The sequence below is a fragment of the Opisthocomus hoazin genome, chromosome 3 (genome assembly GCF_030867145.1).
Source record: "Opisthocomus hoazin isolate bOpiHoa1 chromosome 3, bOpiHoa1.hap1, whole genome shotgun sequence".
NCBI lineage: Eukaryota > Metazoa > Chordata > Aves > Opisthocomiformes > Opisthocomidae > Opisthocomus > Opisthocomus hoazin.
In genome coordinates this window covers 241,474-523,072 of record NC_134416.1, presented here as the reverse complement: position 1 = coordinate 523,072, position 281,599 = coordinate 241,474, and the positions used below count along the sequence as shown (strand labels likewise).

At 50.5% G+C, this 281,599-nt stretch overlaps 4 protein-coding genes and 2 long non-coding RNA genes across 43 annotated transcripts; all 6 read left to right on the top strand.

The window, feature by feature from the left end:
* Positions 1 to 29,164: 29,164 nt before the first annotated feature.
* NRBP2 (nuclear receptor binding protein 2) lies at positions 29,165 to 60,813 on the top strand. Of its 2 annotated transcripts, none has more exons than XM_075415393.1 (18): positions 29,165 to 29,371; positions 43,937 to 44,059; positions 44,390 to 44,485; positions 44,740 to 44,829; positions 46,623 to 46,663; positions 46,756 to 46,850; positions 47,090 to 47,113; positions 47,420 to 47,503; positions 48,133 to 48,188; positions 48,906 to 49,001; positions 51,163 to 51,295; positions 51,475 to 51,577; positions 51,735 to 51,785; positions 52,426 to 52,561; positions 55,912 to 55,965; positions 56,587 to 56,650; positions 57,578 to 57,633; positions 59,490 to 60,813. In XM_075415393.1, exons 1-18 carry the CDS (start codon positions 29,255 to 29,257, stop codon positions 59,556 to 59,558), a joined length of 1,488 nt encoding a protein of 495 aa, XP_075271508.1. In that variant the 5' UTR covers positions 29,165 to 29,254; the 3' UTR covers positions 59,559 to 60,813. The 2 variants fall into 2 exon arrangements, with proteins under 2 accessions (XP_075271508.1, XP_075271507.1); XM_075415392.1 differs by having other exon boundaries at positions 44,390 to 44,491.
* Positions 60,814 to 62,725: 1,912 nt separating this feature from the next.
* On the top strand, positions 62,726 to 98,571 carry PUF60 (poly(U) binding splicing factor 60). 4 transcript variants are annotated; one of them, XM_075415388.1, is made up of 13 exons: positions 62,779 to 62,821; positions 71,979 to 72,086; positions 79,075 to 79,170; positions 80,086 to 80,170; positions 80,901 to 80,990; positions 82,018 to 82,068; positions 86,140 to 86,301; positions 86,768 to 86,860; positions 87,805 to 88,018; positions 88,420 to 88,610; positions 92,487 to 92,622; positions 93,104 to 93,339; positions 98,141 to 98,571. In XM_075415388.1, exons 3-13 carry the CDS (start codon positions 79,100 to 79,102, stop codon positions 98,438 to 98,440), a joined length of 1,629 nt encoding a protein of 542 aa, XP_075271503.1. In that variant the 5' UTR covers positions 62,779 to 62,821; positions 71,979 to 72,086; positions 79,075 to 79,099; the 3' UTR covers positions 98,441 to 98,571. The 4 variants fall into 4 exon arrangements, with proteins under 4 accessions (XP_075271504.1, XP_075271506.1, XP_075271503.1 ...); XM_075415390.1 differs by lacking the exon at positions 80,086 to 80,170 and having other exon boundaries at positions 62,787 to 62,821; XM_075415389.1 differs by lacking the exons at positions 71,979 to 72,086; positions 80,086 to 80,170 and having other exon boundaries at positions 62,726 to 62,821.
* A 14,624-nt stretch (positions 98,572 to 113,195) lies between these two features.
* On the top strand, positions 113,196 to 228,881 carry SCRIB (scribble planar cell polarity protein). Of its 34 annotated transcripts, XM_075415369.1 has the most exons (47): positions 113,196 to 113,385; positions 134,486 to 134,603; positions 134,834 to 134,912; positions 136,367 to 136,456; positions 137,156 to 137,212; positions 141,006 to 141,069; positions 142,315 to 142,389; positions 142,479 to 142,623; positions 142,984 to 143,102; positions 143,755 to 143,954; positions 145,698 to 145,864; positions 146,466 to 146,590; positions 148,254 to 148,379; positions 148,942 to 149,175; positions 149,648 to 149,965; positions 152,118 to 152,180; positions 163,143 to 163,232; positions 163,827 to 163,904; positions 166,943 to 167,257; positions 167,730 to 167,810; positions 173,587 to 173,844; positions 174,089 to 174,199; positions 177,606 to 177,782; positions 178,198 to 178,314; positions 181,633 to 181,821; positions 182,485 to 182,604; positions 182,855 to 182,911; positions 187,084 to 187,140; positions 187,875 to 187,958; positions 192,249 to 192,656; positions 194,979 to 195,047; positions 198,095 to 198,145; positions 198,753 to 198,794; positions 199,684 to 199,812; positions 201,859 to 201,966; positions 205,399 to 205,446; positions 205,663 to 205,828; positions 208,744 to 208,912; positions 211,238 to 211,327; positions 211,636 to 211,824; positions 216,038 to 216,202; positions 216,869 to 217,008; positions 217,396 to 217,433; positions 218,286 to 218,360; positions 221,078 to 221,129; positions 221,241 to 221,275; positions 226,379 to 226,466. In XM_075415369.1, exons 1-46 carry the CDS (start codon positions 113,224 to 113,226, stop codon positions 221,243 to 221,245), a joined length of 5,820 nt encoding a protein of 1,939 aa, XP_075271484.1. In that variant the 5' UTR covers positions 113,196 to 113,223; the 3' UTR covers positions 221,246 to 221,275; positions 226,379 to 226,466. The 34 variants fall into 34 exon arrangements, with proteins under 34 accessions (XP_075271484.1, XP_075271468.1, XP_075271467.1 ...); XM_075415353.1 differs by lacking the exon at positions 221,241 to 221,275 and having other exon boundaries at positions 199,687 to 199,812; positions 226,379 to 228,881; XM_075415352.1 differs by lacking the exon at positions 221,241 to 221,275 and having other exon boundaries at positions 226,379 to 228,881.
* Positions 114,253 to 115,542, top strand: LOC142360715 (uncharacterized). The gene is made up of 2 exons (XR_012763309.1): positions 114,253 to 114,836; positions 115,135 to 115,542. It is a non-coding gene; the product is annotated as an uncharacterized LOC142360715 (long non-coding RNA).
* A 14,001-nt stretch (positions 228,882 to 242,882) lies between the features above and the next one.
* LOC142360714 (uncharacterized) lies at positions 242,883 to 243,429 on the top strand. The gene is made up of 2 exons (XR_012763308.1): positions 242,883 to 243,227; positions 243,321 to 243,429. It is a non-coding gene; the product is annotated as an uncharacterized LOC142360714 (long non-coding RNA).
* A 27,492-nt stretch (positions 243,430 to 270,921) lies between these two features.
* Positions 270,922 to 280,242, top strand: FAM83H (family with sequence similarity 83 member H). Its single transcript, XM_009939380.2, has 4 exons — positions 270,922 to 271,382; positions 273,506 to 273,670; positions 274,025 to 274,149; positions 277,497 to 280,242. The coding sequence occupies exons 1-4, from the start codon at positions 270,936 to 270,938 to the stop codon at positions 280,141 to 280,143; spliced, it is 3,384 nt and encodes a 1,127-aa protein (XP_009937682.1). The 5' UTR covers positions 270,922 to 270,935; the 3' UTR covers positions 280,144 to 280,242.
* Positions 280,243 to 281,599: the final 1,357 nt, after the last annotated feature.

Sequence of the window (281,599 nt, the reverse complement as noted above, 5' to 3'; positions counted from 1 at the left end):
CAGGCTCACGCGGGCGTCTGCACGACCTCACCCCTGCACATGCGCACCCACCAGCACACGCTCGCGTGGAGTCACCCACAGGCAGGGGCACACGCAGTCAGACACGCGGGGAGGTCGGTGGGAGCTCACACGCAGTCACAAGACGTCGTCAACGCTGGTGGGAGCTCACACACAGACACAAGACGTTGTCAACGCTGGTGGGAGCTCACACACAGACACAAGACATCGTCAGCGCTGGTGGGAGCACACACGCAGTCACAAGACGTCATCAGCGCTGGTGGGAGCACACACGCAGTCACAAGACGTCGTCAGCGCTGGTGGGAGAACACACGCAGTCACAAGACGTCGTCAGCGCTGGTGGGAGCTCACACGCAGTCACAAGACGTCGTCAACGCTGGTGGGAGCTCACACGCAGTCACAAGACGTCGTCAGCGCTGGTGGGAGCTCACATGCAGTCACAAGACGTCGTCAACGCTGGTGGGAGCTCACACGCAGTCACAAGACATCGGCAGCGCTGGTGGGAGCACACACGCAGTCACAAGACGTCGTCAGCGCTGGTGGGAGCTCACACGCAGTCACAAGACGGTGTCAACGCTGGTGGGAGCTCACACGCAGTCACAAGACGTCGTCAGCGCTGGTGGGAGCTCACACGCAGTCACAAGACGTCGTCAGCGCTGGTGGGAGCACACACGCAGTCACAAGACGTTGTCAACGCTGGTGGGAGCACACACGCAGTCACAAGACGTCGTCAGCGCTGGTGGGAGCACACACGCAGTCACAAGACGTTGTCAACGCTGGTGGGAGCACACACGCAGTCACAAGACGTTGTCAACGCTGGTGGGAGCTCACACGCAGTCACAAGACGTCGTCAGCGCTGGTGGGAGCACACACGCAGTCACAAGACGTCATCAACGCTGGTGGGAGCTCACACGCAGTCACAAGACGTCGTCAGCGCTGGTGGGAGCTCACACGCAGTCACAAGACGTCGTCAGCGCTGGTGGGAGCTCACACGCAGTCACAAGACGTCGTCAGCGCTGGTGGGAGCTCACACGCAGTCACAAGACGTCGTCAGTGCTGGTGGGAGCTCACACGCAGTCACAAGACGTCGTCAACACTGGTGGGAGCACACACGCAGTCACAAGACGTCGTCAGCGCTGGTGGGAGCACACACGCAGTCACAAGACGTCGTCAACACTGGTGGGAGCACACACGCAGTCACAAGACATCGTCAGCGCTGGTGGGAGCACACACGCAGTCACAAGACGTCGTCAGTGCTGGTGGGAACTCACACGCAGTCACAAGACATCGTCAGCGCTGGTGGGAGCACACACGCAGTCACAAGACATCGTCAGCGCTGGTGGGAGCACACACGCAGTCACAAGACGTCGTCAGTGCTGGTGGGAGCACACACGCAGTCACAAGACGTCGTCAGCGCTGGTGGGAGCACACACGCAGTCACAAGACGTCGTCAACACTGGTGGGAGCACACACGCAGTCACAAGACATCATCAGCGCTGGTGGGAGCACACACGCAGTCACAAGACGTCGTCAGTGCTGGTGGGAGCTCACACGCAGTCACAAGACGTCGTCAGTGCTGGTGGGAGCACACACGCAGTCACAAGACGTCGTCAACACTGGTGGGAGCACACACGCAGTCACAAGACATCGTCAGCGCTGGTGGGAGCACACACGCAGTCACAAGACGTCGTCAGTGCTGGTGGGAGCACACACGCAGTCACAAGACGTCGTCAGCGCTGGTGGGAGCTCACACGCAGTCACAAGACGTCGTCAGTGCTGGTGGGAGCACACACGCAGTCACAAGACGTCGTCAGCGCTGGTGGGAGCACACACGCAGTCACAAGACGTCGTCAGCGCTGGTGGGAGCACACACGCAGTCACAAGACATCGTCAGCGCTGGTGGGAGCACACACGCAGTCACAAGACATCGTCAGCGCTGGTGGGAGCTCACACGCAGTCACAAGACGTCGTCAGTGCTGGTGGGAGCTCACACGCAGTCACAAGACGTCGTCAGCGCTGGTGGGAGCTCACACGCAGTCACAAGACGTCGTCAGCGCTGGTGGGAGCTCACACGCAGTCACAAGACATCGTCAACGCTGGTGGGAGCTCACACGCAGTCACAACACGTCGTCAGTGCTGGTGGGAGCACACACGCAGTCACAAGACGTCATCAGCGCTGGTGGGAGCTCACACGCAGTCACAAGACATCGTCAGCGCTGGTGGGAGCACACACGCAGTCACAAGACGTCGTCAGCGCTGGTGGGAGCTCACACGCAGTCACAAGACGTCATCAGCGCTGGTGGGAGCTCACACGCAGTCACAAGACGTCATCAGCGCTGGTGGGAGCTCACACGCAGTCACAAGACATCGTCAACGCTGGTGGGAGCTCACACGCAGTCACAAGACGTCGTCAACGCTGGTGGGAGCACACACGCAGTCACAAGACGTCGTCAGCGCTGGTGGGAGCTCACACGCAGTCACAAGACGTCGTCAGCGCTGGTGGGAGCTCACACGCAGTCACAAGACATCGTCAACGCTGGTGGGAGCTCACACGCAGTCACAAGACGTCGTCAGTGCTGGTGGGAGCACACACGCAGTCACAAGACGTCGTCAGCGCTGGTGGGAGCTCACACGCAGTCACAAGACGTCGTCAGCGCTGGTGGGAGCTCACACGCAGTCACAAGACGTCGTCAGTGCTGGTGGGAGCACACACGCAGTCACAAGACGTCGTCAGCGCTGGTGGGAGCTCACACGCAGTCACAAGACGTCGTCAGCGCTGGTGGGAGCTCACACGCAGTCACAAGACGTCGTCAGTGCTGGTGGGAGCTCACACGCAGTCACAAGACGTCGTCAACGCTGGTGGGAGAACACACGCAGTCACAAGACGTCGTCAACGCTGGTGGGAGCTCACACGCAGTCACAAGACGTCGTCAACGCTGGTGTGCGTGTGCAGCTACACAACCGATTGCGCACCGGGACAGTCCAGCCGAAACCACCCCAGTCCCGGCGGTGGGAAGCAGCTGAGCCTGCTGACCGGAGCTGTGGCTGCGGTCTGACGGGATGTGGCCCATCCTGTGCTGGCACGGAAACGGACCCAGACATGGGACTGAGCTTCAGCCCCACTCAGCCCAAATCTGGCCAGGGCCACCACAGAATCACAGAATCACAGAATAGTAGGGGTTGGAAGGGACCTCTGTTGGTCATCTAGTCCAACCCCCCTGCCAAAGCAGGGTCACCTACAGCAGGCTGCACAGGACCTTGTCCAGGCAGGTCTTGAATATCTCCAGAGAAGGAGACTCCACAACCTCCCTGGGCAGCCTGTTCCAGTGCTCCGTCACCCTCAGAGGGAAGAAGTTCTTCCTCACCAGCCTGCCTCTGCTGTAGGGCCTCGGCAAGGAGGAGCTGACCAGGTGCCCCGAGCCCCCGGGCAGATGCTGGCCACGGCACGGGGTTGGCCCTCCCTGCTCACCGGGAGCGCGAGCGGTTTCCATCCTGGGGCCGCTTCGTCCGGAGGCACTGACCACCCACTGCACGCACTGCGAACGACGCCAGCGGCCACCGCGGCTCCAGTGCCTGCACGGTCCCGGGCACAGCCACAGTGAGGGACAGGCTCGGTCTCTCTCCTATCTCAGGAGCAAGGAGAGCTGCGGGAGGGATGCTGTGGTCCTCCAGCCCGGGCAAGGGACTCAGACAGAGCAAAGGCAGATTGAACAAGCCCAGCTCCGTGGAGACCTCCATGGCAGCTGGGGCCACGGGCAAGGCAGTCCGTGAGCAGCCGCGCTGGGCACCTGGCAGAAGAAGGTGGTGGCAGAGAGTTCAGCAGCCTCGCCGTGTCTCCGCACCCTCCACAGCCGTCACTTGCCCAGGCTCCAGCGAGAGATGTGCCCCACGTCCCACACCGCGGCCGGCCGCTGTGCCACCCGAGCCGGGCTCCGTGAAGGCACCGCACGCTGCGGCGGTCACACGTCTGTGTTTCGGCTGTGCTCCTGTCTTTCAGCACAGGGCAGGGCCACCGTGGTGTCCCCGGGGGCGGGGAAGGGAAGGGTTTAAATTGGGCGCTTGCCTCGGCTGCTCATCCTGGCTGAGAGGCGGCGGGAGGAGGAGGAGGAGGACCAGAGCCTGCCGGGGAGCCAGCCTCTCCGGATACGTGTCCGCAGGTAGGACAGAGCCCATCTGGAGCAGGCACCGGAGCCACTGCGCAGCCCGGCACCGCTTTGGCTTGGCACCCTCTGTGCAGGGGACTGCAAGGGACGCGGGGACCTTGCCTCCACCCCAAAACGCAGCGCCGGGAGGGCAGCTGCTGAGGCCCAGGGGACCGGTGGGCAGGATGTCTCCAGGCAGGACTCGGTGCTTCCCAAGAAGGGCCCAGGTGACAGAGTGGCACCAGGGCTGGATGGAGCTCCTGCTCCATGGGAGGCACTTCATGTCCTCAGCGCTGCAGCTGAGCAGACTGGGACACTGGGAGGACACCGGGACACGCCAGGGAAGCACCCAGAGCTGTGGGATCTGCCCGAGGCTGCCGGCACCCGAGGGAGGTTGCCGGGAGGCTGCCGGAGGCTGCGGGCTGGCACGGTGGGTATCGGCTGGGCGCCGGGCGCAGGAGGCTGCGAGGCGAGCCCCGGGCTGGGGGTCCGGCGCGATTTCCCTCCCTGCGGTGCAGGCGCGGGACCACAGCACCGCTGGGCCAGCCCTGCTCACGCCGCTGGTTGGGCACAAACTGAGGCACAGGAAGTTCCGTCTGAACATGAGGAAGAACTTCTTCCCTCTGAGGGTGACGGAGCACTGGCCCAGGCTGCCCGGGGAGGCTGTGGAGTCTCCTTCTCTGGAGATATTCAAGACCCGCCTGGACAAGGTCCTGTGCAGCCTGCTCTGGGTGACCCTGCTTCGGCAGGAGGGTTGGACTAGATGACCCACAGAGGTCCCTTCCAACTCCTACTATTCTGTGATTCTGTGATTCTGTGAAAACCACTTCCACTGGGACCTCTGGGGCTGGGCTGCTGCGACAGCTTGAAAGGACAGCCGGCTCCTGCCCCAGGAGCTGCGTGTGCAGCCAAGCCCCAGCATCAGGAGGCCTGATTAGAGACCAGCTAATGACAGCTTGCAGCTGGGCAAGGTCTTTCCGGTATAGGGTGTTCACACGACAGCCGTGTCCTACATAGGTGTCGCCTGCTCCGGGGTGTGACGGCACCCAGTGTTGTCCCGGACCCAGTGCCACCCGAACAGGCAGCGCAACCAGCCCATCACCTGCCGGGAGGTTTCGGCTGCATCAGGCAGGGGAGGGCAGAGCAGCTCCTCTCCAGGGCTGGAGTCACAAGGTGGACCAGAGCTGCTGACGGTAAACGAGCCTGAAGCCATGGGCAGGGACCCCAGAGAGGCGGGGGCTGGGCTGTAACTGCTGGGTTATACCTCTCCCATAGCGTGATCCATCTGTACCAGCATCAATCCAATATTTAAATGGATCGAAAGCAATGACTCAGAGACTTTGAGACCAGTTAGGTAAACAGCCAGAGAATTAAACTGTGACTCTGATAATGAGCTAAACATATCATTAACGTCAGTCGCTGTAGTTTATGGGAGATGGGTGTTCCCAAAGAAATGTTTTGGGTTTTGTTTTTGCTGTTTTTACAAGACTGTGGCCTCATCGCCGTGCGATTTTGTGGGTGCTGGAAGTCTACAGGTCTTCCAGAAGAGACCGGGTGACCGCACAGGAGATATCCCTTGAGGATTACTACACAGACCCAAAACGCATCCAGCTCATGAAATCCACTGTCCGAGGCTGACACAGAAATCGGGGAAATATTGCGCACGCTGCCCCATCCTTCATCCTTCCCCTGTTGTCCACTTATGGCTCAGGCTGGAAACAAGACTCTGGGCTGCAGAGACCCTTGGCCCGACTCCGCACGGCTGGTTCTGCTGTCTGCTCGAGAGCTCGGCTGCCTTCCCCTGGGACACCTCAGACAGGGCGGCTGGCGTCTCGGCTCAGGGTGCTGCATTTTTACGGGTGAGGGGGCGAGGGCACCCGCTGGACCGACTCTGACCGGTCGCACTCATGGCAAAGCACACGCCTGAAGGGGGGAGATCGCTGCAAGAGGCCGCTTACAGCAGGCTCCCTGCTCTTAGTCCCTCACCAATGCCTCATTTTTATATATATATATAATTGTATCCACCAATTTTCCTATGTAATAATTAGCCAATAACAAAGACTGACGATTCATGACCTCCCGTGGCACAGGAGCTGGAAGCTCCCGGTGAGAACACTTTCCCTGCGAAGCGTGATTAAATCACAGGCCTCATGGCCACGGGATGCTGTGGAGGCTGACGCCAGAGCTGGGCTCGCAGGCAGGACCGCAGGTGTCCGTGGAGCTCTGTAGCCTGTGGTGCCTGCAGACAGCAGCCCAGGGCAAGCCCAGCCCCGAGGGCTCGCCCAGAGGGAGCATCTCTCTCTACCAGCCTGTTCCTAGAGCAGCTTCCCTAAATATCTGGGGAGAGCACCTTGGCCCTGCTGCAGAGAGAGCACCCAGACAGACAAACCCTCCCATTGACTCTGCCCTTGCTCCCAGTTGCTGGAACTGGTTAGAATGGTCCCCGGGATGGTGCCCGGCCCCAGCCAACTAGCCCTTCTGTGGACAATGCCCACGGGCAGTTCAGAAGTCAGCGTGGGCCAGGAGCAGTGCCAGCGTGCCTGTGGCAGCAGACCCCAGCTTTGGAGGACAGGAGACCATAACAGCATGGAGGGTGGGAGGTCTTCCAACCCAGTGGCCTTAGAACACGCAGACACCCAGGCACGTCTCAACTTCAGCAGAGGCACAGCCTTAGGGAAGGTCTCTGCCAGCTGCATGCGGATCATACCAGCCACTCATCCATCGTGAAGACCATTCCCACGTCCGGTGTCATGGCAGGGTGGTGTGGGATCACACAGCCAGAATAAAGATCTCCAGGGACAGCCATGAGCCGGGCTGTGCCTGCCGTCCTGCTCGGTGCTGGCAGTGTCCCACCACGCTCACAGCCTACCTGCGACCAGCACGGAGCCGGGCAACGTGATGGTCTAAGATGACCTGCAGCGCTAGCCAGAGCCTCTCTGCAGCTGGACAGTCACTGGTGGCAGTCGTACTAGGAAGTCATTGGTGTTTGTTGGTGTGACCTGTGCTTGTCAGACAACCACCAGCTAAATCTGCCAGGCGCAGGGCAGCACAGCAGCCGGTACCGCGGGAGCAGGGGGGTGAGCAGCGGCCATGCTTCCGGCCGGTGCCCTGCGGCATCACCCCGAACGTGAGCAGTGGTGACGCTGCTCAGGAAGACGAGGAAGGTCACAGAGGCCACAGGCTTGAGGCAGCGTCAGGCTCTGGGACAGCAGGCAGGTCCTTGGGGGCCCAGAATGGGTTGTCCATGCTGCTGATATGATGCCTCTCTGCTGAGTGCGTGCCTCTCACCAAACCCACCACGCTGTGACGGCCCTCAGACCTCTGCTTGCGCTTGCCCCTGAGGTGCTGCTCAGCTCCGTTTCCTTGCCCGCTCCCCTTCACGGCGTGATCTGTTTTCCTGCCCTGGGTGCAGGAGCTCTTTGCGAGAGGCACCAAGCCTTCTGGTCACGACACCGGTGCCTCTCTGCGCCGAGACCACCGGCTGCACAGAGACGCGTAGAGCCGGGAGCCGGGAGGGCACAGCGTGCTGCACAGGCAGCCGCGCCGGCCGGGCTGCCACTGCCCCTTCCACAAAGCTCTCATCCGCTGTTCAAGAAGGAGCTGGACAAGGGGCATTCTTGGCCCTGAGTTTGCTGCTGAGGGAGGGAAACAGCAGCAAATCCCCAGACCCCACTTCCCGCTTCTCTCTGGGCTCCTGTTGCCACATCCAGGGCGATGGCTTTCTTCACGCACACCACGAAAACTGCACGACAGCCTGTGCCTTACCAAGTCTTTTCTTTCTCTCTCCTCAGAAAAACACGGTACCCCACGGCGGCAGGACTGTTCCCCAGAGACAATGCAGAAGATGAGTGGACCACCTCAGAACAGCAAGTCAAGCAACATGGGAAGCAACCTGATTGCAGGTGGACACAACGAGTGGGGCGGGGGTGGGAGTAACTTCATAGCTGGAGTCTTCATCCAGGCCGTGAATAAGAAGATGAGTATCTATGATGCCATGATGAGGGGGCTCCTGACACCAGGTACAGCCCTGGTGCTGCTGGAGGCCCAGGCTGCTTCAGGGTTCCTCACTGACCCTGTGAGGAACGAGAAACTATCGGTGAAAGAAGCCCTGACCGCAGGACTCATAGGCAGAGATTTTTATGAGAAGCTGCTGTCGGCTGAGGGAGCCGTGACAGGGTACACAGAGCCATACACAGGACACAAGATCTCCCTCTTCCAGGCCATGAAGAAAGAATTCATCGTGAAGGAGCATGCTGTCCGCCTGCTCCAGGCCCAGATCGCCACCGGTGGCATCATTGACCCCGTGCACAGCCACCGCCTCCCCGTGGAGGTGGCCTACCAGCGTGGCTACTTTGACCAGGAGACGTGCCAGTTTCTTTCTAACCCCAAGAATCAAACAAGAAGTTGTTTCGACCCCAACACCCACGAGAACCTCACTTACACACAGCTCCTCCGCCGTTGTGTCCCTGACCCAGACACGGGGCTGCTGATGCTCCAGCTGATGGACAAGGGCTCCGTGCTCTACCAGTTGACCAAGGATGCCCGGAAAGCCCTGCAGGCCGCCCGCACCACCGTCAGCGTGGGGCTCTTCCAGGGCCAGAGCGTCACCGTCTGGGAGCTCCTCTTCTCCCGCTACGTCCCAGATCACCAGAGAGAGGAGCTGCTAAGGAAATACAAGGCAGGGACGGTCACCATCCCAGAGATTATCACCATCCTCACCACCATCGTTACCAGGCCAGAAATGGAAAATGGGGATCCGAGCTCAGCCACAGTTATACCCAACAACGAGGAGGAAGCATCACAGCCAGTTCAGGACACGCACTCCCACGACCAACAGTTGAGAAAGTCCTTAAAGTCTGCGACCATCTATGTCACTGCTGGTGAATTCCAGGGGCAAAACATTTCCTTGCTGGATCTGCTCTTTTCCAAACACATCCCTCAAGGGAAGCGGCAGGAGCTGCTGGAGCTGTACAGAGCGGGGATACTGACCACAGAACTGGTGGCTACTGTGGTCACCACCATCATAAACAGAACAGCAGCTGCAAATGCTGCGCTCGTGGCAAATGCCAGGAGTCCACACAAGGCGTTGGCAAGCGCAAACAGAGATGATTTTTCAGTACAAGACGCACAACTAGAGAACATCTTGAAGTCTACCACCATTGGTGTGCCAGCTGGCGAACTGCAGGGGAGGCAGGTGTCTGTGTGGGACCTGCTCTTCTCTGACTACATCTCTGAGGAGAAAGGGCATTTGCTCCTGGAGCTGTACCGTGAAAGGGTGCTAACCCTGGAGCAGATGATAACTGTTGTCAGCAATGTGATTAAGAAAAAAGAATCTACAGGCAGGAAACTCCTAACTGCAGTCAAGACTTCTGACAAGGACACTGTGTCAGCAGCAAGAGAGAAGGATGACAGCTCTGCCAAAGAAGAACCATGGGAAACAGCCTTGAAAACCACAGCTGTCGAGGTGGAGGTTGGAGAGTTTCAGGGCCACAAGGTCTCTGTGTGGGACCTGCTCCACTCCAAGTATATCCCCAAGGAGAACAGAAAAGAGCTCCTGGAGCTGTACCAGGCAGGAGAATTAACCCTTGATCAGGTGAAAACCGTTGTCAGCACTATTGTAACCAAGGCAGAAGAAGCAAGGGCAGAGGAACTGGCCGAGGCAAGCAGTCCAAGAGCGGAGTCGCCAGTCGCAGAAGCTGAGAGCACTGACCTGCAGGAGGACAGGACCTGGGAAGACACCCTGAAGTCCACCACAGTTGAGATGTCAGTGGATGAGTTCCAGGGGAAGCAGGTGTCTGTGTGGGACCTGCTCTTCTCTGACTACATCTCTGAGGAGAAAAGGCAGGAGCTGCTGGACCTGTATCGTGGAGGGACATTGGCCTTGGAGCGGTTAATAGTTGTTGTCACCACTCTCGTTAAGAAAAAAAAATCTACAGGCAGGAAACTCCTAACTGCAGTCAAGACTTCCGACAAGGACACTGTGTCAGCAGCAAGAGAGCAGGATGACAGCTCTCCCAAAGAAGAACCATGGGAAACAGCCTTGAAAACCACAGCCGTCGAGGTGGAGGTTGGAGAGTTTCAGGGCCACAAGGTCTCTGTGTGGGACCTGCTCCACTCCAAGTATATCCCCAAGGAGAACAGAAAAGAGCTCCTGGAGCTGTACCAGGCAGGAGAACTAACGCTTGATCAGGTGAAAACCGTTGTCAGCACTATTGTAACCAAGGCAGAAGCAGCAAGGGCAGAGGAATTGGCCGAGGCAAGCAGTCCAAGAGCGGAGTCGCCAGTCGCAGAAGCTGAGTGCACTGACCTGCAGGAGGACGGGACCTGGGAAGACACCCTGAAGTCCACCATAGTTGAGATGTCAGTGGATGAGTTCCAGGGGAAGCAGGTGTCTGTGTGGGACCTGCTCTTCTCTGACTACATCTCTGAGGAGAAAAGGCAGGAGCTCCTGGAGCTGTACCGTGCAGGGACACTCACCATCCAGGAACTGGTCAGCACCATCAGCAGCATTGTGACAGATGGCAAAGATGGGCATCTTGCAGCCCTTCCACAGCAGATAGTGGATCTCCTCCAGTCCGAGGGCTCCTACATTACTTTTGGCCAGTTCCAGGAGCAGAAGGTGTCAGTATGGGAGCTCCTCTCCACCAAGCAAGTCTCTGAGTACAAGCGGGAGGCACATCTTGACACTTACGGCACAGGAGGAGGGCTGACCGTGAACAAGATCACCATCACCACCACCGTCATCACAGGCCCACAGCGTGAGAAGCGACACCAGGACCACTAGCTCCACCCGTCCCAGGAGAGGAGCGAGCTGTCTCCCGGGCAGGCATGGCCTGGGCGCTCGTGAGAGCTCGCTCTCCACGTACCTCAACTACGGGCAGGAAAGCGCGGTGACAAACCTGTGTGCGGAACGGGGCGGGCTCCTGGTTAAACCCCTTGCTGTCTCAACTACGACTTTGCTGAGCTTTCTTTTGCCCAACAGAGCTTTCCTGGGGGGTTCTGGGGACGGTCACAGAATCACAGAATCACAGAATGGTGGGGTTTGGAAGGGACCTCTGTGGATCATCTAGTCCAACCCTTCTGCTGAAGCACGGTCACCTACAGTAGGCTGTAGAGGACCGCTTCCAGGCGGGTCTTGAATATCTCCAGAGAAGGAGACTCCACAACCTCCCTGGGCAGCCTGGGCCAGGGCTCCGTCACCCTCAGAGGGAAGAAGTTCTTCCTCATATTCAGCTGGAGCTTCCTCTGCTTCAGTTTGTGCCCGTTGCCCCTTGTCCTGTCGCTGGGCATCACTGAAAAGAGCTTGGCCCCATCCTCCTGACCCCCACCCTGCAGATATTTAGAGGCATTTCTAAGGTCCCCTCGCAGCCTTCTCTTCTCCAGGCTGAACAAGCCCAGCTCCCTCAGCCTCTCCTCGTAGGGGAGATGCTCCAGTCCCCTCACCATCCTTGTAGCCCTCCGCTGGACTCTCTCCAGTAGCTCCGCATCTTTCTTGAACTGGGGAGCCCAGCACTGGACACAGCACTGCAGATGGGGCCTCACCAGGGCAGTGTAGAGGGGAAGGAGAACCTCCCTCGTCCTGCTGGCCACACTTTTCTTGATGCACCCCAGGATCCCATTGGCTTTCTTGGCAGCCAGGGCACACTGCTGCCTCATGGTTAACCTGTCGTCCACCAGGACACCCAGGTCCCTCTCCGCAGAGCTGCTCTCCAGCAGGTCCACCCCAAGCCTGTACTGGTGCATGAGGTTGTTCCTCCCCAGGTGCAGGACCCTGCACTTGCCCTTGTTGAACCTCATCAGGTTCCTCTCTGCCCAGCTTTCCAGCCTATCCAGGTCACGCTGAATGGCAGCACAGCCTGCTGGTGTATCTAGCACACCTCCCAGTCTGGTGTCATCAGCAAACTTGCTGAGGATACATTCTAACTCTTCATCCAGGTCGTTGATGAAGAAGTTAAACAAGACTGGGCCCAGTACTGACCCCTGGGGGACACCACTTGTCACCAGCCTCCAACTAGACTCAGCACCGCTGATGACAACCCTCTGAGTTCTGCCATTCAGCCAGTTCTCTATCCACTTCACCAACCACATTAGTGGAAGCTTACTAACAAAAGACTAACACGGGGCTAATATGGGCGCGCAGCAGCACAGGGACTTCCCAGACTTACCCACTCCACACCACAGAGGGAATGGAGTCGCTGGAAATGACTGGGAAGGGGGCAGAGAACAGAATGTCATCTCCTGAGGTGTTCATTGTCCCATCTCATTGTGCCATCTTGTGAGGACTCGGAGAAGCATAAGAAAGGTGAAACATCAGAGAGAGAAAGGGCTGAGTAGACCCCACAGATGGAGAGGAGACCAAGGTGGATGGCATAGTAGTTGGCAGTGGGGAGACATGTTCACTGGCTTTTCCACCTCAAGGACTGAGGGTTATTGCAGAATCCGGCATGAGGCCAGTTGAGGTCAAAGGAACTGATTCTTCATATGCTTGGTAGCTGAGGTGAGGAACTCCCTGCTGCAGGATGTCCTGGATGCTAAAAGTTTCCATGGATTCAGAAAGTGTTTGGAGTAAGCCATGGAGGAAAACCCATCAAGAGGTACTGAATAACAAGAGAGATGGCTGTTTCAGGAGCTGCCAGGGCCACAAACCCCTGCGGCCCACGAGGACGTACCAGAGAAGTGCTGGTCTGCGCTTGCCTTGTTCTCACGCTGCTTCCTACGCCGGTGCCGCTGGCGGACGCCGGCGCGCAGAGCTGGACCGGCCGTGCAGAGGCAGCCCCCCTCCACGTCCTCGCTGCTTGCAGGGCGTTGGCACCAGCTTCTGCAGCGGGCTCTGGGGTGGTGGGCAGGAGGACTTGAGCAGCCGGGGTGGTGAGGCTTCTGACAGGAGCCGGCGCCAGCTCCAGCGTGCCCGGGGATGGAGGCTGGGAGGGTTCCAGACGGCTCCCTGGGACTCGGGTTGCACTCCCACAGGAAGCGTCGAATTTCCAGAAAAGAAGCTGAAAGAAAACAGGACATTGTGTAAGGGAAAAGCCGCATACATTTGCATAGTTATAAGCTGGTTGCATAACTGAACGCGTCTGAATAGCGTCTGAACACTCTTTGGAGGCGTGGGGGCAAGAGGGGAAAGGAAAGGGTCAGGCAGGCTGAGTGCCTGCGCCCGGTCCCTGCGGGAACATCACACCACAGCGGATGCGCTGGGTAACGTCTCGGTTTCGCGGGAGAAGGCTGGGGTACGGAGCAGAAGCCCTGGGACCTGACCTCCTGGAAAAGGAAGGGGAAACCTGCAGACCCAGCACGGTGCCCCTGGCCCGGGCAGAGCCACAGCCACAGCGGGGATGCAGGCAGAGCGCCCGCAGGCAGCGGCTCTCCCTGCCGAGCGACCGTGTTCCCCACCCGTGGGGGCCACAGACCCCCACGACGCTGCCCTCAGGTGTGGGACACGGAGCCGGCCGGGCCCATCACCCAGCCAGAGCACCCCAACCCACCCGAACAAAGCCAGCGCGGTGGGCAGGGGGCTCCCGGGCCAGCCCACCCGCTCCGCTCCGGGCAGCGTCTTCCGCAGAAACCCTGCTGCAGGACGGGCAGGGTCCGCAGACCTCTGCCCCGGGCTTGGCGCCAGCCTTCCTCCCCCAGCAGCTACAGCCGTCCCAGTTTACAGCCAGTTGAGACCAATTTCCTCTTACGCAAAAACCCACCCATCAGCTTCAGCAGGTCTCCTCCTGCTCCAGTGTTTTTCACTGATAAAGCTGCCCCGGCGCAATCTTATCTCCCCTCAGTGTCTGTTTTGAAAAGCTATCAAGCTGCGCTGCTCGCTGCATTCCCCCAGTCCTCTCAGTTGCTCTTCTCTGCACCTTTTCTACAAGAAATTCACGGTTTTTGGCACGGCTGGGGCACGGCCTGTAGATAATGCTCCGTACAGCGACGCCGGCGCTGGCTGCGTCTTCTGGAGATCCATCCCAAGGGGGTTCAGCGTGCACCTCGCCTTCGTGCCAGCCTGCACTCCTCCTGAGCTTGCTGACCCCGTGCAGGCCTTTCCCTTTTTAATCACTTCCAAATCGGGGGACTAATTTATGGCGTAAATGTTTGTTCAGTGACTCCAGGGCATGACTTTGCATTTCGTACCATTCAATTGCCTCCCATGACTGTTGGCTCAGCCTCCAATGTCACCCGTTGCCCCGAACGCTGTTCCAGCCCTCTGCTCCACCTTTTCACCAGCTCACCTGCTAGCTGAGCTTACTGACCTGCACCCGAGGCTTTATGACAGTCACTGATAAAAACATTGAACTAATCTGGCTCTCAGAGCCCGTTCTCTCACTTATAATCCTCCTTTCAGCACGAGCCGGTCTCCTAGTGGCAGACAGGACACGAGACGCATCTACATCCACGCAGCAGGAGACAGAAGTCACTCTTTTTGGCTTCCTTGCTGTTGTGATCTGCTGCTGTGTGCAACTGTCTTGGTCTTGTCTCAACAGCCCAAAGAGGGGGTTTCAGCGACAGAGCTCCGGGGCGTCTCCACCGACTTTGTCTCCCAAACCGCAAAGGTGACAGCTAACATCCTCTTCACGCTCAGCTGAAAGCCTGTTAGATTCTCCTAACAAAAGTTTTTGCCTCGAAGATAAAAGGGAACAAAAGTTATCGTTATGATGAGAGCTTTGCTTACTTTTCCACTGAACTGGTTTCACCTCTTTTTCTAATAAAAGGTCAAAAGGCGTTTAAAGGCAGTGGGAACAGAGAGCTCCCTGGCTATAGAGTGACAGCCCAGGCTGCGCTTCACTCCCTGCTCTGTGAGAGCCAAGGTGGGGCTGCTGGCCCCGAAGCCCCCCGGGCGGGCGGCAGCAGGCAGCCTTCCTCCTTCCCTCCTCACCCCATGCAGGCTGCGGGGCTGGGGACCGATCCAGACCCCGGGCGCGGGAGCACTTCGTTGCGCTGTGCCCCTCCACACCTCGCTGCGCCCGTCCCCGCTCGCCCGCGTCCACCCGCGTCCCGGGGCCAGCGCCCGAGAGCAGGGGCAGGACAGGTCCCGCAGGCAGCTCTGCCAGGGACACGGGCTCCTTCGGGAGGTTCTGCTGCCCTTCAAACACTTTTTCACGAGTTAGTAACTATCCTTGATTTATAACCTTATTCTTCGCTGTGAGTTCACCTTATTAAGATGTGTCTCAATGTACGTCACCAGGTGACGCATCCCGGGGAGCAGTCGGGCTGCAGCGGGAGGAGAAGTGAAACGGGACCGGAAGGAACCGGGGAGATCTACGAAAGGAAACCACGGCCTGAGGAGCAGGAAACGCCCTGGCAGCCAAAGAGAGGAGGCCGGGATGTGGAAACCCCGGGACCAGGGGCCAACATGGCTGCAGACGGCACAGGGCGTGCTGAACGCACCGTCCTCTGCGGAGCCACTGCCCGCAGCCAGGGACTGCGTGCAGCCAGGGACCGCCTGCAGCCAGGGACAGCCTGCAGCCAGGGACTGCGTGCAGCCAGGGACTGCGTGCAGCCAGGGACAGCCTGCAGCCAGGGACAGCCTGCAGCCAGGGACTGCGTGCAGCCAGGGACAGCCTGCAGCCAGGGACAGCCTGCAGCCAAGGACTGCGTGCAGCCAGGGACTGCGTGCAACCAGGGACTGCCTGCAGCCAGGGACTGCCTGCGGCCAGGGACTGCCCGCAGCCAGGGACAGCCTGCAGCCAGGGACTGCCTGCAGCCAGGGACAGCCTGCAGCCAGGGACTGCCTGCGGCCAGGGACTGCCCGCAGCCAGGGACAGCCTGCAGCCAGGGACAGCCTGCAACCAGGGACTGCCTGCAGCCAGGGACTGCGTGCAGCCAGGGACTGCGTGCAGCCAGGGACTGCGTGCAGCCAAGGACTGCGTGCAGCCAGGGACTGCGTGCAGCCAAGGACTGCGTGCAGCCAGGGACTGCCCGCAGCCAGGGACTGCGTGCAGCCAGGGACTGCGTGCAGCCAGGGACTGCGTGCAACCAGGGACTGCGTGCAGCCAAGGACTGCGTGCAGCCAGGGACTGCCTGCAGCCAGGGACTGCGTGCAACCAGGGACTGCCTGCAGCCAGGGACTGCCCGCAGCCAGGGACAGCCTGCAGCCAGGGACAGCCTGCGGCCAGGGACTGCGTGCAACCAGGGACTGCCTGCAGCCAGGGACAGCCTGCAGCCAGGGACTGCCTGCAGCCAGGGACAGCCTGCAGCCAGGGACTGCCTGCAGCCAGGGACTGCCTGCAGCCAGGGACTGCGTGCAACCAGGGACTGCCCGCAGCCAGGGACAGCCTGCAGCCAGGGACAGCCTGCAGCCAGGGACTGCCTGCAGCCAGGGACAGCCTGCAGCCAGGGACAGCCTGCAGCCAGGGACTGCCCGCAGCCAGGGACTGCCCGCAGCCAGGGACAGCCTGCAGCCAGGGACTGCCTGCAGCCAGGGACAGCCTGCAGCCAGGGACTGCCTGCAGCCAGGGACTGCCTGCAGCCAGGGACTGCGTGCAGCCAGGGACTGCCTGCAGCCAGGGACTGCCCGCAGCCAGGGACAGCCTGCAGCCAGGGACTGCCTGCAGCCAGGGACAGCCTGCAGCCAGGGACTGCGTGCAGCCAGGGACTGCCCGCAGCCAGGGACAGCCTGCAGCCAGGGACTGCCTGCAGCCAGGGACAACCTGCAGCCAGGGACAGCCTGCAGCCAGGGACTGCCTGCAGCCAGGGACTGCGTGCAACCAGGGACTGCCCGCAGCCAGGGACTGCCCGCAGCCAGGGACAGCCTGCAGCCAGGGACAGCCTGCAGCCAGGGACTGCCAGCCAGGGACAGCGTGCAGCCAGGGACTGCCTGCAGCCAGGGACAGCGTGCAACCAGGGACTGCCTGCAGCCAGGGACAGCCTGCAGCCAGGGACAGCGTGCAGCCAGGGACTGCCTGCAGCCAGGGACAGCCTGCAGCCAGGGACAGCGTGCAGCCAGGGACTGCCTGCAGCCAGGGACAGCCTGCAGCCAGGGACAGCGTGCAGCCAGGGACTGCCCGCAGCCAGGGACTGCCCGCAGCCAGGGACTGCCCGCAGCCAGGGACAGCCTGCAGCCAGGGACTGCCTGCAGCCAGGGACTGCGTGCAACCAGGGACAGCCTGCAGCCAGGGACTGCCCGCAGCCAGGGACTGCCCGCAGCCAGGGACTGCCCGCAGCCGGGGACTGCGTGCGGCCAGGGACAGCATGCGGCCAGGGACTGCGTGCAGCCAGGGACTGCCTGCAGCCAGGGACTGCGTGCAGCCAGGGACTGCGTGCAGCCAGGGACAGCCTGCAGCCAGGGACAGCCTGCAGCCAGGGACTGCCTGCAGCCAGGGACTGCGTGCAACCAGGGACAGCCTGCAGCCAGGGACAGCCTGCAGCCAAGGACTGCGTGCAGCCAGGGACTGCCCGCAGCCAGGGACTGCCTGCAGCCAGGGACTGCCTGCAGCCAGGGACTGCGTGCAGCCAGGGACAGCCTGCAGCCAGGGACAGCCTGCAGCCAAGGACTGCGTGCAGCCAGGGACTGCGTGCAGCCAGGGACTGCGTGCAGCCAGGGACTGCGTGCAGCCAAGGACTGCGTGCAGCCAGGGACTGCGTGCAGCCAAGGACTGCGTGCAGCCAGGGACTGCCCGCAGCCAGGGACTGCCTGCAGCCAGGGACTGCGTGCAGCCAGGGACTGCCTGCAGCCAGGGACTGCCTGCAGCCAGGGACAGCCTGCAGCCAGGGACTGCCTGCAGCCAGGGACTGCGTGCAGCCAGGGACTGCCTGCAGCCAGGGACTGCGTGCAGCCAGGGACTGCCCGCAGCCAAGGACTGCGTGTAGCCAGGGACTGCCTGCAGCCAGGGACTGCCCGCAGCCAGGGACAGCCTGCAGCCAGGGACTGCCTGCAGCCAAGGACTGCGTGCAGCCAGGGACTGCCCGCAGCCAGGGACTGCCCGCAGCCAGGGACTGCCTGCAGCCAGGGACAGCCTGCAGCCAGGGACAGCCTGCAGCCAAGGACAGCCTGCAGCCAAGGACTGCGTGCAGCCAGGCACTGCGTGCAGCCAGGGACTGCGTGCAGCCAGGGACTGCGTGCAGCCAAGGACTGCGTGCAGCCAGGGACTGCGTGCAGCCAAGGACTGCGTGCAGCCAGGGACTGCCCGCAGCCAGGGACTGCCTGCAGCCAGGGACTGCCTGCAGCCAGGGACTGCGTGCAGCCAGGGACTGCCTGCAGCCAGGGACTGCCTGCAGCCAGGGACAGCCTGCAGCCAGGGACTGCCCGCAGCCAGGGACTGCCCGCAGCCAAGGACTGCGTGCAGCCAGGGACTGCCTGCAGCCAGGGACTGCCTGCGGCCAGGGACTGCGTGCAACCAGGGACTGCCTGCAGCCAGGGACAGCCTGCAGCCAGGGACTGCCTGCAGCCAGGGACAGCCTGCAGCCAGGGACAGCCTGCAGCCAGGGACTGCCTGCAGCCAGGGACAGCCTGCAACCAGGGACTGCCCGCAGCCAGGGACTGCCCGCAGCCAGGGACAGCCTGCAGCCAGGGACAGCCTGCAGCCAGGGACTGCCTGCAGCCAGGGACAGCGTGCAGCCAGGGACTGCCCGCAGCCAGGGACTGCCCGCAGCCAGGGACAGCCTGCAGCCAGGGACTGCCTGCAGCCAGGGACTGCGTGCAACCAGGGACAGCCTGCAGCCAGGGACTGCCCGCAGCCAGGGACTGCGTGCAACCAGGGACAGCCTGCAGCCAGGGACAGCCTGCAGCCAGGGACTGCGTGCAGCCAGGGACTGCCTGCAGCCAGGGACTGCCTGCAGCCAGGGACTGCCTGCAGCCAGGGACTGCCTGCAGCCAGGGACTGCGTGCAGCCAGGGACTGCGTGCAGCCAGGGACTGCCCGCAGCCAGGGACAGCCTGCAGCCAGGGACAGCCTGCAGCCAGGGACAGCCTGCAGCCAGGGACTGCCCGCAGCCAGGGACAGCCTGCAGCCAGGGACAGCCTGCAGCCAGGGACTGCGTGCAGCCAGGGACTGCCTGCAGCCAGGGACTGCCTGCAGCCAGGGACTGCCTGCAGCCAGGGACTGCGTGCAGCCAGGGACTGCCTGCAGCCAGGGACAGCCTGCAGCCAGGGACAGCCTGTGGCCAGGGACAGCGTGCAACCAGGGACTGCCAGCCAGGGACAGCGTGCAGCCAGGGACTGCCTGCAGCCAGGGACAGCGTGCAGCCAGGGACTGCCTGCAGCCAGGGACAGCCTGCAGCCAGGGACAGCGTGCAGCCAGGGACTGCCTGCAGCCAGGGACAGCCTGCAGCCAGGGACTGCCTGCAGCCAGGGACAGCCTGCAGCCAGGGACTGCCCGCAGCCAGGGACTGCCTGCAGCCAGGGACAGCGTGCAGCCAGGGACTGCCTGCAGCCAGGGACAGCCTGCAGCCAGGGACAGCGTGCAGCCAGGGACTGCCTGCAGCCAGGGACAGCCTGCAGCCAGGGACTGCCTGCAGCCAGGGACAGCCTGCAGCCAGGGACTGCCTGCAGCCAGGGACAGCGTGCAGCCAGGGACAGCCTGCAGCCAGGGACAGCCTGCAGCCAGGGACTGCCTGCAGCCAGGGACAGCGTGCAGCCAGGGACTGCCTGCAGCCAGGGACAGCGTGCAACCAGGGACTGCCTGCAGCCAGGGACAGCCTGCAGCCAGGGACTGCCTGCAGCCAGGGACAGCGTGCAGCCAGGGACAGCCTGCAGCCAGGGACAGCCTGCAGCCAGGGACTGCCCGCAGCCAGGGACAGCCTGCAGCCAGGGACTGCCTGCAGCCAGGGACTGCATGCAGCCAGGGACTGCCCGCAGCCAGGGACTGCCTGCAGCCAGGGACAGCCTGCAGCCAGGGACAGCGTGCAGCCAGGGACTGCCTGCAGCCAGGGACAGCCTGCAGCCAGGGACTGCCCGCAGCCAGGGACAGCCTGCAGCCAGGGACAGCGTGCAGCCAGGGACTGCGTGCAGCCAGGGACAGCCTGCAGCCAGGGACAGCGTGCAGCCAGGGACTGCCTGCAGCCAGGGACTGCGTGCAGCCAGGGACTGCCTGCAGCCAGGGACTGCGTGCAGCCAGGGACTGCCCGCAGCCAGGGACTGCCTGCAGCCAGGGACTGCCTGCAGCCAGGGACTTCTCTGCTGGGAGTACGGCTCAGAGCAGCAGCCTCACCTGCTCTGACCGCCGGCTCTCGCAGGGCGGCTGCTGATCGCTCCCAGGGCTCTGATCCCCACCGCCCTCTGCCACCCCTGCCCTTGACCCCGCTCCCCTTCACCCCCCACTGCCCCTGCGTGCCACAGCTCTGGGCTCCCTCCCTCCACCCCTCAGATCAGACAGGGATCCCTTCCTCCCTCCCAGCAGTGCCGGTCTCCCTCTGCCCTCTGCCCCATCTTTCTTCAGAAAGATGAAGAGCTACTGGAGAGAGTCCAGCGCAGGGCTGCGAGGATGAGGAGGGGACAGGAACATCTCTCCTATGAGGAGAGGCTGAGGGAACTGGGCTTGTTCAGCCTGGAGAAGAGAAGGCTGAGAGGGGACCTTAGAAATGCCTACAAATATCTGCAGGGTGGGTGTCAGGAGGATGGGGCCAAGCTCTTTTCAGTGGTGCCCAGTGACAGGACAAGGGGCAATGGGCACAAACTGAGGCACAGGAAGTTCCGTCTGAACATGAGGAAGAACTTCTTCCCTCTGAGGGTGACAGAGCCCTGGCCCAGGCTGCCCAGGGAGGCTGTGGAGTCTCCTTCTCTGGAGATATTCCAGCCCTGCCTGGACAAGGTCCTGTGCAGCCTGCTCTGGGTGACCCTGCTTCGGCAGGAGGGTTGGACTAGATGACCCACAGAGGTCCCTTCCAACCCCTACTATTCTGTGATTCTGGCCGCTGTGCCCAGGTCCATCGCCCCAGTCCTGTCCTCAGCCCACCGCTGTGCTCTCCCATCGGTGGGTGGTCACACAGCCACTGCCCCTCCATCACCCCAATCCTGTCCTCAGCCCACCGCTGCTCTTTCCTATGGGCGGGTGGTCGCAGAGCCGCTGCCCCCAGCCCCTGCCAGCAACCTCTCCCTCTGCCTTGCCCCCCACACCAGGCTGCCTGCTGGCCCCGGCACCCCCTGCTCCCTCGCAGACGGATGAGCTTTCTTCCCAAGCGCTCGCACCATCCCATTTTCAGCACGGAGCTGTGAGCAGCTGCAGCACACGACCTCATCCCATCGGACGCCCGCACGCTGCGCCCCGTTCCAAACTGGGAGGTGTGGTAGATACACCAGAAGGCTGTGCTGCCATTCAGCGTGACCTGGATAGGCTGGAAAGCTGGGCAGAGAGGAACCTGATGAGGTTCAACAAGGGCAAGTGCAGGGTCCTGCACCTGGGGAGGAACAACCTCATGCACCAGTACAGGCTTGGGGTGGACCTGCTGGAGAGCAGCTCTGCGGAGAGGGACCTGGGTGTCCTGGTGGACGACAGGTTAACCATGAGCCAGCAGTGTGCCCTGGCTGCCAAGAAAGCCAATGGGATCCTGGGGTGCATCAAGAAGAGTGTGGCCAGCAGGACGAGGGAGGTTCTCCTTCCCCTCTACACTGCCCTGGTGAGGCCCCATCTGGAGTACTGTGTCCAGTGCTGGGCTCCCCAGTTCAAGAAAGATGAAGAGCTACTGGAGAGAGTCCAGCGGAGGGCTACGAGGATGGTGAGGGGACTGGAGCATCTCCCCTACGAGGAGAGGCTGAGGGAGCTGGGCTTGTTCAGCCTGGAGAAGAGAAGGCTGTGAGGGGACCTTCGAAATGCCTCTAAATATCTGCAGGGGGGGGGTCAGGAGGATGGGGCCAAGCTCTTTTCAGTGGTGCCCAGTGACAGGACAGGGGGCAACGGGCACAAACTGAGGCACAGGAAGTTCCGTCTGAACATGAGGAGGAACTTCTTCCCTCTGAGGGTGACGGAGCCCTGGCCCAGGCTGCCCAGGGAGGTTGTGGAGTCTCCTTCTCTGGAGATATTCCAGCCCCGCCTGGACAAGGTCCTGTGCAGCCTGCTGTGGGTGACCCTGCTTGGGCAGGGGGGTTGGACTGGGTGACCCACAGAGGTCCCTTCCAACCCCTACTATTCTGTGATTCTGTGATTCTGTGATTCTGTCCCCGCGGCGCAGCTACACGCGCTGGCTGCTCTCCCCGTGTGGAAGCGCCGACGGAAGAGCCGGACACGCGCTCTCCGCACTGCCTGGGCGCTGCCAGCTGGGACACAGGCAGAGCTCAGACAACTGGGGCTTAGACGTGACAAAAGTCTGCAGCCCCTCACCATGCTCCCTGGCCTGACCTCTGCCCGGAGATGTCTGCAGAGGTACGTGCCCTCCCAGGGGTGACGGCGGAGGTGCTTTCAGCAGTGATAGCTGTAAGAAGGAGCTTCAGGGAAATGCTCTGCCTTATTCCCAGGAGAGCGCTGATCCTGCACCATTAAATGCGTGCTGGCCTGCGCCCCGGTGAATCCACACATCGGGATTAGGTGCTGACACCAGCAGGGTACTGGTGTAGGTCATGCATTTGTGAAGGACGCGTGTGGGGAGCTGCACCACGGGGGAGGTTAGAGCCTGGTGTATTGACTCAGTCAACACAAACAGATTCCTGCGAAGCTGTGTGCTGGCCGCATGTTTGCCCGGCAGAAGCCACGAGCAGACGTGCTGAAAGAAGACTGGAGTACTGTGTCCAGTTCTGGGCTCCCCAGTTCAAGAAGGATGAAGAGCTACTGGAGAGAGTCCAGCGGAGGGCTACAAGGATGGTGAGGGGACTGGAGCATCTCCACTACGAGGAGAGGTTGAGGGAACTGGGCTTGTTCAGCCTGAAGAAGAGAAGGCTGCGAGGGGACCTTATAAATGCCTACAAATATCTGCAGGGTGGGTGTCAGGAGGATGGGGCCAAGCTCTTTTCAGTGGTGCCCAGTGACAGGACAAGGGGCAATGGGCACAAGCTGAGGCACAGGAAGTTCCGTCTGAACATGAGGAGGAACTTCTTCTCTCTGAGGGTGACGGAGCACTGGAACAGGCTGCCCAGGGAGGTTGTGGAGTCTCCTTCTCTGGAGATATTCCAGCCCCGCCTGGACAAGGTCCTGTGCAGCCTGCTGTAGGTGACCCTGCTTCGGCAGCGGGGTTGGACTAGATGACCCACAGAGGTCCCTTCCAACCCCTACTATTCTGTGATTCTGTGATTCTGTGAAGACAAAGCAGCGGGGAAGGCTTTTGTCGGCTCCACAGAGTCAGTCTGGCACCGAGGCTGAACCCAAAGCCGTACCAAAGTGCACGCTGTGCAAAAACATGCGACGTCATCACGTCCCAGCTCTGTCCATCACGGGCAGACAAAAACAGACAGCAAGCCAAGAGGGGCCTCCGAGCAGGGAGGGAGGGAGGGAGACGGGGAGGTCAGCCCAGAGCTCAGCCCGGGCACCGGCAGGCTGCAGCAGCCCGCACTCCCCGGCGCCGGAGCAGCACGGTGCGGGTGCCCTGCTCCCGCACGCAGGGACGGTCCCAGCTGCGCAGCGTCACCTGGGCTTTCCTGGAAAACCCACATCCTGCAGAGCCTTCTGCAAAGGAGGAAAAGCAAACTAACCCTGAAAGGGGTTCAAAAATCCCCGCAGACTCCAGCGATTTGAAGTCGGACCACGCTCAGAATGGTGCACACCTGGGACCCGAGTTAAGTAAAACCAGGAGCTCCTGGCCAGCTGCAGGTCACCGCGAGAGACGGCGGCGCAGTCCAAGCCGCGGTCCGTGAGGCAGCAGTGCCCGGGTCACCTAGCGAAACGGCACGAGGCCAGAAAGCAGCCCCAGTTCCACACCTCCGAGAGCCCGCTTGCCCAGGGGCTGCTGAGCAGAACTGGTCCGTTCGCCCTTCCAGACAGTGGAAGAGGAGAACTCACCCTGAGCAGCAAATCCTCCCTGCCTCAGCTCCCGCATGCAGGAATCCAGAATGGGAACCAAAGCCTGTACCGTTAGACCCATCATCTCAGCGCCTGAGATCCCGAACCTCCTTAGCCAAGAGCTCCAGCCCAAAGGGAGCCACTCCAGAGGTGCCCCTTTGCTCAGGACATCCAAGGGGGGGTTCAAGGAGAGAGGGGTTAAGGCAGCAGCAAGCCGCACCGGCTGTCCTGCCAGCAGCACGCTCTCCAGGGCACTGTGCTGCAGGACACACGCTGACCTTCCCCAGGGTCCGTGGCTGCAAACCGGTGGTGGGACGAGGTGAGAGAAAGCAGAGGAACAACCCAAGAGAGGCCCGGCAGATGGGCAGGACAAAGACTGGGACAGAAGGTCTCGGCAGCATGCCACACACCAGGGCATCCCCAATGGAGACTGCCTTGAGGCCACAACTGCAGTGCTGTGTCCAGTGCTGGGCTCCCCAGGTCAAGAAAGATGAGGAGCTACTGGAGAGAGTCCAGCGGAGGGCTGCGAGGATGAAGAGGGGACTGGAACATCTCTCCTGCAAGGAGAGGCTGAGGGAGCTGGGCTTGTTCAGCCTGGAGAAGAGAAGGCTGCGAGGGGACCTTCAAAATGCCTCTAAATATCTGCAGGGTGGGGGTCAGGAGGACGGGGCCAGACTCTTTCCAGTGGTGCCCAGCGACAGGACAAGGGGCAATGGCCACAAACTGAAGCAGAGGAAGCTCCAGCTGAAGATGAGGAAGAACTTCTTCCCTCTGAGGGTGACGGAGCCCTGGCCCAAGCTGCCCAGGGAGGCTGTGGAGTCTCCTTCTCTGGAGATATTCCAGCGCCCCTGGCCGCGGTGCTGTGCCCCCTGCTCTGGGTGACCCTGCTTGGGCAGGGGGCTGGGCTGGGTGACCCCAGAGGTCCCTTCCAACCCCACCACGCTGCGATTCTGTGAAGGCAAGGGCAGCCAGCTCTCGGGCAGGAGATGGCAGGGTTATGCTGCAGAGCTCCTGGCTCCGGGCAGGCAGAGCCCTGGGCCCCAGGCGCACGCGCGGAGAAGAGCCCTGCCTGGTCTGGTGGAGACGAGGACCCGTGCATCACGCTTCTACAGCATCCGGCGGGCAGCGTTCGGCAGCAGAAACCGAGGTCTGCACCCCTGCCTTGCCACGGCCTGCCTGCCTGAGCGGGACGGCAGAGCTCTGCTCACCACGGAGCAGCGGAACTGCGAGCCCCAGCCTGCCGTTCCCAGGAGGTCCAGCAGCTCGTCTTGTTGTCTCCCCAGGACAGCTGCCTCGGGGAAGGGGTCCCTGCACGCGGGTCGGTGTCGGACCTCGCAGCTAAGCGGCTAACGGCTTGGACCTGGGAGCGTGGCCGAGGGCACGCAGCTGCTTCAGGAGGTCACGTGCAGCACAGCAGCGTGGAGGCCACCAGGACGGACCAGGTTTCTCCTGCTTGTTGGTTATGTGACAGCCAGGACAACCAGCAAGTGACAGACCATAGGACTTGTGCCTGAAAACGAACAGGCAAGAGAAACACGCTCTACTGTGCACTATCCAGTAAGAAAATGGAAGTCATAGAAGGAAGAGAAAGAATTTTACTCTGATGGGATGCGAGGAAACAGCCTCAAGTAGCGCCAGGGGAGGTTTAGACTGGATATTAGGAAAAATTACTTCACCAAAAGGGAACAGGCTACCCGGGGAAGCGGTTGAGTCACCATCCCTGGAGGTATTTAAAAGCCGTGTAGCTGTGGTGTTCAGGGACACGGTTTAGAGGTGGACTTGGCAGTGTCAGGTTTGCGGTTGGACTCGATGATCTTAATGGTCTTTTCCAACCTAAATGATTCTGTGTAGGTGAGGCACCGAGGACGAGGGGGTGAGGAAAGAGGCAGGGGATACAGGGCCCTTGTCCGGATGGGGTTGGGGGGCCAGTGATGGTGCAGAGGGAGATCGCTGCTGTGGGAACATCCACGGACCCTGCTCCACCTCTGCCTCCTGTCATTCCCATGGCGCGTCCGAAGAAGCCAGGGGTACCACACGCCGAGAACGCCGCACCCGAGTGACCGAGGCTGAACAGAGGGATCTAGGACCCAGCCAGTTCGTGCTGCTGGGTGCAATTTATATAGCTCAAAGGGCCTGAAATACTTCTGCATGAGCTGCCCTCGCGCAGAATGTGGCCAGTCCGGGGACACGGCAACACCCAGCTAAGGACACGTCCAGCACGTGTGAAATGAGAACAGCAGAGGTCCACAAAGAACATGTGGAGAGCAGAAGTGTTTCCTCCCCAGCAAGCTCGGAGCAGCAGAGAGCAGCCCCTCGGGGTCCGATCTCAGCCCCGCACCGCGCTGCAGCCTGTTTCGCAGGTTGCGAACAGCGGATCCCAAGAGGAAGAGCACAGGAACCGGAGCAGGGACCGAGCAATATTTCATCTGTTGCAGACCCACAGCTTCTGACAATCCGCAGCTCAGAGCCCTCCTGAGCCAGAGGCTGCATCTGCGTCTCTGTGTTAAAAAGCCCTCAATCAATTTTTCTCCCACCAATTTGCCTAATGGCTTTTAAAATCCTTTTCTGCCTTGGCCGCTGCGAACGCCCTGTGGCAGTGAATGCCGCAGTGTGTCACCCTCCAACATTCCACACCAGGAAACGCTCAGTGAGAAACTGCTCCCATCCATGTGTTTTACAGCGCCTGCGCAGCCTTTTCGCCGGGCGCGCCAGCTATCGCTTCGCGTGGAATGGTGAATAACCCTTCCGACCGGCTCTCTCCACGCCGTCCACGCTGCCCTTGCTCTGGATATCCGTGGCTCGGCTGCTGCTCTCCAGGCTGACCGTCCCAAAGCTTGTCCACACTTGTGATGCCCCTTCCTGTGTCACGAGGGTCCCTGCAGCTCGTCGCAGCCAGCTCGCGAGCTGACTGTCCTGAACAGTTTGGTGTCCTCAGCAAACTCTGCCAAACTCCTTGTTCGCCCCTTTCCTGCGCTGTTTATGAGCGTGTGGAGGAGCAGTGCCTGGTGCTGAGCCTGCCGTAGGCACCACAGCGCGTTCTCCGGCCATCGAACACCTGCATTCCTCCAGGCCACCCGGGCAAAGACCTCAGCCCGGCAGTTTGTCACCACTGGCTTTACTGATTCGTTACACAATCCGTTCTTTCGTCACCTCATTTTGAGGCGGTTGCTCCGACTGCCCCGTGAAGAAGGGCTTCCCACAGAGCAGGTGCTACAGCAGAGAATGACCTTTGCTGCTTGACTAGCCCCGTCTCTCCCGTGACCCTCCCCACCCCTGGGCTCCGGGTGCCTTCTGCTCGCCGCCCGTGTCCTCGAGCGCTGCGTCTCACCCTTTGCCCAGCAATCTGTCAGACCCTCTTTCGGCGTGCGTCTGGCCTGCCCGCCTTGTTTGGGCAGCGCTTTTACCTGCAGAGGATGTCTGTTAGCACCGGCACGCAGCACGCCCGGTACAGGCTGTCCCCGCGTCGGGGACACCCGGCCGGCAGAGCTGGCAGACGCGAGGCTGTCACGGCAGTGCCAGAGGGACACGGGCAGATCGGAGAGGCCCTGGGGTGTGGCGTGTGTTTCACATTGGGTTCCAACCTTTTTATTCCCTGTCCTTGTACTTGCTCCCAGCTGAACTTTCGCCTTCCTCTTCGATAAGAACCAGTGGTCTGCTTTCCTGCGAGTCCTGCCAGGCGCAGGACAAGGTCACCGCGGGAGCTCGTGGCGCCCGGCTTCGCGGGGTGGTGGAGCGGGCGGGCGTGCCTGGAGGCGGCCGTGGCTCCGGACCTGCCTTCGTGGTCCGGGCTGCGGGGACAGGGCTCACGCTGCAGGCAGCAGCCCTGTGGCAGGGCATGGGCCCCTCTGACGGGGGAACGCCGCAGGGAGCCGGCAGCAGCAGCTCCGGCCGTGTCCCAGCGCCCGCAGCAGCGGCGCGGGGCTCGAGCTGGTGGCACCAGGGGAAGTGGCCAGAGCAGCCCAGTCGGCTGCCAGGCAGGACCTGGTGGTAGCCCACAGAAGGAAACACCTCCGCTCCGTTTAGGATGGCTTCAGGGAATGGGATTTTGTGTACAGTCCCGGTGTGCACCACCAGCTGCCACCCTCACCGCGGTCCCTCCCGGTGAACCGCACCGGCTAAAAGCAGCAACGGCCTGGAGGGAGAGAACGTCTCCCAAAACAGCAAGCAGGCACCGGTCCTTGTACGGAAGCAGGGTGGAACAAACAACCAACGTGCTAAAATAAGCCGGAGACAGACAGAAAAAGAAGAAAAACATCAAACGAGCCAGGAACTTTCCAGAGGAATGAAAACATCTGCAAGACGTCTTGCTGGGAGCCGGTGAAGCGGTTTCTGGGCGCACGGTGCCCGGGTGGGCACGGGAGCCCAGCTATGAGCTCCCGCCCGGGGTGCAGCCCCCAGCACCCCGCGACACGGAGCACGGCGCGACGGCAGCGTCCCCGCACCATGGGGATAAAGCGAAGGGCGCTGCGAGGGCCGGGGGAACGCGCAGGCCCCCCGAGAGGGACTGGAAGGGTGGCGGGGGCCTGGAGGGAGCCTGGGGCTGGGAGCGGGGGGGGAACCTGGGGCAGGGAGCGGGGGGAGCCTGGGGCAGGGAGATGGGGGGAGCCTGGGGCAGAGAGATGGGGGAGCAAGGGGCAGGGAGTGGGGGGAGCCCGGGGCAGGGAGCGAGGGGAGCCTGGGGCAGGGAGCGGGGGGAGCAAGGGGCAGGGAGATGGGGGAGCAAGGGGCAGGGAGCGGGGGGAGCCCGGGGCAGGGAGCGAGGGGAGCCTGGGGCAGGGAGCGAGGGGAGCCTGGGGCAGGGAGATGGGGGGAGCCTGGGGCAGGGAGATGGGGGGAGCAAGGGGCAGGGAGTGGGGGGAGCCTGGGGCAGGGATCAGGGGGAACCTGGGGCAGGGAGATGGGGGGAGCCTGGGGCAGGGAGATGGGGGGAGCCCGGGGCAGGGAGCGGCCCAGCCGGCGGCTGCCCGGGACGGGACGGGACGGGACGGGACGGGCACCGCGGCGGGCGACCCAGCCCTGGGAGCGGGGGTCCGAGGCGGCGGTGACAACCAGGGCACGGGTAGGGGCGGGGCGGGGCGGGGCGTGCGCGGCCGCACGTCCGGAGCGGGGCGGGCTGAGCCGGGGCGGCCCCGCACGGCGCAGTCAGCCCGCGGCTCGGCTCGGCTCGGCTCGGCTCGGCTCGGCCCGGCGCGGCTCGGCTCGGCTCGTCCCGGCTCGGCTCAGCTCGGCTCGTCTCGGCGCGGCGATGGCGGTGCCGGAGCCGGACGCGCGGCTGGCGCAGGAGAAGGAGGAGGAGAGCGAGGAGGAGAGCGAGATCCTGGAGGAGAGCCCCTGCGGGCGCTGGCAGAAGCGCCGCGAGCAGGTGGGCGCCGGGCGCTGCGGGACGGCGGGGGCCGCTGCTGCTGCGGCTGCTGGTGCGGGTGGTGGTGCTGGTGCTGCTGCTGCTCCTGCTGCTGCTGCTGGTGCTGCTGGTGCTGGTGCTGCTGCTGGTGCTGGTGCTGCTGCTGCTGGTGGTGGTGCTGGTGCTGCTGCTGCTCCTGCTGCTGCTGCTGGTGCTGCTGGTGCTGGTGCTGCTGCTGGTGCTGGTGCTGCTGGTGCTGCTTCTGCTGGTGCTGCTTCTGCTGGTGCTGCTGCTGGTGCTGCTGCTGGTGCTGGTGCTGCTGCGCCCCGGGCTGAGCAGGACACCGAGCGCTGCCCCAGAGCCCGCTCGGGGACAGGCGGCACCGCCAGGCCGGGGCCGGGGCCGGGGCTGGGGCGGCCGCATCCCCGGACACTGGCAGCCCTGCCGAGACCCGCAGGTGCCCTGGGCAGGGGCGATGCCGCGGTCGGAGGCCGGTGCAGAGAGGTGCCCCGGAGTCGCGGGGTGCCCTGGTGCGGGGTGTCCCGGTGCGGGGTGTCCCGGTGCGGGGAGCCGAGCTCACCGTGCCCTGGTGCGGGGTGCTCCAGTGCGGGGAGCCGGGCTTGCTGTGCCCCAGTGCGGGGTGTCCCGGTGCGGGGAGCCAGGCTCACCATGCCCCGGTGTGGGGTGTCCCGGTGCGGGTAACCGGGCTCGCTGTGCCCCGGTGTGGGGAGCCAGGCTCGCCGTGCCCCGGTGTGGGGTGCCCCAGTGCAGGGAGCCGGGCTCGCCGTGCCCCGGTGTGGGGTGCCCCAGTGCAGGGAGCCGGGCTCACTGTGCCCCGGTGCGGGGTGCCCCGGTGCGGGGAGCCGGGCTCGCTGTGCCCCGGTGCGGGGTGCCCCGGTGCGGGGAGCGGGGCTCGCTGTGCCCCGGTGCGGGGAGCCAAGCCGTGCCTCCAGGGAACGGGACGGTCCCGGGCGTGCAGCCCGCAGCGCAGGGCACCGATGCCCCAGGGACAGCCGTGCTGGGCCGCCCGCTCGCAGCCGCTCGTGCGCCCTGTTGGAAGGAGACCCGGCGCAGTCACAGCCAGCACTGAGCTGGGTCCTGGAGGCCTTGCTGGGCACGGTCTGTGAGCTGTGCCTGGTGGCAGTGGTGCGGGTGGCAGGCCCGTAACCAGGGGCTGCTGGCCGGGCAGCTCCTGCTGCCATGCTGGGTAAATCGCGGGCTGCGACGGTGACGGGTGCCGGTCCCTGCACCGCTGCCTCCAGGGCTGGAGAGGCCAGTTCCTACCTCCAGACAAGGGTTTGGACCATTGCGGCTTATCTTCTCAGCCCAGGGGCTCGGCACAGCCCTCCTGCAGCGTGTCCACCAGGGTTTCGCGCAGCTCCCATCGTCACCCCCTGCCCTCCCTCTTCCAGATGTGTCCCCGGTATCAGTGTCACGACCATGTCCCCTGAAAGTGGGGCCTGAGTCTCCCTGCCGCTGTTAGGGCACGCGGGAACAGGGACCGAAGTCAGGGGGCGAATCCTGACGCCGGGCAGGCTGGGACAGCCCTGAGACAAGCGATCACGGGCACTGTCAGCTTCTGGAGGGTAAAAGGGCCGTCAAAGGCCGCTTTATCTTCCCACCATCACCGGTTAATGACCTGTGGCAGTCCCTAGCGCTCCAGTCTGGCTGCAGGCTGCCCGTGTTTTAGGCTGTTTTCCCAGTCTGGGCTTTGCTGAGATCTTGATAACTGCTAATGGGGGTTCCATCAGCGCCTGCCCCTCTGTGTCCCTCTGTGCTTTCTGGTGCCTGCACACCCACACGTTACCTTTTGAGCTCCGTTCCTACTGCCTTACCACCTCTGCCCACATCTTCTCCACATCAGGGCCTTGCATCGGGGTGTACGTGCCTCATAGAATCATGGAATAGAATGGTTTGGGTTGGAAGGGACCTTAAAGATCATCTGGTTCCAACCCTCCTGCCATCAGCAGGGACATCTCCCACCAGCCCCGGGTGCTCAGAGCTCCATCCAACCTGGCCTTGAACCCTGCCAGGGAGGGGGCAGCCACAGCTTCTCTGGGCAGCCTGGGCCAGGGCCTCACCACCCTCATGGGGAAGAATTTCTTCCTAATATCTCATCTCCCCTCTTTTAGTTTAGAGCCGTCCCCCCTTGTCCCGTCACTACCCACCCCTGTGTAGATAGGACGTAGCTGGTGCCGGAGCCTCGTCCCACGGTGTGCATGCCACATGGTGAGCGCCAGGACCTGGCACCACGTTCAGAATCCCACGGCTCCTTCCCCTGCTTGTCCTTGGTGCTCCTGGACTATCAGATCCCACCCGTGCGGCACATCCGAGGTGTCGGAGCCCGCTGTATCTGTTCCCTTTATGGTTGTTGGGACGGGCTTTGCTGGCGCCCACCGAGCTGTGGCTGCCGGCGCAGGGCGAGGCGTGGGGGACGGTCCAGGCACGGCCGACAGACGGACCCCTGCCTCTCCCGTGGTCCCTCTGCCAGGGTGGCTCTGCGGGACAGCACAAGAGGCGCGGAAAGCTGTGGGGAAACTAGTTTTTTTAGCTGAGGACACCCTGATGCTCCTGTAATCCGATCTACAGACTCAAAATGACCTTCACCGTGTGTTGGAAACAAGCAACGGGGTGGAAGGGTTTGGTGTGGGTGCTGGGTGAGGCCCTGCAATTCGATCGCATCTGACCTGCAGTTGTGTTGTGATTTTTCACGCGGTTCTTGGATGAGGTGGGTGAGTCTGTGGCCCACCAGAACAGCCTGAACCCCCAGCTCTCCTTGGCGAAGAAATTACTTGTAGGTCACTTCTCATTTGAACGATCCCCATCTGTTTTGACCTGACGGTGACATTTAACGCTGTGGATTTAAACCTTTAATTTTGAGAAGGGAGCCTTCTGGGCTGGAGCTGCCCCTGGAGGTTTGTCCCCCTGCGCCGTGCGTGGGAGCAGTGCTACCAAACGCGGAGCGCAGCCCCCTCGGTGGCATTTCCACGCGGGGGGTTGGGTAGCCGGTCACTGCGCCGTGCTGCCCGTCTGCGGGAGGTCTGTCTTGCCGGAGGGGCAAGCGTTGCGGGACGGCAGGCGGTGGCAGGAAGGCTCGTGAGCCTCGGAGGTTTGCGGCGTGGTCGCGTCGCGGCCACGAGCCGCAGCACTGCCGTCGTGTCTTTGGCAGCAGCAGGCTGCCGGGCGCTCACCGGGGCTGCGGACCCCCGGGAAGCGCGGGCTGGGCTGGTGGACCCCGAGGAGAGCAGCCTGCGTAGCTCAGCAGCTGTGAAGCTGCCGTGACAAGGAGTGCGTGGACTCCAACAGGGCAGCACTGCCGAAACTGCAAAGCGAAGGAAGTTTTGTGTAAGAGGCGTCTGTTGCAACTTCATAGACGCGCAGTTACGTGCCAGGAAGAGAAAACAGCGTCTGCTGTCTGTGAGCTGTTGGTCTGGCATCTTCTGACATGGATGCAGAGCCGTTCTGTTTAACACACGTTGTGACTGCCGTAAGCACTTGAAGTATTTTTACCATTAGGGATTTTCCCTCATTATCCCGATGAGTCACGGTGATTATTTATTCTCCTCAATTTGCTTTCGCAAAAAGTCCTGTGTGGGATCCACAGCGCGGTGCTCGACCTCGGGTGTTGCTGTTTCGCGCGTGGGTCCGGGGACGTGGGCGAGCTGCTGCGACCTGCGGTCTCCGCGGCGGGCAGAGCGCCCGGGCACGAGCCTTGGGGCCGTCTGGAGCCTGGAGAGCTGAGGCGGGCGCAGGGAAGCACCCGTGTAGTGTTTTAACGCTTAAACCGTGACGCTCAGCAGCGTGGCTGAGAAGCAGGGTGTGAGAAATTGCTAATGTGCATCTATTAATTACACACGCACAAGGACCACACCTTTGATTTTACACATCACGGAATCACAGAATGGTGGGGGTTGGCAGGGCCCTCTGTGGGTCACCCAGTCCAACCCTCCTGCCCAGGCAGGGTCACCCACAGCAGGCTGCACAGGACCTTGTCCAGGTGGGTCTTGAATATCTCCAGAGAAGGAGACTCCACAGCCTCCCTGGGCAGCCTGGGCCAGGGCTCCGTCACCCTCAGAGTGAAGAAGTTCTTCCTCATGTTCAGACAGAACTTCCTGTGCTCCAGTTTGTGCCCGTTGCCTCTTGTCCTGTCACTGGGCACCACTGGAAAGAGTCTGGCCCCATCCTCCTGACCCCCACCCTGCAGATATTTGGAGGCATTTCGAAGGTCCCCTCTCAGCCTTCTCTTCTCCAGGCTGAACAAGCCCAGCTCCCTTAGCCTCTCCTCCTAGGAGAGATGCTCCAGTCCCCTCCTCATCCTCGTAGCCCTCCGCTGGACTCTCTCCAGTAGCTCCTCATCTTTCTTGAACTGGGGAGCCCAGAACTGGACACAGCACTGCAGATGGGGCCTCCCCAGGGCGGAGCAGAGGGGAAGGAGAACCTCCCTCACCCTGCTGCCCACACTCCTCCTCATGCACCCCAGGATGCCAATGGCCTTCTTGGCACCCAGGGCACACTGCTGGCTCATGGTCACCCTGTCGTCCCCCAGCACTCCCAGTCCCTCTCCGCAGAGCTGCTCTCCAGCAGGGCCGCCCCAGCCTGTCCTGGTGCCTGGGGTTGTTCCTCCCCAGGTGCAGGACCCTGCCCTTGCCCTTGTTGAACCTCATCAGGTTCCTCTCTGCCCAACTTTCCAGCCTGCCCAGGTCTCACTGGATGGCAGCACAGCCTGCTGGTGTATCCACCACACCTCCCAGTTTGGTGTCATCAGGCCCTTGTACCCGTGCTGCGCTGGGAGAACACAGAGCAGCGGCTCACAACCCCGCTGCGCATCGTTCCAGGTGCTGGCGCGATGGCTAAAGCGTGCCGTGATCTTCGTGCTGTGCTGGGTCTGGCCATGCCCACCAGAGAAGAAGACATCTCCCTTCACGACTTCCTTTCCCTGTTTGTGATGCATATATTCATGATGGATATGAAGTCGCAGATTTCCACGAGCACTTCAGGAAACCGAGCACGTACAGTACCTCTGCGACTTCTGTGGAGAAACAGTCATGTGCATCCTTCGGTGGCTTCGCGCTCGGTGTCAGCACAGCCCATGTTCTGCCTCTTGCCTTTCGCTCCGGGGTGAAAGTGCAGCGAGGGAAGGCTGCTGTTGTAGACTTCTCCATGTAGGAGCACGTGGTTTTATCAGCATTGGTTTGATGACTTCACTTACTTTTTCCATCCATCCTGTGGAGTGAGAGCAGACAGAACGACGAAAGTTGGTTTACTGCTGATGTTCAAGTTCTGCAGCTTTCCTTGTCTGAACACGTTTCCTGAATGAACCCTCGCACCTCCTTACTAAGAACAAACTGGTTTTCGCAGAATCATAGAATGGTAAGGGTTGGGAGGTTGGGAGGTTGGTTTTTATCCACGTTGCTTTGCTTTTGCAGACCCTTTATCCGTGTGGAGAGGGGACTGTTACGACCAGCATGTGTCTGTTGGCTCTGCTGTTCGTGAGCGCTGGTGCCACCTCGTTACCCAGGAACGTGGACTGGGCTCGGGCTGTTGTTCCAGCCACCTTTCCAGCACCTCTGCTGTCCGTCTCGGGGTGCTCCCGCCCGTCGGTGCTGCCCGCCGTGCTCCCTGCAGGAGTGTCCTGGCCTCCCCTACGAGGAGAGGCTGAGGGAGCTGGGCTTGTTCAGCCTGAAGAAGAGAAGGCTGAGAGGGGACCTTATAAATGCCTACAAATATCTGCAGGGTGGGTGTCAGGAGGATGGGGCCAAGCTCTTTTCAGTGGTGCCCAGCGACAGGACAAGGGGCACCGGGCACAAACTGGAGCAGAGGAAGCTCCAGCTGAACCCGAGGAAGAACTTCTTCCCTCTGAGGGTGACGGAGCCCTGGCCCAGGCTGCCCAGGGAGGTTGTGGAGTCTCCTTCTCTGGAGATATTCCAGCCCCGCCTGGACGCGGTGCTGTGCAGCCTGCTGTGGGTGACCCTGCTTCAGCAGGAGGGTTGGACTGGGTGACACACAGAGGTCCCTTCCAACCCCTACCATTCTGTGATTCTGTGATTCTGTGATTCTGAGCACGCTCTGAGCTGCCTCTGCAGCTCGTCGGGGCCTTTCCCGTTGGGGGAGCGCGCGTGCTTGCTGGGGCAAAGCTCAGCTGTGGGGTCGCGGGGCCGAATTTCGGAGCTGCTTCTCCGCTGGTAACTCTGCCGTTGCCCCTGCCGCAGCGTCCTGCCCTGCCGTGCTGGCAGCCCCAGCACGGCTGCCGAGGGCGAGAGGAGGGCTGGCCGCGTTTTCGCTGGAGACAGCCCCTTGCTGCCCTTTTGGTCACCTCGCGGAGCAGAAGCGTTAATGACTGAATGGGTAGCGATGCAGAGACCTTGAACCGTGAGCTTGAACTTCAAAACTGGCAGGATGAAAGAAAGGAAAAAGGGAAACAGCAGAAGAAAGAAACAGAAGAAATGCTGAAGCAGGATTTAAAGAAAATAAAGTGATATTAAACAATGTGCCAGAGGGGGAGATTTTGGAGAAATCGCAGATCAGAAAATGAAAACAAAATACAGAAAAATAATCTAAGCAGAAAAATAATCTAAGCATTTGACTACAGTGGTGTGCAAGGGGGTTCCCTTTTCTAGGTGTTAATTATGTTTGCAGTTTGCAGCGAGGATAACCAGTTCTGTGACAGATTATTTGGAAAGCGTCCAACTATTTAATATTTGCCAGCAGAGTTATTTTTAAAAGCTGCTTTGTTGCCAGTCCTCCCAGGAGACTGGGTCTTGAAGTGTGTTTTGTTGTGAAGTGCTTTTCCAGAGCGGAGGGGATCAGCTGAAGGACTTCGCTCTTGCTTTTCGTGCCATCTGTTTTTTGCCACCCCTTTCTGGTTTTACAGCGTTGGTTTGCTGTCGTTTGACTTTGCAGGGTGGGTTTAGTTGTGAGCCTGCCGACCTCAGCTGAGGGGACAGGTTACCACCGTGAGGTTCTGCCCTGTGCTTCCAACGGGAGGTGAGGCACCCGCGTTGTTTTAGCTGAGGATATTTGTGAAAGCAAGACGACGTTGTTTGAACCAAGGTAGCGTGACTCACCGGCAGATGAACTTTGCCGGGGGCAGACAGTGAAATCCCCTTCCCAGCAGGTGTTCTGTGGGTCTGGCAACAAACAGGACTTTGCGTGCTAGATCTAATGCCCTCCTCGTTACCCTGCTGGTTCGTGTGGGCGATGCGCAAGGACTGGTTTGCCTTTTGCTTCAGGTCCGCTTTCCCTGGGCTGCTTTCTCCGTTGCAAGGATCCTTTAATCCTTCGTGGTCTTACCCGCTCATAACAATCCTCTGCCTTGTTCTCAGCGCTGGGCAGGGAGGTGACGTCAGCCGCGTGGCGAAGGTTGGTGCAGAAACTTGTCCTTTGCCGTGCAGTAACACGCTCTTTTGTTCCCCTTCCTGTTCTCCACCAGAATGCCCTTCTGTTTGCAGCTCCGAGCTCCTGGGCTGCTTGGTGTGCTCCTGAGGCACCACCTGTCTGCTCCAGCTTCTCCGCCGTGTCCCAGCCGCAGGCAGCTCAGCAGCTCCAGGCTGCTCCTCCTGGGCTCCCTCCGAACTAGACACGAAGGAGAAGTATTACAATTGCCGGCATTCTCCATGTTTTGTTTCCTTTCCTGTTTTTAACCAAGCTTTTTTTTCCCTTTTATTGGCTTTCCCATGCAGGTATTTTTGTTCAGAGTGGCCAGACGTTGTAGGAGTCTTACAGGCTTGCAGACCTTTTGTGCCCCTTGTCTCCTTTTTGCTTTTTCTCTGATAGAACCAGAGAAAGCGTACGGTCCCAGAGGCTTTTATATTTCACTTCTGGGACGTGGAGGTGTCCCGTGGTCGTGTTACAGGATGGATTAAAAGATGGTCGGATGCTCGTTGGTTGGCTCTTCCGTTGGAGAAGTTATCGTTTGAGAGTAGACACGCGAAAGGCAGCGTCTTGGCATTCCCCCGTGGCGATCAGATGCTGGGCAGCAAGGTGTTTTGTTAGCTGTCATTGAAACCGCGCTGCCGACAGCTTGGGTTTGCTCTGCGCCAGCGCAGCAGGAGGGCAAATCCTCCTCCCAGCGCAGCCAGCGGGGTGAATCACACCAAATTCCCGTTAACTGGGCTGGTTTGTGCTGGTCGTTTGTCTCCTGCCTGACCCATGGAGGGCTGCTCTTTGTCCTTTTCCAGCCAACGCAGCCTGTTGGTTTCCGGACCAGCACTGCGAAGCCCATTGCTGGGCGTTTGTCCCCAGTTCAGACTGGTGGGCACTGGGGGCCTGCAGCAGCGGGATGGGGTGCTGCATGCCCAGCCTGTCCTTGGGCACCTCCTGCTCCCACCGCAGCCTGCCCGGGCTCCGCTCGCGTGCCGTCCACCCCGGCGTGGGCTGCTGGCGGGGATCCTTCCCCTTTGGTGCCGGATTCTGCAGAGCCTTCTCCAACGCCCGCTGTGAGCCTCTGGGCTGCTGCTGCGGGCGGCGCGTGCCCGGGGGTCAGCGGCGCTGCCGCCGAGTTTCCGAGGTGCAGTGCCGCCAGGGAGCAAAGCGGTGCTGGGCTGCGTCTGACCACAGGCTCGCGACTGCTTCCCAGGGGCGTGCAACCCTCAGAGGGTTCTCATCAGCGGCGCTGAGTCTGGTTGGAGGCTGGTGACAAGTGGTGTCCCCCAGGGGTCAGTACTGGGCCCAGTCTTGTTTAACTTCTTCATCAACGACCTGGATGAAGAGTTAGAATGTACCCTCAGCAAGTTTGCTGATGACACCAGACTGGGAGGTGTGGTAGATACACCAGAAGGCTGTGCTGCCATTCAGCGTGACCTGGATAGGCTGGAAAGCTGGGCAGAGAGGAACCTGATGAGGTTCAACAAGGGCAAGGGCAGGGTCCTGCACCTGGGGAGGAACAACCCCAGGCACCGGTACGGGCTTGGGGTGGACCTGCTGGAGAGCAGCTCTGCGGAGAGGGACCTGGGTGTCCTGGTGGACGACAGGTTAACCATGAGCCAGCAGTGTGCCCTGGCTGCCAAGAAAGCCAATGGGATCCTGGGGTGCATCAAGAAGAGTGTGGCCAGCAGGACGAGGGAGGTTCTCCTTCCCCTCTACACTGCCCTGGTGAGGCCCCATCTGGAGTACTGTGTCCAGTTCTGGGCTCCCCAGTTCAAGAAAGATGAAGAGCTACTGGAGAGAGTCCAGCGGAGGGCTACGAGGATGGTGAGGGGACTGGAACATCTCCCCTATGAGGAGAGGTTGAGGGAACTGGGCTTGTTCAGCCTGAAGAAGAGAAGGCTGCGAGGGGACCTTATAAATGCCTCTAAATATCTGTAGGGTGGGTGTCAGGAGGATGGGGCCAAGCTCTTTTCAGTGGTGCCCAGTGACAGGACAAGGGGTAATGGGCACAAACTGAGGCACAGGAAGTTCTGTCTGAACATGAGGAAGAACTTCTTCCCTCTGAGGGTGACGGAGCACTGGAACAGGCTGCCCAGGGAGGTTGTGGAGTCTCCTTCTCTGGAGATATTCAAGCCCCGCCTGGACAAGGTCCTGTGCAGCCTGCTGTGGGTGACCCTGCTTCGGCAGGGGGGTTGGACTGGATGACCCACAGAGGTCCCTTCCAACCCCTACCATTCTGTGATTCTGTGATTCTGTGGGACAGCCTCTGCCCCCGGAGCTGTGTCCCCAGGCCTCGGCAGCACCTTCTTGCCCACTGTAACCCGGACAGGAGTCCCCTGAGAAGCCCAGGCAGAGCCTTCACTGTTGCCTGGGCTCATGAGGTGCTGGAGCGGAGACCAGGGTGGGATTTACTCTGCAAAACTGCTCTCCCGGGCACGTTGTGCTCCCTGCTCAGCCTCGTGGCCCCAGCAAGTCCTGCCAGTTCACAGCGCTAAGAGGGATAACGTCATGGTGTGACAAGGAGTCAGATGAACCGCACGCGGCGAGCATCACCTTCTTCATGCCCTGCTGGCCCTCCTCTCGTTACCAGCAGCCGGGGGTTTCTGCTCCGTGGCAGAGCAGTATTGGCTCTGCTCCCCTGGCAGAAGGGCAGGGGGCTCATGACCTGTGGCATCAACACTTTTCTGCTGTCACCGTACGACCCGGTGGGTCCCGGTGCTCTTGCCAGCACGGCACGGCTGGTCTCAGTCAGCCTGGGGGTCTGCAGTCGCGCTGACCCTCGCCCAAAGCTGCCTGCCCCGGTGCTGGTCCCGTGCCGAGGTCCTGGGAGCGGGGCCGCCCGCGGAGGAGGTCTCTGTGCTCGGTGTCCCGCGGGCGGCTGGGCGTGCTGGTCCCGCTGGCGCGGCGCGGTGCTCGGGGGGCACGGGAGGGCAGCGGGGTGTCCCTGCCGAGGGATGGGCCAGCACGCGCTTGTCCCGGGGACACGAGTGCGGGTGTCTGGGGAGAAGCAGAGGACTCGCAGAGAGCCTTCTCCTCCGGGCACCTTTTTCCCCGGTCTCCCAGAGCGACCCGAGAAAGGTGACAAACCACCTTGTCCTTATTTTCTTCTCCACATCGGGTCTAAATGCCAGGGGCAGCAGAAATGCCTGTCCGTGGCTCTCCAGCCCCGTGCCTTCCTTGTTCAGCCGCTGCTCTGCCACGGCCCCGGAGCTGTTTCACTGAGCCTTTTTCTGTGGACTCTTTCAGGCCTTGTTGACGTGAAAAGCTCGAAAGGGAGCGATTTATTGTAAGATGCAACCTGATCTTCTGTAAACCTTCGCTTGCTGGTCCCCAGTGATCTCTCCAGGCTGGCCCAGCTCCTGCCAAGGGCTTTCTGGAAGCCGCCTGAGCAGGGAGCGTGCCCAGCACGGCTCTGGAGGTTTGCCTGCTCCGCGTGGTGCCCACCACCAGCAGCACGCAGAGCTGCCGGGAAGCCCTGGCGGGCACGGCGTGGGGTAACCCAGGTGACCTGCAGCCGGTTCCTTTTGTCCCCAGTCACCTCTGTGATAATCATTACCACCTCTGTGGTAATCATGCCCCGTTCATTTATTTACGCAGCCTCGGAGCTCAGTGCACGCGACGGCTCTTGGGTACCAGTTTTACTGTCATTCCGCACAAGACTGAGCACGTTCGTGTCTGCTCGGAACAGGGAACATTTCCTCCCCTGCGGGCCTGTCTGATGCTCCTCACCACGTCCCAGAGCTCCCAGAAACCGCCAGATCCGGTGTCTGGAGCCCTCAGCCCCGGGACACCGCCTCGGGCTCGGAGCAGGTTGTTCAAAGCCGGGAGGCTGCGGCCGAGGCACGACCCCGGACTTCTGTGGGTCGCTCTCAGACAGGCAGACGTCTCTCCTCCGAGGAGAGGCTGAGGGAGCTGGGCTTGTTCAGCCTGGAGAAGAGAAGGCTGAGAGGGGACCTTAGAAATGCCAATAAATATCTGCAGGGTGGGGTCAGGAGGACAGGGCCAGACTCTTTTCAGTGGTGCCCAGCGACAGGACAAGGGGCAATGGGCACAAACTGAAGCAGAGGAAGCTCCAGCTGAACAGGAGGAAGAACTTCTTCCCTCTGAGGGTGCTGGAGCCCTGGCCCAGGCTGCCCAGGGAGGCTGTGGAGTCTCCTTCTCTGGAGATATTCCAGCCCTGGCTGGATGCGGTGCTGTGCCCCCTGCTCTGGGTGACCCTGCTTGGGCAGGGGGCTGGGCTGGGTGACCCCCAGAAGTCCCTTCCAACCCCCACCATTCTGTGATTCTGTGATTTTCCAGCAGCATTTTTGGGGGGGAGGCTGAAGAGCAGCTTCGCACAGTGCTCTGTGACCAGCGGACCCTCGTGGTGCTGCCCCGGCCGCCCTCCCTCCCGGCACAGCGTCCGCCGCGACCTGCCTCAGCGCCTGCCCCAGCTGCTGGATCCCCCTGGGCCGGGCAGCCCCTCGCGTCGCAGCCCACCCGCGCTCTGCGCCCGCAGCAGCAGCCTGCGCAGCGGGACCGTGGCTCGGGGCCCGCAGCAGCTGGTGCGACGGCCCCGCTGCGGGGGTCCGCGGAGGGCTGAGCCGTCCCTGCACCGCACCCGGCAGCGGCGGCACCGGCAGCGCCGTGCTGGGCCGCGTCGGTGCTGGCTGCGTTCGCACCGGGAGCCCCGGGAGGCTGCTGGGACGTGCTGGGAAGCGTCGCTGGCTGTCCGTGCTGGGCTTTGTGGAAGCACGTGGAGCCTGTGAGCGGAGAGAACAAGTAACAGAGCTGCTTTGTGCGTCTGCAGCAGGGACTGGGCCGCGAGCCGCCCGTCTGTCCCCTGCTAACGAGCCGGGGGGGCCGCGTGCCCGCGCCGGCGCCCACAGCTGCCCCGCGCCACGGCCGTCCGAGCCCTGGCAGCGCGACGCTGCGCGCCGGCCCTGGCAGCAGCAGAACAATCCCGCTTTTCATCCGGCTGCCGGCAGCTCCCGTTGCCCCTGCCCGAGCTGCCGGGGCCGAAGAGGGGGACGGGGCGGCCGGGGGCTGCGAGGCTGCTGCGAGGGCAGCGACTGTGCAGAGCCCAGTGCGGGCAGCGGGTCGGGAGCTCAACCAGGGCAGGGTCCTGCCCCTGGGGAGGAACAACCCCAGGCACCAGCACAGGCTGGGGTGGCCCTGCTGGAGAGCAGCTCTGCGGAGAGGGACTGGGAGTGCTGGGGGACAACAGGGTGACCAGGAGCCAGCAGCGTGCCCTGGGTGCCAAGAAGGCCAAGGGGGTCCTGGGGTGCATGAGGAGGAGTGTGGGCAGCAGGGCGAGGGAGGTTCTCCTTCCCCTCTGCTCTGCCCTGGGGAGGCCCCATCTGCAGTGCTGTGTCCAGTGCTGGGCTCCCCACTTCAAGAAAGATGAGGAGCTACTGGAGAGAGCCCAGCGGAGGGCTGCGAGGATGAGGAGGGGACTGGAGCATCTCTCCTGCGAGGAGAGGCTGAGGGATCTGGGCTTGTTCAGCCTGGAGAAGAGAAGGCTGAGAGGGGACCTTAGAAATGCCTCTAAATATCTGCAGGGTGGGGGTCAGGAGGACGGGGCCAGACTCTTTTCAGTGGTGCCCAGCGACAGGACAAGGGGCAACGGGCACAAACTGAAGCAGAGGAAGCTCCAGCTGAAACCAAGGAAGAACTTCTTCCCTCTGAGGGTGCTGGAGCCCTGGCCCAGGCTGCCCAGGGAGGCTGTGGAGTCTCCTTCTCTGGAGATATTCAGGACCCGCCTGGCCGCGGTGCTGTGCCCCCTGCTCTGGGTGACCCTGCTTGGGCAGGGGGTTGGGCTGGGGGACCCACAGAGGTCCCTTCCAACCCCCACCATTCTGGGATTCTGTGATTCTGGGATGCAGCAGGCGCTGCTCCCGGGAGGCAGGACCCCTTGGTCCTGGCATGGGGTGTCTGTGCTGCTGAGCCCCTGTCAGAACCGGGTGCCGTCAGGACGGGTTTCACCTGGGCAGCCTGGGGACCGGTGATCCGGTGCCTGGTCGAGGCAGGATCGGCAGAGACCCGGCGCAGGGACGGGGCTCCCACAGCTGGGTCCGTGCCGGACATGGCCTGCAGAGGTGATGTCTGCAGAGCTGCACTCCGTGAGGTCCTGGGACACAGCTCTGTGACCTCAGGGAGGGGAACTCCTCAGACAGACCCTGGAGTTTGGGGGTTGCTCTTGGGATGTTAGCAGAGATGCTGTTACAGCTCTGGTTTGTCTGGACCTTCTAATTTGCCCTGTCCAATATGAGCAGGACCGTCAGCCATGGGTGTGGGTTGCTCCCCCACAGCTGCTGGGAAACGGGGTCCACATGGGGGTCCTCTTCCAAATGCAGGAGTGGGGCCGGCAGCTTCTCGCAGGGCTAGAAGAGTCGAGAGGGGCTGGCGTGGGAACTGCTCCGAGTCGCTGGCTCTCTCCTGTGCCCTCGCGTCCTGGAGACGCGGTGCCGGCTCCCAAGCCGGCAGGTCCCGAGGGCAGGGCAGAACAGGCAGCGGGGCTGGGGGTTTGCTCTGCTCCCCGTGTCCTGGCCAGAGCCTCCTGCGGGCTGGAGTCACAGAATCACAGAATCACAGAATCACAGAATAGTAGGGGTTGGAAGGGACCTCTGTGGGTCATCTAGTCCAACCCTCCTGCCGAAGCAGGGTCACCTACAGCAGGCTGCACAGGACCTTGTCCAGGCGGGTCTTGAATATCTCCAGAGAAGGAGACTCCGCAACCTCCCTGGGCAGCCTGGTCCAGTGCTCCGTCACCCTCAGAGGGAAGAAGTTCTTCCTCATGTTCAGACGGAACTTCCTGTGCCTCAGTTTGTGCCCATTGCCCCTTGTCCTGTCACTGGGCACCACTGAAAAGAGCTTGGCCCCATCCTCCTGACACCCACCCTTCAGATATTTGTAGGCATTTCTAAGGTCCCCACTCAGCCTTCTCTTCTTCAGGCTGAACAAGCCCAGTTCCCTCAACCTCTCCTCGTAGTGGAGATGCTCCAGTCCCCTCACCATCCTTGTAGCCCTCCGCTGGACTCTCTCCAGTAGCTCTTCATCCTTCATGAACTGGGGAGCCCAGAACTGGATCCTTCATGAACTGGGGACCCCAGAACAGTCCTCCGCAGGAGCGGTGGCAGAGCCCGTGTCCACACAGCAGCTTCCTCCACGTGGGGCTGCCCGTGGGGCCGGGGGCAGGGCTGCCTTCCCGTGGGCTCTCTCATGCCTTCCTGTGCCTCGCAGGTGAACCAGGGGAACATGCCGGGCATCCAGAGCACCTTCCTTGCCATGGACACAGAGGAGGGCGTGGAGGTGGTGTGGAATGAGCTGCTCTTCACCGACAAGAAGGCCTTTAAAGCGCACGAGGTGAGCGAGCCGTCCCTGCCCAGCAGGCACCGTGCCCCCCTCCCCGGCGTCTGCCCACCGCGGTGCTGGTCGCTGCGGTGGGCGGCAGCACGCCTTGGACCGCCGTGCTAATCGCAGCCTGTCGTGTCGTGTGCTGTGCTGTCTGCAAGGGACCGTGCCGTCCCTTGACTTCTCTCTCAAAGACAGCTCCATGTGTCCTCCGTGCCCCAAAAGCAGCTTTTCCTGTGACGGGGGCACGACCTGCTGCCCAGCCCCAGGTTCCCGTGCTCTCGGAGGTGTCCTGCCACGTCCCAGGACCTGCCACCTCACCTGTCCTCTCTCTGCCCACAGGAGAAGATCAAGACCATGTTTGAGCAGCTGGTGCTTGTGGATCACCCCAACATCGTAAAGCTTCACAAATACTGGCTGGATGTGAAAGACTCGAAGGCACGGGTAGGGAGGTCTCAGGGGGGCAAAGCATCCAGGGGGTCCCTAGGCTGGGGAAGGGATGCCAGTGGGAGTTGGGTGGGCATCCCAGCTCTGCTCCTCTTCCTTCCCTGGGACACTGCTGCCAGCAGCCTGCTCTCACCGTGTGCGGGGCCGGCACGGGCTGGGTGCTGCGGGCTGGTGCAGCCCACGGGCTGTGCACAGCACCGGCTGCGTGGGGAGGCTGGGAAGCTGACGCCTCTCTTCCCGGCCAGGTCATCTTCATCACAGAATACGTGTCCTCAGGGAGCCTGAAACAGTTCCTGAAGAAAACCAAGAAAAACCACAAGGCCATGAATGCCAGGGTAGGTTCCCGGGAGTGTGCGCAGGGTGTTCTCGGTGAAGGGGGTGGCTCTGTGTCCGCTGGCACAGAGAGGGTCTCTGGTCTGTTATAAGATGACACCAAGTTGGGTGGGAGTGTCGATCTGCTCGAGGGTAGGAAGGCTCTGCAGAGGGGTCTGGACAGGCTGGATCCATGGGCTGAGGCCAGCGGTATGAGGTTCAACCAGGCCAAGTGCCGGGTCCTGCCCTTGGGTCACAACAACCCCATGCAACGCTCCAGGCTTGGGGAGGAGCGGCTGGAGAGCTGCCCGGCGGAAAAGGACCTTGGAGTGCTGGTCGACAGCCGGCTGAACAGGAGCCAGCAATGTGCGCAGGTGGCCAAGAAGGCCAACGGCATCCGGGCTTAGATCAGGGATGGGGTGGCCAGCGGGAGCAGGGCAGGGATCTTGCCCCTGTGCTCGGCACTGGTGAGGCCGCACCTCGAGTGTTGTGTTTGGTTTTGGGCCCCTCACTCTGAGAAGAACATGGAGGGGCTGGAGCGTGTCCAGAGAAGGGCAGCGAGGCTGGGGAGGGGGCTGGAGAACAAGTCTGATGAGGAGCAGCTGGGGCTGCTTAGGCTGGAGCAGAGGAGGCTGAGGGGAGACCTTCTCGCTCTCTGCAGCTCCCTGACAGGAGGGGGCAGGGAGGGGGGTTGGTCTCTGCTCCCCAGGAACCAGCAGCAGGACGAGAGGCGATGGCCTCAGGCTGCGTCAGGGGAGGTTTAGATAAAATATTAAGAAAAATATCTTTAGTGAAAGAGTTGTCAGACATTGGAACAGGCTGTCCAGGGAGGTGGTTGAGTCCCCTTCCCGGAAGATGTTCAAAGGTACAGATGTGGCACTTCAGGATATGGTTTAGTAGGCATAGTGGTGTTGGGTAGATGGTTGGACCTGATGATCTTGGAGGTCTTTTCCAACCTATGATTCTATGATAAGGCAGAGCAAGTGTGTATCATTGCTCCATGAGTTCTCCAGGGACTCTCCGCTGTAGGGAGATGGCATCTTGGTGAGGGCTGCAGCAAGAGCAGAACTTCCCCAGGACAGCTCAGAAATGGATCCTGCTGTCAGGATCTGACCCCGAGGGTGGGGAACCTGCTGGAAGCTGCTGCAGTGAGGTTCCGCTGCACGATGCTGACCACTCCTGGAACTGCATCCTGCTTCAGGAGGCCTGTGTCTCCACCACCCTCCACGAGCGATGGTGGGCTTGTGACTACATCACTACTTGGGCTGAAGGGCCCAGTTTCACCTGCAAACCCACTCAGTATGGGTCTGACTAATGGTTTTGCAGGCAGGTCTCAGCTGGCTGTGACTGAGGAGCTGGGCAACCGTTCTGGGGGCCCAGTGCTTGACCTTGCAAGTCCTCCCATGAAATCTGAGCTCAGTATCACACCGGTGCACTCAGGCGCTCCTAGAGCTGAGACTCACTGTTGGTGTGTGTAGGGGGAACCATGTGCATGGGCTCCAGAACCATAGGTGGCTTGGCTCCTCGGTGATGCGCCTGTCCACGCTTCCACCAGGGCTTTGGGGCTCTGGAGAGCTGCCTGCCAGTAAGGATGAGTTCTCAGCTTCGATGGTGTTCTTGGAACAGGGTTTGGGAAAGAGACTGTTGTGGCTGGGACAGATGTTTGTCATCTTTGAGGAACAGTGTCTGCAGGGCTAGTGGAGGGCAGGTCTCCCCCGTCGCTGGGCAGCAGGAGTTACCAGTAGGAGTGGCCTGGGGTGGCTGCTGGGCTCTGGTGGGTGTCTCGTCTGACGGAGAGCTCTGGTCTCTGCCCTAGGCCTGGAAGCGTTGGTGCACTCAGATCCTGTCTGCTCTCAGGTAAGCTTGCTGCTGCTTGCGCTGTCGGCCGTCCTGCTTCTCACGGGGCTGGGCGCAGGCCACGTGCTCAGGGCAGCTTTGGGCGTCCCCAGCTTCCTGCACTCCTGCGAGCCTCCCATCATCCACGGCAACCTCACCAGTGACACCATCTTCATCCAGCACAACGGGCTCATCAAGATCGGTTCAGGTAGGAAGCTGCTGCCCTGGCAGGCTCCGCGTGCCGGTGGGACGAGTCGGCAGGAGGAAGCTGCCTGGCTGGGACTGTGTGGGGTGGTGTGCCGGGGTGCTGGCTGGGCAGGAGAGGCGAGAGCTGCAGGGTCCCTCAGGGGATCACCCTGCAAGGCTGATGAGTTGTGTTCTCCTCCGTTTGTGTCCTTTGCTCCACGCCTTCTCACTCGTCCGCTTCCGGATCGGCGCTGCCGGCAGTCTGGCACAGGGTGTTCGCGAACGGTGAGTGTCCCTCGCCACCTCTCCCCGCGCATCCCTCCCGTCCCGGGCTCGACCTTCCTGCCCCGCGGCGCAGAAGAGCCGTCCTGGGCTCTGCAGGCAAGGGGGGACCTTTGTCCCTCAGGGAATTGCTGTTCCTGTCCTGGGAGCAGAGGGGTCTCCTGGGGAGCCAGTGCCCCACGGGTGGTCTGCACGGGCAGGGGCGTGCGCAGAAATCCCGGCTGCCTCGGAGCACCCGCCTGCGCTCGCAGCCCGGGGAAGGGGCTTGGGAGAGCTGTGGTGCACAACAGCCCTTGTTCCCTAACGCAGCCCTCCCGGACGACCTGCGAAGCCCCATCAGGATTGAGAGGGAAGAGCTGCGCAACTTGCACTTCTTTCCCCCGGAGTACGGCCGTGAGTGCGGGGTCTGTCTGCCGGGGCGCGGGCGGCGGGGGTCCCCGGAGGGACGCGGAGCGGGTCCTGTGCGCGGCGCGGGCGCCGTCCGTTTGCGGCAGCACAGACTTAGGCAGGGTGTTTGTCACCAAAGCTGTGGGCCGTGAGTCACAGAAGATCTCGTGATCGTGACTGGCTGGCTGCGATAACGTCGTAGGCAGGATTGAGTTGTTCAGCGCCCGCGCCTTGGCAGTCACTGGTCAGGAACAAGGTCTCAGCGTGACCACGGGCAGCGCTGAAAATGTCAGCTGATGGCTCAGGAACACTCAAAAGCATGTAAAATGTCACAGCAATTGAGGAAAAAGGAGTAAAGAATCTTTGTGCCCTGTGAAAGCTCGTGATGTGATCCCCGTCTTGACTATTTTGGGGCAAATTTGAGAGAAGTAAGTGGGAAAGGTTTGTCCAGCAAACTGTGAGGAGGTGTGTGCTGGGTGGGGGAAGCGGGCGTGAGCAGAGGCATGGGCAGGTTTGGGGGCAGGGGTGTGCAGGCAGAGGGTCTGCAGGGATGAGCAAGGTGCAGGGGGCTGTTCCGAGTGAGGGGCTGGTGGCCTGTACCTCTGGCTTGATGTGGTGCTGGCTTGGTTTTGCAGAAAGGGCTGATGGGACCGCTGTGGACATCTTCTCCTTCGGGATGTGTGCACTGGAGGTACGGAGCAGGACGGCTGCAGTGACCCCTGGTTACAGGGCAGGATTGCTCTTGCGGAGCCTGCTGGGGATCGTGGTGGCCGGGGAAGCTTCCCGAGGAGTCTCCTTGCCCTTTTCCAGACCTCACTGTGACCTGTGGGGATCCCTTGCAGTGATGGAGACACCTCTGCTGGGTTCAGCAGAACATTCTCTGCTGCCATGCCCACCCTGCCCCGGGTGCAGCAACAGGCTGAGCTCACCTCTTCTGTGCTTGGCTGGTGCCTCTCGGCCATCTGCCGGTGCCTTCTCCTCCTCCTCGGGCTGTGACAGCCCTGGGAAGGGAGGGCACAGAGGGCAAGGACACACCGTGCTGCTCCAAGAGGGTGTGCATGCAGACTGTGGGGCTGCTGGTGCTGTCTGCATCGTCCCCCCAGCTGCACGGTGCTCGGGGAGCAGCCTCCAGTGTCTGCCCTGGCAGGAACCTGTGAGCAGCCTGGAACGCTGTGGTAGGCAAGAAACGGGCCTCGAGGGCAGGGACGCAGCGGCCGGGGGGCCCAGGAGGTCTGGACCTTCTGGACAGAGTTGTGGCCAGAGCCTGAGAGAGGTCTGGCCAGGCTGTGTGCCCCGGTGAGGAGCTCCACAGCTGCCACCCTGCCAGGGGATGTCCCTTTGGGAAGCCCTCAGGGGTTGGCCCAGGGCTTGGCCGCGTGCAGAAATGGCCGCACTCCTTCTTCCCCAGATGGCAGTGCTGGAGATCCAGACTAACGGGGACACACGGGTCTCGGAGGAGGCCATCATGCGGGCACGACATTCTCTGGACGATCCCAACATGCGGGTGAGTGCAGCCGGCCGAGCCCCGGGGACAGAGCCACCGGGCTGCAGCCTGACCCACAGGGGGGTCGGGCATCCCTGCTGGGGGGTGAATCCCCCCATAAGCGTCCGTTCCCTTGGCTGGTGTCCGGAACGTCGGAGCCAGCCACGCATTCCTGTGTGCTCCGGGTTACACCAGTGCTGGGCGAGGGGAATAAGGACAGCGACCTACTGCAACCCTACGGGCAGCCGAATCCGGTGGGCTTCAGGACGTGGGGATTCCCCCCATGCGGGGCTGGTCGAGATGAGAGGCTGGTCCTCAGCCCTGTTTGCCAGTGCCACCAGCAGTAGGGCTGAGTGTGCACACACGCTCCGCGCAGACGTGGCCAACGGCAAACAGCTCAGCGCAGACCGGGGAGCGCTGCGCTCGTGGGCACGGGCAGCATGAGCAGCCGGATCCTGCTTCTCTACGTATCGACGCTCAGGGCAATCCCTTTCACAGGTCGTTGTGGCATCTGTCCCCGTCCCACAGATCTCCCCGCAACCGATCAGACCCGTGGTTGGTCTGCTGTCTACGCCCCCTCACCAGGGTTTCATCTCACCTACCAGCTAGCCCAGCCTGACGTTGGCTAGAGGACCACAGGCGCTCACAGGGAACAGAGAGCCAATTTACACCGTAAATACTTAGGAACAGAGTTTAATGAGAAGACAGGATAGCCCGCGGTGATCAGATGCAGGGCTCAGCCAGACAGGCATGCTGACCAGCAGCGTGCTTACAGGCACCTGGCACCTTTTACCCCCCTCCATTCTCCTCCTCGACTCTCCTCAACCCCTCCCTTGCTCTTCCCATGGCCCGTCTCCAAAACACCCCATAACAAGTTTGTACACTCCCCAGATTCTCCTGCTTGATCTCAGCATTCCCCCCAGCATCCCACGGTAAATCCTACCCCCTTTGACGCAGTAGTCCCCTCGCGTGCATGGTGTGCATGTTTTCTGGGCTCCCCAGTTGAAGAAAGATGAGGAGCTACTGGAGAGAGTCCAGCGGAGGGCTACGAGGATGGTGAGGGGACTGGAGCATCTCTCCTACGAGGAGAGGCTGAGGGAACTGGGCTTGTTCAGCCTGAAAAAGAGAAGGCTGCGAGGGGACCTTATAAATGCCTACAAATATCTGAAGGGTGGGTGTCAGGAGGATGGGGCCAAGCTCTTTTCAGTGGTGCCCAGTGACAGGACAAGGGGTAATGGGCACAAACTGAGGCACAGGAAGTTCCGTCTGAACATGAGGAAGAACTTCTTCCCTCTGAGGGTGACAGAGCACTGGACCAGGCTGCCCAGGAAGGTTGTGGAGTCTCCTTCTCTGGAGATATTCCAGACCCGCCTGGACAAGGTCCTGTGCAGCCTGCTGTAGGTGACCCTGCTTCGGCGGGGGGGTTGGACTAGATGACCCACAGAGGTCCCTTCCAACCCCTACTATTCTGTGATTCTGTGATTCTGTCCCCGTGAGAGTCCCTTCCGGTGAGCCTACAGCACCAGGCTGTGTCACCGCTCACCTCTGGTGGTCTTTGGGGCAGCTGATTCGGAGGGGTTGGGCTGTGTGGGTGCCCACCCTGTCATCCTCCTTCCGATCGTTTGTTGGTCTTTGCGTCTGTTCTGAATAGCCCTGGCCAGAGCATTAAGGAGCACAGGCCCAGACTGCAGCATGCAGAAGAGGCAGAGGATCTCGCTTTTCTGCCACCAATGAGCAGAAACGGGCAGATGCGTCCCTCCCATCTTGCTGCTGTCAGGAATCCCTCCCGCTGGCTCCGTCCACCCTTCCTCCAGTCCCACCACCGTCCTTCCTGGTGGGTTGCTGCTCTCAGCTGATCCTGGCAGGCCGGGATAGACCCCTGCCTGTTCTCCTGACAGCCTTTTGCTGGGCTTGCACCGCAGCCTCCTCCCGGCTGAGAGCAAGCAGGGAGCGCAGGTCCTGCGGCCGGGCTGTTGGTGGGCACCCAGCAGCGCGCTGCCCGCCGGAGCCCTGCTGCCTTCCTCAGCCTGGGAGCTCTGCGCCCGGCCCTGGGCCGCCCGCGGGCAGGATCTGCTTCCCGGGAAGGGCAAGTGTGAGGGGCAGCCGGGGCTGGCCGAGGTGGGGGTGAAGCAGGGGAATGTCCTGCTTTGGCTCCAGTTTATGCCTTTTCTTTGACCCTCAGGAGTTCATTCTGTCGTGCTTGACCCTCAACCCAGACAAGCGACCAACAGCTAATAACCTGCTCTTCCACCGGGTGCTCTTTGAGGTCCATTCCCTTAAGCTGCTGGCAGCACACTGCTTCATCAACAACCAGTGTGAGTCACCATGAGACCACCCCGCCCCACTTGAGCTTGGATTGCTGCCCCAGCAGGGCTGGGGATGGGGCAGAGCCTGGGGAGAAAGGCGGTGACTCCTAGACCTTCCCTGGGGTCTGCGCTGCAGAGTCCACGTGTGGGACCTCCCAGCTGACTGCCCCTTTCTGCCTTTGCCCTAGATCTGATGCCAGAGAATGTAGTGGAGGAGAAGATAAAGGAACTGGACCTGAACATGGTGATGGCAGAGATTCGGAGAGAGGGTCGGCCTGGAGCACAGTGGAGGTGAGGCTTAGTCAGGGGGATTTCAGAGCAGCCACAGCCAGAGAGCCCAGGACTTGCATCCAGCCTGGTGATCCTGGTGTCACGGCGTAGCAGTCCTTCACACCACTCCTCTCTCCCGCCCTCCCCCAGTGATCTTCCTGTCCTGTTTCTCTCCCAGGTACTCGGAGGTCTCCTTCCTTGAGCTCGACAAATTCTTAGAAGATGTCAGGTGGGTTGTGGGCATGTCCCCATAAACCTTTCACTCACCTCGTTCTTTGGGCCTGTGCTCCTGCTGAGAAGTTCTCCTCTCCAGAACAGCACCTAGATCTGAATTGCCTGTTCCCTGCCCCCGCTGCCTGCTGGGCACCATTTGGGAGGGCAGCAGCTGGTCTGGGCCAGCCACGCCAGGGACCACGCGAAGCCTTTGAAAGCACAGACAATCGAGTGGCGGCACTCCTGGCCCTGCTGCAGCTCCAGGAAGAGGAATCGCCCTGAGGGCACCTGTGAAGGTGGTGCTGGCTGACCTGTGATGTGCCCACCCAGCTCTCGTCCCCTGCGTGTCTGCGCCCTCAGCTCGCTGGGCAGCGTGGAGCCAGGGCTGGGGGACCGCGCTGCAGCACGCGTGGAGCATCCCGTTCGCACAGCAGCTCTCAGTTGTGTGTGATCCCTCTGCGGTCCCCCCAGGGCGAGCAGACCCGGGCAGCAGTGCCCGGGCGAGGGGAGCTCTGGGGCGTGCCACCTCCATCGCGCTGCTGCTGCCAGCACTGCCGCTGCGCGGGTGCAGATCCCTGGTCCCTCCGCAGCTCACCTCGGCAGGGCTGTGAGAGGACAGGGCTCAGCTGTGTGTCCTCCCTCTGTGTCTGTACTAGGAATGGAATTTACCCCCTGATGAACTTCGCTGTTTCCAGACCCCACGCCCTCCCACGTGCGCTCTCCCAGCCCCAGGAGGACCCTCAGAAAGCCAAGACTCCCACCCCAGAGCCCTTTGATGTGGAGACCAGGAAGGTAAGCTCAGATCCATGTGGGGACAGATTGTCCACTGGGGTAGGTACACAGTCTTCATTCATAGAATCATCGAATCATAGAATGATAGAATCATTAAGGTTGGAAAAGACCTCTGAGATCATCAAGTTCAACCATCAACCCAACACCACCATGCCTACTAAACCATGTCAGTAGTTGTAGAGAGTGAGAAGGTCTCCCCTCAGCCTCCTCTTCTCCAGACTGAACAGCCCCAGTTCCCTCAGCCACTCCTCATCAGACTTGTTCTCTAGACCCTTCACCAGCCTCGTTGCTCTTCTACCACAGCCTGGTGCAGAACACCTCTCCCTTCAGCCATGCACTGAACTCCAGCCCAGGCGAGAGGTATTCTCATTGCATGGGCTGCCCCAGGACTGCGACAGTCCATTTGGCTGAGCTGGAGAGGTCCACCTGAGACCTTCTGGAGCAGACCCATTGCCTCTTGGTTCTTTGGCTCTGCCTTCGCTCCTCACACATCCACAGGCAGCTCTGTGGCATGGCGTATTCTGTGCCTGGTTGCTGGAGCGTGGGTTTGAAATCCCACCATTGTTTGGTACTGACGCTGCAGTGGCATGCTGAGATGCCAGCTGAGATCAGGCCCTGTTCTGCCTGGCACTGCACAGGCACTGCGTGCCCCACCATGAAGTCACTGACATGGAAGTCGTTGCAAGTGGGTCCGTGGATCCCCGAGGGGAGTGGAAGGGGTGCCAGGCAGGGAGGTCAGGGAAGGACCGACACAATGCGAGGGTGTTTGAGCAGAAGTGGAGCCTTCCAGAAGCATGGTGTGATCCCTTGCTGAACAGAGCAGTTCAGCGCTGCGGTGTAACCCCTCATGGGTATGGGCAGGCTGTCCTCATGTCCCCCAAAGCCTTCTCTTCTCCAGGCTGAACGAGCCCCGTTCCCTCAGCCTCTTCTCAGAGGGCAAGCACTCCAGCCCAGGATCACTTTGATGGCCCTCCATTGCTCCAGTTTATCAATGTCTGTCTTGTTCTGGGGGCCCAAAGTCAGGTGCAGTCTCTGGATGTAGTTTAACAAGTGCTGAGCAGAGGGGAATCATTATTTCCCTCAATATCCTGGCTGTGCCCCAGGATGCTGTCGGCCTTCCTTGCTGCCAAGGTAGGTTGCACCCCATGTCCCACCTGCTGCCCACCATGACCCCAGAGTCTTTCCAGCAGAGCCAGTAAAGCTTTCCTGCCAGCCAGGCAGTCCCAGCCTGTGTCCTTGCCAGGGGTTATTCTGTCACAGGGGCAGGAGCTGGCGTTCGTCCTTTGCCGACGTGCATGTGGGGAGACAAGGTTGTTGGCCACCACCATCAGGGCATAGCTCAGGCATGGTACTTTTTACAACAGCTTCTGCCTCCTGAACTGCTGGCCATCGCTGAGAGCAGTCAGAGGAACTCACCGGTCTGCGTGCATCCCTCTTCCTTAAAAACCCATTTTGTCCCGGGTGTTTCCCTGTGCGATTGTTTCCGTGTGATGAGACCTCTGGTCGTTCTCCTCCGGCGCTGGCGTTGTGCTGCCGTGGATGGTGTGAGTGCAAGTCCTTGCTTGCACTGAATTAGTGTTCAAAACGCTCTGGAGGGCTGCAAGATCCCATCAAACGCCTCCCTTCAGAAAGTACCTCCGCAGTGGTTTCTTCATATCTGCCTGAGAACCAGCTGCCGGTGCACTTAGCTTATGCTTTATTCATGCTTGTTTTTGGTGAGAGTGCTGCGGTGAGCAATCAGATGCGTTGGAGAAACGTAAACGTAAGCCCACGCAGTTATGTGATTTCCTCTCGTTGTGTTTGTTATGCTGCTTTTTCACCTGGTGCCCCAAGGTAAGTTCTGCAAATGCATTGTTTCTCTCACCAAGGTGTTCAGCCAACCAGTTTTCTACCCAATCTGACAAAGGACCAGTTGTCTTAGAGGCACTGAGTTTCTACACATTTTGTGGCCAAACCTGCAAGTCCCAACGAGTGTAGCTACAATGCAGACTCTTTGTCTGTTCTGGGAGGCACCAGGATGTGGATACTGGATGGATCCAAGGAAATTTTTTTCATGGTGAGGATGGTTAAACAGTGGACCAGGGGCCAGGAGAGGTTATGGGTTCTCCTTGGAGATTTTCAGAACCCAGTTGGGTAGAGCACTAAACAGCCTGGTCTGAATTCGCTGTTTGTGTTGTCTGGAGCAGGGGCTTGGACTAGAGACTTCCTGATGTCCCTTCCCACCTAAATGCTTTGATCATGGGCACTGGGCAGAGAGAGGTGAGGAGCAGGCGGCAGTGATGCACTCAAACATCATCAGCCTTCTCTGATGTCTGCAAGATGCTGCTCGGTTCAGTGTAATTCAGTATATAAAGGAGCACATGCCAGACAGTGTGTAAGGAAAGAGCACCCGCCTCGGGCATACAGTCACGCTGCTCAGCTCTTCTGGGAGAAATGGATGGCCTGGAGATGATAAAGGGCAGAGGACAGCGAGTTTCCTGAGAGAACTGAATGCCCAGGGATGTTTGTCATGGGGAGGAGCTGTAGTAGCAGGGCGCTGGGTCAGAGGAAGGAACAAGCACGTAACTCACCTCTGAACATAAGCTTAAAATTGAGAAATATAAATGAAACCCTGTTAAACTCTGCGTGGAACAGGGATGCTGATTCCTTGATGGGTTTCCTGTCCTTTGGGCTGACCAGCTGCATGCTCTCTCTGGCTTCCCTTTGCTCAGACAACACAACTTCTGCTGTGAACCATTCTCATGGGAACTTGAAGCTGACACAGTGAAGCTTGAAGCTGACCCAGTTTCTTCACAGGAACTTGAAGCTGACATATTAATAAAATGCCATATTTATCTAACAGATTGAAATGTTCTGCAATGCAATGTGGGGTTTCTAGAAGAAAATCCATATGTCATTTAAATAATATTCAAGATTTCAGTTTTGCTCTTTTGTCTGCTTTGAGGATTGGTCGTCCCTTAAGGACATGAACAAATACAATATTAAAATGTAACCCAAGAGTTCGGGCAGAGCTTCAGGGGGAAGCCTGCCCCTGGCAGATGGAGCAGAAGAGTTCATGCTAGTTGTAATGTTTTCCCAGAACTGCACCTTGCGCAGGGCTCCCTCACCCACCCCTCAACCAGCTGACGATGGCCACGGTCTGTAGCTGGACACTGGACTAAATGAACCCTCAGCTGCTCCACCCAGATGGTTCCTAGAAATGTGGGAAGAAGTGGAAGGTCAGGCTGGCAGCTGGAATTAAGGGGTTTAAGTAGGAAATTGAGAGTCATGCTTGGACAGCAGAAGTAAAGCCGGCCTGGGGGAGCCAGAGGGACTGTGTCCAAACTGATGTTGATTTGGGCCTCTTCTAGGTGGTACAAATGCAATGTAACATGGAGCTGAATGAAGAGAAGACCCAGTGGCACGTAAGTATTCAACTCCTATTATACTTGAGGCACTGGAGCAAGACCTGCTCTCTGTACCCATCTCTGGCATCTGACAGGGACAAAGTATGGTCTCAGCTAATTTGCTGTAGTACCCAAAGGATTTATTCTTGTCCCTTTATAATAAAAGAAGTCCGAAGAAGAATGAAGCCACCAGACCCCTCTGGCTGCAGGACAGGAAGACCTTGATACCTTTGTCTGCACATCTTTTAACTCTACTTCTCTCTAGTTTAACAGTTGCAGGTTAGCTGTAACTGTTGAGAGAACATTTCTCTAAGACACTCAAACTACCCTGTCAAAGACATCCATCATCTTGGCAGCTACCAGCATCCTCCCTGCTCACCACTGTCAGCAGTTTCTAATCATAGAATCATGGAATCATAGGTTGGAAAAGACCTCTAAGATCATCAAGTCCAACCATCACCCCAACACCACGATGCCTACTAAACCATATCCCGAAGTGCCACGTCGACACGTTTTTTTAACACCTCCAGGGATGGGGACTCAACCGCTTCGCTGGGCAGTGGGGTGATGGAAGAGTCAGCACCTTTCTCTCTTATGGAGAAATTTGTGTTTGTAAAGAGTGCTCTCTTCTTTCTGCAGCTTACTCTTCTGCTGATCCTGGAGGACAGATTGCATCGCCAGTTGAGCTACGACTTGCTGCCCAGTAGGTTTACTTGCAACTAAATTTGTGTGTGTGAATGCAGAAGTATTGCCTGGTGGCCCGGGTCGGGTTTAGGCTCAGATTGTGTTAGACACAGGTTGTGTTTACAGACAGCTTTTCTTTCCTTCTTGTCCTGGGAGAGCAGGCTAAACCCTAATATCTATGTGGTACCAGTTCTTGTCCACTCAGACCCTGATCTTACAGCCTCTGGCATGTGGTAGTGACCTGCGCTCTGAAGTGAGCTTTGGGATCCAGTGAGTGACCGTCACCAACGTGCCTTTCACCCTGGGACATGGGGTGTGCAGTTCTTGGGGCAGCACTAGTGAATTCTTTGCTCATTCCCAACACGGCTGCAGTCTCTGCGCTGTCTTTCAAAGGAGAAGGCGGACTCTGCCCCGAGGAAGCCCCATGGCTCTGGAGAAGGGCGCTTCTCCTCGGAGTAGGTCCAGCACAGCAGTCTCCTTCCTAGAACACGCAGGAGCCTTCCGGACGCCATGCAGCTGGAGTCCCTTTGCCTTACAGCCAAAACTAAAGCGTGAAGCTTGGAAATCAATGCTTGGGAGTTGCTGCTTCACCAGCCCCTTGTGTTTTTCTGCCTGCAGGTAGTGGCCTGCCTGCTTTTCAGAGCCAAAACAAGCAGAAAATCTCAAAGTGACACGTTGCCAAGACTATTGTGCGGTGTGTCATCTGGGGCTGGAGCTCATTCCTGCCCAGTGCCGTGTTCAGTTCCCATTCACTGCCCACCTCTGTGCTCTGTTCTCCCCAGGATTACTCAGCAGTTACTTAGCCAGCCAGAGGTGTACAGCACGTGCCCCTAGAGCGTAACGAAGCGTCATGCAGGTGTGCTGCGGGTTCGGACAGGGGCACTGGTTGAGGAAGAGCTAAGAGACAGATGAACTCCTGTGGTCTCACTGTTCCTTGTCTCTGCAGCCGACAACTCGAAGGACTTGGCCACAGAGCTGGTGCATTATGGATTCATCCACGAGGTAAGCTTCCTGCCCCTCCTTCTCATCTCCCTCGTACGTGCACCATGCGACCAAGCGCAGTCCCCAAATCTGTGTGACACCTCACGCCTCAGAGGAGCAGGGGCTCCTCCGTCCCCCATCCAGCAGCCAGAGAGCAGTCGCAGAGGCCAGCCTGCAGCGCGGTGTGGTGCTCGCTCCCCTTGCAGTGAGTCACCACGCGTCCTTTTTTGTTGTGTTGGGTTTTTTCCCCCCTCCATGCCTGGCTCCGGGTTGCTGTTTTAAGGGGACAGTCGTATTGTGATGGCAGGGCTAATTACATCAACCTCACAGTGGTTCTGAATGTGAGAACCAGAGGAGCGTCAAGGGAGGGAAGTTGAGGCCATCTCCCAGAGGAATTGCCCTGACAGACGGTGTTGCCCAGACAGCTGCTTTTAACTCACTTTGCAGATTTCTGATGCCAGGAGAGATGGCCTGCCCCAGCATCGAACTTCCAGGCCCTCCCTTAGGTGTCTGCAGACAGTCCCAAGCAATAATTCAGAGCAGCCCAGACATTCAGACTACTCGGCAGCATAGCCTCCAGGAAAAGCAGCACAGAGAATTAAAAATGCACTTATTTTGTACAAGTGAGGAATTCTAGGTCTGTAGGCAAAGTTTTGGAGGAGAATTCCTCACTCTGGATGCTGACATTAGATGAGGAAGGGGTCAGCTTCACTGAATGAAAAATTTATGTGAGTACACCTGGAAAAAAGTGCACTTAGACTTTCTTCCTTTCTTCGTCGGAGCATGGCGCTTGTGCAGCTCGGCACTGGCACACTGGGGTGCTTCCTCCCATGCTCTGGAAACCCCGTGGCACTGGGGGCAACCCACTGCTGTAGAATATACCTCACACGGGTCTGTGTTCCACGGACTGTAAATTACCCTTCTCTTCCTTTCCTCTAGGAGATAACCTCCTTTTGACACGTCTTCCCCTCTCTAACATCTTTCGTACTCCCCAGGTAGCGACCGCCGTTTCTCTCAGAGGGGGTGGCTGGTTCATACCATGCTGAACTCTGAGCAAATGCCCTGAGCCTGTGTTTAGCTGGGAAGCATGCTGCTTGTTTCTGACTTGAAGGACTTTCGTACCCAAATGCTCATCTGGTTTTCTGACTATAGTGGTTGGTCTGACAGAAGATACCACCTATGCCATACAAGTCTTGTCTTCAAAGTGCGGGTCAAGGAGTAATTTATCAGCAGTAGTGACAAAGGGGTGCCTCTAAGCAACAAGAAGACAACAGATACGGCATTTTCTGCTTGAGAGAGAATTTTGAGTTTGTTTCCTGCAATTCCCAAACCCCTCTGTGATCCAAGGTGGGGGTGTTTTGCATCCTTTATATATCATTGTGTACTTCTAATTAGGTTAGAAACCACCTACTCCTGAATGTGTCACAAAAGAGGTTTCTGTACAAAATAGTTGCCAGACCAACAAAAAAGTGACATTAATTTTTATTTTTGTTAGCAGTAAGGATATTATAAAACAGATGGCCATGTAAAATAACTTTAGATCCAGCAGTCAGTAAATTAAGTTGAAATTGAACTAAAGAAAAGAAGCTGGACCTGTTTTGTTCCTTCAGATTGGAAGCTCCAAACAACTGTCTGCTATTTTGCCTTTATATTGCACCTGACACAAGAAGGTTCTGTTCTTGACTGGTTATTTGGCATTGTTCAGTAAATATGGTAATTATTAGTAGTATGTTCCAAATGTGCTTGTGAGTTGTTCTCTTCCCATATGAAAACTCAGATGTGAGATGGTGGCTTGGGATGGAATCATGTAAGGAAGGAGATGTCCACGGCAGCCAACCCAAAATTATTTGTTGGCATGTTTTTTTCTTTTATTTTAGGATGATTGCGAAAAGCTGGCCAACTTCCTGGAAAATGCCTTCCACAAATACCGGTCTCCTCCCTTGTGAGTCACCTCACTGCAGTCTGGGACAGAGCGGTCCCCCCGTGCCACCGGGAACGGGAAGTGTGCCAGACCAGAAGACACTGCGGGGCTCCTGACCGACCTTCCTCCAGCAGGACTGAGCGGGCACCCACTCCTGACTGAACCCTTGCAGTCCCCGAGAGGTGCGTGCCCGGGCCGTGGTGTGAAAAGGCAACAGCAAGTGGAGGAGTAATCAGCAAACACGAGAAATTACATGTGCATCATGAGAAGCCGGGACCGAGCAGAAGGACACGTTCTGGTCCCCGTTCCTGAAGCAGCCAGCCAAAGGGAGTCGCGAGGCGTGGGGGAGTGGGGTAGCACCCACTGCAGCCCCTTCCCGAGGGTGCTTGTGAAGAGGCAAAGCTGCTGCAAGAATCCCCCAAACTGATAAATTTCCCCCTGGGAATGATAAGCTTTTCTCACTGCAGGTCCCAAAGCTATTTTTTCCCTCTTTCCATCTGGCAACACTCACAGAAGGGAGGAGAGGAGCAGGCTTGGAAAGCTGTGGCGCAGCTTCCAATCGGCCACATTCCATTCTTCATATCCAGTTTCTTCCTGTTTTGTTAAGGTTTCCCCAGCACAGATGAACCACTGTGATGCCTTGTAATTAGAACTGCACATCTTGGTGTAAGCTGAAGGGAGGACTGTGTGAGCTGGACTTGATATGGCATGAGAAGAAATCCCAGAAATCCAAACCCACCCGCTGGATCCAAACTTGTGGATCAGCAGAAACCTCACTGGTGCTCAACAGAACCCTTGTCATTCCCCAGTTTGTTTTACAGCCTTCCAAAATCTCACGGCGTCTTAAGGGGAAATTCCCTGACGCCTCTTCCTTCCCTGTTTCACCTGCGGTGGTTGGAGCTTCAGTCGTTAGCCTGGAGAAAGGGGCAGTCATCTTCGCTGCTGCGCGCGTCGCATTCACTTGGTGAAAACTGCAAACAGGAATTATTTGTGTCGCAAAAGCCACGCCGTGCTGCTCCGTGCTGCTCGCGTTGTTGTGCGTGGAACCAGCTGTATCACGCTGCGCTGTGCCGCTGCTGTGCGCTGTGCCGGGTCCCCGGGCGGTGCTGCCCGTGTCGCGCTGCCCGCGCTCTGCGGCGTTGCACCCGCGGTGTCGCGCCGGGCTGGGTGTGCCGTGCTAGGACGCTATGCTGAGCTGCCAGCTTGCGTTGTGCTTCCCAGTTGTGCTATGCTGTGCTGACTTTACAAACTGACAAATCAATAAAGCCGCTGAAAGCAGCTCATCGCATCAAACCACTTAATAATTTCTCAGTCACTCTTCCGGTTAAACTGAGATGTGAAATAGCTTCCCTGAGTTCAGCAGACTTATCCACAAAGTCAGGCAAGTTGGGTTGAGAAGAAATTCAGTGGAGAAACATCATACAGCTGCTAGATTCAGAAATCACTTTCTCCAGAACAAGTCTGCACTTGCCTCTGCAAACTGAGAAATTCCTTCATATACCACCGCTTCATTTCCCTGATGATCTAGTTAGCTCTTCTTTAACACCTCTCACCCAGCTGAATTCGTTGTTTGGTTTGACATTGTCACAGCTCAGTTTGTCCAGTGGATTTCCCTGCTACGGGCTGTGCTGCATTCAGCAATGATGGGTTCATTAACCAGCTATTGCAGGGTGTTTCCAGTACCTGACAGGCTGCTTGCACAGAATCACAGACCAGCTGAGGTTGGATGGGATCACTCAAGATCTCAAGAGGTCCCTTCCAGCCTCTGTGATCATCTAATCCAACCCCCCTGCTCAAGCAGGGTCAGCTAAGGCAGGTTGCCCAGGTTTGAGTATCTCCGCAGATGGTATCTCCCTGGGCACAACCTGTTCCTATGTTCAGCCACTCTCGCAGAAAAAAAAACAGTGTTTTCCTACGTTCAGACAGAATTTCCCATTTGCCCAAGGAGTTGTGGTGAATGGAGTTAAATCCAGCTGGTGGCCGGTCACGAGTGGTGCTCCCCAGGGCTCAGTGGTGGGGCCAGTTCTGTTTAATATCTTTATCAATGACCTGGACAAGGGGATTGAGCGCTCCCTCAGTGAGTTTCCAGATGACACCAAGTTGGGCAGGAGCGTTGATCTGCTCGAGGGTAGGAAGGGTCTACAGAGGGATCTGGACAGGCTGGATCGAGGGGCCAAAGTTCAACAAAGCTAAGTGATGGGTCCTGCCCTTGGGTCACAACAACCCCACACAACGCTCCAGGCTTGGGGAGGAGCGGCTGGAGAGCTGCCCGGCAGAAAAAGCGCTGGGGGTGCTGGTCGACAGCCGGCTGAGCAGCAGCCAGCAGTGTGCCCAGGTGGCCAAGAAGGCCAGCGGCATCCTGGCTTGGATCAGCAATGGGGTGGCCAGTGGGAGCAGGGCAGGGATCAGGCCCCTGTGCTCGGCACTGGTGAGGCCGCACCTCGAGTGCTGTGCTCAGCTTTGGGCCCCGAGTAGGACATGGAGGGGCTGGAGCGTGTCCAGAGAAGGGCAGCAAGGTGGGGAGGGGGCTGCAGAACAGCGATGAGGAGCGGCTGAGGGAGCTGGGGCTGCTCAGGCTGGAGCAGAGGAGGCTGAGGGGAGACCTTCTCGCTCTCTGCAGCTCCCTGAGAGGAGGGGGCAGTGAGGGGGGGTTGGTCTCTGCTCCCCAGGAACCAGCGGCAGGACGAGAGGCGATGGCCTCGAGCTGCGTCAGGGGAGGTTCAGATGGGACATGGGGACAAATGTCTTTCCTGGGAGAGGGGTCGGGCGTTGGAGCAGGTGCCCAGGGCAGTGGGGGAGTCCCCATCCCTGGGGGGGTTCAAACCCGTCTGGAGGTGGCCCCTGGGGACAGGGTTTGGCAGGCGTGGGGGGGGTGGGGTGACGGCTGGACTTGGTGACCTCGGAGGCCTTTCCGACCCTGTGATTCTGCGACCAAACTCGGACCCAGGGCGACGTTTCACCTCAGCCTTTCTCAGCTGACCCGTCCCGCACTCCTCAGCCCGCACCGGGCCACCGGGCTCCTAACTCCGGGTGCGCGGTAAAGCTGGCCCGAGGTCCCCGCAGCCCCTGCCCCACCGCGGCCCGGTCCGACCCCGCCCCTGGGAGCCCGCCTGGCCGCCCCGCCCAGGTCACGTGAACCCCCGGCGTTCTCGCGAGAGGCTCCCTCCGCGCCGCCGGAGCGCTCGCGAGGGTTTCTCATTTCGCGCGCGCCACAGAGCTCTCGCGAGAGCCCCGCGCTGCTCTGTCGACGGGGTGGACAAGATGGCGGCCACGACGACCATCTCCCTGGTGAGCGGGGCGGCCGCCGCCTTCCCGCGGGCGGCCGGGCCGGCGGGCTCGGGCCGGCCCGCTCCGCGCAGCAGCGGCCGGCCTGGAGGTGGGGGCGGCGGCGCCTCGCCTCGCCGCGGGGCATCGTGCGCGCTGGGCCCCGTCTGCCCGCCTGCCGCCCCGCTGGGGCCCGGGCGGGTGGGCCGGGGGCGGGCCGGGGTCCCGTCGCGGGTGACCGCCGGTCGGGGCCTCCGCTCCGCTGGGCGCGGGGCTGGGGGGGTGCCGCGGGGTGACCGCGGGGCCTCCGCCGGCGGCCTGTCCGCCCGTGCCGGCGCCTTCCTGGGGCCTGCGGCCGGGGCCCCGCGGGGCGGCCGGGCGCGGTGCCGCTGCCTCGGCCCGGCCCTCGGCGCGGGAGGTGGGGTGCGCTGGGCTGCGACGCGCGGGCCTTGCTTTCCCTGGGCTTTGTGCCGGTGTCAGAGGTTCGCCTGTGCGAAAAGACCTGGCTGGGGCTGGCTTAGAAAGCGTTGGGCAGAGACTGCTCTGTGCCAGAGCCTGAGGTGGAAGCGAGCTGCCGCCGCCTTTCCTCACGGAACGGGCTGGGTGCCCGGGGGTCGTTTGTACATTTCCTGTTGCTGCTTTTATGCATCCGTGAAAGAATTCCACTAGTACTGATTTTTAGAACAGTTCTTTGTGTTTTCGGGATCTTTAGCGTTTTCCCGAGTGGACTGCTGATGTTGGGAGAAAGCAGAACACTCTCATTTCAGCGCCTTGTTTGTTTTCTTTGTGAGTTGGCCTTAAATTGAAGAAATTAAAGTACTTCCCTAGGGCACCGTTCAGCCTTGCTCACTCACACCAGTCCTTTTTACTTTTGCCGACCTATAGAATGGTGTAAAATGGAAATACGAAACCTCTGGGGTGTGAAGCCCCCGGGGAAGGTAGCCTGTGATATAGTTGTGGATGCTGGGGAGCTACAGGGGGATGGCCTGGCTCGTGAGCGTCGGGTGGCTTTTGGAGGGAGCACATGGAGTATGGGGTTGCATAGACCACTGGTGTGACACAGCAGAATATTAGGATATTTCTTAATGTGCTTGTGTTTTCTGCCTCCCCCCAATCATGGTTTTCATAGAAGATGCTGAATTTCTGTCATTAATAGATCTAATTCTAAAGCTGTTTTTTTCAAGGGTCTGCCTTTGGACCCTGAAGGAGTTACCTTGCACAGTATTCCTTTCTTGAATTCACAGATACTGGTGCTCAGAATTGGGAGCAAATACAAATAACTCTCACTTTTTCCCATCTAATCTTTGCTTAATTAGTACTTCATTAGGTTAGGAGGTTTGCCAGGTTGGTGTTGGGAATGAGTGTTCAGGTCTTGAGCACGTAAGGTGACACACAGTTCCAAAGATGATCGAAACCCAAGGAATGTTACATGCCTTAGGATGTGCGAGGATGTCAGATTTTGTTTTTCCTCAAAGCTAAGGTAGTGACTGACCTTTATTTCACAGCACACTGCTTCAGCCAGTTCGTTTGGTGTCACTATATAGTTTCATATATGCGTATTTTACAATGACAATGTGTACATTTCAAATATAACTCCCAACCACTGCATGGTGTTGCTGCATGGAAGTGAAATGCAGTGGCTAGAGCAGAAGACTCAGAGTTGCAAGTCTGTTTACAGTAAATTACCAGGGCCTTACAACCTAAGCAGAAGAGTTTCTGTTTATCTGTGTATATTAGATATTATAAACAAATTTAATCAACACTGTTAGAGAAATCGTTGTGTTGCTTTTCTGTAAATCTGGCATTCAGATTGTGTGTGAAGAGCTGAGCACAGTACAGTAAGTGTAAGGAGTGTGATTGTTTTTGTTTAATTGACTTCAGACACCAAGCATTCAAGTTAATTAGCTTACAGTGTCAGGTTAAAATGGGCGTTTGCATTCGGGGAGTTTTAATCCCGTTACAGATGAAGCGTTGCATGGAGTCCAGCAAGTCTTGATGAACCTGCGATTATTCTTGGGGCCAGCAGTAAGAGTCATATGGGCCCCAGGAACTTAAAGTTTAGTTTCAGAGCTGGTGCTGCTGTTGTGGGTGGCTATATTGGCAGGAGCGAGGAGGTAGCGATGGCAGGTAGGTGAGCACAAGAAATAGGCAGCAGCAGTCCTGTGGCTGGAGGCAGAGCGTGAGTACTGGGACAGATAACTGGAGGGGTGAGGAACAAGATGCATGTTCTGGACATGCTGGTGTTACTCGGCGGTGTTTGGGTGCAGAAGAGTTCAGAGCAGCCGACTGTCTCTTGGTACATCTGCCACTTGCAGCGTATTTTAACAAGAGGCAGTAGATATCAGGAGCAAAGAAAATTAAAAGGATTAGTTAGATGAAATAGCATCTTAAAATACAAGCCTTGAGGTGGAAGGAAGCGTCGTCTTTATTTCACTTGTTCCCAGAGTAGGTGGTATCTCAGCATTTAAATGTCATAGTGTAAGAGTCTTCCAGGAAGAAGAACTCCAGCTTGACTGCGTGTTGCATGCTTTGGTTCAGTATGAGCTTTTGCAGTGTGGCTGGAAGATGTTTATTTTAAGCTTCAGGGCTGTTAACCATCTTAAATAGAGCATTCACTCTTGCCAGCTTCACACAATGAGTTAAACCACTTTTTTCAAGTAGGCTGTTTCACAAATTGTATGTTCTGTATGCGAGTTTAGTTCTCGTCTTGCTGGAAATGGGGTGAATCTGACCATCCAATATCATGTGTTAATTCATCAGCATTTTTGCCACTATGTGTTGTACCTTGTGCTTGAAAAACTGACAAATGATCTTAGTGTTAATGAAGACCCAATTCAGATGTCCCTGCAAGCACCTTTAGCATCATCCCTCACTTCTTTCAGGTCCAACACGACTGCCTCTGTCTGTTCTAAATCTCCTTTCCATGCTGCAAAGAAACTGGGCTGATCTGTGCTGTGACCGGGAAATTGGTCTAAAGAAAGTCCTGTGCTTCTGCGGTCTTGTCAGAACAGCTGCAGCTTTACTTTGTTCTGGGACAATTCAGATCATGAAGAGTGGCTAAAAAAAGTTGAGAATTAAAGACAAAGTAACCCCAGTTAAGAGGAACTCCGTTCTGGAATTTGGTAGACTTAGATTTTGCTTTCAGCTGGCTTCCTGAAAGAACAATTGCAGTGCAGGCTCTGTTGTTGTACTGGAAGCAGTCAACTGGGATAAATAATTAAAACAGAAAACAGAGGGCTTTTGTTCGTCAAAAGGAGTGTTGCTTGTAAGGAGACCGAGCTGGATCTTATGAATTATAACTCAGAGTTCAGAAATGCTTGATACTTTTCAAGTGTAGTGTATGCTTATCAGATGCCAGTAAACATTCATTGGATGCATCTTACATGAAAGCCATGCAGTTTATCTAGAATAGAAGATGGGAATCATCACTGCTTTACCTGGCCTCTTCTTTTTTTCGTCCTCCTGCTACTGAGAAGAAGCATCCATATTTCTCATTTGATTTTTAGGTAGAATTAGACTTTATACCGAAGTAGTTTTGCAACTGTAATTTTAGTTGGTGCCAAGTGCTACTGAGTACAGTAAGGGGGCTGTACCACTGTGTTTTGTTACCCAGAGTATTACTGTTGTGGCACGCTGCGTTGCTGTCCTGGATTAGCTCTACTTTTTGCATCTATTCATTCACCTGCTTATTTTTTTTCCCAACACTTGCTTTTGAATCCGTTATCCCCGCACTGTTACCCGGCACTGAGAACGTGTCCCTCAGCTTGCAGTACAGGCACATTTCCCACGTGGCAAGCTCCCTTCCTTCTGATGCTGTAGCTGTGATGTTTTTTTTCCTCTCCTCATGTGGCCTGCAGGTGAGCCCAGGCAGTCAGCCTGAGCAGTGTGTGTAAGATGGTGTGCAATGCCCAACGCCTCCCGTCCCACCCCAGGTGTTCTTTAAAACCTGGACAACCTCAAGGGCATCTGGTGCGGCGTTCAGTGGTTTGGTTTACTTAAAAGAAGGCTAGGAGGAAGAGGATCAAGGTGCTGAGCTATGTCGTGCTACTGGCTCCCTACTGGGCCTGCAGCTGCCTCGTGAAACATCTGCGGGATGCTGGTGTCTGGTGCCCCCAGCACCTGAGTAAGCATCAGCCACGCGTGGGTTCGTGGAAGGTGCCAAGCCATGCAGAGCTGGGGCCGGGAACCTGGAGTGGCACTCTCAGCAACCTGCTTTCTTCCAATTGTGGCCCTTAAGTGGCACTTAAACCATGGTCGCGATGACACCGTTTACCTTTTGGGGGCACGTACAAATTCAGTGATTCCAAGGGGTCTTTTTCCTAGTTTTGTTTCATTTTGTGGGGTATTTTTTTGTGTTTAACTTGCTGCCACTCACTGGTGACTGCCCAGCTGTCAGTGGGAGTATGTGGGTTAATTCACAGAACAAGGTACGTACCCTCCCATGTCGTGTCCCTCTGGGGGGTGTAGTTAAGGAAAGGACTGCTGTATGCTGCTCCTGGTGCAAACTGTGTCTTCCCAATAAATACATATTTCGTCTGATTCTCATCAGTGGCTGTGGGAATGGGTTAAAATCGTATTGTACTTCTAGGACAAACCTAGCAGACTTTGAATTTGGTTGCTGAGGGAAGCTTTAAGAAAAGCTAGACGTGTCTGGGAAAAGATTTGACTGACGGAGAGTTAAGCTTCAGCTTTTTTTTTCCTTTCCCAAATATTGCTGAAATTACTTCACCTTTGCATTGTTAGATTGCTCTTGCTGCTGCCTGTGATATGAGGAACATGTAGTCTGAGGCAACGCACGTGATTTATTGAAACATCGGCAGGACTGTTTTCTGTAGTAAGTCCGCTTCATCGAGAGCCATCAAAATCGCTGCAGGGCAATCCTGCACAGACACTTCCAGTACTTCACATTTCGCAGGCTGACAGATTCGCAGTTTACCGATCGCGTGTGGATTTGGAGGGTCTTTTTGAGAACATCAGCAATGCCCGTGTGTGGTGTCCAGCAGGAATCACAGAATCACAGAATAGTAGGGGTTGGAAGGGACCTCTGTGGGTCATCTAGTCCAACCCCCCTGCCGAAGCAGGGTCACCTACAGCAGGTTGCACAGGACCTTGTCCAGGCGGGTCTTGAATATCTCCAGAGAAGGAGACTCCACAGCCTCCCTGGGCAGCCTGGGCCAGGGCTCCGTCACCCTCAGAGGGAAGAAGTTCTTCCTCATGTTCAGACGGAACTTCCTGTGCCTTCAGTTTGTGCCCATTGCCCCTTGTCCTGTCGCTGGGCACCACTGAAAAGAGTCTGGCCTCGTCCTCCTGACCCCCACCCTTCAGATATTTGTAGGCATTTCTAAGGTCCCCTCTCAGCCTTCTCTTCTTCAGGCTGAACAAGCCCAGTTCCCTCAACCTCTCCTCGTAGGGGAGATGCTCCAGTCCCCTCACCATCCTCGTAGCCCTGCGCTGGACTCTCTCCAGTAGCTCTTCATCTTTCTTGAACTGGGGAGCCCAGAACTGGACACAGTACTCCACATGAGGCCTCACCAGGGCAGTGTAGAGGGGAAGGAGAACCTCCCTCGTCCTGCTGGCCACACTCTTCTTGATGCACCCCAGGATCCCATTGGCTTTCTTGGCAGCCAGGGCACACTGCTGGCTCATGGTTAACCTGTCGTCCACCAGGACGCCCAGGTCCCTCTCCGCAGAGCTGCTCTCCAGCAGGTCCACCCCAAGCCTGTACTGGTGCAATTAGTAATTAGGAAGGCAGTTAGCAGCGGCAGGCAGCTGCAGCCGAGGTGTCAGTAGCCAGCGGTCCCCAGTGCGCGAAGCACTGTGAATTTTGACTCTGAAGTCGTGTGTTACAGGAAGTAGTTGTGTATCTCAATTTGAGATCTAGAATTCATCTGTGGTATTTATGGGATAAATTTTCTTAGCCTGGAACGGGTACTTTAAGTTACCCATGAAGCTTACGAGGACTGGTATAAGTTACTTCAAGAATGCATATGATTCTTCTTTTCACTCACAGAAGTGAGGGCATTTTGCATGTTTTAAATAGTTCACAGTTCCTGTACTACTGCCACGAGCAAGAGGTGTTTGTAGCGTGCAGTGGACCATTTACGTATGCTGCTTGAGGTGACAGAGCGGGCAACAATACAAAATTCTTATAAAAGTATAGTTAATTATTAATGTAATTCGGATGAAATTTTCCAGTAACTTGATTGGTACCTTTTAGTGGTAGAAATGGAATCGCCTGATTAAATCATTGATGTCTTGCTAAAAAAACCCTCTTATATTTTTAAACCAATTTAATGGTCTGATGCCACAGCTTTTGATATCAGCATGGTGGAAATGTTGTGTGTCACAGCTGTAGGTGCTGGTCCTTGGTGTAACTCCATTGTAAATGCTCCTTTAGCACATGGTAGCCTCCTCACCCTCAGTAACTTCAGACTGATGTGCAGTGCTGCTCGTTTTGGTATTTACCTGATCGCTTGGTCTTGTGAACTTTTTTGCACCAGTTCTGTGTTTTCCCTATGCTCTTTCCAGACTCTTGACATTCTTTAAAATACACATACATAAACCAAAAATGGATACAGTATGTCTCTGTTAGTCTCCCCAGTTCCATTTATAAGGATGAAAACACTACAGTGTTGTTTCTGTAGTAGTAGTTCTTTTTTGCCATCACATAATGCCCTCCTGTGCGATTGCTTGCCTGTCCTTTTTGCATTCTTGAAATCCCAGCTGAGTTGGATAATTTGTCCTTTCCTGCGGGAGGGATGCGTGTTCTCTGCTGGCGACTCCAGTGACAGCGGGGTTTCATCAACCGAAACGAATTCCCTGAGCTGTTCTGTGTGGTTCTGGAGCGCTGATGGAACTGCGGCGTTCTCATTGAACTGATTTGGGAAAAGGGACCTGTCTGTCGAATGTTTTTGTACTTTAGTGAGGCTAAGGTGAAATTACTTTGAATATTCCTTATCAGGATGATTAATTTTCAAACAGAGCTGTGAATTCTGGGGGGGAGGTGGCGTATGAGTGAAGTCTCAGCTTGGTGCTGCAGACGGCTGGAGCTTTCCCTGGGAGGGCGAGCGGGAGGTGGAGCACCCAGCAGTCGGTCTGCCCGAGGAGTTTCTTGCTTTGCATGTTCAGGCCTCCTCCTTGCCCTCACTTGCGGCGGGTTCTGGGCCAGCTGTTTGTGAGACTAACTTAGCACCCTTTATGAGGTTCTCATCCTCAGAGGATTAATTGTGGAAATGGCTGCTAGACATTGCTTAATAGGCTTTTTGCATACAGCTTCACAGGTGCTGTGGCAATCCCGAGCGCCATTTAAACAGTCCGGCTCCCTCAGCCTCTCCTTACAGGGCAAGTGCTTCAGCCCCTCCGTGGTCTTGATGGCCCTTTGCCGGTCTTGGCTGCACTTGGTCTTTTGTGTTGGGGGTTCCAGAAGTGATGTGGTGTCTGGGGAGTGCTGAGTGGAGGGGGATCCCTTCTACCTCTCTCTGTGGGCTCTGTTCCTGTTGGTGCAGCCCGGAGTGCTGCTGTTAGTGCACTCTGACAGCCAGGAAGGTGGGCTCCTCCTGAGCACCGTGACCTCAAGTTCTTCCTCCACAGAGCCACTCCTTGGCCTGGACTGTTGCAAGGGGTGAGTCCATCCCAGGGCTGGGATCTAGCATTCGTCCTCCTTGGATTTCATTAGCTTTTTATCAGCAGTAAACTTTTTATACCTGTGACGTGAGCTGTGTTGGGAATCTCAAGAGTTTCAATCATGTTTCACACTGGCAAAAGTCATTTTGGAGCCTGGCAGAGTCAGCTAAGAGCAGGAGAGCTGTCTTCTGCTAAGAGCAAGTGGTGGAGAGAGCTTTGGGTTTAGAGGAACCCAGCATGGACATCAAAATTGTATGCAAGCTCTCGTGCTGCACTTACTGTGTTGTCTGTAGCTGCGTTAAATGGAGAAGGGTTAGCTGAAGGATTCGTCAGGAAGAAGGTGAGAAGATGGTCAGGGAAAGTGGAGATCACTTTTGGGAGGGAGGAATATGTTTCTTGGTGTATTACTTTCCTGCTTGTAATCAAGAGAAAGAGGATCATTTGCATCTTGGTTTATTTTAGCACTGTACTGTAGCTTATGAGGAGCAGTAGTTTTCTTCCTTTGAGAGTTGAAAATTGAGATGCAGGTGATTTTTAGGTTCCATGACAGATAAGTGGTAGTGCAGAGCATACTGCATACAAAGGTAACATCTAGAAGACTTTTTTGATTTCTCAGTGCTGATCCAGCAGGGAGGAGTTCTATCAAATGTGGTGAGAAGGCATCACAAGGAATTGACGCAAGGGTACGTAGATCACTTGTGTGCATGTACTTCAGACTTTTTGTGTTTTTGTATGTTGGGTTTGCGTAGAATTTGGCACCTTGAAAGAACTACGTTATGCTGCTGGACAACAACAGTGAAATTTGTCATCGAATCTCCTTGTTAATTTAAATGGAAGAGGTGTTACTGGCCAAATTCGCAGTCATGTAAATAGTTTGGTCATGAAATGCTAGAAAAATGATAGATTTTGACAGGTTTTAATCTCTGCCCATTCACTATAGAACGCATCTGGTAGGATGGTGGAAAAAACTTGGACGTGCCCCGTGCTCTAGATTTTGGTAATATATTAGTTGCACGAGCTAGCAGTAACAGAAGAAATAACTCGCCTGCACTGCTGCTGTTCCCCATTTGGAAAAAAAAAAAAGTATTCTGTAAGGGGTGGAGAGGAGTGGTTGCTAAAGAAATTCAGGAATAGTAAAAGGGCATCATGCACAGAAAGGCTTGCACAGTTCCAGAGGTTACAGCTGAATCCATGAAGATTTAGACAGTAAATCAGGGCAAAATACTTAAATGTGCTTATATATGTGAAGAAAGACCTTTTCTGAAAATAGCCTTTTGTGTAAGCAGAAACACTGCCTTTGGCCAGGCACTCGGGTGCTTCTTCCAGCTTCACGACTGGTGTGGGATGTTGTGGTATGAAAATACTCAGAGGAGTACAGCTTCCCAAGCACTGACGCAGGTGGTAGAGTAAGGGTTAAACTGAGTGTACTGGCCAGGTACTTCATCAGCCCTTTTTCCACCTCTGTCTTATTTAATCTTCATGTTGTTTGCTTGTTATGGTTCCTAAAATAAACAAGATTCTGTGTTTTTTCTTTCTCTTGTGTGTGTTTATACTTCAGAGAAATTCTCATCCATGTAATAAATTTCCAACGAATGTGCCTGAACTCTTGAGTTCAAACCACCTTAAAGGGCCAAGCAACGCTCAGAAGCAATGTACATAGCAACAGGTATACAGTTTCTATTTATTTCTCTTTTAAAAGAAGCTCCTGTTCTCCTGCTTCTGTTGTTTTTCTTCTTCCCTCCTAACTGCTGCAGTGCATTGGAACGAGGGGGTGTTCAGGGTGGCCAGCCTCAGTGTAAAGCACCAGCTGCTTGTCCACAGTTACTGTTACATTGCTGCCTAGCAGGCTTGAATTAATTGTGCTGACCCTCTCGTAGCAGTGGTACTGCCCTAAGGGGCCAGGAAAGAGAGCAGCAATAGTCTCAGTTCTCTGCGGTCGTGGAGATCGGGATCATTTTACGGAATCCGCTGCTTTTCAGATAGACCGGAATAGCAGGGGGTGGTAGTCTTCCTGGAGGAAACTCTCAGTGTTAAAGGGTACAGGGTGATTAATTTTTGTGATGGCTGTACCATTGAGCGGTGCACGTTTCTCTGGTTTCTTTCCAGAGGAGTATGTGGTGGCAAAGAGCTTGGAACCAGGTGCGGTGGTGCCTGGGTCTAGCTTCTGGGATACTCGCTGTCACTTCGAGATCACTTTTTCATCCTTAGTTTTGATTATACCCTCCATGCTGGAGATTGGGTGTTATCAACCAGTTTTTGGAAGCTGTGGCATTGAATGAGCTCAGATGTCTAAATTACATTAAATCTAGATGTGTGATAGTCTTTCTTTTATGAATCACAACAAGTTATAATTGATGGAGTAGCTTTTTTATTGTGAATGGGTAATTTTGGTAGCCCTTCCACTATGTTCTTCTTTTCCCAAGCTTCATAACTCCTAAATTGCAATAACTACATTTGAAAAAGCTGAGAGGAAATGAAAACAGCAATAGAAAAAGGTGTGGGTTCTTTAAATTGTCTGAAGAAAACAAAGGAGGTCTCTGGAGTTGCTACTGTACGATAGCATGTACGTAAGATACAAACAAATGGGAAGGGGACCCAGGAGAGCTGGGTGAAAAATGTTTTGTTAGCGAGTTGGTTAAGAACAAGAATTATTTTTTTAAATCTTCTGCAGTCAAAATGAATCTCGGAGGTGATGTAGCCTTCCTGTACCGAGAGCACCCCTACTATACCGCTTTACTGAGACTTGTTTTCGGTTTGCATGTGGGCTGTGCAGTAGTCTCTTTTAATCAGAAGTGTCTGCTTGAGTTTCCCAGTTTGCAGCCGTGAAATGGTTGCAGCTACCGCTGTTCTTATTCACGTGTCAGCTTTCTTTTGTTGCACTTTTGTTCCCCTTAGGTCCTTGTGTGTTATTCAGTGTAGCTGTGAACTTTGATATGAAGGGGCCAGTGAAATAACTGCAACATATAACTAGAACGTTGTACTCATATAGTGGTAGAATATGCTTTTATTTTGCATCTGCTCTGTGTTTGTTGATCCTGGAAAATGCTCACAAACCCTTTATGGTGAACTTGAGACTGAATGCACAAAACCAGAGTTCTCAGTTCTCAGACAGAACTTACATGAACAACAAAGGCGGGTCCGGATCCAGCTGCTTTCAGTCGAGAAGGCAGTGAGGTTGTGAAATGGATGGTTCCAACAAAGGGACCGTTGTGCTGTACTCACGCTCTCCCTTCTTCCTCCATTGCATTGATTCGGTAGGAAAATGGAGTTCCCCCGTGGTACAGTGTGTGAGTCAGTGAGACCAGTCCTGCTCTGCATCCTCACGAGAGGTGGAGAAGATTCTGTTGGGAAAATGAACACAGTTTACCTCATGAGAGGAAGTTTCTAGTCCAGTAGTCCCTGCTATTTAGGTGAATGAATTGCCGGAGTATCTGAAGATAAAGAATGACTTGGCAGTGTGATGGCAAATGTTGCATTTAATATGTTAGAACATATAAGTAGTGTGTATATAGTGGGAATCGCAGAATCACAGAATGGTAGGGGTTGGAAGGGACCTCTGTGGGTCATCTAGTCCAACCCTCCTGCCGAAGCAGGGTCACCCAGAGCAGGCTGCACAGCACCGCGTCCAGGCGGGTCTGGAATATCTCCAGAGAAGGAGACTCCACAGCCTCCCTGGGCAGCCTGGGCCAGGGCTCCGTCACCCTCACAGGGAAGAAGTTCTTCCTCGTGTTCAGACGGAACTGAGGAACAAACTACTTCAGTTTTTGCCCATTGCCCCTTGTCCTGTCACTGGGCACCACTGAAAAGAGCTTGGCCCCATCCTCCTGACCCCCACCCTGCAGATATTTAGAGGCATTTCTAAGGTCCCCTCTCAGCCTTCTCTTCTCCAGGCTGAACAAGCCCAGCTCCCTCAGCCTCTCCTCATAGGGCAGATGTTCCAGTCCCCTGAAAAAAAAGATAAACTGATTATGTGTACACGGTGACAGGTTGTAAAATAGCCTTTTATTTACCTCCATGCACTAATGAGGGTTTATCTGCTTAAAAGAAATGTGACCCCACTTTACACCCAGTAAGTAAAATAAAAAATTTAGTTAATGAGCTGACTAAGCAGCATTTAGCATCAGTGCCCCCTGATCAGTTGGGGGAAAGGATTCGTGGCAGCCCTGCCTCAAGGGAAAAGTGTGTGGAGTCCCTCTGTAGCAGCCTGGAGGAGTGCCAGCTGAGGAGGTTTGTTGTGCAGAACTCCAGAATGTCCCAGTCCTGCGCCCAGTGTATGAGCAGCAAGAGCAGGCGGGCCAGCAGATACAGCTGGGGACTGCAGTCTTCCTGGTAGGTGCTTGGTGGTCTTGGTGTTGGAGGGCTGTCACATTAGAGCTGCTGTTCTTACAGCTAGAACTGGCAATGACAGTAGATAAGGCAGATGCTTAGGAGGCCTTGAGTTTTGGGGCTCTTGAGCTCTGCGTCCTACTCATTTTTAGCGGGAGGACTTGAGGATTGTTACCCTGGGCCTGTGCCGAGGTGCCTTCTGAGAACGCATGAGAAGCGGCTGCTTTTATCCTCTTTCTGCTGCTGTTTACTTCTTGAACTTGGCCATTTCTGTTACTTCCATAGTCACGCTGAAAATCTAAATTATTACCCTAAATTGAGATTGCCACGTGAATGTGCTTGAGCTTCATTTACATTTAGGTGGTATCTGTCATTTACTGTGGAAGGAATTCAGGTGGTTAAAGTATCTTAACTATTTTGCGCTTTTCCTGCCCGTCGCAAACACGACATTCTACTTAGCGATATCTAAAAAAAATACAAAAATACCATAAGCGAAAAATCGGGCTGTCAGCAAACTTGTGATTCTGGAGGAAATAGGTGACTGGTCCGTTGCCTGCTGGGTGCTGCTGCCGTAGCCACAGTGCGGGAGCTGGGCTGGTGTTCTCTTGAGCGGTCAGATGTGCAGTGTGTGGCTCTCCTGGAAATGTGGGTGTGCTTTTACCTGAAGCACTCTGCTGTCACAAGGCGCGTCTGACAGTTCTGCTCTGTCGTCTTGAGAGCTGTTGCAGCAGCTTGTCTGTTCATCGGTCTGTGTTCCCTTTTCCTTGTGGTGTGCAATGAAACGTGCATCACGCAGGATCTTTTGCTTCTGAAAGACAAGTTTTTCTTTCTGAGGCTTCAGATGTAGCCAGAAAATAGCTTTTTGCTGTTCTGGAGTTTGACTCGTGAGATCTTGATGTACTGGTAAGATTATTTTTTTTCTGGAGGACATCAACGGTGGTCTTTCAGAGACGTGTGTGCCCACAGGAATTGTCGAAGTTGTTAGCCAGCACCACAAATGCCATGAGCGAGTGATTATTCTGAATGAATGGGAACCAAATCAGTGGGAACACTCGCTGTTCCTTCTGCTAAAATGCCAATTACTTTGATATTATATATTGTCCAAATGACAGCTGTTTCTGTGCCAGGAGAGCTGTTTCTGTTTTGCCATCTGAGTGGGTCTGTTCCTTTTTTCTATACTGTGCTTGTGACAGTGCTTACTTTTTTTTAACTGGAGAACTGAGGCATCAGTTAATAGGCTTTTAATGATGAACCTTATTTTGACTGGAAATTATGTGATGGCATTTTTGGGATGCCAAAGATGAATACCCTGAGGATACAAATTGGTGGACGCTTACCAGCAAGACACAAGCTGCTGAATCACTTTGCCAAAACCACATTGATAGGTATACATTAGAGAAACCTACCGTCACTTAACGTGGTGGGAATAACTGACCAGTTGTTTCACGGGAATGGACTTCAGTGTTAAAACATGAGCGTGAGGTAAAGAAGTCAGTAGAATGCCTAAAACACAGAGGGCTAACATTTATTAGCTACACCTATGTATGATAGAGTCAGGAAAAGTCAGTTTGGTGGCCCTGAAGCTTCTTTCTAGACCTATTACGGTGTTGGGTTTGGGAATCTGCATGTGCAGGTAGTGTGCATCATACTTTTCTGTGAGGTTTTTTCAAATTTCTTTATCCCCAAACCATTCTATGATGATTCTGTGATACGAAGTACGAAAATAGCGCTGCTTCATTACTCAGTACCTGGAACAATATGTGAGATTTGGAAAGCTTTCAGAGAACGTTTTAAAAAGAGAACTTGATGAACCAAGGGTGACAAACCAGTATAGGAAGAGATGGAAGGATAAGATAGATGGGCACATTTCATAGACTCATAGAATGGTTTTGGTTGGAAGGGACCTTAAAGATCATCTTGTTCCAACCTCCCTGCCATGGGCAGGGACCCCTTCCACCACACCAGGGTACTCCAAGCCCCGTCCAGACCTGGCCTTGGACCCTGCCAGGGAGGGGGCAGCCACAGCTTCTCTGGGCAATCTGGGCCAGGGCCTCACCACCCTCGGAGTGAAGAATTTCTGTATTATATCTGATGTTAATCTCCCCTCTTTCAGTCTAAAGCCATTACTCCATGATTTGCCCCTAGTGAAGCCATGTTGGCTGTCACCAGTCACCTCCTTATTTTCCATGTGCCTTAGCATAGTTTCCAGGAGGATCCGCTCCATGAGCTTGCTGGGCACAGAGGTGAGACTGACTGGCCTGTAGCTCCCTGGGTCTTCCTTCTTCTCTTTTTAAAAATGGGGGTTATCTTTCCCCTTTTCCACTCACTGGGAACTTCACCGGACTGCCACAACTTCTCAGATGTGATGGGTAGTGGCTTAGCAACTTCATCTGCCAGTTCCCTCAGGACCCACGAATGCATCTCATCAGGTCCCATGGACTGTGCACCTTCAGGTTCTTTAGACGGTCTCAAACCTGACCTTCTCCTACAGTGGGCGGTTCTTCATTCTCCCAGTCCCTGCCTTTGCCATCTGCAACTCGGGCGGTGTGGCTGGAGCACTTGCCGGTGAAGACTGAGGCACAAAAGTCATGGAGTACCTGGGCGTTCTCCATATGCTGGGTAACCAGGTCTCCTGTTCCCTTCCGGAGAGGGCCCACCTTTTGCCTAGCCTGCCTTTCATCCCCGGTGTACCTACACAAGCTTTTCTTGTTGCCCTTGATGTCCCTGGCCAGATTGAATTCTATCAGGGCTTTAGGTTTCCTAACCTGATCCCTGGCTGCTTGGACAATTTCTGTGTGTTCCTCCAAGGCTACCTGTCCTTGTTTCCACCCTCTGTAGGCTTACTTTTTGTGTTTGAGTTTGTCCGGGATCAACTTGTTCGTCCATGCTGACCTCCTGGCATTTTTGCCTGACTTCCTCTTTGCTGGGATGCGTCGCTCCTGCGTTTGCAGGAGGTGATCGTAGAATCGTAGAATCATTAAGGTTGGAAAAGACGTCTCAGATCATGAAGTCCAACCGTCACCCCAACACCACCATGCCTGCTATACCGTGTCCCGAAGTGCAATATCTACACTTTTTTTGAACCCCTCCAGGGATGGGGACTCCACCACTGCCCTGGGCAGCCTATACCAGTGCTTGACCACTTAGTAAAGAAAAGAAATTGCAGTAACCAACACCCCCAGGTCCTTTTCCACCGGGCAGCTCTCCAGCCACTCCTCCCCAAGCCCGTAGCATTGCATGGAGTGGTTGTGACCCAAGGGCAGGACCCAGCACTTGGCCTTGTTGAACCTCATACAGCTGGCCTCGGCCCATCGATCCAGTCTATCCAAATCCCTCTGTAGACCCTTCCTATCCTCAAACAGATCAACACTCTCGCCCAACTTGGCATCATCTGCAGACTTAATGAGGGAGCGCTCGATCCCCTCATGCAGATCATTGATAAAGAGATGAAGACTGGCTCCAAAACTGAGCCCTGGGGACCACCTCTTGTGACAGGCTGTCAGCTGGATTTAACTCTGTACCGCCGCTCTCTGGGCTCAGCCATCCAGCCAGTTTTTTACCCAGCGAAGCGTACACCCATGCAGACCATGTGCAGCCAGTTTCTCCAGGAGGATGCTGTGGGAAACAGTGTCAAAGGCCTTACTAAAGTCCAGATGGACAACATCTACAGCCTTTCCCTCATCCACTAGGTGGGTCACCTGATCCTTGAATGTTAACCAGCTTTCTTGACCCCTCTTCCCTGCAGGGCTTCATCCCATGGTACTCTACCGAGCAGGTCCCTGAAAAGAGGCCAAAGTCTGCTCTCCTGAAGGGCAGGGTAGTGAGCTTGCTGTGTGCCCTCCCACTGTAATGTCACCAGTCCCTGCCCTGCCTTTAATCCTGACCCATGAGCTCTTGGGCAGCTCCTCATCCATCCTCAAGTGGAGCTCCATGCACTCCAGCTGGCCTTTGATGTAAAGGGTGACACCCGCTCCTCGTCTCCCCTGCCTGTCCTTCCTGGAGAGCCTGTATCCTCCACAGAGTTTAGCTGTTGAGTGGTAGGATGGAGAAGATACAAGTGAACACTGGGGATTATTTCATTTTCGTTTGACTGAAGATCTGGTGGTTAGGGAACTCTAAGTATCCGATACGTTCATCAGTTTGTACAGTCGATGGGATAGCTCTCCCATAGGGAGTGGCTAGAGTATTAGCAGGTTTTAATGAATTACTAGTAGATTTGGGAAGACTTTTTAGCCAGCTATGACGTTCTGACATTAAGTGCTTTGGCTTTCTGGGAATGAAGAAATTGGTGAGAACAGTTTTTCCATGAGTATTTTTTATTTTCTCAGGGTACAGAGTCTATTAAAATGGAAAATGGACAAAGCACGGCAGCTAAGCTGGGGCTTCCTCCCCTCACACCAGAGCAACAGGAAGCTCTCCAGAAAGTGAGTAAACCTGATGTGAATTTGCTTCTTAGCCTTCTCCTTTGGGGTTTTTTGGTTTGTTGTTTTTTTTAAATGAGCATCTGTTACTGATGTTATAAAAAGGAAACTTGCCTACCAAGAATGTGTATGGGTAATGGCCATGCTGTGTGTGGATTCGCACTTTCAAATTCGTGCCCAAGAATTAGTTATTTGGTTTAGAGTTTTTAGATGCTTTTTGGGGAGCATGATGTGGAATTTGTTGTTGGGGTGGGGAGAGTGTTTTTAATTTAATAAGAAAAGGTAAATCAAAATCATAAGTAAATAACGTGTTAAGATCACATTGTAACTCTAAGACAATGTGTAACTGCCACAAAATTACTGCAAGGATCAGCCTGTACTCCACAAGGAATAGCTTTCTGATACGCTCCAGCTGGTCTTTCATTCTGTCCGCACAAGAACACACCATGAGGTATCTCTGTTTTTGTTATGCTCCTTCCCATGTTGTTGTAAAGAGACGCAGCAGCATGCAGCAAGTATTCAACCCATCTGAGCCAACCTGTTTTAATCCAGATAAAATTTCAGTCCAGCTCTGACTTCTGGTTGTTGGTCTGATTTCATACAGCTGGTGGGGGAAGGTTACTGCTGACTTCTCGCCCACTTTCCTGGTGGGAGTCAGTGATGCCTGACTTACAGAGAGGAGAGCAAAGTTGGGAAAAGAGGGGAAAGAAAGCAAAATCAGGGAATGTGGGAACTGTGGGCTAGGCATCTGCTGTATTCTGGTGAGGCAAGTAAAATATTGTTCTAGGTAGGCTTCGTGTGAATGTTCCCATAACGTTGAAGCTGCTTGTGTGTGTGTTTGGCTCACAGTGTGAAACGGCCTCGTTTCCTCTGGCTTCTCCGTAGCTGACAGATGTGAATCCCCTTGTCCATTTCCAGGTTTCTGAAGCACACGTCTCAAATCCACGGTTTAGAGCCTGCCGTTCCCTGGCACCTCCCAAACACGTACAGCCATGGAAAGCAGGTGCCTGAGAGGTTGGCTGAGTGTGTTTGTACCATCCGCTGGGAACAGGCACACGTGTGGGTATTAGGTTTCCTTTGACAAAGAGCCTCCATGTCAACACCACTGGGTGTTAAAGCTCAGGCTTTGTCAAATTTGTAGAAGACTGAAAGAAAAAAATAAATGAATCAGTGTTGTGTCTGCAGGCTAGGGACCAGAGCTGGAGGATTTTAGTGAGGAAAAGCAGTGGGTTCTTCAAACTAGAATAGGCCAGATGTGATAAGATAAGAGAGGGGGAGCGCCCAGTCGAGAGACTGGACATGGGGATTTGGAGGCCCTTCCCTTTTGTAGAAGCTCTTTGTCCAGATGTTCTCTGAGTGGAAAGGACTTGAAGGAGGCTATCTGTCCTGCCCTCGTCCCAGCAGGTAAGGTGCTATGGTGGGATCGAAGGGGCAGAGGGCGGAAGAGGGGAGATGCGAAGTGTGTAGTGCATGCTGCTTTCCTAACACTGCGCCTGCCGCCACGTGAGTCCATCCAGTCCTCTGCCTCAAGCATTGTGCTGTATTTCAGGACTCACGACTTCGAGATGTTAGTAAGCTGTTGGCCGCTGGGCTAGTTGTACAGAGTGCCTTAGTGCCAAAAAGTTCCATTGGGAGCCAGTTGTGTGGTTCTGGGGAACTGTGGTGTAAAATCAAACGTGATTCCCTGCTCTGTGGTATTGTCTTACGTCTAAAGAGCCTGTATTTCTTTCTAGGCAAAGAAGTATGCGATGGAGCAGAGTATCAAGAGTGTGCTGGTGAAGCAAACCATCGCCCACCAGCAACAGCAGCTCACCAACCTTCAGGTGAGAGACCCTCTGAGATGCTCCTTCTGTGTCTTACTCTCCCCAACAAGGTGGAGTTCTTTGTGCACTTAGAAGCAGAGCACAGCCCTGAGGCCTGCCTGGAGCCAGGTACATGCGCTTGTGTTTCCACAGTGAAATTGCAGTGCACTGTCTTCAGCTCACTAAAGAAGCCCCCTTTACTCACCTGCACAAATTGCCCCCACATTTCACTCATTCAGAGAGTGAATTTTTGAAGAGTCTCTCTCCTGTTTTCTGGCCAAACGCTTTTTGAAATGCCAGCAGCCAACAAATTTGCAGAGTTTCACTTTCGACTCCCATTTAAGATGGTGTCTAGGATTACTGGGAGCAGTATCGTTTCACCATCTCTTCTTCTTGAGGGGAGGGTACCTGCCTCTGCTGTGTTGCTGACAGTGCTGCCCCATTTCAACTCCCCTTCACCCAGGTGCTCTCAATTTCAGAGACATTCCGTTGGCTATTCCCACTAGTGCTGGAATGCCTGTGTACTGGGAGAGCCCTCAACTGATATTTAAATCCGCCGGCCTTCAGAGGTTGCTGGAACGCATCTCACAGCCTTCTACTCAAAGTTAGGAGGCCTAAAATGATGGCTTTGGGATGCTGGATTTTTTTAATGGAGAATCACTGTGGATGAGCTTGCCACATTAGGCAGGTCTGGCCTTTCAGGGCTGTGCTTGTTTCCGAGTGTCTGATCTAGTTGAGGGGCTCCTTTTTAAATGCTGGGGGTGAATCAATGACAGTGGTTGCAGAGGTTACTATTGCCTTGAGTCCCCCCCTGGGAGAAGACCCTGCTTCCTGAGGCAGTGGCAGCAGCACAACTCCACCCTGACCTGGTGGGACTGGAATCTGCAGGGTCCCAGCGCTGGACAGTCCTTGGGACCAGGCAGTGAGGGGCAAGGAAGGAGAGGCCTCTCTCACAGGTTCCCTGTGCCGCCGCTCTGCTTGAGTTTTTACAAACAGCCGTAGTATGCTCAGCTCCAACAGACTGAACTCTGTCTTTACTGTCTTTCAGATGGCAGCAGTGACAATGGGCTTTGGAGATCCTCTCTCACCTTTACAATCGGTCAATAGACATATTCACTTCTTCTTGGGCACTTTGTCTTAGTCAGGGCCTAGAGTGGGGAAGTATGTAGTGGTAATACAATGCTCTTAATTCAACCCAGCACAACTCTCCCACATACCCACCTGTTATGGACAAGCACAACAAGCAGAGGCAAAGTGTAAACTCCCCAGAGGAAGACCCTAGGCTGGGTGCAGTCTGCTGTGACATTGGCAGTCGGGGTGCTGGAGTCAGTTGGCAAAGAAAGCTTTAGATTTCGGACAGTTCTGAACACATCTGTGAAATTGTGGGAGCTGCATTTCTAGGGATGCTACAGTTCTGAGGTCCTGACCTAAAAGTAACTGCCAAGGTAACTCACAAATGGGCAATTTCTTAGGAGGCAAACTCACCGCACCAAAGAGCTGGCAGCTAAGGTGCTGGGGAGGACTGGGGCACTGTAGGTTTGCAGAACGTAACGTAGCCCAGATGTAAGACTGCTCTTACTGTGCATGTTTCCAGACTAGGTGAGTAGGGCATGTTTCAAGTGAAGAAAAAGCAGGATGGAAGTAACAGAACTGCAGGACTATTCAGAGAACATGTGCAGTCCTTCAGTGCTGGAATTTCTAATCAGATGCCACACAGAGCTTAATTACCCGGGAATATCCATCCCCTCCTTTTTCCTAGGCATGCTGGACAATGGCCACTGCAGAAAGTGTCTTATGAGCTCCACTCTGCATGCAGGGGTTAATTTGTAAATTGATTTGTAAATTTGTAAATATTTTTCTGTCTTGCCAGAATATAATATTTCTGCTTGGTGTGAAATGCAGCCGGAGCCTTGTACTCCACAATGAAAGATGCACTAAAGCTAAAATCGCCTGTTTTCCCTCCTTTAACACTGCACAGTAGGTAGTGTGTCAGCAGGGGAGCCAAAACACGTTTTATGGGGATGGGTAAGCTTGGAATGGACTAGAAGCATACATCTCAATGTGAATTTGACGTAGCTGGTTTCTGAACCCTTATGCCCAAGAAACTTCCACCAATTAATATAGATGTTTACGTGATAGCAAAACTCCATCAGTTTTGCTTAAAAAAATTTTTGGCTCATTCACAGCTGGGCAACAGATGAAAAAGCGTGTACTGATAACGTTGCAGGAAATGTTTAATTTCTCATTAGTCTCAAAGGCATAGTCAGTATTTTGAACCCTCTTCCGAAGACGTTCCTCCCGTGCTGGGAAGTCAGACTGCTGCCGATGGGACAGGTCCTAGAAGCAGGCGCCTGCACTGAATCGTCTGGCTGTGGGACAGTTTGGTGTAGTTGGGATACCCTGTCCTCAGCAAATGCTTTATCCCACAGCCCATCAGGAACATAGAAAATGTGAACAGACCTTTGTCCAACACTTTTTCCTGTTGACAAGACTCATCAATTCCTACATGAAGGAAGTGCAGCCTGAGCTTCCTATTGGGCTATCTTAGTGCCTGAGATTAAAGCTTCCTGCCTACTTAATCCTCCAAGTATTACAGCTCAGGATTTCCATGTCACTTCAGCAAGATGAGCACAATTTCCTGACGTTGTTTTATTAAAATTGAAGCTAGTGGTGATGATTTTGCATCACCTCCTTTGTTTAAAGGAGCAATCCAAGATGATGGTTTGGCTTGTCCTTAAAAGAACCTTCATAAACACTTAACAGCAACTTACGTAGGTACGACTATGAGCTGCTGCCTTTATGAAGGTTGCAGATACTTTAAACTCTATTTTGTAGGTGGAGGAGGAGGGCCAGTAGCCAGTAAAATGTACTTAGGGTAGCTAGTGAAAACAAGGAGATTTCTAGTCAATGAGTTTCTGACCCTGTCAAGTGCTTAGTTCACAGGTGTACATTACATCGTTCCCCTGACCTGTCAGTGATCCACGTGTGCCCGTAGTCATCGCAGTCCACCTCAGTTCTGCCTTTTGTAGGTCCAAATGTCTGACACGTTGCTGATGTAACAGAGTCCTCCTAACTCCACCCCACCTATTTTGTTAGGATCTCTGCAGCAGGGTAAGATGTGGATTTCCTCCTGTAAAGGTTGCTGCCCTGGGAGAGGACAAATGCTGTTTTTCTTGCACCTGTTGCATTGATAACTGAAAAGAAGGGAACGTCCTTTTTGTATATATAGACCCTTCAGAAGGTGAAAAATTCCTCTGCCTGGTGCAAGGCTGCAGTGTCTTGTCAAGAAGCACTCCTGGTAAAACACTAAATTCTTATCGCAGTCTGTGGCACCATGGGTGAGGCACTGCACTGAGACGCCTGGGATTAGAATGGTGATGGCTCTAAACCCATAAATGGACACACTACACAGGCTGAGGGGCTACTGATCACTGGCTTTCCTGCACCAAAGCTGGGAATGTGTTGGAGAACCTGGGAGACCACACGTCAGCTGTCCTGCGTGTACACGTGCCATAGTCCTCCTAGTCACAGCTTTGCAGAGTAAATTGAAAAGCAGCTTGTTTTTAACTGTGTGAAATACTTAAACCCAGTGAAGAGGCAAGCTTAATGTCACTTCAGGAGCCGCAGCATGGGGTGAGAACCATTCCTGTTTATAGTGTCCCTGCTGTATTGAATAATAGGAGTTGAACATTTACAGTTTGTTTCCTCCTATGGTCACTGTCACTCACGTACAGGTGTGAGGGAGAAGGATTACTTCAGGTACAGTTTGTGTCCACACTTCCATGACTGTCACCGATAAAATGCTGTCCCCTCTGTTTTGCCATTTGAGTTGCAGCATCCCCAGACGTGTCAGAGCTCGTTGTGCTCATGGTTGTTACGGCACTCTGAAAGCAGGCCTCTCGTCAAGGCCTTGGGTAAAGACCCTCTGAAACGGTGGTGGGGAAGAGGTGAATGTTCAGAGCTCCCAGCTTTGGTGCCAGGCACTGTGGTGCTGGGAAGGGAGAGAGGCATCGAGCTTAACGCTGCGTTTGCCTACTCTGCAACAGTCTGTAGCCCTTACTGCTTTACATGTGTTCCATCTGTTCCACACAGAAGGGGAGTGAAGCCCTGTGCCTATCTCCAACACACTGTAACTCAGTCTTGCTGATGATAGGGAGCTGCCTCTGCAGAGACCTAATTTCTGCCTCGGTCCCAAGACGTGCTGCTAGGATATGCTGGCCAAACCTGTGATTTTTCGTAGGCAGCATCTTCCTAGAACAGTGTTCGTTAGTAGTAGCAATTCTAGAATTGCAATAAGAGTGAAAAATAATTGAAGGATACTGCTTTTTTGGATACATGCTGTAAGAAATTTCTGGATTTGTCTTGCAAACAGGTTTTCAGGCATACTTAGGAGAAAATAGCACAGAGACCTTCTCTGCACCGAAACTGATAAGGGCGGAGCTTTGGGGGCTGCACCACTATCTGAGCCAGTAACAACAGGCAGTGATAAGTACTAGCACCACACACTTAATGAAGAAGTTTCATTTAACCGTTTAATTTCTTTTGCTTTGCTTTTCAACTGTGCGGTGGAAGTGGTGCCTAGTACTGGATCTCATGCTGCCTGGGGCGGGGCGGGAGGAGGTGGTGTGCGATGCTCGAGGGAGTGGGGAGGAGGTGCCCAGTTCCAGATCTGTTGTGGCCCGGGAGGATGGGGTGGAGGGAGGGTGTGCCGAGGTGGTGCCCGGTATCGGATCTCTCGCTGCCCCTTGCGGGAGGGGGGTGGGGGGGGGTTATGAATAGTGTCCAGAACTGAGACCCCTGCTGCCTGGAGGGTCAAGCTGTCCTAGAATGAAGTGATTTCCTCCTCCTGCAAGTGTTGCTGGAGATGTGATCAGGCTGGGGAGGGTTAGACCTTACTGGGGGATTGGAGTTAAGGCTCCTGAGGTGGCAGACCCCATCACAGGTTTGGCTGCCCCTGGGAGTGAGCTGTACTGTTTATCCGCTCCAGCAGTCTGTGCATTGAGCAGGAAAATACTTCTTTATTACTACGTGTGGCAGGCTGTGCTGCAGCCCAGTGAGGAGCTACCTGCGGTTGGGTCATAGCTCCTGGGAGGGAAGGGGAAAGGGAAAGAGGTCCTGACATCCATGACCGCCCCCTGATCTAACCAGCCAGTTCTTCTTTCCAATACAGATGGCAGCTCAGAGGCAGCGCGCCCTGGCCATCATGTGTCGTGTGTATGTGGGCTCCATATACTATGAGCTGGGAGAAGATACCATTCGCCAGGCCTTTGCCCCATTTGGACCTATAAAAAGCATTGATATGTCCTGGGACTCTGTTACAATGAAGCACAAGGTTGGTCCACAGCCCTCAGGTGATGGGTTTGTTCTTGTCTCCAAGGCCTTCCTGGATATATCCGGGAGAGGAGGGAGCCTTTACCCTCGCAGAGAGCAGGCTGCTTTTAGCGCTTTGAGATGAGTGTTTGTGGCTGCCTGCTCTACTTAGCTTTGCAGGATTCTGTGGTGGGAACCAGATGTGCATGGGGGTGGTGTACATGAAAGATGCCAAACACCTAGCAGTCTTGTACGCAGTGGCCTTTTGCTGTCAGGCGCTTGAGAGGCTCTGGAAGCAGGTAACCTTGTGTCAGTGCTTCTGCATGCGATTTTCTGCTTCCATGAGAAGCTTCTTTAAGGAAACATCTCTTCTCAGGCCATGACAGTAGGAATCTGGTGCGTGGGAAGTCTTGGCTGTGTTAGCTTGGCACTCGATCTGAGACAAGATACAGCTGGTGTGATTCAGTGAGCGTGTCCTTCTGTCCTAGGGTTTTGCTTTTGTGGAATATGAAGTACCCGAAGCCGCACAGCTGGCCCTGGAGCAGATGAATTCTGTTATGCTGGGGGGAAGAAATATAAAGGTGAGTAGCAGGCATGCTCTGAAAAATCTCTTTACTGTGAGGAATGATTTATGCCTAGAAATGCTTCCCACAGTATTGTAATGTGGAAGACAACCTAGAATTTGTTCCCTGATAGACCTGACGTTCAACCCATTGAGTACATAGTGGCTCTGGGCCCATTTCTCTCTGAGGAGAAACCCCCAGCATACTAATAAGACCTAGAAACTTGTTCTGGTAAGCTAGCTCGGTTTTTTCCACCCACATGTAGAATAGAAGTCTCTTGAGGTCAAACCAAAGGTGATTCTTGATATTTTAATGCTGCTTTCTTATATTGTATTTGTGTGGATGGTCGATAAGCAGCATTCGACTTTTGTTGTGCCTGTCGATAGTGCAAGGGACTTCAAGTAGAGTCCACCTTTGCCATACTAAAAGGAGGCATTCAGCACAAACAGAAAGGAGCAAAGAATTGTAGCTGTGTTTTTTTTCAGGCACTAAGAGGGGGTCTTCCAAAGGTGAAACTTTGGGCATTGAAACTGGGGGGGAAACTAGCATTTTGTTCCAGATGTTTTATATCTTGCATTTATATCTCTGATACGCTCTATGCGTCTGCAGCATCTGATTTCTAAGGGGGTTTTGGGAGCCTTTGAAAGAAGGATGTAGAAGCATTGCATTTTGCTTTCTGAATTGTTTTCAGTTCCTGCAAGTTGGTCTTTGGCAGGTCAGGGAACATAAATGGGGGAGAGAGCAGAGTTTGTCCAGGCTCTCAGTACTTCCAGGATCCCCTGTAGTGCAGGTTGTGTCCCAGAGCAGAGCCAACCGTTGCCCCTTGCTAATTGTGGTCTTAGGAGGCATTATTTGGTTTGAAAAGACAGTCAAGTGGCTGAGTGCTTATGTGCTGTAACTCTTGGTGAGTCATGCTGCTGCGCTCTGGAGTGCTTGATGGGCTGTTTGCCGTTTCTCTGCAGGTTGGGAGACCTAGTAATATAGGTCAGGCGCAGCCGATTATAGATCAGCTAGCAGAAGAGGCACGGGCTTTCAACCGCATCTACGTGGCGTCTGTTCATCAGGATCTTTCAGATGATGACATCAAGAGTGTGTTTGAGGCCTTTGGGAAGATCAAATCCTGCACGCTAGCCAGGGATCCCACGACAGGAAAACACAAAGGCTATGGTTTCATCGGTAAAACGTCTTGTCTGGTGTTTCGTGTGGGAGAGTGGTTGGGAGCATCGGGGGTTTTTTTGTTTTTTTTTCTTTTTTACCCCTCTAGTGGAAGAATTGCATTAAGCAGAAGGATAGAAATAAACTTGGAGCAGATCTGTGCTCTGAACTTAGAAATATAATTACTAGCCAGATATTTTTACTCACTGTTATGTGGGTTGAGAGATCCTGTCATGCTGACTGCTCTCAGCAATGCTTGTGTGATCAGAGGAGTGAGGTGAGTGAGCTGAGCACTGAGGGTCTTCTGACTGGAACTCTACGCAGTCGTTTTTTGCAAATAGGAATCACAATTGTATGATGAGACAGTGGCTGAGTTTAGGAGTGAAAAGGATGTTTGTGAACATTCCTCTTTCTCCCCGTAGAATACGAGAAAGCACAGTCTTCTCAAGATGCTGTTTCCTCTATGAACCTCTTTGACCTTGGGGGCCAGTATTTGCGAGTTGGTAAAGCCGTGACTCCTCCGATGCCCCTTCTGACACCTGCTACGCCAGGAGGACTACCTCCAGCAGCGGCTGTCGCTGCAGCCGCTGCTACAGCCAAGATCACAGCACAGGTAAGGCATAGGCTGGTGTGATTCAACCAAGTGGGTGATTGTTGTGACCCTGCTAGAGACAAGCATGCAGACTGTTCCAGCCAGCCGTATTCACTAGGCTGAGTGAAAGCCCTTGGCCCTCGATCGTACTCTGTTCCCAGGACTTCACCTGTAGAAGCTTGCCCCGACACTTGTGAGAATCTGATACAGCAGCGTTTTGGAGCCGAGTCTGGCACAGCTGATCAGAACTTTATTTAAGAAATGGTGGAGGAAGATTGGAGGAGATTCCTTGTCTGGATAGACAAACCAGCGATTGGGGAAATGCTTATAGTAGAGACTAAAAGAATGCATGAAAGTACATGAAAGGGGGCAGACTAATGAGGGCAGTAATAGTTGCATGAGCAACAATCTGTCATTGAAAAGACTGTGTAGGAAGGTGGAAGATGACTGTAATGGCTTTAGGCTGTTCAGAAACAAGGAAATGTAGTGATGGAGCAGAATTGGACGTCGATGCAGGAGTCTAAGGGTTCTCAAATTTAGTGTGCTTGAAGTAATAAGAAGCTCCGGGCTATGAGCAGTAGGCGCTGACGGAGGAAGATTGCCTTTCAAAGCAACCCCCTATATCTGTGTCCATCATCCTCGTCTTGGGCAGCAGAATCTCTCCCTGTGTCACCGTAGCTCATGCAAAAAACAAGTTCCAGCACTGCTGGGTTCTTGAATTCTCTCAAGCAAAAAAATTGCTGAGGTGCGCAGCCTATACATGCTGCTAATCAACTGACTGCACTTAATTGTGTGAACAGCTGTCTTCTTGAAAATATTTCTCTGAATCACAAGGCAAAGGCAGAAGTGGGAAGAGCTGCCTCTCATGTGAAACCCTCAGGTGGTTTGCGTGTCCCCAGTAAAAAGTCCACAAGTCTGGGAACCTCTGCAGTCAACTAAGGAAGGCAGTTGAGGCATGGCTAGAAGAATCACTTGGATCAAAATGATTTTGAGAAAGAAAAGAGGTAATAGTTCTAAGTGAAACAGGAGAGATCTCTCACAGACATGGATAAATCTTACTGTCTCTGTCTGCAAAATACTGCAGGATTTGTTACTCTGAGGAAAATTTAAAATTACATATGTAGAAAAAGGTTCTGCAAGACCTCAGGGATACTCGACAGTCTTGTTGCCTTTACTTAGACATGGTGCAGATCTAGGTAACCTGTCTGATTTGCCGTGTGGGTAGTTGTAGATGGCTAGGGAAAGGAGTAAGAACAGTTAGAGAAGGCAGTATCTTGTACTTACGCTCCTAGCATAGTTCTTGTGTGGAACAGCTTATTTTAAACATCAACATGTGCAGTCATAGTATGTAAGGGTTTTAATTTCACAGGTTTTTTTGAACACAAACTAATCGGTAAACTCAGTGGATCTAAAGAAATCATGGACGTGAGAAAGAAACTTAAATGAGTGATACAGGTTTGGATCTGCAGTCAGAAATGCAGCTTTAATCTGGAATTAGCATGCCAGCCAAGGCAGGAGGAAGAGTCTCTGCACCCAAATGAAACTATGGAGAGAGAGAGGCAGCAAAGATAGTTAATGTCTTTACAGTGACAATAAAAAAGTCAGTCTTGCAAAAGAAGTTAAGGAACTAAAGCTATTAGGATAAGTTTCTTTAGTCATTTAAGTAAAGAGTGGGTGCAGCTAATGACCAACGTAGTCAAAAATGATGATAGTCTTGTTACAGCACTGAATGCTTACAGAAGTATCTCTCCCCTTCACGAGAAGCGTGAGGCAGACTGGCTAATGATGCACATGGGATCACTGCATCCTAGGTGGGTGTAAAGCGTGGAGTTTGCCATGTGCAGATGTACGCTTAATAGTTTTGGGGTGTTGTTTTGTAATAAGTCTGTCATGTCGGGGCTATTGCTGAATGGCTGGAGAATAGCAAACATGATACTTGCCTTTAAGATATCATGGAAAACTGGTATCTGCAGGCGTTGTTCTCACCCCAGTGGTAGGGAAGGATTGAAAATGAGCTTTAAAGGAAGGATAGAAGAAGAAGAGAGACAAAATTTTCAAAATAAACATATATGCAAAATAGTTGGGTATTTTAGGGAAATACCCATGCTAAATGAACATGGCTTCCTTTGAGAAGATGACTGTTATGCTTCGTTAGAAAAAAAAATTAAAGCATATCGTATCAGCAATTTGGGAGTTTCTGGAGACCCCTCTGGGAAATTTAGACAAGACCAACACTGTTACGATGGATTATGAGATGTGTAGGCAAGTGAGAAGAAGAAATGGAAACGAGCTGTGCTGGAAATTGCTGACCCTTCATTCTGCTGGCGAATGACTTACAGACAGGTCTTGCCTCATCTGCAATAAAAATATTAGTGGCCTTATTTTAGGCATTAGCAGAAGAGTGCTAATGGAATTAGTTGGCAACACAGAGATGAGATTTGTTATTAATGTAGAGGAGAATGGGAATATTGCAGCAGATTGGAGTAAGAAATATATGCAGCATTTAGTGGTAGAGTACAAGATACTGCATTTATGGAATAAAACCTTGGAATTTTTTGCTCCACAGTGTCAGGGCTGGTAGGAGCCCCATGAAAACAAGGAAGAGAAGGATCTGGGGAACTAAATCATGAGTATAATAGCAGCAACCAAAAAAAAATTGGGATCCTCAGGTATATTTTAGGCACATTATTTTGAGTAGTTTTATGGAAGTGTTTTATCATCTAATTAGTGTTCATCTCAAATGATGTTTGAGTTCTGGTCATCTAGAGTTAGGACGTTTATTTGAATTATAGAAGGTATAGAGAAGTACTGCAATTATTGGGAGAACTGGAAAACCTGATATGCAGGCAGAAACTGGAGGAGTTTGGCTTGGTGTAACTGTAGAAGGACGCTGAAAGGCACGTCAGATTTTTGCTGGAGTACAGTCTGTATGAAGGCGAGTAGGTAACCGGGTGGGAGAGGAGGTGCAGACAAACGGAAGTGGTTATAAAATGTTTCAATTATCAAAGCTGGAAGTTCGAACAAAGTTTCTAGTCATTGAAAGTGGTAAAGTTCAGCAGGGTCTTACCAGTAAAAAAAGGTGGTGGCAAAAGTTAGTTCCATGATTGTCTCATTGAGAAGTTTACTAATGTGATAGTTGTCTGCTGTGGCAATGATCATGAAGGCCAGGGCCGGTTTCAGTGCTGTGCTGCCATCTGCACCTCAAGAATGAAGACTTAGATAAGATTTTTGGTTTAAGCTGATCTAAAAGTGTGTGGCTTTTGAAAATAGCAGCATTGTGCTCTCCCTTGCCCTGTCCCTTGTGCTTGCAGTAGTGTTTTTGACTAGAGTTTTTCTTGAATCAGACAAGCACTGATCTTCCACCAGATCACTTAGGAAAAAAAACTTAACTTGTAAGAGTTCCCTCACCCGGTTTGTCACATGGCCCCAGAGCCCTTGTGCTGTCGTCAGAGGGGGTGGGATGGGAGCTTCCATCAATCTTTTTAAATTGATCACATTCCTTGGCATCAGTAAAAAGCTTTATCTGTGTAGAAGGTGGAAACAAGTAGAGATTCCTCCTGGAATTGCCTGCATCGTTCAAACCGTGTATTGAATCGCTTGGTGTCTTTCACTCAGTAACCGACCTAGCAGATTGAGAGGATCGGTGAAATTTGAGTTGCAAGAGAGCGTTCTTCTCCCAAGGCTTGGTGTCTTGTAGTTCCTGCTTTTCTCTGGTGGGCTGGGAGGTGTACTTTTTTCTTTTACAGTAGCACTGGAGAGCTGTCATCCCCAGAATCTATATATCTGGTATTTCTTAGGTGTGAAAAAAGCAGAGCCTCTGCTGAATGCACCCATAGTATGACTTCTTGATGCAGAAATAACACTTGGAGGTTTTGCTTGTTTGTTTTTCTCTTGCAGGAAGCAGTGGCAGGAGCTGCGGTTCTTGGCACTTTGGCAACCCCAGGGCTGGTCTCTCCAGCACTGACTCTGGCCCAGCCGTTAGGGGCGTTGCCGCAGGCCGTGATGGCAGCGCAAGCACCAGGAGTCATCACAGGTGTGTTTGCTCCTCATTTTGTCACTTGTGTGCCTGTTACAAAGTGTGGTTCTCTGTAGCTGGGCTCACAGCTGAGGAGAAGTTGAAGCTGGAATCCTCCTCCTTGCCCTGCTTTGTCAAGAACTTTTATTTTTTCGTATGTGCAGCACAGCAGGATTTGTTTTGGTATATAATAGATACGACAAAGACATGAACTTCACAGCAGGAATGCATGGCACTCTAAGTGAAAATCTGGATAATTGTTACTCCGTGCAAAATCCTGCACTCTGTCTCCCTTCTGGGCGAGTATGTGATGCATGTATTGAATGCTGATGTCCTGTATGCTGACTGAGCTGCCGCTGGTCTCTCCGTGGTCGTCCTTGGTGCAGAGTGAATAAAACACTCTAGGTTCTGTGATCCTCTTTATCACTGGCTGGTGTGTACCCAGATGTTGCAGAACATCGGTTCTTTTCCTTATGCTACAGTGTTTGTACTCTTACAGGTGTAACCCCTGCCCGACCTCCCATTCCTGTCACTATTCCACAAGTGGGAGTTGTGAATCCTATCCTGGCTAGTCCCCCAGCATTGGGCCTGATGGAGGCCAAAAAGGAGAAGGAAGAAGAGGAGGTCTTCCAGGAGTCAGAGAGGCCAGAGATGCTGAGTGAGCAGGAACACATGAGCATATCTGGCAGCAGTGCCCGTCATATGGTGATGCAGAAGTTGCTGCGTAAACAGGAGGTGAGTGCGCTGTGACTGCCCTGAGCTGGTTCCTGTTGCCAACAAATGAGACTACCAGGTTCAGACCTGTCTTAAAGTGGCATCTCCATGCAGTTGTGTATGTGGTACAGGCTTCCTGCAGCACACATTGTAGGTACCCCACAGAGCTCATGTGGGGACTAGAAAGGCATGTGTGTGGCTTGTGATGGTTCTTACTCTGCATTTAGGAACTTCTCAGAGCTTCTCTGAGGGCTCAGACCAGAAAGGGAGGGACTAGACTAGAAGTGGCTTGGCCAGGAGGTGTCTCTGATTAAACTGTGTGCTTACTTAGCATCATTAAAGCAAACCATGATGGCCTTTTGGCTTATAATTAAAGAAGTGAGACTGGCACATGGTCAGGGGCAATCTATTGCAAACTATTGAGTCCACCTTTTCCCCACAACCTTTGGCTGTAGGGTGAAACTCTGACGTGTTTCTAAAACAAAATTTCATGAAGGTGGAAGCAAGGACAAGTAGCCTTGCAGAAATACACAGAAATTGTACGAGCAGCCAGGGATCAGGTTAGGAAACCTAAAGCCCTGATAGAATTCAATCTGGCCAGGGACATCAAGGGCAACAAGAAAAGGTATAGGTACACTGATGATAAAAGGCAGGCTAGGCAAAAGGTGGGCCCTCTCCGGAAGGGAACAGGAGACCTGGTTACCCAGGATATGGAGAACGCCCAGGTACTCCATGACTTTTGTGCCTCAGTCTTCACTGGCAAGTGCTCCAGCCACACCGCCCGAGTTGCAGATGGCAAAGGCAGGGACTGGGAGAAAGAAGAACTGCCCACTGTAGGAGAAGGTCAGGTTTGAGACCGTCTAAAGAACCTAAAGGTGCACAGTCCATGGGACCTGACGAGATGCATCCGTGGGTCCTGAGGCAACTGGCAGATGAAGTTGCTAAGCCACTACCCATCACATCTGAGAAGTTGTGGCAGTCCGGTGAAGTTCCCAGTGAGTGGAAAAGGGGAAAGATAACCCCCATTTTTAAAAAGAGAAGAAGGAAGACCCAGGGAGCTACAGGCCAGTCAGTCTCACCTCTGTGCCCAGCAAGCTCATGGAGCGGATCCTCCTGGAAACTATGCTGAGGCACATGGAAAATAAGGAGGTGACTGGTGACAGCCAACATGGCTTCACTAGGGGCAGATCATGCCTGACAAATGTGGTGGCCTTCTACAATGGGGTTACAGGGTTGGTGGATAAGGGAAGAGCAACTGGCGTCATCTACCTGGACTTGTGCAAAGCTTTTGGCACTGTGCTGCATGACATCCCTTGTGTCTCAGTTGGAGAGACAGGGTTTGACGGACGGACCACTCGATGGATATGGAATTGGCTGGATGGTCACACTCAGAGTTGCAGTCAACGGCCCCATGTCCAAGTGCAGATCGGTGACAAGTGGTGTTCCTCAGGGGTTGCTGTTGGGACTGGTGCTGTTTAACTTCTTTGTCGGTGACATGGAGAGTGGCATTGAGTGCACCCTCAGCAAGTCTGCCGACGACACCAAGCTGTGTGGTGCGGTCCACAGGCTGGAGGCATGGGATGCCACCAGAGGGACCCGGACAGGCTTGAGAGGTGGGCCTGTGTGAACCTCATGAAGTTCAACAGGGCCAAGTGCAAGGTCCTGCACGTGGGTCAGGGCAATCCCAAGCACAAAGACAGGCTGGGCGGAGAATGGGTTGAGAGCAGCCCTGAGGAAAAGGTCTTGGTGGGGGTGCTGGTTGAGGAGCGGCTCAGCGTAACCCAGCAATGTGCGCTGGCAGCCCCGAAGGCCAACCGTGCCCTGGGCTGCACCAAAAGAAGGGAGATTTAGGTTACATACAAGAAAAAAATTCTTCACTCTGAGTATGGTAAGGCTCAGAGAAGCTGTGGCTGCCCCATCCCTGGCAGTGTTCAAGACCAGGTAGGACGGGGCTTTGAGCAACCTGGGCTGGTGGAAGGAGTCCCTGACCCTGGCAGGGGCTTGGAACCAGATGATCTTTAAAGGTCCCTGCCAACCCAGACACAATGATTATAATGAGAAAGAGGACAGGAATGAATGATAGAAAAAGTCAAAACATTAAACAGGAGAAGAGAGTCGTAGATTTGTTTGACTGGGGGTCTTCGAGGGGTGTCTGTTAGTAATGTCATCAGGCTTCTTGTTTGGGCATTTCACAGAATCACAGAATCACAGAATAGTAGGGGTTGGAAGGGACCTCTGTGGGTCACCCAGTCCAACCCCCCTGCCGAAGCAGGGTCACCTACAGCAGGTTGCACAGGACCTTGTCCAGGCGGGTCTGGAATATCTCCAGAGAAGGAGACTCCACAACCTCCCTGGGCAGCCTGTTCCAGGGCTCCGTCACCCTCAGAGGGAAGAAGTTCTTCCTCATGTTCAGACGGAACTTCCTGTGCCTCAGTTTGTGCCCGTTGCCCCTTGTCCTGTCACTGGGCACCACTGAAAAGAGCTTGGCCCCATCCTCCTGACACCCACCCTGCAGATATTTATAGGCATTTATAAGGTCCCCTCGCAGCCTTCTCTTCTTCAGGCTGAACAAGCCCAGTTCCCTCAGCCTCTCCTCGTAGGAGAGATGCTCCAGTCCCCTCACCATCCTTGTAGCCCTCCGCTGGACTCTCTCCAGTAGCTCTTCATCTTTCTTGAACTGGGGAGCCCAGAACTGGACACAGTACTCCAGATGAGGCCTCACCAGGGCAGTGTAGAGGGGAAGGAGAACCTCCCTCGACCTGCTGGCCACACTCTTCTTGATGCACCCCAGGATCCCATTGGCTTTCTTGGCAGCCAGGGCACACTGCTGGCTCATGGTTAACCTGTCGTCCACCAGGACACCCAGGTCCCTCTCCGCAGAGCTGCTCTCCAGCAGGTCCACCCCAAGCCTGTACTGGTGCATGAGGTTGTTCCTCCCCAGGTGCAGGACCCTGCACTTGCCCTTGTTGAACCTCATCAGGTTCCTCTCTGCCCAGCTTTCCAGCCTATCCAGGTCACGCTGAATGGCAGCACAGCCTGCTGGTGTATCTACCACACCTCCCAGTTTGTTCTGTGTGTGATCATGTTTCCAATCTGACACGCGGATTTCCTGAGCTGTGACACTGACTTGACAATGTTTCTTCTCTGTTTGCTAAGCAGGGATAATGCTGACATGCATTTCGTAAGGGAGGACAGAAGTGAGTTAGCTAGCGAGTGTTCTTCACTTTCAAAGGGTGCATAATTTTAAATACATCTTTGAGCTTCTCGCGTAGCAGCCAGCTTTCCTGTCAGAAGCGCCTTTCCGAAAGAATCCAATTCATTTGGCATGCTTGCTTGAAAAAAAGTTCAGCAGTGTCGAGAGAGTCGTAAACTGCACCAGTCTCAAAGCTGCTTGTCCTTCTTAGCCTATGTACCCTTCCGTTTCTGCTGTCCTTTAAGTAGGCCCTTAAAGGCAGTTGTGCAGACGCGTGAGTGAGAACTGGGAGAAGTATTTTAGAATCGTACTGAGCCTGAACTGCTGTGTCAGAAGAACTGCTGAAGAGCTACTGGAGAGAGTCCAGCGGAGGGCTACGAGGATGGTGAGGGGACTGGAGCATCTCCCCTACGAGGAGAGGTTGAGGGAACTGGGCTTGTTCAGACTGAAGAAGAGAAGGCTGCGAGGGGACCTTATAAATGCCTATAAATATCTGCAGGGTGGGTGTCAGGAGGATGGGGCCAAGCTCTTTTCAGTGGTGCCCAGCGACAGGACAAGGGGCAATGGGCACAAACTGAGGCACAGGAAGTTCCGTCTGAACATGAGGAAGAACTTCTTCCCTCTGAGGGTGACGGAGCCCTGGCCCAGGCTGCCCAGGGAGGCTGTGGAGTCTCCTTCTCTGGAGATATTCAAGACCCGCCTGGACAAGATCCTGTGCAGCCTGCTGTAGGTGACCCTGCTTCGGCAAGGGGGTTGGACTAGATGACCCACAGAGGTCCCTTCCAACCCCTACTATTCTGTGATTCTGTGATTCTGTCTGCCCTAGGGTGCTGGGCAGGGCCAGAGCTGGACGGAGAGGGTGTGGCAGAGCCTGGCGTAATGCACGAAAACAGACGCTGCCCAGAGAGGTGGTGGGGTCTCCATCCTTGGAGACATTCAGAAGTCATCGGGACACGGTCCTTGGCAACTCTGGGTGGCCTTGCTTGAGCAGGGGAGCTTGGACCAGGTGACCTCCAGAGGTCCCTTCCAACCCCAGCCATTCTGCGATGCAGAGAGGTGCGCAGTTACAAAAGGGCTTGATGGGGGTGATGTGTATGAGAGGTATGTTGCAGGCACTCCGAGGGACTCGTGTCGTTATCCCCTGTAACGAGAGTACCTGGTCAACTGTCAGTTGTCAGAGGTATAATTAATCCTTCTACTTTGTTTAGAGATGAAGAAAAATTTTCAAAAAAATACACGACAGTGGTGTTGAAGATAAAGCAAAAAATACCTGGATAGGAACAGCACAAGAAAAACTGCAGAGGTCTCTAGGTCGCTTGTGTTTTAAAGATGGGTCTAAGAAAAGCTCAAGAGATGGCACGCGGCTCTCCTGGCTGAGGCCAGCCACAGCACAGCTGTCAGTGAATGAGATCTGTTCATGCTTCTCATGCCTGGGAAGAAAATTTACTAATTTATCGCTGAGAACTTGGGACATTACTGGTTTTGTGAAGCGTGCTTGTAATGACATATGTTCGTGATGGAGTGTCTGGTGGTGCTGGCGCGTGCTGCGTAGTCTGATGTGGCTTTGCAAATTCAAACTCAGTGTCTCTCAGGTGTGTTGATTCATTTGTCTTGGCCTTCTCTCTGCAGTCCACTGTGATGGTGCTTCGCAACATGGTGGATCCAAAGGACATTGACGACGACCTAGAGGGAGAAGTGACAGAAGAATGTGGCAAATTTGGGGCTGTCAACAGGGTCATCATCTACCAGGAGAAGCAAGGAGAAGAGGAGGATGCTGAGATCATTGTCAAGATCTTTGTGGAGTTCTCCATGGCGTCAGAGACTCACAAAGCCATTCAGGCTCTGAATGGGCGCTGGTTTGCAGGAAGAAAGGTGGTAGCAGAGGTGTACGACCAGGAGAGATTTGACAACAGTGACCTGTCAGCATGAACTCTACTTGAAAGACTTTGCCCCTGCCCCCTCTGCCTGTCTGGTTTTTTTTAAGCCATGTGTAAAGAACGCTCCAGGGTGGGCACAGATCTCTGTGATGTACTTTTAGTTTGGATAAAAGCGCAAAGAAAGCCGGTGTGCATCTGTGTGTGTGTGTTAAAGGGGCTGACATCTCGTCAGGTGGGTCTGGCCTCCTCCGCCTGGAGAGCGGAGCCAGAGCCTGAAGAGGGGCTGCTGCTTGCGCTGCTGCCTTACGCTGTGGTCACTTCAGAAGCACTCAGGTCAAGATCCCCCTGTACCTTTTAGGGGTGGAACAGCAGTTTTCTTCAGAGACGGGCCATAAATGGTTGGAAGGGAGGAGGGAGTTTCCTCACTGAGTATTTCAGCAGCACCCAGGAGTGCTGCTGTGTTAACAACGAGGGTAGCTTGGGTGGTGCTGGGAGGGAGCCTTCCTACTGACGACCTGCGTTTTGAGCTTGGACTCAGCCCAGACATGGGTGAGAGCTGAGAACTGAACCAGGCGGGCATTCTTGGAGTGTTCACATCATGTTTGTTCCAATACCATAGTTTGGACCTCACAGCTTTTTTGGTGGGTGAGTGACCCTTACTGATCCTTCCTTAATGTGCCCAAATGAGTAGCAAGTTCGGCTGCAGGCGTCACAGCCGGGTGGAGAGTGAGAGAGTAGTCTTCATCTGCAGCACCTGAAGTGCGTTTGGGAAGTAAACATTTAGCCCTTGTACTGTGGACAGTGATACGGAACACCTGCCTTGCCTGAAAGGAGAGTTTGGGTTGGGTTTGGTTTGGTTTTTTTGTGGGGTTTTTTGAGGACTCAAGGCTTTAGTAATATTTACAAATCTTAAATGCATTTATTTTAGTAATCTTTTTGTCTAGCTAATGAGTAGGAACAGAATTAGCACGTGTTAATTATTTTAAATATTTTAAGTATGTGAGGGGCTGCCATATTGCTTCTTATGCATAACTGGTACACAGCACAGATCTGAAGAAAATAACTATTTTAGTTTAGAAATTCAAATAAAGGAAGAATGATCTCAAAGGAACTTCGGTAGGGAATTCCGAGTTGAGCCTGCAGCTGTGTGTTGCTTTTGAGCTTGGAGATGCTTTTAAAATTAAATTTTTGTATTTTTTTCAAAGACTCAGAAGAACCCTTCTTCTGTCGTAGGTCAGAAATTTGTATTTGCAGGTTAACTTTATTTGTAATTAAACTATGTTTACTTCTTTTTGAACTAATACTGCCTGTCAATGTAAATAACCCTTTCTTCTCTGTTACAGCCATTCCAAGTTAATAGCAAGCCTGTCGCTTTCAGCGTGTGTTTTGATAGCCAGAGTCTCTTGGGACCAGCTTGCTCTTTCCCTGGTCGTCTGCCCTAGCAGCCCTTCTTTGCATCTGTTAGCTTTAATTTCCTTTTGTTGAAAGTAGGTGATGAGATCTGCTGAATGCACTGTATAGTGGCCTTGGTCCTTTCTCTTCTGTGCCACCTGCGATCCCGTTGACCTCTCAGCCGCAGCATACTGGCAGCTCACCATTGCCCCCGTTTCGCAATGCAGCGTGGCTTCTTTGCTGCTTTTGCTTGTGATATAGGGGAAAATTCACTATTTTTAATTGTTCCAGAGTTTTACTATTCCTGCTAGAGAAGATCAAAACACCTCTGCCATGTCTTAGTTGGTCTGTCTAGCTTCCGTTTTCTGCCATTTGCTTCTGTTCTCTTGGCTGAATTTAAGAGTACAAGACTGCCCTAGAAAGTTCCTTGGGGGTGTTGGTGCTTTAAAAAACCAAATCGGATAAAAGTCGATGCAAGGGGAGAGCACAGATCAAAGAATGACAGCCTAAGTGTTAATCAACAAGTTTTTGTGCACGATAAGTCTTTCATGGCTGACAAGATGAGATTTTACAAAAGTAACTTTATAAATGTCTTGACAAGTCCAACGTCTGACAAAAGATCATCTGTCTTGACTTTTGTGTGGCCTGTGACACGGTCCTCCCCAACATCCTGGTTAACTAAATTGGAGAGATACGGGTTTGGTGGATGAACTATTAGATGGATGAGGAATTGGCTGGATGGCCACATGCAAAGAGTTGCAGCCAACAGCTCCATGTCACAATGGAGATCAGTAATGAGTGGTGACCCTCAGGGGACCATACTGGGACTGATACTGTACAATAATTTTGTTAATAAGGTAGACGGTGGAATTGAGTGCACCCTCAGCAAGTTTGTGGATCACACCAAACAGAGTGGTGTGGTGGATACACTAAAGGGACGGGAGGCCACCCAGAGGGACCTTGGCAGGCTTGGGGACCTTGACAGGCTTGGGGACCTTGACAGGCTGGAAGAGTGGGCTGTGAAGCTCATACAGTTCGCTGAGGCCAAGTGCAAGGTCTAGTAGATGGGTTGGTTAACCCCCAGTCAGTGTCAATACAGGCTGGGTGGAGAATGGATTGAGAGCAGCTCTGAGGAGAAGGACTTGGGGGTGCTGGGTACTGGTCAGGCGTTGGAATCGGCTGCTCAGGGAAGTGGTGCAGTCCCCATCCCTGGAGGTGTTCAGAAAAAGTGTAGATGTGGCACTTTGGGACATGGTTTAGCAGGTGTGGGGGTGTTGGACTTGATGGTCTTAGAGGTCTTTTCCAGCCTTAATGATTCTAGGATTGATGAAAGGCTGGACATGACCCGGCCGTGTGCGCTGACAGCCCCGAAGGCCAACCGTGCCCTGGGCTGCATCCCCAGCAGCGGGGGCACAGGGCGAGGGAGGGGGATTCTGCCCCTCTGCCCCGCTCTGCTGAGACCCCCCGGGAGTCCTGCGTCCAGCTCTGGAGCCCTCAGCACAGGACAGAGCTGGAGCTGTGGGAGCGGGGCCAGAGGAGGCCCCAGCAATGACCCGAGGGCTGGAACCCCTCTGCTGGGAGGAGAGGCTGGGAGAGCTGGGGCTGCTCAGCCTGGGGAGGAGAAGGCTGCGGGGAGACCTGAGAGCAGCTGCCAGGGCCTGGAGGGGCTGCGAGAGAGCTGGAGAGGGGCTGGGACAAGGGCAGGGGGTGATGGGACAAGGGGTGATGGCTTTAGAATGACAGAGGGGAGATTCAGATCAGATCTCGGGAAGGAATTCTTCCCCATGAGGGTGGTGAGGCCCTGGCCCAGACTGCCCAGAGAAGCTGTGGCTGTCCCCTCCCTGGTAGGGTTCAAGATGAGGTTGGACGGGGCTGGGAGCACCCTGGGCTGGGGGCAGGGGTCCCTGCCCGGGGCAGGGGGGTTGGAACTGGATGGTCTATAAGGTCGCTTCCAACCCAAACCATTCTGTGATTCTAGGAATCTAAGATCAGGTGTTGTACAACACTGTAATTAAAATGCTGTAGTGCGAGCTCAACACAAATTGATTAGCAATAGCTGGCAAACAAAGCACAATCCTAAAGAGAAAATAGAAAAAAGAAACGTTGAGTGAGGAAGGGCTGCTTTTTTCCCTGGGTTCACAGAATATTTTGGCTGGGAAGAGAACCTTTGAAAGGTCATCTAGTCCAACCCCCAAATATCTTAATAGATCTTGATAGAAATCCAATTTAGGCCAAATGTAGACATTTCTAACGACTTAGGATTTTGACGCAGGTATAGAAATGCACATTTGACAGGCTAGCATGGCAGGTCAGCAGCATGTTGGGCTTGGCCGAAGTGGATATAGTCTGCTTTGTGTGTAAAATGGTTTATTCAGCTGTGTGGAGACTCAGAAAAGGATGAGAAGGTTATGGGGATAATCGGTGGTGTGCTATGTGGTGTTGGGTGTTGTGGTGCTCCTCTCTTGGAGCGAGTTTTGGGGGTTTCACTACCCATATAACTAGACTTCGGGTGAATGTCCGAGCCTGAAGCTGTTGGTGACCGAAAGGATGACGTGTGGCCAGGGGAGCACAAAGCTGCGAAGCGAGAGCTTCCTGCTGGAGAAACCAGCAGGCCGCTGCCATAGGCTGGTCAGTCGGTCGGTCAGTGCCCAGGAACACTGGTTGTGTTGGACCCTTCCCAGAACTTACTGGTGCCTCTCACCACTCCCTCCCCAGTCCCTCATCTATGATGCTTCAGAGATGTCTGTGCAATCACCAACTCCCATTTAATGGTGTGGTCTTCCAATTACCGTATTTCGTGTCATGCTTTCTCAGCAAACTGGAAGAAGTTGTAGATGTCTTCAGGTGCAGCATGGATCTGGTAGGAGTACAGACAAAAGAATGGGTTCCTCTACGTTAGCCTATTAGTCAGACTTCAATCTTTCTTGATACTCCTCCTCTTAAATGGTTGTAATCTCAGCAGTTTTCTGGTAGGGTGACAGAGTAACAAGGTGTCTTCAAGTTACTTCCACTTCAGGCTTTTTCAGACTTGTCCTGTTGACAGAGCGCACCGCTCTGCAGAGTAACAGTTTTCAGCTCCTTTTATCTGTGCAGAGCTTTCTCAAGTGATCCTCTGACAGCTTTGGTCTTCAGGGAGAATTACTTGAAAAACGTGGACAGTTCAGAATGGGCTTTTTGCAGAAGAAACCCCAACATCTGGAAGCCTTGCCACGTGACTCCAGGCCAATGGACTTTTCTAGATTTGCAGCCCTGAGTTAGGACAGAGAACTGTGCTGATCTCGTTAAGATTGAGGCACAGGCCTGCAGTAATTGCCTGAAAGACCCCAGAGGGCTAAACCTGTCCAAATTTGTGTTCCTCTAGTTCCTGGAGTCTGTATGTGTAGGTGTGCTGAAACCGAACGGTAATCATGGTGGTAGCTGTGGCGTGTCACAGAGGCCCACGTATACCTTGAGCAAAGTGTGTGTAACTTGGCTAGTACCAGAACTGACGGGACAGAAACAGAACTGAGCAGCTGGGATGCTTTGTTGCCTTATTTATGGCAGCAGGCTGCCTGGGTGCAGCTGCACAAACTATTGAGTAGCTCTGGCTGGTGGCAACTGTCAGAGGAGGCTCCAGGTTTTAATGAAAACATCCCAAAAATCTTTGGGGTAAGGACGAAGCCTTTTTGCCTGAGTGCTGGAGCTTACTGGCTGGGCCCAAACAGTGAAGAGCTGAACTTCTCTAATCCCTAAAGGAAACAGCATTGGTGGAAAATGGAGGCCAACAGGTTGCTCTAGATGGGCCTTCATGCCTTGACGCTGCATCCCTGGTTCCTTGTTAGCAGAGGGGTCAGAAACTTGAGCTTTTGTAAGACTGTGGGCCCTGCAGGCCCTGTTTAAGAGGATACAGCTTAGGGGGAGGTAAGAAAAATCCTGCGACACAGAGCCCGGTTCCAGCTGTGCGGGATTGGTTCTCAGGCTTTGGAAGGAGGGCTACAAAAATGATCCGAGGGCTGGAGCACCTCTCCTATGAGGACAGGCTGAGAGAGTTGGGCTTGTTCAGCCTGGAGAAGAGAAGGCTGCGGGGAGACCTGATTGCAGCCTTTCGGTACTTAAAGGGAGCCGACAGGAAAGATGGGGACAATCTTTTTAGCAGAGACAACAGAGACAGGACGAGGGGTAATGGTTTTAAACTAAAACAGGGTAGGTTTAGGCTGGATATAAGGAAGAAATTCTTTACAATGAGGGTGGTGAAACACTGCAATGGGTTGCCCAGAGAGGCAGTGGAGGCCCCATCCCTGGAAACATTCAAGACCAGGTTGGACAGGGCTCTGAGCACCCTGATCTAGTTAGTGGTGTCCCTGCTCGCTGCGGGGGGGTTGGAGTAGATGACCTCTAGGGGTCCCTTCCCACCCAAAACTTTCTATGATTTCAGCGTAACAGGGAAGAGAGATCTTGGGAGCTCCTGCAGCTGTGCTCTCTGCTGAGACACCTCTCCTACCTCTACAGCATTGCTTCCCCGAAAAACAAGGGTTGAGGCCTCACCCCGATGGGTACGGGTGCGTGAGTAGGCTCAGTCAGGTATTTTACAATTCCGGGAGACCTGATTGTGAATTCATCTTAAACTGGTTCCAGCCGTTCCTGTATCTGTCGCTCCTGTTTCTCCCCACCCTACCTACCCCAGTTTTGAAACACCTTCCGGAGTCCCTTGCCTTGGAGTCAAATGCTTGCGCAAAAGGGGCAAGTAATCCCCAGCTTAAATCCTAATTATAGAGCTGCAAACTACTGGTGTTTTCTTTGGCTCAGGACCTCAAGTTTCAGGGCCTTAACCCATGCAATGTTGGTCTTTTCCTAGTTCCTGCTGTTGACTTCTGTACAAGTCTAAAGTGTCTAAATCCTGTGAGTTACTGGTGTATTCCTGCATAGCAGACGAGCAGGAAGAGCAAATAATTTGGGAAGTAGCAGTCCAAAGCGAAATAGGTACACAAGAAGGTTTTTCAGCATCTCAGTGGTACTTGGGCAGACTGTCTGTCCACATCATCTTCATTCCAGGTAAATGGTTCAACTTCCAGTATGAATAAAGTAAAGTCCTGATTTGCCATCATTTTCCTATATGTGCTGTCTCTTGTGCAGATCTTCAGTTTTACGGCTGTTGGGCTGTCTGAGACAGCCAGTGACAGGACTGTGTATTGCTAGCACAGGCACGAGTGTCCCATCCTTCCCAAAGAGCATGCCTGACAGGAAAAGAGGACTTCAGTACCGTGGAAGGTTGGTTAGTGTATGCATGCCTCTAAGACTGTAGTCCTTTATCGCAAGCTAAACACGAGGGTAGTTGAAATAACCTGAATTTACAGCCAAGGGGGTTTTTGTTCTTGTTGTATGAGCTAATTACCGGCCTTTTCACTAGCAAGTCTGTGGAGAGTTACTACCGAAGCAGTGTGTCAGTCCTTCCTGACAATCCGTGCCTGAGTCTCTCTCGCACAGATCCTGAAGCAGAGCTTCACCTTTTTCCCCTCTGTTCCCTTTGACATCAGACCTCTCGGTGGTGACACTTCTTTCCTGCAAAGACACAGTGCAGCTGCTGCTGGCAAAGACGCCTGTCTCGTGCATGCCTGTTGCACTGGGGATACCCATATTTCCTCTTAGATCTAACCTGCAGTTCCTGGGGGCTGGTGCAGAAGACCTTGAACCTCGAAGCTGTGAGTCTTCCTGTTCTCTTTCACCCAGCTTCTTTCGCCGTGGCAATCTTTGCCCGGCAGTGTTCGTAAAACTGCCTTGGCAATCGGTTACTTTTACGTAATTGGGACTGTATCACCTGAGGCTTTCATCTGTTCATTCAGTACCCAGCCCGTGCTTTCCACAGAATAAACCGACCGGACTTGCACGAAGTGACGGCTCTGCTGCTCAGACAAAGGGTCTGCTCTGCCCGAGGCAGTGGCCTGTGCGGGTTCCTAGACAAAATCATGGAACAGGGCAAGCATGGAATGAATATGCTTCGGATGCCAACAACTTACAGGTAACGGCTTTCCTACATTAGAGGCTGTCCCAGTCCATGCACCCCGAGCTGAATCCTCAGTTTGTGGGGCATGGTGCAGCGCTGGACTTGGAGAATCTCCCATCCCTTCTAGGATGCGAGTTCCACTGAAGCAGCCAAGGGTGGCTGTCATCAGAGCCCTCCGTACACAGCTTGGCTTCTCGCACTTTCTTTGACGCTCCTCCAGCTGGCTAGGAAGCTGAAGTACTTGAGGCTTCTTGGAAAAGAGTTTTTCCCTCTGGACCCGTTTCAGCGAGCTTTTTGCTGAAGCTGGTCAAGATGCCTCCATGGGTGATGGATCTAGCAACATTCTAGGGGGATTCTGAGGCTGAGGAGGAGAGGGCCACCAAAACCAACTGATACAGGGCAGCAGTCTGCAACAGAAAGAGCTGTCTGGCTATTTATCGAGTCGTGCTCTAGGTCCAAGCTTCCTGATGAGCCTGTCATTTAATGAAACCGCACGGCAAATTGGGTGCAGTTCTCCAGTGAAAACAGAAACCTGAGTGGCTTGAATTTTCAAGCAGTGCCAAGCACAGGAACGGTGTTTTTACACGTTGTGCCTGCTCTGCAGCAACCAAGCATTCACGTATAGTGAAGTATGCTCAGAATCACAGAATCACAGAATAGTAGGGGTTGGAAGGGACCTCTGTGGGTCATCTAGTCCAACCCCCCTGCCGAAGCAGGGTCACCTACAGCAGGCTGCACAGGATCTTGTCCAGGCAGGTCTTGAATATCTCCAGAGAAGGAGACTCCACAACCTCCCTGGGCAGCCTGTTCCAGTGCTCCGTCACCCTCAGAGGGAAGAAGTTCTTCCTCATGTTCAGATGGAACTTCCTGTGCCTCAGTTTGTGCCCATTGCCCCTTGTCCTGTCACTGGGCACCACTGAAAAGAGCTTGGCCCCATCCTCCTGACACCCACCCTGCAGATATTTGTAGGCATTTATAAGGTCCCCTCGCAGCCTTCTCTTCTTCAGGCTGAACAAGCCCAGTTCCCTCAACCTCTCCTCGTAGGGGAGATGCTCCAGTCCCCTCACCGTCCTGCACATTAAGACAGCACCACACAGAAACAGGGACAGGGCTGTGATGGGGCTCTTCCAGTAATCTTTGATAAACTTTATCCTCAGTTGGGTTTGCAAGTCCGTGTGTGTTTTAGCACTGATTCAGCATCAGGTCCTTGCTGTGGCAGGATGATAAAACCCTGACAGCAGTTCAGCATGTGGGAGGCAGAGCTGGCTTGGTGCTGCACCAGTAATAGCTGGGTAGAGTAAGAGCAGCTTAAACAGAAAATCATAGAATCACAGGATGGTTTGGGTTGGAAGCAACCTTATAGATCATCTCGTTCCAAACCCCCTCCCATGGGCAGGGACCCCTTCCACCAGACCAGGGTGCTCAAAGCCCTGTCCAAACCTGGCCTTGAACCCTGCCAGGGAGGGGGCAGCCACAGCTTCTCTGGGCAACCTGGGCCTGCTCCTCACCACCCTCAATGTGAAGAATTTCTTCCTTACCTCTAGAATCCTAGAATCATAGGTTGGAAAAGACCTCCAAGATCATCAAGTCCAACCATCCGCCCAACAACACCATTCCTGCTAAACCATATCCTGAAGTGCCACATCCACGCATTTTTTAAACATCTCTAGCGATGGGGACTCCACCACCTCCCTGGGCAGCCTGCTCCAACGCCTGACCACTCTTGCAGCAAAGACATTTTTCCCAATATCCAATCTAAACCTCCTCTGGTGAAACTTGAGGCCGTTGCCTCTCATTCTATGGCTAGTCACCTGGGAGCAGAGACCAACCCCCCTCACTGCCCCCTCCTGTCAGGGAGCTGCAGAGAGAGAGAAGGTCTCCCCTCAGCCTCCTCTGCTCCAGCCTGAGCAGCCCCAGCTCCCTCAGCTGCTCCCCATGGGACTTGTTCTCCAGTCCCCTCCCCACCTCGCTGCCCTTCTCTGGACACGCTCCAGCCCCTCCATGTCCTACTCAGGACCCAAAGCTGAGCGCAGCACTCGAGGTGCGGCCTCACCAGTGCCGAGCACAGGGGCCTGATCCCTGCCCTGCTCCCGCTGGCCACCCCATTGCTGATCCAAGCCAGGATGCCGCTGGCCGCCTTGGCCACCTGGGCACACTGCTGGCTCCTGTTCAGCCGGCTGTCGACCAACAGCCACAGGTCCTTTTCTGCCGGGCAGCTCTCCAGCCACTCCTCCCCAAGCCTGGAGCGTTGTGTGGGTTTGTTGTGACCCCAGTGCAGGACTTGGCCTTGGTGAACCTCATACAGCTGGCCTCAGCCCGTCAATCCAGCCTGTCCAGACCCCTCTGCAGAGCCTTCCTGCCCTCGAGCAGATCGACACTCCCACCCAATCTAATCTGAATCTACTCTCTTTCAGCTTGAAGACATTCCCCCTCGTCCCATCAGAATCACAGAATGGTAGGGGTTGGAAGGGACCTCTGTGGGTCATCTAGTCCAACCTCCTGCTGAAGCAGGGTCACCCACAGCAGGCTGCACAGGACCTTGTCCAGGCGGGGCTGGAATATCTCCAGAGAAGGAGACTCCACAACCTCCCTGGGCAGCCTGTTCCAGTGCTCCGTCACCCTCAGAGGGAAGAAGTTCTTCCTCATGTTCAGACGGAACTTCCTGTGCCTCAGTTTGTGCCCATTGCCCCTTGTCCTGTCACTGGGCACCACTGAAAAGAGCTTGGCCCCATCCTCCTGACACCCACCCTGCAGATATTTATAAGCATTTATTAGGTCCCCTCGCAGCCTTCTCTTCTCCAGGCTGAACAAGCCCAGCTCCCTCAGCCTCTCCTCGTAGGAGAGATGCTCCAGTCCCCTCTCATCCTCGTAGGCCTCCGCTGGACTCTCTCCAGTAGCTCTTCATCTTTCTTGAACTGGGGAGCCCAGAACTGGACACAGTACTCCAGATGGGGCCTCCATGCCCTTGTCACAGCCCCTCTCCAGCTCTCTCGCAGCCCCTCCAGGCCCTGGCAGCTGCTCTCAGGTCTCCCCGCAGCCTTCTCTTCCCCAGGCTGAGCAGCCCCAGCTCTCCCAGCCTCTCCTCCCAGCAGAGGGGTTCCAGCCCTCAGGTCATTGCTGGGGCCTCCTCTGGCCCCGCTCCCACAGCTCCAGCTCTGTCCTGTGCTGAGGGCTCCAGAGCTGGACGCAGGACTCCCGGGGGGTCTCAGCAGAGCGGGGCAGAGGGGCAGAATCCCCTCCCTCGCCCTGTGCCCCTGCTGCTGGGGATGCAGCCCAGGGTGCAGTTGGCCTTCAGGGCTGCCAGCACACACGGCCGGGTCATGCTGAGCCGCTCATCAACCAGCACCCCCAAGTCCTTCTCCTCAGGAGAATATAATAATATAATATATAACAATATTATATGTAATATAAATAAGATACAACAATTTTACATATAATATAAATAATGTAATTATATATATAAGAATATATATTTTCCTCCTTTACCAGTTAGGGAATATAGGCTTCCAGAGAAAAGCCCATCAAATCCCTGATGTGTTGAGAATCAGTCAGGTTCGGTGGCATCTCCATCTCTCGGTGGTTTGGAAGATGAGCAATGTTAGGTGCCTTCAGAGCTTCTGTAACTGTGGGCTTTCAAACGCTATCCCGTTGGGGCTGCTGCTGTTAAATGGCTTCCATTTCTCAGAGGCGTTACAGTATTTTTGTTCTACCTTGAAGATTTTAACTTTTGTAAATCCGTTTTCCTGCCACTTACGGAGCCCCTGAGAATAGCATCAAAAGGAAGGTAGCACTAGGAATACATGCGGAGTTCGTGATCTTAAATGCCGAGATTTGCAAACAGATATTTTCCCACTTGGTGAGGTTGGAAAGCTAACATTAGCAACCAGCTTTATACCTGCTCTTGTATTATCATTTAGCTTAGATTGGTCTTTTTTTGGTTTTACCCTTATTCACGTACTTTCCTAGAATATGATTTCTTGCTATTATTAGTGTTTCAGAAGGATAGATGAATCAAATTTACAAAATCTCCTTCCTTCAGAGTTTTAAGTGGTTCTGATGGTTCTAGAAGCTAGTCTGAAGAGGGACACAATTTGCAAGCTCATTTTTTCTTGAGCTATAAGTGACCAGAACGTGGCAGTTCAGATGCCTGCAAGTACCCGTGTGAGCGGTTGCTTACCCGTCTGCTGTGCTCGTTGGGTACATCCAAACACTCCTCGCAGTTTCAGCTCCCTCACAGGCACCCTTTTTGGGTTGCTTTCTGTTCTGGGTGAATTGTTTCTGTTTCTACTACATTGTGTCTAACCCGTGAGCTTACGCATAGCGGGAATTCTTGGTTTTTTGTCTCTGACCTAACCGTGCACTTGTGCTGAAATTTAGGCAGTCTTGTTAATGAAACCATCTTCGAAACACCAGTTTTTGCTTTGTTGTGTGGCTCCTCCATTTTTTTAGGAAACATAGCTGGGACACTCCTACATTTTGGTACAAATGCAAAGAGCTGGTCCTAAAATTCAGATGTCATCTTTCTGTTTCCTGATGGTTGACTCATCGTCTATCTTACAGTTCCTCTATCACCCCTATTTTTTTCCTAGGCACCTTTGTGATTTCTGATGGTGTACTGCACCAGCTGATGCATTACACTGGTTAGTCCTTATGCCCAGAAAAAAAGCATTTTGTGTTGTCATAGGTTAATGCAGCATGATCTCTCTACTGGAGAATACACTGCAGCTGAGCCAAATGAAAGACTGCTGAACCCAAATGTTTAAAAATTTGTTCCTTCAGAATTTCCCAGCCATTGCCCATTACTAACGATGAGGCTGAAAGGTGCCGCAGCTGCTTGGGTAACTCTCGCTGCCTCCTGCTTTTCCCAAGTGCCAGTGCCTCGCTCTTGAGTGCCACTCACGTATTAGTCACTTTTCACCTCTGTTTCTTGCAGTGATATTTCTGGCTCTTTGCAGCACGAGGGAAGCAGCGCACATAGAAGGAGCCGGTGTAGTGCCCTGGGGTGGTCGGTGTCTGCAGCTGTTCCCGGGCTGCTGGGCTCTGCCCCGTGTCACACGAGCGCGCGGGAGAAGAGGTGCCACATTCAAACAGTGAGGAATGAACAATTCATCTCTCGAAGTTTTACTGTGAGATAAAATGTCTACTCTAAGAACTGCTGGGGAGGTGGAGACCTGTGTGGGAGGCAAAAATAGCAGGGACAGAAGGGTTTAAGGAGCAGGTGACACAGCCGGGCTGGAGGTGAGAAATTAAGAGGTGATAAACTTAAATGAGGAGAAGTAACTGGGCAAGAAAGATAAAGAGTGATAAAGAGACCAGGAAACTGTGCAAATAATGCAGGACGATTACAGGGAGGACCGCATGGCCCTGTGGACAACTTAGGGATAACAACTTACTCTGGACTTCACGCTTTCGTTGCAAAACAACGACCTAGGCAGCGTGTCCCGAACCAAATGCTCATGTAGATTTTAAACCCACTCTGTCACGGCTGTGCCTTGCTGTGTGTGTGAGGTGGAGGTGGTAGCTGCTGCTCTCCATTTCTCCTTTCGCAGCCCTCGTTTTGCAGGCCTCTCGTGTCGGCCTTGACTCGCGTTCTTCTGCGTGTAGGCATTGTTCGAGCTCTCTTCGTAGAGAACTTACTTCATGCTTCTGATTGCCTTCGTGTATCACAGACTCACAGAATGTTAGGGGTTGGAAGGGACCTCTGTGGGTCATCTAGTCCAACCCCCTGATGAAGCAGGGTCACCTACAGCAGGCTGCACAGGACCCTGTCTACTTCTTGTCTACTTGATATACTATCTTTAACGTCTTTCGAGAGATGTCGATGCCTCACGGAACTTCACGCAGCAGCACAGGGTTTTTTCAAAGTATTTTTCTGTCTCACAGGAAGGATGGAGAGGGACTTTTCACAAGGGTGTGTAGTGATAGTACAAAGGGGAACGGCTCTAAACTAAAAAGGGGAGATTTAGATTAGATATTAGGAACAAATTCTTCACCATGAGGGTGGTGAAGCCCTGGCCCAGGCTGCCCAGAGAAGCTGTGGCTGCCCTCTCCCTGGCAGTGTTCAAGGCCAGGTTGGATGGGGCTCTGAGCAACCTGGGCTGGTGGAAGATGTCCCTGCTCATGGCAGGGGGGTTGGAACCAGATGATCTGTAAGGTCCCTTCCAACCCAAACCATTCTGTGATTATAAACTTGATACACAGCAGCTGCCCGGGAAGAGCATGTGCGCGCATACGTACCCTTCAGGAACCATCCCAGCTCTCACCGCACAAACAAAACTTGGGTTATTTTCCCTCTGGATGTCGCTTCACAGAATCACAGAATGGTGGGGGTTGGAAGGGTCCTCTGGGCATCCCCCAGCCCAACCCCCTGCCCAAGCAGGGTCACCCAGAGCAGGCTGCACAGCACCGCATCCAGCTGGGGTTGGAATATCTCCAGAGAAGGAGACTCCACAGCCCCTCTGGGCAGCCTGGGCCAGGGCTCCGTCACCCTCAGAGGGAAGAAGTTCTTCCTCGGGTTCAGCTGGAGCTTCCTCTGCTCCAGTTTGTGCCCGTTGCCCCTTGTCCTGTCGCTGGGCACCACTGCAGAGTCTGGCCCCGTCCTCCTGACCCCCACTCTGCAGATATTTAGAGGCAATTTCTGAGGTCCCCTCTCAGGAAAGAGGGTGAAGACGAAGAGCTTTCGGGGCAGAGCCGGACTGCACCGGCCCTCGGCAGGGAGCGCAGCACGGTGACCCCCCGACACGCTACCGGCTCTGCCAGGGCCGCCGCGGCCCCCGCTCCCCGCCCCGGCAGCTGCCGACCCTCCGCGGGCCGGGTGCGCCCGGGGCTGCCACGGCCTCCCGCCCCGCTCGGGCCTGGCCCGCCGGCCCCGCCCTGCCCTGCCGTGCTCTGCGGCCCGGAGCCTCCCGCCCCGCTCGGGCCTGGCCCGCCGGCCCCGCCCTGCCCTGCCGTGGTCTGCGGCCCGCGGCCTCCCGCCCCGCTCGGGCCTGGCCTGCCGGCCCCTGCCGTGCTCTGCGGCCCGCGGCCTCCCGCCCCACTCGGGCCTGGCCCGCAGGCCCTGCCCTGCCCTGCCGTGCTCTGCGGCCCGGGGCTGCCGCGGCCTCCGCCGGCCCCTGCTGTGCTCTGCGGCCCGGGGCCTCCCGCCGCGCTGGGGCCTGGCCTGCCGGCCCCTGCCGTGCTCTGCGGCCCAGCCGGGCGCGGGGCAGGGCGGGAGCGGACTCCGTTTCCCAGGGACGCCCGCGGGAGGCGGTGCGGCCCCAGGAGCCGAGCGGGCCCGGCCGGGAGCGGCAGCGGCCAGGCCCGAGGGGCGGCGCGGAGCCGGACGGCGGAACCGGGCCCGCGGCTCGGCCCTGCCCCGCCCCCGCCCCCCGCACATCCGGGCCCTCCCCCGGGCAGGCCCCTTCCCGGCGCGGCGGCCCCCGCCCCTGCGCGCCCGGAGCGGAGCGCGGCCGGGCCCCGGCGCGATGCTGCGGTGCATGCCGCCGCTCTGGCGCTGCAACCGGCACGTGGAGGCGCTGGACCGGCGGCACTGCTCGCTGCAGGCCGTGCCCGAGGAGATCTACCGCTACAGCCGCTCGCTGGAGGAGCTGCTGCTGGACGCCAACCAGCTGCGGGAGCTGCCCAAGGTGAGGCCGCGGCCCGGCCCCGAGTGCGCGGCCCCGCTCCGCGGCGGAGCGCGCCCGGCCCCGCGGTCCCGGCCCGGCGCAGCCTGGCGGAGGCCGCCGCTCCCCGCCGCCCTGTCGGGGCCGTGAGCGGGGCCGGCGGGCGCTGCCCCGGCCTAGCCCGGGAGCGGCCTCCGCCCGGCTGCGCCGCGTCCCTGCCCTGCCCTCCCCCCGCGCCCTCGGCGGGCAGCGCGGCTGCGGGCGCTGCCCGAGCCCCGGGAGGCTTCCCCGTGCTGCTCGCCGAGCCTGGGGACGGGCGGCGGGGGCCGGGGGCCGTGGGCGCTCGGCGGGCTCGGTGCGGCTGCCCGCGGGAAGGGGAGGGGAAGGGGAAGGAGCCCCTGGCCCCGGGAGCGCCCGGTGCTGGGCCCGGCAGAGGCCTCTCTCCTGCTGCCCAGGGGGACGCGCAGCCCCGAGAGCTGGGCTGGCTGCGGGGTGCAGCGCGGCGCGGAGTTAAACCCTCTGCGAACCTCTGAGAGTTCCAGTGTTGAGCCCTGGCCCAGGCTGCCCAGGGAGGCTGTGGAGTCTCCTTCTCTGGAGATATTCCAGACCCGCCTGGACGAGGTCGTCTGCAGCCTGCTCTGGGTGACCCTGCTTGGGCAGGGTCTGGGCTGGGTGACCCACAGAGGGCCCTGCCAACCCCCACCATTCTGTGATTCTGTGAGTAGGGTGATTGAAAGTGGGAGAGGTGCTTTGTGCTCGTTATCGGGGACTCCAGCCTGCGTGTGCGACTGCTTCCAGAGTCCTGCTTCACCGCGGAGCTCCCCGCGCGGGTGACGCGGGCGGTGGGTCCCTACCGCGGAGCTCCCCGCGCGGGTGACGCGGGCGGTGGGTCCCTACCGCGGAGCTCCCCGCGCGGGTGACGCGGGCGGTGGGTCCCTACCGCGGAGCTCCCCGCGCGGGTGACGCGGGCGGTGGGTCCCCACCGCGGAGCTCCCCGCACAGGTAACGCGGGCAGTGGGTCCCCACCACGCAGGTAACGCGGGCGGTGGGTCCCCACCACGCGGGTGACGCGGGCGGTGGGTCCCCACCGCGCACGGCACCGGCGGTGAGTCCGCACCGTGCTGCCGCGCACCGTGCCGGCGTGGATTCTCTGCAGAAGCAGAGGGCTGGAGGTCTGCCCCGCAGACAGCTGCGGCGTGACCCAGCCACCCTGGCTCCCGAAGGGTTTGCTTTCACGAGGCGGGAGTCCTGCGTGCGGGCCGAGCTCTCGCGTTTGGGCCCCGAGGAACCATCCAGGAGGAACCGAGGTGGTGATGGTCCCGTTCTGCTGGGCAGTCTGGAGCGCAGGGCGCTGCAAACAAGAACTGGAATTTGAACCTGCCCCTCGGGAAGGAGAAGGCCATAAGATATTACCGCGCTATGGTATGTTCTGGAGGAAGTTTTACCACATATCCCCCATGGAAATTTTTTAGAAAGTTAGTTAAGTATTACTTTTGCCAGAGGGAAAAATAAGAGAAGCCGTAAATACGGACTAACCTTTCTATTAAAATTACTTTTTATTGGAATTACTGACGTGTCATGAAATTTGCCATGAAATCTGGAAGAAAAACCCAACACAAACAAAAAACTTGTTTCTGATTCAGGCGGGAATAATTTGGTTGAGTTTTGTTAAACTGTACAGTTTATGCATTCCCACCTTAACAGATTCTCTTGTATAGACACAGCAGATTCTTCATCTGCTCAGGTCGCTCAGTGTCTTTGTGTTCTCTCCAGCTTTCCTGCTTTGAATCACCGTGAGCCCGGCGGCTGGTGGGCTTCAGTTGTGAGGGCGCGTTGTTCAGGCGTGGAGACGCTCCTATGAGACTTTGTCAGCTCTCTTCCACCATGTGTCTTGGGACCTTGTTATACTTTAGGTGGGAATATTTCTCACACAACTGGAAACTGTGTTACAGGCAGGTTAGGACTCATGAATGAGCGCCAGGTCTTTTCTGCAGAGGAGGCCAATTGCGACATCGCTGCCGTGAAGTTGCCGATCCTCGCGCTACTCAACTCCTTCGTATCCTGCTGAGTAGTCACAGTCCTACTTTGCATTTACATAGAACCCATTTGGACTGAGGCATTGCTGGGGTTTGGTTGGCTTCTGAAGAGCGTCTTTTGCATTAAATACAAATTTTGTACTGACGTTTTGTTTAGTCTGAGATCAGATAGATATAATCCTGCCCGTGAAAGCAGGTACTCCGTGTCTGTCCTAAGCACTGTCTGTCCTTCCTGTTGTCACCCAAAGAGCTCGTGTTTGTGAGCGCTGCCGTTTAACTCCAGGTGTTAAGTCTGTTCATCTTGGGAGCATCCGAGCTCTCGCTATGATCTATCCTGGGTTCCGTCTCTGGTGTATGGGTTCCCTCACATTTTTAAACTTTCCTGGCAAGGAACTATTAGAAAAACAGTAGGGAACAGACAGGTGAGATTCTGGTCCTCTAGTCTCGAAAGCAATGTAGTAAATTCAGAAGAGGTACAGAGAATGGGGAGCGGGAAACGGTGTGGTCAGACCCAATATGCAACAGCTTTTGCACAAGGAAAATTAATGTTTACAAGATCTCTTCAGTCTGTCTGAAAACGGTAGTGCCATTTCTCCATCAGATGACAGAAGTCTGGAGCATCACAGATGGCTGGGAGGGAATGAACAGGGAGCAACTGACCACTGTTTCTTCCTGCACGAGGACTGGCGGGCATCAAGTGAAACCAAAAAGGGCTGAGTTGGGAATAAAAGGAATAATTTTTCATGCAAGGTGTAGTTAAGCTGAAGTGTGGAACTACTTGCCATAGCACATAATGGATGCCCAAAGTTTACACGAGTTCAGGGAAGAAGTAGACCAGTTTGTGGAAGAGAAAATGACCAAAAATGAGTATGTACAAAGACACCATTTTGCTTCTGCTGCGTATCCCAGGAGAGACTTAGAGGAAGTACTGTTTTGGACTCGCTGTACTCGCACTCTTCCGTGTCGAGTACTATCTGCAGCTGCTCTGGGCTTTCCCCAGTCGTGGTGGGTCTCGGCCCAACCCTAGCAAAGTGTAGATCCCGCTCCCTCACAGGTAAGGTGAGTGTCAAATACGTGCAGCTGGGGAGCGGGAGGGGAAGCAGGCAGAGCACCCCTGAGTGCTAACTGCTCCTGGAAAAAGCCAAGGAGCTGGTGGACACTGCCAAGAGATGCTGAAGACGTGTTGGGAGGAGTGGGCAGAAATAGGCCCCGCCGCCTTTCCCCTTTCCAACCACCCTACCGAGTTTCCTCCAGCTGATGCCACAGGTGGTCGGGTGGTCCAGAGGCAGCTGGTAAGGAGATGTGCAGTTTGGTGGAACGAGGATGCGGCGTTAGACCCACCTGAGGCTTGACCCAATATGTGTCCTAATGTTTTGTGCTCATAGAACTTACTTGAGCCGTGAAGAGGTGCACTTTTCAGTCCCAGGCACACAAACCATGTGCTGCAAGGTCGTTACTGAGGGATATTGCTGTTAAGGGCCATGTGGGTAGGGACAGATACCTAACGTAGGAGTAAGAATCTGCATGTTACACAACGTGGATGTGGGATGAAAGCTGATAATAAATTGCCCTTTCACCAGGGAAAGAGACGGCAGCAGTACTCGATTTGGGCACGTTTTCCCTGGGAGAGGGCAAGGGGAGAGGTCTTTGGTTGGGGTAGGGAGGACGCTTTCCAGTTGGGAGCACTTCATGGAAACGTGGCTTTTGTCTATGAGAGAGCCTGGGAGGACGGTTTGTGCCTGCCGCGAAGGAAGATGGGGAAAAGGAAAGCGTGCTTGTTTCACAGGAGAGGGCTGCGTGTACCCGTTCCTTGGGAGAAGGGCTTAAAGGACTACCGAGATGTGCGTGCAGGGGCGGGAGAGGAGAGCAGCAGATGGAGACCAGTTAGAAGAACGTGAATGAGAGTATACGCAGTCTTTGGTAGCAAGCTTGACCAGAGCAGATTTGCTCTTAAGGGCTCTGGTAGGATTTCTGGGGAAGGCTTCTGTGTGGAGGTGATTTCTGAAGCAAAAGGATGGATGGGCAGCTGGCTTTTGGAGAGATCATCTTGTTTTACAGCTGTCAATCAAGTTCCTCTGAAAATATTCAAATTTATGACTCCTCTTCTGTGGGTTTTCTTACCTAGCACCCACTACCAGGCCACACCTCTGCCTGACCTAAGTTTATTTGTCTCTGTTCCACTTGTTCCAGAAACACTGACGATCTCTTGTGCTTTCTGTGGCACCATTTTCTTCTGTACCACAGCTTCCCATGGCCCTTTCCTGCTGCTGGTTTGCTCCTGATCTGATTAGATGGTCTGCCTGCCTCCTGGCACTTCCGAATGACAGCTCCACGCTCTCCTCAGCTCTCCCTTCCGAGCTGTAGAAGTGAATGCTTGTTTCTCTCCGCCCTGCAGTGCCGAATACTCTTCTGTCTGCTCTTGCTGCTTTTTCATTTGCCCCATGTGGAATCTTGCCTGTTTTGAGTCTAGGTTTTTCATCGTGGTGGCTATACTCTGGTTGTTTGAAGTGATAGATTAAGTCTGCGTTAGGAGCATCTGCTGCCTCGTTGCAGGGATTTGCTGCCAGGGTGATACAGCATGATTTAATGGAAAATGATAAATTCCATTTGATAAGTTCCCTGTGCTCTTCATGAGGGTGTCTGAATTCCAGAGGAGGAAATGTCTTGCTCGATGCTGACTTCTGCTCTACCTGGCTCGCATGAAGTGATTTCTGCAGGACTGCTGCGTGCGTGGCACACTACAGCAGCAGGATAGACAGCAGGTCCTTCAGCTAGGGGTATAGGTTTCAAGGATACAGCCTGCTAAATCATTACATGAGAGCTCCAAAAACCACCTGACTCGTTCAGTCCACTCGCCGTGACCACTTCAGAGGTGCAGGTCTCACCAGAAAGGAATGAACACGGTCTGGAATTTGGAGGAGGAATTTGGAGGTGGCAGACAGAGGCGATCACAGCCCGGCAGCGGAGCGTGATCAGCAGGGATCCAGAGGCGCTTGCTGGGTTTGCGGAGGAGCGCTGGGGCTTGGAGTATGGGAAGGCAAAAGGGAGAGGTCAGAAAAAAGAAACCTGGGTGGAACAGAGCTCGTAGGGCCTGGTGTAGGAGGAAGAGAGGGTGGAGCTGAGCAGGGACTGAAAATTATGAGCAAGTCAATGCGGAGGAGGGAGGAGACCTCTCCTCTGTGTCAGCAGGAACATGCCGAGGGACAGGCTGCTGGAGGCCTTCTGCTGGAGGGATACCTGGGTGGGAAGTGTCGGGAGGCTGGGGCACAGGCTGAGGGATCACACGGGGGGTGGAAAAAGGAGGAAATTCAAGAGCTGGCTTTGCTGCTTGGTGTTTGCGTAGTGGTGGTGCTGAAGAGGCAAGCCCTGGAGATGTCTAATCGAGGGGCTGCAGTTTCTACATTTTGCTTTTTTCTTGCTAAAGCTGCCATGATAAATTTGGCCCAGTGCAGCCAACGTGTTTTTCCTGCTGCCCGGTGGGCTGCTGTTTGCACTGAAAATAATGCGAGATGGACACTTGGCTGGAGCACCGCGGAGAGGAGGCCTTCTGGGCCGACGCGGATGTCTTCCTGCTCTGGCTTGTCGCTGTTTGCATCCTGGGCTGGCAGGAGCAGTCCGGGTTTCAGCCATTCCTCCCGTTTGGCTGCCGCTGGCCTGGGGCGAGAGCATCGGTGTCCTTCGTCCGGAGCCTGGGATCCTGCCGCACCGAGCAGAGTGAAACCTGAGCGTGGTGTTTGTCACTTTCCCAAGGCAAGGTGGGGCCTTGCAAAGCTAATTAAGAGCAGCTTTTAATTTCCTGGCATATGGGGCCTGCAAGGAGGATCCTGGGTTTTATTCCGTGGAGGAGTAAAGCTGCTCCTTTTAATCTCTCCACGCTAATAGCCCTTCCCTGAGAAAGTCTGGGCACCAGGATCATCAGTGGCTGGACTCCTCCGTGTTCACCGTGCTGTGAGGAGACTGAGCGAGCTTTGATGCCCGTTAAGGCTTGGGTGTGCGGTGGTCACCACCTCTTGTTCTGTATCTCAGTTCTTTGCATCACAGGCTTTGTCGAAGCTGCATTTGTTTAACAAAACCAGCCAAGAAACTGGTTTCACTTGATTGTTAGGAGATCTGTGCACACAGCTGGCATGCCTCTCTGTTCCTTCCAGGGGTTCAGGAGCCGTAGGGGTTAATGTGCACCAATGGATGTGGTTTTGTTCTCCAGAAGCCAGGTATTCTGGATGTGCTGCTGCCTAGAAGTTGAAATAAATGCAGGCCATTTCACCCTCATGTTTTTCTCTCTGTGCAGAACTTTGTCTTAGAAATAGAAATCCTGAGTGGTGACTGGGGGTTTAGGGGTTTAGGATTTCTGCTGGAGTGGTGATAGCTGAGTATAGGCTTAGCTGTGGAATAAAGAGCTAATAAAACTCTTGGACGTACAAGCAAGAGAACAGGAAAGAGGAGCACTGAAGTTATTTTATGCTTTAAGATCTACAAATAAGAATTGACTGTTAATATTCAGTTCTCTGGGAGCTGCAAGGTGTGTAGTCAGCTTTGTTGTTGGGCAGCATGTGGACGCCCTGCCCTGCATGGATCTCAAAAGGAGCTCAGGTCTTGGAGAAAGTTCAAATGAGTGTAAAAGTGAGGTAAAAAAAGTGTACTGGGCAGCAAAGAGGTTCAGTGAAGCAAAGGGTTAATGAAGATTTAGATAACTGTGGCCTAAATGGTGCTGCCTCTTGCCAAATCTTCCTTTACGCTGGTTTTGTACAATGTAGGGAGGTCATCAGTGAAAGCACCTACTCAGTCTTTCCCCTGGATTCCGCTGACCCCGTTACTGTAAACCTCTAGATACGTCTCTGTCACGGTTAACAACATCTTCCACGTCTTTGGGTGCATCGGCTGCTACGCTGCCTGCTTGGAACGAGTCTGCACCTTTGGTGTCCCTCCTCTTCCTTGGTGGCAATTACTGGCATAGGTTCACCTTGCCTTGCTGGTGTTCCAGGACGCTGACTCTCGGGCGTAAATGTGATAGTGCAGTGGCTCTACAGAGCATTTGCTCGTGACCTGGTCTGCTTGCACCTTGAAGATTTCTCCTTATTCCCTTTGGCTATTGTCTGAGCATCTGCGAGGAATGGTTTCAGTGGTGTTTCATTGGTGGTTAGAGGTAAAGGCAGAACTAGGTTAACCTCTTTAGGTCTCCTCTGACCAGTAACTTAAGTTCCCCTGAATATTCCTGGATTTCATAACCTTGTTGCGCTGTCTCCCTAATAGAAACTTGGATGAGGCAGGGCACAGTGGTGGAAGAGTGTGGTGGATGGTGAGACACACCGCATGCTGAGGCAGAGCGATGTGACGGCCCGCAGAGCTCTTGCGTTGCAAGGTTCTTTGTGGTTTCTGACTCCTCCTTTTTCCATTTCTAGTTCGGGGTATTTAATGGTGTATGTCTGAGCTGTTCCCCTGGGAGCTGCTTTGGCACCTTCCTATTCTTTGTACTCTTCCTGTTCAGAGGAGTTGTTTATGTTTTTTTGTGTCTGAGAATCTCCTGCTGTCCCCTTCCACACAGGGACGCTTAACTCTTCTTTAAGACTTTTCCAGTCCCCCACAAGTGTGCCTCCATGAACCCCAAGTGTACAGTCTGCTGTAGTCTGAGTACCTCGCTGTGTACCAGTTCGTAGACTTGATCTCGTCTGCCTTGTCTTGGTTTCCCAGTTTCAGGGTTAGAGCTTATTTGTTGGGGTTTTTTTTGTTTGTTTTATGGTGCCTCTCAGTGCTGGAGATGCATCTGTGGTATAATCTTATAGGGTGATAGGATTTCTGCCTCAAGAAAATACAATCCTATTTGAAATGATTGGAGCAGGTTATTGTATAACTGTTGGCATTTTTCCCTGTTGTTAATATTTGTGGCATTCCAGATAAGTAAATTACTTTTTTGTAATTGCTCGTTGACCCTTCTTTGGTCAGAAGATAGTTTAGACAAGAGGCCTGGGTTGGTGGATCAGGTCCCTTTGTTATACTGGAGAAGGCCGTTCCTGAGGTGCTGGTATGCCAGGGAGGGGGCTGGGTGGGAGGTGGTAAATGGTAGAATAGATAAGAGAGGGAGAGGTCTTTGGATAGTACTTGGGGTATATTAGGTTTTGCTTCTTCACCCGTGGCTGTCCCATGAAATGATCTTAATAGGTCTCTGCAGATGAAGGCTTCTGCAGTATTTCGGTGGAAGATGCCTCTGGGCGCTCCGTGTCTGCTGCAGGGAGTGTGCTGTGTCGGTGGCACTCTGGCCGTGCAGGACGCTGGTGCTCTGGTTTCAGAGCAGTTGTACGGTGCCGCTTTCGGTCTCGGGATGCAGTCTGCGACCGCGAGTTGCTGCAGTCGGTAAAACCCCCCACAGCTCTCTGCAGGAGCGAGGTGTTAACTGTGGTGTCGTGATCTAATTCTGGCTTGGGGATTTCCTCTCTGTGGCCCTGGCTTGGCGTGTCATCTCGTTTGGGCGCGAGACTCTCATGCACCAGTACAGGCTTGGGGTGGACCTGCTGGAGAGCAGCTCTGCGGAGAGGGACCTGGGTGTCCTGGTGGATGACAGGTTAACCATGAGCCAGCAGCGTGCCCTGGCTGCCAAGAAAGCCAATGGGATCCTGGGGTGCATCAAGAAGAGTGTGGCCAGCAGGACGAGGGAGGTTCTCCTTCCCCTCTACACTGCCCTGGGGAGGCCCCATCTGGAGTACTGTGTCCAGTTCTGGGCTCCCCAGTTCAAGAAAGATGACTAACTACAGGAGAGAGTCCAGCGGAGGGTTACGAGGATGATGAGGGGACTGGAGCATCTCTCCTACGAGGAGAGGCTGAGGGAGCTGGGCTTGTTTAGCCTGAAGAAGAGAAGGCTGAGAGGGGACCTTATAAATATCTTAAGGGTAGGTGTCAAGGGGATGGGGCCAGCATCTTTTCAGTGGTGCCCAGTGACAGGACAAGGGGCAACGGGCACAAACTGAGGCACAGGAAGCTCCAGCTGAACCCGAGGAAGAACTTCTTCCCTCTGAGGGTGACGGAGCCCTGGCCCAGGCTGCCCAGGGAGGTTGTGGAGTCTCCTTCTCTGGAGATATTCCAGCCCCGCCTGGACAAGGTCCTGTGCAGCCTGCTGTAGGTGACCCTGCTTCAGCAGGAGGGTTGGACTAGATGACCCACAGAGGTCCCTTCCAACCCCTACCATTCTGTGATTCTGTGAGACCCTGCTCCGCTCCTGCGTGCCGGCCTCGGGCAGCGTGCTGTCTGCAGGGAGCAGTTGCTGTGCCCAGCCCCAGAGGGGACCGCATTCCTCCGTCCCGCTCGGATGCCTGGGAAGCGGCAGCTGGTGAAGCCTTTGGCTTGGTTTGTCTTAGCTGGAATGTGTTCTTGATGCTTAACTACTTTTATATATTTGAAATGCATTCCTCGGGGCCTGATATGTGGGGTTAAATAGTGGGAAATCCGGCCAGTCTGCGCTGGGGAGGGCTGTCGCAGCAGCCGGGAGCAGTTTGCGTGTCTGTCGCGTTGGTCTCCTCCCTGGCTCGGAGCTCTGCTGTGCGTGGGGCCTCGGGTTCGGCGTGCTCAGCGCTCCGGCCCTGCCAGGTCCGGCCACGCATCCCCTCCTTGTCTCGGGTCTGCTGGGGGTGGGCAGGCGGGCGGCGTGCCCTCCTCCCGCGCTGCAGAGGGGCTGGTAGGAGGGAGGACCCCCTTTGCGTCCCTGCCGAAGGACGGGGAACGCGGTCTGGCTGCGAATCCGACCTTGGCCGGAGGCTGCCGTGCCTGGTGTTTGGCTGTTGCAGAGCTGTTTCTCTGTGGGACTCTGCTGAGTTGCTGCCTTTCAGGTGCTTGTCATTACATGCTGGTGGCCAGAAGAGGCTAAAGCCGGAGCAGTATCTGTGGCAGATGCTGCCAGGAGTGGAGAATGCAACGCTGCCGTAGCTGGAGCCAGGTCCTTGGGAAGATCTCTGGTTTGGGCTGGTGACTGGGCCTGTGTCCACTGCCTGTGGTCTTGTCCTGTGCCTGCTCAGGGGAGTCATGTCAGACTGAGTCTCCGGGTAGCTGGCACGAAGATCTCTGGTGAGCACCCAGGTACGTGGGTCTGCCTGGCTCGTGGTGCTGGTGCCGTCCCCGTGACCGCAGCGCTGCTCCGCGGGGCCGAGGTGTGGCCTTGCTGCTGGAGCACCAAACCGCTGTCCTCGGCTCGTGGCAGTGGTGGTCGCTTTTTTGACCTCTGCTGCTGCTAACTCCGTTATCCCCGTTAGATGTCAGGTGGAGTGATTCTTCCTGAGTCTAGCTAATCTGGGAATACGTGTTGCTTGGGTCGTTTCCCTCGGTGTAAGGGAAGGTGTGTCCTGAGCTGGCTGCTCTGGTGATGCAGCCGGGTGCTGGCTGGAGGTTCCTGTTTCTGCTGGGAGCGGGCTGGCTGCTGCTCTGCTGCGGGAGCCTCTGGGGCTGGCATCCTGCCTGGGCTGCCCAGCTGGGGAATAGAAGTCTTTCTGGTTCTGTGGCCTCACCTGTAAGGTGTTGGCTTTGAGCACAGTGGCTGGGAAGGACTGAGTTTAACCTTAGAGCTGATCAACTGCCAAGTGCTTTGCGTTTGTTTCTTGCTTCCAGCTCTGCTTGAATCCCTCTCATACAGCTGGCTTTCCCCAAAGGCAATCCCGCTGTGGTAGTCATCAAAGATCAGCTCCCTCTTTCATCAGAGATGTAAAAGGAGGGATCCCAGTTCTGTTCATGCTTCTCCTACGTGTACGTCTCCAGGACTGGGCAGGCAGACACGCGTGCTCCCGTGGAGCACGCAGCAGTCTACTCCCTCTGTGGGGGATGCTTCAGAAACGCCCACATCTCACCAGGAAAACGTGAATGAAACACAAGGCTCAAATATGTGATCTGGTTTTTCTGTGAGCGTTTCAAGGAGCTGCCCGAGCTGCTGCGTTCCACCGCTGCCGGACCCCTCCTGCCCGTGGTGGCAGAGGGCTGTGTGTTTGTTCTGGCTGGGGACAAACACGGGGCTCTGCTGCGTGCTGCTGTGAGCTCAGCCCATGGTGGCATGGGAAACCAGGCCCTCTTCTTGCTCGTGAATCACCGCGAGGATTGTAATTATTTTTCTGCAACACAGTCTGATCCTGCCTTTAATTAAACATGTGCTGTCCCGCTGAAGGCGGTGGGACTGCACCGGCAGAGTTTGACAGTTGGACTTGAAATTTTCTTAAGAGTAATGAGATGTAAGGAGGACGTGTCCTTATCACTGACACTTCCAGGATCGGAAAGGTTGGCAAAAGCTCTGCCTCGAATCCCCTCAGCCTGTGTTGGAGGAGAAGTAACGCAGCAGGCACTGCTGATGTGCTCAGTCCCAGCAGCAAGATCACCTGGTCCAAGCACAGAATCACAGAATAGTAGGGGTTGGAAGGGACCTCTGTGGGTCATCTACTCCAACCCCCCTGCCGAAGCAGGGTCACCTACAGCAGGCTGCACAGGATCTTGTCCAGGCGGGTCTTGAATATCTCCAGAGAAGGAGACTCCACAACCTCCCTGGGCAGCCTGTTCCAGCACCTCTGGCTCTGGGCCTTTGTCTGCGGGGCAGGCGGGGTTGTCACCGGCTGCTCTGGGGGAAAAGCTGGTGTCTGAGACCGCTGTTTGACAGCAGAGCTAGGGAGCCCCTGGATAGTTCTGGCTGCAGAAGCAAGAAGGTTTTGTGCAGCTCCAATGTTCACGTTGTCGACCGCGTTCCTGGTCTCCAGATGTATGCGTTGTCACCGCCCCGTTTCAAAGATGTTGCCCTGTGTGTAAGATCGTTGTGGCTCTGTGGCTGTGTCAGTTGGGTGTCTGACTCCTCCTGCTCTGGCACACGTCCTGCTCCCCGTCACCGGTGCTGCAGCCGTCTCACAGAATCACACAGAATCACAGAATAGTAGGGGTTGGAAGGGACCTCTGTGGGTCACCCAGTCCAACCCCCCTGCCGAAGCAGGGTCACCTACAGCAGGCTGCACAGGACCTTGTCCAGGCGGGTCTTGAATATCTCCAGAGAGGGAGACTCCACAACCTCCCTGGGCAGCCTGTTCCAGTGCTCCGTCACCCTCAGAGAGAAGAAGTTCTTCCTCATGTTCAGACGGAACTTCCTGTGCCTCAGTTTGTGCCCATTGCCCCTTGTCCTGTCACTGGGCACCACTGAAAAGAGCTTGGCCCCATCCTCCTGACACCCACCCTGCAGATATTTGTAGGCATTTATAAGGTCCCCTCGCAGCCTTCTCTTCTTCAGGCTGAACAAGCTCACCTTGAGAAATGCCCTGTCTTTATGGGGCGTTTCACTGAAGCCCGCTTAAAGCGTGCCTGGTTAGGGGAGGAAATGTCCCTACAGCCTGATGGCACTCGACAGCCGCCCCGCTCCTGTCTGCTGCTTGCGGCAGGGGCCCTGGCACCAGGGCAGCCCCTGCGAGCGGTCTGTGCTGCAGGGCAGCACGGCTCCTTCTCCGGAGAAACCGGCCGAGAAGCCCAGGAGCCCATGTGCCCTCCTCCCTCCCTCTCGGCCACCGTGGAGATGGCTCTCCTCCAGGGGCAGGAGGGAGCGTGGGGGCTGGCTGGTGGAGGAGAGCGGCGAGGTGGTGCTGGGGAGCAGAGCTCTCCGTGTCCTAGTCCCCTTTCCCCGGGATTAGGCACAGTGCCTTTGCTAGGACTGGTGTCTGGGGTGTGAAACGGGACAAATGCCTCTGCCTGGCCAGGTGGGGCTGCGTCACGCGTGTCTCCGTGTTGTGCCTTGGTGTGCGGAGGGGATCTCCTTGCCAAAGCAGTGGCAGGTGAGGGGAGAGCTGGAGTTCAGCCTCGGGTAGGTGAGAAGCCCTTTTCCTGTAGCCTCCAGAAAACAGATTCAGAAGAGTCGTGAAACTCACCTGGGCCTGGGGCACCTGAAAGGGGGAGCGGTCAGCACGCAGCAGCAGTGCTTTCCAAGCCCCAGGCTGCAGCACCCGAACGGCTTTCTCTGCTTGCTTGGCTGTGAAGATGCCTCTTTCTGCAGGTGGGATGGGAGCTGGAGGCCGTATGGGCTTGCCTTGCCGTTGGGTGAAGTGTGGACGGGCACAGGGCTCTGGCCTTGTTGCAGGGACGCCGTGGCTGCGATTGCCGCAGGCTCCAGCATCGTGGGCACTGGCCGTCTGCATGGAAGCTTGGTGGGCCTGGCAGATCTGTGTCCCTGACCCTGCCATGCGTCGTCAGACTGCTTGGGTCATTCCAGGACTGAAGCCCTTTGCCTCCCTCCTGCCAGAGCAGCAGGGCCAGCTCCCCATGCCTCTTCTGAACAGCAGCAGCGGTGGTGCAGGGGTGGCTGGGGCTGCCTGGCACTTCTGCCCTGCTGAGCCGGGCTGGCTCGTTGGCCGTTAATCCCATCTGGGGCATGGTTGGCTTTCCAGGCTTGCCCTCTGGATTTTGTTGTCTCTGGGAAACAGCACAGTTGAGTGGTAGCTCAGAGGGTTTGTTCTGGTGCTTTTATCCATTGTCCTTTCTCCTTTTTTTCACCTCTTGATCTGGCTGAAGAAGTGGGCAGGGGAGGAGGCAAGGCTCTCCTGAGCAGTACTCTGCCGCAGAAAGGAAGCCTTGAGGGTGGTGTCCAAATTCCCAGCGTCACTATCTGAATACTGTGGTTCTCTAGGCTAACCTAATAGCTCCACTGACCTTTTTTTCATGTCCTGGGGCTTTGCTGCCGCGTCAGTGCTAATGCTGGGAGCTTCACAGATCTGAACATCAACAGTCAAGGAGGCAGGATTGGGGTTTGGAGAAGGTGCCTCACGTCAGCAAGCTGAAGAAACACCACTTAGTTGGAGGCATGCTAATTGCAGAGGGGAGGACGGAACCTTCTTCAGAAGATTTTGTAGGGCCTCTTGCAGACAAGGGGCTGGGCATACAAGGACCCTTTAGGACTTTGCTGTGTATATGCGCTCTGTGTGGGACTTTGCATGTGCCGGGTGCTGCTGCTCAGAGGAACCTTGACAGGCTGGAAAAATGGGCCAACAGGAGTCTCATGGAGTTTCTGCCCCTGGGGGGGAGTAACCTCATGCAACAGTACAAGCAGGGGACTGACCGCTGGAAGAGCAGCTTTGTGGAAACACTGGGGGTGCGGGTGGACCACAAGCTGTCCAGCAGTTAGGAGGAGCATTGCCAGCAGGTCGAGAGAGGTGATCGTTCTCCTCTGTTCTGCTCTGGTGAAACCACATCTGGAGGTCTGTGGCCAGTGCTGGGCTCCCCAGTGCAGCAAAGACATGGACATACAGGAGTGTGTCCAGTGCAGGGCCACAAAAATAATTGAGAGACCGGGGCATCTGTGATATGGGGAGAGACTGAGAGAGCTGGGACTGTTCAGCCTGGAGAAGAGAAGGCTTAGGCGGGGTTTTACCAATGTGTGTGTGATGTCAGGGAGCAAAGGAGATGGAGCCAGATTCTTCTCGGTAGTGTCCAATGGCAGGACAAGAGTGAAATAGAGGAAATTCTATTTGAACACAAGGAAACACTTGGGTTTGTTTATTTTTTTACTGTATGGGTGGTCAAACACTGGAATATGTTGCCTGGTGAGGCTGCAGAACGTCCATCCTTGCAGGTACTCAAAACCTGAGTGGACGCAGTCCTGGGTAACCTGCTATGGCTGACCATGCTTTGAGCAGAGGTTGGACTAGCTGATCTTGAGGGGTTCCTTCCAACCTCAACCAGTCTGTGGTTCCGCTGGACCTGCCTCCATGATGCAAATTGTCTTTTTGAGTGGACTGCTGTATTTGGAAATCTGCATCCCTCACTCACTGTCCTGCTACATACTTTGTTGCAGTTTTGCAGACCTCGGCTTTCTAGAAACTTCTCTTGCTTTCTTAATCTAGCTGGAAGGTCTGTGCTGGAGTCCGCAGGCAGTGAGATGCCCGCCTCATACTGATCAGGGCGGTGTGTGAAGGCAGGGGCAGCTGGTTCCGTTCTCTCGTGCAGAACAGGAGGTGGCTGGTGACTGATGCAGCCAGTGCTGGAGTTGGATGGTTGGAGTTCCTCACATAATGAATGAGGAAGGGATACAGGGGACTGTCAGACCTCTGTGTCTGCTCAGGAGTTAGGCGTCTCCCTCGCTTAGGCACCACCTCTGGTGCCACCCATCTGCTGAGGATCTGGGGCCAGAAGCTCGTTTCTAAATCAGGTGGGTATTTCCTCCTTCCTTGGTTCACGCTGCTTTCCCATGTAAGAGTTCACCATTGACCAAAGCTGGAGCCGTGGGCTGTCCTGGCTTCTAAATTAAGTCCGGGCAAAACGCTACATGCGTACCGAATTCCGTGGGATCGGGGACTTCTGTGCTTTTGCATCTCAGTGGGTGAGAAGCTCCGCAGAGTGGAGTGCCAGGCATCCTTGCATTATCAGCAAGAAACGTGTCCTAGGTCAGTGGGCCTTGTCGTCGGTCCGTGAGGCTCAGCACTTTCTCAGGACACAGGTATTTCGGTTCCTCAGCAGAAGCCGAAGGCGAGTTTGCCGCTACCAGTGTTTCTTGTTTTCATAAACTGGCTGAGCCTGTTGTTGTTTCTCTGGATAACCTCAAATAAAACCACAGCGTGCTGTTTGGAAATGTTCTTGAGCAGGACTGACCTGACCATTGAGGGTGAGTGCTGAGTGGTCAGGATAGCTGTCTGCTTGGCTGATTGCAGTATTTCGATTTGAAGCTGACATTGCTTTCCCTTTGCAGTGACGATAGTTTTGACTGTCATAGCAGTGATTCTGCTCTATTAGGCTGATATTTTTATTTTGTAGAACGATTCCAAAGGCAGCGGTGGTCTGAATCAAGAAGTTCGTTAATAATTGCAGCGGGGTTTCATCCTTTCTCACTTCTGCATTTATCATCACATTTCGATATTGAAGTGGGTCTTCCAGAGTTGCCGAGGCATCAGTCGTGGTTAAGACAGAAGTAAAATCTTTCCAGTTTAACTGTGGTTAGCTGGACCTAGCTGACAAGCGAGTGTTGTGTACTCTAACAGGAGCAGAATAAATTCTGCTGCCATTCAGCGTGCTGCCATTCAGCGTGACCTGGATAGGCTGGAAAGCTGGGCAGAGAGGAACCTGATGAGGTTCAACAAGGGCAAGTGCAGGGTCCTGCACCTGGGGAGGAACAACCCCATGCACCAGTACAGGCTTGGGGTGGACCTGCTGGAGAGCAGCTCTGCGGAGAGGGACCTGGGTGTCCTGGTGGACGACAGGTTAACCATGAGCCAGCAGTGTGCCCTGGCTGCCAAGAAAGCCAATGGGATCCTGGGGTGCATCAAGAAGAGTGTGGCCAGCAGGACGAGGGAGGTTCTCCTTCCCCTCTACACTGCCCTGGTGAGGCCTCATCTGGAGTACTGTGTCCAGTTCTGGGCTCCCCAGTTCAAGAAAGATGAAGAGCTACTGGAGAGAGTCCAGCGGAGGGCTACGAGGATGGTGAGGGGACTGGAACATCTCCCCTACGAGGAGAGGTTGAGGGAACTGGGCTTGTTCAGCCTGAAGAAGAGAAGGCTGAGAGGGGACCTTAGAAATGCCTCTAAATATCTGCAGGGTGGGGGTCAGGAGGATGGGGCCAAGCTCTTTTCAGTGGTGCCCAGCAACAGGACAAGGGGCAATGGGCACAAACTGAGGCACAGGAAGCTCCGTCCGAACATGAGGAGGAACTTCTTCCCTCTGAGGGTGACGGAGCCCTGGAACAGGCTGCCCAGGGAGGTTGTGGAGTCTCCTTCTCTGGAGATATTCAAGACCCGCCTGGACAAGGTCCTGTGCAGCCTGCTGTAGGTGACCCTGCTTCGGCAGGGGGGTTGGACTAGATGACCCACAGAGGTCCCTTCCAACCCCTACTATTCTGTGGAGAGAAAAAAAAAAAAAAAAATAAAATCTGTAAATAGCTTGGGGTGGTCCGTTAGCTTACCTGGAGTTTCTTGGGAACCCAGCCCATTTACAGCGGGCAGCGGTGTAACTCGTGTAAGCAGAAGTGACTCGTGTGCTGTAATTGTGAAAAGTTTGTCACAGTCAGGGATCTCCTACAGTTTTGATGGTTCTCTTCCATTGTTTGTATTGGTTTCACACTTCAGTATTTGCCTGGCAACAGCGAGAAGGGACATTTGAGGCTTTTTATTTGGTTGTGCAAACGGGCCTGAGAGTTGGACTTCATGTTGCATGTACTGTTGTTGGCTGTGTTCTTCATGTTTATCGTACATGGCCACCTCCTCGCCACTCGTCCTGTTGGACAGGCCCCTCCAGGCACTGGCAGCTGCTCTAAGGTCTCCCCACAGCCTTCTCCTCCCCAGGCTGAGCAGCCCCAGCTCTCCCAGCCTTTCCTCCCAGCAGAGGGGTTCCAGCCCTCAGGTCATTGCTGGGGCCTCCTCTGGCCCCGCTCCCACAGCTCCAGCTCTGTCCTGTGCTGAGGGCTCCAGAGCTGGATGCAGGACTCCTGGGGGGGTCTCAGCAGAGCGGGGCAGAGGGGCAGAATGCCCTCCCTCACCCTGTGCCCACGCTGTGGGGATGCAGCCCAGGACACGGCTGGCCTTCGGGGCTGCCAGCACACATTGCTGGGTTACGCTGAGCCGCTCCTCAACCAGCACCCCCACCAAGTCCGTTTCTGCAGGGCTGCTCTCAACCCATTCTCCACCCAGCCTGTCTTTGTGCTTGGGATTGCCCTGACCCATGTGCAGGACCTTGCACTTGGCCTTGTTCAACTTCACGAGGTTCGCACGGGCCCACCTCTCAAGGCTGTCCAGGTCCCTCTGGGTGGCATCCCATGCCTCCAGCCTGTGGACCGCACCACACAGCTTGGTGTTGTCGGCAGACTTGCTGAGGGTGCACCCAGTCCCACTGTCCATGTTGCGAGCAAAGATGTTAACAGTGCTGGTCCCAATACCGAGCCCCGAGGGACACCACTCGTCACTGGTCTCCACTTGGACATGGAGCTGTTGACCGCAAGCAGTGAAATGCCTGTAGTGCAGTTTGTTCTGTTAAATCGTAATAGACTGCACGGATACAGCTGCTGTGCCAAAGAAGGGTTGCGGTGTTTGGATTTTGACGGCCTAGCTAAGAAGCTGCCAAGAAGGCAAATGGGATCCTGGGGTGCATCAAGAAGAGTGTGGCCAGCAGGATGAGGGAGGTTCTCCTTCCCCTCTACACTGCCCTGGGGAGGCCTCATCTGGAGTACTGTGTCCAGTTCTGGGCTCCCCAGTTCAAGAAAGATGAAGAGCTACTGGAGAGAGTCCAGCGGAGGGCTACGAGGATGGTGAGGGGACTGGAGCATCTCCCCTACGAGGAGAGGCTGAGGGAGCTGGGCTTGTTCAGCCTGAAGAAGAGAAGGCTGCGAGGGGACCTAATAAATGCTTATAAATATCTGCAGGGTGGGTGTCAGGAGGATGGGGCCAAGCTCTTTTCAGTGGTGCCCAGCGACAGGACAAGGGGCAATGGGCACAAACTGAGGCACAGGAAGTTCCATCTGAACATGAGGAAGAACTTCTTCCCTGTGAGGGTGACGGAGCCCTGGCCCAGGCTGCCCAGGGAGGCTGTGGAGTCTCCTTCTCTGGAGATATTCAAGCCCTGCCTGGACAAGGTCCTGTGCAGCCTGCTGTAGGTGACCCTGCTTCAGCAGGAGGGTTGGACTGGGTGACCCACAGAGGTGCCTTCCGACCCCGACCATTCTGTGATTCTGTGAAAGGAAAACTGAACTGTAGGCAAAACTGAAGTCAGTGTTCACAGCTACCAGTTTGCCCCACAGGTGATCAGCCTTTAGATTTCTATTGAGTCAGTAAACGCTTCCCATAAATATTGCAGTGCAACATATAGCATGATTTTGTTCTAGTTTATTCGGGGGAGAAAAAAAAATTTTTAAAAAGTATGCACATGTATTTTGAGACTGCCTAAAATCTGTAGGCAGAAGTGCTGAAAGCTTGGGCTATAGATGTTCTGTTCCGTTTGTTATTTTCCAACTTGTAGGCTGTGTCAGGTCAACACAATGTCTTGCCTGGAATTTCCTTGCATTCTAAAATTAGGAGAAGGATCTAGGAAACAATAGCAATTCAAGTCTCTAAACCTCCTGCTCTGGCTTGAACCTTTGTTGTCATTTAGACTTTCACCTACTTCCTTTCTTTTTAAACTGATTTGCATTAGATAAACTGAATTAGCAAGAACTTATGCTGTCCAGTGTTGAGGACTTTTATTTTTTTCTTCTTTTTTTTACATATTATTGTCTCCTGTACTACTTTAGGACATCAGGAGTATGAATTTCGTGTCACTGCTGCTCATCCCAGAGCACTTCTCGCTTTCAGCGTGGGGAGTGATGTGGAAGCACAACAGCAGCATAGCAGAGGCCGTGCGGTGTTTCGCTGTCCCTCAAACACGCACTTGCACCCAACAGCGCTTCCTGACCGAGGCACCTCTGTGGGAGACTGCAGAGGTTTTGATCTACAGCAGGGAAATGTCTCAAGTAATGTTGTTAGACCTCATGGTCACCCTGTCTCGGGGGGCGAGCAGCTCTCTGTGGTCTGTGTATCTGTTCACAGTTATGTTGTGCATCACCTTTTCAATCCTTGCCCATGCCTTGTCTGGTCTGTATTATTCTTCTTTGTCATAAGTGGCAGTTGTGGGTGTCCCACCACCCCAAACCCGGTCAGATCTCAAAACCCCGCAGCTATTCCTGGAGAGGTCTGTTTCAGCAGCCTTTTATGCAGGTGGATTATTGGAAAGGCAACTGAGAAAGAAGGTTCAGACCTCAGATTCTTGTTTGATCCTTCGCTGTGTGGTCTGTATAAGCAGCCCTGACTCTCTGCATGTGTTTTCTGATCTGTAAGTAATCCTGCGATTACATCTTCTGTTGCCTACTCTAACTCCGTCTCTGCCTCTGGTGAGAGCAGACGGGATAATTCCGTGGATTAGCAGGCTTCTGCCTGTCACTTCCTAGGCCTGAGTTTGCTCCTGGCTTCATCGCTGCTTTCTTTTGCATCATGAGTTGAGTTATGAGCTTCTTAAGGCCTGGCTGTCTAAAACTCTGAAGTGTTAGAGGTGACTTAGAGCACTTGTCTGTGCTGTGGCAGAACCCAAACACAGAATCAGAGACACAGTGTCTGCCTTTGTCTATTTGTGGGTTGTGGGTAAACTTCTTGAAACTGGCTCATTTTCTGCAGTGGCCCAGTATTGTTTGTTTGTTATTCCCAGGCGCTCTGAAACGATCCAGGAAATGCAGCAAACGCCACAGCCTTGGTTTCCATCCTGTCCGGTATCCTATGTCCGACGGCAGTTAGAAGCAGCTGTGAGATTTGTTCAGTTGATAACTATAGTAGGTTGTGTTTAGTAAACTTACTGAGAGGCTGTGGATGCCTAGAAAGAATATGATTGATGAATCTTGTAATTTACCATTTATAGCTAATATCATTGACTTGTGAGAGCAAGGGTAGGTGTGAAGAAGTTGGGTGTTGTTAGACTAGGAGACCTCTTGAGGTCCCTTCCAGTCAACATTTCTAGGACTGTGGTGTTACTAGAAAGGAATTTTCTTTCCTTCTCTGGTGCTTTGTTACCTCAGCCCTGCAGATAGTTTACCTGCTCCTTTTCTGTTCCAGTACAAGTGGCACAAACGCTTGCCCTGTTGGTGCAGGGACCTGTCACTGATGTCCTGACAAAGTGCACTGCGCAGCAGATGTGTATGACAGCAGAGGCAGGACTGCAGTCTGGAAGACCGCGTGTGTTTCCCCTTGGTTGGCTTCTCTGGACCAGACTCATAAACGCTGTAGTGTCTGCTGGCGAGCTGCTGTGTAGTGACTTCATCATGGTGCTAGTATTTGAATGCCTAAGATGAACTGTTGTCTTAGGAAGCAAGGAAAATCCATTATGTGTCCTACAAAGGGCAGAGAAGAGCAGTGGGACAATGGTGATAAATGAATCATTAAGTTAGACTTATTAAATACCTTTCTTCTTTCACTTTCATCTCTTGTAGACCTTAATCGGGGTTCTCATCTGTGCAGCTACTGCACTTTGAGGACCTCACCAGACCAGAGGTTATGAGACAAGACAGTTGTCTCCAAGGATGGATGCTCAGGTTTGACCTGAGGTGAGAAGACAGGTTTCCCCCAGAACTGCTGCTGACCCCGTTTTGTTATGTCCTGTCGTAGCCTTTCTTTAGGCTGCTGAACCTGCGCAAGCTGGGCCTGAGTGACAATGAAATCCAGAGACTTCCCCCTGAGGTTGCCAACTTCATGCAGCTGGTGGAACTGGACATCTCCCGTAATGGTAAGGTCAAAGGCCTGCTACTCTCAGTGTGGTAGCACTGTCCTGTGCAGTCATGTTCTGGAAGAGACAGTACCCTTCCACAGTCCTGCAGAATGATCTCTCGTGGGTCCTGAGCTATGAAAATGTGGTTGTTTCACTGTGTCTTGGGTGGTCACCAGTACCTGGTGTCCCATTTTCACATGATAGGCTCTTCTCAAGCCTCTTTCTTTCTTTCACGTATTTTTTTCCAGACATTCCAGAAATTCCTGAAAGCATCAAATTCTGCAAATCCTTGGAAATCGCAGACTTCAGTGGGAATCCTCTCTCCAGGTAAGAAGGCATATACAACCCTTTTGTCCAGCTGAGAATGAGAGTTGAAGTTCCTCATTCTCCCTAACTTTGTCTGGTCTCGTCTTGTCATTGCCTTCCCTTGAAGTCAAGGCCTAGGATCACCCTGCCTTTGCCAAGACCTGCAGATGTCTGCTCTCCTGCCAGGTGGAACACTCAACACAGGGAAGAGCTGGTGTGTGTTCCCTCTTCTGCAGGGAAGAGCTGGTGTGTGTTCCCTCTTCTGCAGGGAAGAGCTGGTGTGTGTTCCCTCTTCTGCAGGCCCTATGGCTTGGATTGATGACCCTGTAGTCATGCCATTGCCACTGGTGTGAATGGTGAGGACTTTCGTCCTCTTGGAGTAAGTTTGTTACTCCCTCCCCAACTTCTCACTCTAGTGCACAAACCAGCATGGATGTGGACCTGTACTACAGAAGAGTAGAAAAAGGCCTGCATGCTGTCCTTTTTGCTCGCTGCCGGCCCTTTTTGCCCGCTGTCCTCTCATTTATAGCTTAGGATGGCCATCCTTTGAACTGTGTTTGGTTGGTGTCCCTGGTGTCTCAGTGCCCAGAGCTATGTCCAGCAATTGGGCGCTCAGCCTTGTTTCTTCAGCCTTCTGCCTCTACAGATCTTAATCCGTAATGTTTTGGAAGTTTTAGTGTGGCTCCTCTGTCTTGGTGGACCATGCTTTCAGGCACTGGTGTCTTGATGCATTGTCTGCCAGGGTCCCTGCAGATGCCAGCCTGACTCCAGGTGCCTCCTGCCCCTTGTGCTCATGGGCAAGCGCTGCCCAGGTCCCCCTTTCGGTAGATTTAACTCTGCTTCCCTCTTGTGGTGCCAGACACTGCCAGAACGTGAGAAGCTTTTCAGTCGGTGAGAATCCCTGTACCACGGCAAAGAGCAGCACTTCTAGTGTAGAACTTACTTGTCGGAGTCTTTTTTGGCCCAGAGCTGTGCGATGTGTTGTGAGCAGTGGGGCGGGGAAGCTCCAGGAACTGCCTGTGAACAGCAAAGGATTTCTCTTTTTTACGGGTCTTTCACTGTCCTGTTGCGCCTTGGAGCTGTTGTGATGGTACTGCTGGGTCCTGGGGAATGCTGCAGTGTCATCTGCAGAAATATCCTTAGATGGGCATTTGGATTGCTTGGTAGCTCTTCCTCTTTCCAAGTTTGAATGATTACATGGTATAATTTAGTCTGGGATTCATGCTGGAGTAGTGCAGAGCCAAGCTTGCCCACTTGAATGTGTAGTGACTTCAGTGCAAGGGGATATTGTTGTCTGGAAAGCGGGGCATATCCTGGATCGGGAGCCTAAGGTCAAAGTTGGTTCCTGCTCTTCACTTTTCCACGTGTTGGTACTGACTGGGATAAGACTGACTTTTTGGGGGACTTAAGTGAGGAATTTGGGTCTTGTTTTGTGCGCAGAATTAATGGTGGGTTCTTTTGCCATGCTTTCACAGGCTTCCAGAGGGCTTCACACAGCTTCGGAGCCTCGGCCATTTGGCCTTGAATGATGTGTCCCTGCAGAGCCTCCCCAATGACATTGGGAAGTGAGTATGCCCCTGTTCCTCGTAACAGGGAGGAGGGTTTGGGTGGCAACGCTAGCAGGACTTGGAGGGGAAGAGTGTGCCATCACAGTGACAGCTTGGCACTGTACTGAGCTTACTGTCTGAGCACCTCTAAGCATTATTCTTGCTAAAAGACAACCTTTTTAGAAAGGTTCCTTTCCTGGTCTCAGCTGCTTCTCCTCCTCTGGTGTGTGGCACAGGAAGGGGTGCATCTAGGCTTCTCAAATCCTTTATCTTTCCTTATTTTATGAGTGCCCATTTGCCCCTTTTCAAACAAACTGTCCAATGATGTTGAAATGATTTGTGCTGCTAGCAAATGGTCAAGGCAAAGCTCATGGGGTGCAGTGCCCCTCCCATGGGATTAGACTTTCTAAACCTGAGGGATTTTATCTTTTTGGGCAGACAGTCCTCTATGTGACACCACATATCCTTACCCTGAGTTTGGGCACAGCGTTGTTTCCCTGTGATTTTGCAATCATCAGTCACCTTCATTGGAAGTCACTTAAGAGCCTCTTTGTTTTTTGTTTTCCCCTGTCATCTCCATTCGTGTGTACACGCTCATGTATATGCATTTGTGCAGGCCGTGAGGGGTGGTCCCAAGGGAAGGGATATGAGCATCTTCTTGTATCCCTGAAGGCCTATTCAGTGTATCTGGCTTTCTTGCTCCCTTTTCTCTTGCAGTTTGGCAAACCTGGTGACTTTGGAGCTACGTGAGAACCTGCTAAAGACTCTCCCCACGTGAGTGTCTGTCTGGTGGCTTCAGGAGTCTCCTGCCTGATCGTTCTTACCGATTCCTTTAGGGACTTGCTGTTCCTGTAGTACAGGCTGTAGCACTTTGCTTGGGAGGGCTGAAGGCTTTGCATAAATTAGCCGCATCTTGCTGGATTTCTGTAAATTGGGGTGAACAGGGAGAGAGAAGGTGCAGGGAAGGATGTTCAGAGTCTGTACTCAGCCTCTGTGTCAGGACTGATTTGTAATAGACAGGGTTTCACAAGAAAGCTGCTGGAAATGGTGAGAACCATTTTTTGGGGGCAGTTGGAGCAGATGACAGATTCTTTTGGAAAAAGAGAGAAAAATGTACTGATGTGGGTATAGGAAGAACTCTGTATACAATGAAATTCATAACTGGAATAGCAGCAGAATATGACTGAAGATAAATTTTGCTTCTGACATGTCTGTTTTCTTGGGTATCCCTGCTGACTGTTCTGATTGAGCAGTTTGGGGGAATGGGCAGGATAAGTGGCTTTCCTGCAGCAGACCAAAAGTAAGCCAGCAAGGTAGAAGAGGTAAGTCTTCTTAAGTGTTTCAGAGAGTTAGGGACAGAGATGAATTCCTGGTAGAGGATCTGGTTGGTACAGCTGATGCTATCACATAGATAGGAAGTGGAGAACTAATGAGTCTGTACGTTAATCTCTGGTTTGGAACCACTGAGAGTTGTTGAGTTTTCTAACCTACGTTAGCTCTGTCAGCTTGTTTTCTGCCTGCTTATCCATCCAACTGATGATTCCCCCAGTCTTCCTTGAATATATGTTGGAAGGGATTCTACCTGCCTTTTTTTGAATAGCAGTGTGTTTTGGGGCCGTACAAATTGCTCAGTGAATGTGTGAGGCATCACCTATTGCCACCTTTCCGCAGTGCCTTCTTACTTTTCATGGCAAGTATTTAATTTGGCTGCCTGTACTTTGCCCCCTTGCTCCTCTGCTTTATTTAAACAAGAGGGCAAAGGAGGCATCTGATAATACAGTGCTCAAGCAAGGCTTTGAGACTCCAAGCAGTTAGGGCTGTAGTCTTGCTGCTTCTGTGATGGCCGTGCCTCCCTCACTGTGAGATGCTGCTTCGACCTCAGGTGCATGCTCTTCCTGATGGTTATTTTCCTCTGGGACCTGCAAGTGCAGGCTTTATATTACATCACTTATATCTGCTTGTAGAGTTCATGTGTCAGCTTTGACCCAGAGGACAAGACACTTCCAAAAAGGAGCTGAAAGAATCTGCACTGGTCAGCTCCCAGGCTTTACATTTGGCGATTACACAATGTAGAAGCATCGTTCAAATTAAGTCATCTTTTCTCTGATGCCAAAGTCACTGGATCGTTTCTGCACAGAACTTGTCAGCATTAACACCCTGTCACAGAAAGGCGATATTAGGAGACCAGTTGAGATGGCCCCACATGGGGTATAGCCACAAGGGAGAATGTGAGAGCCAAAGATCCTTATGCCAGGCTGAGAACAGGCAAGCAGGAGAAGTTTGAGTCCTGGTGTTGGGACCCACTGCTGTCTGTTCTGTGTATGCTTTGTGTTCATACAGACAGGTACCACCACTGTGATACACCGTGTAAACAAAGAGGTGCAGTAGCTACATCCAAAGTTGGGCTTTCAAACTGCAGTGAAAAATGGTCCCAGTGGATTTTCACCAGCAAGTGTCTGGAGTTTGAGAATTCAGTCTGTGACCAAACCCGTACGGTTTCTGGGGAGATCTCTCATGCCCAGTGCTCCCTTGTTTCCCTGCGTTAGATTTGTATGCCATCCAGCAAGATACTTGTAGCATGCTACGAGTTTTGGGGATTTTTCTCTGAAAGAGAAGTCCAGGCTTGATACTCATTCTGCAGTGCAGTTCCGGCTTCTTTTCACCTTTCCCCAGTTCGCCAAATTCTATTTTTGGATGATTTCCGAAAGTAGAAAGAGGATCTTGACGGCCAAGGCAATTTTCATCAGATCTGTCAGTCAAATATGAGATCAAAATCAATGGCCAAAGAAATCTAAGTGGTCCTGTCAGGTGCTCTACCCAGATCTGAAGCTCTTGTACTTAGTCTGGTTGCAAATTGTGCGCAAGAATGGCTCTAAACAAGTCCAAGTGATCTTGCCAAAGTGTGCAATGACTTACCGCAATGGGTGATGCTTTCAGTTTGCAAGCTTACTGAGCCTGGTAGGTAGGTGGGCTTCAGTACTGTGAGTTTGTGACTGCGTAGTGTATCGGTGTCCTTCTGGTTTTTGTTGTTGTTGTTGTTGGGCCCCTTAAAAGATCCAGCTTGCGATGACCTTTACTTGTCAAAATTTAATTTCATTGGTTAGTCTTGTGCTGTCAGCTGAGTTCTGAAACAGTTCGTCTTGTGCAGCTGATGGCTCCTCGTCTCTCCCACACAGATGGGACGCAGCTTGCCAATAGTTTGGGAAGGGTAGCTCTCGTTGATGGATTCCCATGGAACAGTGGAGGGTGATCTGTAGTGAGGCATTTTGCAAGACCTCGTGTATCAGAGTGGATTCCACAGCTCGCTTGTGGGGGAATTCAAACTGTGAAAGTACAGTCAAGGCTGCTTCACCCTTCAGAGAAGTCAAACAGCACATGTACAGTCATAATGAGAGACTGCTATACAACAGAATCCTTTTGATGATCCTGTTGATAAACCTTTGCTTAATATAATATCTCAAAATACACCTCTGCATAAGGTAAGAACTTGCTTTTCCTTTGTAGCCCAGATATTTTTATAGCCTGGCACATGCGAGACAGATCTCTTTTATTGCTTTCTTATAGATTTGCAGCCCCCAGCTTCCTTAGTTTGGATGACATTGAGATGTGTAGCTCTATATTCAGAGAAATGCAGTGGTTTCTGTGTTAGGACAATTTCTTATGAAGAGAATGAAAAGAACTGAAGACATTCCCTATGGGGAAGTGGCAGGGCTGAGATGGTAGTTCTGCCCTAGAGTAAAGTGAGACAGCAGCTCAAGTTTGGGGAAGTGAGAGTTGGAGTTGATGGCATAGGACTGAGAGCTGAGGACACCTGGGCCACGTCAGAACAACTGACTCCTGGTTTTGTGGGGTTGCAGACTGCAGCCTTTTATACCACCAGGTCGCAGTGTGTTTGGATACTCAGGGCATGTCCTTGGACCACCAGTGTTGACAGGCTTTGGTTCCTGTGCAGGCTTCTCGCAGTGTCTTGCCTCGTGAGCTTCTTGTCTGTATGTGTTGACCTCTTCTGAGACATTGTGCCAGTGTTGTCTTTCCCTTTCACTTAAGCAGCATGGGCATCCCATTCAGGGAAGCTGAGGCTGTTGAATTTGTCATTCCTGACTCCCTGCCGCTGTGCTCCCCTTGCCCCCCAAATACATGTTGTCCTCTGCTGACACTCTAGTGTTATCTGTTAGTCTGTGCCCAGTTCCCCATCCCTGCTACAGAAGTGGGCAGCAGTGTTAAGGTGTGGCTTGTCATCTGTCATGTTTTTGCTCAAAGAGTATTTTATGGTGGGAGGGGGAGAAGGCAAATTGGTGACAGCGTGGAAACCGTTCGCTTTGGGACTGGTGATGCTACTGAACCCAGTTCCCTGGAGCAGATGGTCTGGCTTGGGGAAGGGTACCAACTGCCCTAAACTGCTTGTCTCGGAGGGACTATGAAAAAGGTCAGGATTACCCCACCTGTTTTAGGAGTTATTAAAAATTATATAATTTTTGAGATGTGCTTCCCAGATGCTAACCTTCCGTTCGTTCTTTCTTTTTTTTTTTTTTCCTCTCTTTCTCTCTCTGCTCCCTGTATTGTGCAGTTCACTCTCCTTCCTTGTCAAGCTAGAACAGTTGGATCTTGGTGGCAATGACCTGGAAGTGCTGGTAGGTGAGGGATGGTGGGGAGGGAATGCGGGTGGTTGGTAGGGCAGAACCCTGTACCTCTATGGAAGCAACTGCTTTTTCATATGAAATGTGAAGAAATAGGCCTGCAAGTTGTTTGAGAAGATTCTGATCTGCCCACAATGGCTTAGTCATTGTTCCCAGCATAATGTTCTATTTATGTGTTGGCCCCTGTGTCTTGCTTTCTGCTGTCCTTATGCACAACTTGCTCTGCTCTTTCCAAGCACTTTTGCTCTGGGATGTTAATTGTTGCTATCTAGCTGCTTAAGGATCTTTCCTTTCCAGTTAGGGGCTCTGGTACTTCCTCTCTCTTCTGTGTTGCACTGCCCCCAGCTGTTGTTTTTCACTTCTGCTGGGCCAGCTTTCTGCCTTCCTCCTTTCTGATTCGATTTCTCCGCTGCAAAGTGCGGGACCATTGGGTGTTGTTCCTGGCAGTGAGTCAGCCAAGCACGGCATGTGTGCCCTCTGGATTGGGGTGCCTCCGTGGAGGGCTCCGAGTGTAAACCTGCTGAGAGCCAGTGCAGAGTCTCGAAATTCAGCTTGTCGAGACGTTCAGGGACATCCAGTGATTTCTTTAATTTTACAGCTGTGGATTAAGCTGTTACCGAATCCTGCTCTTAATGTTCTGGAGTGCTTTTTGGCAGAAACCCATCTAAATTGGGAGGCAAGGGAGTCTGTGCAGCTTGCTACACACAAGGCTGCTGCTTACTTGTGGAATAGTTGTCTGACGCTTGGACCGCGCTCCAGGGGTGCATTAGCTCCAAACCCAGGTGCTACTCGGTGTGCGTGGGGTTTGTGGAGTGAGGCTATGAACGTGTGTCTGTTGCTGATGGTGCTGCCATTTCATGTTGAGTTGGCCAGTGTTACCCAAATGTTTGTTTTCACGTCTGAGAGGAGGAAGAGGAGAAAGACTCATTTTTTCCTTAAGGCCAGAGTTTCTATGCCCCTGTTCAGTTCTTGTCTTGCCTGCTACCAGACAGTCCTTGCTGTTGTCTTCCGTGTTTCCTCTTGGGACCTTCTGCAGCCAGTATGCAATCCCAGACGTTTCCAAACATATGTGGCACACCAGCACGTTAGCTTCATAAACCATTTGGTGAATGGCTCTAGGAGGTGTGGAAGCAATAACAACGTCTAGCTTTGCAGAGGGGCTGTGTGATATGTAACGCTGTAGAACAGCTGCTCCCCTGTGGAAGGGACTGACGCTGTTACTGTCCTGCTTTGTTACAGCCAGATACTCTGGGAGCGCTACCAAACCTGCGTGAGCTTTGGTTAGACCGGAACCAGCTCTCAGCCCTGCCTCCAGTGAGTACCTGTTCAGGGCCATTGATTCACCACTTTGCTCCCTTCCTCAGCTGCTCCCTCAAACTGCAGTGTCTCCTTTCTGATCCTAGGAGCTGGGCAATCTTCGCCGCTTGGTCTGTCTGGATGTGTCGGAGAACAAGCTGGAGCAGTTGCCCAATGAGGTCAGTGGGCTGGTAGCACTGACGGACTTGCTCCTGTCACAGAACGTGTTGGAAGGCATTCCAGATGGGATTGGTGAGTACTGGGAGATGGGGAGCAGTGCAGGACTTCACTGCCCAGGCAGTGCTCCTGGTGGGGTGGGGGCTTCAGGCAAGAGTGCATGTAACAAGGTGTTAGGACTTGATGGACATAGTCACCATAGCTGAGAGCAAAAGCAGTAGCTGATAAAGGCAAGCAGAACTCTACAGGACAAGTTGGTTCTTCATCTGCATCACGCGTGGGTAAAACCTGTGAACAGGCCTGGTGGGGAAGAAAGGTAGTGCGTGTGGTGTTAGGCAACGTAATCCCTAACGGGAGGAATTTCAGACAGATGAACATAGAACAGCATCGTTCTCTCTGTGGCATAGTTCACACCTAGCTTGTTGCCCTGGCCAGGTCAGCTGAAGCAGCTCTCCATCCTCAAGGTGGACCAGAATCGGCTGACAGAGGTGACAGAGTCAATTGGGGACTGTGAAAATCTGTCAGAACTCATCTTGACAGAGAACATGCTGACAGTAAGTACACCAGCAGCCACCCTCCCTCTCCTGTGCTGTTCAGTTTAGCCACATGACAGGGATCTTTTCCCATCTTCTGGCCTCTGAGCAGAATTCCTGAGCATGCTCCAGCTGCTCTTCCTTTAGCTGCTTTGATGCACAGTTTTCTACCTAGCTAGCTCACAGGTTCTTGAGAAGACCCTGGTGGAAGCTGCTTTCTGTCGCTGGTGTTTTTTCTCTGAAAAATTTTCGAAGATAGCCAGGATGCTCGCTCTGGGATAGCCAGTCCTGAAGACCATCCAATCTGATGGGAGCAGGACTACGTCAAAAGCTGCGTTTGGCAAGGGGCCATGGAGTCGTGTAATTTAGAATGGCCCTGCTCCAAACTGCTCATGATTTGATTGTTAAAACACAAGTATTGGGAATGGACAGATGAATGGGAGAAAAGTCTTTATCAGTGGTATTCTGTGCTTGTGCTGAGGTGAAGAGTTGGCATGTAATGGTTTGTGAACCTGAGGGAAAATCTGTCCCAAAGTTATAGTGAGAAATTCATCGAAAATGTGTCTGATAGGACAGAAGGCAGCTTTTTTTCCACAGATAGATGTCTTTATGCCTTTATACCTTGATTCTACTGCTCTTATCTTTTGCAACTACTGAATCATCTCCTTTCTAGGCCTTACCAAAGTCCCTCGGCAAGCTAGCCAAGCTGACGAACCTCAACGTAGATCGGAACCGGCTAACATCCCTTCCAGCTGAGATTGGAGGCTGTGCCAATCTGAACGTGCTGTCCCTGCGAGACAATCGCCTGGCCCTCCTGCCACCAGAGCTTGCCAACACCACTGAGCTTCACGTCCTGGATGTGGCTGGGAACAGGTCAGCAGCAGGAAGGGGGAACAGGCTTGTGGGCATGTTCCGAAGGCGGCTGCCGTGAGGGAGCAGCATGGTCTGGGCGCTGGTGTGCTCTGGGAGACGCTGGATCTGTGCTGATCCCAGGATCCCGGTTTGGAGGAGCCCAGACTGGCTGCTTAGGGCTCCGGGAAGAGGGCGTGTGTGTCTCAAGCTTTGCCTGTTAAGCCCTTCTCCCTGTTACAGGGTAGAACTGTTGCAGATGTGTGGGGGCGTTTTGCCAAGTGTGAAATAAAGATCAGGGAAAATCCCTGTCTGCTGTCCTCCTTCCTGCAGATGTTGTAGTTTTGTGTTATCAGTTCTCATCATAGAATGGTTTGGGTTGGGTTAAAGATCATCTGGTTCCAACCCCCCTGCCACAGGCAGGGACCCCTTCCACCAACCGGGGTGCTCCCTGCCCCGTCCAACCTGGCCTTGAACCTTGCCAGGGAGGGGGCAGCCACAGCTTCTCTGGGCAACCTGGACCAGGGCCTCACCACCCTCATGGTGAAGGATTTCTTCCTAATATCCAATCTGAATCTCCCCTCTTTCAGTCTAAAGCCATTCCCCCTTGTCCTGTCACTCCATGTCCTTGTCAGAAACCCCTCTCCAGCTCTCTCGCAGGCCCCTCCAGGTGCTCAAAGGCCACAATAAGGTCTTCCTGGAGCTTCCTCTTCCCCAGGCTGAGCAGCCCCAGCTCTCCCAACCTTTCCTCCCAGCAGAGGGGTTCCAGCCCTCGGATCATTGCTGGGGCCTCCTCTGGCCCCGCTCCCACAGCTCCAGCTCTGTCCTGTGCTGAGGGCTCCAGAGCTGGACGCAGAGCTCCCGGGGGTCTCACGATGCACACATCCCCACAGTGTGCAGATAACTGCGATCTGTTCTGAAAGATGCTGCAGATTTTAGCTGCAGTTTTGTTAGCTGAGGCTGGTATTTTTTGTAGCAGTTGGAAGCTGACCAGAGCTTCTGTTTCAAACACTCTCTGCCTGCTGGTCCATGAAAGCATAATTTTTCTGTCTTCAAGGCCCTCTTCACAGTTTACCATTTTCACATTGTTGATGGGAGTTGTCCTCTGCTAAAAACTGATGAGGATGGATTACTGGAGTCCAGTCTGTGGCTGTGGCAGAGCCAGGTCCGGAGGAGGCCCCAGCAATGATCCGAGGGCTGGAGCACCTCTGCTATGAGGAAAGGCTGGGAGAGTTGGGGCTCTTCAGCCTGGAGAAGAGAAGGCTCCGGGGAGATCTTATTGTGGCCTTTCAGTACTTAAAGGGGGCTTATAAGAAAGATGGGGACAAACTTTTTAGCAGAGCTTGTTGCAATGGGACAAGGGGTAACGGTTTTAAGCTAAAAGAGGGTAGATTTAGACTAGATATAATGAAGCAATCTTTTACACTGAGGGTGGTGAAACACTGGTTGCCCAGAGAGGTGGGAGATGCCCCATCCCTGGAAACATTCCAGGCCAGGTTGAATGGGGCTCTGAGCAACCTGATCGAGTTGCAGATGTCACTGCTTATGGCAAGGGGAATGGACTAGATGACCTTGAAAGGTCGCTTCCCACCCAAACTGTTGTATGCTATGCAGCATGAGCCAGCTGCTTCAGTGTGTGTAAGAGTGCGGGATCCTGCAGTGGCTTGTCTCTGTCCTGTTCCAGTGCAGATGAGGCAGTCTGGAGCCGAGTTGAAGTTCCTTCATTACCAAGTAAGTTTAACCAGCAGTTCTTCTTTTCTTTTGCAGACTGCAGAACTTGCCATTTGCTTTGACAAATCTTAACCTGAAAGCCCTGTGGCTGGCAGAAAATCAGTCCCAACCCATGCTGAAATTCCAAACAGAGGATGATGAAAAGACAGGAGAAAAAGTTCTTACTTGTTACCTGCTTCCTCAGCAGCCCTCTCCTAGCCTAGGTAAGAGACTGCCTTATGAATGCTATCTGCAATACCGTGTACTCTGGAGAGTGCTGCAGGGAAGAGGCCTTGAACCTTGCTCTCTGCTTGGTTGGACTGTTCTTCGTTACTGTGATACCTGTAGCAGACCTAGGCTCCTGAATGGCCGGTGGCAACTTTCCAAGGCAGAGATTGTTAAAGCTGAGAAGTTGCTTTTCTGCCAGGTGGCAAAGAAGCTGCAGCCTAGTCTTAAAGTCTTCTGCTTTGATCTGTTGACTGAGCGGTTCATTGTCTGTAAGATTTGCTTCCTGTCGTGGTGATATTCTTGTGTCAGTACTTCTGATTCGTGCCTTAATCCTACCTTTTTCCTTAGTTCTTGGGTAAGGAGTGCTAGAGCTGAACCATTCAGGTTGTTTTGCAGAGGCTGCTGTAGATCTGGTGGGAGACACGTAAGAGGTGACAAGATCTGGAGGCTACATCCTTTGTCCTCAAAGGACATGTGGTTTGATGTCATGGGCAGATACAACAGAAATGCCCTAATGGGTCGAGAACTGTCTTTCATCCAAGCCTACAACGATGCTTGTTCAGAAAGTAGCTCCCAATGCATTATCTTTCTCTGCAGAGAATCTTTTGCAGAACAGTGTGGATGAGAGCTGGACAGACACCAATTTAAACAGAGTCAGTGTTATTCAGTTCCTGGATGAACCCAAAGTAGATGATGAAGAGGAGTCTGGAGCTGAGAGACGGGTAAGAAAATAGAGTTTCTGGAGGCTTGTTAGCTCCCTGTGGAACCATAGGCACAATGTAAGCTTTTTTCCTAAGGTGGGGAGCCATTATGGTGTTCATGTAATACTGCTGCGGACATGTACTGTATTTTTGCAGTCCGAAGGGCGTTTGGTGCCCTGAAGAGACAAGCAGGTAAAAGAGAGAATTCCCTGAGAGCCTTTGTGCAGATTGACATTTTGATGGCTGTCCCGTGGGAGATGAGCTGTGACTGCTAACCTGCCCATGGTAGGTGAGCAGTCACGTAGTCCAGAGATCCGAATAGTCAGAGCACTGTCAGGACTGGATTTTGGTTGACCCCTCTCGTGGGGAAGAGCTGCACAGCCAAACTTGAGCCAGGCAATCTGCACCCCTCCAAGTGTGGAGCCAGAGGCAAGCCCATGCTGTGGAGTATCCTGTTACTGAAGTAGCTAAACACTGTAGACAGACAGCTTCAAAAACTATGGAAGAGCATTTTGCTTAAATTGCAGAGGCAAAGGGCAGGATAAATGTTTCAGTTTTCAGCAAATACTCTGTCGGTTTAAATTTGCAGGATTTTTCTTCCTTTTTCTCTTGTGGAAAGAAAGTCTTTTGACATCTGAATCCTTCTAATAAATTGTATTTGCATCTATCCTTGCTGCATGTATATGCTGCTGGTGTTTGAAGGTTTTGTGGGCTTTTTTGATTGTTTTTAACATGGTTATTAACTTTAGAATACATTTTTTCTTGTCTCTTAGCTGGGGTGGGACTAGCTAAGCATCACAAGTATAGTATATCACAGAATCACAGAATAGTAGGGGTTGGAAGGGACCTCTGTGGGTCATCCAGTCCAACCCCCCTGCCGAAGCAGGGTCACCCAGAGCAGGCTGCACAGGACCTTGTCCAGGCGGGTCTTGAATATCTCCAGAGAAGGAGACTCCACAGCCTCCCTGGGCAGCCTGGGCCAGTGCTCCGTCACCCTCAGAGGGAAGTTGTTCTTCCTCATGTTCAGACGGAACTTCCTGTGCCTCAGTTTGTGCCCATTGCCCCTTGTCCTGTCGCTGGGCACCACTGAAAAGAGCTTGGCCCCATCCTCCTGACACCCACCCTGCAGATATTTAGAGGCATTTCTAAGGTCCCCTCTCAGCCTTCTCTTCTTCAGGCTGAACAAGCCCAGCTCCCTCAGCCTCTCCTCGTAGGAGAGATGTTCCAGTCCCCTCACCATCCTCGTAGCCCTCCGCTGGACTCTCTCCAGTAGCTCTTCAAGAGCATACAGGCTTGTCAGACATGTTAAGAAGCACCAGAGGGATTAAGAAGGTATTCCACCTGTGTGTTCCTTTAGGAGTTTCTGTGTTGACAATTTCACATTTACTAAGCCTGAAGCGTAATTTAAAACTTCCTGTCCCTCTAATTCCTCCCAATCCCTCTATCAAAGGGAGATCAGGATAATGTCAGAGCGAGCTCTGAGAAGTGTTTTCTGCCTCCATTTCTTTCCTCTTCCCAGCTGCAGGCTGTAGCAGTGGAGAGGCCCAGGTCACATCCTGCAACGTGACATTTAGGGCATGTCCAGCTGGGGCTCTAGCGCTCTGATGAAACACGTTTTTTGAAATGAGTCGGTCCTGAGGCATGGCACGTGCTGCTCTGACTGTTGGGTGTTTTTCTTTGGTAGGGCTTACAGCGCAGAGCAACCCCTCATCCCAGTGAGCTGAAGGTTATGAAGAAAGTGATTGAAGTTCGGCGCAGTGAGGTGTCTGCTGCAAAGCCTGACCAGGACCTGAATTCTCCCAACTCAGAAGTGAGTGCGGTTCACTAAGAAATGGACAACCATAGAGAACACGTAGCGGGCTTGGGGGGTGGGCAGGCAGGTGTGTGTAAGCTAGGCATAAGGAACTTACTTCTGGGAAAGACTGGAAGGGGCTGAGTGTGGATTGCCTGGATTCCAAGGGTTGGAATATGCCTTGTGGTGTCAGCTGGGGACACTGAGATAGAGCAAGAAATGCAACCAGGAGACAGAGAACGGTGTAAGGGGAATTATGTGCATTGGTACCACTTTTGTCGTAACACAGGGAGAGGAAAAGAAGGCTCTGATACTCCTAGTAAAGAGTGATGGGAACGGAGTGCTCGGAGGAGGCATCTTGCTGTCCAGGTGTGATACCAAGAACAGATGCCTACACTGATGGTGGAACGGGGGTGGACCTAGGCGAGATGCGACAGGCTTGGAGGGGAAATCAGTGGGCAGCCTGAAGAATAAGTTGGTTCTGTTGGTACTGGACCATACCCCACCTCGCACCAGTCACACTGCATTCCTGCATCTGCTGCTTTGGTTTCCTTCTTGACTTTTACAATCGTCTTCTCAGGAGAAGAGGCTGAGCGGCGTGTCAAATCGCAGTGAGGACTCCCACCTTTCCAACAGCACTGCCTCGGCTGACTTCAGGGGAGAGGAGCAGGGAGAGGAGAGAGAGAGGAACTGGCCGAATGGGCAGGTGCCTGAGATGCAGGAACTGGAGAAGGAGGCAAAGCCCAGAGCTGAAGAGGAGCATAAAGAAGCTGCTGACCAAGAGGAGGAAGATGTGGAAGTGGAATACAATGAGGTAGGAGCCTAGGAACTGCAGCAGAGTTGTGATAAAAAGTGGAAGGACTTGAAAGTTTTGGTGAAAATGGTAAATGGATGTAAAGAGTGTGATTTGGGCATCACTGGAGGCAAATACAGGCTGTGGAAGCCAAGTACAAGTAGAGGTTCAGGCAACCTGTGGGAGCTGGGTCCTTGGGAGACCAGGAAGGACAGTGTGGGAGTCAGGCAGGGACTGTGGGGAAATCAGCATTACAGGTTTGAGTGCCCTCAACCCCTGGAGCTGACAGAAGATGTGTCTGGGTGAAGGAGCTGATATGGAAAAAGGCAAGTATGGTGAGATTTTAATGTGTGTTCCTGCATCTTCTTTAGCACAAAAGCAGCAGCGCTGGCTTTGCCAGTGTTGGTAGTGGGGGGACGGCAGGCTTCTGCACTGCCTCCAGATACGGCTGTTGCCTGAGGTTTACAGCCTTTCTGGGGCTTTGCCTTTGTAGCCCACTGTGCACTTTGCTGAGGACACACTAATACGGAGTGAGGATGAGGATGAAGACGAAGAGCGACCATTCCCAGTGGAGAAACAGAGGCTTATCCGCAAGGACACGCCCCATTATAAGAAACACTTTAAGATAACTAAACTGCCCAAGCCAGAGGCAGTGGTGGCACTCCTGCAGGGGCTGAACAGCGACGGAGTCCCCAAAGAGGAAGAGGAGTTAGGAGGCTGCAATAACAACGCAGAGCCCGAGGATCAGGAGGGAGCATGGGATGAGGATGACAGAAAGAATGGAGCTTTATCTGCTCAGCCATCAGTGAAGGTAAGGTCTTGAGGGGAGGGGGGAAGGTCAGAGGGGTGCCAGACCTCCCTTCTGCTACTTTGAACTGCCAGCCACGTTGATGTGGTGCCAATGCAAACGTTGGCAAGAGGCTCCAGCACTTCAGGAGTGACGTGCTGAGGGAGGGAGAGATGAATTTCGTTCTGGGGCTCATGTGACTGTCGAAGAGCTGTGCCATGTTGCTGATGTCTGACTCCTTCCGCCGTATCCAGATTCTTGCACCCTCCCCATTATGTGTGATGTGTTCCGTGCTGCAGGAGGTTCTTATGTCTCATCACCGACAGGTTCTTCCATTCCTTTCAATCACCTCCTCGCTTGCTGGTTGTTGCACCTCATTTGCGACAGGATGAGCTCTGTCCCTGAATGGATCTAATCTCAGGCTAATGTTCAGGCTGCTTACGCTCGTCTTTCTGCCACAGTGCTTCCTGGAGAGGAGCGGGTAGTGAGAGCAGACAGGAGCGTGCCCTTCCTGTTGGTTCCACCCTGGGCCTGCCTCAGCACAGACGCAGCCTGATGAAGCGTGCGTCGGGATTTAGGGGGACTTGTGCTTTGGAGTTTTGCCATTGCCCTGGGGCCATGATGGGCCCATCTGGTTCTGCTGGGGGCTGATGAGATAGGAGGTCCTTGGCTCTACTCAGCTGGATCACCATGTTTGGTTAGGGGGACACAGAGATTCTTGCTTGAGGAGGATCCTCACAGCAGAATAGGGGTATACTGATGAGGGACACTGCATGAGGTTAGACCAGTTCTTACTGAAGGTGATGTGATGATTTTGTGAGGTGTATGTGGCAGGCAGGGATTAGGATGTGGCTGAATCTCCATCATAGTCTGATGCCAATAAATGTCATGGGTGAGATGTGGGTCTCTGAACTGGTGGAAGATGCTGGAGTAAAATCTGTTCTTGTTGTTACCACGCACGCTCCAGACTGCTGGGATCGTTTCCACCCCATGCTGGAGTTCAGATTGCTCTGGGGCAGGTTCTTGCACTGCAGTTTGCTTTGGAGCCTTTCTTTTGGTGGATGCTTGCCTTACTGTATCTGAGCTGATAGGCTTGTCCCATATTCCCTAGGGACAAAATATGTAGTTTCCTTACATTTTGAGAAGTTCTTCAGAATGAAAAGGAGTTGGTGCTGCTGCTGCTTGTAAGAATGTGTGAAGCCGTCTTGAGTCCCCTTCATCCAAGACTGCCATGCTTGGATTTCCAAATGCAAACCTTCACCCAAAAAGCTTATTTTAGTCAGGGTCTCAAAGCTGAGGATGCACTGACCCGCTGGCAAAACGTATAAAGTCTAAATAGGCATTGAGACCACAGGTTTGGTGGTGTCAACGCCTATATCTATCAGAAAAGTTATCTTTGTTATCGACTAAGCCTTCTGCCTGGAAGTCACAGTTTTCCTTTGGGGTTGGATGCCTGCTCCATGAAGGCAGATTTATTGGCTTGCCTCGTGAGCTGCGTTCCAGAGTGGGAATGTGGGGAGCAGTGTCCCTGCGCAGTGGAGTTTCAAGCAAGAGGTGCTGCATACGTGCATTGGAGAAGGAGGTAGGACAGGGCATCCTTAAACCAGAAGGTTTTTTGCAAAGACAGTTGATTTTCAAGAGAAATTCTAAGGTTTCCCGCATTTGGCAGTGGGATCCCTGGGTGTCTGGAGGCCCCTCCCTTTGCAGGAGGGACCAATGCAGTTTGGCCTGGGGTGGCTTCATTCCTGTGCAGCAGCTGGGTGGCACCAGAGGTCCCTCTGTGCTTTTCTGCCGTGTTGTTTAATCCTTCCTTCTTCACTGAATGACTTGGTACAGAGAGAGTAAAGTCAGCTAATGGTGTTCACCTTGTGAGCTTGGTGGTCACAGCCTCAGAGTGCCAACACGGACAAGATATGGCCATAGACACGCAGCTTCCGGTGAGCTGGGCCGAGGAGCACTGACACTCTGCATGCTGTGAGCCCCGGGAGCAGCCCTGTCGCGGGTGCTCGCTGGTAGGGGTGACAGGAGCGGTGTGAGTGGGGTCTGCTCTGGTGCTGTGTGGTCAGACCTGTCGGAGTGGTGTGCGTTTGTGTGTTGGGTGGTGGTGGTAGTGGTGGTGGGTTTGGTTTATGCTCCACTAATCCGCATGCCTCTTTGCTGGTTCCTGTCCTAACAGGGGGTGTCGTTTGATCAAGCCAATAATCTGCTGATTGAACCTGCTCGCATTGAGGAGGAAGAGGTCTGTACCACTCCTACTGTTCTCTCTCTGCCAAAAATCATTCAGTCTGCTTGATTTGCTTCCCAGGCTCACCCGTTGTTGTAGGGGAAACTGATCTCTCTGGGTCAAGTGGCTTCTGGAACTGACTGACCACAAACACACAGTGATTGTTTCCTCCCCTGCTTTCACCTCCTTTCCCTACTTTTCCATACCTGAGGTGAGAATGGCTGCTGCAGATCAGGAGTGAGATGGAAGCAATGTAAAAAAACCAAAGGGGGCTGAAGTGGAAAGTTCAGTTCCTATTTGCAGCGCATGGAGGAAGGAGAAGGTGGAAGAAAATAAATGCTTACTGCTGGGAGTGGTGGGTAACCCTGAAGGAATGGAGGACTCGGGAGTCTGCAGGGTGCTGTGTATGACCCTTTGGGACAGGGAGGAGGATCTAACTCAGGGCACTGCAATTGCTTGAGAAAGGTGGACTGGGCTAACTATTGGTACATCTCATGCAGCCCCACTATAGAATCCCCTCAGGTCTTCACATGCAGCACTTTGGAATATCAGAAAGGGGCAGGTAGCACTGTGGTGGCACATGTGTGGTGTTCTGTCCCAAGGTTTAAAGTCCTGTATCTTGCTGCCTTAGCTCATCCTCAGACTATGATGAATTTCCTGAATTTGTTTCCAAGCTTTCAGTAGGCTTGCCTGATCCTTTGGGTCAGCGGGCTTCCTGCAGGCAGTGTTTCCAAGGAACTGTTGGAAGCAGAATGCTGCTGCCACTGGCAAGAGACAGAAACTGTTGCCGGTACTAACGGCTTCCATGGAGGTATCTTCCCTTAGGGCAGTACAATGGTACCAGACCCGTGTATTACATGAGAGTGCTGGCCTGCTTCTCTCTGGACTCGGCTCTTTGCTACTCCCTCAGGTGCAAACTGAGACTTTTCTTTTTTCCTGTAGGAAGGCTTTTCTTTCTTGGTTTTGGAGTAAGACTTTCTGGGAGGGAGATGACAAATCCTTTCCGCTTCAGGCAAAACGTGAGCTGGCTTAGACGTGGTCTGCTGTTAGTGTGTCCTGAACGTTTGTCCATCTTAGATCTAGATCACTGAAAAACATACTAATATTTCTTACATTTCTCTTTTGCATAGCACTTCTGTCACTGAGAGGTAAAGCTGAGTATAGCCAGGTGCTTCCTGATCCCGCATTTGGGAAATCACCACTCTTGGTCCCTCTTTCCGGCTGGTAGCTGTCGCGTTCCGTTTGCGGAGTTCTGTTGCTCCTCAGGGTGCAGTGGCCCAGGAAACCTCAGTCTTGTATCAGGATACAGTCTGTCTGCCTCTCCCTTGGCTCCTGCCTGTGTTCCACCTGCATCTTGCGGAAGTCTCCGTGGTGGCTGGAGAGGGTAGCTGGTTTGCGCTGGTGTCCCTGCAGCACAGTCTCCTTTGTGCAGATCTGTGCCCTCACTGTCAAGAACAATGTGGTAGTGCAGCTCCCAAGGACAAGCATGCTGGAGATCCACCACATGGGTGGTGGTGGCTGAGGATGCCCCCAGAGCAGACCAGCTCTGGGGGAGTGCTTAGCTCGGTGGATGGCTGCTGACCTCCCCGGTCAGTGATGCTCTGTCATTTTAGTAGAATCTTGCTGGGCCCCTACCAGGACTGCAGGTCATGTGGAAGATTCAGTCTCTGGAAACATCAGTGAAAGCAAACTGTGGGACTTAGGCTGAGGGTCCTGTAAGTGAGAGCTGAGCTTGGACACTGCGTGGCTGGGACCCCTCACTTATGCTGAGAGAGGTGCCCTTGCCGTCTTCCTTAGCTCGTTGGCTGTGAAAAGCACATGCCTCTCAGGGAATAGGTGGAGGAAAACAGGAGAAATATTCAGGGCCTTAAAGACTACTGAGCATCTGAGTAGCGAATTAGCTTGAGAAGTGAGCAATCCCAGAAATGGCATCTACCTGCTGTTTCCAGGGATGATTTCATGTCCTTGAGAAGAGCCCGTTATAGCTAAGCCAATGGGCTGATGAAACTGAGCAAGACCATTGCAGACTGGAGAGCCTGGTGCCCCTTGAGCAGCACAGTTTAAGTTCATAATGCTATCACATTCCTTGTGTAGTTTTATACAGTTCTTAGAAGGAACTACAGACTGTGTGTGCTTTAGACCTAAACCATAAGCTGGAGACATCTGCCTAGCTTCTGTCAGCACCCCAGCATCGGGATGCAGGGAGCCTGGTGCAATCTATGCGGCTGGTACTTCAGCTGTTTGTGCCAATGGGACTCTGCTACAATGAAAGAAATCATAGAATAGTTTGGGTTGGAAGGGACCATTAAAGGTCATCTAGTCCAACCCCCCTGCAGTGAGCAGGGACATCTGCAACTGGATCAGGTTGCTCAGAGCCCCATCCAGCCTGGCCTGGAATGTGCCCAGGGATGGGCCATCTCCCCCTTCTCTGGGCAACCTGTGTCAGGGTTTCACCACCCTGTAGCAGTGGGCCCGTGTGAACCTCATGAGGTTCAGCAGGGCCAAGAGCAAGGTCCTGCACCTGGGTCGGGGCATCCCCTAGTGTCAGTACGGGGTGGGGGAGGGATGGGTTGAGAGCAGCCCTGAGAAGAAGGACCTGGGGGTGCTGGTGGGTGACAAACGGGACGTGACCCGGCAGTGTGCGCTGGCAGCCCAGAAGGCCAACCGTGCCCTGGGCTGCATCCCCAGCAGCGGGGGCACAGGGTGAGGGAGGGGGTTCTGCCCCTCTGCCCCGCTCTGCTGAGACCCCCCCCGGGAGCCCTGCGTCCAGCTCTGGAGCCCTCAGCACAGGACAGAGCTGGAGCTGTGGGAGTGGGGCCAGAGGAGGCCCCAGCAATGACCCGAGGGCTGGAACCCCTCTGCTGGGAGGAGAGGCTGGGAGAGCTGGGGCTGCTCAGCCTGGGGAAGAGAAGGTTCTGGGGAGACCTTCTTGTGGCCTTTCAGTATTTAAAAGGGGCATGTAAGAAAGATGGGGACAGGCTGTTCTAGGAGAGCCTGTTGCGATGGGACAAGGGGGAATGGCTTTAGACTGAAAGAGGGGAGATTTAGACTGGATATAAGGAAGAAGTTTTGTTAAAGCACATGGTATCTGATAGTAGACATCTAGATTCCACTGCCAACTGTTCCCAATCTTTTGTCTCAGTGTCCATCTGCACTGCGGAAATGGCTTTATCTGGGTTGTAGGGAGGCTTTTGGAGGAGAAGAGTATCAAGCTGCTGTCTGAAGGCACAAGTTTGCACCTGATATCTGTTTTCAGATAATTTCTGAAGAAATATTCCAGAAAGAGCTGCTGTGCAGACTGAAGGTAACAGTGGAAAGAGGATCCCAAATTCTGTTTCAATGACCGATGCTTCTTTGTCTGCAGTAATGGCTGATAGCATCCTTCTGTGTTTGCCCAGGCTTAACTCGTCTTCTGCAGAGCACCTGAAAATACAGGAGTGTGAAGGGCTCTGCGCTGGCAGCGCTTGTGCTGAGGAGCTTTATAGGTTTTTGCTTGTCTCATGATGCTTTCTCCCAGCTGCACAAGGCTGTCTAGAAAGGATGTGCTGCAAATTTGCCTCTCTAGGAAGAAGCTAGGCTGATCTTAGGTGTTCAGAGTGCCTTGACTGCTTCCTTGGTGGGTGGTGGAAAAGATCATGTCAGCTGCTCCTGCTTGGATGTCATATCCCGTCGCTCTGGAGTCGGAAGCGAGTCAAGTCCTCTCCTTAAAGGAGAGAGTCTCCACAGTCTTGTCCCTTGGAAATTGCTCAGAAATATTACCATTTGTGTTTGAATGGCAGCCTTGTGCTTGGCACCACAATTACTGTTTGCCAGAGGCAGACCATGACAGCACGGCTTGGTCCTGAAGCATCCCGTGTTGAGGCGGTTCAGCTCTGAAGTTTGGCCCACCTGCTGCGTGGCGTTGTGATGTCCTGCCATCACGAGCAGTCCTGTTCATCTCGGCCGTGCTGCGCCAGTGCTGCCTTCACACTTGGACCTCTGCACCCTGGTCTGTTTTTATTGTTTTCTGGGTGAGACTGCGTACTCGTCAGGAGATTGCCAGGCTTAAATTCTCTGATTTTCGTGCAATGTGACCTGTAAATTTTAAACCCTGAAAAGATTGATTAACCTTACCTGTATTTGCTCAGCTGGCTTGACTAGAATGTACTTTCTGACAGAGCAGAGTCCTCCCGAAGTTATGAAAAGCTACAACACTGCTTTCTCTCATTTAATTTTTTTAAATGACTGAAGTTCTCATTGAGCAAGGAAGAAGATGCCATATTTTCTATTTGAATTTGTCTGGCTTTTAATTTATTGCCATAGGAATGTTTTCATGACCTTTTCCTACTGGTATGAAGGGCCCCTTATTGTTCTTTTTTCTCCTGTGACCCAGTAGTTTGGAGGCAGGGGCTGTAATCTCTTCTTGCAGATGTGCAACCTTGCATTCAGGTCTTTTCAGGCACAGTTTAAATACAGCTCACCTACAGAGGGGCAGAGATTACTTGTGTGGCTGCTGCTTACTTGTCATAATATATCACTGTGTCAACTGCAAATTTTATCCGATCTGGATCTTTCTTAGCGACCAAGTAGCAAACTGGAATGATGTCTCACACCAATGCAGAACTACCTGCAGAGTTTCCTTTTCCTGCGCAAAGAGTGTGGCACAATTGTCTGGTTTGCTTTCTCAAATAGAAAGAACAGAAAGCAACAGAGAAGTGTTTTTAACAGAGAGAAGATACTGTGTTTAAACAAAACCCTCCACTGCAAATCTGATTTTCATTTTTGAAACAGGAAAATGCAGTGTGTATGACAGATATGGGTCTTGCTGCTTACGACGAGGATTATATTAAAAGAAAAGGCATTAAAATAACCCCTGTAGCAATTAATGGGGCTTAAGCATTTGCATGCCTTTAAAAACTGCTCCCTACTTGCAAGCTTAATGGTATTTTCTGACTGTGTCTATAGAGGAGAAAAATAACTCCTGTAATAGTTTCGAGACTTCAATGGAAGGCATTCACCAGCGTGGATGCGGGAACTGAAATTCTGGCTAATGGCTGTGCTCAATTCAGGAGCAACAAGCTAACTTCACAACAAAGATAACATAGATTATTTGGAAGAAATCCTGAAGTCAAGTCTCCTACCACCACTAGCAACCAGATACTATACTCTGTTTCATAAATCAGTCAAACTCTTTATTAAACGTAGATTGTTTCTTCCTGTTACTCGACGTGTGCACGCACTTAGGTTCCCCCTACTCAGAGAAACCAAAAACTTCTTCAGATTTCTTCTTCTTGAATGATCAGAAAGCATACTTTCAAGCTGAATTTGCATTTGTCAGTTCATTGTTTCCATTATATTTTATCTTGAAAACTCTTTTTCCTGCTGTCTGACACTTTGTTTCCTTGTCCTTGGTATATTTTTATGGACATCCGTCACAACTCCTAGCCTTCATTTTTCTAGATCAAAGAAACCAAATTCTTCTAGTGTTCTCTTGTTAGATATCCATTCCCTGCCTGTCTCACTGCTTTTTCACTCACCTGTTCTACCTGAATTCGCATTTGCTGACTCTGCATAATGTGACAGAGTTTATTCAGACTTTAGTTCACTAAATTCCCTAGGTTTTTTTCCACTTCAGATGTGGTAGTTTCTGTTCATGGATGAGAAGTCTCTTTAGCTACCTAGCTGTTGTTCCTGCATTCAACATCAAGGTCCTCAGTGAGTTTTGTCCTCCAGACTGTTGGTGTATTAAAGATGTCTCTGCTTGCATGTTTTAAAATGAGTGATGCCAGGTTTAGTGCAAGAATTTTCCATTTATCTTCCTATTGGACAAACGCTCTCCTGCCATGCTGTTTGCCCTTAGCAGCAGAAAGCTGAAACAGATTTTAGGAGGGAGCTGTAAATGCTCTAGTCCTTTTATGCTTTTAGTTGTATATTAAATGATGGGCTAAAATGGACCTTTAGAACAGTAAGAAATTTTGGGGCTGAGAGGAGTTTCTAAGTGAAATATTATAGTCAGAATGATGCAAAATGAATGCCTACACCAATGTTTTTACTACATTAAAAAAATCAGTAAGAACAGGAATAAAATTTCTCTGCTGCTGAAGAGAGGAAGAAATATAATGTTTCAGTGTCGCCCATTCCAGCTGAATCCGCAGAACTTCATGTCTAGGTTTTTGTCGTGTTTCCCAGTCTGGGGAATGATTCAAGGCTTGGTAGCTTTCTCCAATATTCATTTTGTTCCTCTTTGTCTAAGAAGTTGAATGTTTTCATTTCCAGAGGGATTCTGTCCTGTTGCGTTCTGTGATGTAGCCACCCAGTTCCTTGCAGGTTCCCCTCTTTTGCTGTTGGCGTTTCCATGCCTGTGGCAAACCTGGGTGCCCATCGTGATGAGGGAGAAGTACGAGCTTCTTAAATCCCTATTCCTGGACTTAATGAAAGAACTAATAATAGAATCATAAAACAGCCCAGGCTGGAAGGGACCTTGAAAGGCCCAGCCTTTTGTGGGAAAGGGAGCCTGGGTGAGATTACTTGGCACCCTGACCAATCGCACCTTGAAAACCTCTGCTACGTCCCTGGGGAGTTTGTTCCAGTGAATGGTTGTTCTCACTGTAAACATTTTTTTCTTGTATCAAGATGAAATCGTGTCTCTATATAGACACACATATATAGATATGAATATTCATATACATAGTGATATGTGATTCATATCTATATGATAGCTACATATTCATATCTATATGTATTTATATCAAGATTAATCATATCTGTATGAACCTAGTTTTTTATTTATGGCTCAAAAGTCATCGTATTTAATATTTGAGAAAAATGCATCCTTTCTTCATCCTCACTTAATGAAGCATTGTTCACTGTCTTGGCATGTCTGTAGGGAAGGGGATCTGCAGGACTGCACCAGAGTGTTTAGCACTGCAGGCTGCCTGTCCTGTCTGCTCTTAATGCTGCTGTCAGTCACTGAAATTTGGAAGCTTCTCTTGTTTGGCACTCTGGTTAGTGCTAAACTGGGTGGAGAGGTGTTTAGTAAGAAGGCAGTAAAGTACTTGACTCCTCTGATCTGTACCCTGTCATCTCTGCCTTGTAAATGCCCATTCCCTTGGTAACTTCAAAACCATCCGAATGGCGGAAGGAAAAACATCAGAGCCAGAAAGTCTTCAACGCATACCCAGTAGGCTGCTCCTCTGCCAGGGCAGGATCTTTCCTTCATGTTCCTTTTTCTGTTGTTCGTTTTTAATAGTTCTCAACAGCTCATGCAGTAATCTCCCACCTTCCATTTGATCACTGATATTTTCGGCCTGTCCCCTTGTCCTCACGAGTTGTTGCTTACTGAAGCCAGACAGATTTAGCTCTTCTAATCTTTCCTGGTGAGTCAGTGCCTCTGGCTCCTGAACTCCAGTGTCTCTTACATTTATGTGCTATATAAGTACCCTCTGTTTTGTTGAAGGTGTTCCTGGAAAAAGGGCATACAGAGTTGAGTGTGATGTCTGTGGAAAGATGTCTCTAGTGGTGGGTGTGAGGGGCTTTCTTTGGGCTTTAGGAAGCATAGACCTTAGCGAGACTCGGTGATCCTGGCACTGGTGTTTGCCCAGGTCCTTGCAATCTGTAATTTAGGATTTCTGGACTGTTCATACTATTGTACTGGACACAGTGGAGCTGCTGTCTGTATAACTGTCTGATGTCTCCGGTCCCTTTTACACATTTTAGTTCCTTAGTACTTAGTAGTAATAAATAATGTAACTTACTTGTGCTTTGTATTAAAAAGCATTTCTTTAATCTTGCTGCTGAAATTTCATTGGGTATCCCCAATTCCTTTGTTGTTGCAAACATGGAATAATAATTTCCTATGAAGTTGTTAGCGGTGTGAAAAGATTAAAAAAATGTCTATCCCTCCCCCTCCCGTATTTGAAGACTCCTAGCCTCCCCTCCTGTGGAGCTATTAACGTTTTTACTGTCAGTGGTTTGGGAGAAGATCAGGCCTGACGCAGTTCTTGGCAGCGCTGTAATTCTCGGTTCTTCACTGACGACTGGTGCTTGGCCTCTGCTGGCTCTTACCTTGTATAATGTACACCTAAAAGCAGCATCATACGGCGTCAGTAAGAATGTCTTGTGATAACAAGTTTAATGTTTTACAAAAATCTGCTTGTTAAATCTTTAATAGCCAGGTTTGGAGTCTTGTCAAAGACTGAAATAGACGTGTGTTCATTTTTTCAGCCCTACTTTTCATAAAATTCAGCTGTTTGGCAGGAGTGCTGTTTTTGTGTGCCTCGTAAGAGACATGTATGTTCTTCGGTTACTTTTCTGGAATTGGTGCTAGGGTGACATGCTAAGGGTTACAGGCATCATCCTTTGTAATCTCTTCATCTAACAGCACAGTGTAAATGCCATTTCAGGGCATCAAGATTCCAGAATTTTGTGAATCCACTATAAGCGTATCGGAGATCTTAGTTGTTAGGACTCTTGGGCACAAGTTGTCCAGTCCTTTTGACTTTTAAAGTCATTATTCCTTACTGATGATATTAAATGGATTCTTCAGCTGCTGTTGGGAGTGAAGTGTGGTTCACCACCTTCACGTGAGGCGTGTACATCATCATGCTGCTGTCCAAATACAAATCAGAAGCGTTTATCGCATGTTTGTGTTTTCTGCGTCATTGTTGACAATCCAGTCTCATCTGAAGTTTCAAGTGACGCAAATGCAGGGATTAGACACTTAGATGCCTCCAGATATATTGCAAGTTGTAGAAAGATGCCTGTGCACGTGGAAACTTGCTGCCTTCTGGAAATAAAGCCCTTAAACCCCCACTCCCGTAGGTATGTCTGGAGGAATAACGTGGTCTTTCAGCAGGCTGTGAAGTACAACAGCTCCGTGCTTTGGCAGTTGAGTCCTGCAAATGTCTCGCTTGCTCTCTGCGTCTGCTGTGCCCCTGCAAGAGCCAGTCTCAGAAATCCTTAGCTGGCAGCTGCGAGGCACAGCGCTCAACACTGATTCAAGTCTGTTGGCCTACGCGCAGATCGCTGGCTGCTACTGAAAAGTAAGCCTGCCCGTGTGTGCAGCGTTTCTGGTTGCTCCAGAAAGGTGCATGTTTACTCGCTGCAAGTTGGAAAATCTCACAAGATCAAGTGAATCTGTTAAAAGGCAGCTGTATTAAAAATAGGTTGAGATGGAATCAGTCTTGGTTTGTTTGTGTTCCGTGGAGACGTACAGAGAGAGACGTAGGTGGGACTGAGGGTGATGGAGACATAGCTGCTTCCTTGGCTTGTGCTTTGGTGCCATCAGTGATAAATTTGTTGTTGATCTTTCAGTTAGTTTACGCAATCAACTTGCAGTGCAACTGAAGGTGACTTTCTTTAAGGGGTGAAATAGCAAATTGTGCCGTGTTGTTTCAGGCACTGAGCAAAGCCATCAGCTATCTTCCTTGGAAATACCTGGATCTTGTTACTAGAATACTCTCTAGTCCTTGCCTGGAGACCTAGTTTTCCATTGTCTTTAGAAGTTTTTGTGTTGAATATAAATAGAAGTCTTTAGAGCGTTACTAAAATCCAGTGAGACTGGAAGAAAAGAAGTCGTATTTGTAGTTAGATCCTAATAGAATTCTTCACGCAAGAAGCGTTAGTCTAATCTGTAACTGGTTTTAGTGTGGGCTATCAATGACATGCAGTGCTATCTCATGACTATCACACTTCTCTGTGTCACCTGAATAATCCCTGTCTTTCAATACTTGGATTTTACTCAGTCTCTAGGTCTTGCACCAGAGACGATGTACTTACTGTCCGTCGAGAATCGGGGATTTCCTTGTGAAGGTCCCAGCAGCTTTCTGCTACGCTGTTGGCTGGGCACTGAAGGAAATGGCGAGGAAACTCATTTTAGTTCTGCATTTCCTGTGGTGGTTTTTTTGGTTTTGTTTTTGTTTTAAACTTAGCAGATTGTGAAGCCACACAGGGTGTCGCTTCTGTCAGTGTAGAGAGTGAAGAAGGATTTAAAGGAAGGGGTTAAGGAAAGCAAGTCTCCTGCTTCTTTTGCTGCCCACACTGTGGCCCAGCCTAGGCCAAGTGGACTTGATGTTGAAGCTAGACACCTCTGCAGCAGCCGCTCTCCGTTCTGGACTTTGTTTCCAGAGAAGTGACATCTGGAGGACAGCAAATTTGGTTCTCTCCAGGACTCGGTGTACATTTCTGTCACTTATCTCACCAGCTCCTTGGTCCTTGGCCCTGACAGATCCCTGAGAGAGTCCTCTCTGTCCCATTCCTACCTCTGTACCCTACCGCATGCTCCCTGTCTTCCTTCTCATGACTGGGGCAATGTGAGCAGTTTGTGCTGATGTCCTGAATATAAGCAATTTCAGTCCAAGTTTGACCAAAAGTTTTGCTATTGGAAGTGGGCATAATTTGGTACATAGAGGTGGGAGATAAGTAGGAGAAGTGACTTCTGGATCACACAGGTACAATCCTGAGCCTGCCTGTGCAGAGGGGAGAAGAGGAAGGAGCCAGCTGGACAAAGCAGATGGCTTTTCTGGATCTGTATCTGTCCAGGATATTCTGGAAGAGGTGCCATTCTTGTTAATGCATGCTACGTTGGGGTGACCCTTAATCTCCCAGTAGTTGTATGGAATTACACCCCGAAGGGAGCCACGTGGCAAAGCTGGGCTGTGATGTGAACGCTGTCCCTGCTTCTTTGTCCAGTCCCATCTCACTGCTGCTCAGTTTCCTTTGTGGTGAACATCTTGTTCCGATGTGTTCATTACAGGCAAACTGACTCTTGGTCTTGAGATAAGGTTCAGGCCTCAACTGTGAAAAAGGATTTGTTTGTTTAAGTGTATTGTGACTTTGGTGCCTTTGAGGCATGGATACCACAGGTTACACAAATATGTGAGCAGATAAAGTTTATACTGTGGCGCTTGTTCTTGACGTAGTTATCCCTTGCTCTTCAAGATGTTTTGGGTGTTGTCCTGGTCGATACTGACCTGTAACCTGTGTCCATTCTGCTTCCAGTTGACACTGACTATCGTGCGGCAGACGGGGGGGCTGGGCATCAGCATCGCAGGGGGCAAGGGCTCCACCCCCTATAAGGGTGATGATGAGGTAAGACCCTGGACTGTGTAATTATTGAAGCACCCACTTTCAGGGACTAGCTTTCTGCAGCTGGAGGCTGGGTGTCCGTGTGTGTCAGCTTTGTGGCTGGGCTGGGCTTTCAGAGCAAGGTGGGAGCAGCCCTCGACCAGCCCCAAAGCAGGAGGTTGGCAGGGCTGAGCAGGCTCTTGCCTCTGGAGCACAACTTGTTGGACCTTCCTGCTGCTGACCGCAGAGAGCCGCAGCGAGAACAGCTCTTTCTTTCCCACCCGTGTCCTGATGCACGGGACTCACAGGCAAAGAGTGTGGGGTTGTATTCCACGCGTGTGGCAGCATCAGCTGCATCGTGTTCTCGTCCCACTGGAAAAGGATTAAAGTGTCATTCCCTGTTCCCCTTTGTCACCTGTGGGGTAGCCCTGCAATGGGATTTCTTTCCCCTATCTATCAGCTCTTGAATGGGGTGATGTGGCCGTCCTGTCCCCACATCCAGGGTGTGGGATTGGTGAGGTATTTTTCCTTAAGGTGAATGGGGTGGAGTGGTCTCTCTACGCTTTAAAGGGTTGAGGAATGGGCTCTACTGCTTCTAACAAATAGTTTTGTTTCCAGGGCATCTTTATCTCCCGCGTGTCAGAAGAGGGTCCTGCAGCTCGTGCCGGGGTTCGTGTTGGGGACAAGCTTCTGGAGGTAAGAACCTAGCTACTCCGAAGGAGCAAATGCTTCTAATGACTTGAGAGTGCGTGGAGAAGTATGGTTTGGTATTTGCATCGCGCTAGTTTGTAGGCCAAATTAAGCATCAGGAGCTGTGCAAGAGCAAAACAAAATTGCCCTGGCTCAAATAGTTGTTTAATTAACGTTGTCGTTTGTCTCTTGCTGCTTTGTAAGGCCAGAAACTGCTCCTGTGTTCACTCTCCCCCAACTCTGAAGTGCTGTGTAACCCAGGTGGGAAGAAGTGCTCAGCAGCGCGTGCCCACGTCCCCAGCAGGTCAACCAGCCGGCCTCTACACATCTGCTTTCCTGTGTGGGGCAAAAGTGGACCTTGTGGGATAACTGCTTAACCAGAGAGCCAGCCACACGCCGTACTTGCCTGTCTTCAAAGTATTTAAAAATGTGATTAAACCTGCAGGATTGAGATGCACTTGAGGAAGGATTAATTGCAGTATGGAGGGAATAGATGTCACTGCAGTGCTGGACAGAGATCAGAGGAAGAAGTGGTCTGTGTTTGGGGTGCTGGCTGCTGTGTGACCTGGTGTGGTGTCTCTAGGGATCTCACGCACTCCTGCTCACTGCAGCCTGTACATTAGCAGTGAAGGCCTGGGCATTTGCCTGAGTAGACGTTCCAGTATTTCTCTCTACTTACCTGGCATTGACCATGGCAGCAGTCAAATAAAGTGCTATGTGGTTCTGTAATTAGTAGTTTTTATATCCCTTTGTGAGGAAAACTTGATTATGGAGTTTCAGAGGTTCCCTTGTTCCCTGCTGCAGTTATCAGAGGATTGTCTTGGTAATTCACAGAATCACACAATGGTAGGGATTGGAAAGAACCCCTGTGGATCACCCAGTCCAACCCCCTGCCGAAGCAGGGTCACCCAGAGCAGGCTGCACAGGACCTTGTCCAGGCGGGTCTTGAATATCTCCAGAGAAGGAGACTCCACAACCTCTCTGGGCAGCCTGGGCCAGGGCTCCATCACCCTCAGAGGGAAGAAGTTCTTCCTCATGTTCAGACAGAACTTCCTCTGCTTCAGTTTGTGCCCATTGCCCCTTGTCCTGTCACTGGGCACCACTGTAAAGAATCTGGCCCCATCCTCCTGACCCCACCCTGCAGATATTTATAAGCATTTATTAGGTCCCCTCGCAGCCTTCTCTTCTCCAGGCTGAACAAGCCCAGCTCCCTCAGCCTCTCCTCATAGGACAGATGCTCCAGTCCCCTCATCATCCTCGTAGCCCTCCGCTGGACTCTCTCCAGTAGCTCCTCATCTTTCTTGGAACTGGGGAGCCCAGAACTGGATGCAGATTTCCATGAAGTTTAAGTCCCAAAAGGAATATGCATGTGATCTAGCCTGGTGTCTTTTCTGTTTTAGGGCCTTAAGTGTCACCGAGCATCCTTGTGCTGCATGCATTGTACTGCATTTTGCTGCTGAATGACTTCCAAAAGGGAGTCCAATCTTCAGGATTTTGAGAGATGAATGATTATTCCCCTTCCCAACAGATAAATTCATGGCATCTGGCTATTTTGTGTAAAGTAGATCACAGAATCACAGAATAGTAGGGGTTGGAAGGGACCTCTGTGGGTCATCTAGTCCAACCCCCCCGCCGAAGCAGGGTCACCTACAGCAGGCTGCACAGGACCTTGTCCAGGCGGGTCTTGAATATCTCCAGAGAAGGAGACTCCACAACCTCCCTGGGCAGCCTGTTCCAGTGCTCCGTCACCCTCAGAGAGAAGAAGTTCCTCCTCATGTTCAGACGGAACTTCCTGTGCCTCAGTTTGTGCCCATTACCCCTTGTCCTGTCACTGGGCACCACTGAAAAGAGCTTGGCCCCATCCTCCTGACACCCACCCTTCAGATATTTGTAGGCATTTATAAGGTCCCCTTGCAGCCTTCTCTTTTTCAGGCTGAACAAGCCCAGTTCCCTCAACCTCTCCTCGTAGTGGAGATGCTCCAGTCTCCAGTCCCCTCACCATCCTTGTAGATCCCACTTCAGTTACAGCTTTGGGAAAAGACTGGGGTATTTTTCATTTCTGATTAACTTCCCATGATGCCCAGTCATCTATGCCTCCTGCAAAAATGGAAGTACACTCACAACATAGCTCAGAGATTTGTCGTATTCCTTCTAAAAGTCTGTGTTGTGTCCACCAGTAAGACATGGCTGAGACACGTCAGACATGGGTTCCATTCTCACTGGCTGTGAGTTGTAAGGAATATCTCTTTAGTGCTAGAGAAGGGCTATGGAGCGTTGCTCGGTAATGAAGGCCACGGTGGGAAGAAACCCTAAAGGCCATGAAGTGGAGGAAACAGATTTGAACATCTAGTTTTCAGGATGAGCGCCAGACAATCTTTCCTGTAAGTGTGCGTTAATATTAAGTGAGGTAGCTGCTGTGAAAAGAAGATTCTTCAGCTTCATGGGCCCTCACTTTGCATTTCCTCAGTTTTCTAATGTGCTAGGACTTTTTTGCTGAAATCAGGGAAGCAAGAGTGTAGGGAATCAGGTGGCTTCCCTGAGAGCTGCAGAACCCGCTGCCCTCCCTGCAAGTACTTCACTGGTTTTGCGTGGAGGGGAAGGAAATGGATGTTTCAGGGTACGAGGAGGTAGATGTCCTTCTTGTCGACCTGAGTTGTGCTGAGATTGATTAGGGGAGATGGTTCTGGGTGGGTGGTTGTCTGTCTGGGAGTTTGCTGCCTGCAGGGATGATGCAGGTGATAGGGGTGTTGGAGCTCCCTGCAGGGGAAGAATTCCTCTGGACGGGCCCTCACTGTGCTTGGTGGGGGCTGCCCTGGCCTGGGACGGGCAGCACTGCTGTGGGAGCCTCCCACAGCACAGACTCGCTTGCGGGCCACGGGTGAGGTCTGTGGGAGCTCCTGTGGGAACAAGGCGTTGGCCGGGCTCTGCAGGGAGCGAGCTGTGCTTCCGCTGGGCAGCAGTGGCTAAGGTTGGAGCCATCTGTGCAGCTCTTGGAAGAACTCCCCATGGAAGTAAGGGTGGCACCTGGCTCTGTCTGTCCCCAGGTGAACGGCGTGTCCCTGCACTGTGCTGAGCATCACGTGGCGGTGGAAGCTCTGCGTGGCTCGGGAAGCTCGGTCTCCATGACAGTTCTGCGGGAGCGGATGGTGGAGCCGGAGAATGCCATCACTGTCACTCCGCTGCGCCCGGAGGATGACTACAGCCCTCGGGAGAGGCGAGGTGGTCTGCGCTTCCCAGAACGCCCCGAGGGGGTCCCTCCCACAGAGCGATATTCCACCTGCCTCATGCGCAACGAGAAAGGCCTGGGCTTCAGCATCGCTGGTGGCAAAGGCTCCACACCCTACCGGGCTGGCGACACGGTCAGTAATGGTTTCCTGGGAAGGAAGGTGCTTCGTCCCCGAGTCTCGGCACTGCTTGTGGGAGCAGCACAGGGTCTTCCTCACCTGTGGGCACGCAGCAGTGCAGCATGGCCCTGGGCTGGTGGGCCAGAATCTACTCTTACGTCAGGGAAGGAGAGAAGTTCAGAAGTAGGTGGGGCTGGGGCTCACAATCCCTGCCAGCGACATTTAATCTTGCTTCTGTCCTCTTGACACATATTCTGGGCTCTCAGCCATGTGAAGTCTTTGCTTGCAGCTGGGGGGTTTGCAGATGGCTCTAGAAGCAGGAGAGGGCTTGTGTGGAGTGGGGAACAAATGGGAAGTGCCAGTGCAGGGGAGGGGTCTGCGAAGGGGAAGGGGCTGAAACCTGCCCGGTGTCCAGGAAAGATTCTGGAAAGCCAAGCCCTGGTGAGGGGAAGCACGGGCTGCTCTGACCCTTGTGACTGTGTTTCAGGGGATCTTTATCTCACGGATTGCAGAGGGTGGTGCAGCCCATCGTGACGGCATCCTGCACGTAGGAGATCGGGTCATCTCGGTGAGTGCTGGTGTGGAGGGAAGGGGTCTGACTGAGCTCCCCGCTCTTCCTCGTACAAGGGCTGTTTTTCTGTCATCGAGGCTGGATTTTGGGGGTCCTTTTTTCAGCTCCTGAGCCTGCTGGGAGAGCATTTAATCTTGGTGGTTGTGCCCCTGCCTGTGACTGGTGGTGGGTGCAGTTAATGCCTCCCCTTTCCCCAAGCACTGCGTGAGTGCTTCCCCACAGGAACACGACGTGAGGCAGTCCGGGCTGTACTGGAGAGAGATGATACGACAGTGCTGCCCTAGCCTGTTGTCCCTGCAGAGCCTTGTAGGACAGCCTCGGAGGGCTCTGCCACAGCACGGCACCCCAGTGCTTCCCTCTGCTCTCATTTGAAACTCTGGCCCCGGTTTCCCTTCCTGTTTGTGCCAGTGGTATGGATCTTGCTGCTGCCTCTAACCTCAAGCCTCTCTGCAATGTCACTTGCTCCCCGTCCTGCGGGGAGAGTCTGCTGAGTCTCCTTCATCCTCTTCCCAAGCTCGCATGCTGCCTCCAAGTGAAAGCTCCTGCATCCTGGTGCTGGTGGTGGGTTTCTGATCTAGCTGTTGTGGTAAGAGCACGTGTTACCACAGAGCTGGCGTGAGTAAACACTGATACAGCCTTGTCAGTGCTGGCTTCTGTCTGCTCTATCCCTAGGCTGGGGGCTGTGTTGTATTTGCTCTGGCACAAAATTGTAGTGGAGCTCTGGCCCGGGTCTGACATTCGTATCTTGGCAGGAGACTTGAACTGGTACAGCATCTCTCCCTCCTTGCTAGTGCTCCCCCCCTCCTCCCAGAATTGAGCCCTGACCCTGATTGTTGCCAGACAGCCTAAATTATTTTGGTTCTGCTCATCTTTTGATGCTCCGTTGGTACAGAGGCATGACTGAGAGGCGTAATTGCAGGCACACGGCCTATCGTGTGGTGTTGGTTTGCTCTACCTGTGGCAAGAAGGAGAAGCAAGATCTCAGAATAGAGTCAAAAGTCAAACCTGTCTCCACCCCCCATTAGCAGCTCTATTTATATCTGTGGGCAGCTTCGTAGGAAAAGCAGATCTAATTCCCTAGTAATAGCCTGCAGTGTCTGCAGACTGCAAAATGTGGTCTCAGGGCCTGTGTAAGATTTTGATGTGGATGAAAGCCTTGCTGCCGTTAGTCGTCTGACACACTGCGCTGCGATGATGAGCACGGTGTTATTGCATGGGTGGGAAATACTTCCATGCTTTAGAGCATGGTCCCCTGCTCTCGGGGATGTTACCTGTGCTGGAGTGTATGTAGAATTAAAAGGTTTGGTGCTGAGCATCAGCTGCTGCTCAAGTCTTGTGCTCAGTTACGATGAAAGTAGGAACAAATCATTATCTTCCAGGAGAACGCTTCCTTAGTCGAGACTACTCGCAGAGCTTCTGTGCCTTGCAGCAGGCGTCTGGCGGTCGCTTCTGCAACAGCTGTGCCTCCTGGAAGCAGTTCCCATTCTGCCTCTCCTGCGTGTGGGGTTCCCTGCTAAGTGAGATACCTGTGCAGTGGTGGTGTTAGATCCTGAGGCCTCTCATATCTTCTCGGTGGTGTTTGTCCTCGAGAATACCCGCTTGCAGTAAGCGATGCATGAGTGGCTGTGTGGGTTCCGTTCTGTCTCTGGGGAAATCTAGCGCTGCGTCAGAGCGATGAGGCTGCCCTGGCCCGGTGGTACTGGGTGGTGTGAGAGTGTTCACCGCAGAGCGGTGCCTGCATAGCATCACTTACATTCCCTGTTCACCACAACTCTTTTGAAGCAGTGGCTGCCCATTTTTATTGGCAAGCTTTTCAGGACATGATGACTCCTGGGATGTGCAGTGCAGGTTGCGTGTGTTCCCCTGTATCTGCGTGGGCAAAGCAGGAGGGTCCCCGTTGGGGTACAGGCGGTTTCATACCCCCAGCGGGCAGAAGCCCGTTTCCAAAGCAGCAGTCTCCTAGTCATGCCTCAGTTCTCACTTTGCCAAAGAATTTTTGTTTTCTTAGGAAAAGAAATACAGCACAGCTTCATACTCTTCCCCTGTGCTCTAAATCATCCTGGACTCCTCTGCAGGGGAAGGACTGGGATAGCTCCTTTTACTTTCCTAAGGGAGCTTTGAGTACACGGATTGAAGAGCCCAGCCTAGATCTCTCTTCAAAGTTAACACGACACAAACCAGTTACTAACTCTCCAGCTTTCCCTGTATTCTGGTGTGTCTTGAGAGTCATTTTGGTAGTGGAAGACACGGGTAGGGGGCTGCAAGGGGTCAATGTTGGAGAGTTTGAGTTGTGGGTTGGGAATCTAGCAGAGAGGGTGCTTGAATTGGAGCAATGGCTAAGGGCAGCGAGTTTTGTGGGGCAGAACTGGGAGCAGACTGAAGAAAACTGATTCTGGGGGAGATTTAGGACAGTAGTAGCACTAGGTGACACATGGGGGTCCTAACTGAGAACAGTCTGATCACTAAGAGATTTACCAGAATAATATAACTCCCTGGCACACGGGAAAATGCGTGGAGCTGGGAAAGGACGATGACACTCTTTCCCTTCCTCTGGGCACTTAGATAGCCACACTGCACTGGCTGGCCGTGTTCTCTTGCTAAGCAGAGACATAGTGATGAAGGCCACTGAAAACTAGCTGTCCAAAAGCTGGGAAGGCAATGTGATTGCCAGTTAATGGAGAAGTTAATGAGTAAAATGCCATCAAGGGCTGTTGTATATGATATGCCTCTGACCTGGGGAGTTCCCCTGTCCCTGCTTGCTAGTGTGGGGAAGTACCACCGTATACTTTTCATCTGACCATTCTCATCATCTTGTCAGCCGCAGAAAAATAACATAGGGGAAATGTGTGAAGTCAAAAGTGCGTGCTGCTACAGCAGGTCTGTCTGTGGAGTGCGTTTGGGCCTTCATCTGGTGACAAGAACCGAAGGGCCAAGTCTCCTCTGCATGTCATCTTTGTTAAAAATTGGTGTATCTGGCAGATGGGAGGACCCAAGGATCCTCCCTTCCCAGTCCGCTGGACACAAGGCTGCCACTTTTTCCTGTTCCCAAGTCCAGCCATCAGGAAAGCTAAGTGCAGATTCCAAACATGAAACCCACTGCAGACATGGCTGGCCACAAATTTACACAGGCAAGGAGGAGGGCAGTACTTTTGCAGGCACACACATGAACACAAACAGCCCTCACAGGGCATGAACAACACAGACAACCCTGTTCCTACGCTCTGGCTCATCAGGTTTAAGGTTTGCTGGTGGAATATGCACGTATACTCCCTCACTCAGCTCACACAAATACTCACGCTTGGAGGTCTCTGCAGTCTCTGGCCCAAGCATGAAATTCTTCAAGGCTCTTTGGTCAGATGCTGAGCCTTTTATCCAGTTTCTGGGCCAGCTGTTAGGTCTTTCCATGTTTTGGATTCCACTTGCTGGCTAGACCAACTGGAATTTTACTAGTAGATCTTGCATACTTACCCAGAGTAGAGAGCAAAACCTCACAGTAAATACAGAGTCTGATAAAGAGATGGAGCAGACTATGGTGATCAGGCACAGGGCTTGGCCAGACAAGCACACTGACCAGCAGCCTGCTTCGGTGTGATCAGCCTCTTTTGTTCTCCACCCTCTCCACTTTCCCATGCTTGTTCCTCCCGTCTTCTCCTTGGCCACTCGCCTTTCCCACCTGCCATCCTTCTGCTAAACATCCCATAATAAGTTTTGCGCATTCCCACAATCCCCCTTAAAACTCCCTGTAGCAAGTTTGCTCTTTCCTGTGAGAGCTGTTCTGATAACCTGTTATAATCTTGATTTCGTCTGCATATTGATTACCAAGTTTTTCGTCCCACTTCTTTAATGTTACCATGTGGATGATTCCTTTAATGATCCATCCGTGAGTGTCCTGAGTCTTGTCTCTGTTATCTGCGTTTCGGTAAGGTTTACGCACCTGTGTGTTTAATTTATGATCTTTCCTGTCCCTTGCACTCAGCAGCCAGGTACCTTTACATCCTTCCTCTACCTGCACGCATGTGCGGGCTGGTGTTCCTTCACGTACTTCTGTTTGTCTTCTATGGTTGGTGCCAGAGGTGTCCCTCTGAGGGCAGTCCTCTGAGCAGAGGAGATGCTGTGGGGCTGAGAGCTTCCTGTTCATGTCCACCACAACACAGGGCTGTCTTGGCTATCTTCTTCCATGTCGTAAGGGGAATAGCGTACTTGAGTGTGGATGGAATGGGGCAGGTGAGCATGGTGGTGGTATTTGTGGAGGTTCTGCACAAAGCCTCGTCAGACTCCGTGCAGGCAGCTTCGTCCAGAAACTGCTTTCTTGGGAGGGGCTGGTGAGTGTAGTATTTCTAGGAATCGGACACTGAGGAAGCAGGCTACAAAATCCACTTGCTGTGGCTGTTACAAAGTCACGTTATTGTTTTGTAAGCTGATCAAACTCCATCTTAAGAGCTGTTGTTTTTGTGTCCTCATTGTTCGTTTTGGAAAGCTTTTCCAGAGCCGAAGGAAAATAAGCTTTTTCATTTTCAAATTCAACTTTTTCGTGGCAAGTTTTGCCCTTTTGGCAGTGGTGTTCTAGCTTGGCTCTCCTCTCAGTATTCTGTCACTCGTAGGTTCATGGAGAACAGTCACATCCTTTCTGGTCCTTTGAGTTTCTAGGCAAGTTCTTTTAAACCTTAATTTTGTAGGAAGGGCTCTCTGTTCCCCTGCCTGTCATAGCAGCTTTTCTCTGCACATCTTGTTAACTTACACTAGATTTTTATTTTTTTTTGTGCGTGAAGGGTGAGAATTGTATACAGTTTTTCAGATGAGTTCTCTTCAATGCCTTGTATGAATGGCATTGCTGCTTCTCTGTATGTACTGGAAGCATCTATTTGTCTGAAGCATTGCATCTTTCACTGATATCACAAGACAACTGTAGTTGTATTCTTGAAATTGTTTGGCATAGCAAATTGGATAATGTTTTCTTGTCCAAAAGAATTCTAGTTTTTCTTCTGTGTCAGCCAGTCAGTCACAGTGGACTGACAAAGTCTCTTTCTCAGTGCTTCCAAGTCTTTATACCTGGGGTACACGTTTTATGGCTTAAAACTGCCTTCTTCACCAGAGTGCCGTGACCTTGCCCAGCATGGGTGGACAGCAGCCCAGTGGCCAGTGCAGGTCCTGTCGCACATCGGATCAGGCTCTTCGGTGCCTGTGTCTGGGCTTCGAGATTGATTGCTAAGGGCAGATGGCCTAGTGCAAGGGCAGCTGATGCTCTGGCACGTTAGTGTGCTGTGGCATCACTTCTGGGAAGCAGGGTTTTGTCTTCTTCCCGTGTTGAGATCTTTGGACCCATTGCTTTGATGAAACGTTCTGGGCTTGTTTTATCGTGACCCAGTAGGAAAGCTGGCTTGCAAAGCCAAGGAGGAGTGATGGGTACTCTCCTGGTAACGAGTGAGCCACAGCATAGTCTGGGCAATAGCTAGGTTTGTAGTGCTCCTGGAGGTGGAGCATGGTACTTGGTCTTCACGGTCCCCTGGAGCATCACTGATGCTGCTAGGGCTTGGAGGTGTAGAGGAAAGGTGGCAAAGGGGCTGGTAAGCTGTCTTGAAAGAGGGTTGTGGTCAGCTGGGAACGAGCAGGTGCCTGTGTCCCTTTGCCAGGTAGGAAGGAGTGGGGTGAGCTACAGAGCGCTCTGGGGAACAGGGTTTTGAGAAGGGGCAGTGTTCCAGCAAGATGGGAAGTGCTTAAAATGCCAGAGTATACTCGGGTGATGATCTGACGCTGAGTTTGCGGGTTGTTCTAGATCAATGGGGTAGACATGACAGAAGCCAGGCATGATCAGGCAGTAGCGCTGCTTACCGCATCCTCCCCCACCATCGTGCTGCTGGTAGAGAGAGAGGGTGCAGAGCAGCCCAGCGAGGGAGACTCACCAGGCGTGCCACGAGTGCGCATGCACTCCCCACCACCGCCTCCCAGCCATGGGGAGAGCCCACCGGAGGAGACACCTTCGCTGCAAAGGAGCCATCAGTCTAAAGGCCTGGAGGATCAATATCCCATTGAGGTGAGTGAGTCTGTTGGAATCTGGGGTAGTGTGATCTTGGGTGTTTTTCATTTAAAAAACTGGTAGTCTGATGAGGGCTGGCCCACTGCGTTATTGGGGCATTGAGAAGTGATAGGGAACCCTCTTGTCCTGTCTGTCCTTGCGCTCACTCATGCAAAACATACCTGACTCCATGTTTTTCAGTGTTTGTGGTGCTTGTGTCATAGCCCTTATTCCCCTTGACTCTGCTTCTTGTTCCCTCAAGGAAATTCACCTTGTAAAAGCAGGTGGTCCCCTGGGACTCAGCATCGTAGGAGGCAGTGACCATTCAAGCCACCCATTTGGGATTCATGAACCAGGTGTCTTCATTTCAAAGGTAGAGTCCTGTGTGAGAAGCCTAGCAGCTGACATTCCTGAGCTGTTTAATTATTAGGGTTATGATGAACGATTTTGATGCAAGAGTCTGAGAAGTACAGTATAGATTTAAAAAAAAAAAAGATGATGAGGTAGGGATGCATGCATATGTAAAGAGTTGGTTATACTGGACATACTGCTGCTGTTGTAGAAATCTAAACGGCATGTAAAGGCCTGCAAACCTGTGCAGATCGTGCTGAACTGTTTGGGGAGAGTTAAGTTTTGAAATTGCTGAGGTTATGTTAGCTTTTAATGAATCCTGGAAAGATGCAGGCATTTCAGAAGACCAGTCATTACTCAGAAAGTGTTGAGATGAATGTGTAAGCGCAAGGAAAACCAGAAGTGCTCTTCTGCATTCAGGCCAGTGTTCTTTGACCCAATATTCCCTTTCCAGTGGTGGCATTAGCTGGTGCTATTCAGAGACATCACACAAGCCAGCCACTTGCTGCAGCTCATTCCCTTCACAGTCCCACACATCCACACTCATTGGATTAGGGTTGTTAGAGATCACGTCCCTGCCCAGCCCTTTCTGCATCCCTATGTCTCTCGTCCCTTGGACATGCTGAATCTGTCTCCTCCAACATCCATGGCTGCAAGTTCCAGAACACCGTTACCTGTCACTCTTTGATCTGCTTTAAATCAATGTCCCACTGGTTACACTGAGCGCTCTTCAATTCTTGTATTGCCAGTTTGGTAAATGGAAGTCCTGTATTCAGTTTATTCACCACCTTCAGTGTGGTAGACCTCATTCATTCTCCTTCCTCAGCTTTCTCTCCAAACTTAAGAGCTGTGGCCTTCATTTCTCCTTGCAAGGTGCTGCTTCATCCCCTCATTATTTTGGTTGCCTTTCTCTGGACCTTCTCTAACCCCACGATGTCTTTCTCAAGATGTGGCATCACAGAATCATTTAAGATCATTCATGTTGGAAGGGACCTGCAGAGGTGACTGATCTCACTGAAAGCACAGGGCCAGCCTAGATCAGCTCTCTGAGGGCCTTGTCTGGTCAAGTTCTGAGTGTCGCCAAAGATGGAGATCTCACAGGCTCCCTGGTCTCCTCTTCCAATGTTTAACTACTATTATGGTGAACACTTTCTTCCTAATACCCAGTTAGAATTTTTCTTGTTCCAGCTTGGATCCGTTGCCTCTCTCCCTATACCATTATGTTAGGTAGCTGAAGATGGCAGCAACATCCCCTTTAGCCTTCTGTTCTCAATCAAAAACTCCAGGTCCTCTGCCTCTTTGTACGGCGTATTCTCTATGTCCCTGTTCATCATCTTTGCCCTCTGCTGCACGCATTCCAGTCTATCAGTGTCTGTCTCTTACTCCCGATGCAACGTCACAAGCACTGATTAGTGGGGAATGGTCGCTCCCCTCAGCTCGCTGTGCACCCTCCGCTGTTGCAAGGGTACGCTGCTGCCTTGGCTGTCTGTGGCAGCACGCCAGATCCCAGTCTCTGGCTAGCAACGAGCCCCCTGACACAGCAAGTCTGCTCGACAGATGTGAGCCTGTGTGCCTTGCAGAAGTCATTTCCAGTAGGTTTCAGCTGGCGCTTCGTGATGGTGCTGACGTGTGGTGCGTTCTGGGATGGCTCCAGTGCCTCCTCATCTGCTACAAGGCACTGTACCGATTTTTTTAGATGCATGTCAGTAGAGAGGACTCTTCCCTCTCAGCAGTCTCAAGCTCCCAGCCTTCATCAGCTTGTGAGCCTCTGCTGTTTGTTTAAGCATAGTCCCTAGCTGACCCTTCTTCCGTACAACACACGATTTGGACTCTCCTCTCTGCAGGGTTTCTGCAAAGAGCCCATTGCTCTCCTGTTTGCACTGGTGCTATGCAGTATGCTCATCTCATCCTGTAGCTTCTTCACCTGCCTGGTCAGCACCTTGATTAGAGCACACCGTGCACTGGTGAGGCCACCACCAGCCTCAGGGAGAGGTCCCAGGCGCTCCCTGTAGCCCAAGACCCTGAAAGCGACGTCCTTCCTCTGAAGCACCAGGGATACTCCGACTGGTGCTGGGGACCTTATGCGGTGGCATACCACCATCGTCCTCACACAGTCCTCGGCACAGTTTCTGGGTCCCCTTCTGCTCTGCCTTTTTGGGAGCAGAGAACTAGACAGTCCTGGAGATGTGGATGATTCTGTCTGCCTTGGTGTCAGTACCCTGTCTGATGATGCTCAAAACTTTGTTGACTTTTTTTTTTTCGCTTCCTGCATGTGGAGCCCGTGTTTTCAGAGAACATGTGGCAGTCTCTAGGAACTTTCCTGAGTTACTGTTTCTGAGTTCAGTGTTATGTGTACGTGGTTTAAGTTGTTTTTCCATAGACTCATTGTGTGTGCCGAAGCTCATGACATCTTTTTGTCCAGTTTTCATGACTCCTTTTGAAGTTTCCCACCACCATGGTGGTATCTGGCAGCTCAAAACAGCACAGTGTCACCTGCAGACCTGGAGATTTCAGTGTTCGCTACCTTTTTCAGGTCACAGATGGACATGTTGAATAACACCAGTCCCGCACCAAACCCTCAGGCACTCCACCAGTGAACCTTTTGTGTCCTGAGCAGCAGCTGTCCAGCACAGCGCTTTGTTTCCTCTCCTTTAACCAGCTTTCAGTCCATTAAGATGGCCTTTCCTCCAATCCAGTAGACACAGCTTCTCCAATAGCCTTTAGGTTCAGACCTTGCCAAGAGCTATTTGGAAATCCAGAAGTTATGTCTACCGGATTTCTTCCTTCCGGTGTTCATTGTTTCTCTCACAGTGCTTCAGCAGGTTATGAGGCAGGATTTGCTTTTACCAAAGCCAAATTAACTCTTTCCCAACAGATCCTGCTTATCCACACGCTCGGATGTTCTCATTCTTTCTTTCTTGACTCTGTTGTTTTACCATGAACAGAAGTTAGGTTTCTTGGTTAGTAGCTCTGTAGCTCTCAAGATCCCCTCTAGAGCAGTAGTTGAGGACTGAAGTTGTACTGACACGGTCAGTCCTGGTACAGCGACCATTTGTAATGGCAGATGATACACCTCCGACAACAGCCCTGCAGTTTAACATTTGAGTTCCTTCAGAGTTCTTGTGAGAAAGCTGTCTTCTGGTTACAGTCACAGGCAAAATAATGGAAAAGCTGACACAGGATTGGTTCCGATGAAAATGGTAATATGAGAATATAAGAACATATTGAATAACACTTTAAAGCGAATGTTACTTCATTCTTTGCCAGTGTTCACAGATATGTAACCTCTTGGGGAACTCTGGTTGCAGAAAGAGAAGTCAAAACAGGCCTCGGAGGACATTGGAAGATAGCTTAGGGACACAATTAGCATCTCTCCAAGGAGAGATGGAATTTCTTTCTCTAGTTGTAATTTTAATGATTCTTTGTAGGTTATTCCCCGTGGACTGGCATCTCGCAGCGGGCTCCGTGTAGGGGACAGGATCCTGGAGGTGAATAGTATTGACCTGCGCCATGCTACCCACCAGGAAGCGGTGAATGCCCTGCTCTCCAACACCCAGGAGCTGACTATGTTAGTAAGGCGAGATCCACCACCACCTGGTATGCAGGTAAGTTCTGAGTAGAACTGAGGGGAATCACACTCCTCATAGAAGGATCATTTTTGAAGGCAGTTTCTTACCTAGCTGAAAATCTGGGGCTAGGATACAAGCGTCTGGCTGAAATTGCCTTCTCTTGTGGAAGAATCCAGTCTCTTGTAAGTACATATCCAGCTGAGGCCTGTGGAGGGTCTCTTGCCATGGATCAGAGTGACCAGATTTCATGAAGACCAGACCTGAACAGGAGACAGAAATACAGAAAAGGGCAGAGCATCATCAAAAGGAATAAACTGTGCCAAATGAGTGAAAGGTCTAATTCAGGTCTTTTTCAGGGTATTCACAATATGGCGAGCTACTAGGAGCATTTCTTCAACAATTCCAGTTTGAACTTGACCCAGAGAAAAGGAGACCTTTTCTGTGTTTACAGGAAATATGCATTGAAAAGGCTCCAGGAGAAAAGCTGGGCATCAGCATCCGGGGTGGAGCAAAAGGTCATGCTGGAAATCCGTTTGATCCAACTGATGAAGGCATCTTCATTTCTAAGGTACCAGACCACTAACTCTGCAACTTGGTTGCATGCAGGGACTGGCAGGGAAAAGGGTGATCCCTGTGGAATTTGTCAATATGCTCTCTCCACTTTTCACTGGGTACATCTGTTCTCCTGGAGTATTCTCCATCCACTGAAGGAGACGCATCTGTTTCCTTGCGTATTTCCTCCTCTACAACAGCTACAAAATTTCTTCTTTCGTCTCCTGTGTTCGCCTTTATTTTGCCTTGTGTTTCTTCTCTTGCTTTTTTTCTGTAACATGAACCCATACATCTTTCCTTTTCCCCTCGCTTCCTATTGCTTCCCCCAAGTGTTTGTGGGCTTCCTGCCCACTCAAACATGCGTGCTGTTTCCTCCTTTCATCAAAAGCGTTATGAATTGCTGGCCTTTCCTCCTGTGCCATGCCCAGTGTGTGTAATTTTGTTGCCTTTCTTTTGTAAATGACTGCTTGTGTGCATACTTATTTGTCGTGTCACTTTTCCCCAAGAAGTAACGCATGTGCTGTTTTCAACACAACGCTCCTCCAAGCCCTTACCAAAAAGTATTGCCTCATCTGTCTTGTTAGCAACAGAGCATAATGATAGGTGGTGTAAGTGTTGGTGTTGCTGCTGGCCAGGTGGGGACTCTGGATGTTCACATTAGTGTCACTGGTTCCCTCTTTAGCTGGTGTGGTAGGGTAGAAACTCTACTCTAGAGGACTTAATAATCCTTGCTGGATGGTGGACACTGCATAATTGCTGGTTAACGCTTTCTAATAATTGGCTACTTTCAAAGAAATAGAATACTAGCATTTGTTATTACTTGGATATAACTTCTTTATCTGACTTCTAATGTTAAAAGTAAATTCACTCTATCAAATGAATAGTTGCACATTCAACTGCAATAGCAGTAAAAGAAAACCTAAGATTATTGTAACCTACAATAATGATTAGGTTCGTTTTTATCTTCTTCAGGGTTACAGCATTTAGGGGTTTGGAAGGCTTACAGTTTAGCCCTATTGCAGGGTTACTTTATCACCCTCCCCTTCTGTTGTTTTTTTTTTTAATGGTACTTGTTTTGGTGTGTGAAGAACCAAAAAGCTGAACTCTTCTGCTTTCCCTTCAGCTGTGTTACTTCAGCTTGATTTCTCTTATCTGTCCTAACCAGAGTGTTTTTCCTGCTTTTCTTATTTTGCCTGTGTATTTCCAGTAACTGAGAGACAAAGTAGCACTTTTTCTGCTTTCTCCTCTTTGGATGTCTGATTACTACCTTCCTTCTCCTTAGTTTTTCTTAATTTGCATTTCCATTGAGTTCAATTCCTTTTTTTTTTTTTTTTTTAAGTTTTAACCTAGTTCTTCCTTTCTAAAACCTTCTAGAGGAAGTGTTACAAATTGAATACCATGAGAAGTATAGATTATGTCTGCAATTTGAATTTCATGATCTGTCTCAATGGGGATAGCTCAGTGTCCTTCAGTGGCATATCAATAATACACATGACAGTTGGCATTAAGAACATTTTTCTACATTAACTTCACCACCTCCCATTATTTCTGGGTGTTCTACTGTCACACTTAAAGCACTTGCTCTGCCTGGAGAAGAAATTGTGAGTACTTGGTCTTCTTCCATTCAGCTGCGTGTGACCACTTTTGTGCATGCACATGCACTCACACACACTTTAAAGTTTTCTTTTACAGCCCTGAAGAAATTACATGTAGACATGTATGACTGCTTTCCCTCCCCCCAAAACCTTAAACAAACAAACAAACAAAAACCATGCAGCATTTTTTCTCCTCTTTTTACAGGTACTCTATTAAACAGAAAACTGTTGGTTTTACTCCAAAAGAGCTCTCGTAAATCCAGCAAACACCCGTGCCTTTGGTTTGTTTGGGGGACTTTGCCTCTCTGATCCCAGTAATATGTGGTGTGCAGTAGTCCATCCTTTCTTTCCTTCCTCTGACGTTACCTGTGCCTCCATCCTACCTCGACAACCAGTCGTGCATGTCCTTGCATCTCCCCCACCCAGCAACCAACTTGGTGTGCCCTTGTGCTCTCCTTATTCTCTTGTCATAGATCTGCAGGCTTTGGTTGAGATCCCTGACATGGACATACTCTTTCTGTGAAGCCCTTGTGTGGCGCTGGTCATAATTCTCTTTGTAAAGCTTAGCTATGGTGGTTCTTCAGCTTTGAGACTGGGCCTTTGAACTGAAGCTGCTCGTTTGCCTCTGGTGTTCCCAGCGAGGCCTGTCTGTATACCCAGGTCTTCATTTAATCTGGCTTGACTGTGTGTACATCCCATCCTGTTCCAGGCTTGTTGGTTTCGCATTAGAAAAAGTAATGCCTGTTTGGTGAGTCTGCTCCTTTCCCTAAGGCACTTGGAGTTGTATCCTGTATTTCTGTCTGTTTCCTGGCAGTAGCTTCTCTTGTGACCATTTTTTTCTCACTTCCCCAGATTGTGTACTTCTGCTGAGTCTGGTGTTTGCATGCGTTTGGGGTCTTTTTGTCTTTCCTTTCACTTTGCACCCACAGCAAGTCCTCTGGTCTCTTTTGCCTGTTCTGAAGGGTAAAAAAAGTGAACAAAACTCTGTGCTTTTACTGCCTTTGTTTTGGTGGCAAAGCATCCACTTTCATTCTCTTCTCAAACATACATGGATGCTTGCACTCTGTAAGACAAACTCTGGCCTTCATTTGCCGTATCAATATCCTGCCTGTAGTTGCTTCCCCTGGTTACAGCTCGTGTACATGAGGCAAGTATGAGTTCTTGTGACTTGCTGAGGAAAGAAAATAGGAGTTACGCATTATTTCTCTGAAAGAGGATGGAAAATGGTAGACATGCATTATTTGTTACACCTGTCTCTACCACAAAGCCAGAGAAAAGTCTTTATGCCTTATTTATCTTTATCCACAAAAGATTATCCCTATCCTTGCATTTTCTGCGTCTCTCCCAACAAAAAATGGTTACACGTTCCTTTCTGTGAAGGTAAATGATGGATGCAAGAGCTTGCTTTCTCACCTGCTTCACTGACAAAACAAAAGCAGTTTCTTTCCTTGGGACAACACATTTCAAATACAGATTCTTTTTATCTCCCATAAGAGATGTCTTCCACACCTGTTTCCTCTACCAAACTGTACACGTTCTGCCTTTTCTATTTACCCTCTCTGTAAGTAGGTAGAAGTACTTCCAGATGCTTTCCCTGATGTGTAGCTGCAGCCTTTTCTCCCTGTTTCCTTTGTATGCTGTCCTCTCTCGTTCCTTCTTCATGGTGGTCTCCATGCTCTCTAATCTTCTTTTACCTCCTTAGGTGATATCTTAAATATGATTCCCCCCATTTGTTATAGGTGAGCTCCTCTGGGGCTGCCGCGCGGGATGGCCGTCTGAAGGTGGGAATGCGGATCCTGGAGGTGAACCATCAGAGTTTGCTGGGAATGACGCATACAGAAGCAGTACAGATACTCCGCAGTGTGGGTGACGCTCTCCTTGTGCTGGTGTGTGATGGCTTTGATCCCAAGGCTGCAGCTGCCATTGAGGTGAGGACTGACGTGCAGATTGCCCTCATAGAGACCAGTACCGCAAGGATCCCACCTTCTTCACAGAAGATTGCTAGATTGTTCCAACTTTTTGCTGTAGATTTTTTTCCAGAGTATGGTCTTCTGCTGTATGAACTGGAGGTGCCGGTTCATAAAAGCAATAGTCTCTAAAGACTGACTATCTTCTGCTGATTACAGAAGTGTTTCAGAATATCACTGCACTGGTTACAAACACAGTTTTCAAGCTAATTTTCTCCAGACTATGCCTGCTTTTTCTTGTGCCAAGGTTAAATTTGAAGTAAATGTCTGTCTGTTTATTGGTGTTTGCCTTTCCCCACAGGGAAACACTTACTCTTAGCAACCCTGTGCCTTCTCAGCTTTCTTTTTGCAAGGCTTAGCAAGTAAGCCTTTTCATTCTTCACTAGAATATGTTCCCAATCCCTCGTCACCTTATGCTCTTTCTGTCCCTATTTCAGTTTAAATTAATCTTTCTTAGACCTCAAGTTCCTTGAGCAAGTGACAACTGAAGGTTTCAAGTTGTGAAAGAGTTCTGACTTGCCTAGGATCATCTTGGTGCTCTGTATCTGGGAGCCGAGGATATGGATTTTCTTGTATGGCATACTGTGGCCTTCAACTATGTCTTATTGCCTTTTTGCTTTGTAGATGTCCCCAGGAATTATTGCAAACCCTTTTGCTGCTGGTATTGGGCGCAAGAATAGCCTGGAAAGTATCTCTTCTATTGATCGGGATTTAAGCCCTGAAGAACTGGAGATCCTACAGAAGGTGGGTGCTCTGGCTAGAACTGGGAGAATGTAATGGAGTGGAAAAACTTTCTGAAAATCTCTAGTGTCTCCCTTGCTGCATGGAATCTGCAACTTTTGGGTAGTGGACTTCCTTTTTATGGAATCAGCAGGTCCCAGCACTTTCATCAGGAATGCACTGGAATGGGACTCTGAAATCTTCGTGAGGTTACAGGTGCTGAAAGTGGGGAGAGAGCACTGTGTGAAGTGGCTCTAACTTTGGTCTCTCCTAGGAGATGGAAATGGTGAGAGAAGCAACTCAGTGGGAGAGAGAAGAAATGGAGAAAGTGGTGAGAGATTTTTCCTGTAGCAGAATCTGTTCGTGACAGTGGTTCTGCCAAGCCTGTGAGCCCTAAGGAAAATGCCACAGATTAGCTCTACCCAGTTGTTAATACCATGGGGGGCTTTGGGCCTTCTCTCTTCGTAGGGCACTGCTCGGGTACTCTAGCTGCTTTTTGGCTGTGCCATACCTTCCTGTGTAACTGGTGGTACTCTTCTGTTATTGCAGAGTTCCTCTTTGTTACCTGCTGGTACTCTCTGGCCAAGCTGCAACTCTGAGAAAAATGGCCTATTAGCTTGGAAGTCCCACAATTAATCAGTTGTCTCTGTACACCACTCCATGACCTGAGAGAGCTTTTCTGAGCAAAGATGAGAACACACCGCTCAAAGCTGCCCTGAATTGAAGAAGTGGTGCTGTTAATCAATCACAAGTTTGTGCTCCTCAGTTTACATGATCATTTTTCTGATCGTTACGAGAATTTTGCCACTATTTGCCCACTATTTCAGCCATTCACAGAAATAGATTAGCAGAGTCAAGCCTCTTGAGGACTTGGCTTTTCTAGTTATCCTTCTTATAACTCTAATTTATTCAATCAGATTATTTTGGAAGATGAAGGAAAATTGAATTCTTCAGTATTGTCAATTAGGAATCTGCTCTTCTGGCAGATAAGTATGTGTACATTTTGCAGGCATTTCTTGAGGTTTCCAATTTAGATATACCTAATATTTCTCTAGGTTCTTCCTGTAGTTATAATCACTCAGCTTTTTTTATGGTTGCTACCCCGCAAGAATGTGATTATGTTGACAATTCTGGATGGAGGGGATCTTTATAATTTAGTTAACAACGGAAATTTTACTTGTTTTGGAAAAAACGGTCAAGGTCTTGAACAGACAATGGCTCAGACTGCAAAAGGACAGCGCAATGAACAAGAAAATGGCCCTATGACCTTTCAGGCATGAGATATGAGTAATCATTAAAAATACATACATATATTTAATGTTTCTGTAATCCTACTCTGCCTTCTGTCAGTGACTGCAGTGGGCTGGGCGGGGTACGGTTTTACGAAAGACTGGGGTAGAGAGACAAAAGGGGTCGAATGTGTTGCAGGCTGCCTTTGGAAGCTTTGCTTTATCTTTGCTGGCCTGCAGCTTAGATGGATGTCAGCATGTGCAGGAATAAGAGGAGGGATTTCTGTCCTAAGTATCTGCAGGGCGTTCTGATGGTGTTCGAGATCTGTACTTAGATGGGAATTCTCCAGTGGAAAGACCTTATAGAATCATCTTCAGCCTGATCCAGTTGAAGATGTCCTGGCTCGTTGCAGGGGGGGTTGGACTAAATGACCCTTAAAAGGTCCCTTCCAACCCAAACTATTCTATGATTCTATGAATAATTTGGGTAGGAAGGGAGCTCTACAGATCACTTGGTTCAGCTCAGAGCAGAGCCAATTAAGATTTAGGTTTTTGCTATAAAATGCCTTGTTCCTTGTCTAGGAAGGAACTGAGAGTGGTTTGTTGTGGGTTTAGAAAACCCCATTTCGTAGTGCTACTGTTACAGCAAAGGGTATTTCTGCCAGTTTATGTTGGTAGCATGTGGATTTGAATACTTTGTAGGAGATTTCAGGTACTGTGAGTCATTATCAGCATTTCTAACACCTCTGGATAAATCAAGAGCAAGTCTGACCCCAATCCCATGCTACTCTGTCTGAGCAGGTTGCATTAGTTCAGTCTTAGGTAGGTAAAGGCTTTTCCAAAATTTATGCTGAGATTACTTAAAAATTTCCCAGAGACTTTGTCAAAAAAACAGAAAAACCTTTATGATTGGTGATGTAGCTTTGGCCATATCTCATTTTAAAAAGTGCTTATGGTATGGTAGCTTTTTATGGAAAACTTGAATTTGAAATTCTATTAAAATGGTTAATTTAAAAAAAACAAAAAAACAAAAAAACACCAAAAAACAACCACTTAGCACTAAATATTCATTCAGCCATCAGCAATGTTTCAAAACATCAGTGGGCATCTTATAACAAATGTCATTATTCTTCCTGGAGGTGGACAATACACAGTAATCATGGTTTGTCTTTCTTGGATGTTTTACTTTTTGATAGATTTTAGAGCAATATTCTGAGGTTGCAGTGACGTGTACTTAAGGACTTCTGAGGTCTGTATTCCCATATACCACCTTTGTCTCACTGTGGTGTGGCTGAGCACAATTACAATGTTGTCCGACCCAGTCTCTGAAGAACTGAGAAGTATGCCTGCAGCCTGCTGATCAGCAGAGTCCAAGACCTCCCCTCCAGAACTGCCTGTGCCTTTTAAAGTTTTGCTGATTTTTGGTGCCCCTTCCATTAGGGTACTAGGAGGAGGTAGCAATGGATGCTCCAGACTCCTCTGACGTCTCGGGATCTGTGGCCTGAAACTCAGGAGCAAAGACATGTTTTCCTGCTGTTGCCTTTTAGCATGACCTTGAAACTGGGATTCTGTCTCTAATACTGGTTTTGGTGATTAAATTTATACCAGTGATGGAGCCAGCACTGTATGGTAGCCGTTGTAATGCTGTAGGAAGTTCCCACCTCAGTGCCAGATCCTCAGTAATACTGTTCATGTCACCATTCTTGGGCCTTTTCTCTAATACTTCAGTGTTCAGTTTTGCACCGGAGTGATAGAGATGGAACACGTCTCCTTACAGTAAGGTTGTGAACTGAAGAAATTAGAAGAATTTTTGTCTTTGCTATACTCTGTGTTAGTCCTGTAGTGGTTTTCAAATGCTGCTGTTGCACTCGCTGCATACATCTCTTCAGTTCTTTGATAATTCAGTTTCTAATAGCAACATTAATAACTCCAGATCTCCATGGACTGATTCATGGTGCATTTCTGTATCCCAACTATATAGCTGTAGTTATTTTTCTAGTATTAATCCAGGTTCTCAGATGTTGTCAGAGATTAATTTTGAACATTCCACAGCTCCATCTGGGCTGTCTCTCTTCAGCTGAAGACCTTAGAGAAGGATCACGTACGAGATTACTGTCAGCTTGAACACTCACCTTACAGATAACACTTCTCTGAAATAAGTATAACCAAATTCAGAATCGACTTTAGCTTAAATATCCCTTCGGGTCTTGTGATCCTCCAGAGCATTGGTATCTTCTCATGTTGCTCATTATTGTCTGGAGATTGGGGGGGTGATGTGGGACACTGGTTATTTGCTAGTGGTAATGCACAGAACCTTTTGAAGAGAAGGGTCTAGGTGCTTATCAGAATTTTTGGTTAGGTCCCACTGTATTTCTCAGATGCCTGCCATCTCCCACCCTTCCAGCCTTGGGAGTTCTGGACCATCTGGTTGCTGCAGTTTGGGAGGAGCAGTCATGAGGGTTGGAATATGCAACAGAACAGAAGAATGATGCAGATTTTGTCCAAGCCCTCACTCTGCAGTAAAAGTGCTGGGTAAAAAGTCACAAAAGTATAAATGGACAGAAATCAGTCTTTAAGGCTCTTGCAGCTTGGAAGCAAACCTGTAGCTCAGACTTGTGAGATGAGTCACTGGTCGCTCTTAAAACATTCCTGCGCAGCGCTGAGTGACTGAGAGCTGAATTTAAGCCCTGCCTTACGCTTGCACAATTTCTGTCTATATATAGTCGTTTGGCTGTGATGCTGTTAACAAACAGGTGGGTTTTTTAGGTCTTTTTCCTCAGTGACAACTAGCCTGGGCTCTGTAGATTTGTTTTTCCATTCCCTTCCAGCCTCTACAGTATGTGCTCTGTCAAGATGTCTCTTCTAGCAATAAGCAATCTTCTCCTTTCCCTTGGTGCTGGCATAGCTTGTGCTTGGAGGGGGGGGGTGGCTTTAGCTCCCTTCGCTTTTGCCCAGGATTGACCCTGCGGAGGACCTTAGAGACATCTGCGCTCTTCCCCTCATCTGGTGGCACCCTGGCCTGTGTGGTACGGCGTATGTGTTCCCATCCATTTTTCAGGCCATAACTGAGCTCATGCAGAATTCCAGCTCCTCTTTCCCTGGGCCCAACGTAGGTGCTGGTTTTCTGCTCGCCATCTCCTGGCGCCAGCGCTGTTCGTGCTCCTCTGTCCCACCTCTGGATGGAGTTACTGCCCAGCATGGTGCTGACCTCTTTCCCTCTCTCTTTGCCTGTGCTGCTTGGATGCTGCTCTGACTCTGTCCTGTCTCGTGGAAGGAGTGGATGCGTAGGGAGCGGGAGGCAGCCACACAGCAGCTTGAGGAGGAGGCAGAGGTGAGGAGCACGGTGGGAGGGTTGGAGAGTCACAGGAAAGGGCTGCAACTGGACTTGAGGGCTGGAACAAGCTCTGAAAGTGCTTGTTCCCTGTGTTCTGTTCTCCACTAGCCCCCACCCCCCCCAAAAGACTTTAGTCGTGGGTAGAAGATAAGATACAGGAGATGAAGAAATCTGCAATGTGATTGAGGAAGAAATGGTGAAAAACAGTGGCTAGAATTAGAAAGGCAGACAAATGCAAATGGGCAGCGAAATCAAACTCACAATGAGTGTGAGTTAAGGTTGAGAAACGATACTGTGGAGGAAATGTAGATTTGCACTCTCAAACGTCTCCAGATCCAGACTGGAAGCCTTTCTGGGTGGTATTTGGAGATAACTGGTATGTATGTCATGTTCTCCTCTCCCCCTGTAAGGGAGTGAACGTGTGCATGTGGGGACAGGAGGAATGGAGGGGATCTGTGCACCAGTGAGTCACCAGGGGCCCAGAATGACATGTTCTCTGCAGAATTTCTCAAGCCCGGCCTCTGTCATGAGTCCCCATGGTTGTGTTTGGAGTAATTCCAGGTTCACTTCCAGGCGGTGGGAATTTTCTGCAGAGTTCAGAGATAAGACCTTGGTTATTACTAGGGGTGGTTTCCTTTTAATTGCTCTTTCTGGTTGATTTAGTTGACTTCTGGCCTGATCTCTTCCTGGTGTTTGTGTTTTTTTTGTTGTCCCCCTTTGCCCCTCTCCAGAACATCACCAGTGAACCTTTGAGACTGGACTATCGGACCCTGGCTGCTTTGCCCAGCAGTGGCTTACAGAGAGTCAATCGCAATGTAAGTGAGGGGCTACAGAGATGTGGGACCCCGCGTGGGGGAAGCCGTGGTGTTCGGTTACCTGCCCTCTCTTTGTGCTCTGCTGTGAGAGGTGACGGCCCTCTCTGCAGAGGAGAACTGGGAAGCAGAACTGTGGTAGACTTGGACACTGTCTGAAACGGGAGGGGGGGGTGGGGAGTGGGGGTGAGAGGGAGGTGATGGGGGGCTTAGCCACAAAAGAAAGATTAGAATAAGAAAATGAGGAGAGCAGAGAGCCAGGTTGCCTTCCATTTCGGAAAAGGAAGTGGTCTTTGTGATTGCCACAAAAGGAAGCGTCTGGAACAAGGCAAAAAGAACAGCCCAGCAGGAGAGAAGGATATGTGTGGATGGGAGAGTGCAGGGGTTTTATCATGGAAGGAAGCAACTGCTGAAAGCTGCAGGGGAGGGAGGGGAAGATTCTTCCTGACACAGAGGATGACAATGCTGTGTGCACAGCTTAGTTGTAGATTCATTGTGGGATGGTGTTTAGAAAGGAGGAGGGATGCAGAGTGCTGATACCAAAAGTGGTGTAAGAAAGTCAAGATCTATCGCTGACTGCAAAAAGCAAAGTGGCAGTCACTGCCTATCATGACTTAGCCCTGACACAGCCTTGGGTACTCCTGCCCCTGTGACCTGCATTTCAGTCCTTGATACATAGTGGCAGCTTAGCCAAGAGAAAATCCAGATTCCACAAACTTCACAGATTACAAAATCATCTGTTTCTCCTGTGTTTCACCTCACCTCCCCATCTTTGCTTCCTTTGGTCATGCTTTGTCTTCCCTGTGTCATACGTATTCCAGTGGGCTTCTGCCTGCTCCTTCACACACATCCTCAGTCTTCACCTTCATTCCTTTCCTCCTGTTGCAGCAAGACCACCCTTTGCCATCGTCACGTTCTGCATTTCCATTCCATTGTTTCAGGATCATCTCTTTTACTTTTAGTGTCTCCATCTCATTCCATCCAGACAGGTCTGTCTGTCCTCCCATTGACTTCAGGCCCTCTTGCTTTTCTGCTTTCACACTGATTAGAGCCCTGCTTTGTCTCTAGCTTTGTGTCGTTTTGTTCCTCCCCATACTCCCCAGCTTGTGGGTTTTCACACAGAAAAATATTACCAGGAAAAGGTTTAACATACTTTTAGCATCTCTTAGTGTAACTTAGTACCTGGAAGAAGTGGAGAGCCAGCCCCACACAAGCAGCTCCCGCTTTGCTGGACAGCCCTGGTGTCGTCCAGAGTAGAGCAGCATTTGGGAACTTGTGCCTTGTCAGTCCGTGCCAGACCAGGAATGCCTGGCCCTGGAATGTGGGGCTGAACACACTGGAATGCTGGCCTGTATGGGCGGCATCTATAAATGTCGTGTTTCAGGGGAAGGGCCAACGGTGCCCGTGTTTATCTTTTTCCAGCTGTCCTTTGCCCAGCCCTGTCTTTGCTCTGTTTGAAGAAAGATGTCTGTCTAGATCATGAGTACAGGGAGATACAGGCTTCAGGGACAGCAAGGTCCTGGCGTGCCTTCAGGAGCTGCACCGAGCCCATTTGGTGACTGCCTGGAAGACTCAGACACGGCTGTGTCTGGCGTGAAAAGCACGCGGCTCAGTTAACAGGTTGTCCATCTCCAGACAGTCTGACTGGATTAAGATGACTAATGCTATTGCCTAGTTTCCATAGTATTTTTCTCTTTCTTCCTGTCTGTAGACTGACTTTCTCACCATGTATATTCTCCTGTAAGCAGTGTCTGTATATCTGTTGTTGCCATATAGCTCAGCAGGAGAGTTGCGGGCCCTGCTGCTCTTCACGCTGTTTAACAGGAGGAGGTGCAGACCTCTGCTGTGACCGCTGTAGATTGCGGGTGAAATTTGTCATGAGGGTTCCCCAAGAATTGCCCCTAAAGGAGGCAGATGAGTGTCTATGTTGGATTAATCTGTATTGCTGTGTATTGGTCCTTTTGTGAGCAGGATTTAACAAAGGCTTACTGAGGTGCAGGCCTGTTTTGTTTGTGTAGTTTAAAAATCCCAACTGCAAAATTCCAGTTGAAAGCTGCATGAGAATGCTCATCTCAGTGATGCCCTCCAGCTGTGCCAGCTTCATGGTAACTTGATGTCTGCAGAATACCCAGTGCACAGCAATGTCTGGATCCTGCCATCACAGCTATTGGAGTCTCTGTCTTCTGCGTAGTACAGGCTTGGAGACCGTACCCGTGAATGACTGCATCTAGCCACAGCAAAACATTTAAAGTCTAGTTTTGCTTTCTGGACTGGAAGAAATGGAGAAGACTTCACATCTCTCAGTAGCATGTCACCATGGTTAGTTAATTATCCACCTGCACTTTCTAGGCTGAATCTATTCCTCTTTTTCTGTTTTTTTCTCTGTGCTTCTTCATTAGATTTAAAATAAGATTTCTTTCAGTGTCTGGGGCAAAGTGATGGATCAGAACTGCAGGCGCATTTCTTCCGTATTTGCCTTGGAGGATGCAGCATAAAACATGATTGTCCTGTCTGCTGGACTGGGGAGTGACAGAGGCAAGGCTGGGAAAAGCACACTGCATTGCCAACTGCTTACCCAAGATAGAAAGTGTTGCTTCTCTGATAAAAATAGCCCACTGTTGAAGCAGAGGGAGCGAGGCATCCTGCACTGCAATATGCTGCTGCAGCAGAAGCGCTGGAGATGAAAGCAAGGGGTAGATGAAGCTCAGTTCCACTCATGTCCGTGAACAAAACAGGGACTGAAGCTCCCTGTGGACTGTCAGACTTCATGCGGTCTTGGTGAGATGCCCATCTCCACAGTGCCCTAGAAGTGTTGTTTGCTTTTTCCCTTTATGTGAAGCAAAGTAGGCCTTGGTGGTGGGATTCACCTGGAACCTGGGCTGGTCAGTGTTTGTGCTCTCCTGCTTGGCAGGGGAAAGCAGCAGTGGCGTCGTTGGCGCTTGGCTGTAGGACCGACAAACCCACTTTGCGGTGGTGGATTTCTGGCAGTGCTTTCATTGCAGCATCCCCAATGACCAAATAATGTTCCTGACAGCACTTTATGCCTGGCATAACTTTAGGTGCACTGCAGCTCTTGCTAGAGTAGTTTATGGCACTCTGGGAAAATAAGGTTGGAATTTGGGGGACAGTTGTTTGGGTTTTTTTGGTAGGGTTTTTTTACAGTGGAAAGTCACATAACTACAATAGCAAATTTTGTAAGGGTAGCACGGGCTTCACTGTCTGAAGAAATATGATATGAGCCAGGGCTTTGCCAACCACTGCTTTAGGTTGGGTTGGGGTGAGGGGTTAGGGGAGGGCCTCAGAAATTCCTGAGCCTCTCAGCTGCCATTGTAGTCACCAGCCCACCCAGCCCTTGAGAGCTATTTTTGTGAATGCTGCCGTGACACGGGAGTTGGAGAATGTGCTCTGAGAAGAAGAGGTCTTTCTGCTCCCCGGCAGGCACTTGGATAGAAGGAGATTTGATCATTGCTCTCTGATTATCTCTGGTTCCCTGAAGAAGGCTTTGGCTGGGGTAACAAACTGTCTTTTACAGTGTTACGAGAGGAAAGGTCAGTGCTTCATCTCGGATGGGTATGGTTGAGCCTAGGCAGAACTGGAGCTCTGTTTCAGCCCTGCCTTCAGTAAGAGTGCTCGAAGGGATCTATGCTCTGTTAACTGTTACGTAGCTCTCGGTTACTTGTTGGTGTGTGTTTCGATGAAGTGGGGCCATAAAAGCACGTTTGCCCATGCAGGTGTGCTGGAAATGCATGGGGTAGATGATATGGTGATGACTGTGTAACAGTATGGAAATGCGTTGGAGCGAGGCGAGAGGTGTTATTCTGTGTGACAGTGCTGGAGCTACTTGAAAGAGTGCTGGGGTGAGACGGTTGACGGTTGGCCACGTGATGGTGGAATTGAATGGAGGATGTGCTGCAGCGAGACTGGGGACGATAGCTGCTTTTGCAGGTGTTGGCAGTCGGTTTTGCCAGAGAGCAGCAGAGTTAGTGGTGAGCTGCTGAAATGCAAGCTGGAATGTGCACGAGAGCTGGAGAAGTGCAGGGAGTGTGCTCGTGCCTGTCAGCTAGTTGGTGAGTGTACTGCATGCTGACGGCAAGGCCTTCTCTTGGAAGTGGCATTCGGGATCACGGGATCGGTGGTCGAGTAGGAGAGAGGGAAGGAATGGTCGTGTGGGCATTAGTACTGGAATTCTTCTCTCCCCTGTCCTTCAGCATCAGCAGCTGCTCTGTATTTTCTCCCTCCTTTCCTTTACTCTGTTCTCCTTGCTTCTTTCTGATCCTTTTGTTTTCCTCTCAGCTTGTTCAGTATAATAAGGCCAGCTCCAGAATGGAGGGCGACTGCGCTACGCTGTCCCTGCCAGTGGCGCAGGACAGCCGGGATTCATACCCAGAAGCAGCTGCAGGCCTGATCATCAGAAGCATGGCTGGCCTTCCTCAGGACCCTGCATCACCCGACAAGTGCACGAGAGGGGCCGGAAAGCCCCAGCTAGACGAGCAGGATCCCACGGGTTGCCCCTTGTCCCAGGACCAGATGCCAAAGGCGCCAGAGCAAGAGTGCATGGTCGACTCTCAGCCGATCCTCTTCAGCGAGAACCCCTTTGTGGTGGCGAACCGCAGGGGGAAAGCAGCAGGCAAGGCTTGCCTGGGGGGCCCACCGCTGGGCTATGGCAGGGAGGGAGTGCTGAAGACCAACCTCTACTCCAAGGCAAGCGGTCCCACGGCATGCTGTGTGTGGCGTGGCCTCACGCGGTGAGGGCCGCCTGCGTTCCACTAAACCCCCGCGCATGCACCGGAGCCCTGACGCCAGGCAGCACGAGGCCTGCGCGGGGCTGTCCCTCCTAACACGCGTGCTTCTCCAGTGTTGTGTGCAGAGGCTGGCGGTCACTGGCGGTCAGGGAGTTGTCCTCCAGCCACTAATGTACCCCAGGTATTGCCAAGCATGAATGCTGCTGAGCCCCTCTTTGAGGGGAGGCAGCTTCCCCAGCTGGGTGGGCAAGAGGCGAGGAGCAGCGGTGTTGCCCGTCTGCTGTGAGCGGGGAGTTGGCAGGGTTGTAGGAGAATGATGGTGGTGTCACGCTTAGGTGTCTGGGCCTGAACAAACACAGCTGTTCTCAGACCTCTGAAAACTAAGAGGCAGCGCAGCTGACACAGTTAATCTGCAGCCCAGGAGCATGCTGTTCCTTGAAGTGACTCGTTTCAGTGTAACTAGGCTTTCAGATTTCAGGGGAGAACTTTGCTTTCCGCTCTGGGAAATCTTGCTTGTATTTTACTTTCTCACTGTTGCACAGGAAACGTGTGGCAGAGCAAGGACTAGACCCAAAGATACTACGTTCCGGATTAGCACCACACCACTCTCCCCTTCTTCCCTTCTTAGCCTTTTGGGAGGTCTGAAAACTAAGAGAAACAAAACAACCGCAAACAAACAGCCTACACACAGGGAAGAAAAAACAAATAAAACACCACCCATCTGTAGTTCTCTTAGATGTTTTTAGCCGAGTTCCTTGGTGAGGATTTGTTTTTCACTGATGTGGAGGCAGATAAGCACAGAGCAAGGTGTGTAGTTGAATCTCTGTAACCTCTCGGGATGTTAAAAGTCAAAGGCTGTGGTTTGGACATTATAGACATCCAGCTTTAGAGCTTAAAAGATCAGAAAAGCAGCAGTCGCAAAGCACTGACCCTTTCTGAAGGTAGACTTTATGCCAGATCAGCTACCATCAGTCTGGAGATGGGTGTCACAGTTAGCTGGAGCTAATCTAATTCCATGTTGCTGTCAAAAGGGATCGTTTCTCCCTGTCTGCCTGTTCTCCTGCGTGCTGACACCAGAACTGGAGCAGTCACATGCCCACTGGGTTAGGGAGCTGAAGTCCCTGAGAAACAGGGTTGTAGAACAGCTCCTTCTGTGGGGACTGGCAAGCTGCATGTGCAGGTGTGCAGGAAGACTTGGATAGCAGTAGCCAGAAGCAGGGTGAGCAAGAACACTCTTTGCAGTGGAGGCATGGAAGTGGATCGGTTGATGCTGCCGCATTCTTTGTCATTTGAGTGCTAACAAGGATTATTTCTTTTCTGTGCGCCAGTATAAACTTCAGATCGCCTGGCTTGGTCAGTAGAAATACCATTGCCCGAGGCTGACTTGTCAAATTAACGTGATTCACTAGTGCACGGGTATGGTGTTAATGATTGTGGAACACTAGATTTGCTTAAACAGTTCTCTAAAATCCCAAATGACCTGCTTCCATCTTTAGGCATCTAAAATACTTTTTAAATCCTGCTCCTTAATCCTGTGGAGAGACTGCCGGTAATTATTTGGACTCTGCTCTCTCGTTGTAGCTGGAGATACTCAAAACCCGCCTGGACAAGGTCCTGTGCAGCCTGCTGTAGGTGACCCTGCTTGGGCAGGGGGGTTGGACTAGATGACCCACAGAGGTCCCTTCCAATCCCTACCATCCTGTGATTCTGTTGTAGCTGCTGGGGCTGGCTGTAGGCTGGCTCAGCCGGAGCCGTGGCGATGGTAGGTTCCTGTGGAAGGGGCGAGAGCCCTGTATTTCCCGTGCTCTGGGCTACTCGTAAAGGTCTTGCTAGTAGGCCAGCAGCAGTGGATGTGCCTGGGGATGAATCTTGTCTCTTTTCCTTTTGGAGTGCCTGTTTTTGCTCAGTGTCCGTGCGACAGGAGGGTTGCCTAGACTGTGGCCCAGTCTGTTGAGGGCTAAAGAGAAGCTGGGAGGAGAGGATTCCCAGGGCAGAAGGCTTTAGCCTGGTTCAGTTGGCCGTGCGGGGTGTTTGGATATGATCTCAGTTCCCGTGTTTAATGTCATCCCCTTGCTGGTTTTAGCGCTTTTTGCAAGTTTCTGCCGTGTGACAGCTGCTGTTGGCCCCAGTGCTAACTCTGCTCTCTTGCAGTGAGGGGGCCCGTAGCTGGCCTCGGGCTGGATGTCGGTGGTCTCCCTTGCCTCCTGGTCTCGCTGCTAAGGGAGAGGCATGGAAGTTACTGCTGTACAGTAACTGTCTAGCTTTGTCTTCTCTCTTTCAGGCTCCTGCGGGTGAGTCTGGGACAGGAAATTCCAGGCGTGAACCCCCCTATTCTCCTAGTAATCAGCAGGTGAGATTGCCCCCAGGACAGGCAGTGCGGGGAGAGGCAGGGAGGCACGCTTCCAGGGCAAGGGGGCAGCAGGGCAGAGGAAGCCGAGTATGATTTCCATCCTTGAGAGTGATACCTTTGAGGAGGAGGGGTATCCATTGCAGGAGGCAACTAGAGAACTAGGGGAAGAACTTTGCTCTTCCAAAATGTGTCAGAGATTCAGGAGTGTAGTTAGCTAGTCATAAACTCAGTAGAAAGTTACTGCTCTGAAGTGTAACTTAATTTGCAGGGTAGTAAGCAGAGGAGTGACTGCAAAATGGTAGTTGTCCATCTTTTTTGAGAATGGCCACATCAATGCCTTGTACAGAGACTATTTAATTCTGGAAATTGGTATGTCAGAGCAAATGGAGACATCAGGATTTGGAGAATCATCTCAGGTCTGTAAACCAGTGCTACTCAGTCTCCCAGGAAGACCCCTAGTTCTGTTTGTGATGCTGCCAGCAACCCACACCAGCTGTTTGGAAGAAAATTGCAGGATCCTGCAGAAGACAATTATAGGTTAGCCCACCCTTAGGGAATGATTTTCTAAAACTTAGAGTTAGAGGCCAGCTTTCACTCTGAAATGGGAAGTTTCCTTATTTCTTGTAACTTTGACATTTGGTTGTTTGGTTTGGTTGGTTTTTTTCTTTTTTCCTGGTAAGCATTACTTGGGTCACAACAACCCCACGCAACGCTCCAGGCTTGGGGAGGAGTGGCTGGAGAGCTGCCCGGCGGAAAAGGACCTTGGAGTGCTGGTCGACAGCCGCTGAACATGAGCCAACAGTATGCCCAGGTGGCCAAGAAGGCCAACAGCGTCCTGGCTTGGATCAGCAATGGGGTGGCCAGCAGGAGCAGGGCAGGGATCAGGCCCCTGTACTCGGCCCTGGTGAGGCCGCACCTCGAGTACTGTGCTCAGCTTTGGGCCCCTCACTCCAAGAAGGACATGGAGGGCTGGAGCGTGTCCAGGAGAAGAGCAGCGAGGCTGGGGAGGGGTCTGGAGAACAGGTCTGATGAGGAGCAGCTGAGGGAACTGGGGCTGTTTAGTCTGGAGAAGAGGAGGCTGAGAGGAGACCTTCTCGCTCTCTACAACTGCCTGAAAGGAGGTTGTAGTGAGGTGGGTGTTGGTCTCTTCGTGTAAGTAGCAAGTGATAGGACGAGAGGCAATGGCCTCAAGTTTCACCAGGGGAAGTTTAGATTGGATATTAGGAAAAATTTCTTCACCGAAAGGATCATCAAGCACTGGACCAGGCTGCCCAGGGAAGTGGTGGAGTCCCCAGCCCTGGAGGTGTTCAAAAACCGTGTAGATGTGGCACTTCAGGACATGGTTTAGCAGGCATGGTGGTGTTGGGTTGACGGTTGGACTTGATGATCTTTTCCAACCTTAATGGTTCTATGATTCTACGGTCTGTGTTGATCAGTGTTTTGGCACTGGAGGCTCAGTGCCAATCTCCTTGCCACTAGCAACCCCCTGGCTGTAATGCCATCTGTTCTTCTAACTCGGGCTTGCTCGATGGTAAATTGTTTGTCTTTAGAGTCTAATGGTTTGTCATTATCCAGTTCCTGTGGTAACAGCGACCACTTTGTCTTCTCATAGCAGTCACTGCTCTGACAGTGGGAACTTCCCAGGTGAAACTGTTCACTCTCTCTTCTGTGGGCTCTGAGAAGAATAAACAAGGCCTCACTAATGCATTCTATGCAGTTAAGAGCACTCCAGGAGCATTTTTGCAGATGCAGGCATTTGCCTTTCCAATTTTAAGTTGAATGGCTTAAATTCCCTGTTACGTAGCACTTGCTGTAATTTGTAGTCTTTTCTGTCTCTTCAGGGTTTTTGCACCATGAATTCTCCGTAGCTTAGGCAACATATTGACTAATCGATACAGCTTTTTTCTTGTGTTTTTCTTTTATCTCTCTGTTCAGAGATGCATATGCTATGAGAGGTTATATTAATTTCTTAAAGCATTTATAGCCAATTTCATAGGATCATAGAATGGTTTGGGTTGGAAGGGACCTGAAAGATCATCTAGTTCCCACACCCCCTGCCATGGGCAGGGACAGTTCCACTACACCAGGTTGCTCAAAGCCCCATCCAACCTGGCCTTGACTTTGACATTTCATGACTTTGTCCTCTGTTTTAGCCTTTTAAGGTCTTCAGCAGGTTTTCTCACTGCTTTCATTTCTGAGATCTAGTCTGTGTGTCATTCTGATAGCCTTTTTTCCTTACTTCATCTGTGGCTGTTACAAATTAGAGACTGGCAGTTCTTGAAGATGACTTGGTGTCGCAGTGCCGAGCCATTAGTCTTGCCGGTGGCATTCTGAAGCCTGCGTTCTGTACATAAGCTTTCTGTCACATTTACATGATTTAATACTTTTTGGTTCAGAACCTTCTGCAGCAGTCTCCTGTATGTCAGGTAAGGCTGTATCTGGTAGATTTAGTTCTCTCTGGACAAGGAATGTTGTACAAAATGGAACAGATCCATCAGACTGAAGGACACAGGGGGCAGTCCCTAGCCTTGTGGCTTGTACATTTTCTGGGGATTCGGGAGACTTGACCTTCAGGTTGTTGCTCTAGTGTAGAAGTTCCAAGGAATTGCATCTGTAATGCTCTGCTGCCATCTATTTTTAATGTAAATTCTTTGGTTTTGACATCTTGTAGTCCAGCCAGAATTTATAGGCTTATTTCAGAGCTCTTAGAGAATTACTCAGGGATGTTGAATCCTCTGTCCTGAGGCTGGTGTCGTGATGGTCTTGCGTGGCCTTGAGTTCTGCAAGCTTCTAGTGGAGGAGGAAGCAGACGGGAGGAGGAAGGAGGTGTTTGTGGTGGGTCTGTGTGTGCGTGCCAAGGGGGACAGAGGGGCTTTATCTGTGGCAGGCAGCAAGGAGCTGCATGGGGACACTGACAGCTCTGGGTAACTGCAGTCTCTGTGCTGGGAAAGATGCTTGTCTCAGCCTCTCATGTGGAAAACCCAGTCTCTTCATTTTCTCTCCCATTCTCTCCCCTGATGATCCTCCCTGGCGTTGCCCCTCTCCAGATGCCTGCAGCCCCTCGGCCTGCTCACCTGTCAGGCAGGGAGACTCGCTTTGTAAGTGCCCGTTGGTGTGCAGTGTGCGCTGCTGCTCCGTGCTGCTCTCACCCGGCACTGCTGCTCTTTGCCCCTTCCTCCAGCTCCGCGTTCCCTGGCTCTTGGGCTTGGTGCACACCGAGGGCTTGGTGTGGAGAGCAGTGCCCAGGGCGGCAGGTCGAGGCATGAGAGGCTGTTCCCTGCTAGCCACTGCTGAGATGGCATCTGTGAACGCTTCCTGGCAGAGAAGCTGTGGCGCTGATGGCTTTGCTCAAGCTCAGTAGCAAGTGCAGAGGGCAGGGGATGTAAACAAGGGTCAGGACCAGCTGAGCTGAAGTGGGGAAGGCGAGGGTGGAGGTCAGTGCCTGGAGATGTGCAGAGAGTTGTGAGTGCCTTCTCACATAGCAGAGGACCTGGGAGGAGCTCTTGTGGGTGGACTCTGGACTGCTAACCACATGAAGAAGGTGTGGTGGGGATTAGTATGGGGCTTGGGGGCTTTTCCCTGTACAAGGTGGGTGGCAGGGGACTGGTTGGGGTTGGAAGTTTTGTATTTCTTTTTGTGTGGAGCAGGGCAGACTGAAGGTTTCCTGTATGGACTCCAAATTTACACCTTTATTTCTGTTTTCAGGCTTCCATTAACTTCATTACATCGCAGGATGACAGTAAATCAGTAAGTACATCCACAGTGAGACCTTATTGTAGTGTCCCTATGCATTCTCTAGCACACAGAGCTTGCCTCTTCATCCTGTGTGTGCTCACTTCCAGCCTTGCAAGTCTCACTGTTGGCTCTTATTCTGTCTTCTTCAGTCCTCCACTATACCTGAAGTTTGTACAAATGCACTAAGTCTTAAATATTGTCAATTTGAAAACTTGATGCAAGTGTTTTTGCAGCTTTTATTCCTGTTTGGAATAAAACCAAACACTTGCGGCTTTCACTCGTGTAGTTTTTGCTGGCTTGCTCAATTCCTGCTTCTACGCTCTTTACTTCTACGTGTTTTCTTCACTTCCACACAGCATGCAACAGTGATCACATCTAGGTCAAATCGCAGACTCTGGTCTTTGCTCTTATGTCTGCATTTCTAACTGGAGCCCTATGTGGGTCTGAGCTCATTTTCATCCCCAGCTTTTGCCAATACCCATTCCTGGCTGGTGTTCCCCTGCTGCATCTTCCATTCATGATGCTTACACTCTCCAGACTTTGACGTACTCACACCATACCCCTCTGTCCGTTGCAGCTGCTACTTGTGTGGCAGATTCTTCCTCATGTCCTGGCCTTCTCTGTAGCCCTGTTGTGACCCTGACTTGTCTGAATCTCTGTGCCTGTCCAAAATACTTACACCAGAGGCATTGTTTAGTGTTTGCTTCAGTAGCTCTCTCTCCCAGTGTGGTAGCTGGAGTCAGCAGCACAGCTGAGGAATTGAGCTCAGGTGCATGGATTTGTCTTATTTACTTGCATGGCAGAGACATCTTGCTGCCCTGACTGCTCATTTGTCTTCTCTCTTCCTCTCTCTCCCCTCTCTTCCTCTTCCTTTTCCCCTGCTGTGTGGTACTGACACAAGCAGACCAAGCCAGGTGTCATTCAGCCTCTTTCCCGAGTGCGACAAAACGCTGCCTCACATAATTCGGAGGACGGGGACAGCCCCAATCCTTTCCAGCAACCTGAGCTGTGCTTCAATATCCAGAACTCTGTAAGTGGCCTGCGATTCCTTCTTGCTAAACTATGTGTATCTGCCCTAGGTTGATATAGTGCCACTTTTCCTGGTGGGTAGGCTGAACACACCCTCCAAGTGGTGATTTTGTATTTTAAAGAACATATGCCTTAGCTAAGGCTGGTCTTGTTTAAGCATCGGTCTGGATGCCCTGGGTGAGTACCCTACTCTTCACAAGCAGAGTCACGGGCAGTGCATCCCGTTTGCTTTTCTAACATAAGTGAGCCTCAGCAGCCTGCCCCGTGTCTTCACTTACCCGTTAAAGAAGTTAGCATTGTTGAAACTATTGTGGCTGAAATCCCCAGAGCAGTTACAGTTTTAGATCTTTATTTATGAGGTGTTGCCTTCTGTTGAGGCATAAATCTTCCAGAACCTTTGTCTATCAATGTCTTGCATCTTGGAGCAAGAGCCAATACCATGCCCAGTGACAGGACAAGGGGCAATGGGCACAAACTGAGGCACAGGAAGTCCCGTCTGAACATGAGGAGGAACTTCTTCCCTCTGAGGGTGACGGAGCACTGGAACAGGCTGCCCAGGGAGGTTGTGGAGTCTCCTTCTCTGGAGATATTCAAGACCCGCCTGGACGGGGTCCTGTGCGGCCTGCTGTAGGTGACCCTGCTTCGTCAGGGGGGTTGGACTAGATGACCCACAGAGGTCCCTTCCAACCCCTACTATTCTGTGATTCTGTGAAGCAGAAATCTGTGATTCTGTGATAAGTTTTATGATTTGTGAAATTTTTTCTTTTTTGAAGATTCATATTCTGTGGGCTGTATGTTGATGGGAGAGAAAGATTCAGGTATTTTGGCCTTTGCTATGACAGAAGACTGATATACCTGCAGTATAGCCCTTCTTTTTTTATTGAATCTTGTATGACATGATACCAAATTAGAGACCTGATTTGCAAACAAACAGCTATATAGAATCCATGCAATTGACGAAGATTGACATATTTTGCAATCTCTTCTGATCTTGATGTGCTGTTCTTTAGCCTGTGCAGAAGGGAACATTGTCAAAGAACTTAATTTAGCCTTGGTCCAGGACAAAGAAAAACCACAAACACCTGAAACTGAGTTAGTACAGCTAGAGGAATTGAAGGAATGAAGCAACTAAAGGGGATTTGCTTTCTAGTACAAAGGAAGATGGTGGTTGTTTCCCCCCTACTCCCATTCATTTCTGTGACACTTTGAGCAGGTCATTCCAACTTTTCTTCCTCCCTGAATGTGATAGGAGGGGTCTCGGGGAAGGCAGATGAGGAAGAGACCAGCAAAGACAAGTGACAGGCAGTAGGAAGGTCCTCTTGGACCTTATCAGATGTTTCTGAGTAAGTGGAATTCTGTGAAGGGAAAATCAGACATCAAAGGTAGGTCTTCTGCAGATTATAGGTCCCTGAATGGGCTGCCACTTTGGTTTAGGAGACTATGACCATGAGCCTTGAAGTACATAGAAGTGCACACTGGTCATTGTACAAATAGAAGTACAATAGCCACTGCAAAAAACACATGAGACTCATAGATCCCTTCTCATCAAAAAGGCCCCTTTAGGCAGAAATGCCAGTTAAGGCCAAGGCTTATCTTTAATTTTCTAAGAAACTAAATGTGGCTTGTTCAGCCCTAAGTAAGGGTCAGTCAGCTGCACAGCTGTCCTGTTCCAGCCCCAAGAGCCCACTGATTCAAGTAGGCACATGCTAGTCGAACAGGGTGGGAATCCTCAAGAACTACAACAAGCAATATGGCCTCTGGGCTAAGAGATCAGTCACAGAATTCTGGTCAAGTCAGTGAAGATCTGTACCGCCAGAAGTATCCTTCCTCCAACATACAAGAAGTGAAACAGGCCTGTGATACGTGTGCTGCTGTATGTAGCAGATATACGATACGCTGCTTGTGTTTCTGCCCAAGGCTGCAGGAGCTGTCCCTTATGTATTCCACTCCTAAGGTTTTGCAGGCTGAGAGTTGTGCTGTGTTTCCCCCATGTTCAGTTTTTGATAACATCTGTGGTTATCTTTACCTTCTGTCTTTGTCCCTTTAGCAAAAGCCACCTTCACCACCCTCTCCTGATGAGATCCCCATCAATGTCAAGCAAGCATACAAGACCTTTGCCGCAGTGCCCTTGTCACACTCTCTGCTCGAGACACAGGTAACTGGTGCTGACTGGGGGGGATGTTACACAAACAGTGGCACAAACAGGAGATTTAGCATTGCAGGTGAGAAAGGGAAGTGTGAGAATAGGAAGGAGGTAGTGATTTGTTTCTTCTACATCAGTCTGTCATGAAGGAGGGACATGTTGGGTTCCCTTTGGATGCTGGAGTCTATTTATGTTGCGGATGGTCACCCTGCAGAGTCCTGTCCATAAACACTTCAAGTCCTGAAAGCTCATTGAATTTCGTGTTGTGTTGCTGTTATTCTCCACAGACATTAGGATCCTGTTTTGTAACTACGCTGTTCTGATACAAAGAAACTCTCTGAACTTCCAAAGTCCAGGGCCAGGCTAAACCTGTTCTGAGGAATTTTTTATTAGATTTTGATCTTTAACTTAATTGGAACTGTTCCTTCTCCCCTCCATGTATTTGAATCATGGAGTCATTCAGGGTAGATGGGGCCTCTGGAGGTCATCTGCCTCAGTCCTCCAAACAAAACAGGGCAACCTTTGAAGTTTTATGAGGTTGCTGAGACCGAGACCACTTGAGTTTTCAATTTCCAAAAATGGAGATTCTGATGTCACTGCAGGCAGTCTTTTTGGGTGTATGACCATCTCTGCTGTTAAGGGTTTTTTTCAATATGTTTTATCAGAATTTCTTTTACCGCAACTGCCGTGTCTGTTCACAGAATCATAGAATGGTTTCGGTTGGAAGGGACCTTAAAGATCATCTTGTTCCAACCCCTATGCCATGGGCAGGTACCCCTTCCACCAGGCCAGGGTGCTCAAAGCCCCGTCCAACCTGGCCTTGAACCCTGCCAGGGAGGGGGCAGCCACAGCTTCTCTGGGCAGTCTGGGCCAGGGCCTCACCACCCTCATGGTGAAGAATTCCTTCCCGAGATCTGATCTGAATCTCCCCTCTTTCAGCTTGAAGCCATTCCCCCTTGTCCTATCACTCCATGCCCTTGTCCCAGCCCCTCTCCAGCTCTCTCGCAGCCCCTCCAGGCACTGGCAGCTGCTCTAAGGTCTCCCTGCAGCCGTCTCCTCCCCAGGCTGAGCAGCCCCAGCTCTCCCAGCCTCTCCTCCCAGCAGAGGGGTTCCAGCCCTCAGGTCATTGCTGGGGCCTCCTCTGGCCCCGCTCCCACAGCTCCAGCTCTGTCCTGTGCTGAGGGCTCCAGAGCTGGACGCAGGACTCCCGGGGGGTCTCAGCAGAGCGGGGCAGAGGGGCAGAACCCCCTCCCTCACCCTGTGCCCACGCTGTGGGGATGCAGCCCGGGGCACGGGTGGCCTTCGGGGCCGCCAGCGCACACTGCCGGGTCATGCTGAGCCACTCATCAGCCAGCACCCCCAAGACCCTGTGTTGTCTTAATCATCTTACTGCTTTCCTTTTTGCCTGTTCTTATCTGAATTTTTGCTGGCACATCTTTGATGCAAATGATACATCCTATTTCACAGATTAATTTCTGCTGTGATATTGTTTGTTTCTTTCTTTTTTTCTTTCTTGCTGAATCTTAATTGCCAGTACCTTTCCTCACGTGTCAGTAGATCACGCTCACCTTGTTTGTAATGGTGCTGTGCTGGGAGTTACGGCTCTTCTGCAGTGACTTGTGACAGCAGCTTGGTGTTATAGCTAAGCTAATCCTGTCCTCCCACTGCCTGCCTTGCCCTGTGTTGGTGCGCATGTGGCCTCACATTGATCTGGTCTGGTAAATTGATATGGGTCACAAGTCTTTCTTTACTGGGTGTAAGGTTGATTTTTGGCCATTTTAGCTTTATAGACTGACTGCCGTGGAGTTAGATGACTGTCCATAGAAGCTCAGGGAAGCTGTTAGCCAAGTCCAGGGTGAAAAGGAAGTGGAAGTTGTCTCTGCTGGCATCTGAGACCCACCAGATGACCTAAGTTCATGAGTCAGATTATCTTGTACACAGAGGACTTCTCCAGCTTCATAGTCTCTAGTTGATGTATCATGGTTTAAGAAGCAATTACTGATCATGAAGTAGATCACCTTGTGTTTTGCACTATTAAATTAAATTATTTTTGTCCTGCTCAGATCAGCCTGTCATTCCAGGGTGATAGTCCAAACTATTTTGAATTTTGACAGTGCTTGTCCCCGTTCGGTGGAATGGGATGAATGGAATAATTTGCGGAGGTCTCGGACAACTCTGCATTTCTGTGAATCTGTGTTCTGGTCTTTGCCATTCACAAATTTTATTCACACCTTTCTGGTTTCTGAGTCAAATTTGGCAATGAAAATGTTAAGTGACGTTAGTCACGAAACTGATCTTTGAAGTCTCAGACAAATCCATGCAGTTCCTTTGTTTCAAAAATTACTTATGTTATCACAAGAGGATATTAGATTAATCTTCACTGCATGTGTTCCATTGTAATATTTTCTATTTATTTTTGTTTTAATTGTATTCATCTTTAATATTTTCCTGTTGAAATTGAACAGACTGATAGCTCTGCTGCTCAAATTATTTTTGCCTGCTTCTTGATTTTTAACAATATACTAGCTATTTTTTAGACATGAACTGCTACCCAATTAAATAAGTCGATTAAAAATCCATGCTTGTCAGACTTGCAGTTTCACAAGTCATTTCATTCAGAATTGTTGAACAGTGATTATTTTGTACCTGCACGTGAGTGTATTAAGCTCTTAGGTTTTCTTCTGTGTTAGCAGCAATAATTTCTATTTCCAGACGTCTGCTTCTTAGCTAGAAGCTTTTTTTTTTGCCTTTTTTTTTTTTCTTCTTACCTTCTCTGTTATTGTGCTCCTTATTTATACAAAATTAAAACTTTCTGTTAGGTTTTTGGAGCATGTTTGAATAAAGTTGAAGCTGAAGGTAGTCTGCTTGCTCTCTTCTTGTGATTCCTCTTCATCTGTATAATTTAAAACCTTTCATATTTTAATAACCTTTTGGCAGTTCTCATTTTACCCTTACTGATTTCTGGTTCACAGATGGATTTTGTGGATCAATTTATTTTTCTGCCCCCTGTAGAATATTCATCCAATATTCTGTTATTTATTCTGATAAATATGGATTTCCTTCTTTTCTGATGTCGCTTCCAGTTCTTAGAAGTAAATTTTCAATAGTTGCATCTTTGATTTAAAGAAAGTCTAAGCCTCCTCCATCTTAAGCTAAGCCCTCTGCTCCTGTCCTCCACCTGTTTCCCCATGTTTTTCGTTTTCTGCCCTTTTAAAAAGTGTCACTATCTGTTTCTGTTTATCCCTCAATTTAATGTAAATCCTTATTATTCATGATTGCTAAGCCTAAAGTGGCATTGTCTTGTGTTAATTGTGGGCCTGTTTTGTGAAGCAGCCCATCAGCTACTGTCCGGGACTGCCGCTGTTTAAGTGGCATTGGCTGGAGAGCAGGAGCAGTGGTAGAAAACTTTCTTTTTAGAATGTGCCCATTTCTGTTTATTCTTAGGAATTGCCTGGTCAGACCAGCACAGAGAATCCCAAAGCTGCCCCGGAGGTGAGTTCTGGTGGCGGGCGCTGGAAGCAGGATGGGGCCTCGCGGAGGATTCGGGCTGCTGGGGCTGTGGATGTGGAGACCGGATCGCAGTGCGGACGCGCAGGGGAGGGCTGCGGAGGGTGTGGAGCGCGTGGCTGGGGTGGGCAGGTGCAGGGCATGCGTCGGGGGCCGTTTGGCTCGGTTGCTCTGTGGGCAGTGCCAGTGTGGCTCTTGCAGGTGGCCATGCACAGCCCCAGTGGACTGCACAGCCCTGAGCAGAGATCCTTCCGCGAGAGGCAGAAGTATTTTGAAATTGAGGTGAAGCAACAGCAGATGGATAAGCCTCCCAAACGTGTCTCCTTGGTAGGAGAGGATGACCTGAAGAAGATGAAAGAAGAGGAAGGTATGTTGGAATCTGTGCAAGGAAATTGGGCCTGTTAAGTGAACCCTTTCTCTGTGGGAGGCATGAGAGAGCATACACACCAGAAATCCAGCCCTTCCAAAAGCCCATGGGTGGTTATTCATAAGGCTCGGTAATAGCTTGAAATAACTGAATGTTAGGGAATTTTGTGTGTGGACTGGTGGAATTGCTGTGGTGTCAGGGTTTCCTGTGGTTGGTAAACACTTCGCTAAAATTTTCAGAAGCTACTACAAATGATGATGTTTCTTTATAAGCTGCCCAGGCTCATAAGCAGCAACTTGGGGTTGCCCATGGCATCCTGACATTGTATCTGACAGCAGGGCTTTTATTGCTCAGTATGCTGCTCTGATTTTGCACAGCGCTTGCAACAGGAGGGAAAATTACTGCTGTAGCTCTTGATGTAATTTCCTCCTGCTTGCAAGTTGTTTTAAAAGGTGATGAGGAACTATGTGAAGTTGAAAAAGGCCGCCTGCTGAAATCCTGTCCTGTTCCATAAGAAAATACAGCTGGAATTGGTCTCCTGGGTTTGGGAGCTGTGACTCTGTTGCTTGCAAAGACTGTCATAGACTTTCTTTTGTAAATTGTTGGGTTTTGAGGGTGGGTTTTTTTTTTCCATTTTATGAATAGTTAGTCTTCTCTTTCCCACCTTCCCTCCTATATTCCTGTTTAGAGGCCGTTTGTGAATTTGTCCAGAGCATTAGAAACCACCTCTTTTTCTTGTAGTAGTTCAGGAACATGAATATGCTTTATGACAAGAGTAAGCTCATAAAAGATAGAAAGGAAGGTAAGAAAAAGAAATTGCACCTTGTCGTTTTGCGTTTTTTCGATGCGATGTGGCCAAAAGAATCGCAGGTCCAATGTAAGAAGTTAGACTTTCACTGTTTTCTAAAAGAGAGATGTAGGAAACGCAAAGATCGAGATATAAAGTGTGGAAGGAGAAACTGTCGAGAAATGACAAGTTTCAGACTTACATTTCAGCTTGTTTTGAGATTTGCTAAGCAGGTTGATGATGACCATCTCTAATCAGGATATCTCTGAATAATAGAATTTAAATTTAAAAAAAAACATCCCTCTGGGGAAGAGAGATCCCATGGTGAAGATTGTCCAGACAATACATTAGGTTTTAACTTACGCAGGATGAAACATCCCAATCAAATATCTCAAAGTGATAAGTTACATCCTCTGGATCTTTGCAGTTCCAGCACTTAAACAAAGATTTCTGCTGCGTTGGGCTCCCACTGCTGGCAAACTGCAGCATTAGAAATTTCAGCATATAGGCACATCCAATTGCACAAGTGTTCTGTTTGCATTTGTTTATTTTAAAAACATTTAATAAAATAGACTAAGCAGCGTTACTACTTTGCAGTTACAGTAGACATGTCAGAAAAGAATAGAATATTTCAGCTGGAAGGGACTACAATGATCACTCAGTCCAGCTGCCTGACCATTTTGGGGCTGACCAAAAGTTAAAGCATAGTATTAAGGACCTCTTAAACACTGACAAGCATGGGGCATTGACCACCTCTCCAGGAAGCCTGTGCCAGTGCTTGACCACCCTCTCTGTAAAGAAATGTTTCCTAACGCCAAGTCTGAACCTCCCCTGACGCAGTTTTGAGCCGTTCCCAGGCATCCTGTCCCTGGATCCCAGGGAGAAGAGATCAGCACCTCCCTCTCCACTTCCCCTCCTCAGGAAGCTGCAGAGAGCAAGGAGGTTGCCCATCAGCCCCCTTTTCTCCAAACTAGACAAACCCAGAGTGCTCAGAAGCTCCTCTAGGACGTGCCTTCCAGCCCTGTCACCAGCTTTGTTGCCCTCCTCTGGGCACAGTCAGGAACCTTAACATCCTTCTTAAATGGTGGGGCCCAGAACTGCACACAGTGCTCGCGGTGAGGCCGCACCGACGCTAAATACAGCGGGATAATCGCCTCTCTTGGCCGGCTGGTTATGCCATGTTTGATGCAGCCCAGGATGCGGTTTGCCCTCTTGGTGCCAGGGCACACTGCTGACTCCTGCTGAGCCTGCTGCCAGCCGGCACCCCCAGATCCCTTGCTGCCAGGCTGCTCTTCAGCCACTCCTCTCCTAGTTTATACTTCTGTGCAGAATTACTCTGTCCTGGGTGGAGAACCCGGCATTTGCTGTTGTTAAATTTCATGCTCTTGGTGATTGCCCAGTGTTCCAGTCTATATAGCTTCCTGTGCAAGGCCTCATGTCCCCTGAGAGAGTCAACAGCACCTGCCAGTTTGGTGTCATCAGCAAACTTGCTAATGGTGCATTCAACTCCTGCATACAGATTGTTGATAAACATCTTGAACAGAACTGAGCCCTCAGGAACACCGCTGGTGACTGGTTGCCTGCAGAATACCTACCTGCAGAGAGCAGCCTGCTCTCTGGCCCCTTTTTATCCCCGATCCTCTTGTGACCTATATGTCTGCCTGCTTAATGGTTCCCCTGGTCCTTTGCCATGTGTGGAGGTCTGTTCACCAGCCCTCCAGGCTTTGGTCGCTCCAGGAGGCAAGTGGAAAGATCGGGCTCAAGGTGTGTATGCAGATTCCTAGGGCTGTCACTCTGGGGAAGGGGACAGAAGAGTCTGCACACAGCTTCCCGCTGGAGGATGAGTACACTCAGCGTGACGAACTGTTGGAAATCTGTTCTATGGAGTGTCTGGGAATGGAAGTTTAGTGAATAAACAAGGAGGGACTGAGGAAATGGTGCAGAATTTGTTACATCTGAAGCATTAGTGGAGGGGAGGAGGAACAAAGGCATCCATGGAGAGGATATGGGCTTAAAACAGCACAAACTTGCAGGGATGATGAGCCTAAGGACCTTCCCGGAGGTTGCGTCCTTGTCGGGGTTCAGCAAGTGCTTTGTGGTGTAAGATGAGTCTGTCTTATTTTGGCAGCTCGGAAACTGCAGCAGAAACGTACGCTTCTGTTGGAGGAAGAGACAGAAGAGGATGAGATGGTAAAGCAGGTGCCCGAGATGAGCACGCAGTCCAGTGTCATCATTGAAGGAGTTGAGTACAAGATTGAGAGACTAAATGGAAGGAGCATCCAGGCTCCAGCAACTCGGTAAGACAAGACTGGTCGCTCCATACTACCTGCATGTGTCAGAGGTGTCCCAGTATCAGTAATTTTCAGGGAAGAGGGCTGGGCAGTATTTCTTCAGCACAGAAACGGGTAGGTTTTTCCAGCTCTTAAATTTCAGAAGAATAGCTCCTTCAGCTGTTCACTTGGGTATGTCGGGATGTTGATTTTTAGAGACAGCTAATTCAAGGTAAGCTCTGATGCTGAACCTAGCTTTGGGGTTTTTGAGGCTTTTGTTTCCTGGTTCTCCTGGACTTATCCTTCAGGTTGCCTTGATGTTGTTTTTCTAATTCCTGCACATAGAACTGGGGAATGAGAAAAGGCTTCTCGTAAGACTTCAGGTAAAAATAAGGTTGCACTAGCATAAAGCTGAAGCTGTCCTTGTCTGACTCTTTCTTCTGAGTCTTTGGTACAGACATTCTCTTCACAAACTCTTTATTTCCAGTCTTACAGTGGCTGAAAACAGAATCACAGGATGGTAGGGGTTGGAAGGGACCTCTGTGGGTCATCTAGTCCAACCCTCCTGCCGAAGCAGGGTCACCTACAGCAGGCTGTAGAGGACCTTGTCCAGGCGGGTCTTGAACATCTTCAGAGAAGGAGACTCCACAACCTCCCTGGGCAGCCTGGGCCAGGGCTCCGTCACCCTCAGAGGGAAGAAGTTCTTCTTCCTGTGCAGACGGAACTTCCTGTGCCTCAGTTTTTGCCCATTGGCCCTTGTCCTGTCACTGGGCACTACTGAAAAGAGCTTGGCCCCATCCTCCTGACACCCACCCTTCAGGTATTTGTAAGTATATATTAGGTCCCCTCGCAGCCTTCTCTTCTTCAGGCTGAACAAGCCCAGTTCCCTCAACCTCTCCTCGTAGGAGAGATGCTCCAGTCCCCTCACCATCCTTGTAGCCCTCTGCTGGACACTTATTCTGTCATTTTGAATCTCGTTTCTCTCCATTGTTTCTGTCCAGTCTCTGTTGAAGAACTTCTAACATAACGAGTGTACTGAAACCTTCCACCTCCTGTGCTGACAGGGCAACTCAATGGAAGGACAGCAGGCAAATGCAAACTAGCTTCTTGGTTTGACGTGAAGGCCTACTTACCCATACTGTTTTCGTATTGAAATCTGGGAGTTCAGAGAGCAGTAAGGCTGGATCCATCACATGATTTCAGTTGCTTGTTATTTATGCTTGAACAAAGATGAGGTGGTAAAATAGGCTGAATTTGTGTTTCTTGAAATATTTTTTATTGTGCTAGAACAGAAACTGAAACATAATGAAAATAAACTTGAGCAGTAAAAATAAGTGTTCAGAGTCATGATAAACTTTCTCACTGCCAGCTGAGCCATAGTAACTGTGTGCATGTTCCTAACCTGTGAAAAACAGGTTTGCGTGATCTCCTTTCATTACAGATCAAACCGAGTAGTATCTGCATGTGCACAACTCTTTTCAGTGCCAAGCTCTTTTCAGTGGTGCCCAGTGACAGGACAAGGGGCTATGGGCACAAACTGAAGCAGAGGAAGTTCCGTCTGAACATGAGGAAGAACTTCTTCCCTCTGAGGGTGACGGAGCCCTGGAACAGGCTGCCCAGGGAGGCTGTGGAGTCTCCTTCTCTGGAGATATTCAAGACCCACCTGGACAAGGTCCTGTGCAGCCTGCTCTGGGTGACCCTGCTTCGGCAGGGGGTTGGACTGGGTGACCCACAGAGGTCCCTTCCAACCCCTACCATTCTGTGATTCTGTAACTTAAGAGTGCAGATGGTAACCGCAGCTCAGCTGATCCGAAGTTTGCCGTGATTTGGTTGTAAGCATAAAGCCTCAGTGTGTCAAGCAGTTGCACATAGAGTGGCTACATTGAGAATCGCTGTTCTGGGATCACTCAGAATTCGTCCGTAGCCCAGATGTGCATTCACTTACAGCCCAGGAGGGTCATCCTTTGTCAACATTCATCCGTATCTGACATCAGCAAAAGAAAGAGCTGGAAGCAGCCAGGCTGCCCATCACATAACGGCAGCTGGAAAGAGCCAGGCTAGAACTGTGCAGGAGCTGGTCAGCAAACACGATGCATTACATTTGAACTGCATTACATTGTGTGTGTGTTAGTGGATGCAGAAAGTGAGTTCTGATGTTAGAGAGCGTGAACATTTAGGAAATCAACAAGGAAATGCTTGCAGCAATGGAGGAGGAGCTGTGGAACAAAATCATTAAGGGTTGTGTCTTCAAACTGATTTAGTTGTTGCTTGCTGGGGCTTGGATCTCTTCTGAACCTTTGTCGGGTATGCCAGCCTGTGGTACTGTTAGCTGATGTGCTTGTTTTGCTCTAGGCCCTCTGAGGTCAACGAGAACAGCAGCTCACAGAGGAATTCACTGGAAGAGGGAATTAAGCCTGAACAGAGGACCAACTCTGTGTCTGGGTGAGTGGATCAGCAATGTCCTTTGCATGGAGCTGCCAGATGAATGGAGTAGATGGTACCTCCTTTTTAGCAGACATAGGGTGTAAAAGGAAGGATTTTGTGGAGAACGGGAAACTGTGATCAGAACCAACCTCTCAAGAGAAACTCACCTCTGTTCTGTGTCCTTCCATCTCCCAAGGCGATGTCCTTGGATGTGGTACTAAACAGTTGATTGGGGGTGTGGATCATCACCTTTTATCTTGAAAACAGGCAGGTATGAGTTGTGGTGGACCAGGCCAGCCAACCTCTTACTGTTTCTCTCTGCCCAGGTTGAGTCCATTATATCTTGGAGCAGGGGATCCAGTGGCGCCTGTGCGGACAGCCAAAGCTGAACGGCGGCACCAGGAGCGGTTGCGAATGCAGAGTCCTGAGCTTCTGAGTGGTCAAGAGAAGGAGCTTTCTCCAGCAGAACGTCGTGCTCTGGAGGCAGAGAAACGAGCGATGTGGAGGGCAGCACGGTGAGACAGAAAAACCTTCACTGTTCTCTTCACTAGACTAGTTCAGGAAAAGGGGACCTGCTGCATGTCTTTTGGATTACATGGTATTAAAAACAGGGAATAAACAAGCCTTCCTAAGTCAGATGTTAGGGGAGGTTATATAGTATCTGTTCAAACAGTGTAAAGCATCTGCTGCTTGGCTGAGCTCACCTACTTCTGACAGCTACATAGGTATGATTGTATGAAGATGTCCCTGCTCACTGCAGAGGGGGCTGGACTAGATGACCTTTAAAGGTCCCTTCCAACCCAAACTGTTCTGGGTCTCTTACATTTCAACAGTGTTTGCACAATCATGAAGACTGTGGAGTTTTATAAAAAATACAACTTGAACACCTTTATAAGATGGTGAATATATTCGTTCCTTCTCAGCACACAACTTCCCACCTGCTTTGTAACACATGAAAAAGATGATCTTTATTGAAGCTGCATGGTGACATATTCAAAACGAAAAATGGAAAGAGCATTTGACACACCCAGTGTTGCTAGACTGGAAAACTTGCTGAAGCCAAGAAATTAGCAAGACAAGGGCATTCTTATCCACACAAGCTGTTCCATCAGCTATGAAAGAGTGATTAAAAATTGTTCTGGAAAAAAGAGAACTTCCTACCTCAGAACTTAAAACTTGAAGCAGGTCCAGGCATTTACTGGATCATGTAATTCCTTTCAAAAATTAGTCAAGCTGCTCCTGTAATTAATGATAGTTTTCTTCCCACGATGTTCCTGTAGAAGGCCTTCAAAGGACAATCTGAAACGGTCTCTTTTGGGGTTTGAATGAGAGCTTTTAGAGGAAAAGGGCTGCTAGTGACTCATCCTTGCCAGCCTGCTAGATAGGACGCTGGAGGGATTACCATGAGTTGTGATACCATTTGGCAATTCCAGTGTTTGTGCTTAGACGTGAATGATAATGCCACTGTTGTCTTCTGGGGAGGGTCTGAGGATGAAGAAATATGTAGTGGAATCCTCAATGAGAGCTGGCTAATTATCGAGGGCTTTGAGGGTACAAAGCTTCCCATTGTTACTTGATCACGTAACAGATCTGCTTATGGTTTATTTAGAGCTGGACTAATGTTCCTAGTACCAGGGCTTTTGCCCTTCAAGAAAACTTTCTTGGTATGCTCCAGCTCTTTGTCTTGGATGAGTCCTTTGCCTGGTCTGTCTCGGCTGGAAATCTCTGAAGCACTGCTTTAGTTTCGCTGCGCTGCCCTGTAACCTCAGAAAGCTGAACAAATCACTGGAAAGCCTGTTTATTATATGGAGCCTTGACTTAGAAGACACTGATCTCTGTCATCTTGGAGCATGTTTGTTAGACCTTCGAAGCTGGCCTTGCTTTGAGCAGCTTTTGGATCAGATGACCTCCAGAGGTCCCCTCCAACCTGAATTACTCTGTGAGTCTACACCTGGTAATCTCTCCTTGCCCGGCGTGGATGCCTGCGCACAGGCACAGCGATGAGTCGGGATGTCAACAGGGTGTGCTCTGGCAGGATTGTTTCTGCCCTGTGCTATTGTTTCATGCTCCAAATACTGTGGGATTTTGTCTGCTGCTCTGATTCACCGAATCTTCTGCTGTATTTGGCATCTCACATGCCTCTTCTAGCTGATGCTGTTCCCATAGTTTCTGTGTTACAATTTTTCACGTGGCATCATTTGCAAACGGAAGTTCTGTATTTTCGCATTAAGCCAGAAGCAACCTTTTTACAAAAATATCAGTGGAAGAGAATTTGTAAACAATGCCTGCCAAAACAGACGCGTTGCCCTTGTGTTATAGGGCTAGAAGTTGCGTAGATGTTGCGGAGCCAAACGTGTGCTTACAAACCATGGCTCAGAAGAGGCTGGCTTACTTGCTTATGACGTAGGACAGATCACCAGGTCCCTCTGTGCTGCAGACGCACGGAGAAAGGACTGCAATAGCACTGCTCTGTCTCACAGGAAGGCTATGAGCATTGAATACATTAAAAACTGGCTGTCAGTATGTTGCTGTGTAAGCACCACAGCGTTGCCAGGAGTAGACATCTTGCACAGAGTTGCTGCTCAGTCTTTGCACCTAAAAGAAAAAGCTCCACTGTTGTACTTGATCCAACAAAACAGAGGTCGTCTGTCAGGCTTCTCCTCCTGAAAATCAGCATCACTGTGCTTGGAGAGGCGGTGGAGACTGATCTGTCGTCCCTTCCCAATTAGATATGCAGGATTTTCTTTCGCTCGTGCCTCCACTTCCCATGCATATTTCCTCATACAATGAGGCAGGCTTTATGAGGTAATGTCAGCTTTGATTCCTCCTAAGCCTAAGCATTAAAATATCCAAGGAATTCCATAATAAAAGATGGGTGTAGAAAGAAGAAACATGACATTGCCTGCGCAGACTTTGAAAGCAAAGCCATTGCAAGGACATTGCTCGTGTCACAGAACGTACACTGCTTGCCTCAGGACTCTGTGTCCATGCACTCATTGCTGTTGCCAGCAGCTAAAGAAATCTGAAAAATGATGGGGTGGGGGGCAGCGTTTTTTTAGGTGATCACATGATTTGCTCCTGTAACATTACTGTACATCTGACTATGCTTCGGGTTTAGCCAGGATTTTGTTGGGGTGTGGTAAAAGTTCTACGCTACACCGTAGAAGGGTTAGTGGACGCTGAGAATAGTCGTTTTGTCCACTACGGGCAGGAGAGAGATCCCAGCATTCCAAACCTTCAACCTTTTCTAAGCATGTTTTGTTCATGGAGAATGAACTAGTGAAGGGAGAGCCTTTTAGAGACAAGAATGCCTGACAAGAAGCAGCTACTTGCAGCTGTCTTGCTTTTCAGTTATCAGATCGAGTGTTACTGTTTTCAAGTTCTGCAGACCAGGTCCTCAGCTCCACTTCGCTTCTGATACCAAGGTGTAGCTTTTTATTCAGTTCTTGGCGAATGCCTGGCTGATTCCTTGGGTAGGGTTAAGGCCTTGCTAATTTTGGCACTGGCAGCAATCAGTCACCGTAATGCGCTCCTTTTTGTAAGACAAGGATGATCTGCTCCATGTTACCACAGATCTTCCAGGATGACCTGGTCTTCTTAGGATCCCTCTTCTATAACTGCTAGAGCAGGCACGGTGACACGATGGCAGCCAGGGCTCAGGTCTTATTTCGAGAGGCACCCAGGCAGCGCTACATGTGCTGTGTGGGAGGACTGTGTAGCCCTGCACATGGTACTGCAGCCTCACTAACCTGGGTTTTCTTTAAGTGCATGCCACTGATTTTATTACCTTCTTTCTAATCTTCTGTCTTCTGCTTCTTTCCAGTTCTCTGGTCTGTGTGCTGTCTCTTGTGACCCCATCAGTTTGCACCTTCTTGGGCTTTCCTTTTTCTCCCTGTGTCATCAGTGCTCTGCCAGGACATGTGATGTGCCCCCCCCCACCCCCAGCACACGTCCCTGTTGGGACAAACACACTGGGACCCGTGCTACACAAGTGTTACAGGCACACACAGCTGCTGGCATTCGTGCCGTAGGAAGAGTGTGATTAAGAAGGTACAGACACTGAGGGGGCAGGTGCCCAGCAAGGGCTACGTGCAGCTTGGCAGTTTTCCTACCACGCACATGCTATTTTACAGATGCACTCACCTCTTCAGTCGCATGTGTTCCAGGGCCTGGGGCAAACAGACCTTTCGTAATGTGCTTGTCCATTATGCTTCCCCTTTTCTCATGGTCAAACAAAGGTGCCTGCTAAAAGGTGGTCAGATACATGTATGCAAATGTACACTAAGAGACTATCAAATGTGTGCACACACACTCAGTCGTGCCCTGTACTCCCTCAGTCTGCTTCATGCACACACACACAGACACACTTCTTTGTAACTACCTCCTGGGCCTTGTCTGTTGGTCTCCTGAGTGGTTCTAGTCCTCTCCTCCGAGCCATGAGGAGGGCAGTCTCTAGATGCTGAGGCTCAGAAGGCTACTGTTTCTGGGCACATCATCCCAGATTGCCCTCCAGAGGTTCCTGCTTCTTCTGCAGAAGTTGGTGTTGAATAGGATCAGATACAGGAGCCTGTTTTAATCAAGGCTACCACTATACCAGACCCATATTTCTCCTTGCCAGGGTATGTTCCTGTATCTGTTTCTTTCTTTCCCTGCGCTTGTCCGCTGCGATGTTCATCACCATCATTTCCTCTTCCTCTTCTTCCTCCTCTTCCTCCTCCTCCTCCTCAGATCCTCAGCTCTTGAAGACAGTATTAAACAGTACGAGCAGGATCTGGCCAGGAAGCTGTACCAGTCCCGACAGTGGGCACCTGCTCCCCGGGCCAGGCCAGCTCAGATGTCTAGTCCAATGCAGAGTCACGCCTCAAGAATCCCTGGGTCAGGAAGCCAATCCAGGTGTGCACAGCCCCCTCCCTGCCAGCTGCATGCTCAACAGTCCTGTCTGTATCCCTACATCCTGATGCAGTGCTCCCAGCTGTGGCCTGCTAGGGGCAGGGAAGAAATTTTAGTGGTTGCTGGTGTTCATTTCCCTGAGGTCCCACAGACTACTGGCAGTTGTCTCAATAAGAATGAGGGGGGATTCTGGGTCTGTTTGTTTGGGAGACGAGAGCAGGCATTTCTGAGGCCTGAGCCCACTTTTTCTTAGTTACTTCGTAATCTTGTGATGGCTGAAGAGGGTTGAGATGCAACACACTGAGAGCATGGAGGACAGTAAAGCCCTGAGAACCAGTCCTACTCATCTGAGCCCCTGCAGTTCTGTTCCCAGCCTGGGTTGCTCTCCCATCTTAGATGGCACCTCTGGAAGCCCTGCTTAGCTCTAGGTGCTGTGATGTGATCAACACATGTGATGGCATGTGTGTTTCAGGATGACAGCAAACCAAGCTGTTCTCCTTTCCTGCTATGAAAGTCTGTCTGCCTCAGGGAACCAAGGGTTCTTAATTTTGCCTTTGTGCACTCAGCCTGTTGACTGTGGTCTGGCTGCTGAGTGCAGAAGGCAGCATTATCTCCTGTTGAGAAGGCAATGCCTGATGTCCTTTTCTCCCTCCCTCCTTTCTGAGGCAGGATGAAATCACTTGAACAGGATGCTCTTAAAGCCCAAATGGTTATTGCCAAGTCCAAGGAGGGGAAAAAACGCAGCACGCTGGAGCAGCTGGCAGAGTCACCTTCACCTGTTCCTACCCCATCACCAACACCACTGGAAGGTACTGTATAGCTGTCTCTGTCTCTGAGGAAAAAAAGTTAATGCTTCCCTAGCTTAACTGGCTTGAAGACAGACCTACTGAAAGCAATTTCCTCCTTCAGCCTAGATGGGAAGGTCCTTCGGGGCATGTGACATCTCTTAGCATAGGGGATGGGCCTGATCTATAGAAAACATGAGAGAACATCTGAGGTACGGTTCCAGGGAACCAGACCAGAAATAAAACCAGCATCATGACTTTGTGAGAAACAGGAAAGGCATTTGTTCTGAGAAGGCTGAGTGTAGTCTTTTATCACACTTAAATGCTGCCAAACGGAAGGGGCCGATTTGAGGAAGTGTTGCAGGTAATACGGCCATTCACTAAACAGTGCTTTTCTGTCATCTTTTGCAGATTGCAGTCCCAGAAACATCACTTCGCCGGGAAGGCTGGTATGACATAATTCTGCTTGCTTTTGTTATCCCGCCTGTAAGCCTGGGATTTCTCAGGTGCTCAGCTTGGGTGTGGACTGTGCATCTGGGCCATGGGATCTCTACTGAAATACTTAAGCCAGGTCTGCCTGCATGATATACAGAATTGTGGAGAGGGCACAGTGGATGGAGCTCTGCCATACCATGGCTACAGGCATCCCCCCTTTTTTTTTGCAACTATGCTGTAACATCTGTTTTCTGTTTCCCTGTTTTATTATTTCATCCTTTTCTTGGTTCTTCATCTCCATGTTCAGAAAGCCTTTCACTTTAGAGACTTTGGCCCCTTGTTTCCTCAACAGCGTAAAACTGAGAACTTCACCCGAAATCAGCATTTTCCTTTTCCTAAGCGCTGTATAAATGCAACAGGATATTGTTGCAGAGAACAAAATTAGTAAGACGGACAAACAGAAGACTGGGAGCAGCTGCACAGAGGGGGGACCTGGTTTCGCCCAAGGTCACGCAGCACAGCCAACTCTGGATTGAAATCCTGACTGTGCTACAGCCGTCAGGAATCTTCCCACGAAAATAGGTTTCCTACCGAACTTGGTGTGCATGTGCACTTTACTGGAGCACATAATGTTTTCTCTGCAACTTGGAACCCCTTTCCTGACACCAGAACAGCTAAAAAGGCAATGTCCCAGTGATGCCTCATTTTCAGACGCTGTATCCAGGCGCTCTTGGCACTCACTGAGAATGACGCTCTGCTTCTGCTTTTGTCTCTGCATAGATTGCTCAGCTGGCTGCCGGTTTTCCATCCGTTTCTCTCCCCTTACTCTCTCTTCTCTGTTTCTCCTCTTTTGCTGTCCCCTCTAGTCCATGTCTGAAAAGAAGTTTGACTACCGGGAATTTGCTGCTATTCCTTCCTCCAAACCTGTTTACGAAATCCAGGTATAAATTGCATGCTGAACCATCTATTGGATTGGTTGGGGCTTGATTTGGTGGAAGTGCCTGCACGTGAAGTGATGACCTTCAGAGCAGACGTTGAATGATTTGAGGAAGACCTCTTCAAAGGCCCTGTTCCTGTGGAACAATGACAACAGGCCATGCTGTATAACTGAGGGTTTACTGGAGACTTCAATCAAGTGGAATTATGAAAAAGTCGGTCCAGATAGTTTTAAAACTAACAACAAAAGCTTTGCAAATATAAAGCAGCTGCATCTTCACCTTAATTGATCCTGAAATATTTTTAAGTGAAAGATAAGAACTAAAAGGGAAGGAAAAACTATATAAATTATTGCCAACAAATTGCAAATTAGAGCAGATGTTAACTTCAAACTGGAATATGTCCAGCATCCTGCCCAAGAGACAGCTGTGGTCACAATTCTCATATGTTGTAACTCTGGTGTAGATGAATTGTGAAGTAATCTTATGGTAAAAGAACACCAAGTTTCAAGGGTGAGCACCATGGCAAGGTTCTCCTTCCTAAAAGAACTTCATTTCATTTAAGCTGCTTTGTCACAGAATGGTTGAAGTTGGAAAGGACTTCTGGAGATCATTTTGTCCAACCCTCCTGCTTAAGCAGGGCCACCCAGAACCAGTTGCCCAGTACTGTGAATTGCCTTTCTCTTATTGCCTGGATTAGTCATTAACCAATGGATTAGTCATTAACCAATGGCATCTGTGACAGCTGATTTGAGCAGATACTCTATGTCTGTAATTTCTTTTTTTTTTCCTAGGGGTTTTGGTTTGGGTTTTTTTAGTTCTATGTAAAGACAGTAGAGCAGATACCTACAGTTATGTTTGTGTTGTGTGTGGAGAGATAGCAAGTACTGACATGTTGGGCTTTAACTTGCTGCCATGACGCAGATTCCAGGTCCAAGGTGTCATCCCCAAAGCCAGGCTGACTTCAGCGGAGTTGCAGTTTGTGGCTTCTCAGGCAGTTCTGCTTTATTTGATGCATATTCTTGGCTGACTCGTTTCATTGGTGGTATTGCTCGGCCCTTGGTAGTCGCTCATCCTTTTCTCTAAGAATCCCTTCCCTTTTGGGGTGTGCACCTGTCCAGGTTCTGTACCAAGCAAGTTAGAGGGCTGGCCGCTCAAGCCCCAGTGACAGCTCTGGACTACCTGAGCTTCCCCAAGCCTCTGCTGAGGCCACAGTGCAGCACTGAGTCTTCCTGCAGCTGAGAAGGTGCTTCCAAAGGAGGCTACACCTCCAAATCATCAAGCGGTTCCTCTGGACCTCTCTCAGCAGTGCAGTAATTAAGAGACACTGTTTCTTCCTGACCGTAGTCACACAACTATGTCACTCACTTTGGATCAGTGCAGTGCTATTTGGCTGGGCTGTGTTCCTCAGCGATGCATGCCAGAGTCATCACAGCCCCCTGTGCTCTGCTTTCTGCTGTTTGTGAAGAGCAGGACTTCTACCACACGTTTGCTTTATTTCTAAAGCACTAAATGGGATGAGATATCTCCCCCTCTTTCCTGTCTCATCCAGTTTTGCTGCTTGCACAAAATAGGCAAGTTTATATGGAAAGGAGGGCTTCTTGCACTCTTGCAGCTGTGAAACTTCCCTAAGGCGTTCCATATAAGTGTATAGAGCAGCCATCCTTTATCCTGCAATTGAAGAAAAATTAACCTACTCCTCACTTGTGCTCTTGAGCCGAGCAAGAAGACTTCTAAAAGATAGATTTTGATCAGTAGTGGCAAGAGCTTTCCGACAAGTTTGGCTTGCTGAATACTGAGCTCTTCTGAAACCCTGTCCTTAACATTTGTATAGCTCAGAGAAGTGTTGAGCTCCGTGTCAATATTGTGTACAAACCCAGAAAGAACAGTAGAGGCAACAAATGCAGCCACTTTTGAAGTAAACAGAATATCTCAACAGAATACTTTGACCTTTCTATCTTTGAAGCATTATGTATAGCTAGATTAAATTCTCTATTTCAGCAGAATAAGGAGGGCTCGAGACGTTTATGCCTGTCCCCAGAGTAGTGCTGATTTTCAAGTCACATCAAGTGCATGACCATGAGCAAAGTTGTTTTCTCATGGTGTTGTCACTCTGGTCTGATGAGTTACAGACAGCACTGGTTGTAGTAATGGTCTTCATTTTGTGAAAGCTTTAAAATTAGGAGGAACTGATGGAGTTTCATGATTATCGCTTAGCCATTTGTCCAAAGCTGTCTCTGCCATCTCTTGGGATGTAACTGCTTCCTATCCCACATCAGTTCTCTGTACACACCTAAATATAAAGAAGAAAGTTGATTTTGTGTAAGAAGCTATGCCTGGGAACAGTGCAGATGCAGAATTGGGATCTAGCACTCAAGAAAATGTAGCTCATGTCTTTGCTCTCCTCCCACGTTTCTGCTCATTTTCTATAGTCTTTATGCTTTCTGCCTTTTATGTCACTTCCTCTGCTCTCCTCCCTACACACACAAAGTAAAAGGGCAAACACACACCTCATCCTGCAATTGAGGCCAGGGGCTGCTTGACTTCAGCACAAAGGATTAATGTTGTAATCGCGTGTGTTCACTGAGCGTGCCCCGGCTGCTGCATTACCAGCACCTTTGAGGGCAGAAGGTTCTCTGTAGTGTGTTGGAAGGCTGGAGGTGGGAAATTACCTGGCACTGGTGTTACAGAGGTGGATGCTTATGTCTTCTGTTTTCTTCCAGTCACCTGATGCAGCTGATGACCTCAGATACATAGATGAAAGAAATAACTCAGGTAAGCTTATGGCCAAAGGAATTGTCTTTGTACTACTTGCTTCCCACCACTGTTCTAGAGGGTTCCCCTTTGCCTGCTTGTGGAATCAACCTCCTATTTTGTCCGTTCTAGAATGAAACCTCCAAACTCGCCATGTTCAGTTTTGGGTAGGATATTTGCATTGTGCTTTAGTGATGGCTAATTTTCTGAGAATGGTGTGTAACAAGCATGCCTAGTTTTCTTCCAGTTCTGTGTTCTGGAGTAAAGAGCAGTGGTAGAATGTGGGTGGGAAGTTTTGGCCTCTGTCAGCTGCTGTAAGTGGATAATGTCCATTATTCATATTGTCTGCCTTGTGCCCCTTTTGCTAGAGCAAAGAATCTTCCTGCTGGCTGCAGAAAAATTAATCCTGGTTTAAGACTTGAGAGCATTTGGGTGCTTGAGTACCTAGGTGACTTTCCAAGTGTATGCTTGTGGATATGTGTGCATGGTCGCCTACATACAGTAATTCAAGCTTTGACTGCCGTGTCTCTTCAGGCTGTCCTAGCTATGATGTATCTTTCTGTCCCCAGCCATAACAGACAGGCTCAGACTATCTCCCGCTTCATTCCAGGTAGTGTGGAGCTCAGCAGGAACTGCCTCCTCCTTAGTAGGACTGTTTCCTTCAACAGTTGATGCTCATTTTCTTCTACCTGTTTTTTCCCCCTCCTTTATTTTACACAAGGAAGTTTCTCTCTCAATTTTATCCTGGCAAATCTCTCTGAGTAAAGGCTGTACTCCAGACAGATGGTCTATGTATGGCCCGTTTCCAGGAGGAGGTTCTGCTGCAAAGATACTCAAGACAAACTTACTTTCCTGAGAATAACATCTGTTCTTCATCCCTCGGAGTAAATCTCTCAACCCTGGGTTATTCTCTTGAGGTAGTCTATTCAGTCAGTGTACATAACTAGGAGGTCACGGAAGGGTCGGGAAATAATCAGCAATTGCTTAGGGGCTTCAGACCCCACTATTGCCTGTCGTTGGTCTGTTGGGCCATCAAACAGAATAAAAGCCATAAAGAAAAGAGTGTGGTGCTCTATCAAGAGTTTTTTAACCCAGCCCTTAGTCCTTAAGTAATCCTTAAGTGAACACTGTATGAGACTGTGATGTGTGTGAGGGACCAAAAAAATGCAGGTTTTCCAAAATCAGTTTGGAAGGATGGCAGATGGAGATGCAGCTAAGCTCTTTTGGTATGGGGTGAAGCTCTCAAGTTTTTTTTAGATTCCCTCCCCCTCCATCTCATTCTTCCAGGCAGTGTAGCTTTCCACCCAACATATAGATTTTTATTTTTACATGGATTTTGGCAAGTTATAACACCTATACGAGGGATTTAAAAAATCCTCCTTTTCTGCATCAGTTCCAGCCTCCTGCTAGGCCTGCCTTTGTCTGTTTTCAGATACCATTCTCAGAACATGTGGAGAAAATACTTGGAATAAAATATTTCTCTGGGACAGTATTTGAGAATTGGAGTGATTTTTACTTGCATTTTTCTTTACCATGAAAAGGAAAGGAAACCAGTTACCCAAGACCAAAGGAGCATATGCTGAACTGCTTCAAAACAACACTCGGTGTGCGCAATCTCCTTCTGCCACCCCCCCCCCCCCAGCTTCATTTGCTGCTCCCAGCATTTGAGGTACCGATTTGACATACCCTGTCAGGCCTTTTGACTGCAGGAAAGCATTAGCTTACCTCTCTTCCGAACATCTTTCAAAGCACACCATTTTCTTCTTGTCCATTGCAGGTGGGCTCTAAGAAAATGTTCTTTCCATTCTCGGGTCTGACTTCATGGTCATCATCTCTTAAATGTGTTTTGAAAACCTTGGAATAAATGTTTTTAGAGGTCATGAAGATACTGAACTACATAATAGCATTTTCATGGTGGAACCATGCTATGTGTTTGCTTTATGATGTAACTGTTCCAATCTTATAATCATCAGGCTTCAGAAATAGAACCTTGATAAATTTGTATTGCACTTACTACTGGATACCTACTTATGGTATGTAAGAAACTACTTTTGTCCTCATGGTCCTTGTCCACTTGGGATGTATAATGTCTACAGCAACTTACACAGGAAAAGTATCATTTTATCCTGCACTGGATTGATCACCACTGTATTACTAGTTTTGTCTAGGACTCAGCTCAGCAGCTCTTACACACACAGGAATGAAAAGTGATCTCTCCGCCTTCTTGTATTGTTAATGTATCCCCAGCCAATGTTTTTAGCCACATCTCTCCTCCAAAGACTTGCATCCACCCTTTTGACTTTCATTTTACTGTCTCTTTCCCACCAAAACTTCACAAAACTAGAATCTCTGGACTCACACTAGTTGCAGTGCCTGTGCTGTCTTCCAGTATTTTCTGACTTTGTGGGATAGGAAGCATGTCACGGAGGCTTGTACTGGTTCAGAATATACCAGTATCCTGTTTGGAAGTGAGTTCTTCAGGACAGACTATAAGAAACAGAGAAAATGAGCTTGCATAGATGCATATTCTCAGTTTTCTGTAGACACCCATTAAACAGGGATTTCTTGAGCCAGGTGTTGCATCTAGATCATCAATAGAATGAACCTCTATAAAATTGTCTAGATTTTTTTTAATCTTTCGTGATGCTTTGTGGCATTGAGTTCCACAATTAGATACTTTGTTTACTTTAATGCTGTTTCTTGATAGTTTCCTTGTGTCTTCTGGGATGCAGTGAGTAACTATGTCTTACTCTTTCTGTACCTTTCATATAGGCCAGTATCATATCGGTTATCTGTCTTCCAGGATGAAGAATCCTAGTTCTTCTTTGTGGGAATCGTTCCCACACCTCTCTTGACCTTTGTTATTTCATCTATGCCATTTTATAGGCATTGATAGGACAAGGAGTAGTGGCTTTAAACTAAGAGAATGTAGATTTAGACTAGATAGAAGGAAGAAATTTTTTACAATGAGTGTGGTGAAACACTGGAAGGGGTTGCCCAGAGAAGTAGTGGAGGCCTCATCCCTGGAAACATTCAAGGCCAGGTTGGATGGGGCTCTGAGCAACCTGGTCTGGTTGAAGATGTCCCTGCTCACTGCAGGGGGGTTGGGCTACATGACCTCTATAAGTCCCTTCCAACCCAAAGCATGCTATGATCTTTAACGTAGAGAAGGAGAACAGGCCTACATGCGATATTGCAAATGTAGGTATATGATGAGTTTATGCAGTGGCAGAAGGTGTTCTGTATGTTCTCCCATCTCTTCCGATATCCTCAAAAGTGAAATGGTATTGCTGAGAAGTGTGCCAGTGTTTTCAGAAACTCCCCCTAATGACTACAGAATCATAATCTCATTTTAAGGATGTTGTATTTTATATGCAAGTGGGATTATACTACTTTTACTGAGCTTAAGCATCATCCAATGGCGTCAAAATAAACTTACTAAGTCAGCACAAGGTTCTGGCTAGTCCAATACTGTGTCTGATGCGAGCCACTGGGAATGCCAAGAGCATAAAAAAAGAAAAGCCTAAATTGTTTCCTTCCAGAATACTACTCGAGGCTACAACAGTCTGTGTTTTAGCACTTTCTAAGCCAGAGGCCTTTAATTTTAGAGTAGTTTATTTTTTTTCTTGACTCTATTCACATTTGCAGTAAATTTTACCTTCCACATTGTTGCCCAGTCAACTTTGTAAAATTCTAATACCCTTTTTGTAGTTGAGTTTCACTTGGCTACCCTGATAAACAGCTTGGCATCATCAGCAGTTTCTCTCAATACAGTCTTCATCACTTCTACTCCTTCTTATTAGTTACCAAATACTGACCCTAATAGAGATAGCTGCTCTATGTTGTGATAGCAGGTAAGATCTTCCTGCACTGTTTCTGTGTTTTAACTACTTATTTACCTACTAAAGGGAGTGCCTTCTTATCCCATGACAGCTTGTTTTCATTAAGAGCTTTGGCTGAGGAACTATCCAAAGGGTTTTGGTTTTTTTCAAAGTTCAGTATGCTGTGTTGAGATCACTTAACTTGCATGTTTGATGGCTCCCTTGGCAAATTCTAGTCTAAGAGCGTCTAAAATGAATGACTTCCCTCTAAGCCCCATTGACTTCCTCCCCCACCCCCATCTGGATTTTTATCTGCATGTGTCTGTGCCTTTATTTTATACCTGTTTGCCTTGTTTGGAAGTCAGTCATCTGCTTCCCAGTCCCGGTATCCTTTCAAGATGTCAGATTTGTTGCCTGTATTCATTTGGTTCTGAGGCCTTTTCAAACACCAGGTTAATGCTGCAGTTCGTAGTTCAGGAAGGATTCTGAATTCTAACAACTACTCATACTTGGGTACTGTAACAGGGGGGATGTTGCATCTTGGATTTTGGCTCTAGAGCAGAGCACGGGCCACTGGGTACAGCTCAGCAGACTGTGCACCTTTGGTCTGATGTATCTTCATAGAATTCGGTATTTAAGGTTCTCTGCTGTGTTCGAAGACTTCAGAGAGGCTTCCCAGGAGCCAGTTTGCACTTGAAGGGAAAAATCTGTGATTTTGTGGAACTTTTTCCTTTTTACACAAGTACCTCACAGTAGTTGCTCAAGCCAAGTTATCGCAAAGGGCAGATGTTCCAGGTGTATGTCAAAGCACATCAGATAAGCTCTGCCAGCTCCTTTTGGGAGGGAAAGGAGCCACTGTAACAGCAGTGTACTTTAGATGCAGAACACATCCTAAAAGGCCTGAGACAAAGCTAACAGAGTCTGCCCTGCCAGAGTGTCTTTCCTGGTGAGTTCCTTTGGTGGGGGACCCAAGTCACAGTCTAAATTTACAGAAAGGACTTAGTTGTGTAACTTCAGCATTAAGCAAGGGCAAAATGCTCACTTCTCTCATTAGCTACGGCATACCCTACTGGCGGTCACACTGCTCTTTAGTGCATGCAACTCTCTTGAAACTAGTGAAATGCTTGGAGCAGTAGCATACACCTGAGTCCTTCCAGTATACTTGATTTGTCCTAAGGCTTGGAACTTCCAATAATTTTCAGTGAATCGTGGGTGTTAGGGGCCAGGTGTCTTCTCACGCATGAGACTTCCTTCACAGAACTCACAGTAGTCAGTACATGAGCTACAGATCACCTAAAAATTCCGGGTGTGGGGTTACTATAAATCATGAAGAGTTCAGTGCTGTCTCAAATTCAGCACCTGGGTATACCCTTATGTCTGCATTAAGTATCAGCTATATACTTAACCTAGCACTTGCTCTTAAAACCTTAACTTTTCTTGTCTACACAGTTCCCCAGGAGCAGGATGGGCAGCCAGAGGAAGAGGAAATGTTAGTAACACGTGATTCATCGACACCTACTTCATCAGCACTTGAAGAAATGGCCCTGTACAGCAGCAAACGCAAACTCCGACACAGCCGGCGCAGTTTGGAGGCTGCTGTCCCTACGTAGAAGACCTGGTGCACCTGGGCGATGGAGTAGCCCGGCACAGGGCTTTTGAGCTTCCTGTGCTCCAGGGACAGCACTGGACTGCCCACACTGCTGCCTCCTGGGCTCTGGATGGGAACTGAGCACCCCAGGGAGCATTGTGGTCAACTAACTTCCTTTAAGGCTGTGAACCGCCCTCTTTTCTCACCCAATAATGCACTGGGGCATGCCCTAAACAAAATGGGACAACACTAGACTTATTGATGGCAAATGGAGAGGAGGTGTGGGTAGGACAGTGGGCAGCTGCAGCTTGTTAGCCTGTAAATATTGTGTGTGGGGGAAGGGTAGGACAGGGAGAACATATGAGTGTGAGAGTGTTTTGGGCTCCAGCTGTTACTTCCTCAACTTGGATTTTTAGTGGTTAATATGGGAGCTTCTACTCTGGTATGAATTAGAAGGAAGGTCCAGCCTGCCTTTGCTCCTTTTTAATTTCCAGTCTTTTGCCAAAAAGCATCTCCTTCCACCTCCCACACTGTGTCACCTCATTTTCTTTTGGGAGTATGTGGAAATGAGTAGCTTGGAGGCAAAAAAAAAAAAAGAAAAAGGAAAAAAAGGAATTTCAGTGAAGTGCCTCCCTCTGACACTGATACCTACACGGTCAAGCAAAGACAACTGAATAAGCAGGAGCCAGTGCCAGCTCTGTGCCACTTGCCTCTGTGAGCGCAGCAATCTATCCCATGTAGGAGACTGCTCCTGCCAGTATTTTGTGCTATTCTAGGAGACAGGTACCTACCTACATACACACCTAACGGTGTGTATTCCATGCATGCAGTGTGCACCACTCTGAAGCACGCTGTACTGAGTGTCAGAGGAGGCCAGGTATCTGTCTTCTATCAGCACCATGACTGAACTGGTGAACTGGGGCAGAAATGAGAAAGGAGCCGAACAGCTGTAGCAAGAGTATAGCAGTGTGCGTGTGTGACAGCAATAGAGAGCAGAATAGTTGGGGATTAGGATATGGTGACAGAGATAGGAGATGTGAACAGCAGATGAGATAGTGGGTTAGGATTCAGAAAATGGGGAAGGGTAGGAAGTGGCATTGCTGGGGTCAGGTTAGGAGTAATGGGGTCTTACAGGTAGGAGGATGCTACTGGGTGAGTCTGCTATGTCGCCCAGTAGCTGTGAAATGAAGTGTGACCTTACGGAGGTGCCCAGTGTGGGGCTCTTAAGGAGCGCCTGCCAGGCAGAGAGCACAAGGAAGTAGGATGGGTCTGGCCTATGCCTTGCAATAACTACGGAATTCTACTCTTTGCCAACTTGTTGGATTCAGGCCCCTTTCCATGTAGAACAGGGAAGATACATGCTTGCCCATGCAAGAGCTAAAAAATGAAAATGCAAAAGGAATTATAGAATGGTTTGGGTTGGAAGGGACTTTAAAGATCATCTCGTTCCAACCCCCCTGCCACGGGCAGGGACACCTTCCAGTAGACCAGGTTGCTCAAAGCCCCGTCCAACCTGGCCTTGAACACTGCCAGGGAGGGGGCAGCCACAGCTCTTCTGCGCAGCAGGGGTGTGATTCCTGGTTTCCATGAGTGGAACAAGGGCTGTGAACAGATCTGTATCAAGTGAGCTCTGCAGACGTGGAGGAGACGGATGCTGCTTATAGCTCTGAAATCAGTCTCTGCTGCCCACTACTGAAATAAAACATCCCTTTTCTTTTTCTGGGGTTTTTTTTTGTTTGTTTTTTTTAATGCCTCTAGTAGGGAGAAAGGCATCTGATCTTGGCAGTAATCTGATCTGTCTACCCTAATACATTGGTGCTCTCTGCTGAACCCCTCCAGCAGTAAGACCAGAGTTGGACCTTAAGCCTTTCAGTGACTCAAAGTGGCTTGGGAGTGACAGGCACTTCTGCTTTGTATATTTGCTGAGTGAAAGAACTGGATGCAGTTTCTTTTAGTTGAGAATCTCCCTTCATGCCAAAATCCAGTGGATCATTTTAACTGACTTCGTATGTTTTAATTTTACAGAGCTTTGAAGGGGGAACTCTGATAATCTCAAACTGCAGCTATGGCTGCTTCCATCATCAGCAATTTGAGCTTTTCCTTTTTAAATCTAATTTTAGCATTTGCTTTTTAACAACAGCAATTTTGGAAACAATCCTGGATTGGTTTTGGTGACTAACTTGTGATTCTTTTTTTTCTTTCCCTTTGCGGTACCTGGTGCCAGTCTCTGGGTTCTCTCCCATTCTCTGCTGAGAGACTCGGAGGGAAAATTAGCGCATCAAGACTGTAACTAGTGAAATTTGTACAACCAAAGAAATCTATTTTGTGGTTCAAGGATAATAAAGTTTACTTTACATTTTAGAACCTTTAGTTAATGTGGTTTGCCATGTGTGAAGTCTGCAATTCCTCTATCAGCACTTTGGTTATTATTGTTAGTCACCCTATAATCTAGCGAACATACTAGTGATTTTCCTGTTTTTGTGTGCAGAAATTGATGATCACCTAAATCAAGGCCAACAGCAGGAATATCAAGATGAGCACTTGCTTCTCATGTAAATTTGGTAGAAAACTGGCATCTGTGCTGAAAGGGGAGGAAGAGAACCTAAACCAGTAACTATTAGCTCCATCCTTACGTAGTTTGAAAGAGACTCCTTATGTTGGAAGTAGTAGAATCACTCTTTGGGGGGAGGGAGGTGAGTAGAGGTTTCTGCTCCAGAGAAAGGACATTAGTGGGGAAAAGAAATGGGGACAGACAGGTGAGATGATACATGTAGGATACAGCGATTTCAGTTACCAGATTCATCACCGAAACCTATTTTAAAAACAACATCCTGCTTAATGGCACAGAAGAGAGGGAGGTAAATTCAGGAATGAGATTTCCACAAAGGGTCCATGTGCAGGCCCCATTTCCAGGTAGGGTATGGACAGGAGGATGGTGATGGAAGGTGGCCCAGAAGTCTTAACAGCAAGCATATTCAGAAGAGTTGCAGAACTAGAAAACCTGTCCAGCTGCTTCGCTGCTTATATGACAAACCTGCTGATGAGAAGCAAGGGAGTAGGGCCTAATTCCAAATGCTCTACTAGCTGAAGATCCAGAAAAAGTGTTCATGCAACAGTGTCTGATTTATGATAGCTACTCAAAGTATCCGCAAAGCTAGCAATGCAGTCACCTCTGGCAAGCTGTTGCTATTGGAGTAAAGACTGAGAAAGACAACCAAAAAATATTTTTCAGAACTTCATAGCTTTGATTATTAGGTGTGCTGCAAAGATGCTCTTATGTCTTCATTAACTTAGGAATGGAGATTAGGGTGGAGATTTTACTATATACTATATTTATACTATAAATAGGAACAAAAAAAACAGTTCAATTTTGTAGGGACAATGCAAAGATCTTCAAGGTTGCACAAATGCAGAACAGGGTGCAACGGCTTAGGTAGAAGGTTTGCAAGAAAATCTTGCCGTTAAATGCATTATATAGCAACGGTGAATCAAAGATTCACTACTGGGAGTGCGGAGTTAGTGTCATAATGGGACATAGCTCTAGGTCTTCAAGTTGCAGGATGTGAAGTAAAACCTGCTCTACATAACACTGGTTTTGTGCATTGTGGTTTTACTGGAGATCACTACATAGCTGACCACCGTATCTTTTTAAAAGCAAATGGAAAGGAGAAAATTATATTGAAATGTGGAAGACAGTAACGGGAAAGACCTACAGCAAGCTAAATAAAAAACATAGTAATGCATACAAGAAATTTTTAAAAGCAACTTGTTAATGTGGTGCAGGTATGTAAACTGGGATGCTGTCTGGTTTGTGACACTATCTGGTTATGGGCATGTTTCAGCATGAAAGACTGCGACAAGAAGTAGGATAAGTAATAGACACCCAGATACACAGCAGAAGAAGGAGGAGGAGGAGATGATAATGATGATGATACTTGAGGAGCATTGTAGGACCCTGTAAAACTGATCATGGACTGTCTAGGGGAAGGGCGAAAGGTGGAGAAAGGGAGGGCTCAAGGTACCTCAAACAAGAATGGGAAAATGGAAAGGGGCACGAGGAGGATGAAAAGGACTGGTCCTGTGCAAACAGGCCATTTGCATTGTTCCTGCCTGTGTGGCTGCTGCCTGTGAGTATGTGGTGCCTGGAAAGGTGCTCCTATCTGTGCTTCTCTGCTGGTGTTTGGCTGTGTCTCTGTGCACTGGGGATACGCCTTCAGCCTTGCTGCTGCCTGGACGTGGGCCAAGAGCACCACAGAACAAGCTGGTTGTAGCAGAACGGGCCCTCAAGCCCACAGAATTCAGCTGCCCTTTGACAAATGGTCCTACAGGTGGTACAGCTTTTATAACACATTAGAAACAGAAAGCCTTACAGAAAGCTACTGAGACCAATAACTAATCCAAGTTTAAAAGGACACTTTTTTAAGAGACAGTAATTGCGGAAAAGGTATGCAACAATTTAAGCCTAGTAAGACCAAGATCAGGTAGTATGGGGAAGAGCTGCCGTCCTAAACCTGTCCAGACAAGGCAGAGCATTACTCCTATGGACTGATGTGATGAAATCTCCACAATTATCTAATTGAATAACATGTTATAGAGACCTTCTGTAGAAAGCTGATAATGAGTCAAAGACTGTAAGCTCAACAGCAGTGCAGATGACAGCGCCTTTCTACAAAGGGTAGTCCCAGCAAGAGTAATCTATGGCATTTACATAGACCATATACTCAAACGAATTTTCCTCAAAAAGGGGGAACAACCTGCCCCCCTCAACCCTACAGTTATGCAAGGCATAGTAATGAAATCTTAGCAATCAAGGGTCTAGCTCTAAAATCTAACTTTCAAAGAAGTATACATGAGTAGAGATGGAGACAAGTAATTTGGAACTTCAAAGTTTGAAATTTGGGATAACTACAAATCCTGAATCCTCACCTGTGGCAAGCAAGGTGTAAAAAGAAGAAATTCTTACTCAACTGATAACTTGAGGAGATGGGAAGGAATCTTAGTGCTAAGCATGTACTAAGGCTGCCTCTTTTTTTTATTCATGCAATACTTTGTGCCCAGTCTTTTACCGCAAAGCCTGTCCCTTAGGTCCTGCTAAATCCAAGTTTTCTTGGTTTCAGGATTAAGTCCTGTCTGGTATGGGTCAGCAAGGTGAGGGATGGAATTCTCCTGCTCCTTCCATGTATCTCCCTCCATATTTCGTGGTAGGCAGGTGTTTTGAGTACCTATAGGATTCTCTTCAAGGATTGTCTACTAACAGATATAAGGGTGCTATGATGAAAGATGCAAATGACAGCAAATTTACCCATGTGTAGTCAGCTCTGAGAAACCTGCAATTTGGAGAAACTTTAGGTAACCAGAGGACAGAGAATGCTGTTTTTCAGTCTTGCTCACCTGCCACCAGCTGCTTCTGGAGACAGCATGCTGGCCTAGATGATTCTGTAGTTGTAACTCACTTTTGCTGATGCTACTGGTGGTTTTATCTGACTCTATGTTTACATATTATATTGGTGACATAGGTTGTAGATGAAGTAGTGAAAGATCCTAAAGTCACAGCACTGTAGGAACTCACTATGCTATAGGCAGTACTGCCACTCCACCACTGTAGTTCGGTTGCCCATCTCAGGGCCCCAGGCAAAGCCACTTTATGGGCTTACAGGTCCCTGCTGTTTGAATATAGTGTGTTCTGGTAAATTGTGTCTTGACATCACAGCAAAGCTGCAGCTTGTCCAGATGGATAAAAATCAAATGGCCGACTGCATGTGGACAAAAAGCAGGTACTTTCCTGCTAAGAAAAAACGTCACTACCCACTTAAACCAGAAAAAGTGTCCTGTACCAAAGTCTGGAACAGGCCCCAAACAGCCTTCCTGACTACCAGAGACCTGGCATCACAAAAACGCAGCCCTTTCTGATAAGAGCAAGTAAATGTTCACTTCTCCACCATAAAGGGCCAATTCCTTATTTTCTGCAGTCAGACAACACCTGACCCCACACCAAGCTCATTCCCCTTCTTCGAGTTTTCTCTACTTCTATTTTTAGGCTATACAGTAACCAAAGCACAAACTAATTTCACACCTTGTACCAAAGCCAGGCAAAGGTTAATAAGGGTGTAATTAAAGTATCAGTTTAAATCAACCTATTTCACTTTGAACTGAAAGCAGTCTATAAATGAGTGTTCATATAATTAGTAGCTATATCTTATCTGAGATGTTAGCACTAGCAAAACAACAGACTGTAATAACACACTACTATAGGATGGATCCTCTAAACAGCCTATAGCTGTTTCACACATAAACATGTAATCTTGTCTCAAATTTCATACATATAAGAAATCAATAATAGAACAATTACTCATAAATGATAGATATTTCCCCCCACCTGTTTTACTATGGTACACAAAAAGTCTTCCTTGTTGGTGCTGCCAGAGATTTTTGGGGTTTTTGTCCATCTCAGAAGTCTCTTCTCTATATTAGTAGTATTGGTACAACCTTTCTGCTTGATGCAAGCTCAGTGGGAGTTCTCACCATATACGGATATAATGACTTCAAACTCACTGTCCACTCAAATAGATTTTGTCTCCAAGATCTTCAGCAGCACATCACCTGTCTCCTGATTACATCACTCCATGCAGAAACTAGAATTCTGTATTCCATACAAAACAGTAATGAGGCTAAATTAGGAACCATATTGCAACACCATTTTGCACTTCTGCTCTTGCAGCTGCCCTTCTCTCTCCCTCTCCACACCAGGACATGGCAGAAGGCACACAGTTATGTTAGTGCTGCCTTTATTGGGCAGATGAATTCTGCGGGCAACAGAGCTTGAAGCGCTATGGACTATAACCCAACATGAGTATGAAATAGCATGCTGGCAGACAGAACTTTACAAATATAAATGCAAGATAATGCTCACCAAAAGAAACAATTTAAGTTGTCACTGGGCTTATTCAGGAAAACTCAGACCAAAAAAAAGCAGAAGGAATCATTATGCTCAATGAAAACATCTGTTGAAGTCTGGCATGGGTAGATGTCACTAGTACTTACGCTACCAAGCACTACACTTCAATGACAGAATAGTTCATTTTGGGATACTCTTTCTATGACATTTCATGCTGGTGAGGTTTTCTAAGGAAGTTAGGAAGATGTTAATATCAACAGGCCTGGAATGGACGTGGACGTGGTGATACCAGAATGCTTGCCCCATCCGTCCCAGCTGTTGCCTTGCTAGCCAAGCGATGCACTACCTGCTCTCCCCTAGTCTTCCTGACTGCAAAAGCAGGTTCAGCGCACACTGCAGTCAGAAAAACAGGTTTGATCTATGGCCCAGCTCCAGGCTCCAGTGACCAAATGCAGGGCTGCCTGATGGGTACCCCTAAATGGCCTGGATTATATTATTTGCATAGCTTATGATCCTTGTTACCATTTCTTGGCCCTCCCTTTCTCTGCCCATCCCCTTTTTCTTCACTTTGGTGTCCTCCTATCAAAACAACCAGCCTCTAATTGCTTCGTCCCCTTTGGTCCCAGTTTTGCTACATTCACACCTAAATCTGGTACTTCTGGTAAAGTTACCTACTTACCATACCTTTCTATGGTATTACCCATATGGTGATCTAAGGACTTTTGGCCTAGCAAGACTCTAGTCCAAAAGGTCCCCAGTACTCCCATTATCTGCAGCATTCCTCTGTTCCTCACATAATTTTCCCTTAACCACCTGTGAAATCCAGCTACCCCTCCCAGCACTATCTGAGAATTTTGTCAGCTTCTCACACTGCTGTCTGTTATGCCCAGCCATTTCTCACATCATGTCCAGTACTGTCCCATGTCCTGTTCAGGTTAGCTTAGGCTCTGGCCAGTGGCCTGGTCAGCTGTTTGCAGGTCAAACACGTCCCAGCAGAGGCAGTTTAAATATAATCTTGTGTATATTTATCTATATAATTTATCTCACTTTGCAATGAAATTTCTACTTCCAGGTCTATGTTAAAGTGTTTTTTCATTTGGTTGGTTGTTTTTAAAGTAGAATGTGTCCTGTGGTACTGTGACAGCACATATTGTGTACTTCAATTACAGTGCAAAAGGGACTGTGGCTAAAATGTGAACTTGGTTGTAAACACAGTGTTTGAATTACATATGTGTCTTCCAGGACATTGGTCTTAAATAGCTCTGGCATCACAAAATAATAATGAATCTCAACAGATAATACTAATAAAAACCCATAAAAGTTATTATAATGAGAAACAAATTCAGAAATAGTGCAAAGACTGGTGAACTGTGCAAGGGCATCAGCCCTTGGTCATATTTAATGTGAAAGAATGTAACGTAAGTTGAGCATACCATAACAACAAATCATATTACCAAACACGTCTAAAACCCAAATGATCTATCCCTGAAGATAACTAGCAACATATGGAACCCTGTGACAGAAAAATGCTCTGAGAGCACAAAAAAATGAATTCCATGCATTAATTTCTTGTATTACCTGGCAAAAAGAAAAAGAAAATTTATAAATATCTGTTTCAAGAATAAGGTGAATATTCAACAGTCAAGGGTTTTCAAACCAATCAAGGATGGCTGTAAGAATCAAAAACCAAAAACCCAGTCCTTTTATAATGGAGTTTAGGGAGGAACGCGTAAGTGTTGATAACAAGGCTGCAGATGCTTTTCCAAGCAGGTGAAAGAGGTGTCAGAGGCTGTGCATTGCAACATGTGTTCAGAATGGAAGATAGGCAGCTCTTAGAAACACGTACGATCAAAAGGTTTTATTGCTCTGGAGAAGCAAGCTCCCAAATCTGAGGTCATGAAAAGGAACCCCATTTTAATATTCTGTGGTAATTTGGGGAATCATAGAGTCATTAAGGCTGGATAAGACCTCCAAGATCATCAAGTCCAACCATTATTTGGCAACTTCAAATGTAAACCCCTACTAGCTTACCACTCAAGAAACCTGAGAGCGCTGAAACATTTAACCCCACTTATGTTACCTGGTCACTGGTGTTTAGATAAAAAGGCATGAGTAACATCCATTGTCACAGGAGACTCGTTAGTGAGTTGCTCTATTCACCCAGATAATCTAGCACTTTTCACCTTGCTGATTCTCAGTAGAACAGCCAAGCAGCTCACCTCTGTGATTTGCCTCTGAACATTTAAGTTGTGCTTACCACCAAATCCTACCTCAGTTTTAGAACCACTGAAGAGTGACAATTTCAAAATGTTTTATTTATGACAAACACATTATTTGAAAGAAATGACAAATCAAACAAATCAGTAGCGTGAGAATTTTTGAAAAGTTGCAACATGCCTTGAAAAACATTCTTGCTTAATGAGAATTAGTAAGTAGAAAGACAATGAATGATTCCTGGAAGGCACTATGGAAGAACTGTTCTCATGATTTTTAAAGATTTGCAAAGCAAGAGGATGATGTAGTTCAGATAGTAAATGCTGCACAAAATGCTGAGTTTGATAAAAGAGATAGATATTCAAGAACCTGCAGAACTGAATGAAGAAGAGAAATAAATTAGAGCAATTTGCTAAAGAGCAGTAAATATAAAACCAGAAGACTGAAAAGCATCAATAATGGAAACATGGACACAAGTATGTACAGGAGCAATAGGAAGTTTAGTGAAGGAAGCTGGAAAACATACTCGTTTTCCATTCAAACAGTTAGTTCCTAAATCGATTTTAATTTACAAACTTGCGTAAAATACTTCTGTCAGTTGTAAAGGGGAACTGCTGTAGCAACATTTTAATGAGAAGGGTTGACTGATCATGAATGGAAATAGTCAGGTTTTTCTCCCGTTTTGTAGGCATAATGGCAATCTTTCCACAGGACTTGAAAAATGTACATTTAAAAAATATGGCTCGGGATGACCTCTACTGACAGAAAGATGAACTGCCACATACAGTTCAACGGATGGAATCTAGCAGAGGCTAAGTTAAGGGAAGCTATAGAGCTTCTTCCACATTTAAAAATGGAATATCGCCTCCCTTGGCCAAGGCCTGCTCCAGCTGTCAAGATTTAGTCTAGCGTAGAAATATAGCTTGGAGAAACACACGGTTTAGTCCAAACATTTTCAGATTAAAAAGTCTCATACTACATCAGAAAGGTTTTGCACAACACGTACAAAACATTCATTACTAAGAAAAAATTTCTTTAGGGGACAATCTTCTTGTCATGGACACTTGAAAAAAAAATCCTGAGGAAAAGCATACAGAAAAAGAGAAAGTTAATGGTGAGTTGTTTAGCATAATTTATTGGATGCCTTAAAATTTATTAGAGAAAAACTACTGGATCAGTATCACACCAAATCAAAATAAAAACAAAACCTGCATGAGCGAAGACATGGAAGAAATCACAAAAATCTCTCCATATACCCATGTAAAATAATAAGTATTACTAGCTAGCATCATCAGGAGGTGGGATATGAATAACTGATACAAAGCAAGAATGGAAATTTAGAAATCAATAGTCTTCAAAAAAAAAAAAAGAAAAAAAAACACCCCAGCGAAAGCTAAAAAATCAGGACCAGGGAGCTCTCGCATCCTTTCATCCTAATCATCCTTGTGGTCCTTCACTGCACTCTCTCCAGCATGTCCGTGTCTCATACTGAGGGGCCCAGAACTGGACACAGCACTCCAGGTGTGGCCTCACCAGTGCTGAGCAGAGAGGAAGGATCCCTTCCTTCAACCTTCCAGCAACACTCCTCCGAATGCAGCCAAGGACACCATTTGCCTTCTTTGCAGCAAGAGCATGTTGTTGCCACATGTTCAACTTGGTGTCCACCAGTAACTCTAGGCCCTTTTCTGCAAAGCTGCTTTCTAGCTGGTTGTTCTCCAGCACATACTGGTGCATAAGGTTATTCCTTCCCAGGTACGGGGCTACACACTTCCTCTTGTTGAACTGCAAGAGGTTCCTGTTGGCCCATTTCTCCATTTTCTCTTTGAGGTCACTCTGTATGGTAGCATCCACTCATCTCAGTTTGGTATTGTCTTCAAGCTTGCAGATCATCAATGAAGATGTTGAACAGGACTGGGCCCAGTATTGACCCCTGGGGCACACCACTAGTTCCTGGCCTCTGACCGGACTTCATTCCACAGATCACCACCCTCTTGGCCTGGCTGATCAGCCAGTTTTTAATCCACCTCACTCTATGTTCATCCAGCTGACACTTCATTAGCTTTCCTAGGAGGATACTAGGATAGGACTAGTAATCTAAATAGATTAGATATACAAGCTCCTTTGATATTGTAGCCAATTCTTTTCTGTTGAGGTTTCTTAGGGTAATGCTGTAATACAGCAACAGATCTACACTTTATTTTTTAATGAAACTTGGTGACAAATGTCCTCCTTAGCACACACGCTAAAGCAACAATTCTGGGTCTTAAAGTCTCTCACATGCTTTATCCCCTTAATTTTTGCTTTATGAGCAATTCTTGCACTCCATAATATTGATATCATTTATCTTTAACCCCAGCTTTTCACAGCGTCAATATCCAGCTAAGAATGATTTATTCACTGGTATAGCAAAAGTGATTTTTCAGAGCCCCTGCATGAGGCCAGCACAAACAAGTGTGATCTGGCACAACTTTGCATTCTTTTTTCATATTAACCATTTTTCCACTCTCTGAGAGGACAGGCAGAAGCAAGCATGCATGCCTCTGGCCATTTCCCAGAGAAGAAACACCACCTACGAGAGTCAAAGTTACTTAATTTCCCTTGTTTTAGAAGGAAAAAAAAAAAAACAACCAACCAACCACAAACAAGAGTTTTAGAAGGTCTTTAGTGGATACCAGCGTTCCCAGGGCACAAGCAAGGTAACTAACAGACTTGCCTATGTAGATGCTTGCCTATATTGGCTTCCTCATCTAAGCAACTCTCAAGTATTATGAATTCATCCACGTCATAACCATGGGAAAGTAACATCTCATTAATTTTGCGGAAACTGAAGTAAATGACAGAGTAATTGTTATCTGGCCAAAGCAGTCTGAGAACTACACAACCTTCTTTGGGGATAAATGGACAGGAGTGGATGATAATATTCCCCTTTCTCTGCTCCTTCCAATACCTCTCAGAGGAAGACTGTACAAGAAAGTGTTCACAGAGACATGGGCTAGGAAATTGTTCCAGGTTCTCATAAAGAAATGAGGAAAGAAAGACAAAAAAACAGAGGTAAAAGTAATGCTTTAAGGGTAATTAATTTAATTTTCAGCCACATTTCTTCTAACACTTTAATTTTGTTTTAAACGTGCCTCAACAAATGATCAAATAAAATGTCATGTTTTCTACCAAAGCCTGCAAGTGTTTATCTGGGTTAGCGCCACTCAGATGTAGCAAATTTTTCTTTTTAAATTCCCAATAATGCTAAATAAGAAACCACAGCAATAAACAAAGAGAAACAGGATAGAAAGAGGCAGGGACAAGGAGAAAAAGAGAGTTGCAACTCAACTTTGAGGAAAAAAACGTTTCCTCACTCTGCTACATCTACCACAGTCAAATGGGCATTAAATTTTGAATATACACAAGAAGAATCTCAAGGACAAAGGCCTGAGTTCATCCATCTCAATTTAGGATTGGAAGCTGTAAGTATAGTAAACATTTCAAAGCTCCTTAAATGTTTCAATTTATCCTTTCTATTAATTTGTCTAATAAATGGTATTACCTCTACCTACAAACCTATATAATTTCTAATATGCAAATTCTAGTTATTATAAATCAAATTACTCAATATAAATTAAATTAAAGAATAAATTTTAAAAAAAATATATAAATAAGCCTCTAAAGAAATTAGTTAGGCACTCTATCTCTTAGTTCTTCAGTCCAGATGACTTGAATATCAAAGAAGCTCTTCTTCAAAACAGAAATGCTAAAACTACCACAAATCTGTATCCCAATCAAACACAAAAACTGTACAAAGTTAATTTCTAAATGTAACTGTATGAATATTTCTCAGGAAAGCTATTGGGAAACAGTACAATTTATAAGGAATGAAAAAGAAACCGCTCAACGCAAGCTATGCATATTGAACATCAAAAAGAGTAAACACAAAGTGAAAACTTGCCCCCAAATCAAATTTACTATACATTGCAAAGTATAACTCAAGAAATAAACTTTTTGGCCCAGCTTTTAAAAAGGGGGGAAAAAAGAAAGACAGCTAATAGGAATGAGTAATAGGAAATGGAACTACCTTGCTGGCAGTACAGAAAAATTCAAGAATCTTATTATCCCCTGGAAGATTCTGCATAATTTCTACCCCAGAATTTGGAAGGGGTGGCACACTAAATAACAAATCCAAATATAAAAAAAAATATTTTAAGAAATCGTTCCAGTGTGGTGTTACAACATAAGTTACTTAAAGCTGCTTGCTCATCCCTAGTCCTCTTCCGAGGAGCTGTGGACTCCCTCAGGGGTAGAGAGGCCTTATGGAAAGATCTGGATAGAGAACTGGGCAATCACCAACTGCATGCAATTTAACAACAACAGCAAGTGCCACGTTCTGCACCTGGGACTGGGTAATCCTGGTTATGCATACGAACTGGGGGACAGAGGCTACAGAGCAGCCCAGTGGAAAGAGCTCTGGATGTTTGGGTTCATGGCAAGTTGAACATGAGTCAACAGTGTGCCCTGGCAGCCGAAAGGGCTAACCATGTCCTGGGGTGCATCAACCACAGCATCGCCAGTCGGGGCAGGCAATTGTCCCACTCTGCACTGCACTTGTGCGGCCCGACCTTGAGTACTGTGTGCAGTTTTGGGTGCCTCGGTGTAAGCAAGAGTGTGTTCAGAGGAGGGCGACCAAGATGGTGAAAGACCAAAAGGGCAACACTTAAGAGGAGCAGCTGAGGTCACCTGGCTTGTTCAGCTTGGAGAAGAGAAAGCTGAGGGGTGACCTCATCGCAGTCTACACCTTCCTCAAGGGGGGCAGCGGAGGGGGAGGTGCCGAGCTCATCTCTCTGGTGACCAGCGCTAGGATAGGAGAACAGAGAATGAAGTTGTGTCAGGGGAAATTCAGACTGGACATGAGGAAAAGGTTGATCTCTGAGCAGGTGGCTGGTCACTGGAACCGGCTCCCCAGGGAAGTGGTCACAGCACCAAGCCTGTCAGAGTTCAAGGCACGTCTGGATGACGCTTAGCCATATTGTTTAGTTCTAGGTAGTCCTTGAGAGGGGTAGGGAGCTGGACTTGATGATCCCTAATGGGTCCCTTCCAACTCAAGATATTCTGTGATTCTGTGAAATGACTGCCCTTGTGATACAGTGAGTACCGTACTGCTGATTCAGGTTTTTCAAAAGATCTTAAAGTCACAGAATCATAGAATGCTTTGTGTTGGAAGGGACCTGTAGAGGTCATCTAGCCCAACCCCCCTGCAGTGAGCAGGGACCCCTTCCACTGGACCAGGTTGCTCAGAGCCCCGTCCAACCTGGCCTTGAATGTTTCCAGGGACGAGGCCTCCACTACTTCTCTGGGCAACCCTTTCCAGTGTTTCACCACACTCGTAAAAAATTTCTTCCTTCTATCTAGTCTAAATCTACATTCTCTTAGTTTAAAGCCACTACTCCTTGTCCTATTGCAACAACTCCTTGACTGCAGCAGGGCACAAAGCTATTTGTACGATGAAGTCATGAAGTCTTTGACTGGAGGCTTCAGCTGTTGCATGCAGCATCCTACTCCTAGAATGTATCACAGAATGGTCTGGGTTGGAAGGGACCTTAAAGATCATCTGGTTCCAACCCCCCCTGCCATGAGCAGGGACATCTTCCACCAGCCCAGGGTGCTCAGAGCACCATCCAACCTGGCCTTGAACACTGCCAGGGAGGGGGCAGCCACAGCTTCTCTGGACAGCCTAGGCCAGTGTCTCACCACCCTCATGGTGAAAAATTTCTTCCTAACATCTGATCTAAATCTGCCCTCTTTTAGTTTAGAGCCGTTCCCCCTTGTCCTATCATAGAATCATAGAAAGTTTTGGGTGGGAAGGGACCCCTAGAGGTCATCTAGTCCCAACCCCCGCAGCAAGCAGGGACACCACTAACTAGTTCCCGTTGCTCAGAGCCCTGTCCAACCTGGTCTGGAATGTTTCCAGGGATGGGGCCTCCACTGCCTCTCTGGGCAACCCGTTCCAGTGTTTCACCACCCTCATTGTAAAGAATTTCTTCCTTATATCCAGCCTAAACCTACCCTGTTTTAGTTTAAAACCATTACCCTTCGTCCTGTCACTGCTGTCTCTGCTAAATTGTCCCCATCTTTCCTATAGGCTCCCTTTAAGCACTGAAAGGCTGCAATCAGGTCTCCCCGCAGCCTTCTCTTCTCCAGGCTGAACAAGCCCAGCTCTCTCAGCCTGTCCTCATAGGAGAGGTGCTCCAGCCTTAGGATCATTTTTGTAGCCCTCCTTTGGACCCGCTCCAACAGCTCCATGTCCTTCTTGTGCTGAGGGCTCCAGAGCTGGATGCAGGACTCCAGGTGAGGTCTCACCAGAGCAGAGTAGAGGGGCAGAATCACTCTCTCGACCTGCTGGCCACGCTTCTCTTGATGCAGCCCAGGACCCGGTTGGCCCTCTGGGCTGCCAGCGCACATTGCCGGCTCATGTCCAGCCTTTCGTCTATCAGTACCCCCAGGTCCCTCTCAGCAGGGCTATCACTCCACACCCTTGTGAACAGTCCCTCTCCATCCTTCCTGCAGGCCCCTTCAGGCACTGGCAGCTGCTCTAAGGTCACTCCGGAGCCTCCTCTTCTCCAGGCTGAACAGCCCCAGCTCTCTCGGCCTGTCCTCGTAGCAGAGGTGCTCCAGCCCTCACCGCCCAGGCCGAGCTGAGGGGCGGGGAGCGGCACAGGGCGGCTCCGTGCTGCCGGCGGGCCAGGCGGCACGGACCAGCCAGCCGCGGGCCGCCGTGACCGAGACACCCGCCCGGCCGGGCACCGCCGGCCCGCCGCGGGTCACGGGCTCCACGCCACAGCCCCGCTCCCGGCCGCCACAGGCAGGCCACAGGCAGGCCGGGACACGCGGGCCGGCCGGCCGGCGCACTCGGGAGCGCGCAGGAGGCGCCGGAGCTGGACCACGCACGGGCCCAACGGCGAGGGACGGGGCCGCGTGGCGGCAGCACGCCCCGACTCGCCTCAGCCCGGCTGCGCCATCAGCGCCCGGAAGCGCCCGCCGCCGGGTAGCGGCTGCGTGGCGACGCCTCCGCTGACGCGCCGGCCTCCGTTGACGCGCCGGTTACGCGGCAGGGCCGGCCCCGCCGGGGGCCCCGGGGGCGGGCGGGAGCGGGCGGCACCGCCCTCCCTTCCTCGCCCGCGGGGCCGGCGGTGGGTGCGGCGGAGGGGCGGGGCTTGCTCCCAGCGAACCTGGGCCGGCCGCTGGCGGGGCCGAGCCGAGGGCGGGGGGGGGGTGCGGCGGCGGCCCGCTCCTGCTCAGCCGCCCGAGTCCCGGTGACAAGTGCGTTTCGGTAAACCCCAGCGCAGGTGACGTCTCTTCGGCGGGGGCAGGCACATCTGCAGTGAAGGTTCGGCATTCCTTAAAGCTGGCTGAGAAATCCGGGGGAGCGTTCACAAGCGAGAAGGGGGCTGGAGCTGATGAGACCGCGGGATGCAGAGCGGAGTCTTGACGTGCGCCAGGACTCCTCGTCACAGGTCTGCAGGAGGTCCCAGGAGCTGCGCAGTTGGGAGCTGAAGTTAGACAATTCCAGACAATAAAAACGTGCAGCTGTTCAACTACGGAAACTATTACCTGTGGTTTGACTGAATTCTCAATTATTTAATTACTTTAAACCAACATTCTTCTAAAATACCTATCCACTGCTAAGCAATGCTGTCTCATCTTTTCAGGGCGGACGGAAGAGGCATTCGGTACATCTTCTGACTTTAAAATCGTGTTTATCTTCTCTACATGCAACAATATCGGTTTGTATAAATAAAGTTACTTTAGAAATTAAAATGTGACTTCTGTAACTGAAGATAGAGACTGCCAGATGGGACTGATGAGCTCTGGGCACAGCAGATGTGTGTTTTCTCTTGATCAGATCACACCGGATGTTCAGCCATACTGATCGTGAATGCCACCCTGTCTGCACTGGGAATTTACCAGTCCAGTCACAGGTTAAGGCCAAGTTATCTGATCACAGGAACCTTCATTCTTTAGGTCACCTCCTGCATTTTTCCCGTGAAGGAAAGGATGGCAGTAGCAGCTAAACAGCCTGGTAAGAAAAAAAAAACAACAAAAAACCCCCCATGCTGGTACCCAAAAAGTGCTGCTATACAAAAGATACCGACAGTAGTGATTCTTCCTCTTTTATTCCCCATCTAGCCCATTAATTTGAGGCAGTTTTCACTAAAAAAACAAACAACTTATAAGCATAATACTGCAACTACGCAAGACTACATTCGTGTTCCCACTCCCATAATTCCATTCAGATGTCAGTCGTGCTCATTATACTAATGTTAGATTTCTCCACAGTCACACTTGGGGGGGGGAAAGAAAAAAAAGTTCTTTACAATAAAAAATTACTATGGAGGACTGGGAGTGGAATGAAACAGGCAAGCTTCTGAAAAGACTTCTTCAGTATCTGTCAGCAAAGCAACATTGAGAAAACAAAGACTGGAGACCTGTGAATTCTTCAGTGATATACAGAGCATGCGTTCACTGCATAAAAAATAAGTTCAGTGCTGAGTGCCAGTTAGTACCTGTGACTTCTTGATACTGAGCTGGAATAAAAACAGGAAGATCTTGTTAAACAACTTCAGACTAGATAGATAGAAAGGAGAAAGTGAGGCTACACTTAACCCAGATAATCTAACATACACAAATAAAGTGCCTGGAACAGATCAAAACCAGAAATGGCAGACATGCCTAGTCACAGACAGTAAGTCAAAAGGAGCATTCACCATCTTCTCTTCCATTATAACAGAGTCCAGGGGATCTGCAATGCTAAAGTGACTCAGCAAGATGAGTTACGATTCTCCAGGTCGCAGGTCACCTTAGCTTGTCTGTTTATGGCATCTTTGGGGCAGATAATGTACCTGTTCCTTGTATAGAGTCGGTGATCATAGAGGGCCAACTGCTTTTTAATGGATGGAGAGGCAGGGGCCAAGCATGATAGTATGGTCTCACCAGCCAGGGTGGGGATGTCACCAGCCAGGACTCAGTCCCACAATGCCCAGGCAATGGGAGCAGGGCAGGCCCACTGATGACGGCAGACAGGGTCATCTGAGAGTCTGGATCACCACACCAGCTTGCAGTGACAAGGCAGGTCTGAGATCAAGCTGGAAAGTCAGTCCACTGGTCAGGATCAGGTCCAGTGACTGTGATCGGGGCCAGACGCAGCTGATACCCAGGCAGGTCCGTAATGACAAGGCAGGTGTGAGATGAAGCTGGGTAGTCGGCCATGGGTTAGGGCCCAGATCTGTGGGGGCCATACCCAGGCACGGGCATGGCTGCTGCTGGGCTGGACACTGTACTCCTGTGATGTATCTCAAGCGGAACACAAGGCCCAGGTTCGAGCTGAAATGGAGATCCTGGACCCATGGGCAGAAGGTATAGGTAAAGGCTACAGGAGAGGCTGGTGAGTGCTGTTAAGGCCTACCCCTACACTCAGGGCCCTGATGTTTACACTGGATGTTCATGTTTAGTCCCCTCTCTTCCTCTGATCTCCTCTGGATATTGTGTGAAGAGGTCCCTCTCATCTGAGAATTACTCCATTGTCACTGCTCGCCATTTATAAAATGATGAGATTTGTGAGATTCAGATTCTAACTTGGATATGGTTAAATAGTTTTAGGGAAATGAAAAAGAGGTAGGCAACCAAGCACGATGCAACATGTAGAGTGGGATTGCACATCACCTAGAAATATAAACTAGTGAATGCACTTTGTTCAGGGCAAAACACAGGTCCCTTCTGCAGGTCACCTTTCGTCAGTGTTTCAGAAAACAAAGATCTTTTCAGCTAGTCCAAAGTAAGCAAACAGTAGGGCCCATTCCATCCCACCCTCTAAAACACTGACAGTCTACAAACTTTCATAGAACAGAATCACAGAATCATAGAATGGTTTGGGTTGGAAGGGACCTTACAGATCATCTGGTTCCACCCTCACCCCGCTATGGGCAGGGACACCTTCCATTAGACCAGTTTGCTCAAAGCCCCGTCCTGTTCAGCCTGGAGAAGAGAAGGCTCCAGGGAGACCTTACAGCAGCCTTCCAGTACCTGAAGGGACCTGCGAGAGAGCTGGAGAGGGACTTTGGACAAGAGCCTGGAGTGATAGGACAAGGGGGATGGCTTTAAACTGAAAGAGAGGACATTCAGATTAGATATAAGGATGAAATTCTTCACGTTGAGGGTGGTGAGGCCCTGGCCCAGGTTGCCCAGAGAAGCTGTGGCTGCCCCCTCCCTGGCAGTGTTCAAGGCCAGGTTGGACGAGGCTTTGAGCAACATGGTCCAGTGGAAGGTGTCCCTTGACCATGGCAGGAGGGTTGGAACCAGATGATCTATAAGGTCATTTCCAACCCAAACCATTCTATGATTCTGTGATTACTGATCACACACGTTTGTGCTATGTGTTGGGTTCAGCACAGCATGTCACCAAGTTGCAATACAGATTCAGACAAAATTCTCCAGGACAGAGCAGCAAGCTCTCTTGGACCGGTGTGAGCAGAATGCAGTGGCCTACCCACCTTTTCAAGTTGTTCACTGTTAGTGTCATTTGCTGTTTACTCTTGGAGTGCTGAAGTCTAACAGCTGTAGCAACTGCTACAATCTGAAATTAGGTTCATTAATTTCACACTCTTTGTTTTATCCCCCTGTTGCATCATGTCATTAACCCAGATTATAAGCAATCTGGGGCAGCAAATGTCTCTTTACTACTGTCTTTTTGTTTGAAGGCAGTTAGCATAAAAGAGTCCTGGTGAAGGCATTAGTTACAAATAGTAATTATCTAGATGCATTACTAAACTAATCCAGTATAAAATGCATATATACATTATAATTAGTAAAAAAAGCAAACAAAATTTGCAAATGAATGCAATGGCTGAGAATTCTTTAAAAATAACCAATACTATATTGGAAATAATATAGAAAAATAAACACAACCAACCTTCAGAACAAAAAAGCAGCAAAACTTTATGACTAATTACCGATTGGAAAGATGCAGGTAATACCATCATGTTATAGTATAATGATGAAGGCCTCCTCAGACCATTAGGAATGCCATTCATGAAAAAAGATATTCCAGATAATTTTCACTTGAGTGCAACGGAAACTGGCTCAGGAGATGTCAAACCTACTCAAAGTTTATAGACCTTGGAATAGCACTATGACTTTGGTGATGTATTTGTGTACGCAGTAATAGTGAACATAAAAGTAAAAGTAAGTGTCCAGTTCAATAACCAGATTTTTAAGTTAGTTTTGAAAAGGTGGAGAAAAAAGGTCCACAAATACAGTTTAAAGGACAGGGGGAAACAGTAAACAAGAAAATTTAAAATGTTCATTTTATTTAATACATAGAAGATTGAAAGGTGATGTGTTTATTTTAGTTACATTATTGAGAAATACTTCAGTCAAATATAGGTTATCAGACTCAAAGCAAATTTAACTAAATTCTGTGAATGGTATGACAGAGAAGGGTGAAACAGAAGAGTGACGCAGTTTGTTTTGACCGTAAACTATATGAAGGCAAATGTCATTACACTGGGATTTTCCTCAAGTAACAACTATGCAAGAATGCAAATGGGACCTTGCTTGCTGATAGAATCTAGAGCCAAAGTTCACGTGGAGTTTAAGTTCCTTTACAGATCATCTTAGACTCTATTACAAATCATTATTATTTAAGGAATAAAAGGTTTGTAAAGCCACACACTGAAACCTTGTAAAAAAATTTTGTGAAACTGTCTAGATTTGACTTTCTGGGGGATTTCAACAATTCATATTTCAATGTCGTACAGGGAAAACCCCCAAACTCATACTGAAACTTGCTTTCCTTACAGTCGTGTTTGGTTCAGCTCATTCTGACTCTCATCTTCAGACCAGAAGTGCTATTTATCTGATCTAAATTTATCTGTCTATGTCTAAGATGGTTTGGCTCCCTCTTGTACCCAGTGGGGTTTAGCTGCAGTTCATCCTTCTGGTTTTGAAGGTCTGAATTGCATTCATGGACATATTGACAAGCCCTCCAAAGACTATGAAATGAGCATGGGATGACTTGCCCTGATGTAGACGCCTATGTAGCAGTTACCAATGTTCCATCTGACAAATTCTGCCTTAAACATCCATACCATAACCAAGACACTACCAGCAACCTCATCACTTTTTGGAGCCTCAAAAAAAGATCCTTTGCAGTTTCCTGACAACAGAAAAGATACATTATCTCAAAGTTTTAAATAATTGAATAAAATTCTACATTCTATTAGAGAGCAAAAATGCTCTGTCCACAGGAAGAGAAGCCAAGGAACTGATGAATCATTACCTCGACAGATCTGCCTCAACCATGAATGCATTAGCCTTCCCTACTGTCTTCACTTTCTAGCATCCTGAAGCAGATGAATACAAAGGAGAAGAAATTGAAGACACAGTGGCTGAATAAAACAAATCTATACAGGAGCTGTATTGCAGGCCTGAAGCCTTCCAGTCTGCTTTCAAGTACTCTAAAGCCAGATTTGGACCCAAGCATCCCAAACTCAAGTGTGGAGTTATCTGTTCAGTCATCCAGGAGACCTAAAACCCACAAAAACACAGTTAAAGGCCAAGCTTTAAGCACAAAACACTGCATTGTAAGAATGACAGAAAAAAAAATCATTACTGCAGCACGACTTTAAAACATATTTTCTGCATAGGAAAGCTGGAAATGAAGGTAAAGATCGTAAGGCAGCAATTATATGTGCATGCGCATAATGCAAAGAAACCAAATAATGGATAAAGCGATCTTTTCAGGTGCATGTAAATTTGAGAAAAAAGTCTACCAGGAGTTTGCAAATAGCATCAAAAGGTTTATATCCATATGTACCTTACCAGGAGGCATTAGAAGAGGAATAATGCTACTGAGAATTACGAAAATTCTTAATTTCCCAGACACAGATTGGAAAATAGATGGTAGTAACAATGGCTGGGTCTAAGCAGTCACACAGGTGATAACCAACAACTTCCTCACAGAATAATCCCAGAACCAGTAGAAAGAGATATACTTCAAAATTTTGTTTTGCTAAGTAAGGGAGATTTTTGTTAGAGATTGATTATGACTATAGAATAGAATAAAATCATAGAACTAGAAAATAGACTCAGTTGTGTGAATACAGGTGTATTAAGAAACCATACAATCATGGAATGCTGCTCTGAGTTGTCCCCTGTGTAGGCCTTATCATGGTTGGGTTAAAAACCAACTGATCTAGCATAAGATAAGAATAAGAAGGTGTAGCAAGATTGACCCTGCTTTGGCAGGAGGGCTGGACTAGATGACCCACAGAGGTCCCCTCCAACCCCTACCATTCTGTGATTCTGTGAATCTGTGATGTCATAGGTCAATAGATAAGATTTTAGAGATAGGAGTAAGTTTAATAGAACATCTTGAAGTCTCTCAAAGTCTTTCTCAGGATTGTACCAAACAGAATTCACAGAAGAAGATGAAGGACAGATGATGACCTCGAGACGACCCTGAAACCAAGCAGGACCTGACACCAGCGAGGGAGAATTCTGCTAAAACAGAAGTATAGAGAGAACTTAATAAATGATGTACTTAAAGGAATGGAACGGTTGCTTAGAAACTTATGAAGATTCTAGACTTGATGTAATCAGTTTAATAAATGTATATAAACTGGTCTAGCGAGTTGAGCTTTGCCACTCACTGAGGTGATGGCCCAACTCTGAGTTGTGAATAAAGCAATACCTAGTGTAACCCACTCATGTGACAGTAAAATCTTTAACAATTTTGTTGTAACTCTGACCATAAAAGAAAACACTCTCCATTTGAATGTTGATACAGTTTAAATTAAATGGAAGGACAAATAAAAACAGGCCTGTATCTAAGGTGCTCACTTATAAAAGGGAGAAATTCTGACAAAGAGATGAGTGTAACTACTCAGACTTATGAGGGGAATATGAACAGACTTTGAAACTTCTTTAAGACAAAGGTGCTAAAACTGCTTTTTTAACATTGGCAGGAGAGAACTGAGTAGCTCGGGAAGTCTGTCCTAGGCTGTGCTCCTGGCTGTGAGTCTGACATATATCCTTCTTCACTTCTTAAAGAGGCTGCACTGTAGTGCCAGTTATGACTGAACTGCTGATAACTTCAGTCAAGGAAGGCATCACCTGCATCTCTATAAGGGACTTTTCACTTACAATGTCATTTTCGTTTGTACCTAGGGAGAACGGTCAGATGACACAGATTCAAAGACAAGCAGCAAGTGACACACAGAGCCCTGCTTGTCTTTTCCCATAACCTGCCTACATTATCAAGACAGCACAGAAGGTTCAGATCAGCGTGTGGATGAAAATCAGTTAGTCAAAGCAGGATCCGAGCCAGAAAGAGCTTATAATGTTAGGTAAATAAAAGTATTTTGGAAAGCTTTCTATCACATGTACACTTCTTTGGCTGCAGGTACACACAATTGGAGCAGTCAGCGTGTAGTTTAGACGTATTATCAGACTCTTAGACGTAAGTGGCTTTGAAGAAAACTCCCATGAAATATTACGAAAAAACATCACTGTGAGGGTGTCAAGTGCAGGAACTGGAGTCCACAGGGGCTGTGGGATCTCTGTCCTTGAATATATTAAAAAAATAGACATGCAAGGTACTGAATAACTTGAGCTAATGAGTTCTGCACGGAGTAGGGCTGTTGGATCAGATGACTCCCATGAGATCCTTCCAACTAAAATTATTCTGACTTTGGTGTATGATTTCTTTCTTAAACTATACTTTCAGATAACAGCAACAATGAATAACACTATCTCCTAGAGGATTCAATCCTATCCCACTGGATGATCACTTGGATTAACAAATCAGACATTCACTTTACAGAATACTGCAAGGTATTTCCTTAGCAGTGTGTCAACCACGAGAACATCAAACTAAGCACTCTTTATACTGGCTTCTCTTTGGATAAATACCCAAATTCTAAGTTGTGTGCACACAGAATATACAAAGACCATCTGATGTTCTAAATTGTGATAAAGACTGTCATAAACATCCCAACGGCACAACAGAACTTTGTCTATCAGAGTGCAAATTTGCTTATGCTTGCTTGTATTTCAAAACACATTTCTTTGATCTCACCTTTTCTAACACAGATAGCAACCTGCACATTAAAAACAAGAACAGAAAGTAAAAGCCCTATCAAAGAAAAATATTCTGGGACATACATAATTATACCCAAGAGGAAGAGCAAAGAACAAGGCAGAGAAGATACATTAGTCACACAATAATGTGCTACTAGAAAGCAGTGTTTTTACTTGAGGCTGAAATCACTGAAAAATTAAGAAATTACAGAATTAATATTGTTTTATGTGTATAGATGGCCATCCAACCTGCATTCCTTATATCTCCAACTGGCAGAGACCCTATAATGGTGTGATTCTTGAAACCTTGAACTAATTACTCAACACTGAGTGAAGCATTTTAAATGTAATATTCCTGTTCCAGTTCCTTTCCTCCAAAATAGGGGTAATCACACCATCACAGTCCAATTTAGCACTGAGAACTTAATTGATGTTTGTGAAACATTCCAGTAGGATACCAATGAACAGCACGGCAACATCTATGTGGCAGTCAGTAACTCCATTCAACGTGGTGTTTAAGTGGCATGTGGTGAATAATGCCGAGGGCAACACAGTAAAGGATGATTAAAAGCAGTATTGACTGGTTACCTCCTCAGCTGGTACTCTCCATCCTTGACACTGAGTGAAGTTCCTATCGAAGAAAGAGCCCTCAAAGACGTAATCGAAGTCTGTATCATCACGCTTATTTCAGAATTCTGAGGACACCCCCTCTCACCGTGGCACCTGAACATCAAATCACCTTCCATAACACTGAACTGCCACACGAGTACAGGCCCCACTGAAGGAAGCACGGCCCCGGCGTGCGGAGCACCGCCGTGGGGGCGGGCGCCACCCGCCCCGTGCGCGCCCCTCCCCACACGCTAACGCCTCGCTGGGGCGCTCATCCCTCAGCCACCGAACGCTCGGACTGCTCCGCCCGCGCCCGCCGCCGCCTGCCCCCGGCCGACGAGCTCTGCGGGGGCCGAGGGAGGGCGGCCGCCTCGGGCCGGCCGAGCGGCACCGCTCCCCTCCCCGCCGCCGCAACATGGCGCCCGCGTCGCCCCCGCCCCCGCCCGCCGCGCTGCCCGGGCCCGCCAGACCCAGGCTGCCAGGCCTGAGTCACCGCCGCCTCCCGCGGAGCCGCCTCCTGCCGCGCCCTCCCCGCCGCCCGGGCACCGCCCGGCACACAGCAGCCGCGGCGGTTGCCAGGCTGAATAAGATAGAACATGAAAGGCGAAATAACAGGAGCTGCCACGCCCGGGGCTGCGGGGAATCTCGCTTAACCCTTCTCCGCCTGCGCCCGCAGCCGGCCCCAGCGCCAGGAGGCTGCACCGCCAGCCAGGCTCCCGCTCTGCGGCGAGGCCGGTGGGCGAGTGACAGTTTATGGGGGGGACGCAGTGAGGCGGGGGGCCGCCGGTACGGCCTCAGACACCCCCAGGAAGACGGGGGGCTGCTGGCGTGGCCTCAGATACCCTTTGCACAGCGTCCCCGGGGAGACGGGGGGGACACGGGTACCCTTCACAGGCTCGCCAGCACACTGCTGCGGAAGAGCAAGGCACAGGGCGCTGCACCCTGATCGCTCCTGCTGCAACAGGGCCATTGCCCACGAGCAGCTCCTCGCAGTCTCCCCACAGTGGACCCCAGAGCGGACCCCAGAGCATGAGGAGTCCCTGATGAGCTCAAATCCCGCTTCTCTCGGCGGCTGCTGGACTGAGGTGTGCTGGGCTGAGCTGGGGACCAGCGGCCAGGGTCCGTGCCCGGCTGCCAGCACCCAGCCGCCGCCCAGGCCTGCTCAGCAGCCAGGCCTGAGCTGGTCCGACAGGCTCAGGGCAGACGGGAAGGGAGAGGCCGCCTGCGGCTCAGGAATGTGCAGCCCTTATCTCTGGCTCCCCTGCAATCCTGGGGAGGGAATAACTCTCCAGAGTTTGCCTTTCTCTCGCTCTTACTCACCCTCTGCCCTGGGTGGAGCTTGGTTCTCGCTGGCTCGGAGGTGCCTGTGAATCAGGCTGCGGGCACGTCCAGGGGAGCGGAGAGCTGGAGAGCACGACCCACCACCTGCCCTGGCTCACCTGGGAAGGTAGGAGAAGTGCAGGCACCTCCTGGGGTACCCGAATGGCCGTGTGAGGTGGCGGGCAAGGTCTGGGGAGGTTCTGGCCTGCTCCTGTGCACAGGGCTGGGCACGCGGGATCTAGGGCAGGAACTTCTGCGGGCAGTCTGTGGGCTGCAGATGGCTGCTTCCATGCAAGAAGGGCTCCAGCAGCAGGAGCTCCCAGCTAGACCATGACTGCTCCCATGGAGAAAGGAGAGTCCCAGGAGGAGACGGAAGAGGCAAGGGGGGAGGAAGAATGTCCCGGCCAGATGGCAGGCGTTGTGGCTGGTGAAGGAAGGAACCTGTCAGTCTTCAGGTAGCCTCATCAAAACTGCTTAGTGAACGCTTCGCCGAACTTGTGTCCCATCTCCTTTGAGAAAGCCCCAAGAAGTGGCTGTTTCCAAACTTATCCCTGTCTTTGGGCAGAGATCTCTCAGCCTGGCTCAGCTTCCCACAACAGAGCCTTAGCTAGCCTTCTTGGATAGGAAGCGCTGTAGGTATGTGTGTATGGTCAAGAGACTGGGACAAAGAGGACTTCACTGGTGGTAGCGCTGGAAAGGCCAAGATCTGCAGTAGGCAAAGAGCCAAGCAGCAGCTCCTGAGGCCCACTGTGCCTTTACTTGCTTTGACCTCGCTCGACATGCATGGGTGTGTAGCTGTCTGCTGACATGGCCTACAAGCAGCGACATAGACATTCATGCACGTACATGCAAACGCATAGACAGATGTGTGTGGACACATGCGTGTACAGGCACACGTGCATATACTCACTAATTTTTTCCACAGATGTGAGCCTGTCTGACAGACCTCAGGTTTCGTGTGTGAGCAGAGCAGAGCGGAAGGGGAAGGTCTTGTGTTCCCGTCACTCTGAATTGATTAAGGACAACAGAGGTCAATTATGGCTTTTGTCTGGCCTGAGGACTGAGGTTCTCTATCTTCTAAAACAGTTAGAGGGGGAGGACGCACTTGTAAAGGGACAGAAGTGTCTATAGCATCCTTCTTCTGCTGAAAACATCTAATTTGTGAAAGTTGCAATAACCTCAGCTGTGATAGAGGCCAAACATACATGAGTAACAACTCTAGACAATAAACTAGCCCCAAAACAGAGCAGTGCCAAATACAGCAGTGCAGAACACTGGCGGCCCGGGATCGCTTGGCACAGCCTACAATAGCATGTTTTCATTGGATGAAGAGGCAAGCAGACAGAAAAAACCATAGCATGTGCCTTCACCCTATTACAAGGCCACAGAAGGGCTGCAGTTTGGGGAGAGAAAGTTTTTTTCATTTTGGCCTAACTCCCATTTATCTGAGGAGCTTTCGAGTTGTATTTGAAGGACTAAGAGTTGTATTTGTTGTCACCTGGCAGTGGAAATAGTAATATTATGAGGAAAAAAAGTTACGCTCTTTGTGTTGTTGTGGGGAAAATTGCATGTCAAAGGAAAAAGTGAAAATGTCACATACCACAGTCTGGTATGATTGTGCCAGAGCAGTGTCATGGCTGAGCACAGACACCTGTGTTCTATACATAATTGTTCAGGCAATCACAGCTTTCCAAGCAGCTGAAATTTACTTCCAAACCTTCCAGGATTGGACTTCTTTGTATTTTATGGTTAACTGGAACACTTTCGGACTGCTCATCAGGCTCCATTAGGCTGGATTTTTGTAGTCCTAACGAGGAAGACGAGTTTCGTGAGTGGATTTCTAAAATCAGGATGTGGAGGAAAGTAAAAGTCAGGAGCAGCATGTAGTTCTCCTCCAAATTATACCTTACACCGTTCGACCTTTTCTTTAAGTTCTCTGTTTTAGACTTCCGTATACCTGCTACCTAGTAAATAAAAAGCCAAGGAAAGCGATTGATTGAAAGAGAGTAAGCTTGGTATGAGCGTTGCTATCAGATGTGGCGCTTAGGGACATGGTTTAGTGGTGGACTTGGCAGGTTATAACCTAACTATAGGTTAACAGTTGATCTTAACAGTCTTTGCCAACCTAAATGATTCTATGATTCTATCTCTTCAGGTAATCTGCTCTCTGTAAGAGGCTCCTTTCGCACACATTCATTTTTCAGTAGCTGTAAACATCAGGTTTTTCCCTAATGACTCTCTACAGGTTGGATTTACACATGCCACTCCATACAGTTTATTGCCTAGGACAGTTAAGACTGACATGCTGACATGCTGTCTCAATAACCACTTCACAAGCAAAATTACGACATGTAATTTTTCTGCTACTTTTCCCTTCCTCTGGCCTGTAGGAAGTTCCCCTGGACATTCTGAATGTCTGGCTAATTTCCTGATTCTCCAGCAAAGAATATTTGCACCTTGCACTGTAAGCTGAGGTGAGTGGGAGTCCAGTAGGTGTTCTGAGGTGCCGACTGGGCTCCCAGTTCTACTCCGCCACATGCCTGTAGCGTTCAGTACATTTACTACCCACCTTAGACGCAGAAAGAGTATATTATGCCAGTTCGTAGCATCAGCTGCCAAAATTATGTGATATGGAAGATAAAGCTGTAAGCTCTGGAAGCTCAGTGAATGAATTGATTAAATTAATGGAATAATTTCTCATCTCATGACCATGACTTCAGATGAAGTGAAACTCCTAGACTACAACAGGCAAACATACCATTTTTTTAAAATGATGACTGAGATCCATATAAGACTATCTAGAATAAAGAATGGTGTCACATTCACTCAGATGCTTTAACATGGGGTCATCAGTGGAGGCTGGTCAGATGACCAAAAGACAAGGCCTGAGGGTTGTATACATGACATTGTAACAGGAGTAGCAAATTCTGTATTTTCATCTTCCAAACAGAAATTTTAACAGTAACTCAGGCTTTGAGCCTCCAGCTGAGAGAACATTGAGACTGAGAACACAGAGAGACTTCAGCAGAAAATACAGAAAGGAAAATCAAAAGAGGAATAATTGCTGTGAGGACTTAGTAGACACAGTTGTGACTGAGAAAGGATTTAATGCAGACTATTACCCACATTTCACCATGCTTTTCTGGGGAACATATCTGAGCATTGCTTGGTGAAAAGAGTAGTTAATAGCAAGGTATCCAGCATCCCTTGCCGTAGCTCTTCTAAAATTTCCATGGCAATGTGCTGTGGCTAAACCAGGAAATTCTGGGGTACGCTTGAAAATGAGAAGTGCCAGAGGCACATCGCTGTGAGATTGGCAATGAGAGGCCTTAAACTGAGAGCTCCTTTCTCAGTAGATGTCTAGTCCTTAGTACAGAAAGCTAGCACATATAGGACTAGCTTTTGGAAAGGATGAGGATACCTGTCACTGTTAATACAGGTTGTTCAGTTTGCTGCAGCAGGATTAGAAGACACTAACTGTCCCTCCATCACACACTGCAGAATTAAACCTCACACCTTAAACCGTATTCCAGGAGACAGGTCCCTCCCCAAATCATTTACTTAGTACAACATTTTCTGGAGAGCAAACCAACGTTTTCCGTGTCTTACTGTCACAATGTCTGCTCAAGTAATTTTACTTTAGGCATTATTGTCCTCTCCTAAAACGGAGCTTTCCAGAATATTAGCAACCTGTTTTCATATAATCTTTTCTATTTTATCAGGCCAAATAATTTTATTTAAATAATTGATTTCTAAACTTTGGGGGTTCTAGACATTTTGGAAACCTGAGAATTTTTCACAGCCCACCACAAGAGATGTCAGTGATGTCACTGAATGTGGTGCATGGACCAGCTGTGGCCCATGCACTGCTGCCTGCTGGACCACCGTTTGGAAATCGCTGCTTTGCATTTTTCTTTTGGTGTACCATTTGCTGCTTCTTTGACTCTCAAAATCACTTTGATTCATCTCTTGACCAAGATTTGGAAGTCCTTCAAATGTTTATAGCGCAGAGGGGTTTTGTGGCTGGCTGTGGAGCCCAGCAGGCTAAAGTGAATTCTTCTGTCTGTGTTGCCATTCTCTTCTTGCTGGTATCTAGCAAAAGGAAAAGACAAGCTGTTTAAGCCCAGCAAATTCTGCCTATACTTGCACATAAGCGTGCGGTCTCAGGCAGAGACCGTACCTTACTAGCCCTTTTCAACGGGAGTGACACAGCCTGCCTTCCTCTCGGGCAGTTCCCTCTGCTGGTGCATACAGACCTACGAGGGCTTCAGCTTTTGGGAGTGTCTTGAAGCAGAGAAGCAGGTCCAGCCAGGGAAGTGATCATCTGAGAGAGGCAGTCTGGGAACTTGCTGTGCAGGCAAAACACGTAGCAACAAGCGCTGGAGTCAGCATTGGGAAGGAAGATAGAGCCAGCCTGAGGTGCTGAGACATCAGCAGGGGCTGCCGTCAGGCAGCAGCAGATGAGAGAGAAAGCACACGTTGAGCCACTTTCCTTTTGCTTAGACTGGGTAAATACAGTCTGTCGCTCTTGATTCACATCTGGCACAAAGAATCAAGAAAAATGCATGCCCTTTTATTTTTTTTTTTTTTTAATCTGTAGGGTTTTGTGGTGATCATCCACACAGCATAGCTGAAACTAGAATTTCATGCTACTCTTTTAGAAAAAAACAGTTAATGTCCATTGAAATGGAACATAATATGGACAGGCAGCAAATGATGCACAAGCCAACAGGTCTATACTTTTTCCTGTTTCTGCTGTTAGTGTTAATCCAGAGGTAAAAGGAGGATTTTTACATCTAGCTTCATCTGTCAGTTACTTTTCCCTGCTCTGCCTGCATTAAACATTTGAACCTTTTTCTGTGCAGAGGTAGCTGTAGACTGTGATCACATCACTGCTTACTCTGTCCAGTATTAAGAGGGTCTGACAGCTTTTGCGGATCACAAAAAGCAAATGCTTGTAGTAAGTATCAAAGCTAGTAAAGTCACTCCCAATTACACCAATGTGAACAGAAGCAGGCCTCAGGCCAAGACAAAGGGAAATTCTTCATTGGAGATTCCCTCCCCCGAAAAAATCTCTTGATAATTGCACATGGATAACTGCATGCTCTTTTCTCTCCTCCTGTTTCTTCCCTCCTGAAGTTCCTTTGGCTGAGGCAGGGAGTGATTGCATTAGTACTCCCTGTGCAGAACTGCACTGGCACAGTAGCAACCAACCCAGTGTCTTTGGGAGAGCCCCAGCAGACGGGTGGAGGACACCTTTGCTGCTGAGAGATTGAATCCTGCCTCTCATCAGCCCATTATATCAGCCTTCATCTCCCACTTCGTAAGTTTTCAACAAGCTCCTTCGTGCTTTCCTTATCCACTGCCCCTAAGCATGGGAGGAGTTACTCATAAGCAGCTACAAAGCCTACCTTCTTTTTCTCCTTCAGCTTCCTCCTGAAAAAAAAACCCACAACTATCCCATATTAGCATTCTAAAAAGTAAGCTCTGAAGAGCGAGTGTACTGAATACTTGTTTCTTCCTATGGCCTTCTCTGTACCTATCTGTGTTCATCATTGTCCCATCTACTATACTTAGAGGAGGGGTTTCTTGGGAAGGAACTAAAGGTTGTGGTTTTGTTTCACTCATTATCTAGTATGGTAAGGTTCTGATCATGACTGGTGGTCTTGATACTTTTAAATTTATGAACATGATTTTATGAAATGATTGCCTAAGATAGCAGAGAACTGCATGAAATGCTGAATAATGAACAGCCTGCTAGAACGTGTGGAGAGAAGACACTGTGGGTCAATGCTTTTTTCCCTGACTTCATGAAATACCAATTCTGAGTGACTACAAAATCAGAGGAACAGTAAACACAAAGGACTGCAGAGCTTGTATGGAGAAGATGGGAGCCAGTATGGTGACTTGTGAAATGATAAATGAAAGCTAGTCTGGAATCCCTGTAAAAACAAATTCACAAATGTTCCTTCTTGGTCCATGTGCTCTTCATAGTGGAGCAAGCACATGGTTTCTGAATGGACTTTATCTGTCTGATGCCAGTTACTTTGCCTGCCTGTTGTGCACTGTGAGGATTCTCCCATGCTTCTCCTTGTGTTAAGAAACTTCATCAAAAAATTGTTTTTCAAATGTCCCTATAGGAGGTATCTGTAGTACAGTGCTTACAGACCACTTCATTCCACAACTGATTATATGTGGAATGCTAAATTTGCACATCTCCCAGTTGTTCCTTTGTACCTCTCGGCTCATTTTTCTCTTTCATCTGCTTATCATGTCTAATGGGGCCTAGATTATGAGATAGTCTTAAGTAAAAACCAATTTAACAATTGCTGGTACTTCATCTAGTACAATAGGATTCTGACTCTTCATCAGAGTCTTTTACTGTAACTGTATATTCAACAAAACCAGCAAGGCTGTTTGCCTGTAGCCTCTTGGGATTCAGGAAAATCAATTGGTAGTCACTGGGGTAGTTCAGCAACAGCACGACTAAAAAAAACCCACATAGCATAGTAATCCTGTCGTATAAACCAGCAGGATACTCATTGCTCCTTAGTGGTCGAAAAGCAAATGGCGTATTAGGAAAAGAACAGAATGTAAACACTGTATATGAAGCCATATGTCACTCCACATCTTGTAGCTCCAGTCCCATTGTCTCAAAAACGAATACAGTAGAGTGAAACAAGTTTAGAGAAGAGACCAGAGGATCAGCAGCAGCACAGAAGTTTCCATATAAGAAAGAGCTGAAGAAGTTAGGGCTCTCCATCTAGAAAGGTGATGAGTGACAGGAGAGATGACAGATGTATAAAATCAGAGAGGCACGACAAGGGTCAACAGATGTCGATTTTGCTATCCAGAGTAAAAGCCCAAAAGTACAAGCAGCAGATTCAAAAGAGGAGGAGACTGTTCTTGACTGTACTGCTGAGCTGTAGAACTCCTTGCCTCTGGCTGTTGTAGATGCTGAAATTTTATATGGGTTTAGGGAAACTCTGTGTGAGTTTATGGTAGTGAAAACCTTTGAAGCTATCTACAGTCATTAAAGCATATCTGGGTCAAGAGGTTCTTGAGCCTCAAGTAGCTAAAACTGGCGTAGAGCAGTTGGTGAAGCATCATAAATGCTTGGCCTGTCCCTATATGTTTTCCACATCATCTGTTCTTAATCCCTGTTGGAGATGGGTTTCTAGGCTTGATGGACCTTTGATCCGATCCAGTGCAGCTGATTTTATGTTCTGTTCTCCAAGAAACATGCGGTAAAGAGAGGGTTCAGACATAGTGAGAATGAAGCCTGGAGAGACTGAGAATTTGTACATTCTGTATTTAGAGAAACCAGAAGGAAAATACAGAAATTGATATGAGTAAATGGCAGGTGAAATGCAAAGATATTCAGAGGGGCTTTTACATTACAAACATTTAGTATTAAAGAAGACAATACACAAAGTACAGTGTTCATGGAATGGGATTGGGAAAAACTAATATTTCTGGAGGATTGTAATCTAAATCATGAGGATTTATGTGAGGAAAAGGCATCTCAGTAATTTACACAGAAAATTGATTGAAACATGTTATTCTGAATACAGTTTCAGATTAAGGATGTGGGTGCACACAAAAATGCTGTACGCTCAGGTGTGCCATCACAGAGTAACGATTTTATGGCAGCTGTTTGTATGTGTGTACCTTTACTGTATAATACCCTGTGGTAAATGCAAGGTATTACAGTTCATTTTTGTTGAGGAAGTAATTGCCTTTCATTCGTGACAAGGAACGTGTGTAGTGGGTACTGTGGATCATTATGTTTGTGCAAAGTTAGTTTACTTTGCAGTAATTTGATCACAAATCCATACCCTAATGACCCGTTGTTAGCTGGATAAATATGCTAAAATTGTTTCAGGGAATAAAAGTGCATTACTTTCAAAAGACCATTAATAAGATCTCTCATGAAGTTTACTGAAAGTAAGTGGTAATAAACACTGAAATTATTAAATCCAGAGGTAATTGCAGGGAACTTTGGAAAAAGACTAACCAAGTGAGCTGAAAGGCCAGGACAATGCAAATGAAACCGTGTGCTGCCAGTGCAAGGTAATTTATACAAAGGAAAAAAAATGATCTAAGTATATGCCCTCTGGATTCAAGTAAGTACACAGTTTTGGTTGGTGAAGGTATAAGTATATGTATTATAATAAGCCTTGACTTCTCCAAGTCATCTAAAAAATGCTTTTTGAAATGTGATTAAAATCCTACATTATACTAAATTAACAGGTCTTGCATTAGGTAGTTAATGAAATAGTAATTGATTAGTATCAATCATTAAAGGGAAGGTATTAATAATGTTGATTTTTATCAGACTTACCAGTAATTGAGTCTTTCTTCAGTGCTGCTCAGGAATTCACTAAAATGTTTATGTAATCAGTAAATAGTCTGGTAAAGTTCAAAGATAACATGAAGTTTGAGGAAATAGTAAATATTTACTAAATAACAGTAAATAACAGTAAAAATCACAACACTACAACCTGATGAAATGTATTTTAATAGTCAGGTACAAAAAAATTTTCAGAAATCCAGAATTAAGGTTGCAATTATGGAATGAAGATTCAGTGATGTGAAGATGAATTAAATTACCAGAGAAAGTTCAGAGAACTCTTAAGGAAGAGCCACAAACATTGTCCAGGGACAGGAGACAAGCCCTACCAACAGAAAGTCCGTTCAGTTCATCGTGGAGAAAGGTGAGAAGTGGTTTACACTGTACTTGAGCAGACAAAAGATCTGGTATCGGGTAATTTTTCAATTGTGCAAATAGAGGCATTATAATACAGTTAAAATCTGAAGTTAAAGATTACTTTGTGAAAGAAGATGCATTTTCACTGCAGTAAAAGTAAATGAACGCTGAAGTAGCTTGCTAAGAAAGTGGTTGACTCACAGCTGTTTGGCATGATTTTAAAAAAATAATCTTTCTAATATATAGATTTAAATATAGTTACTGGGAGGAATGTTGTCACCTGTGTGTACAAGTGACTGAGGTGTTCAGGCTGAAAGATTGTTTGGCTCTTTTTTGCCCGTCGTATCTGTACTTTCCTACTATGCTCTGCTTTCCTCTATCAGTCAGGCCTTTTGTACAGTAGGACTGTGTGCTGCATGGTAATCATGGCTACTGCTCTTCCATCTATACATGAAAATAGCAATGATAATCGTCTCATATTGTAGGACTTCTCTGAAGGAGTCAGGAGGTCATTTTCCTCACTGCACAACTGGGTAAATGTATTTAGGGCTTTTCATCTTCCTTTGACCCAGCTGACTACAGGTACAGGTACAATGGGATAGTGATACGCTGAGTTGCAATATGCAAGCTGGATATTCGCTGAGTTGCAATATTCAATGCTAATCTAATGGTTTACTGTATTACATCAGATGACTTAATAGTCCCCCTTCATGCATTCTTAATCTTTTAAAAAGCAGTAGTGATATACACTAGACAACAGACAGTTTAAAATAAGCTCTTTAAGTTATTAAGAAGTTTTGTTTCAGAAAATAGTCATCATTAGATACATTTGTTTTTATCAGATTTGCACAAAGTTCAGTGTTACGTTTTATCTCTTTCATATTTTGATCAATGAAGTAAAAACACTTGTGATAAAGCTTTTAGGTACTTGATTATTGGGAAGTCAATAAAAATAGAAGATAGGGCAGGTATACAGAGCACCATGGATCACTTGATTAACCAATGCATCACAATTAGTTATTACACATACTAGCTAAGAATCCATTTCATACTTATAAAAAGGAGACTGTATCCCAGCAACCACTGCAAAAACTAATGGGTGTCAGAGTAGCCAGTGAGCTGAAGTGCAATGCCGTGGCAACGTCCACGGATGTATAAGCAGGAGTAGGGAGGCAGTTTTGTCTCAAATCCAGCATTGGTAAGAGAACCATCAGAATATTGTGTTCAGGTGTGCTGGCTGCATTTTAAAATGGACCTGGAACAGAGTACAAAAGAACTATTAGTACAATTTGATGGCTCACAAAATGTTGTACAGTAATGGTAGGATTCATCAACCTTGATGTGGATGTCTACTTTAGTGTGAGGCAATTACTCTCTTCATTGTATTGACTGGATTTTGGTGGTTGGTAATAGTACTATGCACATCAGACATTCGTGGAGATGTTCTGCAATGAAGATACCTGAAGTTGTGTGAGACTGATCTGTCCTACTGTAGAAGTTGTGTTTGAATAGAGTTAAAAAAATTAAAGATTGAGTACTGAAGCTTTGGAAGACTGATTTGTTGATGTCTCTGGGAGAAAGATTAAGAGCAGACTTGGCCAGATGTAAGCATCTATATTAGAAGATTAGTTGTATCCCATACTCCATTGATTTTATTCACTTCTCCATCAGCTACAAAGTGGAACACAAGGCAATTAGCTTGTATGTGGGCATGTTGAACTTGGGCATTTAGTTAATGAATCTGACCCTTGAGGAGCAATCCTGGTTCCTAAACTTAGGTGTTTAATGTCATTTTAGGTGCCTTAGGGTATCTAAAACACATCAGATGTGGCACAAGCCCTAGAAGAGACACACCCTTCTCGACCAGCAGCTGGAGGCCAGGCGAGATACCTTAGGGCATCCCAAGTGACTTTAAACACCTGTGTGTAGACACCTGAATTGCTCCCCTGGTTATAGTTTGTTTGCGCTCTGTATTTAATTTACCCAAGGCTTAAGGGCTAGATGTTGGGAAGAAGTTAGAATTTTTCCCCATGCTACTTAATTTGGCTTCTGGAATTTTTCTTTCATTTTCCTCCAAAAAAACAGGGACTGGAGAGCAGGATAACTAGTGGCATATACCAGTATGCTTAGTGGTCTTAAAGAACTTTTCAGATCCCATATTGGTGTGTTCTGCTCACAAAAGCAAGTTTAAAACAATCGGTGGAATTTTTTTCCCATGTATTGGCAGAATATAATAGGAGTCCTTTGCTTTCCTGTACAATGTAGGGGCAGTACTCTTCCTGGGATGCTTTTCCTGGTGAATTTACAACTACTGAAGATGTGAAGGGCATTGGTGGTGTGCTTGAGCTTTTCTGTTCCCTTCTGGTAGAACGTTGTAGGTTTTAGGGCTCTGGCGCTTTTGTACTAAGCGTCTCTAGAGTCTTACTTTTTACAGTACTTGTCATGTAAATGGAAGGAGGGATGTTCAGTCATTCCTTTTGGACTGATCATATGTCACATAGCTGTTCACAGTTGTAGATGCTGGATTTATGTGATCACTCTTTATAAAGACCCTGAAGGGCAGTGTGGAGGTACCACAAATTATTCTTTTTAGCACCATCATTTTTCACTAGATTCCCCATAGCTTGTGTCATAAAAATCTATAAACTGTGAGATGCAATTAAAAGAAAATGAAATTTCTAATTAAATAAAATAAACAAGCATATAAACAAGTAGAATTCTCTATTAGCCAGTAGTTACAGGCTTCCATATACATTTGGCATATTTTTAGTTTGTGACTTAGTTTCTCTGACAGTTACAGTGGTTCAGTTTTCCAAAAATATATCTGTCTTTTTCTAGGGTGAATGAAGCTGCAGAAAATAGATTTGCAGGTAAAGTTCAAGCCAGGAGGCAGCCACTTCTTGGAGTTCCTCTTTTGTTTTAAACGCCACAATAATCTAGGAAAATAGAGCCATCATGCAAGAATACTAATAAACAATGTGTGCCCTAATCTTCTGTCACTCTGGACTGAGGAAATCTGACGAGGTGTTCACTGAATTCCTGTTAAAGGAATCAAGACATAAAAGCAAAGAATTGCTGTCTGAGAGCCTTTGACGCTCAGTTCAGAGGAAATAAGGACCCACATGGGCTGTGCATTTCATAGAGCTCTCGCCCAAATTTTGCTGCTTCTGCCAAGTATTTCCTTCATTTTGCTCCTCCAGACCTCCTACATGACAACTGACAAAGGTTTAAGAGAATGAGAAAGTGCTTGTACTCAGCTGCCCTTCCTGGCATTATACATCCTGAATGCCCTACAAAGTAAACAGAATACACAGTTCTAGAGTCAAACAGTAACAAGGCAACACTGCATACTTGGTAATATATCTCATCTTCTCTAAGGCTTATGCATCGGTGCTCCACAAAATCCAGCATTGCACTGTCATAACTACACATTTTGAATCGATCAGAACTAGTTAACATAGATGACAAGACAGTAGTTTAAAAAAACAGTTATATCTTAGAAACCTCACTATGGCAAACAAATATTAGCCATAAATCATATGTTATCATTTTCAGCTAATTTGTAGGGGGATTACTTGCCAAATAGTGGATTATTTGACGTAGAACTAGAGATACAGCCTTGCAGTTGGCAGCTTATCAACATCAAATTTGAACCAGCATCTGAGTTCTTCCAGCTGCAGACAGCTATTCCCAGGAGCTGTAACTTAGCAAAAAAAAAACCAAAACCCAAAACCCAAAAACATTAACTAAATGCAGAATCTAGATGAATTCCACAAGATGGACAGTAGCAGGAGTAGCAGATGGACAAGTGCATGGAATTCAAAAGCTCAGGTGACTCTGCTTCCTCGTAGTGAATTAGTATTCCTAGCAGAGTTTCTGCCCAGGAGCTACCTAGATCACTTTTGTAAAGTTTTATTTATTCATTGACATGAGATGAGCTCATGCTTACTATAATGATGAAAGATAATAGCATTTGAGGTTCCAGTTAACTTCTCCCCTTCTGCTTAAATTGACAGGGAAGTAGTTTGAAAGACTAAGGGAGGGTAGATTTAGACTAGATAGAAGGAAGAAATTTTTTACAGTGAGGGTAGTGAAACACTGGAACAGGTTCCTCAGAGTGATCTTAGAAATCACTCTGATTTTTAAAATTAAAGTCCTGCTTATTTATCACGTAAGCTGTTCAAACCAGAATTTATCTACTTTTATTAAGCATTGTATGAAGAGATATATACTCCAGTGCATGCCCAGCGAGTGCAGTGTGTGTAGGTGGCTGAAGCTGCTGCTCTTGCTTACCCACGCTATCCATGCAGCTATGACAAGTGCCCTGAGTGTATTCACCTCGTCGCATACACACAGACTTTCTGTGTAGCACCAGTGCTGTTACTCTGGCACTACCTGGGAGCACTGAGCTGCTGTGAACACACTGCATCTCTGTGTGCATAGCAGGCTGCCCACTCAGAGTTACAACTGCTGCTGCAAACAAGTTGTCACACAATCCAGACAGAAGTATGAAATCTTCAGATTCTTCCTGAACTTAATTTCTAAAATAATAATGAGGATCTATTCAGGGGAATCGAAGTACATGACAGCTGTACTTTAAAAGTGATCAAACTCCAGAATTTCCTGACACTTCGGCTCAGGGTAATCTAGGGTCTTTGTGGGGGAAAAGGATAGTTTTTTTACAGTTTTTCTACCTTTCCTTGGGAATAGTGTAATGGCCAAACACACTTATTGTAGCTACTCTGAAATTTATTGTGCCCACTTGTTAGGGACTTGTCCTTATATCCTTGCAGGTCATAAATTACTTAGGCTTATGGTGGCAGAAACATAATTTCTGGGTTTTATTTCACAGTTCTCAGATTTGTGCGTCTGTTTTGGAAGAAATTAAAACCGTCTGAAGAAGTGAGGAGGCTTAATGACGAGTAGGTTGCCTGGGCAAACACAGGAATGACACGCTGAGCAGGCTGCAGGTCCTGCCCAAGCGGGGTCCGATGGTGCTTCCTCAGCATTAACTTCAAGAGGGAGCTGGCTGAAATAGGCAGAGCATCTCCGTCCTCAGAGCTCTCCGTGAGCCAGAGAGGGTGACGCTGCAGGTTCTCCAGCCCGATTAGTCAGCCAGAGGTCTGCTGGCGCTCCGGCGTTGGCGCAGTCCCGTTCAGGTGTTCGCCGCGGTCCAGTCCCGGTGTTGGCCGCGGCCCTCGGGATCTGTTTTCGCAGGTGAAGGCGGTGGCTGCCAACGGCCCGCCCCGCCCCGCCGCGCCCGGCCGCCGCTGCGGGCCCTCTCAGGGCGGCGGGCCCGCCCGGCCCCGCTCCCTGCGCCGGCCCTGAGCTCTGCGCCGGTTCTGCGGCCGCTGGAGACTCCTCGGCACGGCCTGAGGTGGGAGGCAGCCTGCGCCGAGCGGCGCGAAGGCTCGCGGCCCCGAGAACGTCCCGGGCTGGGTGCTGACAAACCTGCCCCCTGCCTGCCCGCCGGCCCCGCCGCGCCCTGCGCCCGGCCCACGCCAGGCCCGGCGAGCGGGCACCGCTGCGCTGCGCAGCTGGGGCTGACGCTGCTCGGCGCACGCAGCGCAGTGAGGCCCTGCGACACGGGCTGGAGGCGGCAGCGCCCTCCGAGGGGCCGCTGCTGTTCCGGCCGCGCAGCCGGGAGCGGGTGGCTCTGCGCGCCGCAGCAGCAGCGCAGGAACGCTGTCGAGCACCCCTCACAGGGCAGGCACCCTCCTGGGACCCTTGTCCCGCCCCACCTGCCATCGCTGTGTCACGCCGGGAGTCCCTCCAGCTCCGTGTTTGTTTTCTCCCTGAGACCAGTGGCTTAGAGAAAACCACGAGGATCATTTTGCTTTTGCATCAAATTTATTTCTTTACTGGTACTATTTTTCTGCTTATTCATGAATATATTGACTACCACAAATCCTTAGGGAACCAAAGTGACTCATCTTATTGTAAAAACCTACCCCACTTAGCCTTCCCCCGATGTTTCCTGACCTACCTTTCCAGCCGCAAACTGTGGGATGGTGGAAAAGTGTTCTCACAAAGTATTGCATGCTTGTCCTGTTTGTACATACTTTCTCTAACCATTCTAAAATATTCTGTACGAAGGAGTTCTGCAGAGTAAGTACAGTTGAGAAGAAGTGTTTCCTGGTGTTCAATCTGAATCCACTACCTGTGGATAGTTAGGGCTTGGCGGTCGGAAGATGTCGCGCTGTACGGAAAGGTAGGCCCCCCCCTCCTCTCCTGATAGCCAATAGCGTTTAGCTATTGTATGGTGTAAGCAGACAGAAGTGACGCTGTAAACCTAAGCTATATAATACTGTGCTACTCATCAATAAACGCCGTTTGCTGTCCACCACGTTGGTGTCTGCGAGCTGATGGCCCGAGCGGCCGGGGGGTAGGTCGCCGTGCCGTTCCTGAACCAGGTCACCACGCCAACAAAGGCAACAACTACCTGCTAGTTTAATTTTATGCCCTTTTAGTTCTTGTACTGGAGGAGAAAATGGACAGCTATCCCTGGACGTATTTTGTAGATGTCTTCTTTGGACATAGTTCAGATTTATAATAACCTTTTTCAAGACGTGAGGAATGAAACTTTCATATTCACAACAGATTCAGGTTGCGAGTTCCCTCTTGTTCCGTCCCACTCGGCGGGAATAGGGGAAGGTGATCTTTTTAATTCTTTGCGCAGTACTGAGTGTCATAACAATGACCAAGAGGCTTGATTAAAAACAAAGCTTTACTCAGAATGGCAGTGGAATTACGAAAGATGGTAACTTCGGAACTTCATAACGCTACTTTTAGCACAGTGAGGTTGGGAACGGCTATTGACTTGGCAAAAGGTTTCAATAACACAATGTCTGGTTTCACAAAACCACAGAGTATAGCAGATTGACAAAGTTATACCAACATTACCCTTACATGCTGAGAAAGCCAGAGATAGAGAGGAAAGCAAAGGGAAGAAATAAGAGATATCGCCGCCCTTCACTTCCCTTGGATCCAGCAGCAGTCTCTGAGCTGGTGGTCTGGGTCCTCCAGTGGTGGGCACGCACCTGGTGGTCAGGGTCATCTGGTGGTGGGCGCACATGGCAAGGGGCTGGCCCCCTCTCCTTTTATACCCTTCCAGTGCCTGTCTCATAGCTTCCCGAAAGTTCTCGAAAATGAGTCAGTGGGCATGGGGGACAGGGGTCTTGGTGATCTCACATTCCTCCCCCGAATGCAAGTGCTCAACTTCTTTGCCTACCTGACATAGGTGGGTTTTGCAAGCCAACACCCTGCCTCTGCAGGGTTTTGCTTGGTCTTCCACACTCCCTTGTCAAGATGAGGAAGTTCCCAAAGCACAATGCCTGATTTAGGAGTTTGCTTAATTCGATTATATCAGTTTCTCAAGATGGATGTTAGACAATTGCCCACTCCGGCCCGGGGATGTTTGTGACAACTGACCACCCTAGCCTGGGGCTGTACACCTCTGAATCTGTGTAGTGGTGTTATTTTCTCTATTCCTTATCTAGTAATACTTAGCATTAGCTGATGCTTTTCCTTTAAAGGTCCATCTTCTCCTTCTTGATTTATAACAGTATTGAAATAATTATATTAATAAAATATAAAATTGTTTCACCACCTAATATTTATCAACATTATATTCCCTCTGATGTTTTGATTGTCCAGTCAGTATCATATGGTTCTTCTGCCTCTTCTTAATTTTTTGGTTTTGTTTTTGTAGTTGGCTCTCATCATTACTCTTCTGAACAAGCTAGCATTATGAGCATTTTTCTGTCTGCATGACCATTCATCCCCTTTAGGGGTTGTATCTGAATATGTTGGCTCACATATCCGAGAATGAATGGAACTCTGGGAGCATTTCCTTAAAATGAAAGGATAAAGACACTACTAAAATAGTTAAGAGCACGTGTACATAGGTGACTTGAGCACACGAAAATGGAGGTGTATAGTGGACTGCTTTTTATTTGAAGAGAAAAAAGATAGAACGAGAATTAGATTGGGAAGATAAATCTAGACAATTCAGACTACAAATCAGGCTCTGTGTGTAGACAATAAAGATGATTACCTGTTGGAATACTTCACACAGGTACCTGTTAGATTCACTTGCTATCTTTATATTAAGACCATATTTTTTCCTGTTGTATCATGCAGCTCTACTACGAGTTATAGTTTGAAGCAGGAGTAACATAGCACTGGTCTGTGCTATGCAGGTAGTCAGATAAGAAAGTCCACTCAGGCTTTATCTTAAGTCTATTCTAGCTTTATACTGACAGCTATTAACAAGAGTGGTAGTATGGGCCTGAAGTCTTTCTTGATTCCTCCCACATCCATGGCAATCCCTTTCATTTTGGGAGCAGAAGTGTTGGATGTCAATGACGATAGCAGCTACTTTCACCCTCTATACTCAGACTTCCTATTAATGTAACTTTGCGTGAGTGGTCAAGGACAGCCACAGTCTTTTTTTTGATTATGTGGAAACCTCTGTTGGCATGGCAGTGCTGGGGCCCCAGGAAAAGTATGGCTGAGCATTGACATTAATTGAGGGTCAGAAACCAAAGTGCTTTGGAGTTCTTTGAAGAGCATTAGGATATTATTTATTGAGTTGTATTTGTGGCACAACAAGCTTTTCTTCCAAAAATTGGTTAAAATAAAAATTGTCTTTAGTTGCAGATAATAGGTTCCCTACAGACAATTGTCAAATATTGAAAATGAGCCCTTCGGCTCAGATTTTTCGCAACATCAGGAGACTGAAGAAGCAATCATGTCATAGAATCAGAGAATCGTTTTGGTTGAAAGGGACCTTTAAATGTCAACTAGCCCAGCCCCCCTGCAATGAGCTGGGACATCTTGAACTAGATCAGGTTACTCAGAGCCCTGTCCAACCAAACCTTGAATGTCCCTTGTTTTTTATTTCTTCATGGATCTTATGAAGGCTTGTCTGACTTCTGCCCATGCTACAACAGCAGGATACCCTAATACTTGCCTCTGTTCCACTTATACCCTGCTTCTATGCATATGCTGAGGTGATTATAACACTCAATTTATAAGGATCCAGAGGGTGCATTTGTATACATGCATATGCTTTCTGGTTTAGTGCCATATTACACACAGTAAATAATTTTTGTAGCATTTGCTAATGAGTATTAATGGAGTTCAGATAATAACTAGCAGCATTGTTCTTTTTTGGGGGGAAGGTAGATTTAAAACAAAAGACAAACTTAGCAATCGTCGGCCTAAAAAAGAAACTTGGTCATTCTATTAGATGCATCATCCTTGTTCATCACAGTGCTGCCCGATTTGATTTGTTCCTTATTTTGCCCCAAAACATTTAACTGTGTTAAAGTAGTGCTTAAGTGATTACTGCCTTTGCCTAATTTAAGGATCCCCATCCATTCAGAATGAACTTTCTCCAACATTACTCTGTGTGCTTTGAATCTCTTCCATTTTGATTTTGCCATCATGAACCCCCAGCTCTCACCATTTATGAGGATGGATGTGTCATTGGAGTGAAACTGCTCTCATTGTTGGTTATTCTTTTCTTACAGCTCTCCCTCCCCTCATGGCTCGTCGATCTCAAAGCTCATCACAGGGGGACAATCCCCTTGACCCTAACTATCTTCCGCCGCATTACAAGGAGTATTACCGTTTAGCTCTGGATGTGCTTACTGAAGAGGGCAAAGAAAGTTACCAGCGCTTTCTGGCAGAGGAAGCAGCCCCTGATTTTCTTTGCAACTCAGAGGTGGATCACATCATACAGAATCTGCAGAAACCCCAGTATGCCAATCAGGAAGGTAGCACAGACACCACAGGTGACAATGACATGGATGGATCCTCTGGGACTTACTGGCCCATGAACTCAGACCTTGCTGTTCCTGAGCTTGACCTGGGCTGGCCAATGGTCTTTGGGTTCAGGGGAACAGAGGTGACAACCCTCGTGCAACCACCACCCCCAGACAATCCCAGCATTAAGGAGGAGGCTCGCAGAATGATTCGAGCAGCTCAACAGGTGAGACAGTGAAGAGCCCAGCTAAAGCAGAGATAAAATTATATGTGTGCGAAAGATGAATCAGAATGCATCAGGTCCTCTGCTAATTCTCTTAACTTTGCTCCCAGGACCTGACAGAGGGAAGGATGATTCTAAAACTACCATTTACTGCATCAAAGCTAGCCTCTGCTCTCTGGTCTCATGGAAAAGTGTGTAAGGCTATGCTAAATTAAATCAAGAGTTCACAGAATCACGGAATAGTTGAGGTTGAAAGGGACCTCTGGAGACGGTCTAGTCCAGCCCGCCTGCTCAAAGCAGGGTCAATTAGAGAGGCTTACTTAGGACATATCCTTGAGTATTTCCAAGGATGGAAACTTGACAACCTTTCTGGCCAACCTGCTCGTGTTCAATCACCCTTACAGTAAAAGAGGTTTTTCTTACATTTAACTGGAACTTCCTATATTTCAGTTTGTGTCTTGTCCTTTCACTGGGTACCACTGAGAAGAGGCTGGCTCCATCTTCCTTACACCCTTCCATCAGATATTTATACTGACTGATAAAATAAGAGTTGCAAAGATGTTGTGGGTTTGTGTGGCAAAGTTTTGGTAGCAGGGGGGCTATAGGGGTGGCTTCTGTGAGAAGCTGCGAGAAGCTTCCCCCATGTCTGATAAAGCCAGAGCCATCTGGCTCTAAGATGGACCTGCCTCTGGACAAGGCCAAGCCAATCAGTGACAGTGGTAGCGCCTTTGGGATAATATATTTAAGAAGGAGAAAAAAAAAAAGAACTGCAGTGAAATGGCAGTGAAGAGAGAGGAGTGAGATGATGTGAGAGAAACAACTCTGCAGACACCAAGGTCAGTGAAGAAGGAGGGGGGAGGAGGTGCTCGAGATGCTGAAGCAGAGAGTCTTCCATTGCAGCTCGTGCTGAAGACCATGGTGAGGCAGGTTGTCCCCTTGCAGTCCATGGAGGTCCATGGTGGAGCAGATCTCCACCTGTAGCAAATGGAAGGGACCACACGCCGGAGCAGATGGATGCCTGAAGGAAGCTCTGAACCCATGGGCAGCCTGCACTGGAGCAGGCTCCTGCCAGGACCTGCAGACCCATGGAGAGAGGAGCCTACACCAGAGCAGGTTTGCTGGCAGGGCTTGTGACCCCGTGGGGGACCCACGCTGGACCAGCCTGTTCCTGAAGGACTGCAGCCCATGGGAAGGACTCAACATTGGAGAAGTTTGTGGAGAACTGTCTCCCATGAGAGGGACCTCATGCTGGAGCAGGGGAAGAGTGTGAGGAGTCCTCCCCCTGAGGAGGATGGAACGGCAGAGACAACGTGTGATGAACTGACTGTAACCCCCATTCCCCGTCCCTGTGCCACTCAGGGGGAGGAGGTAGAGAAATGGGAGTGAAGTTGAGCCTGGGAAGAAGGGAGGGGTGGGGGGAAGGTGTTTTCAGATCTGTTTTTATTTCTCACTGTCCTACTCTGATTTGATTGGTGATAAATTAAACTCTCTTTTCTCCCCAAGTTCAGTCTGTTTTGTCCGTGACAGTAATTGGTGAGTGATCTCCCCCTGTCCTTATCTCGACTCTCGAGCCTTTCATCATATTTCCTGTCCCCTGTCCAGTTGAGGAGGGGGAGTGACAGAGTCGTTTTGGTGGGCACCTGGCATTTATCCAGGCCAAACCAAAACAGAAGGCCAGGGAGCCAGAGCTTTGAAGCTGCTTCCCATATTACCAGCATATAGATGCAGCTATATAGTGGCTGCCTGAACGTTGGCCAGGAATGTATCTAAAAAAGGCATGGGCGTGTCAGAGGGGGTGAGCAGGTAGTGGCCGAGCAGCTCCAAAAAATACCTGCTATCATTGCATTAATGAATAAGGGAACGCTCAGTGGCAGTGAGGTTTTTGCCTCACCTCTCATCCTCATATACAGAATATGCACCTTAGATAGCAATTCTGTTTCTCGTTCTGGAACAATGCGCACAGTGTTTAGAGGAACCTTTAAATGGGAAGGTTCCTGTTTATAAAGGAAGTTGAAATGGAGATGGTGCAGCAGTGCAGCTTTGGAATGTGAGGTGCTGGGGAACGTGATCAGTCAGGGCGTAAGCAGGCACAGATTGCTGATGTCTTTCTTGCATTCTTTTCCTAGGTGGTAGCCATAGTGATGGACATTTTTACTGATGTGGATCTGCTCTTTGAGGTGTTGGATGCTGCTGCTCGCAGAGTGCCTGTGTACATCTTGCTGGATGAAATGAACTCTCAACTTTTCCTTGATACAGCTGCTAAATGCAGAGTCAACCTTAACTATGTGGAGGTGAGCAAACCAATGATGTGCCCTGCCCCTAATTCACATCCTGAGGGGTATATGTCCTGGGCCACAGAAGGCTGTTACGGCAGTAAAAACCCAAGAAAGGGGAAAATGGGCCAGAGCCTAGTGAAAGATGAGTATGAAGAAAGCTAGGAGAGCTGGCACAACAATACAGGGCTGAAGGCTGAGGACATGCTAATAAAGAGGTTCTTCTAGCCATTGTGTGTGCATACAGAATCGCTAGAGCTGGAGTATAAAAATGGTGGCAGGATGGAAGTTAAAAGAGCAAAGGGAAGAAGGAGGGGCAGGGGGAGGGAAGTAACAGCTTCCAACTGAGTCAGTGCCTTGTCTGGTTTGCAGTTCCTAAGGGTGAGGACAGTTTCTGGCCCAACCTACTACTGCCGCACAGGGATGTCCTTCAAAGGCCATGTGAAAGAGAAATTCCTCTTGGTGGACTGCATGGTGGTGCTGAGTGGCAACTACAGGTGAGAAGCCCTGCAACGTTAATGTCCCAGTTTCAGTGAGAAAGAGGCTGGTTATTGGCAAAGCAGTGCTTCGGCACATCAGTGACAAAAGCTTTTCTCACTGAAGGATACTGAGCAGCAATTTTCATTTTGCAACTGAGGTAGATGCACCAATTAAACAAGCCCTGACACCCAAAGCCAAGCTTCCTTCACATCAAGAGTGTAAATGATCTGCAAAAAACATAGAGTAATTATAAAGTGTTGTGGGTTAACCCCAGTAGAAAGCTAAGCCCCTGTCGTAGTTTAGCCAAAACCACAACAGCCCCACACGGATGTTCACTCACTACTTCCAGCAGGATGTGGGAGAGAATCGGAAGGGCAAACATGAGAAAACTCGTGGGTTGAGATAAAGACAGTTTAACAGCTAAAGCAAACCTGCACACACAAGCAAAGCAAAATAAGGAATCCATTCACTACTTCCCATCGGCAGGCAGATACCTAGCCATTTCCAGGAAAGCAGAGCATGACTTGGGAAGACAAATGCCAGAACGCTGAATGTCTTGCCTCTGGTCCTGTCACTTGTCTCTGGTCCTGTCACTGGGTACCACTGACCAACCCTAATCCAACAACTCCCTTCAAAGCAGAGTAGTTAAAGAGACAAGGAGCAAGTTACTTGTATGGAATTACCCACATCTCTCTTGTTAGTAACTATACTACACCCATGTTATGCCCAAGTATCTCAATCAAGTGTTGTATGTTATTGTATCCCATTTTCTGTTGTTAGACCAAAACATATCTTGCATCATTGCTCTTAACCAAAATCTACTCCAGTCTGTCAGTATCCCCTCCCCCACTGCAGCCTCAAAATCTCCGTCAAATAACATTGTATAGGAAGGCAAACATAGGCCTTTCTTATGCTGATATAAGAAACCTTTTGTAGCTGTCTGAAAGTACTCATGGGCACTTTACCGGTAGCTGTCCAACAACCCTGCTCAAAGTAAAGCCATCTTCAATGCTACATTGCTTAGGCCCATGTCCAGTCGGGGTTTGAATATCTCCAGGGTTACAGACCCCCCAGCCTCCCTGGGCAGCTGCTCCAGTGTTTGACTACCCTCATTGTGAAGATTTTTTTCTTTATAGCTCATAGGTATTTCTCTTGCTGCAATTGTATCTCTTGCCTTGTATCTGCCCAGTACTTCTGGGAAAAGGCTGGTTCCATTTTCTTTATAACCAGCCTTTACGTAGTTGAGGACAGCAATCAGGTTATTGCCCCCACTCCCGCCATCCTTAGCATACTTCTCTTCAGGCTGAACAAGCTCAGCTCTCCCAGCCTTGCCTCGTACCTAACATACTCTATCCTGCTGTCCGTCTTGGTAGCCCTCTGCTAAACTTCCTCCACTTTGTCAACAGATTTCTTGTACTGGGAAGCCTAAAACTGGGAAACCATGAACCAGTATATTCTAGGGTCCACTCAGCTGGAAAGCAGCTTGGTAGAAAAGGATCTGGGGGTCTTGGTGGACACCAAGTTGAACATGCGCTAGCAATGTGCCCTTGCCACAAGGAAGGCAAATGGTATCCTGGGCTGCATTAGGCAAAGCATTGCCAGCAGGTTGAGGGAGGTGGTCCTTCCCCTTTATTCAGCAGTGGGAAGGCCACACCTGGAGTGCTATGTCCAGTACAAGAAAGACTGGAGAGTGTCCAGTGAAGGGCCACAAGGATGATGAAGGGACCAGAGTACCTCATATGTAAGGAAAGGCTGAGAGAGCTGGGACTGTTTAGCCTAGAGAAGAGACAGCTTGGGGGGATCTTATTAATGTATATCGATACCTGAAGGGAACGTGCAAAGAGAACAGATGGAGCCAGGCTCTTTCAGGGGTGCCCAGTGGCAGGACGAGAGGCAATGGGCACAAACTGAACCACAGGAGGTTCCATTTGAACATAAGGACATGCTTTTTTACTGTGAGGTTAACTGAACACTGGAATAGGATGCCCAGGGACCTTGTGGAGTCTCTCTCCTTAGAGATATTCTAAAACCATCTGGACATGGTCCTGGGCAACTGGCTCCAGGTAGCCTTGCTTGAGCAGGGGTGTTGGACCAGATGACCTCCAGAGGTCCTTTCCAACCTCAGCCATTCTGTGATTCTGTGAAAACCAGACTCAATACTCCAGATACAGTTTCACAAGTGCTGACTAGGGAAGAAATAATTGCTTCCATTGACCTGTTGGCTGCACTTTCACTACTGCATCCCTGTATGTGTTGAGCCACCATCGCTGCAAAGGTGCTGCTGTCTTTTTTTCATCTTCTTGCCTGCCAGAACCCCCAAGTCATTTTCAGCCAAGCTGCTTTCTAGATAGTCATCCTCAGCCTGTATTTGTGGATGGGTTTGTTCCATCTCAAGTGCAAGATTCTGCATTTGCTTTTGCTAAATTTCATGAGGTTCCTGTCAGCACATTTCCCCAGCCTGTTGAGGTTCCCCTGACTGGCATATAGACTGTGCCATCCCCCCATTCTGCTGGTGTCATCTTCAAGCTTGCCGAGGGTGCACACTGTCCTGTTGTCCAGGCCATTAATGACAGTGTTAAACACTATTTCCCCAAGCCCTGTCCCCTGAGGAACACCACTTGTAACTGAAGTCAGACTTCAAATCATTGACCACCACCCATTAAGCCTGCCAGTCCAACCAATTTCCTGTTCACTGTGTGGCACATTCATTCAGGCCACAGTGTTCCAATTTGGCTACAAAGATACTTACGTAAAGGCCATGTGGAAACCCTAGCAAAAGTCAAGACAACCCACATCTTCCTCTGTCCCCTTGTCCACTTAGACAGCCTTCTCTCTGTAGAAGGGAAGCAGGTGGGGTCAGGCATGGTTTGCCCTTGGTAAATCCCTGCTGTCTGATCCCAGCTGTCTTTCTGTTATTCCCACGCCTGGAAATGGCTTCCAGGAAGATTTGCTCCACAATTTTCCCTCAGACTGGGGTAAGCTGACTTGCTATAGTTCCCTAGTAGATCCTTTTGGTCTTTTTAAAGATGGGCACAACATTTCAGTTATAAAAACGAATTACAACCCAAAGTAATTGCAGGAGCATCTACTTCATAGAAGGATTATCGTCAGCTTGCTCTCTTGCTGTTATTACTACTGACTGGCTTTTTTAGAACATTTCCTTGTAAAATCCTCTGCAAAGATGTGATGCCAAATCAATTTACAACTATGACGCTTGGGAACAATAGTGTGTAATGAATGGCTGCCTGAGCAGTGAATGATGTCAGGACAATTTTCTTCAGGCAAGCAAATAGTTCAATGTAGAGTGGCACAATCAAGTTACTTGATACTAATACACTATCATTGCTTCTATTTCTCTTTGTAGTTTTATGTGGTCTTTTGAGAAGATTCACAGAAGCATTGCACACATCTTCCAGGGGGAGCTGGTGGCCAGTTTCGATGAAGAATTCCGAATTTTGTTTGCACAGTCAGAACCTCTTGTTCCTCCAGCCAATGTCTTGGCAAAGGCAGAGAACATATTTGCCATGACTCCCTTTAGCAATAACATGCCTTTGTTTCCAAAAAAAGCACCCCTGATGTTCCAGAGGGATGACAATCTTTTCCCCTCCTTTATGGACAGAGTTGATCCAGACAGGTACTTCCTGTCAAATTTCAGGCGGGATGACATGTTGCGCCATACTGTGGAGGGATCAGCCATGCGAATGTATAAAAAGGTAGAAATGGAGAATTCTCAGATGGATCCTGTCAGGGGTTTTCTCCGTTCCAAGCAGTTGGAGTTGGATGCTTTTAAGAGACACAGTTTTGCAGAAGGAACATTTGAAAATTTTGCTTCTTCTAAACAGTATGCCAGGCAGATGTTCATGAACAATATGGATGAATTTAAAATCCACTCTAGTCATTTTCAGAAGGATCAGTTCTACCAGTACCAGTTTGAACATCCCCATCTTTCTGGCAGACCTCAGGGACTCTTTGAGAGAATTCGAGGTGGTAGGCCAGGATTCAATGAACTGGAAGACTATGGAGAGGGACCCAGATATCCTGAACTTGAATCCAATTTTCCACAGGAGGGCTTCCCATTAAGGCTGGATTACGTACCTTCAAATTCTTCCAGGGAAGTGAGACATGGCTCTGATCAGCTGAATCCTGCAGGCAATGGCCCAGTAGGAATGATGTTAAGAAGGCAGAATATAGGACAGAAATTTATTTGCCAGACTTCTCCTACACAGAAACAAAGCCTGGAACAACGCATGTTCTTCCAAGACAAAGATGAGGACCAAGATGAAGACAAGAACACACAGGAAAATAGAACAGGTTTACGTAACTGGAGGATTTCTTCATACCTTAGTGCATACCAGTCTGAACCAGAAGAAGGTCTTCCAATGCCTATGGAATCAGAGGCATATAATGATGTTCTTGGGGATACGCTCACAAAGCACCCCACTGACCTCATCCCAGCATTCAAATCCCCTATGTCTTTTAATAGCAAGTCACTAGGAATTGAAAGTGCCAAAGAATTTGCAGATCCTGATAGAGTAGGTGAAGAAACTCCTATAACGAAACAAGATGCCTTTAGGTCCAGAATAAATCCTTTGATCCAGAGGACCTCAAGGCTCAGGTCGTCTCTGATTTTCAGTGCTGCCAAGTTAGATCAGCCTAACACTGCCATAGAAAAGGTTCAGATGATCCAAAAAGAACAAATGTCCAGTGAGTTGACAAAAGACAATGAAACTATAAAGACAGCTGCCTCATCTAAAGTGGCAGAACTTTTAGAGAAGTACAAAGCTGTGGGCAAAGACACAGAGCGAGCTACAGTCACTCACACCAAAGCTGTTTCCAGTTATCTACAGGAAGAATCACAGAATACAGAGAAGAAATGTACCAAATCTGTGCAGTATAAGATTCTGGAGAGTAGGGTACTAGACTCCAAAGACTCATGCAGTACTTACAAAGTGCATGGAGAGGCTGACAGACCTTTTGGAATGGCCTCATCAACCCCCCAGCTTGTTGACACATTGAGTAAAGATCCCCTAGCACATATTAGCACTAAGGTGGACAAATTATCATCTCGGTTTTACCCCATAGAGAATAAACCTGCTCTTCCAGAGAAGGAGAGTCTGATATTTGTAGGAGACACTCAGAAGTTGACTCTTCCAGACAAGAAGGAAAGAGTTTCATTTAAAGAAGACACTCAGAAACTAGTCAGTACAGAACTGAAGAAACCACCGATTAGGACAAGTACCACATCAGTTCTTGAAAACTTATCTAGAAGTCAAGGGTCTGACAGCTCTCTCAATAAATCTGAGGAAGACTGTTCAAAACAAGAACAAAATCCAATGGAATTTTTGAGAAAAGGGTCACTACGGCTGAAGCAGCTTTTGAACCCCAAAGGTGAAAAGAAATTGGAGGAGGAACCTACTTCTGAGAGTGGAAGATCTGACAAGCAGGCTGTGGTTCTCAAACGATCTTCTGTAGGGGACTGTCAGGAAATGATGGAGGAAGAAAAAACCCATAAATTTGCAACACCACTTCCTCCCAAAAGCAGCCAGCCAACACAGGGGAGATTTCCTTCATCCACTGCTAACATCCTGTACAGCAGCAACCTCCGTGATGATACCAAAGTGATTTTGGAACAAATCTCTGCAAACAGCCAGAAGAACAGAGCTGAACTGGCCAAGCAGCTACCATCCACTAGTAATCCTGATCTTTCTAAATCAGCTACAAGCTTGGAAAGGAAAGGTGAGAAGGAGAAAAGCTGTAACATCCACAGGTCAGAGAGTTTTGGGAGCCAGAAACGAAATCTTCAGCGGCAACCATCAGAGGATAGAGATACTCTTCTGAAAAAAATGGAGAATATGCGTAAGGAGAAACGAGTCTACAGTCGGTTTGAGGTCTTCTGCAAAAAGGATGAACATACAAGTCAAAGTGAAGAGGAATATGACACAGATGCCAAAGATAAGAAGATGGGAAAATTTATGCCCAAAATCCTGGGGACCTTCAAGACCAAAAAATGATCATAGAAATACTATTTAATTGCATATAATCACTGACTGTCAAAGGGGAATGAGGAAGTAACTTGTTTATGATGGCTGTAAGCACCATAGGCAATACTCTTCGAGGTTAGTGAGTGGAAATGTGCTCAGCATTAGACACCTATGGCACAATTTGCCCAATAGTCATGTGAATCAGGCAACCTTATCACAGTATGTTTCAAATAAAATTATTAAATTGCCAAAATGCTTAAAACAAAGAAATAAAGTAAGAGTCTCTTTATGTTATGCTCAGGGAACATTTTCAGCAGCCAAAACAATTCCACTTTCAGAAGGAAAGAATAAAAAATGATAAAATTTCAGTCCAGGAAAGAAGAATATATGCAGACACACACATGCATTAACTGGAAACAAATGTTTAAACCCCAATTGTTTCTCAGGTACAGGTATCTTTTCTTTGTGTCTAATAATGAATCTAATATGGGAGGCACCTTTTTGAAGGTTTACAGGAGAAAAAAATACTGTAAACTTTTTGCCCTTATCTGTGGTTATGGTTTTGGCTAGCAGTACATGCTCAGCTTTCACATTTACCGTTTTCTAAGCCTGTTGGTTCTGGTTTGTTATTGGTTTGTTTCCTTAGGTATAATAGAAGTAGTGCTTTAGTGGGTGAGCTGAAAGATGCAGCTGAAATGCCATAAAAAAGGAAACTGACATGCTGTTAATAGAGAAGGACCTCTTTTAGGACTCCTTTTCAACTGAGTTGGGAGTAATTAAGCATCTAAAATGCTGTCTTGGCCAAGTAAGAACTTCCTTGACAATGTAATTCCATTAAGTGATTGTGGGGAGGCGAGGACATTCATTTGTTAGCACATCTTTGCATGTGAAGACAAGGCAAGAAGGGATGCAGAATAATGGAAGGAATAAGGCTGCTGGAATTTTCAAGCTCAGAAGTGTTTTATCTTATGTAACTTTCTTGTAGTAGTTTGATACCATGTTTAACCACACAGCTTTAAAACAGTCCAGATTAGCCTGTAAATTCATGCTGTTGTGTCTGGCAGGACAGGAGGTAGAGGCAGAAGCTATCAACAAAATGCTGTACATAATGTTTAGTTACTTGTTTTTTCCCCACAGTTTGTACTGTCTGTGCTTGGCATCCAGCAGGATTGCCAAACTGGGTTTTTTTATTCCTGGTCTTTGTGCTGTAGTCTAAAGAGATGGAAAGGTAGAATGCTCTTACATGGAACTAGGCTTCTGAATTTCCCATTCCCATTAGCTTGGATTTCATGATTACCCACTCGTGGCATTAGCTGCAAGCTCACTAAACCAGTTCAGGTACGTGGCTGACAGATGGAGGCTAGAGGCTGCGTTGGTTCCTGAAGATAACTTTAGTAAGATCTTTAAAACTTCATTTTTTTTTGTTTTTTTGATGCCAGCTCCCATGGTAGCAGGCTTCATATAATTTAGCAGGCTTTATATAATT

Bases quoted from the DNA above. Each gene is read 5' to 3' on its own strand.
- NRBP2 (XM_075415392.1), top strand. From the start codon at position 29,255: ATGGCGGTGCCGGAGCCGGACGCGCGGCTGGCGCAGGAGAAGGAGGAG. The intron at 51,786-52,425 runs GTGGGTTGTGGG...TGTCTGTACTAG, and splicing joins AAATTCTTAGAAGATGTCAG to GAATGGAATTTACCCCCTGA. The intron at 55,966-56,586 runs GTAAGTATTCAA...TTCTTTCTGCAG, and splicing joins AAGAGAAGACCCAGTGGCAC to CTTACTCTTCTGCTGATCCT.
- PUF60 (XM_075415388.1), top strand. From the start codon at position 79,100: ATGGACAAAGCACGGCAGCTAAGCTGGGGCTTCCTCCCCTCACACCAG. The intron at 86,302-86,767 runs GTTGGTCCACAG...CTTCTGTCCTAG, and splicing joins CTGTTACAATGAAGCACAAG to GGTTTTGCTTTTGTGGAATA. The intron at 92,623-93,103 runs GTGTGTTTGCTC...GTACTCTTACAG, and splicing joins AGCACCAGGAGTCATCACAG to GTGTAACCCCTGCCCGACCT.
- SCRIB (XM_075415352.1), top strand. From the start codon at position 113,224: ATGCTGCGGTGCATGCCGCCGCTCTGGCGCTGCAACCGGCACGTGGAG. The intron at 113,386-134,485 runs GTGAGGCCGCGG...GTCCTGTCGTAG, and splicing joins AGCTGCGGGAGCTGCCCAAG to CCTTTCTTTAGGCTGCTGAA. The intron at 136,457-137,155 runs GTGAGTATGCCC...TTTCTCTTGCAG, and splicing joins CTCCCCAATGACATTGGGAA to TTTGGCAAACCTGGTGACTT.
- FAM83H (XM_009939380.2), top strand. From the start codon at position 270,936: ATGGCTCGTCGATCTCAAAGCTCATCACAGGGGGACAATCCCCTTGAC. The intron at 271,383-273,505 runs GTGAGACAGTGA...TTCTTTTCCTAG, and splicing joins TGATTCGAGCAGCTCAACAG to GTGGTAGCCATAGTGATGGA. The intron at 274,150-277,496 runs GTGAGAAGCCCT...TTCTCTTTGTAG, and splicing joins GTGCTGAGTGGCAACTACAG to TTTTATGTGGTCTTTTGAGA.